The sequence below is a fragment of the Epinephelus fuscoguttatus genome, linkage group LG8 (genome assembly GCF_011397635.1).
Source record: "Epinephelus fuscoguttatus linkage group LG8, E.fuscoguttatus.final_Chr_v1".
NCBI classification, from domain to species: Eukaryota; Metazoa; Chordata; class Actinopteri; order Perciformes; family Serranidae; genus Epinephelus; species Epinephelus fuscoguttatus.
In genome coordinates this window covers 32,069,142-32,357,499 of record NC_064759.1, presented here as the reverse complement: position 1 = coordinate 32,357,499, position 288,358 = coordinate 32,069,142, and the positions used below count along the sequence as shown (strand labels likewise).

At 42.5% G+C, this 288,358-nt stretch overlaps 3 protein-coding genes across 5 annotated transcripts; 1 reads left to right on the top strand and 2 right to left on the bottom strand.

Annotated features, from left to right (window-relative positions):
* Window positions 1-22,990: 22,990 nt before the first annotated feature.
* Window positions 22,991-60,865, bottom strand: LOC125892820 (teashirt homolog 1-like). 2 transcript variants are annotated; one of them, XM_049583080.1, is made up of 3 exons: window positions 60,719-60,865; window positions 58,131-58,688; window positions 22,991-27,808 (listed from the first exon to the last, which is right to left on the bottom strand). In XM_049583080.1, exons 2-3 carry the CDS (start codon window positions 58,168-58,170, stop codon window positions 24,270-24,272), a joined length of 3,579 nt encoding a protein of 1,192 aa, XP_049439037.1. In that variant the 5' UTR covers window positions 58,171-58,688; window positions 60,719-60,865; the 3' UTR covers window positions 22,991-24,269. The 2 variants fall into 2 exon arrangements, with proteins under 2 accessions (XP_049439037.1, XP_049439036.1); XM_049583079.1 differs by lacking the exon at window positions 60,719-60,865 and adding an exon at window positions 58,890-59,535.
* LOC125892821 (prostaglandin reductase 3-like) lies at window positions 59,781-64,183 on the top strand. The gene is made up of 2 exons (XM_049583081.1): window positions 59,781-60,537; window positions 62,924-64,183. The coding sequence occupies exons 1-2, from the start codon at window positions 60,254-60,256 to the stop codon at window positions 63,852-63,854; spliced, it is 1,215 nt and encodes a 404-aa protein (XP_049439038.1). The 5' UTR covers window positions 59,781-60,253; the 3' UTR covers window positions 63,855-64,183.
* Window positions 64,184-112,286: 48,103 nt separating this feature from the next.
* On the bottom strand, window positions 112,287-278,742 carry znf407 (zinc finger protein 407). Of its 2 annotated transcripts, none has more exons than XM_049584226.1 (10): window positions 278,412-278,742; window positions 274,867-275,598; window positions 272,372-274,615; window positions 265,211-265,325; window positions 207,361-207,435; window positions 179,747-179,913; window positions 168,636-168,719; window positions 165,572-165,692; window positions 159,539-159,717; window positions 112,287-113,246 (listed from the first exon to the last, which is right to left on the bottom strand). In XM_049584226.1, the coding sequence occupies exons 2-10, from the start codon at window positions 275,537-275,539 to the stop codon at window positions 112,378-112,380; spliced, it is 4,527 nt and encodes a 1,508-aa protein (XP_049440183.1). In that variant the 5' UTR covers window positions 275,540-275,598; window positions 278,412-278,742; the 3' UTR covers window positions 112,287-112,377. The 2 variants fall into 2 exon arrangements, with proteins under 2 accessions (XP_049440183.1, XP_049440185.1); XM_049584228.1 differs by lacking the exon at window positions 278,412-278,742 and adding an exon at window positions 277,742-278,352.
* Between the last annotated feature and the right edge of the window lie 9,616 nt (window positions 278,743-288,358).

Here is a 288,358-nt window from a genome sequence, read left to right as displayed (position 1 = left end):
AAAACACCCCCACACCATCACACCTCCTCCTCCATGCTTCACAGTGGGAACCAGGCATATGGAATCCATCCGTTCACCTTTTCTGCGTCTCACAAAGACACGGCGGTTGGAACCAAAGATCTCAAATTTGGACTCATCAGAACAAAGCACAGATTTCCACTGGTCTAATGTCCATTCCTTGTGTTTCTTGGCCCAAACAAATCTCTTCTGCTTGTTGCCTCTCCTTAGCAGTGGTTTCCTAGCAGCTATTTGACCATGAAGGCCTGATTCGCAGTCTCCTCTTAACAGTTGTTCTAGAGATGGGTCTGCTGCTAGAACTCTGTGTGGCATTCATCTGGTCTCTGATCTGAGCTGCTGTTAACTTGCGATTTCTGAGGCTGGTGACTCGGATGAACTTATCCTCAGAAGCAGAGGTGACTCTTGGTCTTCCTTTCCTGGGTCGGTCCTCATGTGTGCCAGTTTCGTTGTAGCGCTTGATGGTTTTTGCGACTCCACTTGGGGACACATTTAAAGTTTTTGCAATTTTCCGGACTGACTGACCTTCATTTCTTAAAGTAATGATGGCCACTCGTTTTTCTTTAGTTAGCTGATTGGTTCTTGCCATAATATGAATTTTAACAGTTGTCCAATAGGGCTGTCGGCTGTGTATTAACCTGACTTCTGCACAACACAACTGATGGTCCCAACCCCATTGATAAAGCAAGAAATTCCACTAATTAACCCTGATAAGGCACACCTGTGAAGTGGAAACCATTTCAGGTGACTACCTCTTGAAGCTCATCGAGAGAATGCCAAGAGTGTGCAAAGCAGTAATCAGAGCAAAGGGTGGCTATTTTGAAGAAACTAGAATATAAAACATGTTTTCAGTTATTTCACCTTTTTTTGTTAAGTACATAACTCCACATGTGTTCATTCATAGTTTTGATGCCTTCAGTGAGAATCTAAAATGTAAATAGTCATGGAAATAAAGAAAACGCATTGAATGAGAAGGTGTGTCCAAACTTTTGGCCTGTACTGTATATTGCGGAATGAAAATTAATGGTTGACTCATTTTGACACCACTGCGTTCATATAAAACTCCTATATCAATGCAGGCTAAAGTCCATGATCTAACATGTCATATTAATAATTCATCTTGCTTTGGTTGTTTATCAGACTTGTCTTGTAGATTATCTTTAGTGTTAACATTTCCTTTCTTTTCCTTTGAGATGTCAGGGTAACGTTGCATTAAATAGGTGCATTATTTGTTCTGTGCTGCTAACACAAAACACGGCCCTTTTTACATTCATTAAGCTGAAGTCTGAGCCTATCTAAACACTTCTGACTGACTTGATGAGTACTATAGCTTCAGAAAAGCTCATCGGTCCGATTACGATACTTTTCTACACAAACATGCACGCAGGAGAATAGGCTCATTCGAGAAAAACTGCACCTTGCCTTGAAAGTGGATGAGACCAGGTAGCAGCAAGGGGCGGTGACGAAAAGCTGTGGTTTTCAGATGTTATTCCTGACATTCCACTCACTACAAGTCTTTGTGATGCAAATACATAAATAATTAAACTATATAGATTACATATAGTTTATGATCTGTGATGAATGTATTTTTTCTTTCTGACTATTAAACATCACTGTCAACCACCCAACATGCAGCATATTCTATAAAAAGAATAAACCTTCAAATCAGACAAAGAAAACCAAAAGCTCTCCAACTCAGCAAAAATGAAAAGTATACATAAGACGTCATATTGTTGTTCCTAAACAAATCAGCTGTTAGATCTGGTCAGAGCCAGACATCTTCCATCATGCCCTGGCTCTTGCAGTCAGTGGAGAGCAACTGCAGCGCCTGGTTCTAAAAGCTGCAGCCGCCACGATCTCATGAGAACATCGTTGTCCACTTTTGTATGATGTCAGAGCAAGTTGGGATGAAGCAGGTCCCCAGGAAAGCCACTCAGCCTTGCAGCAAATTTTACCCAGTGGCAACTGGCAGTATTGCAGCGAAAAAATTGCCTGCAGCCCGAAAAGCATTTTCCCCATAGACCACTACGAGGCCCATTACGAATCTTTCTATTCTGAATTTTTGAGCCATGGTTGTTTTATATTTGTAAAAGTTTCCTCAAGACGAGAAAAGCAAATTAAATTAATTTGATGTCATCACAACGTAAAGTCAGTGAGCTGAGTGAAAACTGACAGCTGCTGTGCATATTCAGTAGTCCACATACTGCAGAAGTAAACCTGGAAGCTAGAAAACTTTTTTGGCGTACGTGCCAGGTGACTCCATTGGAATAACCAGGCACTGTCTTGGCATCTGGTATCAAGTTATTATTTTAATTTTGGGGATGAAGTCGGACACAAATCTAACCGGCTTGCATTTTGGACAATTGCCGGTGATCGATTCTGCGCAGGCCTGGCTCATCTCAAACAAGCCTAGTCTCACTTCCTTTAACAAACAGTAGGAGACTATGTTACACACACACAAACCTGTCTTTAAGGGTTTGGCCAGTAACACTGGTCAAATCAGTGCTAAGTGATGCTAACCATTTGATATTCCTCTATTAAAATACAAAGCAAACATCAGTGATCTTATGCTTAATGACTGAATATCTAAGCATGGCCAAGCATATTGTCAAGTCCTATGTTGTCAACAGGGCATTACACTTCCATTGAGGGTAACAGCCAGTGGGATGTGGCCGATCATGTGAGCCTCTATTTGCCCCCATTGTAGACCCCCCCCCCACCCCCCCTGCGGTGCATCGGTGCTGTAATTGGCTGGGGCTCAGACAAATACAGTGTGACAGCTAAAAGCAGCAGACAAGTTGGGACATTATGCTAATTATGAGATGTCATTACATCTTTAAGGGAATGGCTGGTGGGCTCAGAGAGGAAGAAGGATGTCGGTAGAAGCCATATCAACACAAGCTCAATCCATTAGACGCACTGCTCCATACCCCCACAACCCCCCCTTTCCCTCTTTAACATCTCACCCTTGACACCAGCACCCTACAGCCCTGTAATTGTCTAGTCTGACCCAGTTATGCAAACACACCAGTGCGTTGACATATCGTCTCAAGGCCTCACCTCAACAGGTAATGATGACGACTGTTACTAATGAAGGCAAGCATGTCATTGACAGCTTCTTGGTTTGATGCCATTATGTTATTACACAAATCTAGTATCCAAAATTTTGCTCAGTCAAACACACTACATACTACTATATTACCCATGATCCTCCACCACCGCTGCTGAACAAATTTTTGTAAAGGACAGAGGGACTAGGTAAAGCGCCAGACCTAGCACACTCGACGCCCTAGGACACTGTTGCTCCTTCCCACAATATTAAACAACAAGATATAATTATATTAAGAGCAAGAGACAATAAGAAAACAACACAAATAAACAACTAAGCTAACAAAAAATAACAATAAATACCAACCAATGAGAGAATACGGATGTGCGAATTCATGCTCAAAGATCCGCCTCTGACTACACAGAATAAAGAAAATATGTCAGTCTGAAATGTTACGGCCTATTTTGAAGATTAAAAAATATAGCCCAGATATACTGTCTGTACATATATGAAGTAGCAGTGTGTGTTCTCACTGGCCATTTAATGGCTTTGTGAAATGAGGGTTGGTGTTCCTCTGTGAGGTCACTGAAAATGACCTGTCACAGCAGAGTGTCAACTTAACAGAAGGTAGGTCTGGACAAAATTGATGTAGTCATAGTGATGAAATATCTATCAAATACAACTTAGCAATGCAAACTAAAGATGTCATACTGTGAATCTGAGTGTATTTGAATGGCCAAATTAGAGTATAAACTGCCACGGGTGTTGATAGTGTTATTGCTGTGTCGCTGAGGCAAATGAGACAATATCTGATATTTTCTCCCACAGTGACAACAGGTAGAGTGGGTAATCAGAGCAGTCACACACACACACACACACACACACACACACACACACGGACTCACACATTCACACTCAGGCATAGAGCATTCATCTCTCACTAATCTAACCACAGGGATCCCTCACAGTTTTGGCCCCTAATAGCAGGAGCTGTCAATATGGACAAGGTTAGTGAACCCAGGGCCATAACAAGCCAGACCCCCACCACCCGCCACCGTAGCACACATACCCCACATCCACACAATAAATACACTGCCTGGCTTTGATCACATACATGAACATCATGAGTGTAATTTCAGAATATAGCGATAAATGTGTGCACTGCACACGCCTTAATACACCTCAGTCTGGTGCTAATTGAATTTTATCCATTATACTCCAGGCTCCACGGTGGTATAAGGCACAACATGGCATATAATTAACCATTCATATTCAATGGCATAATATTATATGGATGTTATCACCAGGCCTCTATCAGGGGACTTGTATTGATGAGCTCAATACGCTCATCTGGAGTAAAAATCTAAATGTATAGAGGAAGTGCATGTGTTTTTCCTCTGCCCATAACTGAGATTAAATTAGAGTAAAAGAAAAAAAAAGTCAAAAGAAGAAGAATCATCATGCCGATAATAGGATTATTGTTTGTTGTTTGTTTGTTATGGATGGCGGATTAAAAAGAAAACCAGGGTTAAACGCAGGGAAGATTAGCACAGGCTGCGTGGTTATCGCCCTGCCGTTTCATAAAATTAGCAAACGCAACAGACTGAGAGCTCATTTGCATGAGGAGATAACGCTGGCATTGTTGTACGAGTGTTGCCGCTAATTAGAGGTTGTGCGAATACTGTTATGATGAATTAAACCCTTCATCATTAACACTGAGAAAACTCACAAATGATTGGACAGAGGGGGGAATAGCTGAAACAGGAGCTTGAGAGAGTATTTACAGGGTGTCAAGTTGACTGACATCCCCCCCAAAAAAGCGTCTAGGGAGGGGCGGCTTTCCCTTTCGAATATTATCAAAGTCAGTAAAGCCCCAGATTGAAATATTATGGGGTTTAATAAGACTTGGGGGGTGTGACCTGCTTCTGTGTGATGGGTTTGTGTGTGTGTGTGTGTGTGTGTGTGTGTGTGTGTGTGTGTGTGTGTGTGTGTGTGTGCCTTCTGGATGTGTGCACGTGTGCTTGTGAGAGTGTGTGTGTGCGATACGCGTTTCTGTACCATACTGTATGTGTGTTTGCTTTATCTAAAGTGGTTAATTAAATAGGAGAGTGGAATTGTCATTTAGTTTTAATTATGTGCCATAAATGAGGAGAGCAGCCGGCTCGCTCTCCCTCTCTCTATGAACTGGTCCTTCAAAAACATCAGTGAATAAAACCTAATATACGGTTCAGTTCGGAGTTATGCAATATGATGAGGGGAGGGTGGGGGGGTTGTAGAGTGGGGGTGGTGAAAAGAGGGGTGGTGGGGGGGTAAAAAGAGAGACGGTGCTAATTAAAGTCAGCTCTCTGTCAGTTCTGGTGGATAAACACTTCAAGAAGCTTTGCAGATAGACGAGAGATGCCTTTGTGTCAGGGAAATCTCTCTTACGTGGAAACGTACTCCGCAAAGGGTGACAATCCCAAGGGAGAAAGCGTCTGATAAGGACCTTGTCTCAGTTTTTAAAAAGCCAGAACAGGCCTCATTAAGGACCAAAGTCATATAGATATGCCCTTCGTCTAGTTTCTATAGCCAGCTACCAAAAAACAATGGAGACACTTGGAATGCAAATTGTGCTGCCTACAGATGAACGTTAGGTTTTGCCAGGGGAAAATATAAATTAGTGATATTTTGTTGTGACTAACAAATAATGATCACTGACTGATTTGATTAACTGTAACATACAATGTAGACATCTAATGTCTGGCTTCTGTTAATAATAATTAGCATCTACTTAACAGAGAACTGACAAAGTGCTTCCCATTTGCTGGAGATGCCTTCTCTTGTACAATAAATTTGTTTCTAGCAGCATGTTGCAATTGTATAAGATGTACTTTTTGACTAATAACCACATCAAAAAGTTATACGACACCAACAGTATTTAAGCTCTGAGCTCATTTCAAGCTCCGAACTCTCAAGACAAAAACATCTTATTACAAATTTTAGTATTTTGGTTTGCATGTGGGATAATTCTCAGTTTGTTCATGAAGTATCTAATTCAAGCTTTAGTCTTTTGTTTTGCATCGGTTAATCTTTTCTGACTATCACATTCCACTGGTGACAACAGTGCTTCATGTGGTTCACACCTCATTCAGCTATACAATTAAAAAACAAAACTCTAGTCTCATAACAATCATTAGCCCTAAAACCTTTTGCTAATGATGACAGTCACATCTGCTAGAATAGCACATAGTGTAAATCTTAGGCAATGATTAGATGTGCCAGGCTAAGACAAAATGATATAGACGCTTCATCAGAAAGAGGACAAACTTTGGAGCTACTTTGTTGCTTTGAGCTAAATGCTAAATGCTAATGCTAAATGCAAGTACTGAACACTAAGTGGAACAAACACTGATTTTTATGTCATTAGTTTTGCAGGTATTTGGTCATAAACCAAAGTATTGGACAAATTTAAATTCTGACCTGACCTGGGGAAGATTAATATCTGAACCAAATTTTGTCCCAATTCATCTAGATGTTGACATATTTCACAAGATAAGAAATGTGTTTCCCCTAGCTGGAGAAACATTTTACCATTCAGGGCTGTCTATAAAAGATTCATAGTTCAGGTAATCATCTTAGTACGTAGCTAATTAGCTACCAAGCTACCTTAATGAAAGAAAGCACACAATATCTGGCTGAATAAAAGAAGCAAAACAAAATGGTCGTGTTTCTTTCTTTGCGTTTAACTAGAAAATGTTGTTTGTAGAGGGCCACAATGTTACATTAAATTAATTCCAAACTAGTTGTTACTGCAGTTGTGATTTTGTACATGTTTCCAGAAGTGTAACAATGAGAGACACTGGAAGATGTGTTATGCTGTGTTGGGGTCATCGGCAGCAGTGCTCAGTGGTTGGATCGTGCAGTGTTAATTCTCTTTCTAATAATGCTCAAATGAGCACCTCTTCAAGTGTTACCAAATTTTTTTTAAATGTCATAAATGTCTCCTCCACATACCATCGGAGGTTAATGGCAAAGTAACCTCTTTCATGTTGCCAGGCGTTGATCCTGTGCTCATTTGTCTGCTTTGCTTTGCTGATGTTATTGTGTTACTTCCTGGTCAGCAGATACAGCCGGGGCCTCTGTTCTCGTAGATGTTGGTTGAGGGATGAAATGAGCGGCTGCTGCAGCTCCGAGGGGCCCCGTGCCTGCAGGCAAAGCTGACCCCGCCGTCCTCCTCCGACTGTCTGTGATGAGGCGGCGATACTCGCTTCAGGCTACGAACGTACAAGGGGGGGTGGATGGAGGGAGGGGAGTGGGAGGGCAAGCCTGCATGGGGCAAAGGCTTAATTTGCCTGTTTTGTCACTAAATTTAAAAAGGGAGCTGCTCAGAAGTGTAACATTTTACACAGTGTTTAATCCCACTCTGTCATGGCAAACAAGGGGCTAATGGGGAAAAATGGGGTGAGGGAGTCGGGGGTGGGATGGTTGAGAGGTTTTCCCTGAAGTGTGTGGAGCCAGTTGACTGGTGGAGATTTGCATCCTCTGCATAGCCAAATCTGCACCCATTATTGACAGCACCAAATGTATTTAATTTGTAATTTAAACAATGTACTCTGCAGTCAAGATAGTAACCTATCAATTTCATAAAGGATGATTTTCAAAACTGATATTTTAAGCATAATTTTTTTTCAAAAATGGTCCCCACTGAAAAATTACAGCAGTAGTTGTTTGCCTTCAAATGATCTGTGTATTTACATTTTTCTCTTGCAGTAAAGAGAAAAGGGTGAGAGACATATTGACCTTACATTGCCACAAACCTCTTAAGGAGGACGGATGGTTGGCCTTATAAATATTAGTCTAATATACAAACTGATTCAAATCCGAGCACAGAAATCATCTAACAAAAGGGTTCACGTGTGATTCATGGAAATTCTTATCTTGGCAGGAATGATCAGGCATTGATAGGTGTGGAAGCTGAAAACAACTGTCATTTAAATATACCGGCCCAGTATATTCTCGGTTTAGAGGCTTCACTCATTGAGTTTACAGTATGGAAATGCGTAACATGGCCAAGAAGAGAAACTTCTCTGCGCTAGAAATGAAAAAGTTGGCGTCCCAGGTCCAATTGAACTAATTGCTTCTGTTTGGCTGCCTGAAAAGTGGCATCAAAGGAAACTGAACTTGAGGTTGGAATAATTCATGAATACATTATATGTACTAACCTATAGATTACATGTATTAATAACATTAGCCCTTACATCTCATAATATTGATATTGTTATAATATTTCGATACATTCTCACTCCGACCTCGTCAGATGTCATCGCCTGGACTTTCGTGGACTTTCCATGTCGACATTTGACACGCAAGGTAGCGTCTGTTGTTGATGTTCTGGGACGTCGTGTCAACTTCAGCCTGTTACGTGCATTGTCTATTTTCAAAATACACTTCCCTTTTCACAGGAAATGTACACTTTGCATTCAGTTTCTTTCAAGATAAATGTGCTACGTGGGTACGACGCGTATGGTTTTTTCCTTCGACAACAAACATATGTGGTTACCTTTAGCCAACACACATGTGATTGGGTTTATGCAACAAAAGCATGTAGTTAGGTTTAGTAAAATATTAGCAGAATTCAGCTTTACATTCATACAGGAAGTGAACACCAACCTCCCGTGTGAAAGTTGATGAATGTTGGACCCATCCACCACTCCTCAGATGTACTATTTGGCCCTTACTTATGCTGTTGTTTGGCCATGTTTACCCCTGATGACCCTTTAAGGTGCCATTACTTGCAGTGCAAGTCCACACTGACTCAAACTCTCCCTTACGTCCACACTAATAAATGCTCAGCTTTGTGTAGAAATGACCATACCCCCAGTTTTCTGTCATACGGTCATATCGTAAATCAGGGCCAAAGCGTGTAACAACATCAGAAACTGCAGTTTGTTTCCTGTTTCCTTCCTGCAGTCAATACTGGTTTCTTGGGGTCATGACATGCTCATATGAGTTGCTTTAGGAATATTCACATGGATCAATTTGAGAGGCAATGGCAACCAACCCATTTTGTTGTCTAAGTAGTCTGTGACAGCTAGTATTTTCTTGTGTTAAAATGATTCTGTTCAAAGCAGAACAAAAATAATGACCCACATTAACTGTGTTTACCCCCTTTCTAAGTTTACTTGAATTATGTCCAGGTGGTATTGGTGAGCTGTATCCTATGTTAAACAAGGATTCTTCATTAATCATTATCCTTCTGATTATCACCAACAGCTGAGTTTACTCACCTTTTTATTTACTACAGTAACACTGTGCATCGCGTCCTAGTGGCTGCAAAAAGGAGAGATAGCAAACAAAAAGGTATTTGGTGAAGGGGTTTTTTGGAACTACACCACATTTCTCTTTGACTGACAGCCAGCAGTATTTTCAAGGCTTTCCTTCCTAGTGTAGCCCGGGCGACAAACTGCACATCACAAGCCGGCCAAGATGGCATCCATCGCACAGCCCTGCCACTGATCTCACCGCCATCGGCCGCCAATCAGACTCATCACATAGCTGCCTTCTGCTTGCTGACAGCAGCCAGGGCCAAGAAAGTTAACTCTTCCTCCACCAGTCTGGACCAAAAAAATACTAGAATAACTGGCTCTGTCTGTGTCTCGCTTTCTCTTTGTTTCTGGTCAGATTGTACCTGCAGAAAACAGGACTGAACCACAGCAAGCGATCACTCTCTCCAGGATCCACCTCAGCCTTCTCACTGTCACCAGGACAGCAATGCAGCTGTTTTTTTTCCAGTCTTTCTTTTTTTACAGCTAGGCCAGCCTTATCATCTCAGTTTGCATACACAACACTGTGGTGAATTATTGTGTGAATGTGCATAGTGAACATCTCTAACTTAATTGGGAATATTGAATAGCAGATAATTAGATATTTGATGTGACACGTGGCGTCTAATGGGCTTGATGCAGTGGTCTCATGTTGTTCCCATAGCGAGAGGGATTTTTGATGTGTTGTCAGGCCCCAGTGTAAAAATAACTGAAGTGACAGCAGTGACTTGGTTGTCAGTGTTGTCGAGGCTGGTGCGGATTTTCACAGCCGTGGGTCCTGTGTATGTGTGTGTGTGTACGCCTGTGTATATGCGTGTTTGTGTTGTGTGTGTGTGTCTGTGTGCATGCCCACACTTGTATACGTGTGTGTGTTTGTGCACGGCAATGTTGTGGGTGACAGTGCTGATCGCTGTGTGATGACAGCCTATCATTGTCGCTGTGCAAGAGTGAGAGTGGCAGGGGGGCCTTTTTGGCATGTGTTTTCTCCACGCCTTCATCTGTGTCTATGGCACTCCGAGCTTGGCTTAACAAAGGAGAAGCAGGGTGGTGAGGTGAGGGGGTGGGGGGGGTACTGGGTGCCGGATGTCGGAGGCTGGGTGGGGCTAGTCGTGGAGAAAATGTGTTGGTAACGCAGTCACATGGTGTCACTTCCATCCACGGTTCAGGAACAGGAAGCAGAATTCACAAACTCTGGGGGGCAAAAAGTCACCATGGCAACCAGCATCTTTTTTAAACTCTTCTTCTTGTGTGTTTGCATATTGCTGCTGCAAAAAAAACACAGCTTACTGATGTTTAACTATCAGTTACATTTAAGGTGCTCACAGTAGTTGCCTCCATTGCTGCACATTTGTCAGTTTCATGTGGCACATGAGGATCCAGAAACCAGATCAGTTGCATGAATTGGTTCAGCTGTATTTCACATGGCAAAAAATACCAAGCAAACCTGACATTATCAACAAGTGCCATGCGGGAGCAACCATTTCTTTCTCTGGTCCGAAATTTGGTATGGGGAAGGACTTTTGTAAAAACTTGCCTTAAGCCATTATTCACAGTGTGTTTCAAGCAGACGGATTACATGATTCTCTGTCACAACAAAGCTCTGCAGCACTGGCCTGGAAACACTGCGAAAAGCCTCTTTCTTTGTGCTGTTATTACTGTGTTCATATATGGAAACCTAAACAGCATTCATGTTGGAAACGGCTGTTGAAAATACACACACATACACACAACGGGTGAAGTAAAATTATCTTGGTGCAGTGACAAGGAAGTGACAGGCTGTCCATTAAATCAACACCCAGGAACTGCAGCTACCTACCTTCCTACAACTACGGTGATGCATGGCCATTAACTGGACTGTCTGCCCGTCTGTACTCTCCACATTCACCAAAGCTTTCACTCATCCGCAGACTCCTCCATGGGGAAAGCGATATGAAATAGATCATATACAGTAATTGTACTCTTTAATTATCTGACCTGTCAATCCTTTTTTATACTATAATATAAATAATGTATAATAAATGTGAACATCTTTATATTTGTTATTTTCTAACTTCTCAATCCCCCGCTTTAATTTCTCCACAAGTTCAGGTTGAGTTTACATTTTCTCTCTCAGTTATTTATACCAGGCGTACTGTGACAAAACCTGTCACTTACTCTTTTATCAGAGGAGAGGACAAACTTTTCAGATGCCTCAGAGACAATCCGCTGCATGTTGTAAACTCTGAGGATTGTGAGAAACGTACGCTTGGTAAGTGTGGAGGCAGTTAACCTTTGATAAACAGATGGACAACTCCAACTGGTGCTGTGAAATTAACAGGCTCGAAATAACAACGGGACAATTACATGCAAGCTGCCTACAGTGGCAGTCTGCTTCATTTTCCCTTGATTTTACTTTTTGTTTCTTATAACTGATACTGCAGTGGTCAATGTTCGGACTTGGGGACACCTAAGGGTCCTCAGCAAAGTGAGGACAGTGACATTTTGAGAATATAGAAATGCCTAATGCAGTAACAGGTTTCACTTTATTATTCTAAAACCTACAGTAGTAAATTTGAAGAAGAAATCTACTGCCATAGTTGTACTGAGTCATATCCAATTTTGCCCGCAAATAAGAATTAATCTTTAACACATGGAATCAGGAATAAAGACCACAGCATTCATGCCACACAAAGTCCGTGTGTCAGTTATTTATCTCGGCAACAAAAAGGCCTCTCTTGATAGTCTTCTGTCTTCATTGCAGTCCAAGAAACCCCGTCAGCAACCTCTGACTACAAAAACCAATAATGTTAATGGAGGGTCACAAGGGAGCAGTGATTGAGCTGGTTGGGGGTAATGCAGGGATACTGCTTCCAAACAAACACATTGAAGTTCTTTACAGCAAGGGAATGAATGTACACTACATGCCCGTGAGGTCCAAATCCTCTGGGAAATAATCATTTTATATAAGTCTTAGAAAAAGCATTTAGAGCTTTACAGGACACTAAAACTCTCCATAAAAAAAGCTTTCATTGCAGGTTTTCCCAGACTGTTGAAGAAATCCCCCCACACCACACTGGAGGTATTTCTGTGGCCACATGTCTGATTTTAAAGTAATATTAACAAAAGTGATATTGACTAGTTGTGGTCAGGGGGGAACCACCACGGGGCCCATGGAGATTAGAGTGTCTGTATTCTGTCCAGTGTGAGATAGTGTCTTGTCTGTTGTAATCAGGGTCTGACACTAAATTTATATTATGTCACCACATTTTTGTATTTCAGCACAAGCAAACGTTTATTCTGTTGGCACCAGTTTCAAAGACTTAGTGTAGTTCGTAGCTTGAAAAGCCTAAAGCAAATTTTTAAAATTCTGGTTCAGTCTGGTTTCAATTGATGTGAATGTCGCTGCCTTTGAATCACCATTAGCCAGATATTATAGAAGATTTTCTGTAGAATAATAAGATTTTAAAGGAGCTGTATGCAACACTCGGAGCATATCAGTGTCTGAGCCGGGATGGTCTGTAAACAGTTCTCAACATAGAGGTGGCTGAACTGGCTAGCAGCACACAGTGCTAATAGCATGAACAGTGCTGACAGAGCTGACAGTGCTAACCTGGGAGGGAACTGGAGGGTAGTAGTTAAGTTTTCTGGACGTCGCTGTCACCATTACCAGAAGTAACTGCCTGTAACTGCTTCATAAGCACAGTGCAGAGTGGCAGTGATTAGTCAGCCAATGGGATACAGACACAGGGTTTTAAATTCACTAACATGCACACGCAGTTGGACCAGCATTAGACATATAAGCACAGATTACAGCACACAGAGAGGTAGCATGACTTCATTGTCCGCTCAGTAAACCAGTACTTCACAATATCTTTATATAGCAATGTAATTGTTGATACTATTTTAATGTTCTGAGTGTCTTATAAAGAACCTTCAAGAATTTATTCTTGATTAAACTCGTTGGAATTCATGGAACTCTTGATGCATCGTTCTGTCAGATGTTGACTGTGTATTACAGTCTGCGTCACATTTACAACCCCTGTATTTTACTTTGCTTGCCTTTTTTCAAATATGCAAATACAATGTAGATAGAAAATAGGTTTGCTTTTGCATATGATCACTTACATGGTAAAAGGTTGTTGTGATTCTAAGGGTCCACTGCTGGAGCGGGTCCGCAAACATTAACACAGTTCCCCATATTCTCACTTAAATCCATGTACAACCCTATTGCCAGTCAGGATCTTGACTCTGCAAAATCCTGTCCAGTGACAACTTTTGAAATGAGTTTGGTTTTTTTTCTGCAGTATCTGTGCAAGGCCATGGTATGGGTAAGGTATGACAAATAAACTATGATTAAGGGATGGTTAGGATTGGGCATCTAAAACTCTAAAACTTACGTTAGCAAAAAGAAGTGGTAAACATTCACCGTAGAGTTGTGATGGTCTCCCATATGAAAGTTGGATGGGCTACATGCCAACCCACCACCACGACCTCCACACCTTTCATTTCTGCTTCTCTTCATTAAGGGCACACATCTTCCTGCAGTAGCACTCACTGTGCGTTCCAATACCTGTACTACCATGCTATATGGTATACCAGATAAAGATTTAGTATGTTCCAATACATAATATGTCAAATGCAGTATGACAAAAAATACCAGGATGTTTTACTACATCCAGTCTGATTTTGCTGTTTGCAATCTACCATGTTTTTTTGGCTATTCTGACCCACAATCCTCTGTGCAGTGGACAATAAGTCACATCAACTGAGCCGTAAACAGATGACAGCTTGACAGCTCACTGACAGCTGTTTGACAGCTGTCAGATGTTGCAATGGCGGATGACCAGTTGAATAGCAATAATAGGAATATTGATTGTTAAAGTGAACAAAATAATTATAAATATTACAAACAACAACAGGAAATATCTTTAAAAATAATAATGACTCAGACCTGCTGTCGTACTTTCACTGTCGCCAATACAATATGTTAGAATCGACAATCTGTGCAGTTATAACTTTTAAGTTAAACTACATACGTTGTAAAGAAACTACAGCAGAGCTGTCTCCATCTCTGGCAAACTCAGTGAGTGGCATTTGTTTTATCTCCAAGGTTATGGATATACAAGCAAGGGAGTCAAGTTCAGGGCATAATATTATGAGAACATAGTATGTCTCAATTGTGTGCATACTGCATGCAACAGTGCATACTTTCTAAGGGCAGCTGCAGTACCTACTAAAAGTAACAAGAAAAAGTATGTGATTGGAACACACCCTAAATGTCAGTACTGGACTTAAATGGTGTGTTGCAGATATGTAAACACATTTCATGAACAGAATTCCTAGGGTACAAGGTGGTTATGCTTTATAAAGATGTGTCAGGACATATTAATGGCTTTCCATGGAGAACAAGACAAGCAAAACCTTTCTCCACAATCACAGTCCAATCTTACTTCTGAATCCCATGATTGTTACATAAACCTGCACGGCAGAGTGTGGTGAAACACTGAAAATGGCGGTTGGAGATGCTCTACATACTCCATGCTCCTGATTAATGTGAATCAGTTTGGTTGGATCACAGTTATGTGTTTGACACATAAGTGTTGTATAGGTTGAGGGGGCAGAGAGTTGTAGATTGCATCTTTAATGGGGGGTCAAAGAGAAACAGGTCTAACATGGGAATGTGTAAAACATACCTATTAAATCAGGCTTGTTAGTGAACTTTGAAGCCTTGTTTAAACGTTTGATTAATGTGATTATCATATCACAGCAGTCTCAAGAATACAGTTTTAGCAACAACATGTAATGTTGCGCCTTTCTTCCCTCAATGGGGCCCCATAGGTCGTTTGTACAGCAGCTAATTACGACCCATGTTTATGTTTAGTAGCCACAGGCAGCGACCTCGAGGACGTCAGGTGACATAGTATAAGGAGCAACAAAGTCCATGTAGGGACATGGTCAGGGTGGTGGGCGGGTCAAAAAACACAGGACTTTTACCCAGGACACTGCTGTTCTTGTCCCGTGAAACCAAAAGTCAACTATGAGTTATTTTTAAGTCTCTAACTCCATAAACAGCGCTAAACAACAGCAACAGTGCTGATATCCTACAATAAGCAGCCAAAAAAGCACATTACCTTCTTAATGTACAGTTACATAATTGACATAAAGTTACTGAGATTAGGTTTAGGAAAGTTCACTCAAAGTTTACATGGTTCCTAACATGCAACTCCAGTGGAAAGTCCCGGGAAAAGTCTGCATTTTATGTGGGAACACATGACCTCATGGTTGTATGGGTTGGAGGACTTGTTGGTAAAAAACCTACACTTGCTACAGGGTGTAACATATCTTTTTATAGCAGCCATGAGGGAAATTGGATTGTGGAACTACTCAAACTGTAAGACAGCCCACCAATAGTCCTGGTCGTTCAGGTGAGTAATTCGGTGTTGTGAACCCTCTCAAAATGCACGTCAAATACTGACTGATCAGGATGAATCCATACACTGTCTGACCAGCTTTAGGGTTCATGGCAACAGACTGAGCTGAGATTAAATTAATGTTTCCCATCAAGCACCAGCATCAGTACAGTAATATCAGTGGACAGGTGACCAACAGGCCCTCAAGACCTACACATCCTCATCCATGCCTGCCCGGGATGAGGCCTGTCCAGAAAAAGGCCCAGAGGGCCATACTGTACCTCACAGTCATGTCTAATTTTGGTTACTGCGGCAACGGCAGGGATTAGGAGCATGATGAGGGAGGGGCTCCTCTAACAAGACTGGTCATATGCATAATTCATGTAAACGAGCCAGGCAAGAAGGCGGGGGCAGGAGTAGTTGATGCGTGATGAGCACTTCCGAAAGACACACACACATAGCAATTCACAAATAACAGTTAACGCTAACCATAAGTTAACTGATATTACACTGTTAATGTTCATATTAACTAATTTGTAAAACATCAACACACATGCACATCTGCCAAGTTTAGTTAAACATGGCTGTTATCTACCCATATGTGCTGTGGCCTTTATAGCCACACCTACTTACTGATTTACCAAAAAGCACCAGTCAACGCACAGACATGCCAACATATAACATATCTAATTAATGCTTTATTCACTGAAGCAAAAATCATGTGAAGCTGATGAGAAGCGGTGTCAGCGGTGCCTTAACACCACGCTGCAGCTGAAGCTTGGAAAACAATCCCATCTAATGAAATGACAGAGGGTCATGTCAACAATATTAGTCATTTTTACTCATGAACAGATGTCTTAAGGGACAAGATTATGGCTGTGATTTCACTGTGACTCAACACGCATATCACCAAAGCATGAATGTGCGTGTGTGTGTGGGTGCGTGTTAGAGCCTGGGTGTCTGTATTAGTGAATTTGAATGCGCTTGTTTATGTATATGTTGCTTCTCAGTGGACATGACAAATGTGTCGCCCCTTCAGTGTGTGCTACACCAAGATGCCGCCATCCACCGCCCCTCAAACACACACACACACACACACACACACACACACACACACACACTGCCACCTCTGCGCCCTCGCTCTCCTCTTCCCCCCCCCCCCCCCCCACCTGCATAATAACCCCCCCTCTGTCTTCACTGCCAGAGCGCCCATGTCCAAACCAAACACAACAGATCAACAACTCGGCATGCAGATCGTGTCACAGGATAAATTATGCGCAGCGTGTCAGCTTCATACGTGGGCTCTCGGCTGGCTGTCCGTGACATGTGTCAGGGTGCCCCTGCATCTCTGCCGTGCAACGCTAATGACGTGATGCCGGGTTAGCCTCCGCTGCACCCCACCCCACCTCTCCGCCTGCCCTCAACCACCCCAACCCCTCTACCCCTTCACCCACTCCCCTACCACCCCCCACCCATCACGCGACGATGAGACAGTGTGTCACCTCCAGAAGGGCGGAAGGGGAAAAAAAACTCAGGTTTTAAGGGGATAAAGATGGACAGCAGTGTCGGGTCCAGTGTGAGAGTGTGGTGGTTGATGACTGAGGGTCCTTAGATAGAAGAGTGGGACCAATATGATCACTAGTATTACTCGGTATATGTAATACATCAAATATGTTGATTTTTGTGCTTTAAAAAAAATTGAATAATCTTCCCTCCAAATGTTACCTGTTAAAATGGGAAAATTTTCAATTAAACTTTTATGTGAAACCCACATAACATATTTAATTGTCAGTAATAACAATGATAATATTACTTTTGCCAATACAAGTACATTTCTTTTAAGAGGTATACAACACTAAACCAAATGCCAAAGGCCAGTATCAGCTCTCTATATCGGTCTAACTCTTTTACATACACAACATGACATGTAAGACCTTTTTAAAACAATTTACCGGTCTCCCCTTCCTCCCTCCCTCCCCTCAAATCTCTAACTTCTCTTCCCGCTCAAGATGGTGCATTTTTTATTTATGCCCTCCTTTTTTTCCCCCTTTTTTTTTTTTTTTTTTTGTTTTTAGTCTTTGTATGCAAATCCTGTCTGACTTGTCTGAATTATGTGTGTCTGTCCGGGAGCCTCTGTGATTCGGAGTGACTGAGGATTGCACACACGGTGATTGCATCCACTGGGCCTACTCTGAGCCTTGCATAAGTAATTGAGATGTCAGTATGTGTTCTCATATTCCCACAACAAAACTGTAGGAAAACATGCACTGTTGAAGGTCATTTGAATAATTCCTTAATGGAAGGGAGGCCTTGTTTTTCGGGATGCATGAAAAAGCAAATGTCAATGATCAAAATCAAGCAGCATCATATCTCACGGAGGCAGCACTGATTCCTGGAGCACTTCACCCTCTATCTCCCTCTCTTTCTCACTGAAAAGATAGATAAGGGATAAGTGTCTTTGTGCATATCAAACACAACACAAGCCACTATTTCTCAAGGGTCTTTTTGAAACACAAATTGGTTTTGAGACATTTTCTATGTTGACCTCTTTGATTTGAAATAGGAAATGACAGGGACATGGTAGTTCTCATATTCAGAAAACCACTGGGAGGTCAATGACTGAATCATACATATACACACAGGATAATGGGAAATGTGTCATTAATCTTTCATACGTGGATTGTTATTGTAGCTATAGACACGTCCCCAGGTGATCAGGCAAATAGAGATGGATTAGCTGATATGCAGAGAGAGAAATGTGCATAGAAAAATATGTAACAGATATATTTAAAGAGGAATCTCAGAGATATCAACATGCATGGTTTATTATTTGTCTAAATACAAGTCAAAGAAATGGAGAAGCAAAGATACAAAAAAGAGGGGGGGAAAGGATGAAAGAGAAACAAGGAAAAAATTACAGTGCAGGGTAAGAGGAGAATGGATAGGTATCACGTCTTGTTTTATAAAACCACATCCCTCATCCAGCAAGATGGAGGAAACATTTCATCCCCCCTGTATTCTTTGTGTTTTGTCCGGGCTTGTGATGGATGAAGGGCCTGGCGACACACACCTGCAGTTCTCATCCACCACCACATCATAACTAAAGGCTTGGCAGACTCAGATGATCTCCTACATCCGTTAGCCTGCTGCTGTCAAACACCATCATTCTCCAAAGACAACTCTGTCACATCAACCCTCCCACCACAAAATGAACCCACCTTGATGAAAGACTGCCGCGTGTCCATCAAAGAAATACAAATACACCGCTACTGACACCAGCTGGAGTGCTGCACTCTCGGTTACAGAGAGGTGAGTATCACACTGTAGTGCCTGAAATGACGTAGTCTTCTTCAGTGTATCTGAATCAAAAAGAGGCAAATGGATAAATTAATGTAAACAAATCAGACAGCTTTTTGTAAAAACAATGTGTGCTGACTGTAATAGACCCCATCAGGTTACCTGTATAGTTAATGCAATGCCCAACAATAGAGGGCCTGGTTTAAGCTATGTAAAAGTGCTTAAATCTTTGGTGGAAAAAAGAGTTCAATCTTTTATTGTAGATTCAAAATGTCATTATTTCTTAAATACTTTTACTGAGCCATAAGTGCTATGTAAAGAATGTAAAGAAACATGCATCCATCACCCCTTTGGAGACATTTCCTGTGCAGAACCTAAATGCAAAATTATATACACTCTAGGAAAACTTTGACAGAGCAAAGACGCCCCCGCACACTGTCTCTTTATGCTTACAATAATCAGAAATTTATTGGGAACAATGTGTCCGCGCAGAGACCTTTATAATGTAAAAAACTAAAATATTAAAATATTTATTATTCAAAATTACCTGATGAAGGTTTTTCCACCAAAATGTAATGATGTTGAATGTGGACGTTCGCCTAAATTTCTGATCATTGCAAGTGTAAAAGACATTATGCAGGAATTCTTTGCTCTATTATAGTTGGCCCCTCCTATGCACCTGTCATGCTACAGGTGTGCAAAAGTTTTGCTGCAGGGAAATCTTTGATAAAACTACATACTTGGAAATAAGGCTTTAAGGACCCAGGTTTTCCAGTACCCTGACATCTTTAACAGCTAAATTAATAAAAAAGAAATTAATTGTAATATTGTATACATCCCTTTTCAGTGTCTGTGATTACACTGTCTCCAAATCCAAAAGATGGTTGCGACACAAACACAACCTTTATGACACTATGCAGGACATGTTTTGGTTACTGCATATGTAGAGTAGAATTTCGCAGATCCTGTACATCTTACAGTATGAAGCAGAGCAACATAATTGAATCAAGCCTTCAAACTGACTCAAATCAACATAAAAATAGAGGGAGGTATCCTGTGCAAAAACGTGAATCCTGATAACTCCTTCCTGAATGGAATTCCCACAATGAGGAGTTTTATCGGGATCCAAACAGATTTCTCCGACTTTAGTTTCTGATCCAGTGCAAAGGCTCTCAGTCGTCGTGGCTTTGTTTGTTGATTCCCTGTCAGACATTGTTTGTTTGGTTTGAGGTATTTTGGAAGGGTATTAAACCATACGTCACAGTTGTGTGCAAAGTTGGAGGTTTTACAGATGGCAGACGTGCGCGCTGGGATCCTCAGCAGGCGCTTTGTCTTTGTTTCGCGCTTGACAATGATCTTCATGCCGCTATCATAGACGAACCAGGAACAAGGACCATGAACATATGAAGCCTAACAAAAGACTTGTTTGAACCCACAGGTGTGAGTGTGTGTTTGCACTGAGCATACATACATTGGGGGTAATAAAGCACCTTGAAGGTTTAGAGGTGAACATCAAACATCAGAAGCACTGGCATCAATATGCCCTCCCCGTCTGTGACTCCTAACTGCAGAGTGGCACCTCTCTGTTACTGCCTCTAACAGATGACACAAATATACACAGTATGCTTGATGTAATGTACAGAATCAGAGCGTGAAGTAGAGTACACATTCCCATGCAAACGCCAATACACCTCTGTTCTATCTCGGCAGAGGCAGATGCGAGTTATGCAGGTTAATACTCCCTCCCCGTGTTCCCACCAGCCCAGGTAATTTTGTTATTCCGTTTGTGCCCTCTGTCTACACCCACCCCTGTCTGCTGTACATAATGGTCCCAGCCCTGAGAGGAAGCAGGCATTTACTTATACAAAACCTTGAGGAAATCCCTACCAATCCTCAGGGCTCACGTTCAGCAGCGCCCAAAACACAAAGGCTATGCAAATCTGCCCAGCCTGCGTTTATCTACCCTCGGTTTCCGTTTGCACCACGGGAACCAGCATTGTGCCGTGCGTGGCGATTATCGCATGTAATTTACATAGAATACGCACAGGAAACAGTGCACTGATCTCTAACAAAGCAGGAAAGAGTCTCTATCGGCTCAGCAGCTATCTGACGGCACAGCAAAATTACAGGTTTAGCTGTGGGGTATTAAACCTACAAGGTGTTTTTTTATTTCTGGTGTGCAGGGAACACTATCTCCTCCAAATGTTGCTTGTTTATCTGCCTTGTTTGTTTTATAACCCAACTCTAGCAGCCCCTTTTCCGAGGAAGCTGCATCTTCAGCCGGGCTAATCTGCCCTCTGCCTGTGTTTCCTTTGTCACTGAATCCATGTATCAACACAGCGAGGTGCAGCCAGATCGAGGAGGTGTGTAATTGCACAAAGACACTCGCGCTAATATAGCCGGGAGAGCGAGTGTGTGTGACTGACTCAGCCGACACGAGACACGTTGTGAGTGTGAGGAATGGAAGTCATAACACTGCAGCATGGCGTCATCCATACAAAGGCTGGCACTGTAAGTACTCTATCAGAAACTTGAGACATGAGGGCGAGATGAGAGATCAAATTCCTGATGCAGACGCTTCACCTGCAGGGCTGCCTGAGGAAGAAAACCCCACAACTTGCTGGGCGGTCATCCAGAGGTCATTGTACACAACGAATCACTTTCAGCTCTCGCTAAAGCTAAATGTTAAGGCCGTGGTATACACTGAAAGGAGTGAGACCTCAAGCTTAAGAACATAAAACAGCACACAAAGCAGAGAGTGCTTGTAAGAAGTGGTGAGAAAAAGCAGTGGCCACAATGCAACAGAAGAGATTGAAGGACTTGGATGATGTACAGTGGAAGCTGCTTGATTAGCCAAAAAGGTGCAGACATCTTCTGTCATGCTCGGCAAGCAACTATGCAAACAATCATTTAGAGGAGACAGGAACAAAGTAAATGAAGTGAGGAGGAAAACGGTAACGGTTTACTGCACATTTTTTCACTGATCTTAGACAATCACAAGCTGGCTGTGGAAATCAAAAAGGTTCAGCCAATAGACCTGTTTGTGCTAACAATGCTGAAGTTACACTTCATCCTGCGAAGTTGTGTTATCTGAAGAAACCTGCTAAAGTACAGACAGGTGTGTTGAAAATGTGGCATGTACTGCACTCATGTGCATTAGATTCTGGCTCTGACGAATGATGCAAGCAACTTTAAATTTAAGTAATAGCTCTGTTTTGATTACAGTCTCCATCTTGCCAAGATTCACAGTAACACCTCTCCACTGCCCTGTCACGAAAATCAATGTCACTTTTTAAATGCACAGTGTTAAGATACACAGAGTTTTCTTGTTAGCAGCATTGCAGCTTCTTCCTGTATCAAATGAACAGCTGTGTTAATTATTGGTTGGTACAGTGTGGCCAGTCAGGAGGCTGTATCAAGCAGAACAGACACCCATCTGATTTTGTTCCAAGAAGACAGGCAAAAGTACACTGCCGTCATTAATATAACACTGATTCTTTCAGAACGGGCCCTCCGAAGGCCAGTCACAAGCCTAGCATGAGTTCCTTACAGTACAATAGGCACCCTTACAGGCTTATCATCCCCGTCATCTTCATCATTATAATAATCATCAGCAGTATGATGTGGCTCAGTCATCAGTTACAAGTATGACACAAGTGACTTTTCTTCTCCTCTTAAAATTTTCGCAAACATAAAAGCAGGCCTGTTGCAGAGTATGTGCTAACAGTGAGACAGGGGCGTTTTGGATCTCACCTCTGCCATTCTTAAGTGTAACCCAAAAAGTAAATCCTATTACACTGAGTTAGGATTTGACATGGGTATGATTGCTTTAATCTGTCGCCATGCTACAGAGTCAAATTTTATGTTGAGTTGGGTGCACCGCCATGACAAATGAACACACAACCACAGATGTATGACTGTTAACAACTGCTTTGGGGTTTATTTTACAATTGAGAAAGAAATGAAACAAACTAATCGGTGCTAAAAAGTTTTTTTTTCTTTTTTTTTTTACAATATTGTCGATAAAACATTGAAATGTATAGTCATTGTGCATCGCTTATTTATTTTCCACACCATTTCATGCATCAAATTGGATGCAAGTATAATTAAAATCATTTCTGTAAACCAAGCCAAAGAAGCTAAATTTGTATTTTCTTTAAAAAAAGGACATTTTGTAGCTCTACAGCATATATCTATATACACCATCTGTTTTTATTTTTTATCATTTTTGTATATAAAATGACAATATAAAAGTTAGAGAATGCACACACCTTAAGATACAAAGAATGTTGAGCCGTTTCAAATGGTAAGATATGTCTTATGGAGTACTGACATTTTCACTGGTAATCATTTACATGTAACGGACTGTTCTCTTTACAGTTGAATAAAGCGACACAATTTAGAAAGAGAATGTTGTAACAAACCATACAACTGGAAAATTGCTATAAGGTGATACTTCACAACAAGGAAAAGTTTTTTGAGCAAACTTGCATACTGACGGCCATTCATTTTTCACTGATTGACTCGTAACCAGAAGCAGCATTTCAGTTTTTCCAAATGTTCACGTGATCTTTTTTTTCTAATACACTGACAGATTTATGAGCAGGCCATTCATCATCAGAAACATTGCAGTGACAGGAACCCAAAAAGGAGAAGGGGGGAAATGATAATCCTTGATCTTTGAAATCAATCTGATTTTGACAAATGCAAGATATTCAAAACATGGTCTCTTTACAAATTCAAAATTCAACTGTCTAAGGTGCTACTTCAGTCTTTCAGGGTATTCTTTCATTCTTTTGGTGTATACATTTAATTTTTCACCTTCTTCATATCAAGTATTATACAGTTTTCTCTTCCACTAATTCTTTTTCCACTCACCACTCTTACCATTGAAGCAGTAGTTGTATTTTTGCCATGAAAAGATTAAAATCTTGTGTTTAACCTTGATTCACTAAAATACATGCACAGATCAGACAAATAGCATATAAATATATTACAAAATAAGTGTAAAAAAGCTTGGCAGAACAAAAACAAATCAACATGAAAAGACATGGTCCAGTCAGGCAGTTATCACAACAAAAAAATAATAAGACCGATTTTTTTTTCTGGCGGCTCAGTTCGGCCCAGTGCAGTAACTGTGAACAATGTCATTTTAGTGCAATGAAATTCTAGTCAGTTCCACAGCTGTCAGTCTCTACGCTCAGCTCGAGACCCCACTTAAACCTTCTCCATCTTGTCTAGCTTCTCCAGTTTCTCCAAAGCAGTGACAAACACCAGGTGGTCCTCTGGAGACTTGCCATGGGTCTTGCTGAGGTGCAGTTTGACTGCGTGTTTGCTGACGAATGTCCGATTGCAAAGTCTGCACTGGTACACAGAGCCTGTGTCGTCCTCTGCCGTGGTCAAGGCTGACAGGGGGCTGCCGAATGTCATTTTGTCTGTGATCACCTTTGAGGCAGCCTGCTGCTCCCGAAGGTGCTCAGCTGACAGCTTGGACAGGTCCTTCAAGCTGAAGCCCAGGTGAGACTCCAGGTGGCTGATGTAGGAGGAGGGAGTCCTGAACTGGGAGGCACAGTCACCACAGAGGAACACAGGCTGGCACGAGTCCATGTTCTTGAGAAACTTGGTGCCCCCAGTCCGTCTCAGCTGGTACTTGACATTAGCCAGCCAGTGGGATATGGTGGTCATGGAGAGGCCTGTGAACTTACAGATGTGGACCCTTTCCTGGGGGCCCAGGTCAGTCATGGCATAGCGGCCCTCTGAGGTCTCCCTCAGGCTGGAGGCAAACTGTGCCTGGAGGATGAGGAGGTGCTGGGGATTCCAGTTGGACTGCCTCCCTTTCCTCTTCTGCACTGGGGAGAGGTCCTCTAGGGCATCCTCAAACGCACTGCCGTCAGCATCCGACTTCTCTGAGATGGAGGAGGGAGTTGAAGATTTGGGCGTCAGTCTCCCAGTGAGGTTTTTTACCATATCGGAAATGTCCATCAGAGCATTCTCTCTCAGAGGAGAGGACACTGAGTCAGGGAGGGAAATGAGGGGTTTGTTACCATTTACACTATTGTTGGTCAACAGCACATTGCTGCTGCTGTTGTTATTGTTATTGTTGCTGTTAACAGTGGATTTATTTTTACTCAGGTCTATGGGCTGGTCACTGTTTTCATACAACTGATAGTGGTTGACGGGCTCAGCTGGCTTGCCCTGAGGAGTTGGGTTGAAAGCTGGCTTATCCATCATGCTGTTGCTGATTTTGTAAAGCATAGATAGTGGGTCTGCAGCTGGGCTTACTGGTTTGGAGGCCTTACCCAGGTGTGTGTTCATGATTGACTGGAGTGCACTGAGAGGGTTAATGAAGGGACTTTCTGGTGAGTGATCGGTGATGATGCCAAGACTGTTGCCGTTAGTTACTGGGGATTGGCATGCCTCAGAGCCGTTCTTTGAATGGTTGTTGTGGCCATCTACAAGGCTCTCTTTGGGCTCCTTCTTGCAGATGAGCTCTGAATCTACACTGCCTGGGCTGCTACTTCTCATACCGGATGGTTTACCTACAGAAAGGTCATTTGGAGATGCTAATTGTTCTCTCTGCTCTCTCAGTGCAGGAGAGGGGGATTTTACTAACGACGGGGGCCGGCATCGTTCCAGGCTCACCATCTTCTCCTCCTTTTCTTTCTTCACAGTGGCAGCTTTCCCTGTCACTTTCTCTACAAGCTCCTCCATGGCAGTGACGTTGCTCCTGAGGGGGGTAGGGGAGGAAGGGCTCCGAGGCGAGTGGATGACTGAGTTGGGGTCATTTACCAGGCCTCGTAGCCCACTGTTAAACATTGGCTGCATCTGGACACTCTGGACCATTGGGGGTAGAACAGTAGCAGAGCTCTTCATGGCACCTTGCAGCTGGTAGGCTGCATGGATGCTAGAGTAGCCACCCCATGTCGGTGTGCCTGTCTGGGCTTTGCTGATGGCACTGGATACCGTGTTCTCAAGAGATTTAAGAATATCTAACCCTCCTTTTGGTGCCTCCTCTAGATCTTCTTCTCTAAGGTATTTGTATGATGTGGCATCAGACTCAGATTTCTCACCTGAATCATCTCTCTCCTCCTTGATTTTTCTCTCCACTGGCTCACCTGCTTCAACCTTCTCATCCTCACCTCCTTCCCTCTTTTCCTCTGAGCATGAGGAAAGGGCAGGGGACACCGGCTGGGACTTAACACCACTGGGAACAGGGAGTCTGGTGGTGGTCGGTGGCAGTGGGATAGACTGAATCTTCTCTTCTACCACTGGATCAAAAACCAGCTGTTTGCCCTTCTTGGATGCAGAATTTGTAACCTTCAAAAAGTGACCAGTAACCATCATGTGGGCAGTCAGCTGTTGCAGTGTATCATGAGAGCTCCCACACTCCATGCATTTGAGGATCTGAGCTTTACGAGCTTCAAACTGCCATGTGTAGCTGGCACCATTCTGGTAGCCGTAGCGGTTGTTTGGCGTAACATAGGGGTTAGCTGCAGATTTTGCGTCTTTGCCAACATCCCCTAGGGATACACTACCACCACCACTACTAGCGTGGATAGAGTCTGGGGAGCATGGGGAGACTATAGCATCTTGAATCGCTCGTTTTTTAGCTGAAGTGGGCACCAGTTTAGTGGCCAAGGCTGGCACTGGTTCTTTGAGAGGCACTTTCTGGTAATGCTTGGTCTTGATCATATGAACACTGAGATCTTGCAGAGACTCAAATGAGTGGCCACAGTACATGCACTTCAGCACCTTCTGGGCATCCTCTTTCCCCTCCATCTCCATCAGGGAGCGCTTACGTGGTTTGGACCAGCGCTTTCCCTGATCCTCCTCTTTGTCCTTGTTGTCATCTCGATAGTGGCCCGTCTCATTCATGTGGACTGTTAAACCTACCAGTGTGTCATAGGCAGCGCTGCAGTCTTTGCAGCGAAACTTGCTTGCACCAGTGAAAACAGAACCATACAGCTTGTTGTTCTGCCGGTAGAGCTGCACTGTGCTGAAGAGGCTAGGCTCTGGTAAAAGGTGGTAGGGGGTCTGCTGAAGAGTTTTGGCAAGAGCTGCCTGGTGCCAGTCATAGGCTACACCACTACCATTACTAGCCCCACCACTGCTGCTCCCACTGCAGCTGGTTGCACTGTGGCTGCTAACAGAGCTAGCTGCTGTGCCATTAGTGTTGCCACTCGCACTGCTTGTGTGGTTGACAGTGGTGCTGGAGCTCCTGCCGTTATGGTGACTGCTAGCCAAGTTGACCGCACTGCTCTTGTTTGTGGTTGTAGTCGTGGAGACAGAAGCAGTGGGAGCAGGCTCTGGAGTTGTGAGGGCACTGTTGACACTGCCAGCTGCAGCAGGCTTGGATTTCATGATGTCCATTGTGATGCTGGACCAAGAGGCATCTGAGATGAGGTTTGCATAGACGGCTTTCATCTGTGCCAGGCTATCCTGGAAAGAGAGGCCGTTGTTGGGGCGGAAGGGCAAAGCCGTGCCTTCCCTCTCCTGACCATCCCTGGAAGAGGTGCTCTTGAAGTCCGTCAGCCGATCGCTGGTATCACTGAGCGGGGACCCGTATCCAGCATCAGGGTTAGTGCCATTGCTGAGTGGAGAGTCTCTGTAACTAGGCGGCTGGCCTCCATCCACATCTTCCTCTTCCTCATTGCACAGAAACTCAGTGTCCTGGCCATCTAATGAGAGGCCGTCATCCTGCAGGTGCTCTTCCTCATCGTGAACGTCTGCCTTAAGCTCGTCCTCGGGCATGTACGCTGGAGAGAAAGAGAGCAAGAGAGAGAAGACAAAAAGGGGGAGGAAAGAGGAAAATAAAAAGAGGTCAGCTCAGTGAAATTAAAGATTTACAGCACACCAACAGGACCAGTGTCAAAATAACATGGAATGAATACTCAACGATGGGAAACGTAGGCTTTTACTCTCATCCGTTGTTGGTGTGTCCATGTGTCTGTATGCATGCATGCATGAATTTGTGTGTATTTCACACACATGTGGCTCTGAAAGCCAGTGGTGAAAAAAGCCTCCAAGGGAAAAATAAATCACTGAGCTTCTGACAGTTGTCCTTTTCCTTCCCAACTCCCTATTCCTCCGCACATGCCTCATGTTCCCCAGGAAATGACTGGCTGTTTGGCCTTGTTAGCCAGCTGCATGCTTGCATGTTCAACTCCCCCTTTTCTCTTTTCTTTCTTTCCTCCCCAAGCTTTATTGCCTTTCACTCATCAAGTCAGTGAAGTTCAGCTGCTCACATGTTCAGGTTATGCAACTGATCAGGGAGGGAAAGAAACAAAACGCTAATTTGGAGATATTGCAGCTTTTCCTAAACCCACTCTGACGAGCTGAAGGTCATTTTCATTTGTGCTATTAAGCAGGAACTGGCAAAACAATGGCGCTTGGATGGAGAATGTCACAATGATTGTTGAAGGAAGGAGTCTGGAGCATTTAAAAATAAAACAACTGTTCTGTGATCCAAAATGGCATGGACTGTGCTTAACAGAAAGACGGATTAAAAATGGAAAGCAAAAGGGAACTAAAGAAGGCTGAGATGTAACAGGTTTACCAGTAAAATTTATAAAGGCAAATTAGAGAGGAGGCCAGACCATGTGTACGTAATGTATGTGTGTGAGTGTGTTCGCATGCTAGGGAAGACACAGCAAGCATCAGTAAGTAGGAGAGACAGGAGGTGGTTAGGGGAAGATCAAGTGAACGAAAAGATGTGGGGGAGAAAGAAAAAGTGAGCAGGAGGTGGTGGGCTTGGTGGGTGGGGAGACGGGGTGTAAGAGAAAAGGGAGAAAGAAGAGAGAGGGAGAGGGTGAGGGAGGCAGGGAGACAGGAAAGACGGCCCCCTAGCTTCTTCCTTTATCTCCTTCCTGCATGGTGAGATGTGTGTCCTAGATGCCAGTATCAGTCTCTCCTGATGAAACAGATGTGCTGTCAGCTTCAAACGGCACGCTAACCTGTCATATCATAATCTAAGTGGACATAATACCTGATATATATACACTGGCAACATTTACTGCTGCCTGAGAGGAGATGGGTGGAGGAGGTGGGGGAGGTGAGCAGCTGCACCGTCGACTGTGACTGTGCGATGATGTGCATGTGTGTGCGTGTGAGTGCCTCGGTAAGTGCCTGTTTGCCCGCATGCTCACCTCCCCATGCCTACGTGTGTACTTTATGCACTCTGCAGCTCATGCATGTTTGCTCTTACAGTGCAAACCTGAACCCACCGACCATAATATTGCCTATAAGTCTGAGTTCGCTGTGTGCTACTGATACACCCTTCTCCAAATGAGCAACATACTCCCCTAACGCCTGACAGGATTTCAGTGAAATGAGAGCACTACAGGAGAACCTGGCTGCGCTTCAATCCCACTGACAGACTGAGACCGAGACAGTTTCTAAAACTCCTGAAAATCCCTAACACAGCAGATTAGCATTATGTGCTGTACTCTCTACAACACATCTGCAGAGTGTCTTCTGTTACAGTGCCTTCCCCCTCGCTAACCCGCTTCCAGAACAGGAGGCTATCAATACATATCAGCCATTTAATATACAAAGCATCCTGCAGGAACGGCTATTCGTTCCTCACGAGCCCACACGAACAGTGCAAACATACAGTAGGAATTACCTATGTGAGTCACTCATAACGGCTGCAGCCAAAAAATAGCTAAACCCCGATAGCTGGCAGTGCTTAATACATACACTCACACACACACACACACACACACACACACATACACACACATACAGCAGGAATGAGAAGCAGCAGATCAGAAATATCACTGGGTGAGTGACAAAACAGACTGCAGCAGGGAGGGGCTTCGAACAATGAGCAGGTCGCCAGGGAACCCTTTGACGATCCCTGTCAATCAATGCCTGTCCTGCCATGTTGTCATGGAAACAACAAAGAGGGAGATATCAAAAGCACACAGACAAAAGACTGGCAGAGACAGACATCTGTAAAAATCACAGGCGGCAAGTGGACGGTTTCGCAAAGCATAAATGTACAATATTAGTGATTAAACGTGAGTCTGAAATAAATGATCCCCCTCGTCTCTTTTGAGATGCTGCATCTATTCTGACAGGATGCTAAAAATCTGAAGCACGTGGAAGAGCAAAATATTAAGAGCCACACATCAACTCTATCTGTTCAGTCACTGCAACTTGAAGATGTGTGATTCTGACTGGCGACCAGATTAAGCTCCTTCTCTCGTCCTGGACGCACATATGCAGAGCAACACCAGCAGCAAAGGGGCGGGCTCGGGAAGGGGCAGGGCTGGCGTGCCGTCCCTGGCGGTTTGGTTTGCCGAGCGGGTGATGGCTGTGAGCAGGGCCATCTGCACGGGCGCCAAAGCGCCTGTCACTTTTGCTCGGGGACGTGCCGCCATCAAGGAGACAGGCGGCAGCGTGGCCAGGATAGCACTGCAGACTCACTGTCAGAAGCAGCAGCGATCAAGCCCGCCACCAGCCATGCCAGATCACCAACAACACACACCAAGGAAGCCAGAATTAGCATTCAAGTGCACTGATCTCACAATACCTACACATATGGTTAATACACTGTTAGCAAAAAGGGATCTCAAATATGTAAAGTACCAAAAAGGGTTGTAGGAGTCCCTTTGGATGTTATAAAGAGCCTTTTTAAAAATGCATAATGCACAAATGGATTGACACTTTACGGTGCTGTAAAGCAGGTGTTATCAAAGGTTTTCATGTCTCAGGCTACCAAATATACTTTGGGACAGGCCTTTATTTTATTAGAGATAAGAGCTCAAGTGTGTTTTGTTCTCTTCTGCCTCATTTATTATTATTCTTATTTAAATAAGAGAGTTCCCGAAGGACCACCACAATTTAAGTACCCATGAAGCACCCTTGATTCTGTTATGTACCTAATATATGAAGATGGCAGATTTTGCATTTGAATCTGTGATCAGGTTTGTGCATTTAACATTGTTGCAAAGAGACCAGACCAGAGCCTAGTCTGCAGAACAGACGTCAATTTGATATGTTTTTTCTGACGAAAAGTCTGTGGTGAACGCCCTGTATCTTGCCTCGACACAACACTGGGCCTCACAACGGGACAACATGATCAACCTAAGAACAGATCATCTCTAAAACATTCCCCCTCACACACGGCTCAACTTTGTGTATGACTTGATTTTTGTAAACGATACCAAATGAAATACAACCAGCGGACACGTCAGCGTTTTGGCAGCGAGCAAAGCAGAAACATATCACTCCTTTTCAAAACTTTGCTATCTTTCCCCGCCCTACCCATTTTTTGCCTTCTCCCTTTGCTTTGCTGAGAGTCTGCCGGTTGTTAAATCAATAAAACTCTCTGTCAGGCTCGCGGAGCTTCACCATTTGGCCGATGTCAAAGCCAAACAAACCAGATAAGAAAAGGCAGAGAGGCGATGAAACGAGAGAGAGGAAAAAGAAGGGGATGAAACCAGTCAGCCTCCCCTCACCACCACCTCCACCACCAGCCCCATTTCTCCAACACCCCTCCTTCTATTTATTTACACACATTTCTTTATTTATTTGATGTGAGTTTGGGAAGAGGGGGCAATCACGGCAGTCATTTGCGGCACTAATGTCCAATCACGGGCCCCTTCACTCATGTGATTTAGGCAGTGTAGGAGTGGGTTCGCAGCAGAGAATGGTGGGGGGGTTAGATGGTGGGTGTGGGGGGGCCGAGGCCGTTTAGGCCGGCCCCTAATAGGAAACTGGCAGTCTTATTCCTTCCCCAGATTCTGTTTGTCACCCCGCTCTCCATTACGTGCCTCTCAACCCTGATGGCTTTGGACAGGAGCTGATCAAAAAGCCATCGCTTGACCTACACGCTGTGGCAGAACGAGACTCGCGCCCTGCACAGGGAGAGTGGGAGAGAGGGAGATGAGATAGACGAGGCGAGGGGGAGAAGGAGGGGTGTATGTCAGTGTATGTGTGGAGAGGAGAAAGAGTGTGGTGAGGAGGGAGGGGAGGATGGAGGAGGAATGAGGAGGGAGGAGGAGGGGGGGGGTGATAGCTCTCGGACCGGGACAAGAGGGCTGTAAATAAAATGACATTATTATTTCCTCTGTCCCGTCATGTAGAAAAGCCAATTATGGTAATGCTGCTGCCGGCGTGTCAGAGGGAATGCTGGGATGTGCTTCCCGTGAAGCGGCTAACATGAGAGCAATGCCCTGATCAGGAACACAGGCCTCAGTTTGACAAGAGACTGTACAGATAGGGAGAAGAAGAGAGAGAGAGAGGGAGAGAAACAAGAGAGAGAAAGAGGTATGAAGCTAACAACAAAGCTGCATCTGGGCCTTGTTTAAGGTTAATATTAAGCTATCAGCAGAAGAAAAGATTTCTTAAAATATGAAGTTTGAGGATCCAAAGTCTGAGGGGGGCAAAGTTTGTTCTTGCCATTTACTTGGTATTACCCTAATGGTATTTCATTCTCATTGCTACAGTCATATATTTAAAACATTCCAGTTACATGGAGTTGTGGACATCCCTTTTTATTTTTGGAAAAATACAACAAGCAACAAATCAAACACCCATGAGAAGGTGTGCCGTACAGAATCACACTAAGTGCAGTGCCACGATATGAACATGATTGAAAAGGCCTAACCTAAGGAAAAGCTATCAACCTGAAAAGTTCAGGAGTTCATGAATTATACTCTGTCACACCTCAAAATTTGACGAGATGAATTATGCAAAGACGACGGTGAGAGAGCCGGATATTGAGGGTGAAGGCGATCATTTACGTTAGAAGCTAATTCGTTCTCATCTCATCTCAGGCTTCTCCAGGTATCCCGTTCTCAAAAAATTCCTCCTACGCTTGATAGGGGGGCTCTCCTTAAAATAATACCTCAGCTACCTTTTCTCCTTTCACTCCCCTCCATCACCCCCTCTTTCTCTTTTTCCTCCCACCCTCCTCCTCCTCCTCTCTCCAGCCTTGCTCACATGCCCACATGGGCCCCTCCCAAGCGGAATAATGGGAGCATATGGCCTAGGCAGCACCTACAGGGCCTTAAATAACTGCTGCAGCATTCCAGCTCGCTGTACCAATTTATCTCTCAAACCCCCCACCCACCCCCCACCCCCCACCCTCACCCCATTTCAAAACACTTCTAGCCTGAGTTGAGCTCAGCAGACAGCAGGCGGATGGGACATGTTGTTCTTGAGACACACAGCTACATTATGGACTGACGTAGAAAGTGGTGTGAATGTGAATAAGTGCTGTGCCAACAGGATTAGTGGTGGAATTCTGTATTATTGATATTCATTGAGTCAACCAGCAGCCTTTCCGGTGATCGTTTGCACCGGTGGCTCCACGCAAACACTTCAAGTCACGCTGAGTTACAGTTAGCCCGTAGCATTATGTAAAGTCACAGCACTGATGTTTTAGAGAGCAGTTTGTTAGTGTGTTTTGCCTTGCAAGCAGGATGGCAATGTTGGATTGCCTGCCAGTCTGAAGTCCACATCTCGACAACTAGGGCTGCAACTAGGGATTATTTTTGTTGTCGAGCAATCAGTTTATCGATTAATCGATTAGTTGTTTGGTCTATAAAGTGTCCCAAAATCGTGAAAAAATAATAATAACAATGCATTTTATTTAGAGCACTCAAGAACACCTTACAAGACACGGCTGAAAAAAAGCAAGCACTAGACAGAAATTGTAACTATAAAAATTAGGTATAAAATCATCATCATAAAGTCATCATCAGTGCAGTGTGTCTCCATTAAATCAGACCGAGTAAGCCATCTTGAAAGGATGCCTTTTTAGACGGGATTTAAAAGTAGAAAGAGAGTCAATATTGCGAATGTCGTGGGGATGAGAGCTCCAGAGGCGGGAGGAAGAACGGCTGAAGGCTCTGGAACCCATGGTAGTCAAGAGGGCAGATGGTGATGCAAATTGGATTGCAGAAGAGGATCTAAGAGTACGTATGTTTTAAAGTGTTTCCCAAAGCTCAAGATCAGGTCCTCATTTTCTTGTTTCATCCACAAACCAAACATATTCAGTCTACTGTCATAGAGGAGTTAAGAACCAGGAAATATTCACATTTAAGAAGCTGGAATCAGAGAATTTTGAGCCTTTTTTTAACTAAAAGAATCATTAACACCAATTGAATATCAAATGAGTTGGCGATTAAGTTAATAGTTGACAACTAATTGATTAATTGTGCAACCACTGCAGCTCTGTTGACGACTACTGGCCAGGCAGAGATGGGAGAGAATTCTTCCTGAACTCAGAGGGACTGTTCTGTTACTGAACGGGTTCAGGTTCAATGTCTTTATCGGCTAATGCTGTTTTATCACCACTTTGGGGAGAATATTGATCGTCTACTTGCTAATGTTACTTTGAATAAAGTATCAGCTAAATACCAAAACAAGCACACTTTTGTAAAGTAAGGTAAGGTCAGAGGTCAGGCAGGGAGCCAGCGCTAAGCTTGTTCAGGTCATGCTCTCGTGAAAATATGTCAATACGACCCGCAGATATCCTTCTATCTGACCTCCACAGAGTGATGTATGAATTGATGGGAGGTCTAGGTGAGTATTTATGCATACTATGATTGTGTACGGGCAGGTGATACAAGAGGCATGTGGGCAGGTTTGAATGTGTGTGTGTGTGTGTGTGTGTGTGTGTGTGTGTGTGTGTGTGTGTGTGGTAAGTGAGAGAGAGTGAGTGTGAAAGGTGCTGCTGTTTTATTTATAGAGCAAGCGCTATTTATACCCAACTCAAAGATCAGTTCAGAGAAGCAGCTTGTGGGCCACAGCCAAGATCACTCTCCATTACTGTGCATGCACAAAACCAAGTCTCACACACACATACACACTCACGCATACTGGAAGCCGGGGCTGCAAGCTCAATCGTCTCCGCTTTTTACACATGCATGCAGTAACAACACAGGGAGACATTTACAGTATATCCAGCCGTGTGTTAGTTGGTGAAGGGGTGGAGGAGGGTGGGGAGATGGTGGTTGGGGGGGAGGGGGGGGGGGGTTGAGCCCACACTGACTGACTGAGTGTTCTTCATGGAGTACAGCAGGCTTTAACATGCTGGGGGATCAATACAGTGAACCAGCGCCAATCGATTGCAATTCATCTGGCTCTTTTTTTTTAAAAATTTCATTCTCACCCACTCACACTGCGCACTGAGCTGCTGCTGCTGTCCTGCGAGGCAATACATAAATAAACATGCACACACACATATGCATACACATGAACACATAAACACAATAGCACGCGCACACACCTGAGTGGCTGGAACGATTGCACCCTCCGTGCAAACGCGGGTTCAATAAACCCCGTATGGAATTTATTTATTTTTATTGAGCATATCAGCCCATCCTGGTCTTCTCTGCATAACAAGGCCTGTATAATTAAACCATAAATTTCAGTGCGCTCCTTTAATTACCACAGACAATGTCAGGAGGCAGCAGAGTAAACAAATGGCTTTGAAGTGAGCAAGAAAAAAAAATGCTTCGACACAGCAATGGAGAAGCTGTTCATTTTGGTGGGGATGTTGTTGCACTTGAAAAGGATGAAATGTTCAAAAGAGTGTACGTGCATGGGGAGTACAGTATGTATTTTTTTCCCCCTCCTGCCTTTTCTAAGAATGCTTTTGAGGGATGCAGGTTTGCTGTGGAGGGAAGGGAGGAATAATCAGTGCAAGTGTATCGCTGCGAGCATGACGATGTGCAAATATGTATATTTGGATGAGCATGGCACGCTTACGACAACTAATAAAGTATGTCAGGAAGTGTGTGTGTGTGTGTGTGTGTGTGTGTGTGTGTGTGTGTGTGTGTGTGTGTGGATGTGTGTGTGTTTAAGCAATTGTTTTTCCTGAACACACAGAAGGCACCGGTTTGTTTTTGTATGTAATTTATTGGGAGCCACGGGTTCTTGTCCCTCTTGACCACGACTGGAGACATCTGCAGATCGGTGTGTCTTAACAGTATATATATGGCAGTGTGAGTGTGTGCGTGTGTGTGTGTGTGTGTGTGTGTGTGTGTGTGTGTGTGTGTACGCTTTGGGTCAATGTCAACACACAGACCTGCTTCCCAGCAGCTTAGCTAATTACACAAGAGCCCTGAAGGCCACTTAGAACAGGTTAGCTAATTAACAAACAGGCTGATTGCAGATTAATTGAGAGGTGTTCCTAATCTTCACCCCTAAACGCAATGACAAATGCTAACTGGCGCTAATTAGGCCGGTATGGAGAGCCGAGAGTGGAGGTTGTATTTACAGTTACCGTCGCTCATATGGACGTGTGGCTTATATCCAGCTGGCTTTTACAGATCTGCCAAGCAAATAAAACTTCAGTGAAACTAGTCAGATGCTAAAGTGTGTACAAAACAGTCTCAACAGCTCGCAGTCTAAACACTCCAGGTGTAATTTTAAATGATCTTTTTAATGAGTTTGTAAATTAGCTCTTTGATATTATTAAAGTTGTTCTTATTATTTTCAATTTTGGTGATAAAAGTAGCGATTTATTTTAATTATTGCTTGAAATTTTATTTATTCAGGTGGTTTATTTTTACTTAAGTTCACGCTAGTGTTATCAAATATGTCAAATACACATCTAATCTGAATGTTTTATTAGTTTCAACACTAATTTTTCCCAATATCATTACTATCATTATTAATTTCTTGATGAATTAATGATTTATATCTTTTTTTTTTTTTTTTTTTTTTTGTAGGTTGGTGCATATGCAGCCAAATGGAAGTTTCAGGTGTCCTTTCCCAGAAAATTTTGAGCACTGAACACTGAATTTCCTGCATTCTGGTGAATTTGTATGCACCATTTTGTGCATTTTATGCATCGATTTATAGTGCAAGTCTCTTTAATTAAGTCAAAATAAAAGTCCTCTTCTACTTTCATGCTGTTGTTTTTTTTGTTATAAATATTTAGTGGGACATGACTCCTGTGTCCCACCTGGACCGTGCTGCTGGGCACATTATTCACATTATCCCGATAATGGAAATTTGCCAGGATCAACTTATTGTGAGTGATTTTTATTGCAAACCTTAATAAAATAGTGTAGCGTCCCATCCCTACTTCTTATACTGAGATAATGTATTATGATAAGTAGTATACTGTAACTACTTTTATAGTGTTCCATAGCTGTGGATCTTAATTACATCACACATACGTACATATTTCAGCAATCTCTTTGTCTAAGCTCTACATTCCAAGTTACCTGTGATCATAATCTCCTGCACTTCCTTGGAAAACTCCCCCTCATATGTTCACTGAATGCAGTGTTAAGACTATAATGTTTGACCTTTCTGTGTGTGTGTGTGTGTGTGTGTGTGTGTGTGTGTGTGTAGGATCTGGGTGCATTAAAGTCTGCTCCAACATGAATAGCGTGCGTAGATCATGAAACCTGAAACGGCTGCTACATAAAGGGCTGCGGTGGATTACAACGGCAAAATGAAGAGAAATAGGCCCCTCAGCAGGGATCTGAACCAGCACCCATCTGTGTGACGATCACCTGCCAATAGAAAATAGGCTCCCTCACCACCCCCCTCCACACATACACACACTCAATCTTGCAATTTTCACAGCCACTAAAACTACTCCCCAAGGCCCGACTTCTTCCAACTTCCATCTGCCTGGATACATTTATCATACAGTTCCCTTGTCTATCACACACACACACACACACCTGTGCCTTTTAAGCTGCCCACTCCCCCCCCAAACACACACACACTCTCAAATTCCACCTGGCCTTTTTCAACCTCTGACCCCACCCTCACCCAAGTCTCCCTCCCTCCTATAATCCTTCCCTCCATTCGTCGACGCCTTCGCTTCCTTCTGTCTTCTACACCACCTGCGCTTTTTAAATCCCCACATCAGGATGGACCACTTTACCTGCACACACACACACTCATGATTGCCAGTAAATACACACACATAAGCACATGCAAGCACCCTCACCTAAATCCCAGGAAGCACACACCAACATACACAAGTATGTACAAACACACACACACACATGCACTGTCCCTGACAAGACAACAGCCAGCAGCAGCTGCTTCCATCTCCTAGCAACGGCCGGCCTGATAGATGACCCAACGATGGATAATTACCGTAAATCACCACAGCTCACACACGAAAGGAGAGAGAGGGGCAAGAGAGCTCGAGAAAGAAATGGAGAGAGCGAGAGAGTAGGGACTGAAAGGGATCAGAAATAGAGGGCTGGGACTGGTCATGTGTGCACTAATGCACCTTGATGAGCTCAAATTCGTCTGCCTTTTAAAGCACACACACGATGTAGAAATGTAGACTCTTGTGTACCAACACATACGCACAATTCATGCACAGTGGCACACAAAATAAACCTGTATATCTGCACAAATGCTCATAAAAATGCACATATATATATATATATATATATATATATATATATAAGTGCATGTTCACTTTGTTTACAACACACAAACACACATACACGTTGTCAGCATTGTCGCTGTAATCTGAAACCACAGGCCCCACCTCCCTACAGAGGCACATGTCTGTCACAGATTCACCTCTTTTACACAGAGGCGCCAATCACAGGCCAAGCGGTACTGCAGGGTGAGTGTAAGTGCTTCTCCGTAGAGCAGGGAGTGTGATATACTGGACAAAATTAATACAAAACTGACACCTGACAGAATGGATTTTCTTTGTTAGTCTAATATATGATGTTGTTACACGAGCTGCACCTATAAGTCTCCCCTGTATATGACTTTTAGTTAACTTGATTTCTAATAACTTATCTTTTAATCCTCCAATAATGATGATAAGTATTTGCAAGGCATGACAACTGTTTGTATTTCACGTGTTCTAAATTAAGCAACACAATAAACTACCTTCAGAAGTTTTAATAATTGCACTCCGGTAAAAGTTTACTCCAAATTATCAACAGATCTCCGATATGCACACGCAGCTGCTCCATTTACTTCCCTTTCATTTTCTGCTCTCTCAGACATGCAATCTGTCCCTCTCTTTCCCTTCTTTCTTTCCTCGCTCCCCCCTCCCCACCCTCCCTCCCTCCCTCCTACCCTCCCTGTGCGAGTCCTGGCTGCTGCAGACATTTGATCTGGCTGCCTTGTGATAGATTGACAGGTAATGAGGAGGTTGAAGGGGCGTTGGAGACAGGAGCAGGTGTTCAGCACAGTCTTTTTGGCCAGCGCTAAGCTGCCATGTCCTTCACTGCTGCACCGCACCACTCCGCTTCCTCCCTCTCTCACTCATTCTTTCCCTCCTTCTCTCCTTCCTCCTTTCCACCATCCCCCTCTTTCTCTTCCTGAGAGAAGAGGACTATGCAATCCATCACACGGTGACACTGTCGGACATAGACTGTCTTTATATGGGGAAAAACGCATGGGCTGTGGAAATAAATAGAGAAACGAACATCGAGTCCCATGCTGGCAGCAGCAAACTAGGCCTCGGACTGATCAGTCAAACTGTGTCGAGGAGAGGATGAGACTGATTTGGAGCATCCTGCGTAGAGGAGACCGATATGGGTTTTTGAGATGCTGATACTGGTACCGACATGACATCCATCATGCTGAAAAGATTTCATTATCATGCGTAGCCACTCAAAATGCACTCTAGTTAGATTAGAAAAGCATCTGAAATAGCATTTCAACCATGATACCGTTCCAAAAGTCTCGTGAAAGCCAAACTAATGACATTCCTTTAGATTTAGCAGCTCTGCAAAGTGGGGAGCGCAGGTTTCATTGCAGGATTTACACACTTAAGTTGGTGAGTAAATCCTCCCACACCACACTGAGATGCATTTTTCCGGTCAGACACCTGAAATAAAAACATTACTAACACAGTCATCTTCACCTACTGTAGTCAGGCAGAAGGCTTCACTACACCACATCAGAGGTGGGCAGCCATGTCTGGCCGAGCTCCAACAAGAAGCCAATATCAGCAAACATACAGTATACAGTATATCGGTCTGACGCTACACCTATCTGAGTCACTCTACACTTTGACCTGTTTGAATCCTGCTGACATAGCGAAGCACCGCTGTGCATCATACCTCACAAACTAAGGAGGAGGAAAGAGCAGAGAAGAGGAGGAGGATGAGTGGGAAGAAAAAGCAGAAATCTGAGGCTGTGGAGAAGTAGGGACGAGCTGAATCGAAACATGGGCTGCAAGCATTTTTTAAATGTGCAGTTAAGATTATTTGCTTTGTTTCTGAGGGTGAATTGTTGCTTTGCTGCATTAAGGCATTGTTTTGGTTGCATTACACAACTTAAATTGTCAAGCAAAGCTAAATCACAATGATATACATCTCCTTCATTGGTCAGGAATTTAGTGCAGGCAATACATTTGTTCTGGGGTCGAACTTGTCTTTAACTTGTACTTCATGGCAGGTTTGATCCAAAATGACTAGAGCTGCTTGGTAACTATTCCCCAGCAGGGCTGTAATCACCTATTGACATTAGGAGGGACCATTTTCAATCTAAACCTTCTGCAACCCAACCCTTCACAGGGGTCTGGGAGGGAATACACCAGGAGACATTTTTAGAAACTGAAAAGTGACAATTTTAGAGCGTTTAGTAACAAAATTTTTGGATCACGAGTCCTCCAAGTTTTCATGACTCAGTGCCATTTTAGGAGCCAGCATATGACTGAAGGCCACACAGGAAAAGTGCACACACTATGGCTTTTTTATGACCGTTTTATGACATACTAACACTTAACCAAAATTATAACAGTCAACAGTGATATTGCCTACGCAACACAAATATCATATTCTAGTTTTTCACTTAAGATTTGACAGTAATGAAATAGAGAGACAGTGTTTTACACTGATTGTACCTACACACGGCAGTTTAGTGATGGCTTCTGCTGGTGTATGGCAACACCACGTGGACAAACCACATGCAGAGCTGCAGCACGCCGTAATATTAGAACCCATTCATACCGAAATCTGTTGAGTTTATTTAGGATTATGATTACATTTGCTAATGATTATTTAGGACAGCGGTGTGTGGTTGCCTATTGTAGCACGGTAATTTTTTTCTTTGTTGTGTGCCCCAACATGTATTACAATTACTGCTTAGATACCCAGCGTACCGGAAAACTTTCTCTGTCAAATTTCTGCGTGACATATGGCTAACAGCTAAGATGGAAACCAACAGTTCTGCTAAAGCTACTGTAGCTTTGAAAACACCTTAAATGCTTTGAGGGTGGAGCTTGCATTGTCGTCATAGGAGCCAGAGGACAGAGACAGTGGGGGGAAAACAAGGCCTGAGCCTATAAATCCACCCCTCCAGTTTATTACCCAACATTAAAGGACATGTCACCCTCCTAAATCAGCAGGCCGAGAGGAGACAGCAGGGCTAAAACAGGGAGCATTTGCATGTTCCCTCAAACATTCCTGAGAGGTGAACAAACCGCTCGACCACCTACCTCCACTTATATCAACATCACAGTTCAAACAATTTGGGATTACGCACTGCGTGATGGATGCCATTCGGTTGCTGTCATGATGGATCTTTCTGGATACAAGGAGAAACTTATGTGTCCTGTTATCAAGGTTTTTGTTTTTAGCTTTTTCCTGCAAATGGATTTAAACATCCAGCACCTGGTCAGGCGTCTGACCAGCTTTCCTACTTATTCATAGCTCCAAAAACAGCTTCACCTGGACAGTCATACAGACAGTTTAATTATTTCAAATAACGCTAGATAAGAGTGTGTAGAATTAAAGAGGAAGCCACCAAGCTTAAAATTAGCCTTTCCCAATTGTCACCCTACTCAAAGAGAACCTGTTTTCTGGAAAAAAAAAAAAATGTCATTGACGTGCAATCACATTCAAACACACTCGCCTGTCAGTTTATAACTCTCCTACTCACACACACACACACACACACACACACACTGACACACTCGCACCCGCACACACAGACCAAACGTTGTCCAACACACAAATAGACACCCACACATACACACTTTTTAAGCCCTCGCCTGGCATCAGCTGTCACACAACCTGTCTCGGAGAACTAAGCAGAGACAGACGCTGTCAACTTAGAGTGCCTCAAATGCCCACATCCAGCCAGGCAGAGGAGAAATCAAGCCTGTCTCCCAGTATAATTTGCGCTAATCCTTCATGGGAGATAGTAAAGTCTATGGCATATCTGCCTAATAGCATCAGTCACCGGCAGGTTCTAATCTCATATTTAGACCCATTTCCATCACGGACTGACGACAAAAGCACCAGCACAAAGTGTGATTACCTTCTTATTTTTTACATTTCTGCATGACTTGACTCCTGATAATGGCGGGGTGGGGGGGGATTTTAAAAACATGAGAAGCGAAAACTTTGAGGTTCTTTTCTTAGTGGAGGAAGAAGAAAGTCATTTCAGGCAACTACAGACGACAGGTAGACAGAAAAGAAAAGAGGAGTAAAGTAAGTGGCGGACTGTATCGGGAGAGAAAAAGTGGAGGTAAAGAGAGTGAAAACCTTTCAGTCAAGAGCCTGCACACACTCAAACACTCACATTTACACATCCTCGCGCACACACACACACACCCTCACACACTCTCATACACACTCTCCTTTTCAAAGCGTTTACAACCTGTGGTGTTTGTCCTGCTCTGCTGGCTGCTTTACCACGTGCATTTGAATGCCGACTGGAGTGCATCCCTCTCTTTCAGACAGCGCCATAAAAGACGACACACACAATGAGAGCTCTTTTCAGCCGAGTGGGGCTGCCTGGGGGTAGGGAAGCACCTCCAAAAACCGCCACGGCACTTCACAACTCTCAGGGCACAATGAGGTGCCGAGCCTTGATGAATAATAAGAGATTATTCATAAAGATGACAAACAGAACAGAAACAAACTATACAAGGTGCTGGGATGAAAAGTCCTTTAGCTGTAGCTTTTTCTTCTACAGAGTGTGTGTTGTCTGTGAGTGTGTGTCTCCAAGAGTGACCTGGCGAAAGCAGGGAGACAAAAAGAAGGGGAGGTAGCGCAGGGATCCTAATGAAGCCGTAAATCAGAGTCCGATGAGAACGGGCTCTGAAGGAGGATCACATCACTGGAGATCAATGCAGACAGCTCCACACACACACACACACACACACACACACACACACAGACACTGACGAGAATAAAGACAAGAAACAGTCAGACGCAAGCACATGCCAGAATTCCCAAGCGAGGCCGACTTATGAAGGTACAAGCGAGTACATGAACATAAGCACACACATTCTACACACACACACTCTCATCTACAATCTATTAAAGTTCCTCCACGCTGTCCCCCGCAGAACCCACCCATGGGCTCAGGAGTCCCACCTCCTTGTTCAATCCCGCTCGTCTGAATAATATCGGCCGTGATGAATGGCGCCATAACTCTGATATCCACAATCAATCTCTGCTTTAAAGACGCATCCATCTTCTGTAATGCTGAAGGTGGGGGGATGGAGGGTGGTGGGGTGCTCGCCTGACCTCCTAGTGGGCGGGTGGGGTATGGGGAGAAGGGGCTCAAGGGTGCCGACGGGGGGGGGGGGTGGGGGAGGGGGGGGGTGCACTGAGTGATGTCTGTCAGCTCACATCTGGCTGCAAAAATAAATGAGGCTTATGAAGACAAATGAAAAAGGGGCCGTCTTCCCGGTCCCCCACCTCCCTGACACACACTCAAACACACACAGACACACACCATGCACAGAGACGATAGGACAAAGAGAGAGGAAGAAGCTGAATAAGAGCGGAGCCTAGGTTTTTTTCTACGTCTCAAAGCTACTTCTCTCATTCTTGATCTCCTTATAAACACTGAAGTTGTTGAATACACACTTAGCATCAACAAGAGCTGAGTAGCCCGTAGGTGCCAAAATGTGCTTCAGAACTGTAGCAGAACTGTGTGAATAAGACTGTTTTGTCGTGCTTTAGCTAAACTTGGCTGCACGTTACAATCAATGAAAAGCTTTTACTGCTCAAGACGATTTTCTCGATGAGAAAAAAGGAAAACAAAGATATCAAAATGGCCACTGTAACTGAACCCTGAGTTCATACTTATAGCTGTGTGTTCAGAGGAGGGGGGACGGGAGGGTACTTAGTGGGCTGGGGAGGGGTTTAAAGAGTGAACTATCAATGACCTGTTAGAGAGGTCATCCCTCAGTGACACCGCCACTGAATATTCTTCTTAATGATGTACCATGTCTTTTAACCCCCGCAGACAAAGCAAGGAAACATTACACTGTCCAGAGGGCTCCCCCACAACTTTGTCTTTTCTTTCTCTTTTCCCCTCATTCACTCACTCACTCACTCACTCACTCACTCAGTCACTCTCTCTGTCTGTCTGCTCGCCACCTCATACTGCCCTGAGTTGGATTTTTAATTATTAAACAGACCTTCACCCAAAGTTTTTCAGCCGTATTGCCTGCTACAAGTAGAAATACACTCTGTTTAAGCTGGTATTAGAAAGCGAAAGTGAGCAAGTGGGTACAGTTTTCAAAGAAGACGCATGCTTGGAAGACAGATCAAAATTTTATGTATCTGAAATCCCTAGAATGCCTGGAGAAAAAGATGTCCCTCTACATACATTTTTATACGTCCTGACCTGTGGAAAGGTCCTTGCCTGGTTGCGTTGACTTCATTTTAAAAGACATAAAACTTTTATTTATTCACTGTGATATGGTAAGCCGATCTAGCTACTCAATGGTAACACTGGTTGGGAATTATATGATTTAATTCAATATATTTCAAAATAAACTGAAGCTGATTTTACCTCTACTTTGGTCGCACTTGCTCACAAGAAATGTTCAACCAAATAAGATGTCGCTTGGTGGTGGACAAATGCTGCAAGAAGGCATTCTACAACCAAACAGGTCAAGGAGCAGATTACAGTGTTCTTAAAAGTCTAATCTGGCCATGGTGGAGGAAGGCAAGGGCACCCAGGTGAGATAGTTTATTGATTCTGGAAGTGGCTGCGATGGAGTTAACCCCAGCAGGGGCCGACAATGGGGGTGGACGAAGGGTTGGGATGAAAGGTGAGCCGATGATGGATGAGAGGAAGCTGGAAATGGAGTGCGTGCGGTGAGGTAAGACATTAACACAAAAAAAGTTGTAGATAGGCATGCCATGACTGGACTGACACCGCTTGCTATTGTAACTGACACGTTGGTTACAACAGGCGTTCCTGTGTACAAGCTGCTCTGCAACGTAATGTGTTCTTAAACGGGCCCCGAGCGTTCAGTGCCGTGACCCCGCAGACCTCCGACTGGGGCCCGACCAGCCGGGAAAGCTGTAATCTCTCTGTCAAACAACTCTTCAGTAGCAGGTATGAAGAGTGTGTGTGTGCATGTGTGTGCATATAAATGTTTCCAGACCACGAGGAGATAAAATGAATAAAAATAATGGCAAAATAAGAGAGGTACGTGGAGAGAGTTAACAGCTATGTTCTATTACAGCTATAATAATAATCAGACAGATAAAGACTGTCTTTAGCCAGATCAGAAACAGGAAGACAAACAAGTTCCTATCCAGGAGGAGCATGACACACACACACACACACACACACACACACACACACACACTTCATTAATCCAAGTTGCTGCATTAAATACCTCTCTGTACCAAAATGTTAGGACTAAAGTATCATTTATTATATCATATGGTGATAATTTTATGAATGACTTTAACAAATCCGTCCAGGTTGTTGCTTCAACTGTTAGCTTGAAGGGTTTTATGCTTTTTAAATGTGATTTATTATTTCAGATTTTCAGAAGTTGGACTGACACTGGCTTTAAGGTAAAGCAAGTGCCTGTATTCAGTGGAGCAACCCTACGTACACAAACACACACTCACACTTACATACGTACACACTCGGCAGCAGTGTGTGAGTACAGGGAAGACAGAAAACATTACAGAGCCCTTTTTTTGGCACCAGGCAAAGTGAGCAGGGAGGGTGGAGGTGGTCGGAGCGGGTGGGGGCAGAGAGGAGAGAAAACGAGGAGGAGAGTGAACGGCTGGGGCGGGCTGAGGGAGTAGAGATGAGGGAGGGAGGGAGGGAAGGAGGGAGGGTTGAGCGTTGGAATGAACTCTCTCAGGCTTTGTGGTGCACGTTTCCCAAGGCCCCCGCCTGGCCCCTTTGATAAATGACACATGTCATTCTGTCAGCTTGTGACACTGCAGCTGGGAGGCCCTGTGATGTATGGCTCTGCTGAAAAAGGAAATCAACTTTTTTCCCTTCTCTCTCTCTCTCTCCCCCCCGTTTCTGTCTCCCTCACTCTTCCCTTCTTTCTCCCTCCCCTCTTCCCTCGGCCCAGGCTGAGTGCATGGCCTTTTTATATGAGGATTTAGGTTTCCTCTGGTCCAGTAAGCTCCCACCTCCTCCTCCTCCTCGCACCCCCCTACAGCGATAGACAGGCATGCATGCAGCCAGGTTGCGGCTGGTTTGTTCTCCCGTACACACACACTCGCAGTGACGCAGCTATTATGATCGTGTACAAAGCCGTAACCCGAGGAAAAGGGGGCAACGCCACCTTGGAGGTGGATCCAGGATTTATGGCGAAAAGCCGAGGAAGTAAACAAAGTATGCACTCTTTAGTAGGCTGGGGGGGGGGGGGGGGGGGGCGGGGGGGGAGGGGGGGGGGAAAGATTCCGGTTGGGCAGGATGGCTGGTGTCTCCCACTGGGTCATCTGTCATCCATGTGTCTGACTGGAGGACGAGCACACACAGCTCTGGAAACATCGAGCATACACATACACACTCCCACAGGAACTGGGATGAACTAAGAAAAGTATGCCACACACACGCACACACACACACCAACACTTACGCGGGCACATACTGTACAGATGCAGGCAGATAAATATTCACACTCCAAAAGAGATTTCAGAGCAAATACCCGCACTATCAATCTTCAAACAGTGGGAAAAAAAATGAAAACAAAGACGCGATGAGATTTTATTTCACAGGGCAAATGAGTCTAGCCAATGAGCTGCTCCCGTGAGGCCTGCCCTAACCCTCCCTTCCTGGCAGATTAGCCTATCACGGCATCCCATTGACCCCTCCACTCCATGCACCGCCCACGCAATGGGTGAGCCAGCATAAAGAAGACCAATCTCTCTCTTTCCCGTTTTTTTTTTCTCGTCTGCACACACACTTTCTTACTCTCTCTCTAATCATATCCTGGTTCTTTCACTTCCTCACTCGACCCCCCCACCTCCCTCTGTCTCTCCCTACATCCCTCCTCCCTCTAGTTTCTCTCTCAACGGCTGACCTGTTATCAGCGCTCTGGAGATTTAACGGCCAAAAAAAAAAAAAAAAATAACAGCCGAGCGTGAGTCAGGCGTGACGGAGGGACGTTTCCCAGTGTCGCCTCTCAATCTTCATGTGATCTCACACACACACACATTCACTCACCAACAAGACAAACACATTGATTTAGAATCAAGCAAATGTCCAAATATCATCACCGGCGGTTACTCAGTTCCGGTCGGGTTAAATCACGGTGAGGTGATGGATGTGTTGGTATGAAATCACAGGAATGAGGAACAGGATTTCAGGCCATTCAGCGGGGCTGCATACACACTAATGAGTAAGAGTTCACTATGTGTTGCTATGGGGACCAGGGCTACTTTGACTAAAGGAGAGCAAAAGAGCGAGAGACACAGAAAGACACAGGGAGCAGAGAAAAAAGAAAACAGCATGAAAAGGAAGAAGAAGTTGGTGAGGATCCAAAAGACAAAGATGGAAAAAAGGAGTCGGGTCAGAAATATTAATACATTTGTTTATCAATATTTAGCATTTATTAAATATGACCCACAGGTCCATTATGATGGATATATTTCATCACCTTTATTACTAAAAGGTTACACAACTCTGTTGTCTAAGATAAGCTATTTTAACTGTATTTAACAGTGATGCGGTAAACAAATATTTTTAGTGCTATTCTTATTATCATTGCTATTATTATTATTGGCTTATTGGCTTAGAGCATTTTAGCATCATATAATTCTGGTTGAAACAGAAACTATTTGGAATTTTTGGTGGCATGAAAATTGTCAAATTAATACCATGCAGCATTACAAATATCAGCTATCTGCACCTTCCAGCACCGAAACATTGATACTCGCTGTAAAGGGCTTGTGTCTGTTTGAACCTAAAAGGAATATAATGTCAGGCGAGGAGGAGAGAAACTGAGCCAGAGAGAGGGAGAGAGATCAAACCAAACCCGCAAAGAAGTGCAGCAATCGTCCGGACTGCGGCCACCTGGGGGTCACGACCTGCCTTCGACCCCTTCAGATGTGCACTCAGGGTGGTGGGTGTGTGTGCATGGGAGTGGGGGGGTGCACAAGGCATCATTAGGGCTGAGTGATGAGCGGTGGCCATGTCTGACGACTGCAGGGTAGAGCTCCACTGCAGGAGCGACACTGCATTTATAAATGCCAGAAGGCCTTCACAATGCTGTCAACAGCACCAGTGCAACAACTGTGTGTACGTGTGTGTGGTTAGAGGAGGGGGGTGGAGGGTAGGGGGGTGAACCACCACTGGTATGAGCCCCCCCCCCTGTTAACAAGCTGCCTCTGTGACCCACAGGATATTGCTATACACATGTAGACAACAAACACATTGAAGACACACAGCGCTGCCGCCACTGGAAGAGCATTCCTCCCGCTAATGTCCATCTACATGAATAGTGTAGCCACTGTAGCCATTTTGTTTTTGTTTAGTCTCCTTCTTGCCCAAAGTTTGAGCAGTTTGATTTTCTCTTTTAATCACAGCTGGAGGAGAGGAAGAAAGAGACATGAGGAAATGAAGGAAGTGATATGACAAGAAGGGCAGTGTGTGTGTGGAGGCGGGTTCCTGGGAGTGTGTTGTTGTATGTGTGCGCGAGAAGGCAGCAGTGTTGGACTCCAAGGTCAGCCGATAAACACCACATTCACAAGTCAAGAGCGGAGGAAGGTGTGGAAACCCGCAACCTCCCATCTACCCCAACTCCTCCGATCCTAGCCGAGCATTCACCTCAATTAATCACTGGAATTGTTACACCATGGTAATACCAAAAACAATCTCCATGATCACACGCACAAACAAAATTTCAAATTGCTATCATCCATCTCACCTGCCCCCGTTAAAGGCACGGGGAGGGGAGGGGCAGTGGTGGATGGGTGAACCATTCATTGGCCTCCCTCTCGCTCTCCGTTCTAAAGGCCTGGCCAGTGAAATGATGGTGAAAAATTAACGGCAGGCAGCCAAACAAGTAAAGGCGCCAGGGCGAGGGGATCAATGCGCGGCATCCGCGGCGGGAGCAGCTATGTAAAACACTTGCCTTAAGTCAGCCGCATCCGGTTAATATTTAATCCCTCCATCCATCTCCACAAAGAGCGTTTCCCTTTTAGCTTTAGCTGCCGTTTACTTTGATTACACACAACCGTTTGGGGTGGCTGGGGTAGGGTGGGGTGGGGTGGGGGGGGCAAAGCAGGAATGATAAGAGAGCATGGTGGGTGATTTGCATGGGGATGGAAAATATTCTCAGGTTTGATAATCGCTCGGAGCAGTCTAGTGCCAGTGTGAGACAGAAGAGAGGAGCTAGGCCTGAAGAAAGAATTAAATGGAGAAAGAGGGAAAGAGGTTGAGAAGTAAAAAAAGAAAAAAAAAAAAAGGTGATGCAGAATGAAGCTCTGAAAAAACAAACCGAATTTCACTCCGAGGGGGTTGCCTTATTTAAAACAAGAGATATGCAAATAAAGCAGGAGTAGCGAAATAACACTGATATTATCTTCCCCGGTTATTTTCTGTGGCAAATGATTTCTAGGGAGGAAATCCAAAACTGTAACTCCCAAGTGAACATGCAAATCCATCTGTGTATTCCTGGGGAGCCTTCTGCGCTCACTCTCATGTTGCTTTTTCGCGTTGCTGTTTTTGCTTCCTCCTTCCGATTGAAGCTTCTCATGTTTATTCTGCGCCGGCACTGAAAACTGCATTTATTACAGACACCAAGTAATAACTGCACAGTGTCAACAGCGTGGCACACAAGCGGATAATAACTTTAAAATTCATAGAACACATGTGCATGTGAGGGTAAATTATATGGTGTATAATTAGAAATAAAGGTATGTAACACTAAACTTTATGTCTCCCTCTTTATGACTAACACACATACACACTGGCCAATGAAATCGCAGTCTCACACACGATGCTTTCTATTACACTTTAATAATTAAAGGGAAATTAAACTGCATGCCACCGCACTGATTTAAACCCCTCAAAATTGAGAAAATATGGCAAATAGAGAACACACACGCTTGAATTTCCTTTTTTTTTTTTTCGCTGAAAAGCCAGAAGCCTGCCGACCCCAAAATGTGTTTGTCAGCCAGCGGGTTTACTGGAAGGCAGCCTTCGAGATGGGCAATGGCAACTGTTCATTTTCTCACTCATTGACCTCAACTCCCCACTTTACAATGTGGAATAAAAGCCGCCCAGTATTAGCCAACACAGTGAGTAACAAGGGAACCAGAATCTAGGTTACTGTGGTACTGCTGCTGAGCAAAAGGTGAACACACCACACACTGTGTTCAAATGCACCCAGACACAAACACAGAGCAGGGACGTAATGAAGGGGCCATTTAACCTGTAGAATGGAGTTTAACACTGTACTGTGTCCTGATCTAAATCTTTAGAAATGAGCGTTATTAAATGGCACGATGAAATGAAGTTAAATCATCAGTTTTTGGATGCGTGCGTCATCGCATTTTTCTGATCATTTTTAGTTACCTGATAGCAGAGCAAGATCCAAACAGCAGATCGCAGTTAGTACGGCTACAAATGGACAAAACTGGACACTCATCCACCTACAGACACATCACCACAATCGCCCAGCTATTGATCAGTGAGCCTCTGCCGCTGGCCGCCGTTTCAAAAGGGGGAAGAGAACCGGGGCTGCAGGGCCTGTGACAACACTGACAAGGGTAAAGTGTTATTTCGCTCGCACGCCGACAGCTGGACAAGGGGGTGGGAGGGTTGGAGAGGGGGGTGGTGTTGTAGGGAGGCAGGGAGGGAGGGGGGCATTCGGCCGGCCGGGCAGTAATTCTTAATTGACACCTGTCAGGATAATGGCGGCAGTCACAGCTGTTGCAGGAGAATTTGTCCATCGTCCCGTTCATCTGTCAGCTCTAATACCCATCCTAAAAGCTGCCCCCCCTCCCTTCCCTCCCTCCAACAACATCCCACCACCTTGCCATCCATCCACCCACACAGACCCCCACCCAATAACACCATCTTCTTTGATATTGCTGCTGGACTAAACACTGGTGCCCGCTGCCATCATCGAACATCCACTCTTCCCATCTTCCTCAATTGCCAGAGCTGTTTCATTACGTTGCTCTACGCGCTCAAACCATGTTGAGATGATTAAGGATTTGGCGAAAAGCAGCTCCAAAAAATCAAGAATGCACAGTTATAGTCTTTCGCTCCTTCCCCTCATTTGTTAGCCTTCCCTCAGCTTTTCATTTCCCCGACGATCTCCTTTCTAACTTTGTCTGATGAGGTACAACCAGCGGGGGGAAAAAGGAGCACAGTTTAAAAAAGAAAAAAACAAACATTTTTTTCATCCACCGTTTTTCATTCACCCCCACCCCCACCACCACCACCACCACCAGCACTTCTCTCTCTTTTCTCTTTGCTTTTGAGTGGCAAAGAACGAGTATTTATCCAGAAGAGAGGGGGATGTGAGATGAGAAACATGCTGGAGAGGGGAAAAGAGCAAGAAATAAAGGGAGAGGGAGTGCCGAGAAATGAGAGGAGAGATGAGAGGTACGTGAAAGAGACGGAGAGAGAGAAAGAGAGAGAGGTAGAGAGGCATAAAGGAAGAAGAGACGGAGGAGAGGGAGGAGTGCGCAGGGGTTGGGTGTCCCTGGATAGGGCTTTTGCTCTTCTGTAGTGGGCCCATCTCGTTTGTCTTGTTTGTTTGTTGGCATCAAAGAGCTGCCTCTCACTCCCCCTGCTAACTGATGTAATGAGTGGGTAAGCTACATGTTTTTTTTTTTTTCCTGCGCCGAGGAATTCAAATACTTATTAGACAAAATATTCTGTAATTGCTCATCTTTTATTGATAGAAGTAACATGTTAAATTTGGCTCTAGCAGACTTTCCCATAGCCTCTCGAGGAGGCACGGCACTGATCAAGAGAGCAAATTTACCCTCGGCAAATGTAATACTTTACTTAAGAAAATTTGAGATGTCAATTTTTGTGCCTTAAATGTTGCACGACTACTTCTCTTGAACGCTTCCCCTCTTATCTTCCTCATGTCTTAAATTATGTGCCGGAGAAGAAGCAAAAAAAAAATAAAAACACAACATACGAACAAATTTTCATTAATGAGCTCTTAAGCCGTACATCCCCACTGTGGAGCCTTAACAAAATGTAATTACTCAGCACAACACAAATATTACATAGTAATTAAGCACACTTAACAAAGAGCTGGTAACAGCAGCAGCACGCCATTTATCAAAGCTTTGAGTCCAATCTGAATTTCACGAAAGTAACAAAAAAAACGAGTTTGTTATGCTGCTGCAACATTGAAAAATGAGAACAAAAATTCTTTATTTGGGGGAAATTGTTTTTCTATGGCAGTCAGGAGTAAGACTGCTTGTCAGCCCAGTCCCAGAGGGCTGCTTTCTATCTGTTTCAGACTTGATTTTCTCAGACTTGGGATTTTTCTTTTTTTTCTTTTTTGGATCCCATGACTTGCTGCTGTTTTTATGTGCTGCAAGGCAGGCAACAAAGCACATCTGGCTGCTTTAATGATATGATTTCCCATCATACTAAGCCACCTCCATTATGACCTCCCACAGAGACATGCTGGCTGCACTTAAGCATTAGGTGTAGGTGTGTGTGTGTGTATGTATCTGTCTGTCTGTCAGTCTGACTGTCTGTGTTTATGGTTGACGGTGTGTGTATGTGTGTGTGTGTGTGTGTGTGTGTGTGTGTGTGTGTCTAAAGTGCAGCGAGGGCTACACACTGCTAGTGATGGTAGCAGCGTGCCCTGAGGGCAGCTTTTGTTGAGAATGCCCCGGAAAGAATTAGAAAGAAAGAAAGAGAAAGAGACAAGGAGGGGTGTTATTGCTATGGTGTGAAATATATCCTTATCTTTGTGAGCAGAAAAAGCTTAACACATGCTGCTTAAACCTTGCTAATACCTTCCATTTGATTATATTAGAAATTCACTGATAATCAATACTAAGAAAAAACCTTTCATGTTGATCTTAGAGCTGTGATGTAAATGGGAATGTAAGAATTTTCTGTGTGCAAAAGGACTGTGTCTGCAAGGATAATAAACATAGCTAATGCATGTAACTAAGAAACAACTACCACACACACAGACACACACACACAAACACAGGGGCACTTGTGGTGACTCAAGGCATTAGAAGAGCGAGCTGAGCATGTTTGACCTTTGACTGCCTCAAATCCCTGATGTAAATTTAACTAATAGTTTCGGAGGGTGGCGCAGGAGCAAAAGTGGCTATCGACGAGGTCGATCGATGCCACCTGCTAACGACACCACCGCTCCAATTAGCGTAACCTCTAGCCGAGTCCGACCGCCAAACACACACACGCTAAAGGGAATGCCCAGGAAACATACAGCACAACTGAACGGGTGGAGGGAATAAAACTGGCCACTGTGGATCAATACGTGTTCCTGCTCTGTGCGATATCCCTCGTTTTGATTGGGAATAGGGAACAGATATGACAGTCAGAAGTGAGAAATATGTGGAGCTGCTGTTAGAGGTTGTTTTCGTGCTCCGGTGGGGGAACTGAGAGGGGATCTGAAGGCAGGCCCTGCTAAAGAGGATGACTAACACGGCGTGGTTACCGTTACACTCGTTCAAGTTATTCATTCCAGGAAAACTAACACCGGTCAGTGCTAAGCTACAAACACACACGCTCTCTTCGCCTCTGTCTCTCTCCCCCTCTCTAACTCTCAAACACACACAAACACACACGCTTTTTTCATTGAATTCTAACATAAACTCCTCATTTCTCAGAAGCTGTGGAGCCTTTAAGCCATCGGATGTAATAAGCTGCTCCAACTTTCAGGCCAAAGACACTAGTTCCTTTGCTGAAAAGCAACTTTTTTTTTTATCAAAACAGGACTGTTCTAATTCTCAGGAAGGAGGGTGGTTGCAGATCCGGCAACATTAAAAGTAAAAATAAAAAAAAACACACCTAGAGGCTATACACTGCTGCACTCCTCAGGACGTTGGTGTAGACAGAAGGGGTGGGGGGGCCACATAAATCTCAGCATGCTGATTATTTCGAGGGGAGAATATCACATAACAGCATCGTCAAGTAAGAGCACAAAGGTCGCTGTGTAATCTTAGCTACCCCGGGCATGCAAAATCATTAATCCCTGGGCACTGTGATTCTCCAGCTCGGAAATAAACTGGAGGCCTTCAGCAAGGCGGCTCCAGCACCGAGCTGGGAGGACGCTCAGCCAAAGTACGTGGAGACCGTGTTATGATGTGTTGGTGATTTACTAGCAGGGGCTGCAACACATGCAAAAGTGTAAAAACATCAACTGGGTGTCTGCATTTTAAAAAACGGTCCCTGGGATTAGTTTGGAGTGCTGATACATCAAGTGGTTAGAACAGGCCTGAGCTGTGACATTAATATAAAAATAAATAAATCTCTCGCAACAGTTTGAAAAATTTCCAGCCTCACATTCCAGCCGAAAACAAGGGGAAACTTTAAGAAAGCGCGCCGCTACTTCGACACGAAAATTAAGCCCGGTAATTGAAGGGGTTGGAATGAAAACAAAGGAACGAGATAGTCGAAAATAAAAAGAGAGGGAAAGGTTGCGATGTGCTGTAGCTGGTCTGACTTGCTTATTACAAGGTTATAAGAGTGGCGGGGGCGGGGATGGGGTGAGGGCTTACCGAGGTCATTAACTGGCATTGTCTCCTGACGTGATTAGTCAGGTAGCAAAGTCCATTTGTCACCTGCACAGGCAAATTGAGTTGGTGCTGCACTAGGGGCTATGGGGACTGTATAATATCAACTTGATTACATCAAGGCAGCTGCGGACTTGACACCTTACTGAATTTGTCAGCATTAATCGTTAGGGCCTGTCACAAATCCATCAGCTCCACAGATAATTAGGGCTCTCTCTAATGAAGCCAACGGGAAGCAACCTTACCCCCACCACCACCCTCCCATACCCACACACACACACACACACACACACACACACACACAGAGTCTTTCTTATAATTAACCATCGTGGCTCCACAGAAACAAGAGCGACTATCTTATGTGCTCTTCCTCCATGTCTTCCTCCTGTAAGACTATCTAAGCCTGCCTTGGATGAAAGACGGCGTCACTCTTTTTTATTGTTCCAGCCTCCCCTCCTGTCCCCCCCCCACCCTTAAATCCAGTCGTTTAATGACGAGGTGAGGCTACAAGTGTAATAACACACACAGGATTGTGCATCTGTGCACAATAAAATGCATATTGGAAAGAGGAAAATATACATGTACTTTTTTTTACACACTCTGTACTGCAGGTTTTCAGGCTTTCTTTCCATCTCAGCTTTACCACTTGGATTTCTAACTATACATGGATTCTTAAATAAAACTATGAAAAGATAACAAGTGTAATGAAAGCTACATATTGTCTGAAAAAAATCCTTTTGTCCTTGTGGCCATTTTCTGTGAATCTTAACACTACACACACACGTACACACACACGTACACACACACACACACACACACACACACACACAAAAAATGACTCTTTGAAAAACTAAATGTAATTTTGTGTCAGAATCATAATTGTCTTTATGTATATGTAATATCTGTTTTAAAATTAATCAGAATTTTTAAGAAATTTTAAAATTTAAGGAATGCAAAAATTCAGTTGTTGCTACACGACCATGACAGACATTTAATTAGAACCTGCCCTCATTATCTAAAAATAAAATTTGTACAACTGATTGTTCAACTCAAAGACATCCACAATTATGGCTTTCGCCATCTTTGGTGTTGTGGAAAATTTTGTGCCAGATTTGTGGCCTTCAAACACTAAAATAATCATTACATAACAAATAATATTCTCCCAAAAAAAGGGTACAAGGTGAGAAAAAAAAGAAACCTGTCGAGACAAGTCTGCTATTGTTGTTTTAATTGTCTGAGCTCTTATTTCCATGCTCCATGTCCCACCATGAGCAATTTCCTCTCTGAGTAGCAGCACAGAGAGGAAGCCACAGGTCAGTACCAGCTCCCAGTGGAGCATCAGGCTAGCCTAGTGTGTGTGTGTGTGTGTGTGTGTGTGTGTGTGTCTGTGTGTTGGTTATTTGTTGCTACTGGGAGCATGGAGTGGAGGGCGTTATCTCTGACCGACTGTCATGTTCATGGAAGAATGGAAAACATCCCGTCTGCCAAGCTGTGATTGACCATTACAACCCATGATGCGCATGGCACTCAGTGGACAGTGTAATGGATCAATGGTGTGTGTGTGTGTGTGAGAGAGAGAAAGAGTGTGTGAGCGTGGTGGGAGAAGGGGAGGGAAGGGAGGGGTCACAGCGATGTCATGTTTTCATGCCTCCATCTACATGCAGAAACCTAACAGAAGTCACTCTGCTCCCACTATGGCCGACTCTTTCCAGTAGGCTATTTCGCCAAAACATAAACCGAAACACACACACACACACACACACACACACACACTGAGGAAAGTAAAGTGAGGCTCGATATCTAAATCTGAATCCTGTTTTGCAGCGTAGGCCACGTGAAAAGCGCTTTGCTAGAAAAGGCAAGGAAGAAAGAGAGAATTCCACAGCGAGCACCGGTTGAATGTTCTCCATCCTACACTCCTTCTCATCCTCCTCCTCATCCTCATCACCACCACAACCACCACCATCATCACCAACTCCCTGCTTAAAATGATAAAACCTGCTGAGTTCAAAGTCTTCGTCGGCTGGCCCTCCTGTTCGACCCGCTTTGCACCTCATATTTCAAAATCTCTTTAAAATTCTGTAACTGTCTTTTGTTCACTCCAGTTGTTAATGCCTAACTTCAAAGGCTCGGCCTCATTAGCACAGAGGTAGAAACCCCTGTCACTCATTTACATTTGTTTAAAGGCTGCAGGGAGACGAGAGGAAAAAGGGGGGAGTCCAAATCCAAACCACTAGAAGTCAACCTTGTCGGTCCTCTGCCAAGACCTGGTTTTATCAGTTGGTCACATTGCAAACATTATACTCCCCTCCAGCAGTGGATATTGATTTCATTACTGGACTGATTCTTACAGTGAATGTGGGGTGAATTTGGATGGGAACATGTGAAAAAAAACTCAACGTATGTCTCTGAAGAAAAAGCATTCAAACACCTGATTAAAAAAAGGAGTGTTTGGGCTGTGATCTATCCAACATACAGGCCGTGCTTTCATCTGCTTTTAGTACCTTCCCCTGGAAATAAAACGAGTTGAATTTCCACCCTATTTTACAACTTTTTATGCGTTTCAGTTTCTGGTTGAGACAACAGGAGGGTGGTGTGTTCGAGTGGCCAAAGCTACCAGAGGCATGCCTGTCTTCATGGAAGGATTTATTGATGTTTATCAGGGATGAATAGATCAAAGACTGCCACATGACAGGCGATCAATCACGCATCAAATCAAGGATGGCAATCCTCTAATAAAACTGAAAGAAAGGGAAAAACCGGCTCTCACCAGTTTTCTCCCCCTTCTTTCCCAGTCAATTATTCATCATTACTCACTCTTGAACCTCAAAAGCTCCCTTTTATCCCCATAACATGCCATTTAGTTTATCTCACCATTCTTAAGAGAACTTTCCTGGCAAAAGAGGGATAAAAAAAAAATCTCACAGTGGCATTGCGCAGATATGTGCGTCATTTGCGCAATTAGTCACATTTAAAACACAAGTGTGGGTCAAGGGTTGAGCTGCGCGCTGTGTTAATAACACAACAAATTAAATTTAAACAGTTGTAAAATAAATCTCAGCATGCAGCACAGCTAAACAATGTGATGTGAGAGGCGATATTTTCATTTGGCAGTTGTAAATAAAAACTAGTTGGCTACTGGGATGGGAAATGGTCGTTATGGAGGGGCGGGTTATACCTGCTGATCGCCGCGGCTCTTGCTGCTTTCTCCTCGGCATAGTGACCGTCACTTTCCACGGTGCTTCTCATGCAGGAATTACAAACAAATCAAGTCTATCAGTTTTGGAAAATCATCCCGTTTTTCGGGGGAAGGGGGTTTGATCTCGGAGCTGTCTTCTTTTCAAACTGGCTGCTCTTTTTTGGACTTAATAGCTGGGTCGGCTTCGACAATAAGCACGAATATTACGAAGGGATTCGGCCAGCTCCTGACACCTTCATGTCCATCAAAGATCATCTTCCTTCATGTCTCTTATGGCAGGGTAAAAAAAAGAAGCAGCAGCAGCGACAAAGCACCTTGAAACCCAAGTTTTCAGTTCACTCCCCTGGAAAAAAAATCTCCCTAATCTCCAGTGCTGTTTGGAGGGGGACGATACTTTGCTGCGCCTTTTACGCACACCAAAACTAAAAAATAAATAAACTCTGGCGGTAACAAAACAAATAAGTCCCGTGTGAGCGCAGCGCACAGCTCTGATAAGTAATGTATCCTTGTGTTTCCTTCTCTTCTTCTGCCAGAGACCTGAAAGAGAGAAAGGGAAGAGGAGAAAATAGATAGACAGGCATTAGATGGGTTAATGTCAGTCCCGTCACCACCACGCCACCTCAGCCCGGATCCAGCCTCACCAGTCCGGCGGAGACTTTTTCCTCCCTCCCCTCCTTCCCTCTTTCTCTCCCATTGAAAAAAACCCCCACAATAAACGGGGCTTTCTCTCTTACTTACGTTTTTAAGAGTCGTGGAAATAATTTCCACCGCTCATCTCATCGCATCTTGGACATAGTCGGGTTTTTTGGAGGGGTGGCTGATGCGGTGGAGAGGATATCACTTGAGAGAGAGGGGAAACAAACAAGACGCAGGCGCATCCAAGCTTCGCCAACAACAGATCAGATCGACATGGACTAAAATATTTGTCTCTTAGAAAAGCAAAAAAGAGGGGGGAAAAAACTCCAGGGACTGATCCGAGGTCTCCCAGAAAAGAAAAAATGGAAACGCGGTGGATCCAGAAGCTGTTTCAGACAGTCTCAACTGATAGACAGACGCATCGAGTGGCTTTTCCTGCTACATTTTTACTCCTCCCCTCTCCACAAGCGTCACCCCTGACAGAGGAGCCTACCTGTCAATCTTTTTAATTGTCTTGTTTTCCCCCCTCTCTCTCTCCTTCTCCCTTTGCTTTAAAAAATCCCAAACCTCCGACAAAGGAAAGGATCCTTTCGGAACTTACCGGGAGATCAACTGAAAGCAAACTTATAAACATGCATCGCAAACCACAACAAGTCCCACTGTGTTAGTATGAGCCTCTTACAACTTAAATGTCATCTTTAGCGCATAAAAGCGTGGCAACTGACACAGCACGAGTTAGAGGTCTCCCACAGGGGGTGGGACGAGGGTTCAATGGTCCAATATGTTGTGATAATAGTGATACATGATTTTTGAATGGCCAGAAAATGACAGTCAGATGATCACACATAAATGAAACGTGCATGCAGACAGGAATGCAAACAACACACTCCTAAATGTCGCTGATCCACGCTTTGGTTACAGGTGTACATGTGGGTGCAAACATGTTTCGGCAGCAGCCCCCCCTCCGAGTCAAAACGCGAATTAAACTGGATCGCAATGGCACAACACGCGGTGTGATTTATATGTGTACATGTTTGAAAGGATCCGGCGGGGTTGGTGTTGGTTTTCGTGGGAGGAAAACGGGTTGAGGATACGTTAAGAGACGAGGATTGATTTGTTTCACCTTACTAGGAAGTGAGTGTTGTGTCCGGGAAGGGGAGGGACTCCGACAACAAGTCTGGGGCGCTGCTGTGCTACTTACAAGGCTGCACCAGTGCAACGTTTTAAACCTAAATACTCGATTCTAGTGCTTGTTGTTTTTGTGCGTAACAAACAGAGGCGTGCTGCAAAGCATCGCGGCTTTTATTTTTGTTTCAAGGCGCGTTTAGCGCGGCGCTGCCCGGCCCGGCCTGCACGCTTTGCAGAGGGGGGGATAAGCCTATAGCGCAGGCTAATGGCAGCCGGGCTTATTGCTGCCATAAAACGTACGTCAAGTTTGTCCGTGAACTTTGTCACATTTCGGAGCCATGTCCAGCCTGCTGCTGGTGAGACACGGAAGAAGAGCGGTGTCGGTAATCGGCAAGGGGCGCAGAGGCACCGACGCACTTTCAGGAGTTCATCCGGTTGCGCGGCGCTTCATCATAGATATGTCCTACTCAGCGCACTTCATGGATTTTAAAGGATCCTCCATACCGAGCAGTATGAGAAAGCTGGTCGTGAACAAGCTTAGTCCTAATTTCAGAGAGGCCGCTTCTCTGCAAACCGTCGCGGTACCGACACCCGGAGACACGGACTTGCTCGTCAGAAATCGGTAAGTTGTTGTTTTTGAAAGGTGAGGCACAAACAGACACCGGGCTGCTGCTGCTCTCTCCCTGCGCGCTCGGAATAGCAATAGGTGACCCAAAGCGTGTCATGAGTCTATCAGTGGAGCATTATTTGATGCCGATCTATCACAGTAATGTTGAGAAGTTGTATAAAGGGGCTGCGCTTACCTCGATTTACCCATGTCCAGCACCTGCGATCATCATCATCATCATCACAAGATGGCAAAATACGTGAGGAATAAGCGCTGTACTGTAATTCCAAGTTCCGCCCTCTCTGCATTTGTCTATCAATCCATCTCGGCATCTCTCTCTCCCTCTCTCTCCCTCTCTCTCTCTCTCTCTCTCTCTCTGTCCTCCTGTCTCTCTACGTCACCAAACTGCAAACAGAAAGTCATGGGGGGTGGGTGGGGGGGGAATCAGACTGGCATCAGGAGATGGAGATGATGGAGAAGGAGATGCAGTGTTACATGGCGCGGGAATTGCAGCATCATTTCTCTCATTCTCTCTCAGCAGCAGAGAGTGTGTTCACAGTTAGGGGAGAGTAAAGGCACCTGAAGTCAGTTTCCATGCCTCCTGTACCATCACACTCACTACATGATTATTATATAAACTGATAAACTACACGCAAGGTGGAAAAAAGCATAAGTTAATGCTCTTTTGGAACATTTCTGTTTCTATTTCTGATTCCAGCCGGAGGTAATATCTTACCCTAATTTTGATTTACTACTATATAACCAACTGTATGTGTTCCTGATCTGATTTCAAATGTTATATTAGCCTCACACAAATACACCTCAGGGTTTGCTGTGCTATTTACTGCCAATAAAATATATATTTTTCATCAGATTGGGTGCAACACATAGTGCATTAGTGTCTTATTGCCTTGACAGAGATCGGTTGCGTAAGACCTTTGACTGTTAGGTTGCCTGTACTAGTGATGCGTCACAGTCCTGGGATCAGTGAAGATGTTTTAACTTAAAGAAAAATAAATATATTTGTTTGTCGTATTGTCCAAATTGAGAACCACTTATTCCATATTGCACAGCGTCAGTGCTATTCTAATGAAACATTGCGTGAGAAAGTGTGAAGTGATGAATTTAGAGTGAGAAACTGATCATTGCAAAGATCACGACTGCAGTGAAAGAGGTGGACTGCTTTGTATGAAAGAAATAAAACAATTTCATTAGTAGATGTTACTGATGATATCAGTGAGGCTGGTCTTTGCAACATACAGTCCTGTGCGCCCCAGAGTGTTCGGCACCTCCACACCCCCATGTCATTTTGAGTAAGTCTATACAAATACATGACCTACACATGAAAGACAGAGGTGGTATCAAATTGCAGGAAGTGCTTTTTGACCTGGATCATCATGAGTCCAGTATTCCACATTTTCTTTTAATTATTTTTGATCAGAATGCACCTAAAACAAATAATTTGCATACGTTTGATTGTCAGCTATGCTAGAAATAAATAATACAGGCCTTGAAACGGTAAAATTTCATTTAGTATTTCTTCCAAGTGTTGCATATGTGTATCAGTAATACCTATCATGTTTTAATATTTGATGGTAGTGTTGGTTTTTACAGTTTGCTGTGCACTATGTCATTTTATCGTATTGGTGAATGCTGTGTTATTAGATTTAAACAAAGGTGCATATGTGAACAGACTTTACTGCTACAATTATCAGCTCATTTTAATTATTAAACTCACATGGCTCAGTGTTTTTGCAATTGTATCTTTGATGTTCACATATTTCCTGTGAGGACACTGATTCTATAGATGTAAAGTAGTCAAATGAAGGTGTTTTTTTCTATCACTGTGACCCATCTTTAAGCCACAGAAGCATTATCTACAAGCTCAAAGTACATGTGTGACATGCACAGTAATGAGGCACAGCATGCGTGCCGCTCTAAAAGACAGTAAATGATTTATTTATACATTCCCCTCTCACATATTTGTTCCCAACATGTTACCAAAGTAAGATGAAAACGGCCGTCTTCGTGTTGAGGCAAGAAGCAACTATCTAAGATTTTAAAAGTGCAGTTTGTTGTGGGTGTCTCTGAAGACAATGAATCATGACATCATGCAATGTGTTTTGTGATACAAGCCTTTCCCTGTCAACGCAGGACTGTTCTCCTCCAAAGAAAAGGGAATCATTGCCAAAACAAACCAGAGTGTTTGTGCCCCGTGCAGACATGTCTAGAGAAGGAAGTTGAAGTCTTGACCTTCAGAGAGAATTTAGGAAATGTGCGCTCACACTAATGACCGCATAAAAGCTTTTGTACATGATTGTGAATACATGTGCATTTTATTCACAACTAACTGCTTTATTTTCTCACCTTTAATCCACTTTTTTTTCTGTTTGTGTTTCAGTTTTGTGGGAGTCAACGCTTCTGATATTAATTACTCAGCAGGCCGTTACGACCCCTCAGTGAAGCCCCCCTTTGATGTTGGTTTTGAAGGTATTGGTGAGGTTGTCGGCCTCGGCCTTAGTGCCAGCTCCCGTTTCACCGTCGGGGACACCGTGGCCTACTTCAGCAGTGGTGCGTTTGCCGAGTACACAGTGGTGCCAGCCAAGGAAAGCGTGCCTGTGCCTGCAGTGAAGCCAGAGTTCCTCACTCTGCTGGTCAGCGGCTCCACGGCCTACATCGCCTTGAAACGTCTGGGCGACCTGGCCAAAGGTGAGACGGTCCTGGTCACGGCGGCCGCGGGGGGAACAGGACAGTTTGCCGTGCAGTTTGCCAAACAGGCCGGTTGCCATGTGATCGGAACCTGTTCATCCAACGAGAAAGCGGGCTTCCTCAAATCCATCGGCTGCGACCGGCCGATCAACTACACCAAAGAAGACCTGGCTAAGACGCTGAGGAAGGAGTACCCACAAGGCGTAGACGTGGTGTATGAGTCAGTTGGAGGCAGCCTCTTAGAACTGGCAGTGAACTGTTTGGCCAACAAGGGCCGGCTGATAGTGATCGGCTTCATCTCAGGGTACCAGACTGCATCAGGGATCCCACCCTTCAAAGGGGGAACACTTCCGGTCAAGCTGCTCCAGAAGTCGGCCAGCATGCGAGGTTTCTTCCTGCCCCACTTTCTCAGTGACTACAGGGAGGCTCTGGGTAGCATGATGCAGATGTTTGCAAAGGGGAAGCTAGTGTGTGAGGTGGATTTGGGGGATTTGGCACAGGAGGGGAGGTTCATAGGCTTGGAGTCAATCTTCCGGGCTGTGGACTACATGTATGCTGGCAAAAACCTGGGCAAGGTGGTGGTGGAAGTGGCACCACCCCCTGTTAGCAACAGTAAGCTGTGATTTCACTGATTGTTAATGCACTAAAAAAATCATACTTGAACATCTGAGCTTTAATTATTTTTTATAGAGATTATGTTCTTTATTTTTGTCAGATGATCTATACAACACTCTTAAGTCTACACACTGCTTCTACAAATAAAGTGAGCCACTTATTTTCTGTTATGATGATTTTGGAAACGATGCAGTATGAAGGTATTTTTTATTATTTGTGTGAGGCTGTACGTCATTTGTAATTATTGATTTAATATGAATAAATATTAACATTAACTAATAACTACGTACTGATGATCATATTGGAGAAATATTCTGATTAAAACTCAGAAACAGTACACTCTGTTTCCACCCAGAAACTATTTTTTCCTAATCTTGTGTGCCCACCTTCTGGTACAAGTCCACCTCCAAAATTAATTTAGACCAGCTGCCATAATGTGCTTGCTTTTAGCACTCTCGGGCACTTTATCTACCATAAATGTTTTATGATAGACTTCATTGTTTTTCTAATGGGGGCTTACATTGGTATGTGCTTGTCAAAAGTGAGTGCTGCTCCAGGTGTGCTTGGTATTTTACCGCCTGTTTGTGGCTGACAGAAACGGCATTCACACAATCAATCTTTTCATTCACATGCCCCGAAGCTGCACATAATAAAAAAAAATTAGCCCAGCTAACCAGGAGTTGGACTAGAAAATGCCATTACTTTTCCACACTGCGAGTGAAAAAAAAACACTCATAGTGAATGTATTGTGAAATGCCCTTTGACATTTTTTTTTTTCATTTCCATTTTGTTTTGTATTTAATTAAGTTTTGGGAAATAAGAAACGAAACAGCACAGCGTAGGTTGGGAAGTTTACTCACATGGCAGATAATTTCTACATAAAGAAATACAGATTAATATTGTCATATAAAAGACAGGACTTGAAAGATAAGTATTTACCGCGACTTGAAAAGCCTCAATAGGTGAAAAGTTTCCAAGATTTCTTAAAAAGCAAGAAGCAGAAAAGAGCTCCCGTATGTCGAAGCAGTCCATGTTGTATTAATGTACAGTATGTAGTCTAAAACAAACACCTGTTCCTACCTGGCAGGGAGGACTGTAGTGTTCATGCACTGTGAACATGTTATTTCCTCATCCAGGTGGCCACTCAAAATATAACCCAGTGTGAAATACGTTACAGGTGTGACCCCAGCATGCAAAGCTGCTACCTTCACCAGACGGTGCAGGAAATCAGAAACACACCAGGCCAAGGCCATTTTACATCCATAGTGTAGGAAGTGAGAACAGCACTGTTACTCTAAGACATAGACAGTTAACAGTTTCAGGTGTAGTTACAGTGATTACTGATGTTTGATGTCATATAATATCTGTCTTGTACAGATTGTTTTTTTTTTGTTTTTTTTTTTTTTTTGATTGGGGATAGTTATCAAAATAGAACAAATTGTGGTGGGCATTAACTACAAACAATGAAAATATTAAAGTACCATTTTTGAGTTTTGACTTGATCACAAAAACAAGAAAATAGTGTTTTTGTTAAAAAAAAAATATATCATTAGAAAGAAACAACACTGGGTATTGAATTCTCCCAGATGCCACATCTTCTCTTAAGTTCCTTTTCTTGGCTGGCTTTGTCTTTATTAAAAGCTACAACATAAAATTTGGACTCATTCAGGTAGAAGTTTTGCACGTTTTGCACATACCCATGACCTTTAGCTTGACACATGAGATTTAGAATGTATGCCTGCAGAAGGTTTATAGACTTCAAGTGACCTGGTTTGATCTAAATTCATATCACCCTCAAAGAACAAATGAAACTGCTGTGAAGTGCATTGAGTTCATCTCACAAGCAGAACAAACAGTAATCATTTAATAATTGCAATCACCTCTGTAACGCTACTGTTTGGTCAGGCGTTATGATGCAAAAGCAAGCTTGTACATGCCAGCCACATAAGGGGTGAGAGAGGTGATGATGCACATGGATGTCTAGATGAAGTTAGCACGCCCAAGCACTGTGTGCATCCATGCTGCACGGCGAGGAGGAGGCCAGGTTTAGCATCTCTTCAATTAACAGGAGAGGCCTCGTCTCGGCGTCCTCCAGGGCCTACCTGTACCTCCGCTGATTAGTGAGCAGTCACAGCCCCAATTAGAGAACACAGGAACCTGGAGAGACAACACTCTTTATTTAATTGGATTGTGTTGCAGTCGGAGGCTGCTAACTGGCAACGTATTGAAGCAACCTGGAACTGCGGAGCGTAAACAAGACATTAAAGATAGAGAAGGGTCTTTTAGAGAAGAGTTTTGTGTGATGGTGAAAGTTTGGAAACATTTCTCTATTTGAGGCATTATGCTAAGTGTCGCTCTCATTTTAGTCAAGGATTACTGTGGTGCTTCTCTGCAGAAAGGGTCATTAACACACCATTTAAATTGTTATGTACATTGAAGTAATGGAGGGTGATCTATGTAAATTAAGATATGCTTTGTTTTGTGAATGGCTATTTTATGGTTAATGCAACTTTATAATAACCAGTGAATCAGTGTTCTTAAGAAAAGACACTTAACTGATGGATTTCTGAGATTTATTGATGTTGGTGAACTTAAAGTTTCTGTATGTGACATTCAGAGCATTACCGGTGCAGTAAACCATTATTCACTATGTAAAGATATAGTGGAGTAATGGCATTCCGAGCAGAGAGTGAAGTCACTCTCCCTCTGTGTGTGTTTTTATCTGAGCTTCTCTGTCTGCAGTTGTGGTAGACAGTCCGGCCCACTTGTTCCACTGGCTAGCTTGTCCTGCTGCTCTGCACTGTTTTCACAGTGGTTACAGCTGATCACACCTTCTGTCAATACTGTTGCCATTGTTAGGGCTGTGTACTGAGTTAGCACTGTTAACTGCTAGCTGCCAGCTCTGCCATCTCCATGTTTAAAACCATATCCAGGCTAAGGACGCATAAAGAGACCTGGATACAGCATTGGAGGCAGGGCCCCATTCATTCCTATGAAAGTTGCGCAGTGGTGCATGAAGCCAAAATGGTTCAACTGCTGCTGCATATAAAATTATCAGAATGTTCTGCGCTGCTTCCACAATATGCAGTCCAAGAGCAGGTGCACTCGAATCTTCGCCAGCTGAGCTAGCTAGCTTCCAGTTTAGTGCTTCGTTTAACTTGAATGGGGATAAAATAACTCAACTGTACCACTCTTCTAGACTTTCTAAATGTTATTGGACCAAATGGATTAGGTTGTGACACTCAAAAAATATGTTCCCTGATTTACAGATGTCTCTTTCACCATGTTAATAAATAGGAATAAGTCTTTGGGCCCCACATCAATTGATGGACCCAGAAGTTGTAATTCCACCATCTGGCCACTACAAAAATAGGCTTCAAACCCCGGCACACTTCCTGGGGGCCTTATCCCGCCCTACACTCTGAATCTAAAGCCCTTTTTCAACAGAAAATCTGCTATAGGCTGCAACGAAGGCCCTCATAATGTTGGCTTTGCTTTTTTACACAAAACCAAACAGTGGTAGCATAACAGAACCCTAAGGTATGATTTTAGGTAGCATGCTGGTGTCAGGGAAATAAAAGAGGCATGGCGGGCGTGACGTTTAACACAACAGCATTGGCCTTTAGTGTGACATACAACATAGGCATCAGGCAGCGCTTTCTAAACAATTACAATCATTTTTACCATCTCTGTGAGAGGGCAGTTGATGTCATCCTCTGCTTGTAGGTTGGGGAGCTCCCGGATCTCATTGTTTACCCATTTGTGGACATCATGGTCGCTGTTCTTCTTCTCTGAGTTCGCCACTTGCTGTTTTTAAATCTCTGTGCTCATTCCTTCCATGTAGAATGTTGAGGCGGAATATTGACGTAACATTCCCGCCTTGAACAGCCTGTGTAGAAGGGGTTTGGATATACTCTGAATGTTGCATACAGCTACTGCAACTTTTGAAAAAAAGTAATAAAAAATTCCTCCTCATACAAATGGAATTACACCATTGTTAACTCCAGCGCACTCAGGGGTTTTGCTGTTTCAGCTTATACTGGCTGATGTTAGGTAATGTTAGCAAACTAAGCAGGTATTTCCGTATAACTGACATTGCTTAGTCAGTTTGCTGTCCTCTTGTGTATTTGTGCTTCTCTTCCACTATGTTTTAGCATCTACCATTATGCAGTAATTGTCACTTGTGGCCACAGTGGCCGCTGCTCAGCGAAGGTCACATACTCTTGTTTTAAAAGAAGAGGTTTTCATTTTTCACCATTATATTACTGTTTTGTTGAATCACAAAAAATCCCTTCTCTGAAATCAAACTTCTTGACATAACAACTTTTTGTAGCTTTTAATCCATTTAAATTTTCAATCAAAGACCAGAGCACGGAGCTGGTTTTTATTGTTGCACGTTGACATTCAGAGTAGCAAAAATTCTCAAAGGTCTCTCTCTCTTCCTTTTTTCACTAAACCCTCTTTTTCCACAGTTTCCCATCGCTGGAACATGTGGCACGTAACAAAGACATCACCCTCATATTGTAGGATGGTAGTCTACCTCCAGGCGCCTAAGGGACACACTGGCTGGCTGCTTAGTGCTGCCAGGATCCAGACAGTCCAGTTTCTTTCTGTGCAAGTCAGTCAGACCCCCTCAACTCCCCGAGCCCCCGTCACTCCTACCTCCGCCTAATTACCAAACCTAAAACCCCACTCGACTAATTAGCCACAGCAGACCCAGGAACTGTGAGTAAAGGTAAAGAGATGGCTTCATTCAGGAGTGTGTGTGTGTGTGTGTGTGTGTGTGTGTGTGTGTGTGTGTGTGTGTGTGTGTGTGTGTGTGCGTGAGAGGGAGAGTGAAAGAAAGAGACAAGAAGAAAGGGGAATGGAATATTCAAACCTCCTTTAGCGAGCACATCTCTACAGCCAATTAAAGTCATTTATTAAACTCTTTGCGAAACCTGAGTTGTGCATGACAGAATGATAGGGGAATGTGTTTGTTTGTGTCTGTGCATGTGTTTCTGGATATGTCGATGTGCGCGGGGGTTGCACGCAGACACACACACATAAACCACCCTCACACACACGTCCACATGTGTCTCAGTATGGCTGGCAATCTGTCGGCTTTTCTGTCTATCAGCGGCGTGAGAGCTCAGTGGGACATAAATTACAATATGCAGCAGAGCCACTTGTGTAAGTCTCAATGAAGGGGAGGAATAACTTTCTTAATCAAGTTCCCCTGATTAATTGTAATAAAGGTGTCATCCGTAAATGTGTCCTCCTGATTGAGTAATTCGAGGCCGGAGACAGTAAGCACATCCCTGGTGATTGGGGGGTTGGACAGAGTGGGGGGAGGAGGGAGAGGGAGGAAGGTGTGTGGAGGACATACTGAGACACAAATAGCTCCTGGGCACACTGGCAGCCTTCGCACAACTGACAGTTATGAAATACAATTATCAGTGTGATCTGCTTAAGAATTCATCAGCGGCTTCACCGGCCAGTAAAGACGTTCATAGAGAGACGGGGAGGGAGGGAGGGAGGAAGGAAGGAGGGAGGCTGACACAAGAGGAGAGAAGGCCTCACTGATTAAATGAGATTTTTATTTTGTCCAGCAGATTGTTCACATTATGTTACACTATTGTGAGAGGATTATCTTTTCTGCTGTTTTCCTCTGTTAGAATCACCTGCGTTGTTTCATATTTTTCATCAAACTTGAGTCAAAACCAACAGATTTTTTTTTAAAAGGATGACCTTTTTGAAACATTGTAGTGATTCTCAAGGTCATAGGTTCTGTTTAAACATTAGTGGTGGTGGTGGGGTGGGGTGGCACTTATGAAATGGAGGATTTGGGGATCTTCTACCAGAACATTTTCAGCATCAAACACTTGATTTTCTGCATTCTGGTGAACTTTTATACACCAGTCTGTGCATCAATTTGGTGCCAATGTCTTTAACTTTATCAAAGTAAAAGTGCTCTGCTACTTCCATGTTTTTATTGGTGGGGACAAATGCACATGTTCAAAATACGCAGGGGGATGTGTCCCCCGCGTCCGCCGCGTCCCCCCTGAAATCTACACCTATGGTGACTCAGTAGGCATTGATTTGGTGATTTGCAGGTCAATAGATGTTTAGATATGTATGTTAAAAGTTGAAAACTAAAAGGTTTTTAGACGTTTAGGTCAGCGGTTCCTAACCTTTTTTGAGATGTGGCCCTTCAACATGAAGGAATATCTTATTGTGACCCCCTTGTAGAATTTATTGATATAATCTTTGGAGGCCTGAAGATATTAAATTATCCAGTGTTTTATAGTAAAAGGCAAAGATAAGAGTAAAAAAATAAAGAGAAAAAAATAAAAATAATTTGGCTCTAGAATCCAACTATGAACATAGGTACAGGTGTATTCTTGGAATCGTTTTCCATGCCTCAAAATATTACAAAAAATGTTAGATGAAGAGCCCCCTGATGATATAGCATAGTAGGTCCATTTTTCTGTTGTAGAGACTATTATATGTGTTCAAAGGTCAAGAGTACTGGTCCCTAATAGCAGTATACCTGAAAGAGGAATGGGTGAGTAATAAGTGCTGGGGTAACAAATATAACAATAATGATAATAATAATTATACAAACCATATCTGATTGTGGCTACTGCTATTGCTGATCTTTTGTTTGTTTTTTGTTTTGTTTTGTTTTTGGTTCTTATCGTATCATTTTTATTATATCTTGTCTTAACGGTCTTTGTATTGTATAATTTTGTCATTGTTGAAAATAGAAAATATTGAAAGATAAAAAAAACAAAAAACACTTATTTAATGGTTGTACAAGCACTTACCAAGGAAGACTGTGAACTTTTTTTTGGTGTTTCTTTTTTTTTTGTCATGTTTTTCTTTTTTTTTGTTTGTGTTTTTTTTTGTTTTTTGTTTGTTTGTTTGTTTGTTTTTTGCAAATTGCTTTTCTTTTTTTACCTATCTTTTTTTTTTTTTTTTTTTTTTAAATCTCATGACCACTCTGATTTCTCCAGCATACTACAGGTGTTTCACCATCATCTTTTTGAGTCTATTAAAACTAGAAAACATGTTATAAAAGAAACATTAAGTTCGCTTAAAACAATATTTAGATGTAATCTAGACATCATCAGCAAAATTCAGCCTGGTTTTAACAGAAACACTGAGACACCCTTTGACCTGCAGATCACAGAATCAGTGTTGTAGTAGAAAACATCCAGGCATGTAGATCAAACTATTGTAAATAACAATATTTGACAGATCATAATTTGCAGGTAAATGTAGCCAAGTTCAACAGCAACCCAAATAAGCCCATAATTTAGAAATCATGCTTCAGCATTAAGAACAGCTTATACTTGCCACTAACAACACAGTTTAATGTGACTTTATTTTAGCTCGCTGCACTACCTGCAAACCTAGTGAATAAAAGATCAAAACAAGTGCTAACATTTCTATTTGACAGATAAAATCACACTCGGCAACATTCATCATCTCGTTCTACCTACATTAACCCTTTAGGGCACCTTCTGTAGCCTCTGGAGGGGAGCGAGGGTCCCTCACTGTGTCTGTTCAGATGTAGATATATATTCAGGTGAAAGGCAAGGGCGCTATTCACCACCTCAGGATTAATGACAACATCATCGCCATTGCCATGCTGACCAGCCCCATATTTCCATTGGCTGGATAAAGAGGAGAGGGAAGACAGTGGGGGAATATGAGCATCCTGTCGGCAGGATGACGGACAGGTCCTCAGTCCAGCTCCCCCAGGTCCCCCCTGTCCTCATTCTTTACTGGCCCGGGCTGGCTAGTGAGGCAGCGTCTCTGCGGCCAAGGACACAGGGGTGTCAGCAATGCGTCTGGATAACATCGTTCATCAGGCCGCATCGGTAATGGGTAGCTCTCTGTGACAGTGGTCATCAGGACACAAAAGCAAAAGGGCCCATAAACATCACATGACAGATGGCTGGGAGGACAGCTTCGGACAGGGAGGGAGGGATGGAGAGCGAGAGATAAAGTGAGATAGAGAGAGAGAGAGAGAGAGAGAGAGAGAGAAGGACAGAGGTGGAAGAGAGATCTCAGGCTGGATTGTTAAGTCTTATGAAAAGTCTTGAGCACTGGATGGTTTATGAATGCCCATGTTCAATGGCAGCTGTGAAGGGAAAAACTGGAAATCACGGGGGAAACAGTTTGCAACTGATGTCCATTAAGAGACCAAAAGTGAGGGTAGTCAGTGCAAAATAGCTGGAGTAAATCAGCTGGTAAGCTGAAATAAATACAAAACATTTTGTGCAGTAAAAACATACTGACTCTAACCTTTTGGCTGCATAAAATAAATCACTTTCAACCACGCATTTTGTTGAAAACATGACGAGAGATTGTTCAAGATTCTCAATTGACTGATCTTACATTACGTCCTTTTCTACTTCCTCTAGTTCAAGGGTGTGAGTTCCATTTCAACACTGGGGTGGACACATACGAAGTGGGGAGTTTTGGGGTCCTCCCAGGAATTTTTGAGCATCAAACCCTTAATATCCTGCATTTTGGTCATTTTCATGCAGCAATTTATGGTGGAAATGTTTTTGTTTTTGACAAAATAAAGGTCCTCTGTCACCTTAATGTTTTAACTGGGGGGACAAAAGCCCATGTTCTAAATACTAAGGATGATGTGTCCCCTGCGTCCCCCCAAAATCTACACTTACACTCTAGTTGGTTTGCCTCCATGTCACTGATGACTTCAACCAGTTAGTGGGGTGAGACTATTTAATGGACGGACCATTATGAAAGAGGCGTTTGCCTAAGAGCCTAACATAGAGGGAAAGTTCTGCTTGAAAAGAAAGAATAAGAGATTGTTGAGGAGATGTCTTCACAGATTCAAGCCTGCAGCGCCAATATGTCAAAAGATTCCATCAAAAGGATGTTTGGCACAACTCCGGCTTTGAAGAGTTTGACAGATAAGCGCGCCGTGCCGAAAGAGTTGGCCTGAGGAGGAGGAGGAGGAGGATGTTTTTAAATAAATTACGGTCTAAGCAGTCTGAGGTGGGGTGAAAGTTAAGGAATAATTATGGAGGTGATAGCAATGACAGAATGCGAGAAACAGGTTGTGTGAAAATGAGGTGAGGTGAGGGTGTCGAGGGCTGTCAGAGAAGTGACTGCGGAACCTGTTGTAGGTCCCCACAGAGGGAAGACAATTGTTGTGTTAGCAACACCTTTGTCACCTCAGGATGTATACTTTGTTTCCATGTGTTTACAGGGAAATCAGGTCCCAAATGTGAGGTATCATCATCAAAAACACGGGGAAATTGTAGCTCCGTGCCCTCCAAAGTGACGCTGCAGGCTGCGCTGCGTCTTTCTTTGTTTTGTGGAAACAGCCTTGCCCGTCCATTAATCGTCACCCATCCATCCTGTGCACCTGTATATAAAAGGGAAATTAGAATATCCATCACTCGAGCACAACGTCAGCGTGATTGATGGGTTAGTCACAGGATCCCCTTCGTTCCTTACCCCAAGTCTGTGTTTCAGGAGTGAGAAGTGAACATTATCTAGCGCCATGATCAGATTTAGTCCATGCATTTCCATCTAGGAGAGCATTTTGAGTGGATGATACACAATCCCTACGAGGAGGCAGCCAGCAGAAGGTTTATGGAAATCTAATATCATAAGGCCTTTTGGTTTGTTAGACTTGTTATTCATGGAGTGGGCTGGTGACACTTTTGATGTAACAGTATGAGACAATGTAACGAGGCAGAATCTCATTTTGTTGAAGTGTTTCTGTCAAACTATGGTCTGAAGGATGATTGGGAAAATCTGTGCAAACAGGTTTTGAGTGGGGTGTGCTAAGACTAAAATACCAACTGTTCTCAGAGAAAAGCCTTTGGTAAATAACAGGAAACGTCTTCTCAGAAGGCGATATGAATGCCAGCGAGCGCGGGATGCACGTTTGCCTTTTAAGTTGAGCAGGCAGTATTTAAACAAAAGGCATAAATAGACTCAGTGCAAACAGACGATGAGAATTAATTTGATGTTTCACACCAGTGTTGGGCTTTTATTAATAAAACTGCAGGCTTTAGTGTGATGTGATGGTGTAATGCTCTATTGCAAAAATATTCTCAGTCTTTGCATTTATTTTGGACTCAAAATCAGCACTGTCAATCCCAAAATATTGGCGTTTTAAAACCTATATCGGTAAACTTTCTGTCTCTCCTTCTCTGTCTGTCTCTCTCCCTCCATGTGTGTGTGTGTGTGTGTGTGTGTGTGTGTGTGTGTGTGTATGTGTGTGTGCTTTGACGAGGTGAAGACAGGAGCCCTAACGCTGCAGGATGGAGAAAGGTGAACAGGAAACAGAAGGTGCCCATGGAGGAGGTATATGACATCTGTCAGGATCCAGGGTGGGTGGAGGATTCAGCGCCCCCCCTCCGCCGGCCGAGGGTCACCCATCGCACCGCAGTCGCTGAAGTTGTCACGACACCATGACACTTCCTTGGCAATGGTGGCCGGGAGCCGGACAGCCTCGGACGTTCAAGACACACACATATTTTTGAGTAAATTTGTCTGAGGGGGGGGGAGTGGGGTGGGGGCGTTTTGTATGTGCTGTTTGTTCTTTCTCTGTGCAGAAATGTCAGCGTCCTTCTCATTGTTGTGTTTTTTTCCTTCCCCTCTCTTCAGGGTCCTGGATGGAGGAAGGTCAGCTGACATGGCAAGGTCGACAAACAAACAAACAAACAGAAGGAATTAAAATAGAGAAAAACAGAGCAGATGAAACGTGGCGGTGTGTTTTTATCGCTGTGAGGTTGATTGCATGTAGCAGCCATTACTCTTTGTTGTGTCCTCTGCCCCCCATTGGCTGCAACAACACCGCCTGGCAGGGCTGCCAGTGTCACGTCATCTCATACTTCTGCTTAACTACGCGGACGACAAAGGCCACTTCACACCTGCATCGTTTTGCTGTTTCTTACTTCTCAGGTGGTTTTGTTTTTCTCAAAGTGGCAAAGGTCGTTCTTAATTTGATAAAAATCTTTTCTAAGCCAGCGTGAGTTCAAATTATATCTTGTAGTTTTTATCATCTTCACGGAGGGAAAAAGTAAAAGTAAAAGAAAATCCCAACAAATAGTCCTTATAATAGCCTGGTTCCAGACCTCTGACTCATTATCACCTCTCAGATTTTTTTGTTAACGGGAAATTCAGTCTGATTATCCCGCTAATTGGAGCATTCCCAATGTTCTCTCCAAACTAATGATGTCTGCTGACTATTTCCTAATTTATCACATAAACCAAATCATAATTATTGTCAGCAACAGATCATTGCTTCAATTCCGCCGCAGAAGTTTTGGTTTGTAAGTTGTGAAAAGCAAAACTTTAGCACACCTGATGGTCGGCAGGTGTGTAGGAGAAGACCACTGGCTGGCTATCATAGAACAAAGAACTCCCGCACACCGTCTGCTACACCTACAATAACAGGAAATTTATTGGTAACAAGAGCAACATTTTGGTATGGAGACCCTACCATTGTTTTTGGTTTGGTAGTTTTAATTGGGAATAATTTCTGATGAAGGGATACTGAGAAAGAGAATAAGGCTTTGCACACTTAGGAGCAAGCATTTAATGATAAAGTCACTCAGTCACTACACCTTTAGGAAACGTAATCCTTTATCATTTTTCAGTGAATTCATGCACTGGAGCCAAGCCTTATTTTCTCTACATTTAATCTGATTGCAGTCTTGCACCTCAGTATTGTGCTGTGAGTGTGGTGAACTTCTCAAAAAGATCTGAAATGACAGCTTTGTTTAGAATTCTGTTAGATTTCTGTACCATTTTTATTAATATTAAGACACTTATGCTTGTATATCTTGCAAATAATTACTGTGGTCCAGCAGAAACACAACTTCCAGCTGAAAAGTGTTTTGCATCAAGACTCAAAAATGTGAAAACAAATGTGTTATTTTGGGGGCTGACTGAACTGATAACCTCTACGTATAACTGTGCAAGATTAATACAGTTGTTTTATCATTTCGACTTCACCCTAAATAGCCAGCAGAGCCCCGTTTGTCATGACTTTGAATCCGTTTGGCTCAGGCTGCTGCAGGTGAAGCCTGGGCCTCACCCTCACCGATCTGTATGCAGAGTGTGCCTTTAAAAAAAGCATGTTTCTTTTGTTTATTCTTTGCGTTGTCTTTTCCTTTCTGTGTGGAGTTTTGACATTGGAGATGACAGGTGTCTGTGGGGTGGAGGAGAAGGAGGGGGCGGGGGAGGAGGAGATGCTGGTAAGAAAACAATCTTTGACTGCCTGTGGGTGAAGGCAGACTCCTCTAGGCAAGGCGGCCTTCAGCGTTTAGCTGGGGGCGCAGTATCAAAATCACAGCCACTGCTGTACCCCTAAGGCGCTAATCTCAACCAGTTACCGTCAAGTGCTGCTTCTTCTTTATATAATCCTTCATTCCCCCCCTTCCCTCTGCTCTCTCCATCTCCGCCATTCCTCTACTGTTTCAGACCCAATCCACAGAGGTGAGAGGATAAATGACAGTTTGAGAAGGTGCAGTGGAAGCCAGGCATCTTGAATCCAGCATCGTTTCTTTGCTTACCTGGGTTAAGAGAAAAAACAACAAAACAAATCCAAACTGTAGTGCTTTCACAAAACGGTTTACTGGAATTTGTAATATCATAATTAGCAGGGCTTCTGTGCTCATCTGTACCAAACTAGGCATCTCACCAGATGCTGAGGAGACCTCTGCCGTCATTCAGTGGGCTAGATGGAAAAGGGTTGTTGTTTGATCACTGGATGACTGCTAATTTAATAAGTGTTAACTGTGGAGCAGCCGAGCGAGGGAAAGAGGGAAAAATGAGGGAAAATGTAGGAGTAAAAAGCATTAAGATTAACTGATGACATGTTCAACTGTGCGCATAATATGAGGCTTAGTTAAGTACGCACATGCTGTTTGTCAATTATTTAAAACCCCAGGAAATTAAGTCCAGGTAATCTCATAAGGTGTAAATAACATTCTTTTTTGTGGCAGCTTAATTGAATTAATTTGACGCTATTTAGAAATAAGAGAATTAGATTTGCTTTCACATGCAAACCAAAGACCGTCAAGAGGCGTTCTTTGGGAAGGTGAAAAGAAGAGGAATTAAAGTTATAATTCAAACAGATCTGAAGGGATCAGAAATGGGAATAATTGAAAGTACATAGGATTCCTCGCGCCTTCCCACGGAGCTCTTATTCCTGCACTTTGCACAAGAGCTGCACTCAAGTCCATTATTCAGTTGTGACGTAGAACTTAAAGCTGGTGTCACTAAATGAACATGTCAGCTAAATGCTTTAACTACAGGACAGATGGTGACATAAATTGATGATCAACTTATGTGAGTATAAAAGTTGACATCAGGACATTAACATATTTCTGATTTAATTTCAAAGGGGTTTTCAAAGCTGTTGTAATCTCTGAAATAAAGATCTCTTGTCCGTCATTGTATAGGCTAACAAATGCATGCTGGGAATCTTTATGAATACTGGGTGTTCTACTGTTGCATTCATTAAAGGTCCTGTGTGCAGGGTTTAGTGGAATTGTAGTGGTAATAGTGGTTTGGTTTGTCCATTCTGAGCAACTGTAGAAACAACATGGTGGGCTCAACAACTCATTCTGAGGTAAGGCAAACACAACGATTCTTATTTTCAGGTGATTATAAACTAACTAAAACATAGTTATGGATATTATATGCCATTTCTGCCAATAGCTGCCCCTAAATCCTACACACTGGACCCTTAAGCTCCACTGTATTAAAGCAACCTAAGTATCAGTAAATGTGCAGCCACTGTAGACTGCAGCAAAGATGTTTGACAGTGGGTTGTAAAGACCAGGCCAACCATGCAGATACAGAGACAGTGGCCTCAGGCATTTCTGAATTGGCCTTACTAGTGGGATGGCATGGCTTGACGCTATTTACACACACACACACACACACACATACACACACACACACATACAAATAGATAAACACACCCACAAAGAGTCTTGATGTAGACTCTAGGTGAAGGCCGGTATATGTCTGTCTTGTCTTGTGAGTGAGCGGGCTGGAGACGGAGGTGGGGGAGACAGATTGGAGGGACGGAGGGGAAGAGGGGAAATGGAGGGATTAGATGAAACCTTTCAGTGCGTGTCATCATCCCTGACATTCTGTAGGGCTTGACCTTAACAGAGCAGCATTGTGTCAGAGACAGGGTCTCATCACCGCCAGGGAACACACATACACACACACACACACACACACACACACACACACACATATGCACACACAACCCATCAGAGATCCTCACAGCATCACCCAACATACATTCTCACATACAGTGTAAACACACACCTGCAGTCACACACATACACTGGGAAATTGACAGATAAGTGGGCCTGTACTAAAACTCATGTGTCAACCATCATCTGCCTCTGATGTGATGCATGTGATGCAGTTTGAATGATTTCATATTTACTGACTAATAGATGATTAAAAAGCCATTCTAAGGAAGCTGAGAAAAAGTGGTGAGACAATATTGCTGATGTGCCGCTGTGTCAAAGCTTCACACAGTAATAATATTCATTCATGTACTGCAGGGAACGTCATTTGCTTTCACAACTGTTGTTCAATCCATTTGATCCTGACCAAGGGAAAAAATGATACTGTCCTGTGTGTTAGTTCTGGTCAAGTTCTTACTTTTGTTCACGCAAGCTTTTTTTTAATTTTTCATGACTGGAAATCACACAGCACCATAGATTTTATCAAGTGGACAAAGCCACTGTGACGTCACCAATTGGTTTGAAGGCTTGAGTTCAGCATTTTGACTGTCTCCAGAACTGACCATACTTGGATAGAGGGGTGGGTCTGATCCTTTATCCTGATTTACAGGTTGCAGTGGTAGCGACTTGTCAGTCACAAGGTAACCATGCCCTAAAGCATACCTCGCTCTATTTTCCATTTTTACTCTAAATGGGACCATTGTCAACAAAATGAACATCATGTTGTGTTGACTCCCTGCTCATCATTAAAAAGAATGCAAGTTTAAAGCATTCACTCATTGGCTGCACTTTCAGACCCAAAGGCTACATCCACTTTTTTCATAGACCGTTTCAGTCTTAACAACATTTTAAATTGGTCCCTCTGTATTTTCTGTTGGAATATTTTACAGTGTATGTGAATGACATCAGCTGACAGGAAGTAAATGGACCCAAGCTGTTGCCTCGCAATGCAATTCTAGTGAAACTATGTATAGAACGAATAGCAATGTTTATTTCAAATAACTTCTGGTTGGAAAATCCTCGCATTACATTTATAAAATCAAACAGCACTGAGTAAGCGTTGTCTCATTCATTAGTTTTTGGCCACTTGAAAAAGACTCACCAAAAAAAAAAATCAATATCAGTTTAAGTGTACGCTATATTAAAAATATTTTCACTGCTTTACCTTACCGTCAGACAGCCCTTTCTGACCAGGAATTGAAGTCATTATCTCAAAGCCACCAAACTCTGCAAACAAAAACTGTCATTTTACCTAGCAGAACACTGAGTTGCTGGTCCGCTGTTGCCTTGATTGGTTAGTGTGTAAGTAGTGTAGCAAATATTAAAATACAGGGTACACTTACACTGTTACTGATCTGCTGTGGCCCCATCCACAGCACAAATGTGCAAATCCTAGGATAGCAAAGGAAAGACCTGCCCTCCTTGCCCTATGATTGGCCAGTACTCGTTGCCGTCATTGGTTGGATTGGTTAGGTGTAGGCAATAGGCGTGGGATTGGTAAGGGTTAGGTTAAGAATGTCAGGGTAAGCCAGTCAGAGGAAGAGTAAGGCGGGCCCTTCCTTCAATATCCTAGGAAACACAAATTTGCGTCCATAGGCTACATAGGCTAGCTTCCATGCCGGTAGATCTGGTTTATCAAAGATGATAGCAAAGCATAAAGTAAATAAAATAAGCACAACAGAAATGTCAGAAAGGTCGGACCACAGTGTTTAACTATATACCTGTAAAATATTACAGTCACGGCTAAAAATGACAACAGATATAAACAAGTTCGGCGATTTTATGCAGTTCATAACAGTTGCCAGTTGTCTACCCGGGAGTGATTGTGTTTGTGCAATATCATGGTGATTCAGTCTGTACAGTGTATGCACGGCACTTGACTGCTTCATGTGTGCATATTTTTGTTCTCTTGTGTCACAAAGAGTTAGGAAACATTTGAAAACAGCTAATTATGAAATCTCTGCTGTAGTAACAGTGAGTCGTAAGTGTGGCAGCTGCTGCTCAGCAAAAGTTCTGTAGTCTCGTTTTAATGCATCATATCTACATTGGCTACTAAAAATATGCATCTGTCAAGTCCTTACATACATATATCTATATTTATATGTACCATGACTGAGGCTATCGAATACTGCTGCCGCCGCATGTCATAACTTGACAGAAATGTACCTATAGCCAGCCTATAAAACACAATGCATATCACAAGTTCCATCTTCCTATCCATCTCACCTATAAAGACGCAGGTACTAGACTTTTATCTCTCACACCTCATCGGTCATGCTCCATATTCAGAGGACAGATTTAGATTTGGCCATAGGGCTGCTATTATAAAAATATGGTTGACCTTTGAGGACCAGGGATGGTTTAGAGCAGGATTGTTCCTCCCCAGCGCTGTTTGGACAGCCCGCTCCTCTCAGTCTTATTAACATATGCCAGTCTCCCTAAATGTTCGCAGTCACTTTATTAAAAAATTTAAGTATAACAGTATAATTTTTATTATGCCCATAAAGGAAGAGCTAGCTCGCATTAATTTTTTCATGAACAGTGAACTTTCGGAGCGAACCGCAATGGATTACATAATTAATTTCTGCTTTCTCTTAATCCGTCGCCATATATTCCAAAGTCCTGCTCTTTTGGTTTCTTTTGGCTTTGTTTTAACCTTGTCATCTATCTATCTATCTATCTATCTATCTATCTATCTATCTATCTATCTATCTATCTATCTATCTTAAGTGCAGTGAAACTCAACCTTTGCTGTCAGTGTGTTTGAAGGCCCACAGCTGCACATATTTTCTTCATTTCTGCCTTAAGCGAGTTCGAAAAATATTTTTGTGATATTTTTCCTATTTCAATACATCATAAGTCACAAATATAGCTGGATGGAAACACATTTTGGTGTCTGTGTTTGTCAGTGAAAGTGCTGCTAGGAGTTTGCAGAAGCAGTGCAGTGGTAGCAGTGTGTTTCTGACCCCATCATGCTATCTGTTCTAATGATGCTCAGGCCTCCATCAAAGTAGGGACCCCCCGTGGCTCCTGGGGGCCCCTGGGCTCAGGCGCAGTTGCTCTGGTTCGGTTTTTTTCCCCTCACTGCTTGAGGCTCGGCACAGTAATGAGAAACAGAATTTAAAGAAAAGCAAAACAAAACAACAAAAACCCCTCCATCTTAGACTGACATCCAGTCTGTGTTCAGTCAGCTTGCTCTTTTTCTCCTTCTCTGTATCAAAAACAAAGATTGTTTTAATGGAGCAGTTCAAACACACTGGGCAGCTTTTGTTCAATGCAACATTTTTCTCTTCCCTCGCGCGTACACACACACACACACACACATACTCACACGCTCACACACACAGGGAGGATTAGTGTAGACTGTGCGCACATATGGATTGATATGTTACAGCTTACTGGACCGATGCAAGACAGAGGGAAAAAGTATTGATTTTTTGCCAATATGGCTGCGTGTTGATCCCGGGGCCACATTCATTTTCATCACTCAGATACAGGGGGGAAAAAAGCAGAGAAGTGTCACACTTGTTTTGCCAGTCTCCATGACAACAATGATCATCCAAGTCGGAGGAGGTCAGGCCACTGGTGAGAGGCGAATGTGGGTTCACTGAAATCATTCATGAAATGTCCTCCATCCTTCACTCTGCGTGTCTCTGTCTGTCTCTCCTTGTGTCTGTCCATCACCTCTGCTCACGTTGCTCTTTCTCCTCTTCCACAGGCATCAGAGCTTCTTTTAGCTTTACAACGATTTTCTGTTGCGGTCCGCTTCAAATTCCCACATCAGCTAGGTAAACCTTTGATGGTACTTTTGAATAAGGCATTGAACCCCCAGCTGCTCCCATGGAGCCACCCAGCAGCCACCGCTACAACACTGTTGACTTTCCCCGGATGAATGAAGTTTAAACACATCACTCAGTGCTCTCATGTCCCTCCACTCTCTTCTCTGTGCTGCAGCTCTCCGACCAGGCTGCATCCTTCACCCCTCATTCTTCCTGATAGATTAGAGTTTATTACCGCCATCCCAGATTTGTTGTCACTGTGTATTTGGGTGGTAATATGTTTCCTGGCTCCTCATCCAATTTGCTGGTGGTTGATGGGCAGCTGATTTCGAGGGAGGCGTGAGAAGGGAGAAGGGTGGCTGCGAACCGACTGAGGCCAAGCGACTCTACTCAGGTGATAATTGGCTGCTGATGCAACATCCAACCCCTCGTAATTAATCTCTGCGGTTTTGTGTGTGTGTGCATCACAAACAACATGTGTTCACCTCTTTATGTAATCTGAAATTTTAATAGCACAAAATAAAGAAAAATTGTGTTGGTATCCAATGGGGTGCGACTTTAAATATATATACGAGTTTACTAGCAAAATCTGACCTTAACACCCAATATTTTCCATCTTTATTTGATTATATTTGCTCTCTGACAGTGCCAATACTGCTCTTTCATTACTGTAAAAGTTTAAGGTCATAAGTCAAAAAAGTTTGAAAAGATTTCACCTAGTTGCCACAGTGCAGGATAGTGTGATAATGCACACAATATGAAGTGACATCTGCCTCATTATCAGAGACTGTCCTCCCCTAAAAACAACACCATAGGTTGTTGTTACATCAGCATTACAACCCATAAGAAGTCAGGTGATGTAGTATATAGAGTAACGAAATCGATATAGGGAGGAGGTTGGATTCCATGGAAACAAACACAGGACTTTCACACAGGAGACTGCTGTTCATGTCTATCAACTGTATAAAATAATGGACGTAGCTACCGTGACATCACCCATTGGTTTGTGGACTCCTGTTTTGAAGCCTTCAGTTCGAGATTTCAGCTAATGCTAACAAAAGTGAGCATATTTGGACAAGGATCTGGCTCACAAACTGTAGTGACGCCTCGTTGTATATAAATTTACCCACCATACTGTTGTCTTGAAGGTTGAGATTGGTTATAGAAATCAAAACTGGGTTTTTTGTACCAGGCTGTTAACATGTTTATTTCTGCTGGAAAGTATTTTCATATAGCAGTTTATGGAAATCTGGAGCCAGCCTGAAGTGGCCATTTGAAGAACTGCAGTTTTTGGCACCTCCACGTTGGCTTCATTTTTCAACCTGTTGCCACTTGTTAATGTCCCGTGTGAAACAAAAGCAGTATTGAGTAATGTCAAGTTAAATTAACTGATGTAATGTAAACATTTGCATGTGATGTCAGTTAGGTAACGTTACATATGTGACATTAGGGATATAACAAACATGCCTATGATAACCTGATCCATGACCTTTTCCTAAACTTAACCAAGTAGTTTTATTGCCTAAACCTAACCAAACTGCCAACATCTCACAACATAAACTATGTGTTTAAAACTGTGTCCATTAACAGTAGCTATATGTCTTGTTGTTGTTGTTGTTGTTGTTGTTGTTGTTAATCTCCTGCCACTGGTAGGGCAGACACCCCTGTGGGTCTATAAGAGGGTAGGAACAAATGATCTATGTGGTTGCATGGGTTGTAGGACATGTTGCATTATCCGCCTATACTGGCACACCTTAAAGTATGCTTGAATATCATTAAATTGATGTTGTCCACTCCTGATATGATGGAGATGTAGCTTGTTTGATTGATTACTTAGAGTAAAATGTGTTAGCATTTTTACTTTATCATTGTTATTCAATGCTTCTAATACTAGAATCATTACACTAACACAGCCTTTTCCTCACAAATTATGTCCATAGTCGAAATTTCCACACCTCAGCAAAGACTTTTCTAAACGTAATCTGGGGTTTAAATGGACAGTTACACATAGCAACTCATGATTTTCTGACCAACCAACCAATTTTTTAGAGAACACTATTTTGCAAATAGTTTCTTAATCATATAACAAAGTCCACCTGCCAAGTACCTCCATGTGTTGATGTTGATATTTGGATAATACAGTATATTGTTAATTCTTTCGTGTCTGGCAGTCATTGGGACATCAGTGTATGGGATCCTCCTGAATAACTAAAAATAACAAATAATTAGTTTCTGTAAATAACAGCAAAGAAAAGCCTACAAACTTAATTAGAATCCATTTTTGGAAAACAATATTACATTATAACGTTTCACACAATACACACCAGGTAGTCCATGTTATTGCAATGCAGCTGGTGATAAGCCGTGAAAATAACCTGACAGAGTACAAGGCAGAGATAAGAGGCAGATAGAATGAGCATCTATCTCACTGTGTTAATTAAAGATAATCAGTCCTTAAAGACATCCAACCCTTTAAATTAACACGAGATGGTGAGTCCTGCACCTCAAAGAGAAAGGCAGAGAACAGAGCGATATAAACAGTGATAGAGACAGAGACTGTATCATCCAACTGTCAAACAAATTTTATACCAACTTTTGAAAAGTCGCCAAAAATAAAATCTTAATTATGTGTGTTTCCATTGTGTTGAAGTAGCCATATATACTTTTTGAATATAGAACATAGCAAGATGCCAGAGAGAGGCATATTTCATGTTGTCTGTCGAAGATCTACAAAAAAATTTGCATGACAATCCACTAATTAGGTTTTCACTTATTTCAGGTTTTCAGATATTTTTGGACTGAAGTCAGGGATAGCTGATGTCTCTGGATTTTGATGCCACATAGATAGTAACCATCCCCAAATGTTTTACTTGTCAAGAGAAAACTTCTGAAAGTGAAGTCAAGATTGTTAAGGTGAGGTGACCTTTTGACCTTTTCAGTGGAGGCTATAGGAGACATTCCTTCTTTTAAGGCAGGTGTTAGTTTATAGGAAACATTATTAAAATTGTCAAATAGATATTTAAAATGTCGTTACAAGTTTCCCAGACCACTGCTTATGGTATCTTATGTGAACACAGTCCATTCAATACTATGTATGTGCAAGCTAGCGTATTTTCCAAAAGTTAATGACCTAAACAGTTAGTAAAGACACTCTGGTTACATATTTTGTAATGTTGGCAAATATAAATTCCACTGGTATCAACAAAACCAATAATCAGATTTAATCTTTTTTCTATTACAATATATAATTTGTAGAAGAAACGGTTGAATGACAAACCAACAAGAACGGCTTATTTTTAAGAGAACGGTGTCAGTTCATCATCTATGTCTTTAGATAAACCACATCAGTTAACCAAATGCCCGTCCGGGTGTCTTTGCTTTTTTTCCCCCCAGTGATTCTGGTGGCGAGCAACAGTAGGAAGCTAAGCTTCCTCGCCAGGCTTTGTTCTCTGTGACTCCCCTACGGTAGCTTTCATTTGACTCCCAGTGTGAGTTCCGTGTTAATTAGGTAAATGAATACGTGTGTACAGACGGGGCCGCCCCGCACTAATAGCGACACCAGCACAATCGCAACAAAAGGGCCCCACCAGCTAAGGCTAAGTTTGTGATTAAAGGAAAGGCCTCTATGGCGAGGTGTAACAAAACGGCATACAGCGGGCTTTGAAGCTTATTTATGGCGCTTTATCTAATCCCTACCACCCGTGGCTATGGAGGAGATATGGATGTATTATTCATGATAATGTATGGTGGTGACTCTTATGCAGATTCACAACAAAGGCAAACTTTCTTTTTGTGCCTCTAAACGGCCAATTATTTTTTTTTCTTTTAGACTGATGCGGAACAGATCAAATGATGAAGGGAAAAAAATGGTGTTTCTGACGTTCGGTGGACCAGTTTACTGTATGTTCTTGTCTGTCTTGTGAGTCTCTGAGCCCTCGAGCTATGGGCTTCCTTGGCAGAACTTCTGACTGCAAATCACAGTTTTATTCTTCTCACCTAGGGGATGCCAGAGATCCTCCATAGTCCTAGTAGTAAAATTTGAACTCAGTCCAAATCCACATCATGAACACACAGGTCACAAAATGAAGAGGGATCCTTAAAGAAACAAATCTAGCTGAAAACATCTGAAAATAATTGGCAGTGTACCTTGCACTTCTGGGTGCTTTGTATTGTTTGGTGGTGTTTTTCTTTCTTTCCCTTTGGCCTGTTCTCCTCTTGATTTACAATGTGACATTGAAAATATGATTTGGATGGTTGAATATTTGGTTAACACATGCAGCCTTTACCAGGAATTTCTACTGGGTCACATGTCAGGGGGAGCAGGGGTCAATATTCGGTTGTTACCAACAGTTGACCCCATTTGACCCAATAAAAGTTTTTTACAATGTTTCTTTGTTATGATGAAAACTGTTGGGTCAAATATTTGCATGCTGTGGGCCTATTGAACAACCATTCAACCAGTGTTTGACCCCTCCATATGAGACTGCTTTCACGTGTTAATCTGTAGTCATTTACCTTGCAGTATCACAAGATCACATGAAAATCCATCTTGTCAGACTTCAAGTATTGTGTTGGGTCAAAATCTCAGTGGTTCAGACAAATCAGTATCCTGTGAGGAGCTACTGGCAGCTACAAGCGTGTTGGTATGCTGACATGGCGAGGTGATTGTTCAAAACATCTGTGGAGGCTCCTATAGAGGTTAGCATAGATGCTGCAATAGCATCAGAACTGAAGAGTATTGCTTCATTAAAAAGCAAAGAACTGAAGGCATTTCTCGATGGAAAAGATGTTCTTGCTCTTCTCCCGACTGGCTTCGGTTTTCATGATAGACAGTGATAGGTTGGCTGGTATATCCGATTACCTGCCAAGAATTTTTTGAAAGTGCCTACCCTTTTCCAAATAGTTTGCAATGATGGCTTCTTAGATGGTACTGTGCAACAAACCATCTATACCTTCTTATCATCCTCTCCAGTCTGCAGCTGTGGGTCCATATACATAACTGCTAAACCAGAGAATAACACAAAAACATTAGCCCACATTAGTACCAAATTATCACAACATCGTTAGAAGAACGTTTAATTCCAAACACAGACACCTGTTCACCAAAACAAAGTAGCGTCCAATCTGCATCCAATCCAGTTCAGGACAAGGGTTAATGACCAAAATCACCTCATGATTGGCCCATTAAGATGTACCGACAGCCAGCAAGGGTTACAGCTAAATATCTTGCCATCAAAAAAAGGTTTTCCGGTCAGCATAAAAGTGTAAAGTCAAAATGTTTTGGCTTCAACCAAGAGCACGTTCAATCCATTTACTCATTAAATAAGTAATTCTTGCCAAGCAGCTCCCTGGCCTTCTTAATAGCCGATACATCAACCAATAACTGTTGTTTGTGTTTTCAAAGAGCTCTGTTTTCTCACTGCCATGCTGATGCAGCATTTGTACAATACAGGTTGAGCAAACCTGGGTTGAATTAGTGATGAATAGTTACAGCTCAGACATGAGAGAATTTTAGTGGGATCGGCTATCCCCCATAACGTGACAATATGCGGTGCCCTGTATCTCCATGTTACTGTCCAACCATCATGTTGATGTCCAAACCTTCGGAGGCCAATAATAACTGTCGCCCAGTTGTTTTTACATCGCCAGTGATGAAGTGCTTGGAGACCACTATTGTTGGTCCCCTGGGTTTTGCTTATCAGCCTATAAACAGGTAGACAATGCTATTCTGGCCACGTTACATCTGGTCCACACTCAACTTCAGGGCCTTGGAATTTTTATATTTTTTTATGATCCAGCTCAACATTTTGACTTATCAGCACACACCTGAGGTCTTCCCAGTCTAATCATTTGCAGGAGTTTTGAGAGGTACAGCAGGTCAAAGTGAGTTCTTTTTAGTTGAATGGAACACCAATATGCTTGTCCATCAGGGTTGTGTTTAGCCCAAACTGTTCTTTAAACTGGTTAGTTAATGAACCGATGAAATGCACGTAGGTTTCCCAAACAGGCACTTGATCAAGTATTGCCAATGACACAGCTCTAGTCATCCACCTCCTGGGTGACGAGCAAGAACATGGTCTCATTTCAGAGGGCTTTATTACATGTTGTAAGGTAAATCAAGTTATGTACTTCGTAACGTGATGGCGTAACTTAAGATAAGTCAGTGCTGACTTAGTTTCACAAACCCTGGTCTCCTGTTTGACGCATCCACCACCAACTACCTCCCTATACAGACTTTGTTGCTCTTTATACTGCAAAACCTGACTTTCTCCTATGCTCTTATCATATGATGGAAGACAGTCTGCAGCACATAGGTCACGTAATCACAGCCACAGTTACATGGGTATACAGCTTAGTAGGTGTAAGTATGAACAGTAAAATGAGAACAGCCTGGGTAAAGGGAAGTAAATATCTAGTTGTGTTTCTGGACCATAAAATAGAGTTAAATTGTGGCAAACACATCTGAGGAAGACATTTTTCTAGTTCATGTTCGGCATCTCCAAGTTTAAACGAGATATTTTCCCAAGTGTGCTTTATTTGGCATGGCATCAATAGGATGTAACAAGTTTTCACCTTTTCTCTGGGCCCTTATGAAAGGGTTTCAGATAAAGTAGGAGCAAGCCAGGTGGGAGTTAGAAGGATTAGGTTCCCAACAATTTGGAGTGTTCTTGTATGAGAAAATCCTTAAATTGTTTCCTTAAACATTAATTTTCAAATCATCCTTATCAGTGGATAGTGTAAGATTGGCACTGGATGGGTAAGTCAACTCCAAACAACCACACCAGAGTTACATGTGCCAAATGAAAGACTGTCATTAATTCAAAAGCAGTTAATAATGGATGAGGGAAGACATCACTGAAAGCTATTTACGGTTTGAGGAGGCAGACATATGAATAGATGACCCTTCCCTCTCTCGCAGTGACAGTCGAGGGTTACTTTACAAAACTGTTGGCAGCAGAAGATCTTCCTGTAGCAGACAGACAGAGCTGCTGTCACTCAACACTGAGCTGTCACCCTCTGCTGAGACACTACGAGCGTGTGCGTGTACCTGTGTGTGCGTGTGTGTGTGTGTGTGTGTGTGTGTGTGTGTGTGTGAATGTGACAGGTCTGAATTAATGAGAGGTATGTGTCAAGGGGAGAGAGAGACGTTGAGGAGTAAGGAGGGCAAAGATGGCGGCTGAGCAGTGGCGATTACAGCTCGTGTGTGTAGGATCGACTCGGGAAAGCATCATTTCATTGTTTCCTGCCTGGTTATTTCAGGTGAAGCCAGAATCAGATAAATATTTTAAAGTTACAATATTTGACAGTTTCATGTTAAAACACCTCCGGTTACTCCATGTTCCTGGTGTGAAGTTTCCAGTAACTCCAGTACATAAAGGTTTTTATATTTGCTCTCAGAAAAACTCCAATGGTGTACAGGAAGTGATGTCATTTATATTTTAGGTCAGCTTGGAATAAGAAGAGCACCAAAGAGAGAGACAAGAAAACCAAAAAAAATAGGAGAGAGAATCCTTTCCCATTGCCAATAGACAAGTATGCCTCTGTGTTTGGTAAAACAGAGTTAGTAAATAGAAGAAAGCAGCATGGAGGGGGCGTCAGTGAAGATGTTACGGTGGTTAATTGTTTTTTATATCTGTTACGTATTCATTTTCTCTTTCAAGCTCGGTGTCAATCAATTTGTAACAATGTTTAGGAGCTGCCTGGACAGAGAAGGTCGGACTTTATGGCTGAGATGACAAAGACTTGCAGCAGTTAATGGCTCTTGGAGTGTTTATTGGAGTAATTTGCAACCAGCAAATTTTCTCTGCTAACCAACGGAGGAAGGCAGCTAATGGCTAACTTGGTTTGCAGTAAACTATGACTAACAGCTGAAGTGATGTTAACAGGGTAAACATGGAGGCTCCATGCAAAGTGTGAACCAATACGACAATACTCTTTATTATTTTTCATTCTGTCACAGCAGTACATTACTGCTTCACTCCTTCTGTTTACTTTCCACAATAAAAGACCACCGTCAATTACTCTAGCATTAAATTACTTTACTTAAATTACTAGCATTTTGCAAAGCAACTCAACAAAACAGCATACACAAGTCGCCAAAACTCAGTCTCTGTCTTTATCTTCAGAACTTACCAGGTAGTCTAATGGCTTTGCGTATTAATCTCCAAGCCCTCTTCTTTCTGGATCTGTCTCTATGCAGTACTGACATTGAGTGGTAGAGCTCCGGCCCACAACTAGATCTCAAAGCTGATAGGCTTTAACGACAAGGCGTCACATGAATTTCAACTCGCACGTAGATGCGATAACGTGATTATCGTGCATTTGCATCACGTAATTCTTGCATTCACATCACCTGGCACAAATTCATTTCTACTCACATCTTTGCATGAACTTTATATGTAATCTCACCATACAAAAATGCTTGCATCACATTTGGTGTGAACACACCATTAGGGTTAGGGTTAGGGTTAGCTAGAGCTAAGGGCTAATTTACACATGCCAAAATGCTCAAAAGGGCTACGTTAACTATGCTAATATTTAGCAATAATATAGGATGCGTAAAGTTTAATAAAATTACAGAAGCCCAGCTAGCCTTAGTTTTAGTCCCTAGAGGTCAAATTTAAAAAATGCTGGAGTGTACGATTCACATAATGCAGCTGGATAGCATCTTTAATCAGGTGAAATCATCAGGGTTTAGCTTCATCCAGAGCCACTGTTTCCTCAGTCTGTGAAGTTCTCCTTGTGATGAGTAAACATGTGTAAAATCTGTGGTGTGCTGCTTAAAACTTGCATCTAATCCAACAGTAATGTTTGTTTCCAGAGACTAAATCCCAGTACATACCATAATTGGAACTAATTCCTACCAAGGAAAGGGTCCTACAAAACAGTTGGTTGAATTTACTCTTGAAGAATTTGTCCACCAGCAAAATCTTTATGTCCAGACTAACCCGTCTTTATTGTAGTGAGCGCAAAAGACTAACTAAAACACATACTGGGTGTTTTAAAATTATTATAAAGTAATAAAACATTGAATAATCATAAACAAATGAAAACATTTTTAATAAATTCTTAACTTTAAGTTCTTTAATGTATAACAGACAGTAATGCTTTATGAACTGCACTGCTTTCTTTCCTAAATAGCATGTTTGGTCAAATATGGCGCCTTAGCATTTGAAAGGAAGTTTTGCTCCACATAAAGAGAAGATGCACACGGGTGACTCAGATGGGTAAACCTCAGTTTGTGTGTGTACATTACTCTGTGTGTGTGTGTGTGTGTGTGTGTGTGTGTGTGTGCCAGTTTCCCCTCCTGACTGAAGGAGAAAAACAGCCAGGGAGAGTCTATCAGCGTGGCACCCTGCTCCAGAACATTCTTGATGAAGCAAAGGTTGTCTTCATTAGGTGCATTAATATTCATGACGAATGGTAATTTTGACACAGAAAAGGTCTCAGTAACCTTTTCTCGTGCATTTTTTCACTTCTCAAGGAAATTACAGTCCGGCAATGACTTAATTAATGCTTGGTTTCCTCGCCAAGTCGTTTGAGGGCCTGTCACTTTGAGGTTGGGGTATCTGTCTCACACCGACAGCGATTGAGAGAGAGAGATAGAAATAGAGGGGGAGAGAGAGGAAAGTAGGATTTCAGAGAGATAGGGAGGGACAGGATGAGTTGCTTCTACACAGGCTTATTTACCATTAAATCCTCCACTCTGTTTTTTCTCCGTACGCTCCACCCCTCTCCCCTCTCTGTCTCCCTTTCTCTCTTTCTCTCTCCCCTCTGTACAAACCACCCCCTCCGTTTCTCCACCTCCTTCATTCACTGCGTCGTGGTGTGTTGGTATATGGAGGATGTCACCCTCAAGGCCCTGCAGGCCTCACATTTCAGCCGGGAGATCATGAGATGTGACAGGATGTGACTTTTCACTTTCCTCTCTTTATCATCTCAGGGATCGTTCTGCAACATGGCTTCAATGCCGCCGAACAGCGAGACACTGCAGTCCTCGATGCATTTACAGTCCAGGGGCTACTGCAGAAACAAAAACAATCGCTGTCACATACTGCTGTCTATAAAGAGTGCATACAAATATGAGCTTTGAGTGTCTTTATTCAGAATAAGCATATAATATTTAACACAGCTTTTCAGCTCCCATAAAACACAATTGATCTAGATTCACCACATATATACTGATAGTTTCTTTATCTGATAATATGTAATTACAAGGAGGCCAGAGAGCAAAAATAAAGTGTCCAAATATATTAAGGGGTCCTCTAAATTTGTAAAATTAATAATAAAATAGATTTATTTAAAAAAAAAAAAAAAAAGAAAAGAAAAATTAAAAAAAATAAAAATTATTTTCTTTTTTTTTAAGTGGTTATTTTTCAGTTATTATCATATCAGTATGGTAGAGTTATGACACGATTTGGCAGTGTATTACATTTAAAACTTTATTGCATTTTAACCCTTTAGAGTCACATTTTTATGAGACCGTAACCAACTGATGCATTATCCATCAGTACTGTCTGCCACATACACACTCAAACACAAAGATCAAAACACACACACGCACACAGCAATCTAAAACACTCAATCCTTCCCATTTCCTCTAAGACAATAAAATATTTGAACATAAGGCAGCATTTCCTTTATCATGTCCCATAAAAATAGTAATTTGCCGGAGCCCCTTGTAGCACAATATGGTAGGCAATGTGTTTTCCTGATAATGTAGCGATGACAGATAGGTCCATACTGGGAGGTTTCACTTCACTCTGGATACCAGTGTAATAAATTGCACAGGGGAGGAAGGAGGAGAGGGAAAGATAGAGCAGGAAGAGAGGAAGATAGGGCAACAGATAGAGACTCCTCCGACATCTCTCTTCTCTGGCCAGTAGAAGGCTGCACTGTGGGCAGTGATTATACGCTATGAAAATGTAAGATTAATTAGGCCGGCAAGGGAAGGCAACCCTGTCTCATTACTGGCACACTATTCCCCCTCAAAGATATCACCGCTAACACGGCCATCGCACTAATGCCAGCAGACAAAGTCCTCTCTTTTCTGCCCATCGCCCTTATTATCTTATTTAAGGCCACTTAAGGAGGGCCTCAAAGGTGGGCGACACCGTAGATTCTCTTCACCATACGTCGCCTTAATCAGAGCCTCGCTTTTGCTTTCACCTAAAGTTATATAGAGAAAAAAAACGTATGCGTTTCAGAGGAGAGTTTCCTTTTCAGTTTAGCGCTAACATGTGTGATTGGGTGGAGCGGGGACAATGGTGGCACAGTTTCCACTTTGTCACAGGAATAATTAGTCTATGGAGACTCTGCCCTCACTGTGTTGATCCTCTGTTCTTCTCGCTTTATCCATTTTCATAGATAACGTGTCACACGGCCGGAGCCTTCCCCCTCCCCATAACATCTGTGATTCTCCATCATACACTGTTCATCTTCCAGGTCTTTATCTTTCCTATTCGTCAAATGTTTCACATCACGGAGGGATAATTTCCAACACAGCCGTGCAGATGATCTGAAACTTTTCTGTATCTTTTTTTGTAGTGATTTGAAATGATCATTTAGGTGATAATCTGTAATACTTTTTCCTTCAGTGGTGGCAAGTGAACACAGCTGTGGTATTTTGTGAGGATTTTTTTATTATCATTATTATTATTATTATTATTATTATTTCCCTTCTTCAGTGTATTGGTCAACAGATGACATGCAATTATGTTGATACCTTTTAAATATTTTCAAGCAAGACTGACAAAAGTTTGTTGGTTTCATCTTCTCAGATGTGGTGATTTGATGTCCTTTTTTTGCCATATATAATGATAAATAAAATATATTTGGGTTTCAGACTGTTGTCTCTGTGAAAAAAGTCATCTGAATTTGTCACCTTGGCCTCTGGGGAATTATAGCAATTTGTAATATTTTCAAACAATTTTATGTATCAAAAAATCCGTATTATTATTATTATTATTATTATATATTTTTTCTTTGTGAATGCTATCAGACAGCAAATGTAATGGCAGAGTAGTCTACATGACTTTCAGTAGACAATATATATAAGCTGGGAAATTAAAAAAAATGAAAATGTATTACTATTAATAACAAAGGTATTGTTCTTTTAATCATATTGTATGTAGATGTAATTTACTTAAACAGTGATGTGCACCCTCATAATCCAAATGTGAGCCAAACTAAAGACAACATTTCCTTCACTGTTTTCTCTCATAAGGTTACTGAAAGGTCTCAGGTTACAAAACAAGACACATAATGTCGGGGCGGTGGCCACTTTGTGCTCAGCGCTTAAAGAATACGACCTCTTTGCCCTGTGTACCATCGGCCTCACTGCCAATTGTTACAGGTTGTGGAGCCTACATAACGAAACCTAATTAGATTGTTGAGTCAATCAGCATCCCACAGGTACATAACATGGCTGTAGAGAACAACAAGCCTGTGTAATTGCCCTGAACATGATTACACCTCTCACCAGGGCCGAGTGCTTCAAACACGCTTGTTTTTGTTTTTGATTGCAAAGTCGTAACATGTGCTAATTGTGGCGTGCAAACCTGTTTGAGAAGAGTGTCAGCCCTGAGATGGAAGTCTAAATTGATAAACATTCAGCACAATAAATGACATTCTTCCTACTGCACGCGCTCCGAGCTCGTTGCCTTGGAAATAAAAACAGCTTCTGTGCGTGTGTGTTCGCCTAACTCTGCTGTTTATAACCACTGCGAGAGTCTCACCTCCTCCGAGCCAGACTTAGCCGAAACATAATTACCCAGGGCGCTCTGCGATAACGCCTACTGTCACTCCTCATTTACAAGGCCTGCTGGAACTCCACTCAATTAAGTAATAAAACATGTTCTCTACTATTACCCTCTATCACATGAACATTTCAATAGTGCACATCCATAATTGACGCGAGCTGCTCTCCCTTTAAATTGGCAGGAGAGTTGTGTGAAGAGGAGAGGAACATCATTTAGTCAAAAATGTTGCAATTGGTTCAGGATTATTCGGCTGCAGAGGGTGACATCTTTGCCGCGGCTCGTCCTAACTTCTTAATCATTCTGCTGCAGGATCACCTGTTAGTGATAAGCTGCAACATTTATATGTAAATACATGTCCATTTTGCTCCTTAATTATAACAGATTGATACATGAAAGCGTATTTGTTATTCTAAACACCTGGCATGCAGGATTTTTTTTCCCGTTGAATAAAGATAAAAGCATTACCTACAAAATAAAAGGCTTCATCAACAGACAATTCTGAGGATTGATTTGAAATTGACTTACTGATTAGAATATCCATAACAAATGCAACAGAGATCCCAAAACAATCAAGTCCTGTATTAAAGAGTCTTCTTTGTATGATACTGTGTGTTTAATGAACTCAGGCTTCAAAAATGCATCCTGAGTGATAGCAGAGATTTAAAAAATAAAAACCATGGGATCTGAAAAAGGAGTAATGAAAGTGTCCTCCTAGTATTTATATTCCCACCAACTTGTTGTTGTAATGTGCCTCCTCTGGAGAGTCAGAAAACTATGATGTCTGTTGTTAGTGCAGCAGAGAATGGAGAAAGTGTGTTGGAACCTGGGATTTGTGGTCTGATGCAAATATTGCTGGGTCCCCAAATGCCGACCGGTACTCCTGGCCAGTTGTGACCTGACTACGAGAGGAGAAATGTAGTGTGATGCAAACGATGAGCTGGCCCGCAGTCAGAGCCCTTAAGTCGACCCTGAGGCAGTTAGCTAACTCCCAGACTGCCACGTACAGTACTGTGGAGGTACTGTAGTTGCACTCGAGCTGTACTGTAGCTGCTGTGCTCAATGTTTTTCCACTAGGTACTCTCTGGGGCCACCCCCTCCTCCCCACTCGCCTGCAGTGATGTCTGAGGCCACCACTACAGGCAGCTGCCACACCTCTGCTGAGGCAAGAGGCTCCTCTATGAAGTGGGGTAACATTTCAGATGTGTTGCCATTGAACACCCAAGGGACCCGCTGTATCCACTGTTTGGAGGAGGGAAGTCAGCATGGGTCTCATGAAGAACCACATAATACAATTTACTGCTAATCATGTGGGGCAAATATATTTGGCTGCTTATCAGTACATGTTAAAGTTTTTCATCCCCATGTACATCAGTATGTACATAATGTCGCTATCCTAGTTTCATGTGTCTTAACACTGCAGCCTGGAATACAGTCGCTACAGTACATTAGGTGTTGTGTCGTTGCTCTTTTGTCCACTTGCTTTAATGGGACAAACTCCTTTGATCATTCCATGCAAGATGGTATTAAGTGTCAGAGATGAGCCATAGCTTCTTGTTTTCTATTCTAACTTGGGGCACAGAATCCTCAGAAAACAATGACTGTTTTTGTGCAGTCTGAGTAGATGTTCTTGTTTTATTCATTCTTCTGAGATGAATGCGGTACAGGTTAAGTGGGGTTACGATGATATCAGCTGTTTATCAACTGTAGATCAACTCTACACTTGTCTGCATACAAGTGATGCCTATAAAAAGATCAATTTTCCTGCTTTCATTTGTAGTGTTGAGCATGAATGTGCTAAAAGAGCGTGTTCACTGAACGTGCTTGTGTTTTTAGTCAGCTGTGAACTGAATGTATCCATTTAAAACCATTGAACAAGAACGTAAGCGTTGTTCACTCTTGTGACAGTTAACAACACTCGCACACTCTGTTTTACGGCAACCAAGGGTCTATGGCATATTTATGGCACGTAGAATGCCACTGTTTTCCAGTCTACATGTGTTTCCTCTCACCTAAATCTGAACCAAACTTTTTTTTTTTGTTTTTGTTTTTTCATTTTACATAATCATGCACGGGGCGCTATACATTTTAACAGGAGGGAAATGCTATTTGACGAGGGATCAGACTTCACCACAACACCTGCGTGGCTAGTGCAGCTATTGGCACTGGTTAAGCACGTTTATATCAATGTTTTAATTATTTGAGTATTATGAACAAATAAGTACAAATTCCAGCAGAAAAATCTGTCTGAAAAAACAGCTGTAAATGTCGGCCATACTGGCAATGAATCTGAAATGCCACATCAAGTTGAATCATTTGACCAGTCTTAGGAAAAATCTGCGAGTGAATAATGATCACCAGATTTTACTTTGTTTATCGGAACAAAAAAAGTCAACTACTTAATTTTTTGGGACTGTGAACAAATTGTGAACAATGACAACCCGTTCTCTGAAGTCGTTGAAATCCGGCGCTTGGGCAATGACGAAAAAGCCGTTCTTTAATGTCAGCATGATACGCCAATACGCTGATAACAGCGCTCTGTGGCATCAGGGGGAAAAGCGGCGGGACAAAAGTGAAAGTTAAGGCGGCAAAAGTCATAACTTGTCACAGGTCCCAGACGTCACCAACCAAGGCACCCAGGGTACCTTTCACATCGTATCTGGACTTGGGAGGTTCACAAGCAAACGTCAATATGTGAGGAGGTCAGAGTGAGAAACTGTGAAGTGAACAAGTTCATTTTAGTCTGTGTGAACTGAACTTTCACCTTGCTCTTGTGAAGTGTGAATGTGCACAACACTATTCATTTGGATTGTCTTCTAATGTTTTCCATTAATGGTTTTTCAGACAGCAGGTGAGTGTGTGGCACAGTCAAAGTGATTCACATGTCCTCACAAAAACAGATGGATGTTTGGTGAAGAGTGACTTGTGCAACTAATATAATAGCTTTCTCCGTTCTGAACTTTCTGCTTCTCTCCGTTCCGTCAAAGGTCAGAATTGTTCAGTTTTCATTTGTCAGCTTTGCAAATTTGCAAGTCAAAGTTCACAAAACTTCTTCGTCATCCACTGATTACAGCAATTCCATTGAAAGGAACTGATTTCAACCTGAAATTGTGTTGTCATAAATGCCAGTGTGACTAAACCCACACATGTCTCCTGTCACTGAGTGTCTGTGTTGTCCTCTCTCAAGCAAATGAATGAGTGCCAGTACATTTTTCTGTGTATGTGCATTTGTGCGTGTGTGTGTGCATGTCTGTGTTGTGGGATCAACCCGCTGATTACTGGGGGCGAGTCTCAGCCTTTGGGAGCGTGGTGCAGGACTGGCTAAGCTCTCAGTGATGTCAGTGGCGTTTAACACAGAGGGAAAAACCTCTGCAGTGTCGCCCACTGAACCGGACCCTGACTGCTGCGTGTTTGTGTTGGACGTCAGCACGGCGGCACTTGACGCTGAGCAGACCCCAGACCTCGGCCAACACAGTGCAAGGGGAAGGGGAGGAAGAACCTGGGGCATGCTGGGTAACGAGATCTGGTGAGACCAGGGGCTGGATTATGGCAACCTGCCACGCTTTATGGATGTCAAAGTTCGGGGTTAAGATTCCACTTTCTGTACCCTAAATCATTTCTTACTTTGATGTCACTGTTTTGTCCAGAATTAGTCTGTAATAAATCTAGATTTATGTACGTTTCCATCGTACAGTAACAACATATCCATGTCATATTCACCACTCTGCACCTCAAGTATTTCTTTTTAATACAAATACAGCTCTCATTCACCAACATACTGCACTTTCTTTTTTCGTTCCTGCTAATCTTCTGTCAGTGAAGCCAATCACTTCCTCCACAAATGTTTCACATTAAAAGCCCTCTAGCAGCTCCAGAGGCATAATCATATCATTTCCTGGTCGGCTTTTAATGTCAAACCTCTGCAGGAAATTATGAGCTTAATTTACAGGAGTTAAAAGAAGTGTAAAGTGAAGTTGGGGAGATTGGATTTAATAAGAGTGAAAAAAACAAATGTAAAGATCAGCCTGCAGGGATTGGCCTTTATCTGTTTATGATATCTACAGTAATTCTAAACGTGTATAGTCAGAGACTTTAATTGAAATCTTCTATGACTGAGATTGTGCTTTAAATACCAAACAAGTACAAAACATACCATTAGTATAAGCAGTATGTTCTGCGAATACTAACATGCTTTATTCAAAACAAAATAAAGTTTTTACACGGAATAGAAATGAGTACACTGTTATTAGCCACTAAAGAATGTAAAGACAGTGAAATTGCTTGTGACTCCCGTGATAACAAGCCACTAATGACAGTAAGTATTAACAAAACCCCACAGCTTCTTGACATGTTAAAGCCGGGTTAAAGAATGACACACACACACACACACACACACACACACACACACACACACACACACACACACACATCAGCTCAGGAGAGGCGAGAGGAAACACTAAGGTGGTGGCACAGGGGAACAAGGCGGGAGAGAAAGTGAAGATCTGGGGCCTTGGCAGGAATCAGCACGGCATGACAAGGCTCCCATTACATCTCATGTCAGCTCATAAACTAATGGAGGCATTAGCATAGCTTATACTATGACTATGAGTCATTGGAGATGATATATAATTTAGAGAATCTACGAATCGGTCCTAAAAACAGCGATTCCAGTTTACAAAGCTCTTGTTGATGAGAGCCCTCAGCGGATGTGGGAATATACTGGTATTCATTTGTGTGCTGTGCATTAACACAGAGCTCTGTCACACACACACACACACACACACACACACACACACACACACGCAAACACGTACACATACTTGCATCAGGAGGCTAATTACTGTAGCTCATGCGTTACTGATACCATCTCTTATTTTTCTCCCCTTCCATGTCTAATAGTTGTGACAGTAAATGAAGAATGCCTGGGGGGGCATTTTCATTGTGACACATTTAAGAACGCCAGAAGAACACGTGACTTGAGTGTGTGCATGTGTGCGTGTGCAGCTTCTGCATGCCTCTTTACAATCCTTCAAAGTGCTGTCACGAAACACAAACACACACGCTCAAGCTTGATAAGATCTGTTCAAAAATCTCCATCAAAGAATCACCATTAATTGTCATCTGTCACAGCTGAAGCAGTGCGAGGGCATGGCGGTTGCATTTCGATCAAGACGAGTGTAGAAAAGCGACTGATAGGCTGTGACGGCTCCAGGGTGCGCCTGGCGCCTCGGGGGCATCTCTCTGCCCAGAATCAAGCCTTCATTGTGGGGGAAGGAGCTCTCAGGGCCCCCTTCTAATCTGACGCCCATTCTCCTCTCTGTCTCACCTGCAGGTGGGAGCTCACACAGCTAAAGGCCTGCTCACAATCAGTTCCCTCTTTCTTCCCCCTCCTTCCCCTCCCCGGCTCCTTCTCCCTCCTGCCTCCTCGTTTTAATCCCCCATCCATCCATCTATCGCTCTCTCCTCACAGGTGCTTTCCCATTTCCTCCACACTTGTTCACAATTAGCAGCTTTCGCTTTCGGGGGAAATTTTGCTCCATCTTTCTTTCAGCGAATTCCCTTTCATGCCTTTTATTTTGTCCTCTCCGGATTTGTCTCACCCTCCTTCTCTATCCTTTCTTTTTTCCTCGTCCTCCTTCCGTTCCCTCTCCTCCCTCCTCCTTCTGCTATACCTATCTATCTATAGTCCGGCAGATGCTGTCCCATTTGTACTCTCCCCCATGACATTCCCACGGGGGATTGCTTAAGGATTCAAGAGCCTCGGTGCTCATGGATCACACTGACACTTGGTCAGCATCAGCAGATTATGAACTATAGGCGCCTGACACCCCGCCATTGTTCCTCCATCTAAATATGAACAATAAGGCCCATCCGACGCCCACGCTGACAGCTTATTCGCTCTTATCACTCCTGTGGAGTCGCCCGGCATGATCTGGGCGCCTCCCCCTTTCTCCTCCCTCCATGTACACGCCTCCCCCCCGCTTCCCCTCAATCCTCCACCTCCCTAGCCCCCCATGCTCCAGCCTCTTCTTAGACCAGCCATAGGGCAGGGGTGGAGGGACTGGAGGGAGAAAGGGAGGGGAAGAGGGCAGAAAAGCTTGCAGAAAGATACAAGTGATGGTTAGAAGATCATGAGGGCCTTATTTGGAGCATGACCTCATCTAGAAAAACTAGGATACCTGGATTTTGTTTACGGACACTTTTGCAAGGAGAGGGATCCAAACTTCAAATCTCACAGCCCAAAACTTTTACACTATGCTGCTATGGAACATTCATATTAAAGCAGCACGGCAAAGCTGGTGGGGCAACCTGGCGGCTCACTTGACTAATGTACTTATAATTGCAACGCCTTGGGTTTGATTCCAGCTAAAAACCTTTGTCACATGTCATTACTCTAACTGCTTGTCACTGCCAACTGTCAGTTAAAGCCAAAAGTCAAACACTGGTTGAACTGATAGAGAAAGATTTTGATACAGATTAAAGAAAATGATGCAGGCAGCTGCTGTGGACAGCTACGAACATTTCAGCTTTCATTTGAAACTACAACACAACTGTAACCCTGACGTAGAAGACAAAATCCCAGATAATGCTCCACTGCAAAATTTGGGGGACTTACTACATCCATTAGAAACATTTTTAAAATTCTACTATACAATTTGCGATTGTGGCAACTACAGTATCGTTGAATACGTTGTATGAGAGACAAAAGACAAATCTTCTTTATGAATTCAAAATAAGGGGGCTGCGTTTAACAACAGCAAAACTAAACATCCATGTATAAACTCACACAGTTTGTGCAGTATAATCCAAGTCTCATTTATCCATTTGGGCAGCATGGTGATGCAGTGGTTAGCATTGTCGCCTCACAGCAAGAGGGTTCCTGGTACCAACCCCCAGGGTGGGGGAGCCCCTATTGCGTATTCTCCCCATGTCAGTGTGGGTTTTGTTCAGGTACCCTGGGTACTCCGGCTTCCTCGCACAATCCAAAGACTCGCAGGCTCTGTTAATTGGTGGCTCTAAATTGGCCGAAGGTGTGAATCTGAGCATGAATGGTTGTCTGTTTCTATGTGTTAGTCCTGTGATAGTCTGGCGACCTGTCCAGGGTGTACTCAGTCTCTCGCCCAGTGTCAGCAACAAAGTTTTCTTCACAAATTCAAGGTAACATGGGGTGAGTAACTGATATGCAAATCATTATTTTGTGGGTAAAGTAGTCCTTTAAGGTCAGGGAAAGATTGAGGTTATGGCAAATGAAATATGGTTTGGGTATCTTTAGAAGCAGGCGACTAAAACACTTGGTTAAGGTAAGGGAAAGACTGTGGTTACGGATAATAAAAATGTGAACATCTGTTTAGAAGTAAACTGTGCTACAAGTCCATCCAACAAATAGACCTTCACAACTTAACTTCCCTCCTTGCTACAGGTAAGACACACTACTTGTGTTGGCACTGAATGTTGGCATTCAATGTAAATCACAAGGTGCAGAATAATCCACATGAATTCCTCTGGATACTGTTTCCACATCATATGTTAACCGAATATCAGCAGGGTCTGGCTAATGGACTGTTTCTCCAACCACGATACTAACTCTGCCACTGATCTGCACATCTCTCACCGTCACAACTTCACAACCTCCACCAGCTTTTTAATGAGACTGGCCGAGTTCCCTGTTGACAGCACACCTTCTACATAAAGAACAGAAAGAGAGAGAGCCAGGGAGCACGATGGGTGGATGAAGAAGAGGAGGAGAGCAGTACGAAGAGAAGGAGGAGGAGAGCAGTGGAGAGTGGCGAGGCTTTCTGAGCAGAGCAGGAATTAACAGGGCCCCAGGGAGGGCCAGATCAGAGCTGGGGTCTCCAGAGAGCACTTACCATAGGGGCCCCCCACGCTTGTTACAGCAAGGCAGGGGCCACTAGGGGACTCCCAGGGCTACACTTCACAAATGCGGGGCTCAATTCACCATGCAAGATGGTTAAAAGGCAGACGGTCAGGGTGGCTGCGAAGGAAGCACACCGCAATTATGTCCTGCTTTGAAATACCCTGCTATGAGAAAGCCAGTGAAATTATAACAAGCTCAGATATGTTTAAGATCAATTTGGGAATAAATCCTCTCAAATGACGTATTCCTCTTCTCCGAGGACATTATACTCAAAGGCTAACTCCCATGTAGGGTTTTTTAGAGGACTGAAATGCCAACCAGATCACCAGGGATGAGGGAATTAGCCAATAATATGAGTCCTGTTGAATGACACAGACACCACCCATTGGCAGCACCATAAATTCATGACTGCACTACTCTAGTGGCACCGTCATGAGTACTATCACATCTAATCCACTATCAGTGACACTAAAACTCAATCCAGCAAATGAGATCACCCCACAAGTTGAGGCCCGACTTCTTCGTTGCACATCAGGACAAAAAAGCAGGAGACAGTAAAGGGAAAGTAATAGACATGAGGGGGTGACTAAGAGGAAAGGCTGCTGCAAAATAAAACTTTGCTCATGCACAGAGATATTTGACATTCTCATTTTAGTCACATCATTTTAATAGTAAAGATGCAAACACACATGGGCCCATTTATAAACATTTCACGCACTGACGATAGTCCAACTGGACTGGAATGTAAGTGTAATAAATGAAAACAGAGTTGTGTTGCAAGAGACTGTGGGATCTTTTCTTCATCTGAGATCTGTCACATCTGCCCTAAGAAAAGTATTTTTCCTGTTTTCTCTGTAGCTCAAAGTTTTCGGCAGTGTCAATACGTAGGTAGTTGAAACCACAGGATGGGGCCTCACTGTGTTAAATTAGTCAAGAATACCAACAGCTTTGTTTCCATCCAACTGACAAACACATTTTCAACAACCTTTTGAAATGGTGCAATATTAATAACATTTCAATTGGGTTCCCAGCAGCTGAGTTGTGGTCAATCAATCAGCTTTGTGAATGTCAAAAAAGGCGCATCCGCAAGAATAATGGAACAAGCCTTTCAGGATTGGATTAATATCGGTCAGGTTGTTGTTGTTCTTTCATGTCAGAAAGTGTTAGCCATAATTTTAGGTATCAAAATACGAAATGTCGGAGGCTACTTGGAAATTGTCAGTGCGAGTAATTTTCACAAATGATATTTGTTGAGGTAGTGTATAAACTGCTAATGTTTTCATCTCAGGTAAGTTATAGAAAACAATACATTTTCCTCTCTGGTTACCTCCACCAAGAAAGAGCAAGATTACTGAAAATCTACAGGCTGGACTTTCAAAAAACTTGGTGGAAGAGTGTAACATGGGCCGAGGAAGAACCCATTCAATTTTGGAGCAAATTTTGGGGCGGAAACACAAATTAGCTCGTCTTTCATTTTTGTTAACATTGTGAGTTTGGGCATTTGGCTTTGAGTGGCCTACTGTGCTCTCTGAGTGCTCTTTCTGTAGACCCTTTTACTGTTAGTAAACAGTATGATTTTTTTTTTTTTTTGGTGGGCGGGGCTTAGCTGGACACAAAACAATTCTCCCCAGACATTAGCTAGGGCTAGCTAACATGTTTTGTTTGCTTGTTTTAGACATTGGAGGAAGATGATGCAAGCGGTGTTTTCAGAAATATTCATTCCAAAAGTTGGAGAGCACTCTGGCACAAACTGGGCCATTCGTAAATTCGGTGCAATGTCTTAATGTACCATTTGGTGATCCACAGCACGTACTCTCGGAGTGTCAGAGTGCACTCTGGGCACCCGTTTGTTAATTCATATAGAAATATAACCCTCTGTTTCTTCTACCAACAGGGCTCTGATTTTAGTGTAGAGCGTCAGACTGAATTTACGAGTGCACCATGTCAAGTCACTCACTCTGCAGGACACTTACTTGAATAAATAAACACTGACCAACAGGACCAGACTGGCTGACCCGTATGCTCTCACTCAGAGGATGGATGATTTGACAGGATGGCCAGTTTTGTGGGTGATTACTATGCCAATCTTACAAAGGAGGACGCCACTCTAACAGTTTCCTCTGGTTTGTTTTGCTATCAAAGCTAATGTTAGCTAAGGTGCTAAAAAGTTAGCGTTACAGAGATATCCAATATTCCTTTTCATATCTCCCCCATTTCTGATGAGGTGGACATGATAACCTTTAATACACATAACATTATCCATCCTTTCAACAGATAATACTTTTTCCCTAACCTCATATGAAGTGTGTGCTGCACATGTGAGCATTTTTGATCATTGCCTTCGTCCAGTCCCTTTGTCTTATTGCATTTAACTATAGCTGTCATTGTTTTTGCTGATAGGCAGTGGCGGCTGATATGCAATAAAATTTAAGTTTTAGGCTTTATGTCCTGGCACCTAATAACACAACGAGACAACATTTTAAAACTCCTACGTAGCCCACAGCCCTGTGGTGGCGAGTCGTGTTTTGCTTCTAGCTAACAAACTGACGTCATTGTGACGTAGGCTCTAAAAGAGTCTTTTGTTTTTAATGTTGCTAGCAGAGTGGCTCCAGGATCCACTGCCCCACAGTGTTGGTTCAGGCTGAAATATCACAACAACTTTTGGACGGATTGCTATGAAATTTAATACAGGCAGTCAAGTTTCCAAAAGGATCAAACCTAAAAACTCTGGTTTCAGTTTTCCTCTATCGCCACACTGACATTTGTGGTTTTGAGTGAAATGCCTCAACAAATATTTCATGGATTGCCATAAAAATGGGGGGCAGTGATATCCACCTCAGGATCATCATAACTTTAGTGATCTCTAAATTTTGACCTAACGCCATCGGCTGTTCAAAATTTAAATTTGCACAATACCGTAAAACTTTTTGCTTAAATCACTGAATACAACAGGCTTACATTTGGGACATAATTCCTTTTTCACACAACTGTTACTAAGCAAAAATGAGAAGTATGATCAAAATATTTATTTGAATCAGCATAAATATTACTATTTCTATTGCTACTAATGTTAGCTGAAGTGGGTAGCCAACAACCTGGTTTTATACAGCAAAACAACCTCTATAAAATGAACAGCTTGGCAACCAGACCTAGCCTCTATTTGTCAAAATGTGTAGCCACACTGGGCTATGCCTACTACAGTATAGCTGTTGTTCTCATGTTAACACGCTGAACTAAGATGGTGAGCAAGGTGATCATTACACCTGCTAAACATGAACATGTTAGCATTGTCATTGCGAGCATGTTAGCATGCTGATTTTAGCATTTAGCTCAAAAACACGTGCTTTAGCATCTCGTCTCGCCTCTCGTGTAGAGCGTCAGACTGACGTTGTACTCAGTCTTGTTCTTGTATTTGTTTTGACAGAACCCAGGAAATATATTCTTGCACTAGTCTATATTGATGTTCAGGCATTAGTACTAGGCCTACATGATTTGTTTTTGTTAGCTTGCACTTATGTAGCCTAGTGATGACTATAGTTTGACCTAACATTTAACTGGAGGTGAAAAACTCTGAACAATTATGTCACAGTAAATATTCATGCTAACTGATTTAACTGGATATGAGACTTAACAACTGATCACTTTGCTTCACTCTGGTGCATTAGCAGCCTATTTTAAGTGTTGGCACGGGTTATTTTTCCTTTGCTGTAAATATTTACTGTTTGAGTGACCCAACTTTATGTCAAGTAAAACATTAAAGTTTCACCTTATCAGGAAATAATTTCTGACTCAAGAAATACCATCATACCATCTTTTTTTTGTCTCTTCATCTGTCACGCTGTTTGTTTTGATAAAATGAATATATCAACAGAATTAACCCTTATACGGCACGACTGACATGAAGCAGATGGCTGCAGCAGCTATGTAGAAAGGTGTTATCGCTGGCTGACAGTGAAGATCTGCTATTTAAACAGAGTAGCATGTTGGCGCGGGGTAGCATGCCGACTTCCCTGAGTCTACACACGTGAATCAGGCTGTGTGAGGGCCACTGATATAAAATTGAGGATGTCAAATTGTTTAATTCAAGAGGGTAGATTTAAGGCATAACATTTTCTCACCCTCCAGAGCTCTATATAATTTTAAATATTGTAAATCTAAATGGAGAAGAAACTAAACTGGAGCAGTTTCGAGGGCATTTCAGCTCAATTCAATTTCGAGTTTCTCTTCTACGATGTGCATGGTGTTGAAAAAGTAATGCTCTTGTAAGGGCAGAGGGAATAGGCCTCCCACTGATACACTCTTTGCCTCATCATTTACTTTCCCTTCTGCCAGAGATACTCTGTCTTTCACTCCCTCTTTTTTATGTTTTGAAGTGCTATTCCTCAGTGTTGTGTGCCTAATTAAAAAGCACTTACAGTTGTTTCTGGTTCAAGGTTGAAACGTTGCTATCTCATCATAGAGAGCTAATCAGATCCCTTTTCAATCACTGCTTCTCCTTAATGAAGTGCTACAGACGGTCAATGGGACTGCCTGCCTGTCTGCCTGGTGTTTTATTTTGTTCTTTTTTGGGGTGGGGGTAAGCTGCTAGGAATGGAGAATGCTTGCCATTTGGGGGGGGGGGGGGGGGGGGGGGGGTGTGTTTGGGATAGAGTGGGCTGTCAATTTCTGTCAGGCGCTGAGGTGTGTGTGGCAGTGAGTCTATGGCAGGGAGAGCGAGGGCGGGGGGGTGGGCGCTAGGCAGGGATTAACATGATCAAAGACACAAATGCAGAGCCACATAGGAAAAGTAAGAGAAAGGGAGAAGAGCCATGCAGGGCTCCCCACACACCCCTCCTTCCCTTCCCCCTTTCCCATAATAACTCCCATGGAAGAGATGAACCGTAACTGAACCGTGGCTTCCCCTGCAACTCCACCTCTGCCTCAAACAACTATCGATTCAGAGCAACAAAAATGACAAAAACAAACATGGGATTCTGACTGTACATGCAACTATACGTGGCCTATCGATGTTAGCATGGATGTATGTACACACTAAGATCTGGGGTTCCAGCAAGCAGGGCACATGTAGAGGGAGACAGACAGGAAATAAACAAACAAGTCGGCTTTAATAGAATTGTACCTGGAGCCCCGAGGACACACACACACACACACACACACACACACACAAGCAGAGCATATCAGCCGGCATGTTAATACTGCCAAAGGGAAGCCAAAACTAATAGCGGAGACATTAAGGAAATGATCCCCAGGCTGATATGTTTTCTATAGATGGCGACTAAACAGAATTGCTATATTTATCATACTCAGGGAAACAGAGGGAGAGAGAGAGAGACCCCCATGCACACTCCTGTCCCTCTCAGTTGTCCCCAGGAGAGTGATGAGAGTTGCCCCCGGGAGAGGGTGCAAGTTACTGTTTCTATGTATGAGAGAGTGCCTCTTTGTGTGTGCGGGTGTGTGCCACCAAACATACTGAGTCCTCTGCACTCCACTCCCACCCAGCCTGTCTTTGAAGTAGCAACGCCACAATTTAAAAACATTACAACTATGTTCTGCCTTCAAAGTACAAGTGCAGAGGTATTAACCTTTTAGCACCAGTTGATGCTCCTGTGACACGCTAGCACTACGTGGAACTTACACAGACTTACGTGGAAGTGAATACGAACATACTGATAGATTATATTCTTGTCACTAAAAATAAACCTGGTACAATTTATGGCGGAGTATACAGCTTACACTGTGGGTGTGGAAAACACATTTAAACCTACAGTAACTGACTTTTTGGCTATTTGGGGCCAGCGAAAACAAGCTGTAAACACAATGCTGACGTTATCATGTTTTACACAGATATAGCAATCAGTTGCCCACTTACACATCCTGCTGATAGAGCAAGACTATCATTCATTTGGAGTCATGTTTTTAGCCATAGGATGAATATGGGTCCAAATATTCACTCTTGTTTTATCCTTTTTTAGAATGCAAAATCTTAATCTGCAAGGTAACTAGTATCTACAGCAGTACGTACTGGAAAAGGCATAATAATATCATTAAAGTAGCGTACTGGTGGTAAAGAAGTCAAATTTCCGCTGTAAATTCAAGAGTTACATTTCAACTGTTACTTAATGCCTTAATGTGTAACTTCCACCCTTGCTCCTACTTCTTTACCCTCATCTCTCCACCCACTCCTCCACCCCCCCTGCCCTTTTCCGGCTCTCCAATTAAGCATCAGCAGCAGGTTTCCATCAGCCGTCTGGCCGTCTGCAGCAGGACTCTTCGGAGCAGAGGCCTGTCAGGAAATGAACTCATCACTGGGTGACAGCTGCTAATTTCTCTCTCTTCCATGTCACACGAGTGGCCTGCTGCAGTTAATAATGAGCCATCCAGCCCTGATTAGGGACATAACACGAGGAGGGTGGAGATGCACACAATACTGTACACAATCACTCAGCCAGACATGTAGAATAATGTGCGAGTACAGGCGCAGACGGACATTCCTATTGAGGACAAAAACACCAGCACACACAGCGAACTGGGGATGTTGGTGGAGGGCATGAACCAAGCTCAGCTCAGGTTCTTCACTTAGTGTACAATAGCAATACAGTAAAATGTGAACCTGGAGACTGGAGTCTACACAAAAAGAGCATGTTAGCTTAACACTTACAAAACACTTATATGTGATGCAGCACGATTGCATGAAGATTTAAGTGTGTTTAAAGGGGAACTGTACTCATTTTCAAAATTCATACATGCTATTCATATGGTCTAGGACAGTCCAAAAATATTAGAAAACATGAACAACTCTCTCCCAAATCCCAAAACTAGAGTGGTAAAACTCACTAAAACTCAAACTTGTGATGTCATCAGGTACAAAGTCCAGAGCTGCTCTATAGACAATGAATTGGGTTCTAGATCAGTGGTTCCCAACTGGTGGGTTGTGGTTGAAAAGTTCCATTGTGACAGGACCGCAAGTGTGTCAAGTTTGTAAAAAAAAAAAACCACTTTATTTTATACAGTGAATTTCCAGCATAGAGCTTTAATTTGAAGTGCTGTTTCCTGCTGTAGAATGAGTGACTAACAGACAGCTACTTGACAGAGACAGCAACCTAGCTCAGTAACACATGGCCAAAAACAAGTAGGATGCTGAATTTATTAAAATGTTTGGACCTTTTTATACACCATTTGTGTATAAAAAAGAAAACAGCATTTTGCAGGTCCACAGTTCTGCCTCCCATTCATTGTCCATTATCCTGGGTCCTTTGTTGTTTATCATATATATAAACAACTTTGGAAAAAATACTTTTCATTTCTATGCTGATGACACTGTCATCTACTGCTCTGCTCCCACCCCAACAAAGGCCTTAACTGACTAATTGATTAATGGAGATACTTTGTATGAATGCACCTGGTCATTCTCTTCACTTGTTGGACATCGTGTATCACGGGGCTCTGAGATTCATTACGAACTGTGCTTCTCTCACTCATCACTGTGTTCTCTACAGTAAATGAAAATGTTCATCGTTGTCTGCATCATCGCCTCAGTCACTGGTATATCTTCATTTACAAAGCAATTTTTGGGCAGACTTCCTTCTTATTTAAGTTCACTATTAACCTGGAAACAAGGACGTCAGAGGAACAAAAGTCAGAACAAGTTTCAGTCTGAACTACATTTACACACTGATTCCTTTGACTGATTTTAAAGAGAGAGTGAAATCCTTGGAATCTAGGATTTCAGTCTGTAAATATTTTATCTGATTGTATGAGTGTTTGTTCTGTGTTTGTTAATGTTTTTCTAATTATTGTCAACTGTAAATATGTGACTGTATCACTGCTTTCTTGGCCAGGTCTCCCTTGAAAAAGAGATCCCCCATCTCAATGGGACTAACCTGGTTAAATAAAGGTTAAATGAAATTAAAATTGTCTATGGAGCAGCTTAAGACATTGTACTTGATGACATCACAAGTTTGAGACATACTTCTCTGGTTTCTGGCTTTGGGAGAGTGTAGCACATGTTCACAAATACTGACTTACCTTTCCAAGGCTATGGAAATAACATATTTGAATTCTTGATTTAGGTGGTGTTCCCTTTAAGGGAGTCAAAAGCCAAAAAAGGCTGAAAAGCACTAATTTAAAGAATGCATCCATTTTGCAGGTTAAATGGACTATTTTAAATATTAAACCCCCTCCAACCACAACACACACACTCACTGCTGTTGATATTAATGCTCAATAACATACAGCAATTTCAAAACAGACTATGGTGATACATTCTATAAATACAAGGCATTCAAATGTTATTGCATCTTTTATGTCTCACTTGGTGTTAAACTTGGGTTGGCGCTCTCAGGCACGTATCGATGCTCAAACAGAAAGCGCGACCTCTGTTAAATGTTCCTATCATTGCTGAATGGAGGAAAAAAGAAGCATGAAAAGACTGTGTGAGTCTCTAAATGCAACATGGGGCTGAGAGCAGGAGACAAAGACAGGCTGAAATGCAGACAGGTGTTATGTGAAATTACAGGCTCCCTTCTCTCTGTGTGGTTGTGGATTTCACTGCTCTTTCACTTCTCTCTGGCCTCACCTCTCTCAACATCCATCTGTAATCCTCTCATTTTTCCTGCCCACTCCTCCACCGCTTTCACTCTCAGCCCACCTTCGCGCTCTGCGTGCACGGCGCATGTGTGTGTGTGTGTGTTAAAAGGGATGATCTTTTGATGCCCTCTGTGTGTATGAGTGCTTTGTCTCTCTACTTTCAGCGGTCGGCCATTGTGTTTGCAGCCGTCATACTGCTCTCCCACTCACTCCATCAGAAACCAGGCCTGTGTAGGGGCCTAAATGAATATTGATTCTCCCTCCAGTGCTGAATACTGCTGGGGGGAAAAAGGATGAGTGTTGTATGCAATGAACAGAATGGGCCTGATGGGGTTGAGAGAAGAGAGGATGACGATTAGGATGATGGTGATCATGATGACGATAATGATAATGGTGATGATAATGACTGTGTTAGTGATCAGCAAGCATGATGGGAGCCATCAGCTGATGCATGTATGTGCATGTTGCTTGTATGATGGCGCTGTGCGGCACATGTAATTGCAGTATTGTTGCTGAAACGTGTGCTTGACATGACAGTTAACCGCAAATACCACTAAGGAAAAAGTCCAGACACTGTTGTTAAAAATTAGACTCAATCTTTATTGTCAGAAATGAAACTGCAGTGACGGTTTTTAGAGCTGAACTTACAAACAGCTGAGGGGTTGATGAGAACCTGAAATGTATAATGATCAACTCAACTTTATTACATATATATCATATGTAAGATCTGTTTCGGAGATATTCAAAATCCGTCAAATTATTATTTTCATAACTAATAACACACTAATCCCTATAAAAGGATGGAAAGACAAAACTTAAGGAAGCAGACAAGAATTAACAAATCATCATGTCATTGTCAAAATTCTAACATTACAAACAAAACTTGTGGTAAACAAAGGTATCATAAAGAAAACAGAAAGCAGATTTTCCTTTGTGATGAGCCATTTGACCTTCAGAATATTAGATGCATTTTCAAAAACAAAAATATATCAGGTGGAAATATATTTAGTTTCTTAGGTTGCATGGCATTAATCATGTGGTTATTATAGTCTTGGTGGTTGTGAGGATTGATCACTTAGCACCAAAATCCTTTTCTTTCAATGTCCCTCTGAATAGATGATGTTTAACCTGAGTTTGTGTTGCCCAAGAGAATATAGTAAAAAACCAAAAACAGATGTGAGATAAAAAAAAAAACAAAAAAAAAAAAACGGAATTAAACAAGGAAAACTGAGATGAAATGATGAAATGTACCTTATTTCATTATTCTCTCTCCTTTACTCCTCCAGAACTATATTATGAGGAGCGCCATCCAGATAGACCACCATCTCTTCTCCAGCCTGCTGCTCTGCCTGCTGCACCTCCCCGTCACCTGCCCCGGCCTCTCCATACATGCCTTCCTCCACCTGTAAGGTGCAGTTGTCCAGCTCTGTCACGATGTAATGCGTTCCTTCATCGTTGACAATAACCTGCGTTAGACCTTCCTTCATCATCTGGGATGCGGCAAGCTGCAGCACCTCCTGCATCTCCTCCTGTCCAGCCTCCTGGATGACCTGCACCTCCTCCTGTTCCTGTTTCACGACCGGTTGCGCTTCGCTCTGCACAGCCTCGGCTATCTCAGGGGTCAGGACCTCGTGAACGATGGCTGCCTCCCCTTGCATTTCCTCCTGATGGCCCATTTCGCTGACGGCGCTGAGGAGAGCATCCAGAGCTGTGGATGACTCGGGAACTATGTGACCTTGTCCTGCGACTGCTACCCCTCCTCTAGCCACAGCCCGCAGCTCTTTCTTAGCCTCCCCAGACTCCAACACCACGTACTGGGTGCTGCCTCCGGCCAGGTGGGCCCCTGCGGACGCCACTTCCCTGCCTGAGGCTATTACTTGCCCGTCTTCTGTGATGTGGAGCACCTCCGCCACCTGGCCGGCCATGGCCAGTGTCTGCAAGGTGGCAGCGGCTGACTCTTCCAGAGCCTGGTCGATGGCCACGTCACCGTCACCATAGCCCTGGATAATGATGACCTGCTGGATTGAGTCATCGTGACCTGATGCCTCAGATGAGCCCTTATGGTGCACAGGTTCTGGTTCTGCTTCCACAAACGTAGCCCCCTGACCCTTGAGACGACACTCGAAAGACTTGGACACGATACCTAGGGAACAGAGAGACACAGTCGATATTACATTTCACAGTCTGGGTATTTTACTGATACTTTTATTCAAATCATGGACTGCTAAAACGAAAAGAAAAAAAAATGAGTAGAAAGGTGAGGGATTAAAGCCCTTGACATCTACCTTCAGTAATGGCATGTGTTATAACAATTAAGAATAGAGAGAAAAGACAACAGGAGCCATAATGAGAGATAGAAGGGATTATTTTTGTCCAAACAGAATATGAAAGGAAAATAATTTAGTGGCAAGATGGTCGGGATCATATCCAAGAGACCAAAAATAGGCACGACAATTACTGCACATACAGTACCACACTTGCCTGTTTATATTCATCCTCTCTCTTAATGTTCTCGGTAACCACAACTGTTGAACTTACTGAGTTTATGCATCCATCACTGTGAGAAAAAGCTATAAGGAAGTTGATATAAAAGGTGATGTAACACTTCACATATTTGTGTCACTTAATGCACAAAAGGAGACAGAATATGGAGATATTAGGCTGGCGGAAGAGTGTGGTGAGATACGGCTGGTGCTAATTGAGCCACACTGTGCCCTCTCAGATCACAGGTTGCCATGGCGTTTCCAAGGTGATAGGAACAGTGTTAGAAATGCCATTGTTTAAACAGCGCCTGGCTCAGACACTTGTAGGCTAATCTATGCAGAAAAATGGGAATTTGAGACAGTGAAGAGGGGACTCTGTTCACGCCTTGGCTTCTAAGCACAAATGAACTTACTGCACAAATACTGGAAAGCACACACATATTATTGTGGCGGGAAGACTACATTGACCCTCATTTGCAATGTTTTAGTTTCACTTAAAGGTTTGCTCTTGGAAGCCTGCAGATTCTGCGACCCTTTGGGCTCATGTTACCCTTAAAAATATCAAAATCTTGCTTCAAAACATCAACTTTTTTGGGAAGTAACAAAAGAACTTTTGTTGCTTTTAGCTCATTTCCTGAAAAGTTGAAGCTTTGGAGGTTTACCCCCTAGGGTAGCGACAAGATCACACAGATCTCACAGTACATACAGGAACAAACTCATCAATCATTGATATTCCTATCTCCCCCTGACATTTAATGTCCTGAACTCACAAGGTTGACAATGTGATCAGAAAGTCAGAGTTGTGCTGCAAACAGTCTCTGACCCAACTGTGCCCTGTCCTCCTCCAGTGTAAACAGACACCGATATGTGCTAGCTTTAACTCCTGCTCTGATTGGACAAGTAGGCAGTGACCACAAGTCCTTTGGTGACAGCAAGCCTGTTAGTCCTGCACAGATAAGCTATCAAAATGGACTACCTGCACAAGCTTGTACATAAAGCGCTGGAGGAAACAGTGAACACTTTATGTGTTCAGTGAGGCCAACATCAAAGTGAGCTGTAAAGACCTGAACTGACAGAAAGTGCAAATGCTGTTGTCAAGAAACACACCTATTGTTCTTTATGACTGTAAGCAAAGTTAAGCCTGATTTATGGAAGGGTGCCTGACACTTTTGATGGGTGTCACTCAAAAGGAATATTGTATTTTAGACAGAGAAAAGGTGTCACTCGACACTTTCTTTTCATGTCAGGCATCTGAAGAGTTTTGTTATGTCATAGAAACCATTATATTTTGTCACGCAATGGGATTAGGTAGTCACGAGTGCCTCTCTGACACATCTACTGTGTCAGAGAGGAGTGTTTTGTGTGTCCTACCATGGGCAACACTGGGCCGGATCCAGGTGACCAGATCATTAAAATTGGCAGATATTCCGAAAATAATGACCTTCATATCCTCATCCATACCCCTGATTTGTTGGTTGATTGGACTAGGGGCAGGGGGAAAAAAATAATTCAGAATACTACTGCGATATTTTTGTGTAGTAGTATCGTTACACAGTGCCAAGTATTGATTTTTTTCATTATGTAAATTTTTACTACTACAAATACAAATCAGCTTTTGGCAGTCTACTAGAATAATATGATCATGATCAGTCCACTAGACACATTTCGCTGCAATAAAAATGACTGAAGTGAGATGAACAGACTGAAAACTTTATATTATTACACAAAACATGTTGACAAGGTTTTCCTTTGGGGGCATAATTTATAGTTGAAATAAAATGTAATAAAGTGCAATATATCACAATATATTTTATCGCAATACTCAGCATACCACAATATATTTAAAATGGCAATAATATCATCTTGTGACTTAAGTATCGTAATAATATCGGATTGCAGATGTTCTAGTGATTCCCACCCCTACAATGGAAGCACTAACAACCTCCTTTTCTTGCGCTCCCAGTATCTTTTCAGTTAAGTTAAGTTCAAAGTCTCTTCCTCTTCAGTTTCCACTGTTATTATCAAAATGCTAAAGAAACATATACCCTGATAGGGACAATACAATGCAACTAAACAAACCAGCTAGAGGATAGTGTTTGGTTACCATGGAGACGACTGAAACATTTCGCTGAAGCATGAATTCAAAATGTTGCACGGCTCTTTAATTTCTGTCAAGCCACACTCACCAAAAGTGTCGAGCGTCCTACCATAATTCAGGCTTCAAAGGTGTCAAGTTGTGTGTCAAAGAGTTAAACGCAGCTCCCAGGTTCAGCTGAGGACTCACACATTTCCTGTCTGATGAAGGCTTTGAAGAGATACTCTGATTGTTGTTTTATTGCTCAATTTGGCCAGTATCTGATGGGAGGAGTGACAAAAGATTGCTTATCTCTGTATATAAATGTCCTGTGCTAATGTTCGCACTTTATTACTTTATTATAATATTATCCTAAAAAATGAGAAGATGATAACTTTGGGTGATTATAATGAAATCTGCACAGATACACACCCACACCTGTCTGTAACTGCCAGGTTTATTTTAGGGAGTAGCTAAAAAAGACAGAAGACTGAACAAAAGACAGACATTTTAAGATCTCTTTTCACAGAGACTTATTTTGATTTGTGCAAAAAAGTGGAAGAGTTAGCCAGTGTTTTCTGCTGTTGAATCATAATGGGCTTAACAAATGGTAAGAGAATTTACAAACCAAGATGTCACGGAACAAAAACTGATATTCTGAGAGCAGAGAGAGAGTGTGGTCTTTTAAGTGTAGATGGACAGGGGTGATTTTCTGAGGACGAAGCTGTTTTCACTCACTCATGTCCATTCAGAGGAATTCTCTCTTTGTGTGTTTTTATACCTGGTAAGAGTCATTACTACAGACTCTGGGACAGTCTACTTTTAGTATAAAGCGCAATCGGAACAGGACCTTGTTCGGAGGGAGGTTTCTTGGTATTCTGGAGCATCTGTGACCTACTGCTATGCAATTTTTCACATCTCCCTGATTCTGATCAGAAGTCAAAGACTTTAGATCGGTCTGCTGCATTTGTCTTTCTGCCTGTCTTAAACTCTTCTAGCCTGTCTCCTCTCTCGTGTTATGAGTCTCTGTTTATCTCTTTTTATCTACTGCATATCTCTCCATCCTTATTTATGTAGTTTAAGATAACAGTATACGATTGTTTAAAGGCAAGCAAACAAAAAAAAACATCCACTGTGACGCTGCAGTACACAGGCAACAAGTCTGTGTAGTAAATATCAATTCGGACTCTGCTATTTGTATCTCAAGTGACAAGCACAGTAGTTAGTGTGTGGAGGGAGTCAGCACTGTCGAATACAGCCAGAGGAAGTTGGCATTTTGAGCAGCAGAGGTTACCTATTTACACAGAGCTACAGGGCCGATGCTAACTGCCTACGCCAAAGCGCTGCGAGCTGAGAGGTCGGCTGGAGAGGACAATAACTCAATGGTTGTGCAGTTTCTGCTGCATTATCATAAAACCTGTTTATATATGAGTGTGTGTGTGTGTGTGTTTTAAGAGAGAGGGGGCATATTAGTGTGTGAACTCCTGACTGCATGTGTATGTTCAGCTTGGTAAAGCTCTGTTTTGCCAGTTAGTGCCGAATGTGTGTTAATGCATTTATGCGAGTCTCTGAATTCACATGTTGTATGCATGTGTCAATATGTGGGTGGAATGTTAAGGGCAGGCTCTACTGGTGTGCGTCTGTACAATATGTGCTACTATACGTATTTGTATGTATATGCCAAACCCTGCGTGTGCTTGCTTATATGTGTGTGTGTGTGTGTGTGTGTGTGTGTGTGTGTGTGTGTAGTGCTGTGGGGGTGGTAAGGCTATGCGTTGCTAGTGTGTGTCACATTAGCCATGGGGTGCTGTCGGCGGGACCCAGCGGCGGCCCGCTGAGGTTTATGGAGTGTCACTCAGTCGCCGCAGCCGTGAATCAAGTTAATGTTGCAGATCCCATCTCTTCAGTTGTCCTGCGCTCCCGGTGGAAGAACAACATTTGAACAGCGTGATTTGGCCCCGGCGAGAGGCTGATGCCTGTTTAATATGTGTTTTGAGTGTTCTGACTGACTGATTCCTTTAACAGGAAGTAGGAGAGAGGATGAGAGAGAGGGAGAGACAGGCTGCTTTATTGGCTGTGATCTGAAACAAGATGGAGGCTCCCTGAGAGGAATAAAACAACAGGAGGAAGAAAAGGATGCAGAGACAGGCGGTGATGTCATTTTGATTTCCAGATGACAGGAGAGTCTTACATTAAAACTGAGTCACTGACTAATGATAAACTTGTACAAAGCTCAGAGTATATGTGGGGGGAATTTTACTTATGATATGCACTTAATGAATGCTAATTCTCTGCACAGCAGATTTAAACATCCTGCAGAGGTATGTGAATGCCATTTTATTTCTCTATTCAAATGACTGGTTCAAGTGAGAATAGGGCTGGCACAAAATCAAGTTTCACAACTTGATTATCGTGGCAAAGTGTGTTCATGATAAGGCTATTGTTGCGATATTTATAGAACATTAGCAATCAGTCAAAATAATCTTTGACTTGTTCATTGTGTGTTTTGTGTCTTTTTTTGGGGGGCAAATGAATTACATTCAAAATACAAATGTAGGGAGGTCGAAGGAGTTTGTAACTAACTGTACAAAAGTGTACAAAAAGAGCAATAACATTTAATGGATAATGAAAAGGCAACTAGTTGGCGCTTTGGGAGGGAAACAAAGCAAGAATGTAAATAAACAGAAATTATTTGATCAGCACTGGATTATTCGCACAATATTATCATATGTGGCTTATTAACATAATATCAATATTTCCCTTTTAAATATCACAGTGGTTGTCTATACCGGTATACTGCAATGTGAGAATTTACCGCTAAATAAACAATATAGAAGACATCAGAGACAAAGAGTCAGAGAGAAAACAGTAAGGAGAATAGGATGAGTGGAAAAGACTGAGAGATGTGTGTCTGTAAAAAGGACTACAAATGCACAATATCTTGTGGTTGCAGTCTATATTTCGCAATCAATCAAATGTCAAATGCAAAGTGCAGATTTTCTTTGCCACTACCATTGGCAAGGGCGGTAATATGCTGTAAAAGTGATCTTTAATATCAGATCTAGTTGCTAAGAATTACGGTCATATATACAGGCCAACAGATCCACAAGTGTGTCCCAGAAATCAACCTTATTATTACTGTTAAAAAGCAGTTGTAGAGTTGAAATGTTGTATTCACTGTGCACTTATTCTTTTGTTCTGCTTTGCTCCCACAGTCTTAAAGTATTGCACTGTGTGGGGATATGATGGTGATGAAAGTGAATCTGTTCTCCTAATGAATGAGATGATACCGAAATTAAACTAAACCTGATTTTGGAGACTCCTCTGGACCCTCTTAGGTGTTCCCTGGGCTGCAGTTTGCTAACCATTTGTGTGGCGACACTGCCTTGCCTTACACCAGCCGGTGTGTTAGCGTCAGGTCAGTGCGGGGAGCCTCCCTGCTCAGTGTACGGTACAGATGCAATTATTGATCAGTGGATCAATGGGCTGGCCAGCGGCGGGGGCCCCGGGGCCTCTAAGTGGCATTACTTCAGCTCGGAGAGGCCGCCACGGGAGCGGTCAGACAGCACTTACCAGCAGTTAGAGAAATTAACCTTAACACCGAGACACCAACACACACACAATCAATTACACTCGCTGTAACACAGGTCAGCTCATGGCAAATGTAAGCTCACATGCACATACACATGTAATCAGGCAAGCACACATGACACCTGCACCTTAGTTTTGTTACACTTGTGGGAACACTGGTTGTAAAGCTACATTTATTCCTCACCTAAATCTTTATGTACCACACACTAATCCTAATTGGTCCTCACAAAGATAGAAGTGCAAAAAAACACACATTAAAGACAAAAACTCAACCACAATAGACACTACAGCAAGCAAAGTCAAATACAGTATATCAACCATAACATGAGAGGAGAAAAAACACACTCACCAAATCAATTACAAGGTCAATGGCAGGACCGTGAAAAAGCCAGAGCTTATGATCAATTCTTAACTACAGCACAAAACCCTTTACAATCCTTTTACCAGCCGATTACCTTCAATTATAGATATGAAGCCGCTGCCTTAAAAAGAGCATGATGGAGACCCCTAAACCTGACACACATATAGCTGTTATTTGTGGGGGGATTTTTACAGACGAGGCAGTGTAAGTGTGTGTGGCTTCTGAAGGTGACACTGCTAAGTAGATAAAGTGTCAGTTCTGGGTGTATCCAGGTCACCAGGGAAGGTCTGGATATGACAGTGTGTGTGTATGTGGGTGTTTCTCGGTGTTTAAGACATTCAAGTGTGTATGTATTTCATTATTATCTTCTGTGTTTCTATTGATTCCCTTAATTTTTCTACTTGTATTTCAATGATTTCAGGCATTGTTTACTTATAAAGTAATTTTTAATTGGTTAAGCAAAGGTGCTATATAAACAAACCCTTATTGTTATTTTATATCTATTATATTTTGATGTGATTTTTATCAGGAATTTAAAAGCAAAGCAACTCAGAGGGGTATCATGACACAAAAATCCCAGAGGACAGCACTTAAAAGCACTATTAAAAACACTTATTTCCAAAGAGGTCCTCAATGGAAACAACAAACACAATACATAGTACCATACAAATCAATGCAAACTAACAAATTACAATATAAACCTGCTGGTTCCTGTTGCAACTCTGCAGCCAGCGCTCAAATTTCCTCCCTCAAAGGTGAACGAGCAACAATCCCCACAAATCCACCTTCACTTTTGCTTTACAAATTGCTTTTGTTTGGCTTTGCTATATATGCAGGGGCAGGTTGTTCCATACAGTGATAGAAAAATGAGTGCAGTTTCTGTCATTGTGTTTAATTATTCATAATGTATGTGTATGAATTTCTTTACATATTACTGCAGGATATGTATAGTAATATACAGTATGGCTAAGTATTCAGCTTTTATGTGCATATGTCTTTAAATATTTCATACAGACAGTGTATGTTAAGTGTTTATGAGTGTAAACAGCATTGAGATTTATACATTTACATGAATTTCTTTGCATACCACAAAAAGAATATCACCCATATGTGTATGTGTTTATTCACTGTAATGTGTGTGTGTATTTTAGGATCTTACTTTGGTCGAGTTGTGTACATGATGACCTTACCTGCCGCTCCTCCCCTGTGAGGCCTCAGGCGAAGCTGCATGTGTTTCCTATGAGTGTATGTGTGTGTCTGCCTCTGTGCAAGTGTGTGCGTACGCACAAACTAGCAGGTCAGCTGAGGTCTGGCTAGTGATGGCTCTACTTTGTCTGGTAGGGACAGCCGCTACTGTCACCTTTACAAACGCCATGAATCAACGCCAGGGAGGACAGGCCGGCCGACCAAAAAACAACCAATTATACAGCAGCCAGATTGACACCGGGTGGACTGGGCAGAGAGAGAGAGATGGAGACGCACTGAACACACCCCAAGGACGAATAAACAGAAGAGAATGAGGGCACAGACTGACAGAAGGGCCTTCTGGGCTGTAACACCGATACGGTGGCTCTGAAGGCCAATATTAATCCGTCAGTGACTTCAGTTGGACGTTAAAGAAAGAGTGAACATCTTTTACATGATCTGCTGACGTTAATGAATGTGTTGTTATTGTCTGTCGTGAGCTGACATAACACAATGTTTAGTCTGTAACAGTTTCATGACGACTTAAAAGGAAGCATAAATCCTCTGACACACACAGGAAGTTATGCATTTTGTTTTTTCTATAGTGTTTCCTGATTTCAAAAAAAGGTTTTCTATAATGTATAGAAATTGTTTATCTTTCTTTTACAATAAAGAGAAAAGTCTGGGTCTGGCCAGGAAACTGTAACTCCCAGCAACATGTTCTCTTACATGTTTTCTTCTGTGTCTCTTCAGCGTGTATGGTGAGTAGTAAAAGCTAAGAGAATAAATGATGTTGTTTGAAATATCCAGACTGACTCATCATCTCTGAGCACAAATGTGAGCGTGCTGTGAATGCAAGTCAGAATCTGCAAATGTGGATTTTAAGGCATTCCTGCTGCACCAGTTTGCAAAAAAAAAAAACACAAGTTCAACTAGGGTTTAAAGGAAAACAAATAACTGACTAAACAGTTACTTTAGTCACGTTTTCAGAATAAATAACGTCAGGTCAGCCTCACATGAGCTGTTTCACCTGCATGCAACAATCACACAAGGTGAAAAATTATAGCAGAGCTTAACTAAAGCATGTTTTAACTGGCAGCTAAAAAGCAAGTTATGTAACTAAAACACTGAGCGTAACTCCTTCCCGAAAACAGGAAATTGCTACCTGACATAAGTAAACAAAACTGATCGTGGAACATGGATGCCCTGATAAAGTAAAGTACTTCATTCATGAGTAAATAATTCTTGCATGGAACAGATACACAGGCATCAGGGGAAACAGATTTTAAATATTATAAAAACATATCTGAAATACTGGCATATAAACATGTAAACACAAAAAAAACAAGAATTGCCATAAGCAAGTATGGCATCACACCCCAAACTCTGAACAATGATATATATGGTAGTGCTCCATAGATTGAGCTGGGAAGGGCTCAAAAGGTGAGATGTGTACACACACACACACACACACACACTGGTCAGAGGGAATACAGGTCAGTGTCCTGCTCTCAGCTCTTTTTTCTGCTGACAGAGGATGACCCAGTGCAAGTATAATCTGGTCCACACTAACTCTATCTACCTCATGTCCCCCAGGTCTGTGCCCCCAGAGACAGAAAGACAGAGAGAGAAAGACAGGGAGAGAGGTGAAAGGTGAAGAGAATAAAAAAAAAACCCCTATCATCAGGGAAACCATCCCCTCTACACCTTCACTTTTCATCTTTCCATCCTTTGAATACCTTCTAGTCTCTTATGGCCATTAGCTAATATACAATATGATAAGTACTATTGCAGTTTCAGCTGTGAAATTAGCATCAATAAATAAAAAATTATAGATGTATTCATCTAATCAACGACATGCTACTATATTTCATAACACAAAGAACTGATTATAAGAAAACTGCAGCAAGAAAAGATTCACTTCAAGATTTGGAGATGTAATGGAATTCACAGGTGTAAGAAATCCCAGTGTAACAATTGTTCTCAAGAAGTAATAAATAGGCCAACAGTGCTAACCACTTCCTGGAGGGGATTTTTAAATTCACACGGTTTGGTCAGCCAGTACAGTTAGTACAGGATGCAGTGCTTCGGCAGGAAAGTGCATCACAGAGGAGACAAGCGTCATCTACCGCGACGCAGAGGCTGCTAGGACGTCATTCGGTTGGCTATGGATAAAAAGAGTGAGTGTGTGGGAGGTTGCTACAGTTGCACAAAGTGAGGCCTGATCAACCTCAGCAGGGCTGCCAGCGAGAGGGCGTCTGATGCTGAAAGGCCTGAAACACCTGATGACTACAGGTTACATCACTGATTATGTGCCCCAGAAAAGCATCAGAAGATGCATCATTTCAACTTTTAAAAAAAATGACTAACCAGATATGACTAATGTACAACTTTTTGTTGGAGTGTGCCGGCTGTTTTTCCCCGATGCTGCAAATTGCAGCTATTTGCACTCTGCAGATGAAGGTCAGAAATGATCACAGTGTGATGGCCTGATGCAAGCAGAAAAAAGGAAAGACAGAAAAGAGAGAGAAGGCGTGTAAGAGCCTCATCCAAGAATCCAAGAGGGACGGTTGACATATGAAACAATAACAAAGATCACAACACTCTTCTTTCCCATATTCCCCCTCCTTCCTTCCCCTTCTCCCCATTAGGCCCTCTTTCTCTCTCTCTAGCCTGTTTCCTTCTTTCTCTTCTCTTTCTCTCAGAATCTCTGGAGGTGGACCTTTGATTGCTTCTTTAATTAGCCATGTCAGACGGCTCCGTGGATTTACTGGGGATGTCGAACTTCTGCAGATAATTACATGCCTTTTCCCTTTCTCTCCATTGCTACATCCCTCCATCCATCCCTCCATCCTCCTTTCACTGTGTCCCCCTATCTATCCCTCTCACTCACTCTCCCATGATTTAATGATTAATTATGGATGTGAGTTTGAGAATAAAAGCTTTTTTGCTAATCAAAATGAAATCCCCCCCACACCCCCCAACCCCCATTCTCGTAATTACAGTGTGAAGATGATGTTGCTGATGTCTTTTTGTTTCCAAGGCCTGGCCCGCGCACTGATCTGAGGTCCGTCAAGGCGGATGGGATGAATAATCACAACATAATGGCTCGCTTCAGAATTTCAAAAAAACTGGGTGGAGAAATGAAGTAGGCCGGATTGGTTTGGGGAGAATAAAAGAAGAATATAGACGAAAAGACAGAAGCAGATTGTTGTGGAAGATGTCAGTGCAGAGGCCAAGACCGGGGATCAAAGAGGCCTAAATCCTAAAGCCTGACCACAGCCATCAGTTGTGGAGAGGATGGTTTCTTTATCCAAAGCTTGTGTTTAAGTTCAAATATCATTTTGATTGTCAACTGACGAGTACTTTATTGATTGACTGATCAATTGTTTCGTCTACAAGATCTCAGACAATAGTCAAATCTGCCCATGTGGCATCATCAATTTTGTTTGTTTGTCTGATAAACAATCCAAAACCAACATTCTTTAGTTCTGGCCAATAAATTGTGAGGATTTGCTGCTTTTCTACAAGTGATCTGAGGACATTAAGACATCAGTATGCTCCGCACGAAGTGCCTGTCGGACGGTCAAATAGCTTTGGAAACCCCATCTCCCTTCACCTTCCTCATGTCAAAATTGGGGGCGGCTGCGTCCCACAATTTCTCAAACTTTTTGAAACCGACAAACCGACAGCACAGATTGGCAGAGTTTGGCCCAGTGTGATGAGGCACTTTTCTATCAAGCTCTCTTTTTTCATTCTTTACAAACTATCTCAGACTGTTTGTGACTTTTGAGTGTGTGAGCAAGTGCAACACTATGAGTGATAAAGAAAGTAACTGTTAGTTGTAGCCTTAATTTATGTACATAGAGGACAAAGAGCAAAGGTATTCTTCTGCATATCAGTAAATATAGTTCAGATTTCTTTCTCCTTTGCTTCTCTATTTAAAAAAAAGGTGCTCTGTGGTGCAACTACAGATTGATGGCAGTGAGACATTGATAGCAATACAACACAATAAAAGTCTAGTGTGTAGGATTTAGTGGCATTTAGCTGTGAGGTTGCAGATTGAAACTTATCCCGTGTGCCAAGAGTGTAGGAGAACAATGGTGGCTGATGCAAAAAAGCAGAAATATGAATGGCCCAATCCAGAGCCAGTGCTTGATATGTCTGTTCTGGCAAACTGTAGAAACAACATGGTGGACTCTGTCACTGTCCCTATGTAGATAGAAATGGCTCATTCTAAGGTAACGAATACACAGTGAGTCTTATTTTTGGGTGAATATACACTAATGAAAACAAAGTTATCAAAGTTATATTCCATTTCTGTCAGTATATTCCTTTAAAAGGCTATTCCAGCACTTTATTTTTGTACTGAAGGGGAAAGGTCAAGCTGTAGGGATCAAGCTGGGTCAAAATCCCCAAACACTGGGTGGTATATTATGGGCAAAACAGCCCTATGACATAGACCTCACAGTATGTAGTCCTAAACCAAGGTGAGTTATGAGGACAGATTTATATGAAGAGCAAGTTCTTCCAGCACAGTAATGCCTCTCTGAAAATAATCTGATTTCAATATTGTTTTAATGGTCGTTTTGCTTGTGATCATCAGCTAAAATAACAGTTTACCCACCTTTTTATTCACCAAAACATCACTAAGGCAAACTAAATCACAGTCTGGCCATCTACAGCATATCCATACAGAATGTTGTATGACAAGTCCCTATTGTTCCCTGTTGAGTCACTCACACTCATATACAACACACAGACACACAGGTCTGTTTGGCTTAGTCTTCTATCCTTCCTGCCATATTTACTGGGTATTTACCTAACAGAGGCATGCTGGAGATATTTATCGTCCTGATGGCTCTATATATAGGGCTGAGGAGCTCGGTGAGAGGAGAGGCAGGCGCGGTGGGAGGTTGCTTCTCTAATCTCCATCTCCAGGCTGACAGGCCTGAGAAGGCCCTAATGAATGACTCTTTTCATCTGCACGCCTGTGTGTATGTGACAGTATAAATATTTAGCAATATTGGAGTCAGCTCGTGATTTTACACAGATGGAGTGATTGATGGCTCAGCCCCCTGATGCATGCCAAAGACCATCCTGGAGATGTTATATAAACCACCACAGCCTCTCTCTCCCTCCATCATCATCTCCATCTCACTCGCGCTCTATCTTTCACACTGCCTCCTCTGCACTCCGCCTCCTTCCCAGCTTGTCTTCTCGCTGTCGATCCGCCCTCTGTGGCTCTGCCAATTTGCTTCACTGTTGAATTTCTATCATACAGTGTGGTGTCCCTACGGCTGTAAGACAGGCTAAATCAGAGGAAAACAACCTGACAGAGAGGAAACTCTGAGGAGATTGGCATCGACACGTTACAGCGCAGACCCCTTTGGTATTTTAAACTTCTTATTTAAAACCCATTTTCCCTACAAATTCATTCTAAAGCAACTATTAAATTCTATTCTATTTGATTTTATTATTTTTTCTTAGTTTTAACACATTTTTTAAAGTGCCTCGTAAAGTTTTAAAAAGTTTGTCATCGATTGATGATGAGTTTTACTCTCCATACACAAAAGGTGTGAGCACTGTTTCCATGCTGTTGCTTTCTATGTTCAGAAAATCAAATGTCAACATGTGAGTGAGAGCTGCTCTTGAAGTCTGCAGCCTCACACATAAACGCGCACACGCACACACGCACACACACAGAGTACATAGGCAAACACTCACACACACATGCATACAATGCTGTCATCTGTATCAGGCAGAAACCAGACCAGAGCCACTATCTGTTTGTGCAACACGCACACACACACACACACACACACACACACACACACACACACACACTGGTGCCAATATGCTGCCAGGGCGCTCTATGAAAAAATAGTGTGTGTGTGTGTGTGTGTGTGTGTGTGTGTGAGGGGACGCATATGCAGTTTGGTTTAGCTTTATTTGTGAGGACTGACTTGTGACAGCTCTTGACTACTTTTGTGAGGACATTTTGAGTTTTGGGGACACTCGTCATAGTGAGCAGATTATATCAGGGCTTGTAGCTGAATTAGGTTAAAGTTACAGTGGTCTTGTTTAAGACTAAACCTCAAGGGAATTAATGTATAAGAATCTATTGCATTTGAGTACGTGTGTGTGTGTGTGTGTGTGTGTGTGTGTGTGTGTGTGTGAGTACTACACAGACCTTCTGCATAGCCTCTGCATAGCCAATTAAACTAAAATACAAGAACAAAATCCCTGAACAAATATATGAGGACTTTAAGGGGGGATGTTGAAGATGTATTAACCTTGTAATTGCCTGTGTAAAATATGCTCCCCTGGTAATGAAATTTCCTGCTTTAATTTGAAAAAATTGGGGAAATATCTCCCCCTTTTTGCCTTGTGTTTTCTCATTTAATTGCATTTAAAACTTCAATCTCAAACACCCCCACCGCTTTATGGGGGGAAGGACCAGCGCTGGACCACCACATCTATTAATCTAACTGTCCTTTATCGGAATTAGCATTCAAATGTGATCGGTTCCACTGCGCCTTCGCCACCACTTGTAATTCCAACAAAATCCACTCCTATGCAATAACTACAGTGCCCTTCAAGACCACTACCACCTCCCCCTCGCTTTGAGAGGTATTGATTTTTATTTGTTCTGTAATGAGAACAATTAGTCTTTTTCCTGCCCTCCTTCATCTATCACCTCCACGTTCCTGTGGCTCTGCCATCCAGCCGGCCTCTGTCTTTAAACCCAGCTGGAGGTCCATCCTCTGGGCAGAGGACACCACTGTGCCCCTCTGCATAAGAAATACAGCAGGCTCAAAGAGATAACAGAGGACATTTCTGTTTTTCTACCTGACTATTTCCTAAAAGTAAGCATGAAGTCTGCACAGCTAGTTTGATCTCACTGAAAAGCAATGTGTTCATGGGGTTCGACTCACACAGGCTTTTGGAGCACGACGCTGACACTCATATTTTATGATGGACATGCCGACAGCCAACGTCAAAGCCAATTTTCATGGCAAAATAATTCTCAAAATAATTTAGAATTGATGTTAACCCTACATTCTCTTTTCTTAGCATTACGTTAGAATTAAACTATTTTTTAAAGTTCAATTTATTATTAATCAATGCAACATTAATTACAGAAATAAATTGCATGCTATCTATCTATACTGGATAGTTAATCTCTAATGTTAATGAAAGGCCTATATCTAACCCATGTTCCTGCCTGACTCTAATTGACATGGTTAGAGGAAATTACCACACTCTAAATCCAGTGTGGCTGGTGTTAACATGTATCATAAAACATGAAAACACAATAAAACACTCACACACATCCATTAAGAATGCTTCAATTTCCGCTGTGGAAGTAGAGTGGCATGCTGGACTGACTGACTAGCGGCGATCAGGAGACTTTAGCCTCTATAAACCACCTGATTGACAGGGTGATTTGTGACTGACTGACTGGATAAGTGGCTAGCTGCTTGCTCCGTGCAGCTGTTTGTGCCTGCATACGAGCATGTGTGTGTATGTGGGTGTGTGTGTGTGTGTGTGTGTGTACGTGTGTGACGTCAGGTCCTATTTCAGCCATGGCCGGTGAGGAATGAAGCATCTGAAAGAGTCCATTTCTCTTGCCGCGCAGCCTGAGCCTTACTTACCCTAATGATGTATAATAGCCTGCAACTACACTTAACCTGAGCATTACTGTGGCAAAGACTGAGTGGAAGAGGCACACACACACACACACACACACACATACATAAAGGTCTAGTTTTTTCTGAGGACACTGTTTACCAAAGGCTGTGAGGGCAGGAAACGACCTGGCATGTTAAAAAAATGAAAGACTCGCAGATTGCACTCCATCAAATCAAATCAAACCCTAAGATGTATATTAACATTGACAGCTGTATCCTCGCTTTCTCTCTGATCCTTCACTCGCACTTCACTCTGCTGCTGACTCATTCCGTAGCTATAAGCTAAATGATACAAGCAGTTAGCATGCTGCATCTGTTGTCTTTTAATTAAACTCATTTTCCTGGATGCCTGAGTATGTTCATACATGCAATATGGATCCTGGTCCTTTAACCTCTTTCGCATTCATTAGTGCAGACGAGAACGAGCTCATCACTTACACACGTGCTTCATAAGTGACTGAATGAATGTATGCGCACGTGTGTGTGTGTCTGTGTGTGTGTCTGTGTGTGCAAGACAGGTCGTAGACAGAGGAGAGACAGTAAATGACAGAGTCACGTGAGGCGGCTACTGTATGAAACCTCAGATCTAATCAATAGGAGTGAGGAGGACGCCAGGCGCCAGCCAGAGGGTCACCACTCATCACTCAGGTCAGCGGCGAACACACACATGCGTGCACACACACACATAAGAGCATGCACGGTGAGGGCATTGCACAGGGCACATTACTAGACAGGACTATGAGGCAGTAGAGAATGGGTCAGAGAGGGGTTGAAGCACATAGCAACAGAGGGGGGGAACTGGATCGATGGGAGAGATTGAAGGAGCTCCGTAATACCGGAGGAGTCACGGATGTCCAGGATTCAGCTAAGCAGGGCTAGGAGACAGGTCAGGAGGGTTAAAACAGCCTCGCACCACAGGGAGGAGCCATCGACAGGCCATAAAAGAGGTGAAGGAACAGCGGAACTGACTGATTTTGATGCTCATCATGGCTGAATGCAATGGTGGTCACCAAGGAGTATCGGCTGTGTAGAAGAGGAGATGACAGTAACCAGGTTGTAGCTGGAAATTAACTTATATGACAAATATAGCAGGCTTTTAGCAACATTTGCAACAGGAGACAGCCTGCTAAGCTGTGGGAGCTCGGCGGAAAGTGGGGCAGCAGAGGAGCACACCAGAGTGTGTGTTTATGTGTGCGTGTGTGGGCACATTGTGTGTGTGCCGCTGCTCTGCAGCAGAGAGACACCGACAGAGAGAAGGACTAGGCCTGGTGGCATTTAGCCCTGTTCTATAATGACACTGAGAGCTGGGGAGGAGACACAGGCACTGTTATTGAATTATTGAAGGTGCACGGTGAGGTATAAATCTGCCATGGAGATGCCATACTGTTGTAACACACACATGCACCCGCGCACAGTCGCACACACACACACGCAGAGGCCACCGACACACAGCGAGGCTGGCGTGACGACTGCAGGCTTTGACTTGCTGACCTTGAGGTTGTTAAAACAAGCTCTCCGTCAGCTTTTCTGCAAAATATGTTTACCTCGTGAGAGAGAAGGGGAGAGAGACAGAGGAAGAGGAAGAGAGAGAGTGGAAGTGTGCGCGCGCTGTGCTGACATTGCCGGAATAAACACAGCGACTCCATCAATTCTTCCGGATTGTGAGGCAAAATAAAAGAGAAGACACTGCGGAGGGAGACATAAAGTAACTAGCAACCTGTACTAGCCAGGCTCCAGCCAGGTTTTACTACACAGCAACATCATGACTGAAAGAAGAGATTAAGCTCTCGAGAACAAACATTTGAATCCTGTGAAACCGCCGTGCACACACAGATTAAAAGAGAACGGTTGTATATATCTACCTGTAGCGAATGCAGCCTAGAAACCGTACATCAGCCACCAATTACTGATGTTTATCTCTTAAATAAAAAGAGACAGAGTATTGCTACATGCATGAAGACATCACTATATGTGATAATTCCCTTTTCTTCCTTCCAGCGGAAAGACTTTCACCGCACGCACCAACACATTTTTATTTCCATTATTATTTCTGTATCTCTGTACAGATAGGGAGGTAGTGTTTCTCAGCTCAGCCACCTCCCACCTTGAACAAACCAAACAGAGGCTTTCTGAGGAATTGTGGATACTGTATGTGTGTGCGAATGAACCATGTGATTATAGAATGGTGCAAAAAGCTTAAATGTACATTTATTTGTTTTTGTGAGTGCGCGTGTATGTATATTTTCGCATGTATGTCTGTGTGTGTGTATAAGTGGGCACGTGTGTCCTGCCTGAGCTCTGTAGCCGAGGGGGGCACCTCTTCTTATTAACATCATCAGTCTGCATCATTACTAGGCTGCCTGGGTTGGGCAGCAGGTGCTATGAGAGTGCCAGGGTTACAAACGACCACGGGATCGCTCTCGGAACACACACACTCACACGTACACACAGACACAACACACACAGACAGACTCCGAACCCCCCTTTCAAATCCCCAAAAGGGATGTGGGGTGTCTGTGTCTATCTGTTATCCAGTGGGTTAGCGCTCGGTGTCTGGCCAGGTTTTCACTGGGGGGGACGGACTCCATCCATTCTGCTGACAACAGGCCGGCGATACACAGCAGAGGCTGAGAGAAACTCAGCTCAGAGCAGGGGAGGGTCCGCAAGTCAACAACAAAAAAAAAAACATCATACAGGCTGTGTGCAAGACAGTGTGCAACTAACTGGAACATGCACACAACACAGTACAAAGAAACATGTAATGCTCAGGTGCAGATGAAAATAAACACAAGGTTTCGACTGATATTTGGGGTAACATACTGGCCTTTTTAGAGAAAGGGGACATTTTTATGCAGCATATGTTAACCAACAGGAGTTAAATAGAGGAAACATTGAAAGGGTCTGTTCACCAAAATTACTAAAGTACATACATCCTTGCTTACCTTTAATAGTTTTCATATACTTTCACCAGGTTCTGAGATCTCTATCTCTGCCTCCAGGTAAACAGTGTGTGTGGAGAGCAAAAGAGACAGAATGCATTGGCCAAAATCCAATCGTGGAACCAATCGGCTATCGCCAGATGATTATTTAGCTTTTAATATGCTTTTTTCTAATTTATCTGGATTCATGTGGAGATCTAGAGATTAGTCAAAATATTGTCTGGAACTGTGGTGCATGGAGGAGGCCTGAATGTCGGGCTATTGTCATCACACTGAAGGCCGATAGGTTCAGAAATTGCCACGCTAGGAAATGAATACATTTTTGTTTGTGTTGCTCTCTACATTAATAGTTGGTGAACTGTAGCTGACAAAGTAATCACTAACACCCTGGTTTTAGCAATTAAAGAAGGCAAAAAAGCGCACCACACTAACAAGCTTGCTAACTCTCTGTTAGCAAGATAATTAGGCTGGTTTGCTAACGGGACAATGAGTTGCCATGGTTTATTTAAAAGACATATTTGTACCATCAGCTTCTATCTCATAATTTTTAGAAGGCACTCTTGTTAACTGAGCTGTAACACACCAGACAGAGAAGTTGGAATAAAAGTAGATGGTGTACTTATACTGTTTGTGAGAAGACATATTCGATCTTGTTAAATTATATGTTCAGAGAGGACAAATTAAAATCTATTCAACAGATACTTCAAAACCAGGACAAATAAACCAAAATGATCTGTGCAGCTTGATCCCATTAATTTCAAGGAAAAATATATGATGTTTTTCAGATTTGGGTACCTGACCCTTTAACTGACTGTAATGACTCATTTTAATCAGTAACACACCAGTAAGACTCTCCAGAGTTTCAATCCATTTCAACAGATATAAATTCATGTATCTATTGACAACATCAATCCTCTTGAAGTCTTAATAGAAAAACATGTATGCACACACACAGCCACGTGCGCACAAATGGTATGTTGGTACAAACACACACAATGCAACAACACGAACACATGTACATCCCATAAATATGGTCATATTGACAGATGGATATCTACACCAGTGAAGTTAATGCTGACAAAATGTCCTGCGTTATTATTGCACGTAACCAGAGAATGGTAATAAAAGCTATATGAACAGGGACTGGCCTGTTTCTCAGGCGCCTCTATGGCACCACCCATGACACCAAAGATGTGTCAAAGACAACAGACACTCAATACAGTGCTGTGCTGCTCTACCCTACCCACCGTTATGGATTATGTAGCCAGCATGCGTTCATTTAAGATGTACACATTGATCTGGCATTGACGAACCATTTCATATTAGCCAGGGTTTGCTCCTGTACGGCATCAAGGGCAATCAGATGCACTGTACTGCATCGGGCTAAATTTAACCTCCTATCAATCCAAATGTGATACACTCAAAGTCATCCTGCTTCAATCACTCACTAGTGGGTCACTTTCAAATAAACCTGAACATCAGGATTAATGCAAAAAGGAAAAGAATAGAAATTCTGTGGTAATTAATAACAGGATTAATGTCAAGTTCAGTAAGATTGATCCACTCAAGTGGCAAAAAATTGTTGATTGCACAATATTCTGATAAATCCCTCAACCAACCACTTAAAACTGAGTGAGAGAAGAGATAGGTATGCCACAGAATAAATCAGAATTAGAGCGATATTGATTTGACTGCAATTGGATAAAAAAATTGAGCAGGGTGGGGGTGCAAAACAAAATGATAAATAAATAAGAGATTCACAACAGGGGAAAAAATTGTATTTGCTTCTCTAATATTGAAGCTGCAGCAGAAATTAATGTCCCTGGTTAGTTAGTGCTGTTAATTGGGCGTGCAAAATTAAAATGTTAACGTCACTGCTAGCTGGGAACGCAGAGAAGGCCCCTCCAGCTGCATTTGACCTAACAGAGCGTGTTTCTTCCCCCTTCCTTCTCTCTCTGCTTCAAGTGTCTCCAAAACTAATAAAAAACCCCCTCACAAATCCCCCCATGAAGCCCTCCATATGAACTGTCACATTAATAACACTGCACTTGTATTCAAATTTTCTGTCGAAAAGCTAAAGAAAGATTGAATGCCCCGCCGTCGCGCGGCCAAAGATTGAAGACGTGTCTCATTGACATTGTTAAAAGTTTATGAAAATATATGAATTCTCAAACGTGGCGGGCCGCCGTGCAGCTCCACTCCCAACACTTCTGTTAGAGACTGCGGCTTTTAATCAAAATGATTGAATACCACAAGTTTGGATTCAGGGATTCTAATAGAGGACGGATAAAGTGTCACGGTCCAGAACTAGAAAAACCACACGGGATCACACATGCATGCATAAAAACCTTTCTATATTTTTTTCTTTTCTTACTTTTTTTTTTTTTTTAACCATATTCCTCATTGGTAGGTATCTTGTTTTCCTCTGTTACTGAGTGCTTGTGTAAATGGCATGTGTGCTGACTGCAGTGTACAGCGGGTGACTGTTAGTCTTTTGGCTCTTTTCCTTTGCTTTCTGGAGCTGATATGAAGCTGTATCTGGGGAAAGAGACATATGGCACCAACACACACACACACACAAACACACACACACACACACACATATACTCACACCCTCATATGCACAACACTTATAAAGTGTACTGAACATACAGTAACAGCTGCTGGCAACGTCACATGCAAAGACTAACAGAGTGACAGGCCGCCATGTCTCTATGTGTGTGTGTGTGTGTGTGTGTGTGTGTGTGTGTCTGTGTGTGTGTGTGTGTGTGTGTGTCTGTGTGTGTGAGAGAGTATTGGGGCATTGGCAGCAGAGGGCTGAGGTAGAAATGCTCTCCAAAGACCAGGAGCACTGGAGAAAAAAGACCACTCCACTGGGGATAACACATGTCATCTCATAGGACCACACACTGCATATCAATGCAGGAGCTACAGCAAAAAGACCCTTGTTTGATCTTAACAACTATACTTTTCTGAATTTATATATAAACTGACCTCAGTCCCAAAGTGATAATCTGAATTTCCCCCCGGGAATAAAAATACAATACTCTTTGACAAAAGTCAGGGCGTAAGCATACTTAAGATGATTTATGCTTTATTGACAGGTGAGCCAAAGTCTTACAACAAAATGCAGTGTTTCCTTGGCAGATAATGGATGACTTTTTAAGACTTTACCCTAAGAAATCCATTTGTATTATATGAAGTTTTGCTCGGGACACACTGTTAAAAATACCCTGCTTGATCTACTAAAAAAAGTCAAGGCAACTTTTTGTATCAGATTATTATGTAGATCTTAAAAGACCAGTCTTTGTATAAATTATTTATTTTGTTTGTAAATAAAAAATAAATTTGCAAGTCACCTTAATCTTATTATGTTAATCAAGCAAGACTATAATTCAGCAATTATTTACTTGAGAAGATAAATGTTTCAAACCACACATGGCTGATTGGGTAATTAATTACACCCCCAGTTCCTTGAAGATCTTGTTATATTTAGGACTGTTACTACTACTACGGGTTCATGTTAGCCTGGGGCTGAGGAAACCTCATCCAGAGACCCTGGGCTTTCGCAGGCTAATAAAGGGCAAAAGCTGATGTGGTCCAGCATGACCCATGTTTCTCAAAGCTCCCTATCACAGTATTTGGAGGGTAGAAATTTGGTGATTTTGGAACATTTAGAAGCAACAGCCATAAAATAACCTAGTAGTGCTGTGTGTTTATCTAGAAGACTTCCATGATTCTGTGTTAATTTACATTGTGGTTGTCATTAAGTGGGGTAAAACAAAGGGGAAAATATTGCGACACCTGCGGCTCCTCCCTCTTCATAATTATACTGGAACAGAGTAAACTAGAATTAAAGCCAAACAGTTTTATGCCTCCGCGCACCAGTCATGTTTCTCTTACAGTTTACATCCATGTCTGTGAAAACATGGATGCTTCACACACATCTTCCCCCTGGCAACACAAAAGATCAAGATTAGTGTCACCAAGTCAGTATCTGACCAAATGTTTCCCCTTCTGTTCCTGAGATATGTCGCTGAGTAATGGCCAGAAAAGTGTTTTATGCAGAACATTATGATGTCACAGCGAAGTTAACCTTTGACCTTTTGGATATAAAATGTCATCCCTCTATCGTTTTATCCTTTTAGACATTTGTGTAAAGCTTTGTCTTAACTAGCGCAGGAGTTCAAGTTATACTCAAAAAGGTGTTTTGTAAGGTCACACTGACCTTGACTTTGACCTTCGACTTCCAAATTCTAATCAGATTATTCTTCAGTCCAAGTAGATGCCTGTGTCAAATTTGAGGAAATCTCTTTGAGGTCTTCTTTAAATACTGCATTCACAAGAATGGGACGGACGAACAATCCAAAAACATAAAGCCTACCCTGATGATGTTATGCCTCCGGTGCCTAGGCATAATAAAATGTTGTGTGGGGCCACCTTTGGAAGATTGGCTGGGATTACATAAAAACACCTTTTTAAGATACTATGTTGATCAAAATACAATGTCTTGTGTTTTGAACAAATGCAGATTTATTTCAAAAGTAGACATTTTCATGTAAAGACAAACTTAATTTTTGTATTGTAAATATTGCAGATTTAACTATGCTACAGTTAGATCTGTTTAGATTTATTTTATTTTTTATTTTTTTTTAAGTGCAGTTCCAAATACCAGCATGGCTAATGATCATAAACATGACCACAGCCAGCAGGCTTATAGACACATGGCCAATATGGCGACATTATCGTTGGCATGCTAAGTATTATCAGTTATTGGCTTTGCTTCCTTTTACATCTTTACTGTTGTCAAGCGTGTGCTTATTTACGTGACGCCGTCATAGCAAAGTTAGGCAGAGACAGGCGGATGTATCTTTGCTCAGCAGGTGGTGGCTAAGTGCCAGTTGTTAGTGCTCCTCAACAACCAGCAAAACAGTCTCTGATAGGGTAAGTATGTCTTTTTTCATCCAAAGTCAACAATATACAAAACATCAGCTCAAATCAATAGTTAAAGTTGTTTTAATATAATGTATAGTTGGACATAATATCATATTGTGAAAATTATGGGCTGCTGTTAAGATTGACTCAACTCCTCCTGCTCTGTCAAATGTTGGCTGAGCTTCTGCGCTGAGTGACGTGTGTATACAGTATCCGTGTGTGTGTGTACTCTCATATGGCTGTGGCAGGCAGGTGGTGTTTTTCTCTCACTCCAGGAGGCTCCTCAAACAAAGAGCTTTTAGCATCAACTTATCAATCTCCGCTGCGACACCACTAACAGCTGGATGGATGGAGGGCAGGTTGGGAGGCGGGGAAAGTACAGTTTAAACACACACACGTATACACGTACGTATGCACACGATGCAAGTGTTGCCTGGAGAGCGCCGTAGGAGGTGACTCATGTACCTGTTTATGTGAATGAGTTCAGCATAAGGGGACGCAGGTGAGAGCAGAGGCAGAGCAGTTCTGCTGGGAAAGAAACAACACAACACAACCTGCTTTATTTGCTAAAGGTGACTGAGAAATGTGGGTCACGACCACAACATGTACACAGATTCTCCACCTACTTGCCTTTAAAAGAAGCTCGGGGAGAGGAGCATATAAGTTAAGGGGAGTTTGAAAAACAAGAAGCCTCAGTGACAAAGAATAAGGACAGTTTTCTTAAGAGGGGAGAGTAATTCAATATGAGTGAAAGAAGGAGGCCCATCAACACTGTTAAAACCTGGGTCAGATGGCCAGGAGAAAAGCTTTTATCATTTGTTTTAATGCACTTTGGTGACAGAGCAGCAAGGTTTGTGACATAACAAATCCCCTACATCTTAGACAATGGATTTGAGAGTAAAGTCACCATACATTCCAATATCTGACAGTTGTGCTGACACAATTATCTCTAGGCAATTATATGTAACTAAATAGTACAACATTCAAAGATACCAACTCAGGTCCATTATCAATATAATTCAGTCCACTTTTCTTGGATACAACAATCCATAGCTGAAAACCACTGCTGATACAATTAAATCCCTTCAGAGGAACATGAAATTGTAGACCTGAGCATCTGAATACAAAACATCAGTTTCCAGGTTTTCTGAGATTTTAAATTGTCAAAATGAGTCCTTAAATTCATGTTTGTTGAGTATTTGCTTTGGTGTTCCGTTGGCTTTAAACACATTAGAAAGAATTAAACTTCAGCAAGTGCTTTTATCTATCATGTTCAATAAAGATGCTTATTTCCATGCACAGTGCACTTGACTTCATGTTGCAGCTAACTGTGCCATGTGAAGCTGGAGTACGTGAACAATGTCTTTATCTTGGTTAAAAAAAAAAAAAAAAAAAAAATCAAGGTCAACCACATCAGCTCCCTTTAAAAATCACAGCTCTCTCACTTTAACATGCTCACAGCTTGGTAATGAAGCGGAGGAACAAGTCTGGAGGAACAACTACTGAGATGGAACTCATCTTGGACTTGCAAAGTTGAACATCCCAAAAGAGACCCCAAATGCCTGAATATGCTGCCAAGGACGGATTATGCTACTTTTCACTGTATTTTCTGTGCATGTGGACAAGCTATTTTATTTCAAACCACAATGATTCAAATCATAATTTAAACCATTACGGGTTACATTGAGATAGATTTGGCTGTGCTAACATAGAACAATAATGTCAATACCGCCTAATGGAGAATAGACCACAAGTCTCTTTAAGCCTTAGCAGGACATGGCTGCATAAAGAGAAATCCCCGTCGGGATCCTGTTTACAATCTACATCTAAAGTTAAAAACTGTCCTGGTCCCACCATGAAATGCAACCAACACATTCTACAGATATTCAGGATGCTGTTCTACGACATTTGTTTACAGCAACCACACATCTACCTCTAGTGCCATTAAAAAAGTGACGCTTCAAGGGATACTTTTGAGACACTTGTTAAAATAACACAGGCACACGCAGCTAGTGCCCTGGTAACCCGCTATCTTTGTACAAGGATGTATATAGACCCAATTACTGTTGATAAACAGTATGACGTTTCTTGGTGAGCGGGTTTAGCTGGAGGCAAAACAATTCTCCACAGACATTAGCTAGTGCTAGCTAGCAAGTTCTGTTGGCTTCTTTTAGACCATGGAGGAAGGTGATACGAGTCTCTCTGAATAGGGTGCATTTGGAAATACTTCCTCTGAGTGCCTGAACACACTCTGGCATGAACTGGACCATTCGTAAATTCAGAGCGCTGTCGGAATATACCGTGTGATTATCCAGAGCACTGCAGCTTACTCTGGGCACTCTGTCTGGGGAGACAGAGCAGCAGAGCACCAAGCGGAGTGAATGTGTGATTAACATAACTTTTCATTAATTTATATAGAAATATAACGCTCCATTTCTTTGACCAACAGGGCTCTGATTTTAGTGTAGAGCGTCAGACTGAATTTATGAGCACACCATGTCAGGTCACTCACTCTCTAGGGCCGTGAGTGTTACTTGAAAAAGTAAACACTGACCAATGGGACCAGACTGGCTGACCTGTATGCTCTCACTCAGTGGGTGGAAGATTTTACAGGATTGCTGAAGGTGGGATGGCCAGCTTTGTGGTTGATTACTATGCCTACCAAAAAGTTGATTTAAAAAAAGTTAGTGTTACAAAGAAATCCAATATTCCTCTTTATACCTCCCATATTTCTGATTAGGTAGACATAACCCTTAATACACATAACTTCATTCATCCCTACAACAGTAAATACTTTTTCCCTAACCTGATATGAAGTGTGTGCTGCACATGTGAGCACTTTTGATGATCAACTCGGTCCTTTCATCACATCACATTTAACCATAGCTGTCTTTGTTTTCGCTGACGGGCAGTGGCGGCTGGTATACAGTGAAATTTAAGTTTTGAGCCATGACTCCTATTCTGGCTGCCAAAAAGAGCCTATGTAGCCTACAGCCCTGTAAGGGTGAGTCCTGTTTAACCTCCAGCTAACAAATTGACATCATTATGAAGTCGACCCTAAAAGGGTCTATAGAGTTGGTGGAATGGACAGTCTTGAGGAGTTTTAAAGATATGAAGAAGAGAGAGAAGTTTATGAGGTTTGTCTTCTGATTTCTCATGGAACTAAATAAAGTGGGTGTGTCTTATGTTTCCTGAGGATGTCACCAAGATTGTGAAGTTATTTTGCCAGCCAGACTGATGCTAATGTAACCACTGGCTCTGGTATGTGCAATTCCACTTTGACAACGCACTTCGTATATACCTGCTGCCTTCAGAAGGCATTGTGAAAAAAAAGGCTGGCAAAATTTTCAAAATGTAACTTTATTTTGTCTTCCTAGCATCATTGCTATAATTGCATTCCATGCATTCCATTTTTTTTGGCATTCAAATGTGTCTGGTTGAAGAAATAATAATCAAAGTGAAACAGACAGAAAGAAAACATTAATTAAAATGGGCTATTGAGATTCTGGGGAGGTTTATGTAAGATGGCTCCACCAATTTTAGTGAAAAAATAGCAGAGACCACGGTTGCCTCAGACCAGGTCAACAGTTCTCTGAGCAAAACACAGTCAATCTTGATACCAAAATTGCTGTTTGCTGCTAGATTTGCCAAGGACACTCCCTTACTGAACTCCAAATGTGGTGCATGGCAAGTCACCAACATGCAGAAAAGATCCAAGAAAAGGAAGTAGGAAAAAAACATAGAGGCCTTATTCGTGAAAGACACAAATACTGTGCCAACCCATCAGCAGCAGGGAGAAAAAAAAAACAATTGAAACCCACCAATGACCATCATGGGGTAGTTTAAGTCCATCAATGATGAGTGAGGTACAGTTGTAAATCCTGCCAGTGACAGGTGGGGTAGAGATTGAGGCCCACCCAGTGAATGATGGGCTGAGTTGCAGTCAAATCCATCTACATCAAAGCTCCAGGCCTCGTCTTCCTTCCTCTTCGACTCTCTAAAGAGGCTCAGGAGCCACAGCTATCACTCTCTTCCTCAACCTATCCCTCCAACCCCCCCCCCCATTCGCCCTTTCATTATCTCCACCGCAAGAAGGGAGAGAAATGGGTGGGGGAGAAGAAAAAAAAACAGAAGAAGAGGAGAGTGGAGAGGTCTGAAGAGGTTTTCAAATCCAGTGAAGCCTGTCATATTACAAAAACATGTCGCTTTAAACTAAATGTGAAATATCAGTAATTGAAGCCATAAATCCACTGTTGTGTTTCCCCTCACCTCCTCCCCCTCCTCCCTTTCTCTCACTCTCTCTCTACCCATCCCTCCCTTGCTCTCCTTATTTTTTGTAAGGGTGCTTTTGATGAGCGGTAAATTGGAAATTATTTTGTGTTGTAATGCCGCTCTGAAACGTCTTCCCATTACCATGCGTCAGTCAGCGCTGACAGTGAAATTACTCAACTGTCAATCTGGCTATCAAAGGAGGTGGGTGGGGGTTGTTGGTAGAGGTGGGTGGTGGAGAAGGAGGAGGGGGGGGTTATACTAGGAGTTAGAGATTGATCAATAAAAGGAGGATGATAGCAGAGGAGAGGGGGGCAGAGAGAAGAAGAAGGCAGGGTGGGCAGGATGTTTGGTCCGTCATAATACTTCTGTTGTGATTGAATAAATCAAAGCTGTTGCGGAATTTAGCTGTCACTATTACCCTCCTCCTGAGTGTTCTTATTACTGTGTGTGTGTGTGTGTGTGTGTGTGTGTGTGTGTGTGTGTGTGTGTGTGTGTGTGTTTGGCGTGGGTGCCATTACTGGTACAGGCACCATCTTGTGAGGGCAGCAGCAAATTAACCATAATTGCAGATAAGGCACAATAAGAGGGAGAAATGTATAGAATCAAGTAAATGGAATAATTCCTTTGTATGGCAATAATTTACGGTCTGACCAAGGCTCCTGAAACCTAGCTCAGATTCTCTCCCACTGTGACCCGAGAATGTGTGCGCAAGTGTGTGTCCCAGAGGGCACAGCTGTGTTTTTGTTAGAGTGTGTGACTACATTTCTAGTTATATAGCTGGGGAATAACAAACTAGACAAAGCATGACCTCCAGATGATGATCGCTGTAAAGAAAATATCCACCAATATAACCAAAATTGTTATTTTATGCCTTTTGATTCTTAGTAAAACACTCTTAATTAAATCTTGTTAAGCTCTATAACATTATAACCATAGCTTTCATTTAAAAGGAGGGCAAATTGCAGTTGGAGGCGATGGCCTCACCTCCATCTCTGCATGTTGTACAATAGTTCACGATTGTTCCACTATTATTACTGCTGCAGTGTGTGCGTTGTTGTGATGTGTGTCTGTAATGACTGGTGTGTTGAGAGCTTCTGCAGCATATAGGGAGAGAGAGACAGAGCGAGTGGGGAGAGTGAGAACTCCTTTATTGCTCAATGCTAAATTAATTGCACCAATTATTCACGGAGAGAGTTGTCTAGTGGCGGCCTTCGGGGGGCGAGGCCCTGACCGCTCTCCCTCATTTTTAATTGGCTGTCCTGTTGAATAATTGATTGGAGCAAATGTGAAATGGATGGGAAGGTCCAAGTGTCTTTCATCACAACGGGCTGGCCGCTCTGACAGCCGGCCACAAACAAACTCTGCTGCTGTACGCAATAAACAAAACCGCACGCAGTTGAATTCAGCCCGGCCACCGCGGCAGGGTTAGAATAGCAGATGTGACTCCTGTGCAGGACACTGCCCTCTGAAAACACAACAAGATGCACAACCAGTAAATCCCATGCTGGTGGAGCAGGAATAAAGGAGGAAGGGTGCGCAGGTGAGCCGAAAAACAATTAGTATCATTGTGTAAATGGTGAGCGAAGGTAAAGGGCAATGATTAGTGAACTATGTTTAATGTTAGTGACAGAGACTAGAGTGTGGAGTGGGGGTTGATGTAGAGCACTTACTCAGAATCATCAGAGCATTTTAACATAAAACCTAAACAGTAGCATCTTAACTTTGAGTTCCAAGAAGCTAAGAAACCGCAGGGTTTATGGGACATGTAGTACGACAACCAGACTAACAAGACATGACATTTACAGTGCTGTTTTTTTTTTTTCTTGGTTTGTTTTTTTTAATCAAAATGCTACAAGTGCCATCGTAAATACACAATAATGCTGTCATTCCTTTCCTTTAACTGATGCTCACATTGCCCAGTTGAGAGGTAAAATCCCTCCTGCGATTGTATTTTGGAAAAAATATGTATGGTTTGACTCGTGCCATGAATCACACGTATGATGCTTGTCAATTTAAAAAAATAATTTATCTAGTAAAGAAAGTTGCAGTTTGTTGTTGGTTTGTTGTAGTACTGTTTAGTTTTGTGTAAAACTGCTCTTATCCCTTTTTCACCAGATAAGCTCTGGTTCTTGAACCAGTTCTGTTCAGGTTTCTTTGAACGTTGATGCTATCCAGTGAACCACCCCCCATTTCCATCAGCTTTGAGTGGAACATTTGTAATCCAGGATGTATCATCAACGGAGGCCATTGTACGACATGCAACGGATGTTATCAGTAGTAGCAACAGGGTGGATCAATTTGATTACCTGTGAGCTTTTGTTCTGCAATATCAGGTAATTGTTTTTTTTTTTTTTTAATTATTATTCAAAAACCAAGCGTGGACCGACTACTAATGATAACAAGACGAAGAAGACTCCATCCCCTCTTTCTAGCATGTGGGATATGACATGCCCACTGATGTCATCAGGGGGCTGCACTTCTGGTCAAGGAAAACCTGCTATTTTTTGGTTCCAGATAGGAACCAACTTTTCAGGTTCTGTAATAACTTACTTTTAGTTGGAATGCTTCCAGTAGTTCAAAATTAAATGCAGGAAGTGAAACGGAACCCATTCTGTGCTGGTAGAAAAGGGGCATCAGTGAACTACATCTCTTGTTTTGCACAATATTGCTCACCAACACCAGCTAGCTAGGTAACTTAGCTATGTTCCACGCACAAAAGTAGCATTATCTTACCTGATGTGTTTTGTCCAGTGACTTCCGGTCTTTTAATGAGCCAATAAACAAAAGAATGAGCAAGACCCACTGCTCATGTGACCATATCACCGTACAAAACACACATGCGTCGAAGCTTCAGCAAGAGAAAAGGTCATGATGTCATTTATGCAACTTCTGGAGTCATTCCAATTATGTATTTTCAGTCTTCTGTCTCAACAGCTCTACAACAAATTACTTATTTAACTTGCAAAACCATCCTTTAAATTGACAAACATTAAAAGTGTAATTCATGGCACAATTCAAATGGAATCAAAACATTATTTCTCTCTCGCCATTACCTACCATACGTATTTTTTCTGAAATAAGTTCCCATGATGATCCACCAGAATGGGAGGGACTTTGCCTCTCTATGATGATATAATTAGAATACCATAACTGATTACTCTAATAATTCATGCCGTAAACAACAACAATTTATTGTTCTTCTGCAAAAAACATCTGTTGTTATTGGCTGTTCTAGAGTGCTTCCCATAAAAAAGTGATCAAAATTGTATTTACCAAATTGTCATAATAAAAAGTGATTCTTTAGCAGAGGTAAAATCAAACACTTACAATTCCATGAATGTTTAATATATAAATCTGTCCATCATTTTATACACCCCTATTTCTGTCTTATGTAAACACATTGTACACACACATTCTTACATGTGCGTCATCCACGGACACACACACATCTCACAAACATGCACACACAAACCCCTCGGTAATCAAAGGCTATTAACTCCCGGTGCTTTCGCAACAAAACAGATGTAAGATTCATGAGTCCCTGCCCGTGACTGTTGTCTTTGCCACAGGCTAGTAAAGAAACAATTAGTGCAGAGCTGGCCTCACTGTCCGCCACAATCAATAGTCCCTGATGGTCTTCTAAGCCTATTGACCGAGGCCCGTTCCTCTCCCTGACCCCTCATCTGTAGCGGCCGACAGCAGCTCCAGTCCACCTATGTGGACCTTGGGAGGGGGTTACCAGGTTAAACAAGGCCGATCCATGCAAACAGACATTTCTTAATATGGTCTGCCTCCGTCTGCATTTGTATGCAAGGTGTGTAGTGGACATTTATAACAGGTTACCAGCTATTTAGCTTGATAAAAAAAAAACAACATCAAACTTAAGGATGCACATCATAAAAAAGGCAAAAAAATTACAACAATACATGGAAGGAAGGAAGAGGAAAGAAGTCTTGAAAACTTGCCTACTTTTTGTAAATGCTTGCATTGCAATTATCACCAAACTGAGTTATAAAGCAGTTTTCCCTCCTGTTAAGGGTTGCAGAGGTCTAGAGGTGTTTGACAGTCTGAATCCCTGGACTGGTTTGGTAAATGACTAAGAAGCTGTGTGATTCTCAGCAGGTGTATAATTTCAGACAATAACAAAACTTAAACTGTAACTAAATCTGTTCTTCAAAATAAAAACTTAATGTTGAACTTCAGAATAATTACTGTATAAAATTAAGCATACTCAAAACAACAGGATACGATTACTATGCATTGTTATTTCTCAAACTAGGCAAACTGTAGGGTTGTACAGACAAAACAGTCTAGGGTCTATGTAAACCTGTGTTTTTGAAGACGGTGTCTGTGTGTGTGGCTGATGCTGGTCGACTTACACACACCATCTTGTACCAATCATCTCACTTAACAGCAGCCTTGGTGGCACTGAGGCAATCTGCTGATGTTACAGTAATTGTCTGAGTTTGTGTTTGTGTCCTGACAAAACCCTCCTCCTTCCTCGCATGTAAGAACATCTGGACCGGTCCAACTCACTGCTCCCCGGCCTTCTGTGACGAGCTTCTTGTCCATGCTGCCTGCTAAGGAGGAGGAGGTGGAGGAGGAGGAGCGTAAGGGCAACAGAGATGGAAGGCAGGGAAAAGGTTGAGACAGAGGAAGCGGAGCAGCTGTAAGGATGAAGGGGCGGGCAGTGGTGAACAGGTGTCACTCCCACTGACGGGCTGCCACCGTGGCCCCCACCCTGACCCTCCCGCCCCACCTACACACCCACACAAGGTTAGTGGGGATAGTGATGGTTAGGAGAGCACCCATCCCTCACCCATTCCTAGCCCCACGCCTACCTTCCTCCTCTTCCTCAGATGGCACCTAAGCCTCAAATCTGTCTGCTGGGCCCACAGACTGACATACAAACGCGCACACATGTGCTCATTAGCACACACAAATGTGCCTGTACATATTCATAAGTGTGCAAACATGTGAATGCATGGGCATAAGCTGGTAAATGGATGCAAACTGACACACATAAACACCTTTGCTCCCTTAAGGCACTCATTTTCTTTGTACTGTGCTCTTATCAGATCAAGCTACGCAACCTTTGTCTGCAAAACCAATAACTGAATATTTTTTTTAATTCTTTTTGGTACATTTATCATTTTCGTGTCACTAAATCATTGTAACATACATTTTGAGCATAGTTCCCTCGCTCTGATCGAAGTGGATATCAATCTGTCTAATTATTCAGTCTATTAATGTTAGAGTCTAAAAATGCTTGTTTTGTCCAATTAACTATTCAAAAGTAAATAGGTATTCATTTACAATAATATCAAACAGAGGAAAGCAGTAAATCTTAACTTTGTCTGTGAATATTTTTGTCTCCATTTCTTCGTAGTTACTATTTATGCCAGTTGTATATAGTATTTTTTTTTAAATGCTTCATTTCTTATAAAGCAGACATTCATAATGTATAAATGACTATTTCCTCTAAGGTTGCTTATTTACACTGTATATAAGTCCTTGTAGTTTGTTTTGCTGCTGCTTCTCTTCTATTTCCCGGTGTGGGATCAATAAAGTTTATCTTATCATGTCAAAACTGTTGTCAATTAATTTTCTGACAATGGATAAATCGTTTAATTGACTCCATTGTTTAATTGTGTTAGCTCTAAGAAAAAGAGATGAGTAATCATGACCATGCCACCGGCTCATTTGTTTACAGGAGTCAAGCAAAAACATCAGAAATAATTAAGCAGTAATGTACTGATGTTTAAAAATATGACATGTAACATCCTCATGAGGAATGAAAACAGCTGTCTCCCCAGTGAGTCAATCAATTATCAATCAATCAATCAATATACAAATCTATTGATCCGTGTCCTGTATCCATCCCTCCTTATCTGTCCATCCATCCATCTGTGTCCAATCATCAGTGCCCTTACAGCCTTCATCAGCCTCTTCACTGCACGCCAGTGGCGTTACAGGACAGGGTGGAGGGAGGGACAGAGGGAGGTGCAGGTGTGTGTATAAAGCACCCCCCCCCCACACCCCTCTGCCCTCATCCCTCCTCCACTTCCCTCTCTCCGTTGCCGTGGTGAGGAGGGCAGTAATTACTCTGGTGTCAGCGTTGCTGGGTGCGACTCCTCCCCCGGCAAGGGGCGGCGGGCATCCATAACCCATCGTCCTGCCACGGGGTAAACGCCGGGCCATCCATCACGCACCCACTTGACAAATACCTTCCATAATAGAAGTTTATTTTTATGGGAGGCTGAATCAAGGACTTTCCCATGCATACAAAAACGTGTCAGAATTATTTATGGCTTGTGCTGAGACGCACAATATGTCATATCAAAGTCCCATCCCGCTTGCCGGCACCGCTGCAAGCTGCCGGCGCTTGGCCTGTCGATATCTCCGCTCGCTATCAATAATGTGGAACACCGCCACGATAAGCCTCAGGATTCGGAGGTCATACTCGACACACACAAACACACACACATGGGAGCTAACACACACACACAAGCAGGCATCACATGCATACACAGACAGGAACATGCAAAAAACTCACACATGATGACATACATCGATGTGTTTTCAAATGCATATCAAACGAAGGCAAACATTTTCATGTGCTCACACACATACAGGAGTCTCGTTCTCACACACACACACACACACACACACACACACACACACACACACACAGGGAGGGGAATGTAAAAACACACAGTTGAAATGAGAACATAAATTCATACATGAGCCCACATTCCCACATGTAATGTTCCTAGCAATGAAAACAAACATGCTTTTGCACTCGCACATAAAAACACAAAACAGGAGAAATACCAATCTCGGCATGAAAGTGAGTTTTCCGTTTAACAGTTTATTTTCTTTACCCTCAGTTCCTTCCCCTAAGAGTAAAACAATTACCCAAACAAAGATGTTCACAAGGCTGAACTTGACCCGCGGTGTGGCGAGCGGGACCGCGGATTGCCATCAGTCAGTCAAAATCCCCGCCAAGGTCAGACGGAAACAAAATGGTTTGCAGACGAGGGAACGAGCCTGATCTAGCTGCTATGTCTTTGTGTTTGTGTGTAAAGTGTGAATGTATGTCCACACGCGGTAGAATAATCTCCGACAGTACGGGCAAAAAAAAAAAAAAACATAACAACTTAAAGGAAATCCCTACACTGCAGCCTGCAAATCTGAGAGCTGTCAGTCAGCGTGAGTGGCAACCCCTTTCGCCCAGAGAAACGGCAATAAATTGGGTTTCCTGATAAGGCCCCAGCATCACCAGCACAACGCCTGACCAAAAAGGGAAAAAAAAAAGAAAGAAAAATGAGCTGCTTTTCCGTAGGCCACTTGAGTGCTGTCAATCAACATGACTGACAGGCTCACATGTCGCCAGTGGAGAGAGCAATGGAGGGAAAAAAATAGATTAATGTACAGAAGAAAGAGTGGTGAGAGGGAGGAGAGAGAGACAGCATTAAGCCTGGCTGGGAGAAAATGAATAAATATGATAAATATGATAATTGAAATGATGAGATTTTGGTACTTGGTATTGGATTCCGCTATGTGCCCAAAGGGATTAGTCCTCCATTCACTGTCATTTGCAGCCTTTCTCTCCCCTCCACACACACACACACACACACACACACACACACACACACACACACACAGAGTGCCCATGCATGCTTACAAACACAAAATACATACATTTAACAAATAGATATAATTCTACCAGGTGGGTTGCTGTATGTGTAAAACTCTGAGGCAGCAAGAGGTGATAAACCTAAAAGTAGCCATCTGAGAACCCACCGACAAAGTAAAAAAATAAAATAGGGAAAAACAGCGTCGGCAGCAGCGGAAGAACTTTGTCCTGTGAAGACAGAAGATGTATGGCTCAGGGGAGATAGTAGCAACAGTAAATGATTACCTTTTTACAAACTGGGCCTTTGTAATAAAATGCGTAGGGGGGAGTATTATCAATTCAGCCGCCCGGTGAAGATAGCATTTCTGAAGCCACGGCAAGGCTGATCACTATCTAGAGAGGAGCCTGAATCTGTATTCCTCACGACGAGTCCAGGAGGGAGAGGGGTCTGGGACCTGTATCTTGTGTGTGCATGTGAGAGAAAGTGTGTGTGTGTGTGTGTGTGTGTGTGTGTGTGTGTGTGTGTTTCACTGAGAAAGACATCCGTTAAGGCCTCTTATGCCTGCAGGCCCAGCCGTGACAGAACCGAGATCTATTTTCTTACACCCACAAACAGAAAGACATGCAAGAGTGTGTGTGTGTGTGTGTGTGTGTGTGTGTGTGTGTGTATGTGTGTGTGTGTTTGTGTGTATTTGCAGAAACACACACATGAAATCTTTTATACGTGCAAACATACACACTTAGTCCTTGGGGCAAAGAACTATAAGATTGGAGATGTAGTCCTGTGTGAAACTGCGTGTGTGTGCGCTTCTTTTTACAGTCCGTGTGTATGTGTGTGTGTGCCAAGCTGAGATTCTCCGTTAGATGTCTGATTCTGGAGAAAGACACTGACAGATGACATGTACACACACACTCTCTCTCTCAAACAACACACTTGTCTGATAGCAGTCAAACAGGAGTAGAAGACAACGCAGAAGAGACAACAGACAGACCGGCAAACAGATAGAGAGACAGATAGCATGGCAGAGCTCAGCTGCTGGCCCAGAGTCACATCACTCACTCTCAACACACACAACTAGTAAGACATCATAACGCACACAAACACACAGCACGAGAAGAAAGAGGCAGAAAGCGAGCTGATGCACCGAGAGTAGAACAGGGTTAAAAAACATGGGCAGACAGTTATAAAAGAGATATCAGTGCAGCCCGGGGTGTTAATGCACGCTGCTGAATTGTGGGATATTTATATGAAGCGGTGACCAATGATGTGACACCCATCTGTCCCTCACACATGTGTGCACACATGCCTATTTAACATCAGAATACACTACTGCACCCCTCACTCTTTGCCAACAGGTATCAGAGATCACAAAATTTTAAAGTGTAAATCAGTCCCCACCATATTTAATGAATTCAATCACTCATAAAAGTACATAATATTCAATGTTTTTAATATCTGGCAGAATTTGGATTCTGGTTTTAGGATTATGGCTCAGGTTATATCTGTCTGGTGACACCTGGGAGCTGCATGACATCCTCCTGGATCCATTTTCTTCATGTTTATATACTTTTTATCATTTGGATTGTCTATAATGTGATTTTATGTTTTATGTTGATCTCTTCTGTACACAAGGCATCTGTTGCATGTCTGTCCATCCAGGGAGAGGGATCCCTCCTCTGTTTCCCCGTTAACAGAATTTTCTTATCTGAATCAAGGGTCAGAGGACAATGGGTGTTGCATGCTGTACGGATTGTAAAGCCCCTTGAGGCAAATTTGTGATTCATGATACTGGACTCTCTAAATAAAATGACATGACATATAAATAACATGACTAAAAAATAATTATTAGCATAAATTTTAAAGCGAAATATTGAAACGCTAGGAAACTACTGTAGAAATGCAGCAAATAAAGTCAAAACTAACTGCATGTTAAAATATTAAAAGGGGTAAACTGGACTATAGTGACTCTTAAAATGACCCTTAAAACGTGAACAGTTTAAATTTAATGTTTTATAAATTGTTTGACACAAGTTAGTATGAAATAAAAGACATATTCACACCTGACATGATATTAAGTTAAGGTCTTATGGCTCAATGGCAAAGTCATGAAGCCAGAATATTTTTGTCACTGAAATTTCAAATTAAAAGCTCTTCTGATATTTTCAGGTTTCATATTTAGATTATCACATTCAGTCTGATATTTAAAGACATTTGTGGCCCTGCCCTCCTGAAATGATATTACATTACATCATTTAGCAGGCACTTTTATCTAAAGCAGCTTACAACAAGTAACTAAATTAATTAAGTAAAACAGACAGTTTCACCATGCACATGTTGAGCACCCTTCCCAAATTCTGATCTTTTATTTGAAATGATGTTCCCCGTTCAGATCTTCATCTCCAACAAACGCACAGCAAAGAGCTCTGCTACAGAAACACAAAAGTTTTTCCCCTCTCTCCATCCTCCTTATTCTCTTTTTTTCCCCTTTTTTCACAGGTGTCAGAAGAGATTTCATGGCCTGTGCGTATGTGTGAATTTGCCACACCCCTTTTGAGTGCTAATTTACCCTTTTAGGTTTAATCTCCCAGTGAGTGGCTTTCCTCACCCTTTAATTAGGCTATGGGGAGTCGACACCAACACTAAACACACACACACTTAGACTTCGAGACACGCACGCAGACTATTTCTCGCTACCCCACACACACACACACACACACACACACACATACATGTACACATATCCACTCAAATGCTGCAGTCCCAGACTTGAGACACGCTTTGCTAAGACAGTCCTCATCAGCCCTCTGTGGGCCTCTTTCACACTCTGGCTCCCCTCAGCTGCACCAGTCACCAAGACAGGACAGAGAAAACGGGAGGGAGAATAAGAAAAGAGGGGGGATAAAAAAGTGAGATATTCTGCACTTGTAAGAGGACAGAGAGAGGTGCTGGTGGTGAAGGCATTCATCTCTGAACCTTTTCCATTTCAAATCTATTTGTCAAGTTAAAGCTGCATTAAGCCACATCAGATTTTGGCAGACCCAAGTGGCAGCGGGAGATAGATGTTTGAATTTTTTAAAGTTTAAAGACTTCTCTCCTCATAAATTTTCTAACAAGATTTTAGTGATATGTGCACTCATTGAACCCAAATCATGTGTTGAAAACATCTCTGCAACAGATCAGGCCAGGCATTCTCTCATGTTAATGAGATGCTCGAATTTCACTCATTAGTTTGTGATTTAGGTGGAAAGCAGGAGTTTTTTTTAACATAAAACTCTTGCTCTACGGCCTCAAGGTGCTACACAAAATCCTTCTTTCTAATTGTGCATCTTTGATGAATTCTGCTGTAGTACTACCAAGTACGCCAAAAGAGCTTTCACAGTAACGCCCGAAATACATGGGGCAAGGACGTAGGCGAGGCGGAGCAGGGATTTTTACCTGCTGAACAGACTCCGTCTTTGTAGCATGTGGTTGCGTGCCAGCTTCACTGTATCCTGTGCATATGCAGTTTTGGCAAGTGATAATGCAGTGGGTTATGCAGGGTTCGGAAGCGTCGGCTTTATTTCGACTTTATTGTTTTCGTTTTTCACAAAGTTTTGTGTAGTTCTTACATAGAGAGAAAAAAAAAGGCCAGTTGCAGCACGACACCTGACCAGGTGCTCATGGCTTCTGTGGTCTATGTAGCAGCTTTTGTTTGTTACGACAGACGAGCTCTGCTGCGAGCATGCTGTTGATGATGTGTCACATTGCAACTGTACTCCATGTTTCTTCCGTAAAGGGTGTTTTGGACAGAAACATCCTACTGAGCTATATCAATCAGATAGTAGAAAAAGGCAGATCTTTGCTCTCTGGATTACCACCCTAGATAGTGTCCTTCTTCTGCATCTACAAGTGTATTTCTTAGAACACAGCCTGTACCAGTGCGCAACACTGAAAGTCCTCTCTTCCACTTTTTCCATGTTTTTCTTCTCCAAACAGACCGCAGATTTACCCAAACAAAACTGGGCACTAAAGAGGGAAATACAATAACAGCAGTAGTGATAGCGGCTTGTTATGTTGGAAATAAGAGGGCACTTAATTGGGGTCTGATAGTCTAATAGGCAGCCCCTCTGATTACCAACTCTGCACATTGGCTTAAATTAGCCCACTGATGAGCAGCCAGGGGATTCAATTATGCTGGGGGAGAAATAAGGGGCCCTAATAGGCCACTGTATCAGGAAACATGGGGCTGGGCTGGGCTAAAGCATTGGTAATTGGTTGTTTAGTTGGGGAAAGTTGAGCCTGTTGGTTAATTAGAGATGCCGAGACGTTTGGAGAGCCACCAAACAGACGACACGTGGAAGCTCGAGAGGCGAAGGAGGAAGACAAGGGTCCTTGGCACAGCAAAAGGGGCAAAGGTCATGGTGGAGATCTCAGAAGTGCACTTCAGCCAATGAGGGTGTAGATCAGGGAAAACATGTTGGTACTAGGGGCTGTGTTGACTCAGTAAAGGTCAAGATGGGGCAAGCAGGGCTGAAAGTGAAAATCAGCAGTCTGGCCTCGTCTTACAACCTCCTCTCCTGAATAGTTTCTGCCTCTCTTTCTTATCTTTTCACTTTTCTTTTTAACTCAACTTCTTTCTTCCTTTCTTTCTGTCGCTCTGTCTTTGTTTCTTGTCTTGGACAGGTTAGCTGTTAGCTGTAGCTGGATATGTACAGTGTCTGAATTGAAGGAGAAGGAGGATTGAATTATGGATGAGGCTTTATAGGAGCCGGCGGCCTGTCTGGTCCCATATTCACTGTCCCATACAGGAGGAGCAGCCCTGCCTGCAAGCATCCCCACCACACGTCACTCACGGGAGGTGTTTGTGTGTATCTATGTGTGTGCTTCTGTCTAAGTACTGTATGTTCACATGAAAGCAGACTCCAGTGTTCCGACAAACATTCTCGAAAACATACACCAAATATTTTTCCTTTTATGTTTTGATTATAAGAAAGAAGTTAAGCATTTGATGTGCTCTGACACATTATAAACAGTCCTGTTAGACTGTCTGAAGAGTAATAGTTCATATGAATGATTCACACTAGGGAAACAAAAACCGGTGCCATAGATATCCAGGAAAAGTTGTTTCAATGTTTGAGCTGAAGTCTAAGAAGAAATATGCTTATTAACTTCTTAAACTGCCTCAAAAAATTAAGATTTTGTAGATAAATTCAATCTATATGTGTGGATACAAAACTCTTTCCTGCTGTTCTCCTTCTTATTTGACTAAAAACCTATGCAGACTGAATTTTATCCTTTTGTCCTGCTATCACACTGCAACTGTTTGGCTGTGCCCTACATAAGCCATCTGCAACTTTTTAGAATATTGCAACATAAGCAAGCACCTAACATAACTGTGCCACTGCAACACCAGGGAGCATACATCAAGTGTCATCAATCTGCCTCAAATTTTCTGACAGTGACAGAACTTGTCCAGAGGCTCAGACGGAGGTTGACCCAGTCTGTCAATGACACTACACTTCCACTCATCATTTACCGTGTGGAAAAAAAATCTGTCTGTGATGGCCTAAAGGTGGCAAAGACACAATGTAGACATCACTTCATATTCGGGGCAGCTGGAAACCGACTGCCTCTACGTCTCCACACTGATTGGATGGGACTTGTCAGTCAAGGATCTGAATGGCCACTAAACAGCTGAGCTGAGGCCCTCAGATTGGCGCCAGGAGGAAGGAAAGGGAATAGAAGATGAGGATGAAACAAAAGACCGTTTGTTGTGGCTGATGAGTGATAAATGCAGCCGGTTGGGGGAGTTTTCACGCTCATTGGAGCAGGTCATTATGCAGGAATTGCTGCTCGCTCGGCCCAGATCGGCCCTGTATTGGTTTACCAAGACGCACGCAACCTAGGGTGTGCATTTTCCCCTAAACCTCTTCGCTAACCCCCCAGATACACTCACACACACACACACACTCCTTGTTGCATGTCTCCTGGGACACATACATTGAGCAGCTGCTTCTAAACTGTAACATCTCAACCAAGACTACATGTGGAGTGTGTGGATAGAAAGAGGTTAGTAAGAGGGACGTTTGAGGGAAGGATGAAGGGGCAGAAGAGGGTTACACAATTAGAAGCTAAAAAAAAAATTCAATTCAGTCCTTAAACAATTCTTTTCCACCAACAAGGCATGGGTGGTGCTCAGGTTTGTGTACTTATTTTTGAAGAATTCAGAGCATTTTCAACCCCCAAAAAAAGTTGGTTCCCAGCTGAAACCAAAAAATTGCAGGTTTTCCTCAACCTGAAGTGCGAACCATGACAACATCGGTTGACGTGTCATATTTTACAGGTTAGAAAAAGAGGGTGAAGAAGGCAACGATGGAGAAATCAAGTGAGAAATTGTTGGAAAAAGGAGCGTGCAGTTGTCTTATTAATAGTTGGTCCATGTTCATTTTTTGGTTAAAAACAAATATATGTAATAACAGAAGAAAAGCACGCGTGGGCTGGTTGCTAGATAGCACCAGAGTTCCAAGAATCCTGAATGGAACCAGTTCAAGAACCAGAGCTAATTTGGTAAAAAGGGGTGACAATGAGCCATTCAGGACCAGATGAAGCTGAAAGGTGTTCCTCCTTGAGGGAATCCTCCAATTAACACCCCAACACTGGCTTGAGCTAATCTTCAAGTTTAAACATGCAGGCGTGTTGAGGTTGCTTTGTGTGGTTGGGGAAATTAGATATGATGGAAGAAGAATAACAAACACAGGCACAAAATAGTGAGTGTTGTATAAACCGAAATGAAGACATACTGTGACTACAAAAGACCACATTTATTATGTTAAAGGCCATATTCACTGGGACTTGAGAAACATTTAGAAAACTGCATATGATGTGTTTTCTTTGTGGGATTGCTTTGATCATTTTAACCTAAACTAAAACAGCTGAGCTCAATTCCGTCAAAGTTTGCTCTTCGCTGGTAAAAATATCATACATTTTTTGGCTTCCCCTCAAGCCAATAAATGCTTCATTGTTGATTTTGTAAGATACAACTCAAAATAACTAAATCTACGGCGTGACAGCATCAGCACAATGAGCCACCCTGTTAATCTGACTTTACATCGCACTGAACAGAATGACTTTTTTCATTAATGCCCGTCATGTGAACGCAACAGAAGGACGGTGACACAAAGACGCAGGTTCATCACTAACGCTGACGACTTGATGTCCTATAGGTGTTTTTTCAAAGATCTGTGATGCATTGTTTTTTTTTACACATATTTTCCAACACAGAAACGTGTCACATATAACACATTGTTATTAGAAACAGATGTTGATTTTATCGTCGGTGTCTGAGGCTTCTCTCACAACGTCGACACAGTGTCATATGCGCTGGGATACCAGGACACATTTGCATGACATACACACCTGTCCTCCACAATCCAACACGCCGCTGTAACACAATACGCAAGTAAAACTCAGGAGAGTAATGTTTCATTACATGACGAACAGAAGGTGAAAGCGAGGGAGGGGAGCCAGCGAGGCACACAGATGCATAACTTAAGTAAAAGCCATCCAAACCCATATTTGTTTACAGATTTGTTTAATAAGGAAAAAATATATGCAAACAAATGAATTTGCCTGTGGTTGTAACTGTGTATTAAGATCATCACTTACAAGGCCAGGTCTCCTCTAGCCCTCTACAGTAGCCATCCATCATGCATTATTAAGGAAAATAGAATCTGCATAAAGCAGCAACAATGCCTTGAAGAAGTTTATTTATTTATTTGTTTTATCTGCTTAGGCACTAAGCAGCAGATCCAAGTACTCAGTCGCTGTTAGCTAATTACAAAGCATTTGATCGCTATGCCCCCAAGACGTGCAATTATAACCTTGGTTGGAAATTAGGGAAATATTTCACAATTTAAAATAGTGGGATGAAGATGCTCTGACAAAGCTAATGGCGACATCTCACCTGTGTGTGTGTGTGTGTGGTGTCTGAGTGTGTGTGTGTGTGTGTGTGTAATATATTTTTTGGTACTGAACAGGACAGGAGGCTGATTTAACAAAGCCATTGCCCTGCAACCACAGCTGACCTCGCTGGAGGGAGATAGCAAAGAAAGAAGGAAATATACCATTTCCCAAAGCTGCTCCAGTCACAGTGTACTTGCAGCATTTTAACTAGAAAGAAAGTTCTAGCAGAGGGGTAATTTAGCAAAGTCGCGGCACTCTGAGGTACCTGTAGCTCGAGTTCTGCTGCAGTGCTATCTATCCCGAGATCACACAGGCGCCGCCACTTCTTTCTGGCATATCTCTCTGCAGATCGCACAAGGAAGACAATTGTCATTACCATTTTATTAAAATGTGTCCTATCAGCAACATTTTCCCCTCACATATCTAACCTCTTTTTTCATTCTTTTTTTCCCCCCTCTAATTCTAATCATCATTCCCCTCCATCACTTGCTGGGTCTAATTCCCTCTCTTCCTTCGTTTGCAAAGGACCTCTGCTTTCATCCTTGAGAAGGGCTTTAATTCGAAGTGCGACGCTGAATAAAGAAGGGAAGACGGAGAGCGAGAGGGAGTGATATGGAAAGACAGAGCAGCAGTGGAGACGTTCGGGTGTCAATCAATCTGGCGCGAGGGGCTGCAAGGGCCCGTGACTAGGGTGCGTTTGATCTGTGTCTTTCAAAGGGGGAACAGCGGGAAGGGCCATCACAGATGATTTGCCTCTCGCTGCTGGCCCTGGTGCCACTCTGACAGAGAGCAATCACAAGCAGGTTAATTCAACATCTACCTTCTTAATCTTTTTTTCCCCTGTCTCTTTCTTTTGGTCTCGTTCTGTCTACTTAGATGAAACACTGCTCTTTCCGCTACCACCCCCACCTCTCTTTTCTCTCTTATGAAAGAGGGAGAGATCACAAGTGTACTTCCAATGCCTTTTCAAACCACCTATAGTTTGATTGCTTGGGTCTTAATCAGGTAAAGAGTTGTTGATTTTCTTCAGTCCTGCAAAATAATTTATTTACGTGTTGCTACAAGTAAAATTTGGAGCAAACTGTAATGCATCAACGAAAGCGAAGTGGGAGCAGTAATTGTGGAGTAAGAAACACCGTCAGCTGCATTTTTGGATGATTTCTTTTGCTGTCATTCTTTGGGTTCATATCTGTGGTGTGGTGTGACCAGAATATGAATTAGGACGTCATGATGACATCTTGAAAACATGCTGCTTAACTCGACTGAAAGAGGAGGATATGTTTCCTCCAGATGACTGAAAGACTACGCGTGTTCCAGACAAGATCTGACCTTCGTTCAAAACACTGAAAACTGAAACCCATGATGTGCACTGCTTGCTATAGCTGGTGGAATCACAGTAAGATCATAGACACCTTTAAGATGAAGCCACAAGACTGGCCTGGACACATACAGAGATTTGCTCTAACTGTTGTGTTCTTATATGGCTTAACAGGTCACGCTAAGGGGGACGCAAAGAAACAAAACCAAAGGTTCACCAAAGGTCAGGCCATGCATAAGGACAAACAGAGGTGAGGGAAATTCTGGGGTAAAAGGGTAAAAGACGCATAAAAGGTGTGCTTTGGTTAAAGGTCAAAAGGTATGGAGAACATGAAGAAGGGAGGTGTTTTTAAGAGTACTTGAAGGTAAAAAGGTTGTGCAGAGAGGTTAGGACATGGAAGTAAAGGAGTTCAAAGATATACGTTGGTCATTGAATTTGAAGAACAGAAATTATACCACCAATAGGCCTTAAAATAAACTTTTAAGGGTCAGCAAGAAGATAAAACTCCAGATCCATTCGGTTTCAACAGGAAATAAACAACAGTACCACCAGATTGCAGCCATCGTCGAGTAATGTCCCTGCCTGGCCTCTTTCCCATGGTGCTCCCCTCCAACTCTACCACTTTTATGTAAGGTCAAAGGGATAACAGGATAAAGGCTGTCCTCTCTGCTCCTCTGAAGGACAAGCACTCTGTCGATTGGATTTGGTGGCCTTCAAGGACAAAGGAAGAACACTGGGATACAAAGGATCCAATAGCAGAGGAACAAGATTTCATCTGTCTCTATGGCCTGAGTGATTGGCAGGGATGGCTAGACCAGCAGTCTTTGAGTGCTGCCTCTTTGTGGCTGGGTGCCCTCCATCAGCACTGAATAGCAAGACTCGATCCATTGACAAAAACACACTCAATGATTCGAGAAGATCTGACCTCTGCTGAATGATAGAGCCTGGGCAGAGTTGTAGGGGCAGCCAGGTGGTTTAATTCAGTGGAATGAATTCAATTGTTTATTTGTTTGTGGGTATACACTGTATGTGTATAAATGTTTGTGTGCATGTTACACATTGGAACGCAGATTAGAGAGAAAGATTAAAGGGGAGACTTGAGAAAACTTTAGAGAGGAAAATGGAAAGTGGTGTGGTTCAAATGCTGGAAATAGCGGAGCAATTGTCGATGAAGAACATAATGTGTTGGTTAGGTTCCCTCGACAAGGCAGTTAAAAGGGAAGTCCAGAGATTTACTATGGCATTTTCATACAGTTGGGTGGATGCAAAGAGAGAGATTTAAAAATAATGAGTCAATAATCAAAAGCAGCAACGGCAAGAGATACAGAAACAGATCTACTGACTCTTAGTCCATAGCTTGAGTAAAGCTCCAGAAACAGTTAATCCTGCACTTCCCATGATACAACTCAGTTGCAGCCTTTGTTAGACTTTCTCCAACTGTTCTTTGAAACTCCACACCTCCAGGTAGTGATACAGGTTCTGTAGAAAAAGCTGACCCGAATTGAGATAACCCAGATGACATCAATATGACATCACCTGGATTATTTTCTCAAACTAGAATTTTTCACTCCACTGTTATTTTTTACACAGACACACAGGCCTTGTTCAAGGGCACTTCAACAATACCCTGGAGGTGAACTGGCACCTCCCCAGCTACTAGTCCAACTCTATTACTGATTGGTCCATGCTGGACATGAACTGGCCACCAACGGGTCCCAAGCCAAGTCCCCACAGACTGAGCCACTGCCTTCCATTTTACAACTGTTTCTATAAGCAGAATCTTTTATGACTAGTAAACTGATCTCCATGTGAAAAGTTGGTGGTGTCCCTTTAACTTTCAGCTAATTCAGGAGCTACTCAGCAGTCAATAGGACAAAAAAGGTGGTAGTGGGCAGATGTGGAACTGTGACACTGAACATGAATCGTATGGAATGTTGTGGATGTTGAAAATAGGCATAGACGTAGAGTAGCCCCCTAAAGTACAATTTGAACAGTTAGTTACCTGCATGTAGGTAGGCAAGGTCTGGATTCTCAATATCAGGGTGATTTTCCTTCAGGTGGTTACGGAACTCCATGGGAGAGTTGGTGGCAGAGTTGCATTTGGGACAGTTGTACATCTTCACGCCCTCATGTTTGCCCGTATGGAGAATGTGCTTCCGGATGTTCTCAGCACAGTTGGATCTAAGGGAGACAAACGAAGATAAAAGGCCTCATTCCTTTTTTTTTTGGAATAGATGAAAAAAAAAAAAAAAAGATTAAAAGATGAGAGTCATGAGGGAGAAAACACAAGATAAATGCTTGGCAACTTTCCCGAAAAAGGTTTGCTGTACTAACATTTTATTTTGTTGCAATGATGACACACACACGCACATGCGCACGCACGCACGCACACACACACACACACTAGAAAAAACTCAAACTGGGCTTTGGAGCTGAGGGAGCAGCCGTGTTTGGACAGACTCTCAAAGCATTCATTGCCTAAACACGCCTCTGTGAAACAAGCCCACAACCAGCAAATGACTAAAGATCGCTTTCACAAACAACCAAACCCAAGTTGTTACACAAACAATATTTACATCCTGCAATTTCTTTGATATTCCGTCACGCTCTTTCATATCTCTTATTTTCTTGCCTTGCAGTTGCTCAGGTTTAGTGTGTAATGGTGGTGGTGGGAGAAGTGGGTGATGCATCCTGTGAGACAGCACATGGATCTGGAGGCCCACTGAGTGCGTTAGAGATATGTCTGAAGACATCTGTTATGCATTATGTATCTTTTGCAATTCTATGAAAGGTAAAGAAGTGGTGGTGTATGTTGTGTGCGCGCGGCGTGCGAGAATTTGCGGGTCTTCGGACTGGTCAGATAGGGCAGGCCAAGCAGTGAGCTACTGCAGGGTGTAGGATGTAATGATGTCAGCTCAGAGAGTCACACACAACCCTCCGCTGATTAATGATGCTGCCTGACCTGCTCCCAGGCTCTATCTAAACCTGCCCATGGACACACAAACACACATACACACATGTGTTACTGAAACCCTGAATGGACAAAACAAACATGCACATACATATATACTTACACAGACATGAACAGACCTTAGTTTGCACCAAAATAAAAATTCTTAATATCTAATATGACTACACAGGTGCAAATATTAAGACATGAATCCATAAACACCGTACCCCCCCCCCACCTGAACACACACACACACACACACACACACACACATAATGCATCATGCAAGCAAGCATGTGCAGTGTAGAACACAGTTTCATACACACACATAAACACACACCATCATGTGTTGATGGATGGGGCACTCGTGCTCAGTTTGGACCTGACATTCTCGGACAGTATAATACGCAATTACTCTCCCTTATCACCTTGGCCGGGACAATAAAGCCTCACAGTGCCATAGCTCACGCCAGCCAAGGAGAGAATTTGTTTTCACTTTTGCAGAGACACCTCTCTCCATCATGGGGCCACAGTCCAGCCCAGCTCCACTGGGGCCTTAAAAAAAAAAAAAAACAGAGCGGGCCCTCACTGGGTTCTGTTCATGCTGTATGAAACACATGAGCTGTAGCCACTGGTGAACAATGATGGCTCCTCACAAAACTGAACGCTATAGTCAGTTGGGGTGCCACGCTCTCAACAACAACAAAAAGTGTTTTAAACCACATCAACATGGCTGTCTTACCAGATCACTGATGACTGATTCAAAAATATATCCACTTCATGAACACCTTTCCATTTTCTTTGTGTCACAGAAGTCATTCCTTGCTCCCACAAGTGTTGGATTTGGCTTTCTGGTTTGTTCAAAGCTAAGCAAAATTAGTAGTTAGCATGAGCGCTGACTGACACAGGGAACAAACAGACAAATAAAAGGGGTCCAGCTTTGATCCTCCTAAAAGACCCACAGTGAAAGAGACTGGCAATACTGGCCACACCTGATTCACAGGTGACATGTAGCACAATCAAACAAGGCTCAGAGTCCAGAATTTTTTTTTTATTTATTTATTTTTTTTTTAAAAAGGAGCTGCAGATGATGAACCGACCTGATATGAAAACAATACATTTATGGCCTTGTAGGTTTATGTCATGTGTAACGAATGTGAAGAGCTTTAAGAATTTAAGTATCCATCATTTATCCAGTAGATTGGCACCCACTGCTGTCGTGACTTCATCAGCCTTCACTAGCAAGTTCACACACAAATCATGGCCACATCTGTTGACTGTTCTTCTGCTTAATGAAAAAAAGACAGACGCAAAAACTTAAAACTGTCACATGCTCACGAATTACCACAAATCATGCTGCTAAAAAATGCATTTTTTACTAAAAGTGAACTGATTTCTTATTCGAAAAGTGGGAGCATAAATAGATAAAATTTGAAGCGGAGCTAAAAGGTTCTAAAGAGAGCGCGGGTGGATTCCTAGGGGGGCCATGCTATCTCTCAGATATGGTAATGGTGTAATTGTCATATTAAAACAACACAACGTGCATTTAGGAGTCAGCAGGTGTCACAGTTAGTGAAAGCCCACACCAGCCCTCCTACTATACACTGTATTAATTAGTCCCAACACTGTTTCAACTTCCTCCCCCATCCATGCACTCACCATGGGACTCAGCCATAGTGATGCTCAACGGATACATCACCCCTTCTCTGCCTCTTTCTGTCTCTCCCTCACTCGCCCCTTTATTTTAGCCATTTCCATATTCCTCCTCCCAACGAGTGTATGGTAATGGGAGAGGTGTAATTGAGAGGCGCTTCGTTAGAGGAGATTTAAATGTGTTTCTTTGTGTGTGTTAAGAGTTGGGAGGGGAGGGGGTGTATTTGGATCATTGGGGCTATTTGGATCTTATTCTGCCAAGGAGGCTCAGTTATCATCATTAATGTCTCCCCCCCTCCTCCCTCATCTCTCCCTTCACTTTACAAGGTCGCAAACCTTCCTGGCACTGACAGTAAGCGTGTCATCCTCAAAGCCGCCATCGCCTCAAATTGAAAGACTATTTTAACAGGTAGATTGAAACATGAATGCCGCAGCATTCAATAAACAATAATAGCCCCAGAAGGATGGTAACATGGCAGGAGTCAGAGGCTACATATCAATTAGACCGCTTAAGATGCCACTGTGACTTTAATGAGAAAAAAAAACTCCTCATTGGGAACAATAGAAATGATTCCTTAAACACTGAAGTAAAGAAGTTTTGCGGCTTGCATAAATAGCTGGAGAATAGTCAAATAGACATCATTAATTGACAGCCAAGGACTCCCAGTGCAATATCATTAGAATATTTTTACCACTATTCTCCTACTATAATTATCTCCCTCTATTATCTATCTCTGTCTGAATAGGAGATGAGTGGCATTTGATAGATCATTCACTCCCTGCTCATTTACATGCATTTGAGGAGCAGCCTTGATGGAGATCACATTGTATCAAGTGGGAACCATGGATGTCATCCATAACATTTAATATGGATATTTTAAAAGTGGAAATCAGATGTATACCTGTACAACAGATATAAATATTTTCTATGAGCAAGACCTGTCAATCACACAACTGCTTTGCCTCAGACCTTGATATGTCTGTACAACTGTGCCATATCTATTTCATAAGCTTACATCGAAAGGTCAAGCGTGCTAACTCATCTAGTAGCTCCTTATCGTGGTCAGGCCACCAGAGATGTCAGGGTTTAAACATGTATTCAGTGTGTAAAAGCAGGGCGGAGGCGAGGGCCCTCGCGGCTGTCTGAGGCCCCCGCATTCAATTCCTCATCCTCACATTAGTAAGCCAGCGGGGCGTTTCCCCAACCCCCTCCTCCTTCCACCTTGCCCCCCCTTCACTGCCCTCTGGACCTCTCAGAACCCCTGGGGCCACCAAAATGTTAATTGGGCTTCTAATTTACTGTTTCATTTGCCACTATCTGTAATGATCATTAAGTATCAGTGCAGGAACAATGAGGCCAGGAACATTTGGCACGTTCTATGTACAGTATCTCTCTGATATTGGGGTTAGGCTACAGCAGTGGTTTCATATAGGACCAAAATTTGCCCTCAAGGAAAAAAAAATCAGCCAATTTATATAATATAATTTTTTTTTTTTTCTTACTTTACTTTGAGCCTTTGACCTGCTGTAATATGTTTAATGAGACATTTGGATAGATGGTGTGTTTTCATCATACAGTCTTGCTTTGTTTTTCCCTGATGTTCTGAGGTTTAGTGTCCCATGAGGTACAAAATTTCTGGCATAGCACGAATGAAATTCAGGCAAAACAACAAATTCTTGCAGTATGCAAATTTAATACAGACTATTGGCAGGTCTAGTCTAACAAGACTGAGAGCCTAGAGCCATGCTAGTGGCTCTGTGAGAATGTTGTTGGGCACGATGGTGCTTTTAATGTCAGCATGTTAACATGCTTACAATGATGAAGCCACCATCCTGATGTTTAGCAGGTAAAAAACTCAACGTGCTCACCATCTTAGTTTAGCATGTTCTAATAAGCACTAAACACAAAGTACAGCTGAGGCTAATGGGAATGACACTTTTCCAAGTATTTGGTCATAAACTGAGGTTATTGACGTGATGGTGGCGCTAGATGAAAAGTCAGGGGATAACTGAAGTCAGCTGGAAAACACAAATATCTGTACAACATTTTGTGCCCATTCAAGTGGTCAAGCAGTGAAAACTTGACTTTGCTGGTGGTGCTATGAAAAGTCAGTAGAATTCATCCTCTGGGCACCTTAAATGCCTGTACACAATTTCATGGCAAGCCACCCAAAAAATTCCGCTTAAACACACAAAACTGTCAACCTCATGGTGACACAAGGGTAAGTTCACGGATCACCAGCATCAGCGGGATTCCTCCAATAGTTGTAAAGATATTTGAGTCTGAACCAAAGTGGTAGACCGTGCATCATCATCACCCCTTGAGGCATGCCGCAAACGTGGCTAATAAAAATACCAACCATACACTGGCCTAAAAACCTTGCAGTTCAACTCAAAACGGCACATATCTTCCTATGCGATTAAATGACAATAACACTTGTAATCATTTCAGCACAGTAATCTTCAAAGCATCTTACATGTGTCTGAAATCAAACATCAGCTAAAATCCCCCACACTGGTTGATTCCTAATTGATACATTCAAGACATACTTCATCATAACTTTAGGTACAAGGTGAGATAAACCTGTGATAATTGCAAAATAATAGCCTGACTGCAATTATTACACCTCAGCATTCCATTTTTTCTAAGTTGGACTGCATACAAAAGACTTATGAAATGAGCGGAGCGCTTCACTGCAGCGGAGCAGGTGTAGCAAGCTGCCGAAATGACTTTGTCACAGAGGGGAAAAAACGAATGAAGAGTACATCTAAAACCAATGATGGGTTTGAGATCATTCCCTTTCACACTCTTCTGCCACAACCTGACGAGGAAGCACAGGATGAGAGAAAGAGAGAGAGAGGGAGAGACAGAGTCAAGAGGAGACGCAGGGAGAGAGAGAGAGGGAGAGAGAGAGAGAGAGATAGAGAGAGAGAGATGGAGATGTGCAACGCCAGCCAAAACTTTTTCAATTTCACCGACAATTTCCTGTGTAATTACTGATGTGGTATGATGGTGTTTTAATGACAGGGACCTGCCAGTGACAGTGACATTGTGTGTGTGTGAGAGCGAGAGTGTGCGCGGGTGTATGTGTGTTGAGGGAGATCTGGCTGGGCCTGTTGATGATGGCAGAGTGATGAGATGGAGCCGTGCTGTGGAGATTAGACCTGTCTGCCCTCCACCTCTCCCACCCACACTGCACACACACACGTGTGCACACACACGCACACACACACACACAAAGCCTCGAGCATTTACGCCACCCTCCACCTCTCCAAACTACCCTACAATGCCACCTGCTATCTCACCATCACACTCACTCACTTATATACCCGGTGCAGACCCTCCAACCTCCCACCTATCAACCCTGATCATCAGTGCCATGGTGGCGGCCATCAGCGCCACCAACCATGGGCGGGTCAATGAGCCGGTACCTGTAGTCGCACCAGGGGCAGCGGTACGGTTTCTCCCCAGTGTGGACCCGTTTGTGCCGCGATAGGTGGGACTGCGTGGTGGAAGCGAAGTTGCAGAGCTTACATTTGAAGGGTCTCTCTCCTGTGGGGTGGGGGAGGTTTAAAAGAGAAGACACAGAAAATGGTGATGAGACCAAGATGATATAAATGTCACGCACAGACAATCACACATAGACACATAAATATACACACCCAGGTAGAAGGACTGCACTGGAATGGTTCAGCTGATATGTGACACCATTTTGCTGGATTCAATAGTCCAAATTTAGAATTTGAAGTTGTTAATAATGCTATGTGGGATTATTTGGAGACCAATCAATGACAAAAACAAAGTTAGTAAAAGTATATTTTGCTGACAGTAGTGTTAATTTAATCATTGAAAACTGTGACTAAATATGTTCACTGACAACCTTTTTTTTTTCATGACTAAGACAAGATGATGACGAGATGGCACTGACATCATTAAACACCAACTGGGACTATATCAACATGCAGTATTGGTGACAAGTTAAAAAGTGTTGAGAAGGGCTGCCCACTTCCTTTCGGTGTCCATGTTAACAATTGGGCTGTTCAGACAACAACAGTTTGTGCGTCTGGTCTTATTTCTCCAGCAGGACTACAGCAGCAGCACACAGTGATCACAGAAAGGACTTACTTACTTACTTAAGTTAAAGTTAACAATGAAAACAACAGGATTTGGGTCTGTACAGCTCTCATTGTTTCATAATAGTTTTAAAGAGTATGTGGCCTCAGGCCAGGTGTTCAATCCTGTTGGTTCAAAATAAAAAGGCAAATCAGATCATGTTCCATGTCTGGATGTATTCCTTAAATGGATACTATCAGACCACTAGAAGAGACACTTACTTCAAAACTGCATTCTTAATCATTTAACTTGTGTTCTTCATCAAATAATGAGATGAAAAAGTGCGTGAAATAAATTTGACTAAAATGACAATAATACTGGTTTGGCTTAACTGAAATGTAAATATGATCTGATAACTGAAAAAGACTGAAGTGTCAACACATTTCATTGACTAAAACTGACAATAATTATTATTTGACTATAATAAGACTAAAATGCCCAGACTTTAGGCAAGTAAAACATTGTCCTTAACAAGGACATTTGACACAGGACTTAAACTATTTAAAAAAGCTGACAAAATTAACACTACTCAACAGAACCATGAACAGTTCTCAAGCTACTGAATAACAACATTTTCTGAAGTGCATTTATGTGTTCTTGCTTACTCTGAGCACTGCAGGTGCAAAAAAATGTTAAAATGTACTAAAATAAAGTACTAAATACTCTGTATGTGAAATGTTGTATGGGACTTGTCTTTTAAGTGTCAGTTAATGCTGAAGCACTGAAAGGGTTTGTGCCCACTGAAGAATTGAAATCAACTGAAGTGCAATTGACGTTATTTGTCCGTTTGCACATAGTTTAACAGCTGAAGAGTTGAAAGCAGTTGGACTGCAATTTACGGAGTAAGATATGAAGGCAGTTGAACTGTAAGCAGAAATAAGAAGAAATTTAAAGTGAGGTTGAAGCACCAGATGCAGTATGGTTGAAGTATCAGTTGTCATGTAAGAAGTGACAGCAGTCTAAGTGTCAGCCAAAGTTTTTAAACCGTTAGTTAAAGTCAGTAAAGATTCGTTGAAGTGTCAAAGTGTTGTTAAATGTTGTGCTTTCACCTCAGACAGTTTATCGGTCTGTCAGCAGGATGTTTAAAACTTGTGAATGCATCTCCATGAAATATCATGAGTAAGATTTTGATTGAAATCCAGATGGGAGACTTATACTGTATCATTAGATGACTGATGATTACCAATTTCGACACATGAACATTGATCTTACAGAGAGAGAATTGATTCTAAATTGTAGAGGTATGCTCACAGGGTTAAGGTATCAATTTAACTTAAAATCATAGTAGTAGGACTGATTTCAGTGGGTGTAACAGCAGGTTGGGACATTGTCCATAACTGGCAGAGTTTTGTGCTCTCTGGGAGCGATGTATTTTTAGTTATTTCTTAGTCCAAATGGCAGACAAGAGTAGTGAGGAAGTGTTTGACTCAACACCTTCGAGGGTGTCAGTGATTAAAACCTGCAATAAAACCTCACCCTGCTTTAAGAAGCTGCTAACCTACAGAACACTTACCAAGTTTAATAACATGGCATTCAAGTGACTCTTGTAGTGACATTTCAGTGCTGATAAGAATAACATTAGCCACCAACTCCTTGTAAATTTTGGGCATGAAAGTGGAAATATTTGAAGAAACCAAATTATGACACAATGTTGTATTAAGAAAACTTGAACCACAGAAATACTGACATCAACAGTGGCCTTTAAAAATCTGTATCTGTCAAACTCTGACAAGAAAACACTGTCAGACAGGGCAGTCCCTTCATGTGCAGCTGCATGACAACAGATTTGAATATGCAGCTAAATCAGTGGAATTGACACATGTCAACACAGGAGAGGAGGACAGAAATTGGAGGTTTCGGGGGGAAATGGCAGAGAAAGTGAGGAGCAAACAAGATGAATTATGAAAACCTAAATGAATATTTATAACAGGATTCTTGATCCTTGGGCGCCTGCCAGACAACGGTTAAGAACAGTATTTGTTTCACTATCCCAATTTCCAAAAAAGCACTCGTTATTGACAGCCTATCTGAAAAATGCAATTTCCCTAAGCGACAGAATGACATGGTGAAATGATAACTGAAATTAAAAATCTCAGATTCAGTCAGCCATACTGGTACACATGCCTATCACTGACAGCAGCATGTCACACTGATGTGCCTCTGTGTGTGTGTGTGTGTGTGTGTGTGTGTGTGTGTGTGTGTGTGTGTGTGTGTGTGTGTGTGTGTGTGACAGAGAGAGCAAACAGTTGCTAAAACTATGTGAAAAAAATATTGAGGCTGTTTGGATCTTGAAGTGTCAATCACTGTCCTAGATTATGAAGGTCTGCACATACAACAGTTACTGTTTGGACATGAGTTCGGGGTGTGTGTGTTGTCGCTTACCTGTGTGTTGGCGTCTATGTTTGGTGAGGGCGTGTCTTGTGCCTCCAGCAAAACCACACAGGTCACACAGATAAGACTTCTCTCCTATAAAGACACAATGACAGAGGAAGAAAAGGAAGGTTAAATCATTACAGTCGTCTAAGGATGGAGAAAAAAATCATAGGAGAAAAAAAATGCCGAAAAATTACATTAAAAATAACAGAATAAAGGGAGATGTAGCAAGACCCTGGGAGGGAAAGATTTTGTTTTGTCTCATTTATATTATGTTATTAAATATTTATTTATGCACTCATTCAATTCCAAATCTCCTTCAAGAGATCAAGACATAATTCTTTAAAGTATAATTCCAGGTTACTAGAACTCTAATCTTCTTTTAAGAAAGAAAATCATCAAAGAATCATATAGTTTTTGAAAGAACCCCAAGGTAAACCACATTTACTTGCAAGAGACAAGTGGAAACTGTAAAATTATCCAAAATGTCCATTGTAAACACATCCATCACAGTTTGACCATGGATTATATAAAAACAATGGCTGTAGCCAACATGACGACCCCCATTGGTTTGTACACTCCAAATCTGAAGCCTCTATAGTTTGCCATTTTGGCCGTCATCATCTTGGAATTTTGGAACCAGAAGTGATTTGACTGAGAGCCTGAGGACACTAGTCGCAGACACCCTGTCACTCAAAGTGGCCCTGCCCATAATTATGTGCAACTTTGAGCTTTAATAAAATGTAAATGGGTGAATTATATAAAAATTCACCCTCACGCACTTGTCCTGGGGAACTGCCCATTGGTCCGACAGCCCATTGTTCTGACCATATTAAACCCATTGTTCCGAAGTCCGTTCCGAAATCATCATGATGCCCTGTGGTTAAGGTCTGGTTAGGTTTAGGCACAAAAAACACTTAGTTAGGGTCAGGAAAAGATCATGGTGTGGGTTAAAATGAAAAAGAAAGTGGCAAACACATAAGCCATGAGCCTGCTTCGCCTCTAGCCTTTCCCAGCTGACCGAGAGCCAGTCGTGGCGCACCATCAAGGCACAAATACGCCCGCCGGGAGCCGTTCAGCACCGTGGACTGTCGGACTAATGGGATGTCGGACCAATGGGCTGTCGGACCAATGACATGGACCCCTTGTCCTGAAAGAAGAAATTATCTATAGAGACCAAAACCATTTCTCGTACCAGTCTGTAAACATGCCTCTTCCTGCTGTTAAGTTGGGAATTTTAACATGAGGATCAATAGGGATTGACTGGCTTTTGGAGCCAGCCTCAAGTGGCCATTTGAGGAACTGCGCTTTTTGGCACTTTCGCGTTGACTTCATTTTTCAGACCCGGAGGTCTTCCACTTGACCAGGATCACTGTTTGCCTTACATAAGTGACATAGTTGTGTGCACATAAAATAAATAGATAAATAAATAGATACATTTTTAAAAAATTGGTTGCACTCTTGATTTTTTTTTAATCTTTTATTATTTCAAGTTTTCTCCACATAATCTTTTTGAACTGTTGTCTTATTTACAACCTGTCTGGTCATCTGATCACTTGTGTAACTTGCCCCATGGGACTCTGCTTAAGTGATAGTGCCCAAAAACTGCCCCGCCCCCAGATCTCAAAACTTACTTTGGTGAGTACAATGTTTTGAAAACTGATAGAAATGACTGACACATGTATAAAATAAGACCCATGTTGCAATAAACTAAACTAATCCCACCTTTCTGCCACATACAGGAGGATAATGACAGGAAACATAAACAGGATATTTCCAGATGCTGAAACTATAAAAGGACACCAACCCTTTAATATTTAGGGACATTGATTCTGATTGAGCTTAACAAACTAAATTAAATTAAAAGACAAAATGTTTATGTTTTTTAATGTGCATGGAGTCTGTTACATGTGGGTACGTGTTGGTGTGCATTTGGATCAAGCTTATTATGACACTGAAATACAAGTAATGTCATCAACAATAAAATAAACTGCTACTACTGCTGGTTTCATTTCACATGCAAAGCTCCCCGATTCATGACATTTGTCTTATTTCAGTTGTTTGTCCTCTGTCTGCCTCAAATAAATATGGCTCAGTATAATTAATCTGTCACCAATAGTTTTTAATTTCAAAGTTGCGTCGACATTAAACAAAAACAAATACAATTAAACAGCAAAATTACAAGCTCAAATATCGACGGGTGGTAACAAGTGAAGGTTATTGGAGTGGATTTATGAAATCCTTGAATCCTTTGAGTGGGAAAGTCTGGTTGGAGGAGGGAATGAGCGCCTTCACTCAGAACTGCTGCTGAGGTGCCACTGAGCAAGGAAGTGAGAGCTCTCACAAAGACAAAGAAGAGGAAAATATTGTATTAATGGATTGGGAGAAATGTGTGAAGGAGGAGAGAGGCAGAAAGCGAGAAAAGAAAAGACAGACTGAACAGATGAGCAGCGGGTCTAGTTGGCTAACAGATGAGCCGAGCAGAAGTCACAGATCACTAGTGTATATCCATCAGAGCTCTCACAGCTAACTAATTCCTCCAATCAGATGGATCCGTGTAAATATGTCAAATGGGGGACGGGAAATTGCCAGTGTGGTTTATTGACTGTGATAAAATCTGAAAAGCACCGCTGAACATAATTACATACTTGTCAGAGCCATAAAAATTAGCTTTATTATCAATGGGATGGTTTTGTACAACTTCATTTGGGGGCGATGCCTTCCAGATGGGGAGCGTGGAGAGCTTTTTTACACTCCTCCTCTCTTCCCTGCATCTGGCTCTGTCATTAACAGCATGATGGTCTCTCTCTCTCTCCATCTCTCTCTACCTCTCTCATTCTCTCTGCGGTTGCATGCAGGCAGTCACACACTCCTGCACACACACAGCAACGTTTGTGATAAGACTCAGTCAGGGAAACACATGCACGTGCGCATATAAACACATTTATAGAACGGACACAGATGTGCATGCAAATGCGTGCACACACATACCGAGATGCAGTTATTCCCACGTACAGACACACATCAAACTGCATGTGGTGTGCTTGTTACACATTTCCACACGCCAGCACATACATGGAAACACTGTAGGTAGCACACATTCAAACATACAGACACACATGTACATTTATGTGCTGCAGAGATCCCCATCACTTAAATATTCATCTAAATGCTGATGTTGAACTCCAGCTCTCGCCACACACTGGTAACACATTTGGGTGACTCTTCCAGCTGGGCCTCAGCGGTGCTCTGCTCCTCTTCTGCACAGATAGCAGCTTTCACCGGGTCCGCAGAGACAAAGCAGCCTCAAGTTTCCTCTATTACACCCATTTAAAGCCACTCGACTGTGAGAAGAGTTTTAATGCAGTGCCACTTAGAGGGGAGAAAAACAGCCTTAAAAAGGTGCATTCGTTAGCCAATTCATACAGGTTCACTTTTCAATCCCGGTGTGAATGGCCATTAAAGGAACAATGTTTTCATATAAATAAATGTCAATTCTGCTAATTTCCATGGTCGCATGAAATCACCCTTGACATTTGCGGTTCTGAAAACCTGACGTGTGATGTTCCTGGAGTAAAATATTCCTGAATGTCGAAATCATCTACAGAGAGTATTTTGTGTTTATTGAATAGAAAAAAAAACTTGGTTGAATAAACTTAATCAGCAGAAAAGGAAGGACAAAGACACACCAGTGACTGACGAGTGATCCTGAAAAGCAGCACTGCAGCAGTGAGCACTAAGCACAGACAATGAGGACAAAATAGAAGAAAATCATTGATCTCTCAAACACCCCCAAAACTTGGTTTAAAATCTTAAAGGGACAGTTCACAACAAAAGTCATATTTTTTTTCCTCTTACCTGTGGTATTTTATCAATCTAGACTGTTTTAGTGTGAGTTCCCCAGTGCTTGGTCACCTGAACTAGCTAAAGTTACAGCGCTGCCAAGGAGGATGCCATTATTTTTACATCTCACGCTGTAACGAGAACAAGCTTCTCGTCCATGAGTAGGTGCACACTTCCTTTTGTGCAGTGATACTGTTGATGGGTGTAGCTCAGCAGAAAGAAAATGGTTCCTACGTAAAACTGCTCACAACAAGGTCTGTGGATTATCTTGAGTATCCAGGTAATGATTTCTGTTTTTCAATAGAGTTTTTCAAATGTATTTTTGTTTCGCCGCCTTGAGCACCACAAACAAGTGCCATCTAGTTCCATCAGTGGCCTAGTGGTAGAGTGTCCGCCCTGAGACTGGGAGGTCGTGGGTTCGATCCCCGGCTGGGTCATACCAAAGACTATAAAAATGGGACCCATTGCCTCCCTGCTTGGCACTCAGCATCAGGGGTTGGAATTGGGGGGTTAGATCACCACATGATTCCCGAGCGCGGCACTGCTGCTGCTCACCGCTCCCTCAGGGGATGGGTCAAATGCGGAGAACAAATTTCACAGACTCAGGTGTGTGACAATCAGTGGAACTTTAACTTTAACTTTAACTTTTAATTTTATATTCAAGAGAGGCCGGACATCTCCATAACCGATATCTTCAACACTCTGCAACTCACACCTAAACAATCAAGATTGTGAAAAAGCACAACAGGTGAGGGAACAAATATGTATTTTTGATTTTGGGAAGGACTGTCCCCTTTAAGTATTTCATTTAATATTCATGACTAAAACTAGCAAGAATCAAAGTTAAAGTTAGAAAAAACACCCTCATGTATTATTTATTTAGTTTAATAGTAAAAAAACCTGACAATTGTCATTAATTTTAATCTAAATACCACCAAATCCTGATTGGTGCACATCAGCTTTTCATGGCTGAGCCCTGCCCACTACGAACCAGAGAAAAGAGCACAGACAAAAACATAAATACCAGATAATGTCAGGTGCCAAGAGTCCAAAACTGTTTGCCCAAACTTTGGGAGATAATTTTGCGCTCATGCAGGACCATTGCTCAAGTAGAGAAAAGGTTTCAGGACCTTTTCATGCACAAACAAACAAAAAGTTTTCTTTATTCCTGTGTCTCTAAACTCTAGAATAGTTACTAAGGATCTGGTCGGACCTTTTCTCCCTATCAGAAAAACAGCACCAGCCCCTCCTCCTCTCCTCCCCTCCTCTCCTCTCCTCCCTCCCTTCCATCTCTCATTACGCCCAACGCTACAAGACCCCACCACAGAAAAATCCATAGCCATCGATCCCTGCTACCAGCCGCGGTCGCCACAATTATTCTTGAGGAGGAAACGTTGGCGATAAATTACATGTGTGCTTTTCATCTGCTGCTCTGTGGCGGTGAGCCCTCTGAGGACCTGGGTGGGGACAGCGAGGTGGGGTAGTAGAAGAGTGACGCGCTGCTGTCAACACTGGAGGACGTGGCCGGCCAAAGCAGCATGGAATCCCCCCACCCAGCCACAACACAACCTTGCCTTGACTTCATTCATTCCCGATTCAACTTAACCCCTACCTTTTATCAGTACACGCACGACACGTTAAACTTTAGCCTTGTCCGACATTGACTCTAAAACCAAACTCATGAGTCTCTGAAATTAAACAACAGCCGTGCAAACAAACACAAATCAAGCTATAAAGCATATACGACCCAGTGTACCCAGTCAAGTCTAGTGCCAGGCACAAAAATGCCCTAAAAACTACATTTCCTGCTAATGTGTCTGCACTGAGGGCCCTTAAACTTTTTGGCTTTTTGAATATTGGCTCATTGCTTCTTCTCTTTTGTTCCCGTGATACACCTCAACCCCCCGAACCCTTGCTGGAATTAAATATGCCTTATTGCGAGACAATAAAAGAACTTTGAAGTCAAAATATACAACCTCTCTTTGCATGTGTGTGTGAATATATATATATATATATATACGTATGTGTGAGTGTGTGTGCGTGTGTGTGTGTTTTAAATAACCCCAGAGGCGTCTGCATGCAGCTATAATTGCCTCCCTCATTAGTTATGTTTTAGCAGGAGCGGATGGGAGGGCAATTAATTTTACCGCTTAATTTTTGACACGGAATCCGCTGCTGTATTGATGTGCTCGCCATTTTGGGTCTCATTTTTCAGGGAAATTAATTGACAAAGTGCGAAGATTTATCAGCATATCGCCAGATTAAGCGACAAACTGAAGCAATGAGGAAATCAATTGTGGCCCTGTCGCTGTGTTCAACCCTCCTCTACCCCCCGCCCGCCAGCCCCCCCCCCTCCCTCCCTCCACACTCCCCACAACGCCCAAGAGCCTGGGAAAAGCTGGGTGGGTCAGATGCAGTGCACTTATTTATTTATTTGAGTCGCTCATTCATCAGCCGTTACAAATGACCCTGGCGGCTGACGACCACTGAATCCCCCCCACCACCACCACCCACCCCCGCCCTCTTCCCCCTCCCTCAGACACGACTGGTGTGTGAGGAGGGAGTGATTAACATAAAAAACACACAAATCAGAGAGGAACAATGAATCCAGTTAGAGGCAGGAGAGGGAGAGCGGAGGTGTTAACTTTTTTTTCTGTTTTTGGGAAGGGGGGCTCTGCATGTCACAAGCAGCAACTCTATCCACCAATGATTCGTTAGGGACTCTTCAATCTTGTTTGTTTGTTGGGTTACAGTCTAGTTATGGGTGCAAATGCTAAATATGTCTTGTTGAGTTTGCCTTAATCAAGTGTTTATTGCTGAACCAACCATTTCCTAAGTCCTGCCTCTCTTAGTTACTGTTGCTTTCCCATTCTCACATGGCACATGCCCACTTTACAAAGATAATGGTGGCAGATTTACCACATACATTTTTTGGTCATTTTAAAACAATGGGTTTCAAAAGTCACTTGAAAACAATACGTTGACCTCAGAGAGAGAGAGAGAGAGAAAAAAAAGAGCTTCTCATTTCTAGCCTGTGGCCATCAAATGGTCGGCTTAAATGACAACTTTCGCTGGCACATTTCAACAGCTCAGTGAAAATGCCTTATCCAGCTGACTTTAATGTTTCAAGCAGACTTGTTTCAAAGTTTAACGTGTGATATTTCCACATTAAAATGTCTGTACATGACTGGACCTATGTTATAAATTTTGTGGCATTGTGTAATTGCATTATCCCCAGTGTTTTCAACAATGTTCAAATCCAGACTAATCTGTAATTTTATCCAAGGTAACTGTGCATTTCATTCAGTTGCCTATCAGTGGCACCATATTGCTTTTACTTCCTCCAGTTGCTCTAACTTCCAGGGAAACAAAGGAAACACAAGATGATCCGTCAGAGCGTGAGGAGGGAAATCGGGCAGCTATTGTTCTGCTAGCTAACTTTACCTGCGGCTATTTCATTAGAATGAAATGACATAACGTAAATAAACCTGACTCAGCATATCACAAATAAAACTTAAAATACATTTCCTCATCCGTGAACAACTTCTGGCTGAGTCATGTCAGACAGATTTTCATCTGCAATGGTGGTTGTTGAACAATCAAAACAACAACTCCCAAGATCCCACGCAACTTACTGACATCTGCAAAGTAAATCATTTGTCAATGTTTTGATTGAGAAACCCGTAACGGTAAAAATTACACACTGTGCATATAAAACAGGAACCCTTTAAAAGCAAAAAAAAAAAAAAAAAAAAAAAAAAAAGACTACAAGACTAAAACTAAACCTGCACGTCCCTGGCAAAAAAAAGTTCTCATCATCATCAGCTGACAATCCATGTAGTGGAGTAATGAAGAAGCAGCATTGTTCTTGTCATCAGTATTACTAGTTAGTCCTAGTGTTAGAAGAAATGCATGGTCATACCTTTACATTAGGGCTACCTACAATAGCTTACATATTCGAACAAGCAAGACATGTTTGATTTATGCTGTATTGTTTTCATTTTTAAGTCGTTCTTTTAATATTATTTCCGGCACGTCCCACTGGAAGGAGGCCCCGGGGCAGACCCAGAACGTGCTGGAAGGATTATATATCTCGTCTGTCCTGGAAACGCCTTGGGGTCCCCCAGGAGGAGCTGGAAAGCATTGCTGGGGAGAGGGACGTCTGGGGTGCTTTGCTTGGCCTGCTGCCCCCTACAACCTGGCCCGGATAAGCGGATGAAAATGAATGGATGGATGGATAGACATCTTACTTTTAACACAACAAGAGAAAAGGCTTTTGGGATGAAGACTAACCAGTGTGTTTTGTGAACGTAAGTTAACCTGCTTGACCCGGGTTGCTGGAGTGTAAGCTTTCCCCAAATCTTACAAAGAACAGGTCAGAGCTGCTAACAATAGCCTTAACATTGATACAGTCACATCCAGGACCAGCTTCCAGACAGTGGGGAAATAAAACACAGAGGATATTGTCAAGGCTTTATTTAACTACACAAAACAATTTGGTATTAAATGCTCCAGGCCGTGGAGTCAAGCTAGTTTGGGTTAGTGCTGCAAATAGTATGCTACTTGGCCGAACATGCTAACGTTTGCAGACTATGACATTGTTGTGTTTTTGGTGTGGAAAATCCCTTCACACTTTTTATATACGGTGTATCACTACAGTCCCATTCACAGCGCCTCAACATGTGACGAATTCCTAAGCTTGACAGACGCCGTGCGTACTTAGGGTTGACATTAGCCTTTTGTGGGTGACAATTAACTTGCACTTATGTCTTTTGCATTGTTCATGATGTGTATCTTGTATCTACATCATTTTTTAACGTGTTAACATATTTCTACGTTGTCTCAGTGCTCAACTTCCGCTCAATCTGTCTCAAGTTTCTTTGTTAATCGTAACAGTTACATAGAAGCAGTCATTGGCAATAAGATCTTGGATCTCAGGGTACCTCCAACATGGTATTTCAGCATGAGATCACAACACTGACTGCTGTTCCACAGGATTAGAAATGTTGTTTTAAGGGATTATAAGGCAATTATACCCACTTGACAAATACCAACTCCTTCAAAACTTGCCAGTATGAAGTTCTTGGTAGAGGGATACTTCTTTGAGTTTTTCTTCACCAAGTGACTTTGAATTTTACAGTTCCGAAATAATGAGCTAGATGTGTGTATCATTACACTCAGCTCCAGTACAAACTCCCCAGTTAGTCATCATCCTGTGAGCGTCTGTATAACCCACACACACTCACACACACATACTGTAACTCACATCCCCTCCATTACCGACTGCTCTGTTCCCAGGAAAGATTAGCTCAACTTTAAAATCTCCTACTTATTTTATTAGTATTGCATCTTAGTGTCGTGAAGGAGCCGATTTATAACCTTTAAACAGATCACACACATGCAGATAATTTTTCAGTGTGTCAGGTTGGCTGCTGGAATGTGATTGCAATGATTGTATAGCTGTAGCTAACCGTCCGACCCAGCAGCAATTATAACTGGCAAAGGAGTGTCGGGGGTCACAGCAGAGCAAATTGTGTTAGCTTTTTTTGGGTGTTGCTAATCAAGTCAGGTCCTGTCGCCCACTAAAATGAGGTTGTTTCAGGTTCAATCTCAATTCTCCTATTTTCATATGTTCATACTCGCTCACCCTTGATCCTCCGAGCTCTCTTATTTCATCACTTTCCTGTTTCCATCTCAATCACTTCACTCACTCTCTTCAAGTCTGTGTTTCTTCCTGCTAAATTCACACAAAGACACACACACACACACACACCAACGCACACCACCCTACGCCTCTCCAGGTGACAGCTAGGTGACAGTATGACGCCAGCCGCCTGATGGGGAATGATGAGGGCTGGAAACAAATGAAAATAAAACGTCTAATTATGTCAGAGGCGCCTTGACGTTACATCACTGTTAAAACACATTTAAAATAACATCCAGCAAGTCTTACACTCACACACACACACACACACACACACACACACACACACATACACACATACACACATACACACACACACAGCAGGCACCCGTGACGGATGGAGGGCTCTCCTGCAAGCGCTCAGTCAGGCTGTCAGACCACTGGCTGCTGCTGCTTCTGTCATTGACTTAAAAGGGCATCAAGGAGCCGTGTGTGGGACATTACTGAGGCCGAGGGGAAACTGCTGGGCTGCAGCATAAAGACACTTTCAGAGAGGCTGACTTGGGCTCCTATCGAGGGGCTATTATTCAAGACAGTATCCTCCCACCGCCCACCGCACCATCTGTCTATCCAAAGCTTTTAGTAAGTAAAAAAGCACGACTCAGTACAGTCCCACAGTGTACTGTACTGTATGTACGGAAATGAAAGGGAAGGATGGAATCTAAAAGAAAAGGCACTGCATGCATAAAAAATAAAGTATCCACTTTTCTAATACTAAATGTCGTATTTTTTGTCATCACATTACCCTCAAATCAGTTTTTTGTATTGTATTTTGCATCACAGAGGAACAGACACTGGACCACTTCAATGTGGGAAAACACACTCTTGAGGATCAGATGGATTTGATGAACACACACTTGCTGACCAGCTGGGTTTTGGGAAAGACACACTTAGTGACCAGATGGATTTTGGGGAAATACACATGACAACCAGTTGGATTTGGGGGAACACACACTACCTTAATTCCCTCATCTAGCAACCCTCCAAGTCTGGAGGATGGCAGAAAACAAAAACAAACATGAAATCCAAACATCTTTTTCCTTTGTCTCTTTGGCTATCAATTGCGTCTATTCAGATAGAATTGGCTGATATAACATCGTATAATTGTGGCGGTCCTGCCGGGATCAGGAGGTAAGGGTTTAACCATCCGACAAGAGTGTCTGCGAGACCGCCAAGAACTAGTTCTCGACTTTCTCTGGATGTTGAAAATCAGTACAGATGGACAAGTCATGGCTATTATCAGCCAAAAACGTGTGTATGTTTTTTTTCCCCAAACAAAGCTGTGAAGATTCATAATTAATGTGAGATTTTCACAGTTAACACATAAACTTCATTTTGTTAGATCGTCTACAGCTATAGAAGAGTAAAAAAAAAGTACATTCTGTCTGATCCAATTATGTTTCCTGATTAAAAAAAAAAAAAAAAACCTTTTGTCTCAAACTCATAAAAACACAATTTGCCTGTAAAAAGCCAATCTCATGAATTTTGCAGTTTAGAGTGCCAGTCAACGAGTTTAGGGAGGCATAATGCAGTGATGCTTCATGGTGGAGGTTACCAGCTCTCATTGTCTCACCTGTGTGTGTCCTGTAGTGGTCCTTCATGGCTGACAGGTTAAGGAAGGCATAGTGACAGGACGGCCAGGCACACTTATATGGTTTCTCCCCACTGTGCAGTTTCATGTGGTTGTTCAGGGCCCATTTTTCACTGAAGGAGCGGTCGCACAAGTCGCATTCAAACTTCCTGTAGAAGAGAAGAGGCAGAGGGGAACGAGAAGGAGGTGGAGGAGGAGGGGGAAAAAACGAAGAGTTATTTACTGATCCCGAAGCTGACGTAAAATGCTAGACAATCTACCCTGTGAGAGAGGAAATGGGGGCTGCTGGGTACTCGCGCTCACACCCACAGAGTACAGGGCCGTATGACTGCGTGCTGTACATCTACGCCCACACTCACACACTCACACATACACACAACACACACAAAATGCAGTTTGCTGCTGGTGTGTCATGTCTGTATAAGCAGGCATTGATTTTTCTGTCTTGGCCTGCCACCTCCACCATTTATTCTCTGCTTTGCACCAGGGCCCAGAGGACTAGAGAAATTCTGTTACAGTCTACACACACACTCATACACACCCCGCAGGGCCAGTGGGGAGAATAGAGTTCACCTGTCCAGCGTCCCTGACCACTTAGCCAGGGCTAAATGAACAGTTAGCAACATTTTACCTCCTGCTTCTCTCTTAAGGCTCCTGTATCAGAGCCTCCCTCCATCTTAACCTTTCTACAAACATGTCCAACCGATCTCTGCTCCTGAAATCAAAATCTGCTCTGCTTTGGATAGTTAGTATCAATCCAACAAATGCAAAAGCCTGATTTATCTTGTGTGGTGTGTCATTTTCATATATGCTGCCAAAAGCCCTGATTAGTAGCATTAAAGATATACATTATAAAGCTTAGAATGCTGTAATCACCAATTAAACCGGTGCGTTTCATGTTATGCTGGGACATGTATATTAGTTGACTTTGTCATTGGAGGTGGAGGGTTTGACATATAGGTGAGGTGGCTACTAAGCTGCAGACCACTTCAGACCACTGTCTGAGACCAACAAACAACATTAGTTGCTCATAAATGAGACATTTCCAACAGCATTTGTGCCCCTAATTGTGGCCACTTTTTGGCAGCACACCAAGTTGTCTTCAGCTGTGTTTGTGCCCCTAAACTTATGTGTTTTTTAGCTGTGTTGTTGGCCCCAAACGTGGGTGCTTTTTAGTGATGCACCAAGGTGTTTCCGGCAGCATTTGTGCCCCCAGACGTGGGTGCTTTTTAGTGACACACCAAGGCCTTTCCAGCAGCATTTGTAGCTCCAAATGTGGGTGTTCTTAGCGACTCACCGAGGCATCAAAGTGTTTCCAGTGGCCTTTGTTCCCCAAAACGGGTGTTTTTTAGCAGTACACCGAGGTGTTTCCATCATTGTTTGTGCTCCCAAAAGTGAGGGTTTTTTTTAGCGACACATCAAGGCCTTTCCAGCGGTGTTTGGGCCCCCAGACGCGGGTGTTTTGTCAGCAACACATAGAGGTGTTTTCAGCCAAGTTTGTGCCCCTAAATGTTGGCGTTATTTTGTGACACATTGAAGCATTTCCAGCAGTGTTTGTGCCCCGAAACTGGTGTTTTTTCGTGACACACTGCACCATTACAGTGCTGTTTGCGTCCCCAAAATGGATGAACATGATCTTTCCCTAACCACAACCAAGTGTTTTTTTGTACCTAGACATAACCAAACATTAACTGCAGGATTGTTGAAACTTTTGAAAGTTTTGCCAACAGCCGTTTGCGAGGGTGATAACAGTATCCTGAACAGAGTGATAACATTCGAAATAGGTGCTTCTGAGATCACAAATGTGACTATTCTATATGTATAGTGTTCTTTCTTTACTCTGAACATCCTTCTGCTCTTCATACAGACACCTACCACCCAACAAAAGCTGTGTATTTTAGGGGGGGGGGGGGTTTCACATTGTGTAGGATGTTTGCACCTATATTCATCTGCTGTGTTATTAGGCTTCAAGAAACACAGAGAAGTAAAAACAATAGAAAAAGCCTGTGCTTGAATTAATCTTTTACCCCTGCGCTATAATTTAGGCACAGGATGACTAATGTGCGAGTCATAAACAAATGAAGTCGGGTTTTGGGGAGCATTCGTCTTGCAGCGAGGGCCATGTTATTTTAGGGAGGGCGGCTGTCTTTAAGTCCTGATTGTGTCGCTTAATCCCCGTGGTATCTGTTTCATAGCGAGCAGCATGACACTCACCTGAACAAATAATGACTCCAAGCAGCATGTAGCATGTGTCTGAATCAATAATTCAAACTCATACATCTTCCTTACTGGAAGAAGGGAGGGGGGGGGCAAAGGAGTATGAGAGGGAGGGAGGGAAAAGAGAGAAAGGAGGGAATTAAAGATGGGAAGCTGGGGAGAGGAAGAGATAGAAAGGAAAATGAGTCCTGGCTTCCATATCAATCTATATGTTCCGTAAAGATGAATCTAAATGTGATATGGATGTCATCCGACGCTAGTTGAGGGGACATTTTAAGCTCACTTACCAGGAAGGATGGAGCGGCTTTAAAATGGCGCCTTTATCACCTGGCTCTAAGCTCAAATGCATATTTAAACAGTCCTGTTTTCCTCTCTGTTTAATCAACTGACTTGGCAGAGACTTTATTTGACCAACAGATGTATGTCTGCATCTGCATTTCCTTCCCGTTTCCTTCCTCCCTGCGGTATTTATAGAACAGCCCCGTCGCCTGTGCCACCGTGGGAGAGGTAAATAAGATGAGTGAAGAGATGCTATCTTTTATTGTAAGCATTATGCACAACACTCCTGCTTTATGAGCTAAACGGGCCATTGTTTATCACGGGGCGTAATCGCAAAGTCGGGCAGGCAGGCAGGCAAGCAGGCCTTGACGTGGGCACGCGGCTTGCTGGGATGGAGGGAAGAACGAGAGAGAAAAATAAGGCAGGAGGAGAGGAGAGAAGATGGAGGAGTCAGGGCTGGCAGAGTTGACTATCAGTGGGGGTTTTGTAAGGATGAGAGGAGGGTTTGCGTCTGTTTTTATGGGATCAGATGGAGCGCTTTGATCTTGTCCCCGCATGTCAGATCCCGTCACGATCCACCGTCTCGCCCATACATATGCATACTGCCTCTAAACAGCCAGGCACCATGCAAAACACACCAAAGGTAGGAGGCAGAGGGAAGACAGATAGAGAGGAAGAGAGAGAGAGAGAGAGGGTGAGTGAATTTGTGTATGCATGTGTATAATAGAGTGAGAAAGGGAAAGAGAGACAGAAGTAAGAGAGAAAGAGAGGTCTGCCAATTTAAAATATCTGTAGACGTTTTGTAATGCTTCCGAGAACTGAATTTAAAACCAACAAAACAACCACAATTAATGCAGAAATGCTGCCAAAGCAACCTGTTTCAGATTCAACACAGCCTGAGAAAGTTCTGAAACTCTTATTTGTTAGGATTTTTGGGATGGAAAGTGTATGCCTATGGCCTCTAATTGTACACAGTAAAGTAAATGATATAAGAAATTGCCCGTTTTGCTTTCAAACCTACATATCGTTGCTGTCTGATGAAAAACACATATCCAATGCCAATTTTGACTTTCTGCAGTGCATGGAGTGTCCATAATATTCCCTAGCAACTGTTGGCGTTGAGTATCCAAATGACCAATGGAAAACGTTTTATTACATCATCTATTCAACACGTATCTCCACTGGCTGTCAGAAGTGTCCATCAAAGCGCATAGAAAGTCAAAATCGGCATAAGTGGAGATACGTGTTCTTCATCGGACAGCGACGATATGTGAGAATGTGTGCCACACTCCGAAAAGAACATACACATAAATCTATTAACATGATGATGACGATAAAATAACGATGATGATATCATGACAACTGCAGAATCTCTATTTTTAGGGCCTTTAAATTATGATACTCTATATTGTTGCACTTTGTTTCAAGAACCAGTCGTCACCCAGGTGTAAGAGAATAATAAAACCACACATCATGACAATTTTAGAAAGAGATGATGGGCTATTAATGACTGTCAGGCAACTGAGCTGAGGATCTAAAGTACATTTACATCACATACAACTACTGCTAATGACAACTGATGCACCGGCAGTGGCGGAATGTACCAAGGACATTCACTCAAGTACTGCACTTAAGTACAGCTTTGAGGTACTTTTACCTTACTTGAGTATTACATTTTTTTTTTTTTACTACTTCATACTCCCACCCCTCCACTACATTTATTTTAAAAGAGTAGCTGCAAGTTACTTTGCAGACTCATACTACTAATAGAAATATAATCAACAAATCAACTGATGACATACTGATAAAGATAAAACTTCATTATTCCCTTGGTGAAATTCACAAGCTGTAGTGTGTATATAGTGAAAAGTCAGCCCCACCTTTACCAGCTGTAAAGTTAGAGTGATGTTCACATTATTCCATCAATTGTTATAATTCAATAATACCAGAGCGTATAAAATATCCTGCACAATAAGTACTTACTTTTTGTTTTCAAGTATACACTGATGCTAATATTTTTGTACTTTTACTTAAGTAAGATTCTGACTGCACGACTTTTACCTGTAACAGCTCTACACTGTTGTATTGCTACTTTTACTTCAGTAAAAAGACCTGAATACTTCTCCCACCACTGTGTATTGGCATGTAAGTATTATGCAGCAATTTGCTAGAAAAGTTGTGTGCACATTCATAAAACTTCACTGGAAGAGGTGCTGGAGACAAAACTACAATAGAAAGGTTTGTTTTAACTCGACACAGGTCTGAAGGCAAAAACCCATGTGAAGGAAAATTAGATGTAAAAAAATGATTAAATGGCCGCTGATGTCACAATGACTTAATCACATTCATATGTGCCTAATCACAAGATAAATAAAATATGTTAACATGAAGGATGTATCACACAGAGCTGTAATTTCTGTCACATGGGTATATTTCCTGAGGAGGAAGTTTTGTTGAGTTGAAACACAAATAAAAAAGGAGCTCTGATATGAATGTGTCGTTATCTTTCTGTTCATGTATGGATTATAAGCTTTTTTGATAGTTTTTCAGGTCTGAAATTCAAATCATCACTTTTTAGTGTTAAAATACGACACACAAGAAAAGACCGACACGCAGTCAAAAGATATCTGTTATCTTAAAGCAAGAATATACATCAAAATAAATAAAAGACAAGAGAACAAAAAAGGAGGAACCGTTAGTTTAAATTATGCCGATTATTTCTGCATTGACTGCTCCTTGGCTTTTACACACAACTGTCAAGCTCTGATCAGCAGAGGCCACAGAGGGAATAAACTGTAATCGTGAGCAAGTTCTACTTCCAGTCATTATATCTCTGCTTTTCTTTCTCCTGCATCTCTCCATCTCTTCTTCTTTTCCCCACTGATCACAAAGCAAGGCGACATGATTGACGCCCCGTGCAGATTTATTCAAAGACCCAGGTGGGCCTCTTGCCTGTACGTTCAGAGAGCTGCATGCTGCTGTGTCTATACTGTCACTTATTACCATATCTATACAGTGGTGTGATCCTGTCATCAGTTCAGGCATATAGGGCTACTGTCAGAACATCACAGGCCACACTGACCTTAATTGTGATAAAAATCCCTCAGGAGCAGTTACTGTACCTCTAACAGGGTTTGGAAAAAAAAAAAAAAAAAAAAAAAAAAAGACTGACTCCTTACCACACACTCGCCATCGCCCCCAAGTGGTGAGGTGGTGCTTATTGAGGGGAATCTTGCAGAGTGTGTGTTAAGTGGAAACTGTAAGTGTGTGTTCTGGATAAAAACTATACAACAGTGTGTTAAAAGGGGGCCAGGTTTGTGTGGTGGAGAGCAAAAATAGATGACAGAGAGATTCAAATGTTTCCTCTAACCCCTCAATTCACTGCAACAGACATAAAAATATGACTTTCACTGACATTGTCATAGCTTAGGGCTGAAGTGACACCCCGTCCTCCTCAGTTTGGCTTTATGCTGCGGAGCATCACACTAATCAATTAGCGTGTAAACTTATGGCCTTTTTTTTTTAATTGACTGGATTAATTATGTTGGCCTTTTTGGACTAACTAAGGATTCCATCCCTGGTTTGTTCGTGTTGCTTTGGCCAGTCGGTGAGAGGAAATAATCCACCGATGCTCTCGCACTGCAACACAAAGACAGAAAGAGAGAGAGAGGCCGACTCTCGCCTCAAGCCAAACTGACACAAACAGACAACTTCAAAGTGAAGACTGTTGTTTATTTGGTGAAGGGAGAGGGGGGGAGAGAGGGGGAAAAAAGGGAGAAAATTTATCTGATATGCAACTGTCAGGAGAGCATTTTCACATGCAAAATAGCGAGTGAGTGAGAGAGATTACCTAGAGGGAGGAACATGACAGCATTCACTAGGGTCAGGATGGATCATCATCTTCAGCCCCCTCTCCTCCCTCCCTCATCTCTCTCTTTCTCCCTCCATTGCTCTATCTTTATCTCTCTCGCTCTCTGTTTCCCTCCCTCCTTCCTTCCGTTTTCCCCTCCTCTCCCTTTCCCCTCTCATCCTGTTTTCAGACTCCATCACTCTGCACTTCGACAACCCGGCAGCTTAAATCCAGACTAAATTAGCTGAATGAAGATTAAATCATTTGGCCCTGAGCTCTCCAAGATATTGGGAGGAAGACTGAGTAAGCCTTAAATGGTGTCTGACTGGGTTCGGACCTATACATGTGTCTGAGGAGAAACTCTTCCTTCAATGGCAGTCAATTGAAACCTGATTACGGGGGGGTGTTGGGTAAAAAATGGGGAAAAGATTAAATTTCTGGGACAAGTGTTTCCTAAGTAAGGACACTGGCTTCGTTATTTTTCGTTTGCCTGCACAATGTCGACTGACGACAGGGTTGTTCCCGGGCTAAGATATCGAACCGGGCAACATCATCGCTCATGGTGCTTAGGAGAAATGCTTTAGAAAAAACTGTAGTCAATGTGGTCTGCGGGTACACAAATCAGATTCCTGGATGGTGCTAGTTTAACATTCAGAGTGAACACAGACAACCATCTCCGGCCTGCTGCAGTAGATACAATGTTGGTACAAACTCTGCTGTAGAAAGAAGAGCAGAATCTCTTAGGAACAAGTCAGAGAATTATCCCAACAGCAGGGCATTTAAAGTGAAATATCTACGGAGTTCTATCATACCGAGACCTGCAGGAGTGTACAGCCAGCATGTCACACAAAACAACAACTAAAACCTCCATGAAGAGGCCACATGTGTCTGCAGAGTGTTGTAGATGAACCTCCTCGGAGAGGACTGCTGCTGCATATGACTGCAATATAAACAACAGCACACAACAGAGATGCTGCTGCTGATTTATGTTTACCTTCAATCCCAGGAGAAAGAGGGGGAGGAGAGAGGAGAAAAAAAAAAGATAATGAAATAAATAATAAAAGACCAGGCCCATCAGATAAGCTCCTGTTTATCCCGCTGTAGGGCAAATACAAATTGTCAATTTAATGAACACGGTGGACGTGATGAAAGCGGGGTGAAGGAGCCTCCTGCCTGACAAACAATCAGGAAATGTTATCTTAATATTGTTGCGCTGTTATTCAGCCCATAACTTAGGGGGTGGGGAGAGGCCATGAGGAGGAGGTGGCATGGAGGGGAGAGGGGAGTGAGGGGGGAGCAGGGAGGCACAAAGGCCAGGTCCCTCTGTGGTGGCCCTGTTATTGCCTGTTTTTATTATGAGCCATAGCTCAATAGTGCCAAACACACTTTGAAGCACACAGACCTAAATTTGAGCCTGGGAAGTGTGCACACACACACACATAGAGACACAAGCGTGTGCACACTCTGGCACAAACCCACACACACACACTTGCGACGTTAAATTATAAGAAGTCTTTTTTTGCAAGAGAATGAAACAACATGATTCTGAACAAAACACCCCGAAATGATCTCTTTCTCTGAGTGTATGCGCATACTGGTGTGATGTCTTGTTTCCAGACTCAGTTAATTTAAAGGCTTAATAGGTTTTTACGGATATCAGACTATTAATCAAAATGTTTCAACCAAAAAGCTGCAAATCAAGCGCTCCAAAAAGCTTTGCGCTGAAATTAGCAGCCACTGAAAAGTACTGGAAATCTGATTTGTGTGACATGGTTCGGTCAATGGCCCCCCAACCATCCTTTAAACGGCACTTTAAAAAGTGTCCAGATGCTTCACAGCTCAAAGGGGTTTTTTTGTAAGTCTTGAATTTAAAGCGTCGCAATCTGAGCAGCCACCAAAATTAACTATTATCTCCATATTTATATATTGCCGGCACTAAATTGCGTCGGGAAGAATTACTATCAATATGAATATCTGCAACAATAACTCAGCCGCAGTGCTGAGGACAGGATGCTCTTTATCAGGCTTCTGATAGGCCTTAAATACAGCACAAGGCAGCCATATCAGAGCTTTTTCTCTCTAATATCAGGCCGCATTAGCACCTCGTAAATCAAATTACACTCCTAGAATTTCATTAGGCTCACCTGCCAGCGCTGCTGTGCTGCAGAAATATTTATGTTTTTATGCTGCGATTGTGTGCTCACAGGTACACAAAAGGAAAGGAAGGGGGGCTGAGAGGGAAAAAATGGGTGATAAACCTAATTATCTTTTAAGAATACAGAGAAAATGTGTCATAAATTGTGGCAATCCTGAGGAGAGCTGGCGTTTTCGAAGCCTGTGGGGCTGAGAGTTGGGGGACAAGTCTGCTCCGCTGTTTACCATCTTTAACCGGGGCTAGACTCCCGCAATCCAATTAGCAGCTTCCCCAAATTCGCTCTAAACAGAAATCAAACAGGATGATGTATGACGCCGATCACCGGGCCCTCAACAGCAAGCTAATCTGATAAAGCGGAAAGCAAGACTGCTAATAGTGCAAATACTTGTTCAAACTGGATCCAAATGTTATGATAGGAGTCTGTCTTTGTTATCTAATTACCTCAAAAAGAATTTTCCATTTGTTCATTTGTTGTTGCTGTTTGTTAGATTATATTATCTGCATCATAAGCATCTCTGGTAGCTTGTGCTGAATGTGAGCCGAGGCTGTGGAGGAGAGGGGGTTGAGAGACGGTGAGCCGTGAGAAGGGGAACGCCGACATTCCCGTAATTTCTTCCCCATCTGGAAGTGGCTGGGTCTGGATGGTGGGGTGTCTGGATATGGATTTTGATTAGACACAAAGGGAAATGACTGAGCCAGTGACCGTAACGACAGCCACTTAATAAAAAGGTACAGTCTATACATCAGAGAGCATCTAGCTGTAAATCATTCGGCCCTGTAACGACGTGCATTCCCGTCCCATTACCGAGCCCCTAACAGGCCACTCATATTTACTCTCTGGGCCCCAATATCATTTTAAAATAATGAGCTTTGTCCCTTATCTAATTAACAGGGGCCTTGGTTCATTTGTTTTTTTCCCTCTTCTCTTTCTCCGACTAAATTTAGGAAGCTGGCATATTGTTTTAACATACAAATATTTAGCAAATTTGCTCCGTTGTATAACCAGTAAAAGTTATAAGGCGGTTGTGACTATTGTTGTATGTTGTGTGTAATTGCTGCATGTTGCAACTGGAGGCTGTTTATCCACGATTGTGCATGTTTGCGTGTGTGTGTGTGTGTGTGTGTGTGTGTGTGTGTGTGTGTGTATGCGTATGTGCTCCAGTGGGCAGAAGTAAAAGACCAGGTCCATTCTCTCTCTTATTACTGGAATTGTAATTCAATGATCACCTTAGATCACACGCGTGCCATAAATCAGATAGGCTTGACAGAGGATGAAAAATTGTATTAATAATGTGAAACTTATTATACAGTCCCAAATGCTCCCTTGATAAATGACATTGTTTGGGCCTGACAATGATTGCATTTAAAACATTATTTCTGTTTTCTGCTGGTGTGTATGTGTATGTGTGTGTGTGTGTGTGTGTGTGTGTGTGTGTGTGTGCGCGCGTGCGTGTGTGCGCTGCTGGACACAGCGGTGGATGGTTTGCTGGGTGGGGAAGACAGAGGTGGGGTTCCCGAGCTTCATAAAATATTCAAGATGTTTCCCACCCTTCTCTCTGGAGTCAGTGGGCAGGCGATGGTCGTGGCAGTAAGGGTATAAAATCTGTGTGTATGTGTGTGTGTTTATACTTGTGTGTGTGGCTAGCACAAGTGAAATGGCCGGTGGCTCACCGCAGCGCAAACACCCAAACTCCCAAACCACAGAAATGAGCTGTGCACATCTTCAAGTCATAAAGCAGCGCACTTGCATTATTATTACGACACGTCCTAGTCAGATATTAGCAAATGTGAAGAACTGCAGAAAGCGGCTGCATAAGGCTAATCATTTATGAACGAGTCCACTATGGGGTTTTTTTCTTTTTTGAATAACTGATTTAGAGAGGAGTTTATTTTTCTTCATAACTCAATTTATATAAGAATGCTAATATAAGAAAAGTGAGTCTGGACTTGGCTTGAGCAAGAGCCAGCAGAGACATGAAACCCTTAAAGAAAAAACTGTGGAGAAAAAAAAGCATGAGATTCAATACGCTGTGTCTGCACTCTCTTTCTTTCTTTCTTTCTTTCTTTCTATGCTGCGTCGTATCAGAACGAGCTGGACGGCAGGATTTAACTACACGAGTCCAGTCTGCTTTTACTAACAACAGACGAACCTCTGAATCTGAGGGTTGTGGAGTTAGAAGCAGCAGAGAGAAAAGCGTCTGGCACGGGTCCTATTTCTTTTCACAAGGACGAACACATTAAGTTGTAGCTTTTGCTAATGCTGTCTTATTTTCAACACCCATCTATACAGATTAGGTGCCCTTGCTTAGTGCATAAGCCGTCACGAGGGGTGTAATGTCCGTGGCAAAGACTGAGCCGGCAACTGCAACGTGCCTGCCAATGCTGTTGTAAACAGCACATCAAAACTGACAAGAGTAAAATGTTAGCCTTATGTTCTGACTCACTCATTCTCTGTGTTCAAGTAACAGTAACAATAACACCAACAAGAGATGCCCCTTTGGAAACTGTAATGATCCAGCAAACAAATACTCACATCCAGTACTTGGTATGATACAAGCCAAAATCCCTGGATCAGACATCAGAAAAAGAAAATAGAAGTTACAATCTGAGATTTAAAAAAAAAAAAAAAAAAAAAAAAGCTATTGACAAATATAGTAGTGAAGCCAGTATACTGTAGGGCACATGCCTCCTGGAAAAAAAAAGCAATTGGCAAAATGTTAAGAGAGCAATATGAGTGTTTCAAGGGGCAGAATCAGTGTTGGAACGTAATGAAACACTTGTAGAGGCATCATGCAAATTTGTACAAGCAACAAGCAAAAATAAGACAGAGAGTGCTGGAGCAATAAAAATTGTTGGAAGCGATGAGGATGTGTGGAAAGGGCCTCAAGGCAGCAGCACAATAAAGTCAGCAACAGACCAAATTGTGAGAAACTTTTATGTGCTGGATGACCAACCATCGCAGCTGTCACAGGGGCCTTAAATGGGACATCCTGTGTCATTTTTAAGACTGACAACAGACTGGATAGACTCTTCCTCACTGTAAAAAAAAGAAGTGGAGCTCCAGCTGCAAGGAGTTGCATATCCACCGTGACAGCAATTGAGATGAAAAAAATGACAAATTCTGTGAATTGTTCTTCGTAGCTTTCTACAGAAAAGAGCATCTGAATGGTTTATTAATGATTTCTCCTGGCTTAGTAGCCTGACATCGCTAGACAAAATCACAAATGCGAATTTGTCTAGAACCTCAGTTTCAAACTCCAAGAGGTTTTGAAAATGTAGACCAAAATGCCTCTGAGCGCAACTCATTAGACCTACAGTGCAATGAAAAATGTGACAGTGCAGAGTGACAGACAAATGTAAACAGACCACAGCCTGCAGAGATGAGCTGTGATAGTGTAGCATCAATATGTCTGTGAAAGAGTATTGCAATTTTTGCCATCACAATTTTAAAAAAGTGCTTCAACATAAAGATCCACATCAGCTGCAGCCATCCTGGTTGTTTCCAAAACATGCTTCAGCTTCTTTTTAGTTAGGTTTATGCTCGCTATAGTGTCCCTGGCATGAGGAGTGTGAGCCAAAAATGACCTCATCACATTTTTTGCACTAAGCGCAAAGGCTCCACAACTTGTTAGTCCCAGGCCCCCAAGAAGTGAGCTGAACTCTGAAGTCAAGTTGACATACTGGCCAAACCGTGTAACTACAACTTCTGGGTCCATCACATGATGCCATTGGGCCCAAAAAATACTTTTTCCAATAGACTTATATTGGGAAAGAGACAGCTGTAAATCAGTGGATACATTTTCTTTGAGCATCACAACATCCCGTTAATTTCACTATCAGGATTTAATCCATTCAGTTTGGAAACATTTGGAAGGTTTAGAAGTGCTGCATGATGATGTCATTTTATCCCCATTGAAGTTAATAGAGGGCTAAACCAAAAGTTAGCCGCTAGGCCAGGGTTGTCTCTTGTGTGCCTGCTCTATGAGCCCAACAATGCAGAAGATCCAGGTAATTTTATACCCGTGATGTCAAATGTATTTGGCTTCATGTGCCACTAAGCAACTTACATAGGAATGAATGGGGTCCAGTTTTCAACACTGTATCCAGTTTTCTTAATACATCCATGGTCAGTCACTGTCTAAACATGCCCAATACTAGACAAATGGTTGCGATTGTCTTGACCCAAGCCAGGCCAGCTGAAAATCTGTCTGAACAGGAGGGGGACCAGACATATCTGACAAATCAAATAAACATGAACTTGTAAATTCATTTGGTTCCCAGGCTGGTGGCTGATGGTAGATTTTGAAAAGAGAAAAATCAAATAAATAAAGGCGATGCATTTGTTCTTGCATGTTTGTAACAGGCCATGGCATGAAAAATGGTAATTTGGTACTGGTACATGAACAATACAATAATATCGGCTTAAGAAAACTGGTATCAGTGCAGCTGTGGGTTCAAGGAAAGTCTAATTAAGTTCCTGGACAGTTGGAGTCAGATCTCTGCACAGGGACACTGAGAACCAGACTGGTCTCTCCCTGTAGACTTGGCTTTCCCTGGCTGGCCCTGTCCATGTCCTCTACTGTACTGTATGTGTGACCCCCCCTCCCCGCCTCCCACCCACTGATCTTATTACCCAACCCACCCCACTCTCCTTTCTCTTCTCCTCCTCCTCATCCCTGCAAATGACCATGATGGGAGGCCATTCATCTCACTCCTTCGGCCACCACAATGAAATAAATCAAGAATTTTTCCCCCAAATATAACAATATTTGTATTTGGGGTGGGGCAGACGTAATTGATGACTGCGGCCGTGCTAATTAAAAACGGCGGAGGTTTCATTAATCTTGGTCATTGGGTGGGGGGATACTAGGGTAGCTACTACCCTAGTTGGTGTGATGGGGGGGGGGCCTCCATCGTCCTCATCGCTCAGGTGATTTGGGCCATTGTCGAGCGTATTAGCACGACGAGGTTAAAGTGAAATGGCCATTAATAATCACAACAAAAGTCTATAGTATACAAAGTCAGTCTCTCTGTCTCCAGCCGTCTACCATGATGTAACTCCAAACAAGACAATATAGTGAACAATCACACGTGTTTACTGCCATGTCCTGGCTGGAGAAGTTAATTGCTTTTCTGACTTTGCTTTGTAGCAACTGCTGTTTTTTTCCACCCCTCCCCTGACACACACACACACACGCACATGCACACACAATCATACACTGCTTTCGAGAATTAATTACCAGTGCCAACTTTTGCTGCTTTGCCTGTGTTTGCATAGTCAAAACTATCCAGCCACAGAGAACCTGAGTGTCACGGGCTCTTCAGAGGAAGACAGATATTAACATCAGGGTTTATGTGTATTGCACCTATGCAAGATTCTACACTACTGACATGCTAAATTCATAATCCTCACACTCAGTATATGAACATTTCAATGAATGATCTGCTACATTTTACATACTAACATGCCTTAAAGAAGTATATCACTGGTGGAAAGATGTGTTTTCATAATCTGGTCTGTCTGTGCAGTAGAAAGATGCAAACACTTAAAATTGGTGCTACATGGCCAGATAAAACAGAGAAAAATGGCTGTGACATTTGCTTTTGCTCAATAGGTAGAAAACCTGCAACTACCTGAATGCACTGTGCTGCAACGGACCAATAAACATGCCCACTGGTGGGTGACGTAGTGTGACTTCCCTGTGGCATCCAGCTGGTAACAAACAATCTTGTATAACAATTTAACAGAAAGCTAAAATATGTTTCTTAAAACATTTGAGGCCAGATAAAAGCAACCCAGTGACAGAATCTCGGTTTACATTTGATTACACTTTTATTATTTTTAGATACTTTATTAATCCCCCTAAAGGGAAATTCAATTTTTTCACTCTTGTTGTCATTAACACACAGGTCCGACAGACACACACACATGCACAAACAGGACCTATACATGCACAAAGTGGAGAGATGTCAGAGTGAGGGGGCTGCCTTGGTCCCAGAGCGGTTGGGGGTTTGGTGCCTTGCTCAAGGGCACCTCGGCAGTGCCCAGGAGGTGAACTGGAACCTCTCCAGCCACCAGTGCGCGCTCCATATTTGGTCCGGACGGGGACTTGAACAGGCGACCCTCCGGTTCCCAACCCAAATGACTGAGCTACTGCCGCCCCAGTTTGATCTGAGATTTTTTCAGCCTCTGTTGTTACAATACAGGAAACAATAGGGTGCCCACTTCCTGTTAACAAATTCTCACTATTACAGCTAAACAGTGCACTAAAATGTGTTTCTCAATACATTTAAGGAAAGAAAAAGGCAATAGTGAAAGAATCTTGGTTTGTATTTGATCAATTTGTATTTGTTTACTTGAAAGTTCATGTGTTATTTTGGGGTGAGGACATGAGACATGGCAGAGTTCATCTCTCAAGAAACTAAAACTTCTCTAATATGACATTTTGGTTCTGAAGCAGACGAAATGTGTTACCTCTCCAGCTGCAGGTGCCATTTTGAACAGGACTTTCAACGGACACCCTGTTATTATTTACATGTCACTCACCTTAAAAACGCTGATTCATGAAGTTGGTCTGATCTGGAGTGCAAAGCTGATATTTACATGGTTTGTTCACATGACTTGACAGAGGTGCATATTTAATGTCGTCACTGTGGACAGAGAACTCAGAACACTGTTACGCAGTGCTACATGATAGTCAGACACAAGTTTTCTGTTGGGGCGTGGTGTCATCATGTTCCACTCAGGACCAGCTGCTGAGTCAAGTGGGACACCTGGTAAAATTAGGTATCCCGATCCGGTCCGGTGTTTGGCATAATGTCAAACTGGTTTTAAAATGTTCACACCGGCCCAAACCTCCGTTGAAGCCTAGGTGTTTAAAATACATCTCCATGACTCTGCTCTGACCAACAGAGTAGAACCACACAGAGCTGTGATGAACCAAATGGCATCTAGCAAATAAGTCACACCTGAGCATGTACTTAACAGAAAAGACGGGAACAGACCATAGAGTTGATAAAACAGAATCATATTGTTACTGTTGTGCCATTACAGCGCAGACAATTTACTAAGTAGCACCTATGAACGGCGCAGATGGATATCATCATCACGCCGTAATGGCTTCTACATGTTAATTCACAACTTTAGCTTCTCCACCACGACTCTGCCACAGAATAATGGCTAGCCTGCATCTGGTACAGGCAGTGTAGGGCAGTGTATGAAGCATAGAGAGAAACAGAGAGAGAGAGACAAAGATAAGGAGAGAATTAAACAGAGAGAGAGAGAGAGAGAGAGAGAGAGAGAGAGAGAGGAAGAGATGGGTGGGTGGGGTGGAAGCAGTAGCATATGGTGCCACGCTGCCATAAACAAGCTTTATGAAAAGACCGGGGACGTTTATTTAATCATGGAATACCTGAGGAATCGCAATGAGACACACACTTTGTCCCATTATTGTTAGCCCATAAATTTAACTGCTTTACCAGAACGACGAGGAACCTGATACAGCCACCGAAGACAACGCGGGGAAGCAGGTGAATTTATGTATGTGTGTGTTTGTGAAGTGCACTGTTTCGTGGCTACGGTAAAGAGTGTATGCGTGTATGGTGTTACAGATGAACAGCCATAACTGCTACACACTGATATCTGTGTATCTGCAAACACAGAGCAGTACACTCTGGAAAGTATAAGGTAGAGAATGCACAGATACAGATGTGTCCTCTGTATCCATTGTATTACTCAGTTCCTCTAATTTTATTCTTCTAGCTGTTTGCTTGCATAAACATGCATGATTCCACCTGTTGTCACACTCATTTTGTAAAAAGTCATCTCCCACAACCTATGTAAAGAATTCAAACATTCATTAGTGTTTCGACCTCCTAGGTCAGACAAAAAAACACCAGAAGGTAACAAGATTGGTCTAAAGGCCCCCTGAGGAAATGTATTTCTCATTTGTATTGAACTGAAACAGCAGTGGACATCCAAATAAAGCTCGGCACTGCAGTCAGGTCATTTCAACATCATGTGCACGGTTTCAAATGCACAAACACAACTGTGCACAAATATCAGTATGTTTGCCAGACACAGGAGTATGCAACGCACAAATACACACACTTGAAAGTTCACAATTTCAGTCCAAAGAGCTGTTCTTGCAAACACAAAAACAATTGGACTGCACATGCAATTGTGTGTCTGTGAGCATACACACACACACACACACACACATACGCACACACGCGCACACACTCACAGCTCTGGGTCAGGGGGACAGCGGTAGCTCAGAGCCAGCTGTGACCTGCCGGTCCAGGTGCTCAGGAAAACCGCTGTTAACGGCCACGATTGATGATCTAATCAAACTGTCACCACGGCGATCCGCTGCGGGGGGAGGGGAGGTTGGGATGGCGTGGGTGTGTGGGGTGGGTGGGGGGTTGAGTGGGAGTTGGGTAAGAGCAGGTGGGGGGGAATATCCAGGAGGCCTTGTGCATGCTTACCGTTAGCTCAAATTGAGAGTGACAGTCTCAATAGTGAAAAGGCCCCTTTTTTCCCCTTCTAAGTAATGGAGGAAACAACTCCAGCGGTCTTCCGGAGGATGTCACATAATCAAGGGAGCCCCCCCGCCCAACACCGCCAGCCGCCCATCCTTTCTGTAACGTCTGAGCTCAAGCAGAATATGTGTGTGTGTGTATGGGGTAGGGGGGACGTCGGACAAAGGGAGATGATGTGGTACAGTGCGGGACCTGTGGCCCAGACAGGATGAGCTCTGCATTGTTGGCACTAAACACACACATCCACACAAAGTGCTCCAGAAATTAGGTAGATGACAGGCCTCATGGTCCCCCAGTGTACTGCATAAGTTCTACACCTACTGCTCTGTAAGGAGCTGTTCTTACTATTGATTTAGCAGTGAGTTATAGAACTATCTCCACTGAGGAGAATATGGTGAAAGAAGTGACACCTACAATTCCAATGGTCATTATTTTTTTACATTCTCTAAATGGAGTAATTTTCAGTGAATTATACTGCAGTGAAGCAAGACTGTTCCTCACTTAGCTGGAGACTCCATGGAGGCCCCTAAAGGACCCCTACAGCCTGCTCAGGACTGTCTGCTGTGAGGGCCCTAGACCCCACTTTAGGAACCACTGTCCTTAACTACAATAGATAAGCCTTATATGCTGTCCAACATATGAAATCATACAATCACAGCCCACACAAGCACATCAGATACAAGAGGATAAATAAATGCTTGTTGTTCACATGTTTAGCTGTTACGTTTTGCATTAAGCATCAAAGGAAGTGGTTTACAGTAGTGAGTTTGGAGAATGAGCAGGTTTCCTTGAGGGGGCACTAGGAGGACCCCAGGAAAATGAGGAATAGTTTAATTTCACAACCATTTATTTTACCAAAAACTACCCAAATTACAGAACAGAGTTAGGAGTGACAGTGCAAAAGTTTCACTCAAACCTTCTCACATACAGCAAACTTTCTTTGGTCTATGTAAGGAGATGAGATTTATAAGATTTAACAGATTTATTTATTATGAATCTTATCTGTGGCTTAGAGAGCAAGTGTCCCTTAGACTTGCATTTTATAATATTAGATTTTTTTGTCTAATGATAATTTGTCTCATGTCTGATCCCTCTAACGTTAACTCTCTTTTATTTGTTTCATTAACTATTTATTTTAAAAGGTAATCTAAAAAATAGGAATGTTCAGTGGAGATTTTCTGGGATGAGTGAGTATTATGTTACAATGTTTATCTATGAGAAAAAACATATATGGTGTGAAAGTGTATACTTATTGGTTATATGTGCTATTTGTTTCAGAATATGGCCCTTAAAGACTGGCAGAAATAATTGGAGAAAAAAAGAGATAACAACATCTCAATCTTTCTTTCAACCACATATTAGCAATACAGCATAGCCACATGGGAAAATATGATAATATTTCTCCAGTCCAAACAACATAAAACAAATGAAGCTGTTCTATATTTAGCTGAAAAGAGAAAAGTTCAGGAAGTTGTCCAACTTAATAGTGGCCTTGTTGATCGCTGCCTGTTCTGCGTTTGTGTTAATCACCTTCCCCAGGATATATCCACGACTGCCGCTTGCCCGTCCAGCTCGCATTAATTTAATCGCTGCTCAGCTAATTCATTGATTAATTGCCTCATTAGTGATGCCTGGCAACATCCATTTCTGCCATGACAGTCTGATGTTTCAATAGAAAAGAAAAACAGGCTGGCAACAGCCCAGTTTTTCCACAGTCCCACTGTGCATAATGTCCAACCACTGTCAACAGTTAGCCGCACAATTGTGTCGCTGTATAACCGCCTGGTTTTGTGCCACGGGATGTGGAATGAATATGAAGGTGAACTGTGCACATTCTCCGTTCTTGTCTGGTTGAGTAATGTCACTTGGGTTTCAGCGCTGGGTGACATCATTCTACAGGAAAGAAAAACTTCAAAAGCTGGAGGGACCGTTGGAGCTGCACTACCGAGATGAGGTAGATGCTGTTATGAAAAGACAAACTACGGCTGCGGATTTATTCCACAAGTCAAGGTCACGTTGCTCTGACATGACGAGTGGCTTCCAACTCTGGGACGGGCTGTCGACTGCTAACTAACATTATTATTAGTAATAGGAGCTGATAGGACCCTGTTGCACCCTGCAACAAGGAGCTGGATGTTAGAGCGAGCAACAACAATACATCGACAGGAGTGCTGATGTGACATCACTGGCCAAACGACATGACCTCTGACCTGTCGCCTCCGAGACACAGGCCCAGATTTATAATTGGCATTTTGTCACAGTTGCTGCTCCCAGGCTGTGGTACTACTGTGCTTTAACTAATGATGAGTTTGACCACAGAGGTAGAGATTTTAGCATTAAAGTGTGTCAGCTTTTCAGAGAACCAACATGCTTCCCTCACACCCCCCACTCACCCACAAACACACACTCCCACAATTCTGCACCATATGCCCATGACAAGTGCATAAAAATCGCTCCCAAGCGATAGCACAGGCCAACCCATAAAAACTTAATGCACCTAATTTTCCAGTAATCAAACTTTTATAGACTGCAATGGCTTTTAAACTAACAAATTTTAATTATCGCTTAATTTTAACAGCAATATTAACGCGATCCCTCATTCTGCGAGTGTTCATTCTCCATGAAATATTGAGTAGGGTAAACAGCGAGGCGCTGTCCGCTGGCTCCTGTTCAAACAAGGAGCCAGCAAACACAAAGGTGAGCTAGGGGTCGCTGAGGCCTTGCCAGTACCACGCCGGGACTACGTGAGCTGCACAGACCTCTGGGAAACGGGGCTTCATGAGTGCAAGCACACAGAATGAGTCCGCTGATGTTGCACTAAGATTACTGCACTAAGAAATGGCATTGATTACTGGTGTATGTTGGTCAGTGTTGTAGTGGTCCTACTTTAGTGCCAGGCATTAGTTTATTTCATGTTGCTACAGTAAGTTTGATTTGACATTAATTTGAGCTTTTTTTGTGGATAAAAACAAGAACAACTGATTTCCTTTCATTTTCCTCCAGAATTTATGGATATTTCAGTATCCCACAGTGAATCCAAATATCCTCAGCTACTTTCAAGTTAATATTTTCCTGCTGCCTTTTCTGTGCTGCTAATCACATCCCTGCTTACACTACCAGAAGAACGGGATGTTATTGACTGCTGCCCTTGGGTGGCTAAAAACTAGGCCTTACCACCCAACACCAAGCCAGAGAGACAAAGTGCTGACACAGGCAGATAAGGGAAGGAAGAAAGAGAAAGATTAAAGAGCAGATTCATTATCAATAATTAAGGGAAAGGATTTATTCTAATGAATTAGGGGTTGTCTTTATCTACTCTTTATCTCCCTATCACACTGCTAACTCTCTCTCTTTTCCTCCCTCACACATACACACGCCTGCCCTGCACACACACTGGCTCGTGGTTTTGTGTGACTTGACCCCTGCCTGCTCCGTGTGGTCCATATTGCCACCATGCTGGCTCCAGGCAGGGCTCTTCCGCCCCTGCTCCACCCGTCAAGCCCGGATGGTCCCAGCCCTCGGTGCCGGGGCAATATGGCCGCGCTGCACGGCATGCTGGGACGCGGCTGCGAGCCCAGAGCCCGGCGCTGCAAAGCCAGATGCCCACTCAGCCGAGCTCGGCCCCTGGCACAGCGATGTAACCCACCGCAGCAATGTATATATCAATTCTGCCATGTGAACATACAGAAATAAAGGTGATACATTATGTAAACCTGTGTTTGACTAGAATATGGGTTTACTGATGTGTCACGTCCATTTTTTAAAATCAAAATATCATATCATTGTTGTCTATGTATATTAACTGCAGAATGTCTCTAACCTGAGAAAAAGGAATTCAAGAAACACTGGTTACAAATAAGAAAATTGACAATTTTAAAATCACAAATAAAGATGCAAAACATTTACATAAAGCACATATGGCAGTTTCCATCCAAAATCCCTATCTCCTTCAAAAACTGGTCATTTTCTACAATCTTCTCACTGCAGTCACGTAATAACGGATGCTCTGAATATCCCTGTCTTCATTTTGTGAGTCATCACACCTGCGCTGCATGCATCATGCTAGCTATTTCTGGATCTGAATTCATGCCTTTTCACCTGGTTTTCTGTTTTCTTCCGAGGGATTTTAGCGCCCGCTTACTTGGCTCAGACATACAGTAATACTGTAGAGAGAGAGAAAAAAAAGGCAACTGCACTAGAGCAAAACTGTGAGCAGATTTTAGCAATTAGACATCTCCAAAACACTGAAAACATTCTCTCCAGCTGCTTGTATCATGCCTTTTCTCCCGCCCCCCCTACTTAAACAAATATATCTTTCTTCTGAGTTGTCAGCACTCCTGTTTCGAGAGTGATGAGTGTATTAGTTCAAGGAGTTTATTATTACAAGCGTGAAAATGGCAGGCGTTTTAACAATTACCTATGAAAACAGGTATGTGAGACAGGTCAGTTGTCTTTTGGCACCCTGTTTTTTAAAGAACTAATTACAAGCAATTGAGGCAAGGTCGCTGCTGTCACTCATGCTCTCAGGCCACTCCCTTGTTATTGAAGTGTTGGTTTAGGTGCCGGCAGACCCGCTGTAACATCAGGGAACACACACACACACACACACACACACACACACACACTGAGAGGCACACCAAGGTTAAAATGATAAACTAAAAGAAAACTGAAGATTAAAGTAGTGAAGTAAAAATCGAAATATGTGGTGAAATATGATTTTTTTTGGATGATCATGAAGGCAGAGAATTAATTTTACAATACACACATGCTGGCATACATTCATGTATACACAATTTTATAGAAGTTAGTTTTAGTCACATGAAAAAGTGTTACTCAAAAGAAGTGATACACTATTTATTTCATGTCCCTCCTTAGGGACAGCTATTCTTTGCTGTAATTAACAGCACGCATTCAAACTGATGGTTGTATCCTCTTTTTGTTTTACAGTCAAGATAACTCTATTGTTCTCCTGTGAATGAGCAGGAAAAAGCATTCTTGATGTTCAACGCTCAATCAAAATCAATAAAATCAAACTAGTGGGAGTACTTTTACACGTTCTGGAGGACTATACAACTATTTTCCCACAAGGCTCACACCGCACATCTATTAACTAAACAAGGGAGATTATATATTCAGATGAAAATGCACCGAGGAACAGGGATAATTCAGCTCAGTGTGACGATACAAGTGGGTGATAACAAAAGTGACAACTTCTTATTATAATTCTGAGCTGTAATGCAAAAATGTTACAGTAAAAATCTTTTGAGATCACCGTGAGCTGTTACAATCAGACACCACGGAGCTAGGTTTGTGTAAACTTATGAGGACATGTGAGTACACAGCTTTGAGAGAGCGCACACATGCAGGCAGACAAAAGGACAAAAAGCCCTCGTCTCCGCTCACTGCCTGCAGTGAGGAGTGGTGGTGTGACTGAGACGAAGACCCAGTTGTGTCACTTTATAACAGTTCAGCTCTCTCCCTCTCTCTCTCTCACCCTGAACCTGTCAGATAGTTGGAGTCTGTCATCTCACCCATCCTCCCCTCCGATTCCTCTTCCTCCTCTTCCCCACTGGGGTTAGAACGATATGTGGGGCTAATATTAGCCTTGTTGACCACCACTGCCTACAACACTCATTAGTGGGGACTGATTGTAATGTGACACTGTGACTGGGTGACATAAAAGGTACGTACAAAACAGATTTTTCACATATGAACAAAATCCGGTTTAAAGAAATTGTGTGTTTTTACCACGGCCTTGCCATGCTTGTATGGCTCACTAAAAACATGCATGGTGAGCTGAAAGTAGGCTCTGTGTGACAAGAAAATTTGCAGGTTTGAAACCAAAAGGAAGTGTTTTCTTTGGCTTTGATCGCTGCAGAGTGTATAGGCCAGCCAGCTGATGTCTTTGTACAGCCATGTTTTCAGCTAACCCAGCATACCAGTGTCTTTGGCGTTACTTTAAAGTACATTGTGCGTTATCCTTTTAGGAATAACCTGCTGGGTGTTGGGCAAAGGCTTCTCACTGCCCCTTACTTAGGGAAGGTCAAATGGGGACAAAGTCCCCCATGTGGATCAATAAAGTTTAGGCGGATCAACCAAAACAGGATACTGACACTAAAAATCATCAGCACTGTCAGCTTTTTAAAATCAGTGGGACTCTATCCTCTTCACAGATACCCACCCAAAATATCCTGGCGTTTAAGGCCCCAGACGGATTTGGCTAAGTGGAGCCTGGCGTCACCTACGGCTAGTCAGGTCTCTTCCTCCTCCCGCTCCTCCTCCTCTCTTCCTTTGACTAACAGATCTCCCCAGTGTTCTAAAAATACCAGGTGAACAGGGCCGTAGCGATGGTGATGAAACTGCCTCTCTGACACTGTCCCACTGCAATCCATCTCTCCACCGCCTGCCAGCCAGCATATGTTTGCAATTGGCTCCCCCCAGCAACCCCCATTGCCTCTCAACCCACCAACCCCCCCCTCACTGGTCCCCAGTTGCCGGTTCAAATACTCCCCTACACACACACACACACACACACACACACACACACACACACACACACATTTCCCCATCCTTTCCCTCTCCCTGTCTCTCCTTCTCCCTCAGCTACCGTCCTAGTCTCCAGGTCTGGGCTTTCAAAGCCGGTGCAGTTATCAATCATTGAGCCAGCACTGTCATGTCGAACCAAACCACTTATACGCACACAGGCACGTACTTCCTCTCTTTCTCCATTTCTTTCCTTCCTTCTTTCTTTCATCTCCCCTCTCTGCCTGCCTGTCTCTTTGTCATCCCACCTCACTTTCTCTCTTTCTACCTTCTCTTTCTTTTTCCCCTCCTCCGTCCTCTGCCTCCTCTCATACACTTGCCCAAATTTGTTCCACTTAATAAGCCCTCCCCAATGACCTTGTGCTAATTAAGCTGCACTGTGTTGGAAATATGATGGTTAATTAATGATGAGATAAATTCTGTCTGCAGGACTGTCAGAAAAATGATGACACCGTGTTTTACAGGTTTAAATAGAACAAACCTTGTGGCTGTCCTCCCTCTAAGTGCGTATGCAATGGAGTGTGTGTGTGTGTGTGTGTGTGTGTGTGTGTGTGTGTGTGTGTGTGTGTGTGTGTGTGTGTGTGTGTGCGTGCGTGCGCACAGTAGGCATGTGTTTAAGTGTGCATGAATGAGCGCAATAAAAAGAATGAGAGAAAACAAGAGATGGAAGAATGATCTTTTGATGACGAGTGAGAGCTTACAGTTTGTGTGTTTATGCGTAACTGTATGCAAGTTTACATGGGTGTGTGTTAACACAGTACTTCTGTGTGTTTGTTTCTGTGTGTGTGTGTGTGTGTGTGTGTGTGTGTGTGTGTGTGTGTGTGTGTGTTTGATGTAATGATGCTGTGTGGCATAATACTTAATGGCTGAGCAAAGTGTTTGAGACGTTTTATGGCATAAACACACACCAGGTTAACGCAACACACAAAGACAGTGCAACTTAATTCATGCCCAGTATCCTTGTGTGTGAAAGTGTGTGTGTGTGTGTCCTCAATGACCTTGGCAGTGTTGCCACCTTCTATCACAAAAGCAGTGAGCACAAAAGGTCTTTGTGAACAAAAGTGTGATACACATGTGGGGTTTTTTTTTTACGTCTTTTTACCAGCTAGACAATTAAAGCCAAACGGCATCCTAGTTATTTTCAAAACTATAGGTTGTTTCAACTAAAATCGGTGCTTTCACTAGCTTTGGCTAAAATGTCACATCTCAGATGTGCTGCATTTCCAAATTAGCAAAGATTAACCTGTGTGGGGATTGGAAATAGAGACTAACTCTTCTATTTGGGCACTGTGCTTTCTAGCATTGCCCCAATTACTACAGTGGGAGAATCAAACTGTGTTCAATTTATCTGACAATGAAAGTGCAAATGTTTGGGGTTGATTGTGGTCAGCGATTGCCTCCTCTGACAGACTGGTAGCTTGTGTTAATGTGGAGGTTTTTCTCAAAACACTAGTGTGAAATGTATCTGGCTGTGTAACCTTCACTGGCCTTCCTCTCTAGAATTCTAATCAGATCATACACATCAAATCTGAAAGATGTGCCAAAGTTAAATTGGAATTAGGGCCACAAAGCCTTTGCAGAGTAGCCCAGCTAGCAAGGAATCGGCAGCACACTGCAGGCAGACACTGGCATTTAGCATATTGTTGACTGGACCGCAGAATATAAGGCCAGCCTTACAAACATAAAAGGCTGTCCGTGAGTGAGTGATAAAGTTACACCATTGGTCAGAATGACTAATGTTGTGAGATCTGGAGTTTCCGCATTGGCTGTTGCTCTTTCATCAAACATTTCCCTCAGTTGAAACCCAACGGCAACCCCTAGGGCTGAAAAATACAACTGCAGTTCCTGAAACGTCCACTTGAGGCTGGCTCCAGAAGCCATTCAATCCCCACAGACACCCATGTTAAAATGCTCAACTTTCATTAGCAATAAACATATTTACAGCCTGACAACTGTACAGGGGGTGAATTTTTATATTGTTCACCAGTTTATATTTCATTAATGCTTAAAGTTACATATAATTGAGGGCGGGCTGCACTGAGTGCCGGCTGTCTACCAATAGTGTCCTCGACTGTTCAGTCAGATCCACCCCTCGCTCCTCCACAGAGCCAGCTTCTTGCCAAGATGGCGACGGCTGAAATGCTAACCTCAAGTCCACAAATTAATGGTTAACTTCACAGTAACTATTATCTTCAAAGGCTATGTTGGAAAGCTTTACTTTACTTTTATTTCACAGATAAAAAGCAATAACTAATAATAAAGCCCCCACAAAAAAGCATTTGAAGTCTTGTGTGTGATTTCCTCGAGCTCCATATGAGTAGAAGCAAACTCCACTAGCCACTAGGCTAATTTATGCAGTGGGAAATGTCAGAGGTCTATGCTAATAATGTTAGCATGTTGTATATGTAGGGAAAATGCGTCTTGTATAAGACACCTGGTATGTTGGTGAACCTTGTGCAATGTATAATGTCATGGGTCACTCAGCTCCAAAAACCAGAACCTTTCTGCTATGTGAGCCTGTCCAGGGGTATTGTTCTTCATTTTAACATGTATTTACATACATTTTTGTGTGGACCACACCATCCAGGCCAGCACTGTAATTAAAAGTCTGTGACTGAGCGAGTGCCTCCACTTCCTGTTTCAAATTAAAAGCCAAAGTTTAATGACCGGCCATATACTAGGTTTTGACCTAATCCTGTGTGAGCACAGCCCAGTAAGTGTAGTCTGGGGGATTTGCAGGTGAAACACAACTATTTAAATGGCATTCATTGACCACTCTTTTAACACGAAAGTTGACAGAAGTAATTACAATGTTACAACTGTGCGAGTTTACAAATGAGATGCTACTGCAGTCATGGCAGCTTGTACACTTACACCTTCAACCTTCATCTGTCAATGGAAACCACCAATACCTGAGGTAATGGCAGTTGGCCTGACATTATCTGTTGTGTTCAAACAGTAAGTTACATAAATGTTGTTAACCAATGGCAAAAAAAAATGTGGTTGCACTGGGTTGGTTGAACATATGTAACTGTGAGTATGGAGTATCAGCTATACTTGGACAAATAAAGGTTTCAATAACAAAAAAAATATGTGGATCAAACGGATACTTGAAGCAGTTGAGGATATGAGGATTTGTTTCCATCTAATCCAGATGAACAGCTGACAGTAGGAATTTAGTTGATAATGTCAGAGAGATGGAGAGGCATCTGGTCGGGTTGCTTACTTCCATATCTGAAGCCACTTGTCATATCTAATACCACACGTTGTCAAAAGTATCAATTTGGTTGCGGAGTAATGAAAAAGCGGGTCTGTTTCTATTTTAGCAGCTCGCTTGACAGATTGAGAGGTGTTTAACGTCTCGTTTTGGCTTGTCAGAGTAGGGGGGCGGGGGGGCTTCACAACTTCATCTCCTCATCTTTCTTTTTCACACACATACACAACGCACATACACTGACAGCAGGGCTCTGCTTCTGATAGACAGGGCCAAGCGGGAGACATTGCACATACACAGAAACACACACTCGCATACGCAGACAAAAATGGTAAAAGAAACATCATTCATCCTTAATTCAAGAGGGAGAGCTGAAAGTAAGATGAGGAAGGGAGCCAGATAAAGTTTGACAGAAAAAAGGGATGTAAGCAAGAGACCGAGACAGACAAGATGAGTGAAAGCCATTTAACTCATTAGGGAAAGGAGGATCTCAAGTTATATTTAACTTGAAATTTACTCTAACTAGTGGGGACTTTTTGCTTAAAAGCTTGCAGACCTCCATAGGGGCTGAAGGAGTCATCCACCAAAATCTAGAATTAATTGCCAGCAGTATCTCTCATGTTAAGACTCCTGAAAACAAGCTAAAATACCTGACAGTCAGGATCTAGGATAGGGAATCATATCTGAATCAAATTCTGTCTGTCATGAATGTAAATGTGCTAGAACTGATTTTGACTTTGACTGAAAAGGAGATGATGATGTGCAGTGCTGGATGTAGTTGCAAGTGTTTAATGTACCTCTCTTTGCGTTGTCCGACTCCATGTTTTCCCAGCAGGTGGGTGCTGAGGTGTTTCTTCATCACAAAAGCCCATCTACAAAACACACACACAGAACATGGGTTAATGTACATAGCAGTATACACAAGGGAGTTTGTCCAGTATGGGTTCATTTCAACTGCTGTTTATTTCAAGCAGTCATTACAGTACATATGTAGGGTTGGGAATTGGTATTCTATATATTTAAGGTATCCACTCAAACAAGCTCAAACAAAACTTACATTTGATTGCCTTTATATCAAGATCTAAATTTAAAATAAAAAGTCTTCATAAGGTTTTGCTTGCCCCCAATCTTGCAAAGTGTTCTTCGATATGATGCGATGTGTGATTGGCCCACCATGGCAGCAGCTACAACCCATACAGTTTGCAATGTGGTGAAATAGAGCAGCGTATTTGACAGAGTTGGCAGTTTACTGTGTCAAGACACCACCAAAACGTTCCAAAGTATGGTACATTTCCAAAGTGGACACCCAAGATTTATATCACCAATTCAGTATCTTACCAAATTTCTGCCCTTTCTCCCCTGAGTTACAGCGTTGAATAATGTCCAGAAAAGTGCTTTTGCAAAAAAAAAATTGATGTCATGGCAAAGTTGACCTTTGATTTTTTGGATATAAAAATCACTTCATCATTTTATTCTGTTAGACACGTCAAGACGCTGCCACAATGTTCCAAAGTATGGCACAGCTCCAAAGCGGACACCCGAGATTAGTGTCACCAATCACTATCTAACGATGTCACAGTGAAGTTGACCTTTGACTTTTTGGATGTAAAATGTCATCACTTCATCTTTTTATTCTGTCAGACACTTGTGAAATTTTGTCATGACTAACATATGAATTCTTGAGTAATGCCAAAAAGGTGTTCTGTGAAGTCAAAGTGACCTGAAGTTTGTGTCAAATTTTTAAGAAATCACCTCATGGCGTTCTTGACACACAGGCTGGATGGACTCATGGACAACACGTAAACATTATGCCTCTGGCCCATACTGTCCCCATGAGGAGGCATAAAATAGTATCAAAAGAAGTACTCTATTGGTATTGATAGCCTCTTTTTCAGGGAACTGGTACTGTAATTCTTTGAACTATACCCAGCCTTATACATGCCTGACAAATACTTCCTAGGATTTTAAGATAGCTTCTGCAATCATGTATTCTCAAATGAATGAACTACCGTTCCTAAAGTAAGACTCAAGCTGCACCTTCTCCATTTGTCACTGTTTCCAACAAGAAGCTATAAAGCAGAGAAGATGTTGTGTCTTCGTTTTGGTTGTCCCTTTATTTCTATGCTGCTCGTCCTTCTTTTTCTCCCCGATAGACACTCTCACAATTGCATGAGAAAACAAACCCATCCTTCTCCAACATTCCAAGATTTTTCCCAGGAACAGACCCCATCTGACATTTAGTTTTAAATATAATCTGTCATAAACAGTTGCTTTTGGGTGGAGAGACTATTGTTCTGTTAATAGACGACAGACCAGCAAAGCGGACAAAAAATGTAAAGGAAAACTTTGCACCACAAGAGGAGTATAGGTTTGAGAATGTTTGTTTTAACAGCACCTTTTCAGTCAGACAGTAGAGTGAGAATCTAGGCAAAGAGCTCCACATGTTGTACATCAATGTGTCAAACAAATATGTGCACACGTGCAAGGATTCAAATGCACATGTATCTACAGTAAATACAGTTGCACGCACGCACAGTCAAAAATACCAGGGTACCAAAGCTTGACAGTGACCGCAATGTCCTGACTTTGTCGAGGGCCCTGAGTTTACCGTGTCTCCTAAACAGCATATGAAAACATAATGAACGGATGACAGGACTAACTACTCTGACATCCAAGCTGCTTCACCAGAGTTTTCATCCCCTGGCCTTTTCATTTAGCACCCATCACTTCCCATTATTGTGCAACTGAGAGACAATGACCACATCTGAGAGCTGAGGATGGAGCTACATGAAAGGGGCCGAGGGAGTTGAACCGACAGTCATGTGGTTGGCACTGTCACTGCACACACTCAGGTCCTCCCCCTTGTCACTCCTCCCATTTCTGGAGGTTTTCACTTTTGTTTCATCCAAGTAGATCATTATTCTATTTTCTCCTCGGCAAGCCCCGTCTGCGCCTTTCTGAAGCTTTCCTTCTAACTTTACGAGTCAGTCTTTCATAAAGCGAAAGCATAATTACTTCGCTATTTATGTCGCTATGTTAGCTATTGCCCCGCTCTACCCCAAACCCCCCCCCCCAAAATGTCTGGACGCACACACACACAAGGCTGTGTCCTCCATCCCATCATGGCCCCAGAGTCCCGTCCGTCATCAAGGCCCCTGAGGCCGACGCTAACTAACACCACCATATAAATATTCAAACATGTTCCCCTGTTTTGCCTCGCTATCATCACTCCACATTTTCTCAATCCTCTCTAACTCAATCCATCCACCCGTCCAGAATGCTGCCTTGGAGTTAAACTGGGAGCGAGCGTATGACTAAATCTTGTATACTCCAATCAGGGAGACTGGCAAGATCAAAATGCTGAGCTTCTCTGGCCCACTGGAAGCGCCTCTGACTGACGGCATCATCTATAAATAAACAAACAGCATAATTAAGATATTTCTGAGGGGGTGGGGGGGTAAACGAATTAATCAATATATTTGAGAGAAAAGCACGGCCTTGGAACACTTCACGCGTGCTTGTTTAAGTCGTCGTGTTTAGACGCAGAGAAAAAAAGAGCTTGCAAACATTTCTGTTAATTATGTATTACAGCTGTCCTTCATAAACCTAATTACAGAGTGCTGAAAGGCAACAGGGGCAATTTGCATATGCGCATGAAAGACAAGACATATGCAAAATATGATTTTAATTAGCATTCTTTGATAGCAAGGGGTACAAATCAAACTGGCATGTTGTGAGATTCTCATCTCGCCCATTTTTTTACTGGATTATTCTCAGAGTGGCATGAGTGCAAGATGGGTAATGCCCTGTGGAGGCACCTGGCACAGGCTGCGCGCGCACACACACACGCACACACACACACACACACACACACACACACACACACACACAGAAATGGGTGTTAATATTCACTGAGATGCACAATAACAACATGCACAGCCGCAGATATAAATACACAAATGGGAAATGCGCACAAATGGTGATGATAACACATTTATAATTAGCTATTCACCATATGATTATCTAATACACCCAAACTACTATTCCTGATAATGTTGAGATAAAAAACAGGCAGCACACACACACACACACACACACACACACACACACACACAAACACACAATGATACAAATTCAGACAAATGACAGTCCTTACTCACAAAAAAGGACATCCACAAGTACCCTATCTCTCATGCATATACAGACACCAACACACACAAAGATCCCATATCTAAATGTTAAAGGGGCAAATCCATTTGTTTAAGGCAGTGTGTAATCAGCCCCCTGCCCTTGGTGTGTGTGGATCCTCTGCCATCCAGGTCAAGGCCTCAGCTTGTCGTCCTGCTGCCTTGGGCTGCATCATCAGCCCGAACCATCAGCCTTGATGGTTATTGTAACAAAGGGATACTTTAACATGCCATTCATCCATATCAATTCTCTTCCCCCCCATGAATTGAACTAATAAGGCTGTGCCTCTGCCCTCCAGGGAGGCTCATAATATCCATTGCAGATATGAAAAAAAAGAGAAAAAGAAAAAGAAAGACAGAGACTCTGGTGTTTCACGTTCGACTTTCCCTTCAGACTAATCGGCGCGCCACAGCTCGTTAGGTCCGTGACGTGCCGGAGCTTTACCGATAAGCAGGGGAGACACGGCTCAATTACCCACAGTTACAATCCTTCTCTCTCTCCTCCCTCCCGCTGCCTGATGATGAAGAGATAATATGTCAATATTTGATACAAACAACTTCATTTGCCTAATGGTGTTCCTGGATAGGCCCATCTACAGGTCCGGAAGGGATGGGAGATCTAAGAAAAGGCCTGGAGCAACGCTCGGCTTAGACGTACCGTAGCCCACCACCCATCAAATTACGCACACACCCATTCCCGAGAGCTGTGTACAAGGCATGCTGGGAAAGCGCCAGGTCAGACATGACATACTTTGCCAACTTTTGCTTGAGTTACTTTGAACTTGTTTCTTCGGGTTTTGACAGTTAACCTTGAAAGGTATAAGAGGACAAACATGCTGTCGTCTTTCACTTAATCTGACATTTCTGTACTTATATTGTTGCTTTAAAAAAGTGATACCAAATGGGTTTACACTGACACAGCATGGCTAAATATTGCATGGATGCATTAATGGGTTAGTTTTACCCAGAAGCCATGGGTAGAAAACCACCAACACAAGGGCTGATTTGATCCAATAACCGAACAGTATTATAACAATAACACTAACGAAGCATCAGAACAGCCCACTGATACTGGGTTTTTGAGCCCTCAAAATACATATCTAAGATCCTTGTGATGGTACATCAACTCACAGTAGGTTGGATGACACCTCCGTCATTGCTTGAGAGCGTCTGTTTCACTTGCACTGGCACTATGCAGTTTCGGGGTTCGGGTAGGAACCCGGACACAGAATAGCATACGTCATATCCCCCTCCTCTCTTTAGAGTAGCGTAGCCAAACCGAGGTGAACGAAGTTAGACGTGGTTGTCATGGCTGAAGTGACAAAGAAAAGGAAGAAGGTGAAGGTGTTGTCCAAGGAGACAAAGAAAAGAAAACGGGAGAGCGATAAAACAAGAACTCAAACAAGAATTAATATTGGTCTGGCTTTCACACGCTGGTGAGAGCTGAAAGAGGAGGAGGGATGCCCCACCGATGGTGACCTGGCGCTGTTACTGCTGTTACCCTCTACTTAGGAGACTCACTGTCTGCAGGTCGGCTGCCTCAGGTACATTTTAAGATAAAGTGTTAGCCTACATACAGACAGCTTTCATTTTAGTTTGTCTTTAACAGTTTGCTGTTAGCACCGCGAGCGCGATGTGCTTGTGTCAACTGTGATCATAAATCATAATAGTGGTGAATGAGAGACTGCGGACAGAGCAGACTGAAATATGGCTTTCTACATGCTGATCACATGTATTGATAAAGTATTGGCTTGGCTGGCAGAGGTTTTATCGCACATACGTACAGTAACAAGCGTAGTTGTCGTCAACTAGAGTAATCTTGAAGTTATATTCTCTTCATCTGCACTGCGGCCTCTCTGCTGTTGTCTGACTTCACTCTGTTGAGTTTGTGTGTGTGTGTGTGTGTGTGTGTGTGTGTGTGTGCGTGCGTGTGTGTGTGTGCATGCATGCACGCGCTGTGAGGAGGAGGCCAGCCCTGACATGCAGAGAGCAACTCATTTCTGAGTTTTGAAAATGAATAAATAAATAAAGCAATCGGCCTAATCATGCATGTACAAAATGCTATAAGGCTACTTTACCTGTTCTGAAGACATGATGATCACGCACTACATGGCCAGCTTCAGGAAGTTCACCGATATCGGAGGCTTGTCAACAAATGCACGCGCAGAAAGAGTTGTAACAGACAATACCGTTTTTCGTCTGTAGGGGGACCCCATGAGGTAAAAAGCACAATGCTCCATTGTGTTGCTTTAACCCAGTGGTTTCTAGCCTGTGAACAAAAATGGTGTGGCTGGGAAATTTAAGTTTTTGTAACCAAACAATGTGAACCTGTTTGGTAGAAAACACTTTACCCTGGCAGAGATATCCAGTCATCAGTCGACAACTTCTGGTTCAACATAAAATGGGCACTACTGTCAATGTATCTTATTACAGGTCCAGTGTGTAAGATTTAGAGGGATTTGGTGGCATCCAGCAGTGAGGATTGCAGATTGCAACAAGCTGAAACTTCTCCTGTCTTCTCCCTCGGTGTTCATTGTTTTGGTTATCGGGAGTTAAATTATCTGCAGAGGTCTCCTCTCTAAAACAAATGGATTTGGTTATCATAACTGGTAAAAACACTGAACAAAGCAGTTTTACGTTACAAATCAGTATTTCTCTGACGCTGCTCAGCCTGTCTGCGACAATCACCTGCTAATGTATCCTCACGTTTTTGTCTCTGAAAACTTATTATGTGCTCACCTTTTTTTTCTAATCCTGACATTCAGGAGATTTTTACCAGGGGCCGACACAGCCCATCATCAAACTACAGTGGCCAACAAAAAAAAAGCAAAAACACAAATTGCCCTGTCTGGAGCCAGTGCTTGGTTTGTCCATTCTGGGCTACTGTAGAAACATGGGGGTGCAACATAGCAGACTTCATGGATGAGGAACCACTTCCTATGTAGTAAAATACAGCTCAATCTACAGTGACTAAAACACAACAATGCTCATTGTCAAGTGATTATACACTAAAGAAATCATACTTATTATATTATATTCCATTTCTGCCAATAATCCCTTTAAATCCTACACAATGGACTGTTAACAAAAGATTAGATAAGTCCATGGACACAATTACTCATCTGTATGTATGTGCCACTTCACCTCTAAGTGTTTAATGGATTGTTACACATTGTATTCTACATCTCAGTAGAGAAATTGAGAGCTTTACCAAAACCAACATTATTTTCTCCTAGACACTAATATGAAGAACCAGAAGACTAAATCAAGAGAGAAGCAGGTAGGCAAAGGTAGAGCACATATTTCAGATTTTAAAACAACTCTGTTGTCCTAACTATGGCTGTAGAGGACAAAACTTAGGGAACAGTTGGCACAATTTCTTATCGCTTGTCCTTTGGAAACGACTGAACATCCAGTTTTCCGCCTGCTGTGCTCTGCCACAATGTGAACGCAACATCGGAAAAGCTATGAGCTGAAAAATTAAGCTGAAATCGAACAAACTGCTGTATTGTAATTGGTTAAAAGGTAACTGAAAAACCATTACGAGAAAGCTACCAGATGTAGGAACCGCTCAACCCTCGCCAGGCGAAGCCGCTGAAACCTGCAGAGGAGAGGGATTCCATGTGGGAAAGATGAAAGGGGGAGGTGGGGATGAGCTCTGAAGTTATGGGACTATGCTTCAGCTCTTTTTGAGGAGAAACGCACACATACACACACGCTCTTCAGTGGTCCGCTGGGCCCCAAAGAAATGAGTGTGTGTGGGCTCATCCTGCCTCCTGTGCCAGTCCTAATGATGGCCTCCACCTGCTGCTTTAATGTCACAGCTGGATCGCCCTCCATCCCTCACTGACTCTGACTGCCATCAGCAGCAGGTAGCTCCCCTCTGCACACTCCTCCCTCCATCTCCTCTGCCATCTCGGCTTCCTTCATCTCCCTGCACTTCCATCTTCTGTTTCTCCTACCACTCATCTCAATATTACCTCCTCCCATCCATCTCTCTGCTACAATTCTTTTTTCTTCTCCCCTCCTGTAGCACTGACTCTTGCAGCACCCACATTGCTTCACCTCCTCTCCCAAACTTCTGTTTTCCCCACTTTTTCCCTTTCTGACTCTTCATCATCTTTGCCATCTTTAACTGAACCAAATTCTCATACAGGGTAAGTGAAGAAGCTCTAGGATGTATGGGAAATGTGGTCTTAATTTAGAAACACTTGCAAGAACAGTGCCACTGGTGTGTCAGTCAAACATTCTCATTTATTTTTTGTAAAAGGCCTCACAACTAATTTGACAATGATCTACTGACAGAGGAAATGCTATAAAACATTAGCTCATAAATGTAAAAGGATAAAGTGCCTGCAAACTATATTTATCATTGAAGAGGGAGACCCATAGCATAAAAAAAGAACTTTTCTCAATGCCAAAACTAATTTAGTCTTCTGAGTAAACATAATGTGTTTCTTCCTTGTTTATTTATTTTTTTATAAACCCATCCCAGAGAACCGGAAAACCTGGAGGTAAGTTGACAAGTCTAATCTGAGAAGCTTTGACAGGCAGGTGAACTGACAGAAGAACAGAAACCAACACTTGGCTGACAGCAACCCCGGAGCGCTGAGACAGCTGCCGACATGTCAGACAGACAGATAAACAGACAGGAGCAAGAAGTCGAAAAGATAAGACATTTATTGACAGACGGAGCGACTGCTTTCCTGACAGACAGACAGACAGACAGACAGACATGAAGAAATCAAGAATAAGGACTGAGGAAGGAGGGATTCTGCTGAGTTTACAGGCTGAGTTTAATGGATGTTCTACAAGCGGGCCTTATAGCAGTAGATGGGGCGAACTAAATGTGGTGTCAAATTTGCAGATGTGGAGATAGATGGTGATGGAAGGATGGAGAAAGAAAAGCCACAGGAGAGAAAGAAGGGAAAATGAAGGAATATGAAAAATCATGATGGAGTATCCAGATAAGCTGGAGTGAATGTGAACTAGGGAGAGAAGCTGAGGCAAATGCAGTTTGCAGCGATGCCGCTTTGTTTGACGGAAGCAAGAGGCGACTTCGCATCAATATTGCTTGGGCTTCTAAGAGATCCGCTTATGGAAACATCCCATAATGTAACAGATATTGGGGAGGGAAATAAATAAATAAAACATCTGAATTGATTTTGTTTTTCATGCCCGTGCCAGAGCAAAGCAAGCACTTGATCTATTCTAAGATGATCTTGATAAAAAATAAAAGAGAGGCAAAGTGTTTCTCTGACGACTGATCAACGTCAAGCCTCTCAATGAAACAGACACCTCTCACTTATGATGCCGCCGCTTTGTGCGTGCGTGCCTGTGTGTGCGCGTGTGTGTCCTCTAGTCTTAGAGGAGGTACATAAAAAGCTCACTTTGCCTCTCCAAAGGGGTTTTTGGATCATCTGCTGAGGCAGGTGATGGGGCTTGACGGATTGATTGAGGCGAAGTTCTCATCGACAGTGGCAGCGCCCCATAGAGTTCCCAGCTCCAGTGCACACTGTTCCATTAAAGGATCATTTAGAGGGAGAGCAAGTTCCACCTGCACTTATGCAGAGCACACCCTAATGTGAGATGAAACAGACATTTTCAAGCTACGGGAAGGGAGGGAGGAAGGGAAGAAAAAAAAAATTATAATAATGAAAAATAAAAATTCAGTCCCTTCCCAACAGCGCATTTCCATCTTCGAGAGAACGGCGATTGATGAAGTAATCTATTATTGATATCATCATCGTTATGCGCCGATGGCAGTTTCAGTGTTACGGAGCCCCCAGCTCTGAGCGTCATAGCACTGTTTGCATATTATGCTACTCAGCATCATTATATTTTCTAATTAACTGCTTTAATTTGGGGATTTAAATCCTAAGTGAGGGGAGAAACTTGAAAACGCTGAACAAGAGAGAATAATACTGTATTCGGTGTCAAGATGAAAGGAGAGGTGTATAAAGAACAAGGTACAGACAGCTACACAAGTGGCTATAGCACTTTTCACAACAGACTTGTATGAGCTGCCATTTTGTGTGGAATCAGCACAAATACGATTCACCTTTATGTATTAAAGGAAAAGGAGAGAGAAAACACTATCCGGTATGAAGACTGAACATGTCCTGAGAAACATTTTAAATGAAATACATATAACATTATAAAATACTGCTGTGTTATGTGGAGGTGAAACAGTCTCATTTTACACAACAAAACAAAATGAATCAAAAATGCTCGTTGTTAAAGGCCGTTAGCTTCTCTTGCTAATGCATCTCTCTCCTTCCTCTCTGCAGTGCAGTTAAAGATATGAAAAATATATGTGCTTTTTTTCCTCCTTCCCCCTCTCCTTTCCACCGCGCCGTGTTAAATCATTAAAGAGAAGTCCTGCTCATTATCTCTCTAAACAAAACTTCTCTTAAACCAAATAAATCACCGTTGCGCGGCGCAGCTAACAGCCGTGAAGGGATAAATTACAAAGCGCCTCACTGGCAGCGCTGGTATTTTAAAAAGCTTGCTGCACAATTTCTATGATGTGCAGTAATTTGTAATGCAGGTTTCCTTATGTTTATAAGGTCTCCTCAGGTGTGTGTGTGTGTGTGTGTGTGTGTGTGTGTGTGTGTGTGTGTGTATGTGTGTGTGGTGTTTGCTGGGAGGAGAGGTGAAGGGTGGGGAGTGAAGAATAAAAAAAAAAAGCCTATTTGTGTTCTTTGTACTTTCAATATTATTAAGCTTGTTTTGGCAGTAAATCTAGCACTAAGCAAAATTATTTTATGTCCCGTAAAATATATTTTTATAAAGTTAATAATATTACTAACACAGCAAAACATGACCACTGACAGTAGGGTTTAACAGATGACATTCAAAAGCATGTACTGAAACTGTATGTGTGGACTGACGGTCAGAACTTCAGCTCACATGCTGCATAAAAACACCAACAGCATTTTGTTTTGATATTAAATAGCATTAAATTTAATCATTTATGGTTTAAAAAATCCACCTCTTCCAGCAGAGTATTGTTGGAAGGTTAGAGCACTTTTGAAACAGCTCTTAGGCCATCACAGGATGCAGCTAAAGGACATACTGATATCATTCATTTAGAAGGCTCCTTAAGGCGAGAGGTGTTTGCTTTCATTTCAAGATTTGCGCACTGATACTACTGAAGCTGTTACATTGAATCCTTCCCCGCTGCCCTGAAATGACTTCTTTGAAGGAGCAGCAAGCATAAAAACTGACTGTCTGTGGTCAGAGAGGTTGCTACGCTGTACCATAGGTGGACAACACTGCTGATGTTAGCATTATATTTTTAATCAGCCAGTCAAACTGATATATTGGTAGAACTGTAACCACTTTTTCCAGCTGAGCACGGCGTCATTATAACAGGAAAACACACCAGCAGGGCCTCATCTCCTGTTAAAGAGTCTAATTGAGGGGAAAGACACCAGCCAGCACTCTCACCTCTGTCCCCACCTCTGCGCTCCTGCGGGGACCGGGAGCTGTGATGAGCCCCCCCGACCTCTCTCTGGCCCCCAGTGGGCAGATTAAACTGCGGATAACAGGGCTGCACTTGGGTCCGTTTACAGCAGCAAGCCTCTCCTGTGCCTCCTGGGGATAAAAACCAACAGTATCCCTGAGACGCCCCCCCCACAAAAAAAAAAAAAAAACCCAAACATGATTTATTCAGTCTGTTTACTGTACACTGTATCTGCCCGTCCTCTGAGAACAAATTAAATGTATGAAAAAGAGGGTGAGGAAAGAGAGGGAGAAAGAATGAGTGAAGAAAAGGAAAGGAGAGAGCTGGTAAAATAAATAATTAAATTCCGGAAATAAAAATAAAATACACAAAAGTCTAGCGCCGTGAAGTGTGTTTAAATTGCACAAGACACACACTACACTGTGTTAACAGGTGCATGACAAAGATCTATTCAAAATGATCACCTAAAAACAAACATATGTTGGGAACCAAAAACTATGGCTTTTCAAAATAAGGTCAGAAAACTAGGTTTCGTTGAATCAAAGAACACCAGGTCACCGTGTTCCAACCTGAGCGATCGGGAGATGCTAAGAATGAGCAGGGAGAGGTGAGGAGAGTGAAAATTGAAAAGAAACAAACAAAGAAGACAGCCTCTAATTTCGACCGCTGTTGTTTTGGTGAGTGGTCTCGCACATTAAAAAAGAACTGAAGCAACATGACAAGCGAGAGTTGTATTTCTCTCGCTATAGTTTTGCTAAAGCAGATAATCCATAAAACATAAGGCCTCCGTATTGACGTTTTTCCTCAGCCGGCTGAGTGAAGGGCGTAGCTGGGATGTCAGGCCTGTCTGTGGGCCAGCTACCACTCTCATTATCCTCGCGCCTCTGTGAAGGGCAGCTAAGGTCACACTCCAGAGGAGCAAAATAAACCGCGATGGTACTAATCTAATATTCAGTGATCCTATCAAAGAATGACTTATTAAGCTCAAAGAACCAAAATTGTTGATGGAAAGAAAAGACTGTGCCAGGTGGAAGTTCACACTCTCTGGGTTTGGAAAGTTTAACTGCAAATGTGACATCCGACGTCCGCTCTGGTGGAGGATACTGAAGGGTACTTTCTTTCACCCGGGAGTAAATTTGAGAGTATTTTCTCAGAGGTTCAGTGAGGTGTCAGCTGTCTCAAGTCAAATAAAACAACAGACTTTCTGGAGATTGAGTGAGAATACAGCTTAGGAATTTATACAATTCACCATTCAAGTGTTATTATAGATGCTGTTGCCTCCTACTCAAAGCAAGCACACTTCTACACCTCTCAAAAAGTATGCATACACACACACACGCATACACGCACGCGTGCGCGCGCGCACACACACACACACACACACACACACACAAAGGATGTCTTTGTTTGGCTATTGCTGCCGTTGTCTTGACACCCACCATCTGCCGCCCCGGCAACAGAGAAGAGTGAAGAGAAGACTTTCTCTCTGGAAACTCGCCCTCCACCCTGCAAACCCCACCCCATCCACACACCCCCCTCGACAAAAACACCCTGCAAGGTTTCACTCAAACGAGCGCTGGCCTCCCTCCCACCGCTGACACTCTCTGATGCTCCACAGGTTGAATCATCGCTCAAAAAGCAGACAATGTCTACCTTTTCTAATGCCTTGTTTAAGTCCTTGCTAAAATGTATTAAGTGGTAAACAAACACAAACGATTTACATCTCGAGCCATCCAAACATTCCCTTATTTATTTCCAAGAGCAAAGAAAGCCTTGTGAAAACTCCAAGATCTCATTCAGCCATTTAATAGAGCCTCGTCTTATTGAAGTGTGTGTGTGTGTGTGTGTGTGTGAGAATGTGAAGAGGGAGGGGGTGTAAACTGCAAAGGTCCTCCTCAGTCACACTACAGACGAGAGATGCATCACGGAGAGCAAGCACTCAAAAGTAAATGAATAAATAAATAAATAAGTAAATAAAGTATGCTATGCAGATGAGGGTGACGAAGCCTCCATCTCGTCCTATTCTGCGATGCACTGGCCATTCATCACCTGCACATGCAAAGCGCCAGCTCTGGTCCTTAGCATATTCGCATATTCTAATGAAGGCTTGCATGCAAATGAGGACGACCTTTTCCTTTTGGCTTTTCCTTTTTTTTTCTCCTCTTTTTTCTTTACAACTTTACATTAACAGGAGGGGAGTGGAGAGTGGTGGCTGTAATGGCTATTAGAGCGACAGGCTGAGTACGTGACGTTGTGATCTAAACTCAGGGACGCTGTAATTAGGCTAATCTATTACCAGACGGCGGCTGTCAAAGATCTTTATGGCAAAGGACGGACTTGTCAGACACTTTATTTATTAAAACTGGCTGGGGATTTTTGTAAAGGCATGGTTAGCTAGACCCACAGAAAAATGTACCTGCACAGTGACATGGATAACAGATCCAACACAGGCTCCCATGGGACCTTTGCGCTGCCCCTGGACCTTTGAGGTGCTACATGTTGTGCAACCTAATATCAGCCGAGGGTGTCCAGCCATGTGTCACACCGATGGACTGATATCGGCTTCACCTGAGTATTAAATTTTGTCCAGTTAAGCAAGATGTAATGCAGCTTTATTTACAAAATTGAAAAACTGCTTGTCTTTGAAGAACTCCTAACCTGAGTAGTTGCAGTTATTGTTATAAAAGGCAAACTCATTTCCCTTTTACATATATCTTCAAAATAATATCAGCAAAAAACACTGTAAATAGTGTCAATCAGTGTCACCATAAACTTCAAAATCCCATATCTGTTACACTTAAGTTCCAGCTGTCTGTCTCTGCATCTGACTCAGCTAGCCTGGCCTCTCCCTTTCTGCCACCGGTGACCAGCGGAGGGGAGGGGAGACCAGCCGTCACCGGCCTCTCCTCTCCTGTCCACCAGGCAGGGTCCTGCGCTGTCGGCGGGGAGGCGGGGGAAAGTTATGCCTCCTTACTGTGACTTTGAACTTTCTCAGATGAGGCATAAATATTGAAATATTGAAATGAAAGATGCGGCAGGCGCAGAGGGGATGGGAGGGGGGAGGGAGGAGGAGGTGGGAGGGAGGAAGGGAGAGGAGGATAGACGGATTGGGGGGGTAGAAGAGACAGGAGGCCCACTGAGAGAAGAGACAAGGCCCTCACCCCTCTGCCAGGCTGCATTCTAGCAGGCCGACAGTTATGGATAGGAAACATTACTGCTGCTGGTAATTAAAGCAAAAACTAATACTGTCTCTTGGATGAGGGGGTTTCATAGTGAGCATCCATTTGTCACTGCTGCACACTCGCCAAGGCCAGATTAAATCACACACATATTTAGTCCTGCTGTGCACAGAGGCTCTCTATCTATCCATCTATCCATCCATCTGTCTATCTAGCTGTCATTCTAACTATATTTTAACAATAATTTCTTCCTGAAAATGGTAAAAGATAAAGATAGAGAGTATCAGCTGCAAACACTATTGCCAGCTTCAATCCAAAACACGGGTATCAGCTTTCAAACACACATGTAGGTCAGCTCCTACTAAAGACTCCTCAGTGAAGCAGTAAGTGACTGACTGAGTGACTGACTGTGGAGTGGCAGTGAAAAGGCCACTGGCTAGGGGGGTGGGGAGTTGTAGTGGAGTGGTGGGCAAAGACGAGGACGGGGGAGAAGAGGAGGAGGGGATGCCATGTCACCAGACGGAGGGGATCGGTGACACTGAGCGTGTCACAGGGTGACGGCTGCACTCTGCTAGGACCAGCGGCCCCTCCAGCGCTGTCAGAGGAACCAGCAGCTCCAGATACTGACACTAGCAGCCACACTGACAGGCCAAACATGACTCGTCTCCGCTCTCGCCACAGACGAGGCCTGACGGCACACGGAGACACCAAGAGAAGAAGGGATGGAGGGATTAGCATGAGGGGGGGCAAATACATACAAACGGAATCTGTGTCCGCTGAACTGGACGAACACAGCTCTGCGCGGGCCAAAAGAACATCCAGTCGATCACAAAGGCCGGACACACTCATAGGTAAAAAGATTGTAGTTGCCCTCTGAGCTGGTTGGTTGAAATGATGTCAGCCTGTTTTGACTGGATACAGACCAATCAATAGTCTCCTCCCTATTTTATGAGTGGAAAAAGTAAGCACCAGTGACATGTCTTAAAAGTCTCTTTTCACTTGTTCTTTGAATAAAAAGTCACTTTTGCCAACTTGAAAAAGTGCTCACTCACTTTTCTTTGACTTACAAAACCACTTTGTTGTTCAAATATGAAATAAGAGATAAACTTTTTGTTTTTTCTGAGACACAAGAAGTCTTCTTTGAGCAAAAAAGGAGCAAAAAAAAGCAGAGGAAGATAACTACATGTGGAAATGCAGAAACATGTAAGGTGTGGTCAGAAAGTATTTGAATTATGTAGAATTCAGACCAAGTTACTATGGAAACGCCTAAATAGCAGCCATGAATTACCAGACAATTAAATGTTAAGAAAATCTGTTCGTGATTCTTTTTCCAGTAACCTCCTCAATATGCTTTACTAAAGACAGAATTATACTGCCCTATTTTAAGCACACTACACTAAAGACCATGTAAGTTACACCTGACGTTACACGAGCAGCTAAGTTAGGTTCAGTCTAATCCTCCTAGCACAATGTCATCCTACCCTTTCTTCTTGTGATTTCACATCTATGTTGACCTCATAAGGTTTTTTTCAATAAGGGAGGAGTTGTTAAGAAGGAAAAACATTTTGAGATTGTTTGGATACGGCAAGAGACACAGCATGGGGGGAAGGTGGGAGAAAGGAAGGATGACAATGATAAGATATAGATGGAAATATGGTGATTTGAGGGGAAAAAACATGAAGGGGGGAGGGTGGTAATGCCAAAAGGGGAGAGGGCAGAAAACAGAAAGGAGAGAGAAAGAGGGAGGAGATGTAGAGGACTCAGAGAGAGAGGGAGCACAGCGGCGAGACTGATCGCTGTTGATCTTCACGATAAGCGCTCCCGACAACTTGTGACCAAAGTGGCGCTTCGACACTAATCGGCCGTGAAGGCTGACCTGCAGCGAGGCAGCGAAGTTCAGATCGCATAGGGCCGGCGCTGCAGCTCAGACGAGATGGACCCGGACAGGAGACATCCAGGCATCAAAACTCCCTGAGAAATTGCGACATGGCTTCAGTGCACTGTGAGAAGAACATAAGAGGAGGGGGAAAAAAAAGCAAGCAGTGATACTCGGTGCTCTTGGCAGTCGAGGCGGACTTATCTGGCTTAAGATGAAAAGAGAAGGACAGAGGCAAAGGAGAGTGGAGTGAGGGAGTCAAGGGAAGTGTGCAGGGGAGGGGAGGAGAGTGGAAAAATATGAGCAGAGTAAAAAAAAAAACAGAAAGATCAATTTTATTGACAATTATCTGTGAGCTGGACTGAGCTGAATTGGAGACTAACCTTGAACTGTGTGTGTTCAACCTCTGCAAGACATAAAGGTTGTGTGTGCAAACTATACCAACAGGTCTGAATACCCTCATGAGCAAAAAGTAAACAGGTCAAAGGTATAAAAAATAAGTAAAGTTGCTATATGTACATGCCTTGTGCTGTGCACACTTTTCTGTATTCAGCTGGGCCTTTCTTTTCAAAACAGCCCCACCTTCTTAACCGTGAAAGAAATTATTTTATTTTGCCTAAAAAAAGTAAGACTATTTTATTTACATTTTTTCCACTTGTTGTTATAACGATCATTTTTCTAAATGTCAGAAAAATTTCATCTGTTGGCAAACTGTTCTGACAGCCATATAAGGGCACTTCGTGCCGGCCATTAACCCTTCACAGGAACAAGTTGTTCAAAAAATCTGCATTGTCAAAAACCGAACATTCGTGTATTGAACATTAAAAAAAAAAAAAAAAACGTGTTGAACGCAAACCTTTGATAATCTGTTAAACAGGAAAATATTAGCATCTGAAAACTATATAAACGCCCTATAGGACTGTTTGCGTCTGGTTGGAAAAAATCTATTCTTTTTGCATATGTTTGTTCTACGTGGTGGTAACATTAGGTGACGTAGTACACCACACACAACGTGCTGCAACAGCTGTTTCTACGCACTTCCCACTGCTTATATTAGCAGAGAATCCTTCATCCTTCATAAATTCAAAACGTATTCAGCGCTCTGTTAGAGCTATGTTCTGTTGTGAGTGTTCTGACTAATGAATGGATTCTTTGGTTTTTAAACAGTAGCCTTGCATAACGCTGTTGCTACAGGCTGAATTGTGGGGTTGCCGGCCATAACAATGTCCGATTGCTAACACAAATAGTAGCCTCCATATGAGACGTTTAGGGAACATCAGCAAACTGTAACGTCTACCGACAGGCTGCATGTGAGGTGTTTAAGAGACATTTATATTTGTAGCTACAGTAAAAAACCTGGGTTACACTTACTTTACTTACTCGCTAATTATAATCACAGGTGAAACCACTTTTTCTCCTTCATGTATTGAACAAATTAAATCATCAGTAAGTTGAAAAAAAAAAAGTTATATTTCCAGTAGATTAGATGTTTTACAGCAGGTGAAACCTCTGTGCGCAAGACACCTATATTCCAATTTAATGCTTTTGGCATCTTATTGGATCACTTTATTTAGTGTCCACATAACCAGTTAAGTTAGAATTTGTAATCAAAATTATTTGAATCGGACTGAAGAAATATTGTCCATGTAACCACAGCTAGTGAGTTAAGTCAATCACCACACCGATAAGGACTTACAGTCGAGTCAAAATGAAAAACATAAGAACTATTTCAACTATTTCTAGGAATTTTTAACTGCTTTGTCCAAGTAGCTAAGGACAGACTCATCTCCCACTAAAACACTGTCTGTCAATAATCTGTGAATAATTCGGGTCAATTAAAGTCAGGGCTTTCATTTTCCAGAAAATGTCATTCTGACTCCTTTCCATACTTCTGTCACTTGCCAGCCTTTAAATGAAACAGATCCTCAGTCATATTACACATATTTCTTAAATAAATATTTTCACTTTCACTCAGAGCGGGTTATCCTCTGTTGCCAAGGCACTGCCGCCACGGCTGTAATGGGGAGGAAACATGAAGCTATATTTTAATAAGTAGGGAACATGCTGTTTATTCAGTCGTTAATGACTACTGTCTCCCACTTAAGGCGCCACATGCAAAAATGTGTCCGTTGTGTAAAAATACATGGGATCTAATCATATCTGGCATCATAAATCATCTGTGGCTGCGTCCCTTTAGGACAATTTACAGCAAGTAAACATGAGCTAGGTGAAGAGTGGCGCTGGTGGAGATTGTATGTGCAAGACGGAATGTATCCACATGCGTGTGTCAATATTTCATACCAGCAGTAGAAGCATGTATCCAGAGAGGACAGAGTAGTTCTGCCTATCAAATGCTCCAAACAACTGATGAGGCAATAGTGAGAGTGTTTTTGGATTGAGTGATGAACAGATCGCAAACAGAACAGGAAGCACGAATCTAAACGGAGTTGCCCTTGAGTGAAGAGCAGAGACAAACCCAAATATGGCTCTGCTGCTCTTCTCAGTCTGATAATATGCCAATAGGTTCAATAATGGCAGCTAAGTTCAACCTATCCACCAGCACACAAGTGAGGTTGTCAGTCTGAGTATCCGTCACACAAAAACACACACACACACACACACACACACACACACACACACACACACACAGGGTTGCTTAAATCGGAGACAGAAACAGGGATTCTAGAAATATTCCCTTATTGATCTGTTGTGGGAAGATGCTATCTCTTTACATGAGGAGCAGACCACTGGAGCCAGCACACACACACACACACACATATACCAAACACAAGCACACACACATACACACATGCACAAAAACACAAACACACACAGCACAACACACACACACACACACAGAATCATGTACAGACACACCTAAATAGTATTACTACAAACATATGACACGATGAGTGTGTGCTATCATCTGCAAAAACACAAACGAGCACGATACACTCGTACACTCACAAACCCAACCCACCCGCAAACCACACACGCAAATTCAACACACACACACACACACACACGAGCATGCAAACTCACACACACTTAACACACATGGCGTAAATGTCCCAGGAAATAAAGCTTACAAAGTACAAATACAGCAGTCTCAAGACACAAATACCATTCAGCGCAATTACAAACCGGCCAAAACACTGTTTACTTATTTATTGATGAAGTTAATTGCTCGTTAAAATTGCACATGAATTCTTTTGCACAAACTGCATAAACATTTCATGTTCTGTCTAAAGGAGGAAAGTTTGGAGGAAATGGAAAGAAAAAAAATATCACACTCCTCTCTTCACTTAACACATGTACACATCTTGAATTCTTCACCACAACAAATTGCTTATATTTATTCTGCATTGCTGGAAAATTAGTTATTTCAGAAAGGACTGGGAGAGTAGTTTTTTTTTTCCTTTTTTTTTTTTTAAACCAACACACCAAAAGGACTGTCTGGGAGACATGCAGCACAGTGCACGCTATTAGTTCTGACTGCTCGAGCTTCCCATTCCTGTACTTACAGTATACCGCAAATAGGACCATCACTTTTCATTACCTGCTGTTTCCAGCAGAGCTTCACTCTATCATTGCCGCGGCATGCTAATGTAAAGCAGGCTACTGTCATGTAAATTAAACTGTTTGTTTTGTTTGCCTTCCCTCCTTCGGCTGATTGTCAGAGCGACTTGCCAGGAGCAGCAGGTGTGTTTGTTTGTTTGTGTAGGAGTGCACCGGTGTGCCGGGTTTGCTGTTTGTGTGCCGTGGCTGCTGCTTTATGCGCGCGGGCTCTGGCTGCACAGCAACAAGTGAGCTCGCGAATGTGTGTGTGTGTGTGTGTGTGTGTGTGTGTGTGTGTGTGTGTTACAGAATCTGAAACGCAAAAATGACACACCGCACACACAAACCTCCCAGTCAACCAGATGTGCTCCTGACCCTGAGCTCAGCCACTGAAATGCAAAGTCGGATGCCTACTTGGCGCTCTTCCCCCCCGGCGCAGGTACAACCAACTGTCACAAACAATGGGGGAATATGCATACCGTGGGCTAGGGTTTGCTACAACATGCTCTCAATGTAAATCATATTTCACAGGTTTCCAAGAGACAAGCCAGTCAGCCACCAAGTCAGCCACCCAGCCAGTCACCCAGTCAGCCAGCCAGCACAGCACTCTGCTGTATCTGCAAGGCTACTGCCACTGGGTAATTGACAGTGCATGTTTAAAAAAAAAAAAAAAAAAAAAAAAACCCAAGCGACCCTGTTTACAGCGCTGCCTTAAAATATGGAAACTTGTCCCCTGTTCATTTGTAGACACAGGGAAATATCAGAGAGAAATGAGAAGCCTTCATGATTCCTCATTATGAGACAGATGACAATGACTCCCGTCTCTAATTAGACAGAAGGGTTTTTTGAGCGTCGACTGACGTGTGTTAACTAGATAAACAATTCTTCAACATCTGCAAGGAGTGTCGTAGGAAGCTACTGTTTCCCTTGCAAAACAGAGCAGGCCGACAGCTTTGAAACTTTTTCTGCTTTGCTGCAAGAGCTGTATTTTAACTAGAGAGATTTTTGCATCTAGTTGGTTCACAGGAGTTACTTTGAAGTATGGAAGGAGTTCTTATTTTGTTTGGTCAAACCAGGCAACAGAGGACCAAGACCTTGGTGAGAGAAAGGTTTCACACTACTTTTTGAGTCAACTCTTCACTTGGACTAAAACTTTGGTTCAACCAGAGCAAGCACTGAGTGGTGAAACCTACCATTAACAACCAGTAAATGGGTAAACTGTGAGTTCTGTTCCCAGTAAAAGAAATCAATCTACATATTATATATTCATTGATTTCTGTTGCCAAAGGCATATAGCATTACTATGAACTTTGAGCAAAATGTCACTGAATATCAAATCATTTCCTACATTACTGTTTGTTTGCAGGATTAACAACAAGTATTATCAACTGTCTTTGACAGTTATTCATCAGCATGGCTTCATGTCATGTCCCATTGTTCCACCTGGCAAGTGCAAGAGTTGAAACTAGCCAATTGAGCCCTACAGCTTCAGTATTAAATAATTAAATAAGTCATAAAAAAATTAACTATCATATGAATAAATTAAGTCAAATATGTAAATAAACCAACAAATTGTGAAACAATTGGGGCGATACACAAGCTACATATATAAATATATACATAAAGAAGTTAAAATTAGGTCCGCCTTTACCAGCTGCAATATTAGTGATGATCACATTAATGCATCGGTAATTAGAAGCCAATATTATAATGTGCATCATTCTGAAATGGGGTATTTTACATAGTGAGTACTTTTACTGTTGGAACTTTATTATTATCATTATTATTATTATTATTATTATCTTTTTTTTTTCTTCTCATATTTACTGAAACTGTCACTGTATTGACAGATAGTCCGAAATCATATCCCTCCTTCCCTCTTACGGTCTCTAATGGCACTGGCTAGAATCAGATGGCAGCGCACCAAGGACAACCAGTCAGAGCTGAGGAGTCTCTAAAGCACCGATCACACAGAAAGCATTTTAGTAGCTGGAGGTGCCTTTTTGTAATTGTTTTTAATGAGAATGGAGCTTTTTGCTCACAATTTTTGCATTGCGCTATTGTGCTCTAGGCGCCTGGCGATTTCGACAAAGTGCTCTGAACTCCTCGAGTTGAAAACACTTAAACTCAGAGCGGAAAAACACTCCACGCCATTTCTTTTTGCAGCATCTTTTTCCCCTTTGTCCTATCGGATGATATGAGAGGCAGACCTTCTGTGATGGTCACGACAACAATGGAGCAGAAACTGGTGGTAGCGGTTGCTAGATACCCAGAGCTATACAGCCTGAAAATAGACAGCAGGTTGTTAAACTGCCCCCGAGTCATCCTAAAATATGCTTGGAAACGGTCATCATCCAGGTAAAGCTCCTGGACCAACTGGTGGTACTCCCGTGATCCACCCTCTTTTTTCGGGTCTCCTGTACCCACACAGATCTCCGTTTCACTGTGCCCAACAAACTATTTCCTGACAGCCTCTCACCCTCAGCCAGAGCTACAGCAAGTACCTGCTGCCTGTCCATTTTAGTAACCAGCTACTATGTACTGTGAAAAAACAACAACAACAAAATGGTAGATTGATTATATGGGAATATTAGTGAAAGAACGTGATGGGCTGGTTACCTGGGCAACAATAAAAAGGTGCAGCAGGCAAAGCGCTTTCTGTGTGATCAGGGCCTACGTCTCTAACTTTGTGACCTGGCTGCCATATTGGATACATTCAAATGAAGTACCAAGCACCGCCCACCAGCTCGACCAACTGTCTCATATTACAGCTAAACAGTACACTAAAATATGTTTCTGAAAACATCTGAGGAAAGAAATAGGCAATGCAGTAACATCTTGATCTTGATTTATATTTGATCGGCACCGCCTAGTTTGACAGTGTTACCACAATTCACAAGCAATGATTGACATGTTTGACAGCTGCTTAAGAGACTCCTCGGCTCTGATTGGTTGTTTTTGCTATTTTTTCTTATTAAAAGTTACCATGTAAAACTTTAAGTAGGTTTTGATGCGAATACCTTTGTACTTTTACTTAACATTTCCTGACAAAAGATGTGATCTGTGTCTTTTGACCACACACATTCAGTCAGGCACATCAACCTAGTTGCTAGAAACGTGAATGCAAGGTAAGAGTATTCTCATTTACACAAAGCTGTTTAATCCATGTAAATCCAAATAGCCGCTGAAGAGCACAGGCAGGTTTTAAGCACATTCAACAGTTCTGAACAGCTTTATGAGAGCGACTGAAAACAATCAAAAGACAGAAGTGTTTAGAGACAATCCATGGAAAAACTGTCTTTCATTGCTGCTTCAAGTAATGGTAACTCATGATCACACACACACACACACACACACACACAGGCTCTGCCAGCTATGTCCACCAACAACAGGCCCTGTCTGTCAGAGAGCATTATTCATCATACCTTATCCCAGTGTTTGCCTTTCTTAGTCCCCAAAACAAAACAACAGCATGCTATAGCAACGTCAACATGATCCCGTGACAGATCTGAAGCAACACAAACGCGGCAGAACTTAAAGTAAATTAGCCCTGCGTGATGAGTCGACCACGTCCGTCACTGTGAATCGCTCAGCTACTCCTCTAAAGCAAAGCAGATGCCATCAGAGCAGGCACAGTGAAAGGGACACTTCATACCACGATGATAAAAACAACACAGAGCTTTTTATATGAACAGAAAAGTATGTGTTTCAGCTTATTTTTTTTTAAGATGAGCGATCCAAATTGTTGTCTCGTGCATTACATACTGACAGCAGCTGTGGGACTGAAATGACCTTTCCACATGTAATGCTATGTAATGTAACCAGAACTCTGAACCCTGATGACCCGCCCTTTGATTTTGTTTAGAAAGAGTGTGTGCTCCAAACTTGAGGACACAAATACATTGTATACATTAAAGTAAAGATGCATCACCCTGATGGTGCTTTCAGCCCTGATCTGAAAAACGTGGAAAAGCTCAATTCTGAATGTATAATACAATTTTTATTGATGCTGGAGAATGTTTGACTTATGATGACAACTGACTAAGGTCATAGCTTACCCACCCTTCTCTGTGTTTATTGAATGTAACTCACAGTGATGTGCATTCACTGTGTGTTTGTGCAGGTCATGTTTCAATATTGCATGGAAGCCCTCCGCTCCAAAAAACATGGTGAAAAACACTTTGTAAATTCTTGAGAAAATGCTGTAACAAAAACCCACATGTATGTGTCAGTGAAGATAAAAATGTCACTGATAGTCATGTCTACAGGAAGAAACTTGTGCTCAAATTCAAGATGCAAAACAGAGAATTGATTTCTCCATGAGAAAAGGGGAAAAATAAGAGGCTCAGTTCGAAAAGGAAAAAGAAGAATATACGTGATAAGAAATGTGTCATGACGATGATGTTAGCGGGAATTCGTTTCAAAATAAAATTCCTTGAAAAGAGAGTCTGGGCTCTCACAGCACCTTAAAATTTTCTTCAGGGGGACATTCGTTAGTGTTGCACTGCACATCTCTGCCCAGTCAGGGAAAGAAATAGAAAATTAATAAATAAATAAAATGTCTTGTCAAGACGGCTGCTACTAATAACGGTTTCACTTCTGCAGCAGGGCTAATGGTGAAATAACAAAAAGAGGGGGATTCAAGTTGCTAACAAAATAGGAGACGGCGTAGAAAAGGTGAAGAAAAAAAATGTAACAGAGACAAAGAAAGATTTCCAAACCTGTGTTCGTGTGTGTCTGTGTGTGTCTGTGTGTGCATGTGTGGGCATGCTGGTAGTGTTGGTTTAAGCCTGGTAACACATTCCCAGGGCTACTGGTTCCTGCTGGTGTAAACCAGAGCCCAGGTCTGGGGGGGTAACTTGGAGTGTTTGATCTGGATGTTTCCACTGACCTAGGGCTCCTTCTGTCACTCTGCCCAGTTATGCTAATGCCTCGCTGGGTCTCCCTCACCATGGGCTGGCCTTAATGACTCTCAGGATGGAGGGGAGCAGCCAAAACAACAATCCTTGGTGGGTATCTTGTTAAATTAAAGACTCCGGGGCCACTAAGGGAACAGTCTGTGAACTACTGAAGGACTGCAGCAAGAAAAGTCAAGAAAAACAACTTCACTGAATAAACAACAGCGGGAACTCAACTGGAGGTGGGTCATCTGATACAAACAGGCAAATGAATATGCAAAAACAATGGCGTCAATAGCACAAAACAAAACATATGTTTATCAGTTTGCAAAGCATGGAAGGTAGCAGACTGTACCAGCTGAATATTTTGATAAAACAGGAAGCATGTATGTGAGTTTAAGGTATATGTGGGGTTTGATAGGTCAGTAACAATAAAAGCTATGCGTGGGCAGGTGTGCGTGTAGCCGAGTCGGTCGGTCAAGGATGTCCAATCTCTGCTGCCGTGGAGGTAGGTGGAAAACAAAGTAGGGTGGGAGTGTGTACGATCATCCTTCTTCTCTCACGCACACACGCTGACAGACACACCAACCTGCACTTTGAAAACTACTCACACACACTGTGAGACTCTTTGCCCTCCTCTTCCTCCCTCCTCCATCTCTCTTATTCTAATCTCAAGCTAATCTTTTCTCATTCTTACCTCCCCAAACTGACTCATATTTCACCGCCCGTATCTTTACATTTTCTATTATCCACTACTGAAAAATGTGACCAATGGAGGCACTGTTTTGAAATAAAATATGAATCATCTTAGATAAAGATATGGTGTTGTTATTATTTATTTATCTTGTGTGGATATTTTTTTTAATTCCCAGTTAGCCATCGCTGGCCTGTGTTTGCTGTGTTTACCCTCCTCTTCCTTCTCTGTGTGAAATAAGTTATTCTTTCCCCAACTCACTGACATTTCTGTCAGCAGAGCAACTAATTTTTCTACATTTCTCCTGCAAAAACAAGGTTTCTTATATAAAGAAAAAAAAAAAAAAACGAAGCAAGGTCTGCTGACCAGCTAGCGGTGTCTGATCAGATTGGGACACCCAGAATGTAATACAGTACTCACATGCGCACACACACACACAGACACACACGCACAGTTCTTGTATCTACAACACTGCCAGATATATATAATAGAGAGAGAAATAGGAAATATGAAGCCTTCAGCCATGGCGCAGCAGCGTTACATATGAGGGGAGATCCCATCGGTCCGGCTCTGTATTTAGTATTTCTCGTGAGTAATCTCTTGTCATTTTATCACAAGAAATGAAATAATGGGGCAATCCTCTAATGAAAAATGAGGCCGTTGCTGCGGCACAGGAGAGACCGAGAGACAAAGAGGAGAGAAAAGGGTTCTGAATTTAAGGCTTTCAAGGATAACAAACGCCTCATTCCTGTGCAGAAAAAAAAAAACGCTAGGTGAACATCCTTAATTAGGCTAAATTAAATATGAAACTGGCATAAGTGCTGAAAGCAGAAACAAGCTGTTTTAGGATAAGGAATAGACAGAAAGAAAGAAAGAAAGAAAGAAAGAAAGAAAGAAAGAAAGAGTAAAATAATATTAGGAAGTCTTGACTGAACTTAGAAACGTTTTAAAAATCTACATTCATAAGATTTAAAAGTTTGATTTAGACACTTGAAGGGTTTTTTTGCCAACTTCATGAAATATTAAAAACAGATTAAAGATGGTTTCTTTTGTTTTTGTTTTTCCAAAAATTACTAATAATGTATAAAAATACACTGTAAATTCTAAGTAGTGGAAAAAGTATTCAGATCTTTTACTTAAGTAAATGAATGCTGTGAATACTACTGTAGTCATGCTGTTACAAGTAAATGTCCTTTGTTCAATGTTTTACTTAAGTAATGAAGTATCAGCAGGTATTTAAAGTATCAAAAGTTCCCATTAGGCAGCAGAGTGGTTTTCATGATAATACCACCTAATCATATATTAGATAATCACATTATTCTTACTGAAACATTAGTATGTAAGCAGCATTTGCATGTTGTAGCTGGTCAGAGTGAACTGAGACTTAATTTTTTATGAAATTATCTACAATCACAAGACTAAATGTTAGTACAGATGTGTGGTTCTCTTGCTTCTGTCAAAAAGCAGAACACGTTTTCTCAAAAGCCGTCAGAGGTTTGGAGCAACTGGACTCTGTTAGTTCTAGATGTTTGATTATTTTTGGTCTTGAAGTGGTGTTTTTTATATCAAAGTCATGTCATTGATTAACATTGGCTTCCTCTGCTTCTTGCAAATGGATTTCATCAATCAGCTGCCATGTCAGGGCAGATCATATACTGTCATAACAATAAGACATATAACCATATCCAGCCTGATGGAGAAAAAAAAAAAAAGCTGAAGGTTGCATGAAACATACGGGAAACCAAACAAGTGGGCAGATAAACAATATGAAAATGAGAAAAACGTATATTGAAAGGCCGACACATGAATAAATAAAATGATAAATAAATCAGAAACCCACACCGACTTTTAAACTCCTCTGCAAACATGCACAAACATTTAAATACCCAACATATCTGCACCTTTTAAAGCCAGTCATTTTCAGTCTTAATTTAGATTAAGTTATTTATCTGTTTGCAGAGCGGAGATAGAAAGAGGTCATTTCCTCTCATACAGACACACACACATACCGAGTCTGTTACACTCTTTCATCTTCTTCAATTGTGTGTGTGTGCGTATGTATCTGTGTATGTGCCCACGCGTGTCTGCATGCGTGCAGCTGCTGTTAAAAGTGTGTGTGACAGACAGTCTCTCCTTCCATGCATCTGTGTTTAATTAAAGGCAGAGTTTCGGCATCCCAAGCCACCGCCGCAGCCCGCGCACACACACAGACACACACATATACACAGCGACTGAGTGAGCAAGGGAGGGAGGCTGGCCCTAATGTGCATAATTAACTTAACCCCCATCACTTGACTTTAAAAGGGCTGTTTGGAGGACTGAGCCAGGCAAATGGAGGCTGGGAGAGTGGTCCTTTATGTCTAAAATATTCATTACTGCATTTCAGAGCATTTTCGAGCATCCTCTGATTTTTGTTTTCTCGTTCGGGAGGACAGATTGTTGCTAAGCACCTCTGAGACGACAGGAGAGGCTAGTGGGAAATGGGACGAGTCACCATTTCAAATAACACACAAAAAGTCACAAAAACACACACGACAACGGACGAGCCTGGAAGTATCTCATGTGGTTACACTCTTCTACTTCTGACTTTTGTAACAAGAGACGAGAGAGTCCTTGCATGTGAAACACGGTGTAAACCAGCCAAGGGAGGCTGTCATGACTCCAGTTGAAGAAGAGTTGAGAGGAGAAAGGAGGACGGGAACAGGAGTGACTGGCCAAGAAAATCTCTCGCCCTCCGGCCTGGTCCTTTTTCCTCCTCCTCCTCATCCTGCTGTGCCAGTACTGACTGCTACCAGCCACACACTTCACCTCCCATCAGGGTCAGGGCGCCAGCGAAAAGGTCAGCTCGCCGACAGCTGATTGGCCGGGATGGCTCCGGTCGGCGGCCGGTAGCCAATGGGCATCCTGACGCACCTGATGTGACACACACCGCTCCGAGCATCCTCTCTGCACAACAGGCTAGAGAGGATGGGCAGAGTGAAAACAACAAAACATGCAGAGAGGTTAACAAAGAGAAACAAGAACAGACTGTCCAGTCCTGCAGCAGTGTGCAAACCAAAAAGTTTATTATTTGGCTTTTTAATATTCTAAGCTTGAATTAAAAATACAGACACTTATGCAAAAAGAAAATATTGGAAATCAGCGTCAATAAAAAGGTACAGCCCCAGTGAGGACTGAATTAGACCTCCCAGCTGCAGCTGCTGGACCAACTCCTGAGGTCGCCTGCAGGCCACCAGCATCAATTGCTGCTAATGAAGTATCAAACTGACTACACATGGAATACAGCACTGCAGATATAAGTACTGAACAGACTGAAACTGTCCACAAATCACACTATGAAGAAAACAGACCCATCCCACAACAAGCAGTCTGGTTAGCTGACTCTGATCCCTTGATTCTGGTGAAGTAACCCAAGACAGCCTTTAACTCAGAATCATGAAAAGCATGACAAGTCAATTGAGAAAATTAGAATGGATATATTCATATTTCTGTGTATTAAGTAGTGGGAAATGCATATTCATGATGGGCCGGTTGCTAATTATCCAGTAATAGGAGTGCGTCAGGGTGTGTATGTGTATGTGCATGTGGTTATTTAATGGGTAATTAGCTGAGATAAGAAACTAATAAGCACTGTACCTCAAACACTGGCTCCTATTACAGTGAGTCTACAAATGTATCTGGGAAAAAAAAAATCATGTGGATGGAAAAAACAAGATGCCGGAGTAAGTCAAAACCACACACACACACACACACACACACACACACACACAGACTGAACAGGGCTATAAAAAGTGCAAAGGGCCAAACTGCAGGGCTGTCTGTGTGTGTGCGTGAGTATTAGTGTGTGTGTGTGTGTGTGTGTGTGTGTGTGTGTGTGCCTGCCTGGCGGCGGAGCTGTTCATGTGGCTCACACTGGAACAGATCAAAGGAGACGCATCATTTTTGGGCATGTGTGCACCAGCTACCCCCCCCCCCCCCCCCCCCCCACCCCACCCTTCCTCCCCATCCACATCCACCGCCCCTCCATAATAGAACACAATAAGAACCAGCAGATCCATCGTCAGCGGCTGATGTGGACGGACAAGAGCAGGAAATGGATTTGGAAACCTCCTCCAGCGCTCTGTCACATTTCCTTGCACTCTGTTGCTGACAAACAAGACGCATCACCGTTCTGTTTGACCGCCCCCTTCGCAGTCTTTTTCCTTTCTCTCTCTCTCGCAAGTATTTGACTTATGCAGGAAATGTGGGTGGAGTTAGCCGCTGCTGCTGCTGCTGTTGTTGTTGTTGTTGTGCCCTTGAGCACACATGCCAACCTGAACAAGTTAATGTCCGGCTGAGTAAATGCTATGATTTGTTTGGGAGAACTGGGTGGGCTGGTGGGAAGGTCTGTGTGTGTACAGTGTATGTGTGAGTGTGTGAGCTGGGCATGGACTGTGGAGTGTCATACAGTGAATGTTGGGCTTTATTTTCCACAGTTCAATCCTGAGCCAAATTCCTGTTAATGGTTGAACCAACATTTTAGTCATGACAGTGAGTAGAGTACAGTAGGCAACTTTTATGATAACAAATTGACTGTTCAAATCCATTTTCATGCAAAAAAAAGCCACACAATTAATGGTTTCAGCTTGTCAAATGTGAGATATATTCATATATTTTGTATCACTGCAAATCAAATATCATGGGCTTTTGGATTGAGAGATTAATTGAGAAATGAGTTGATCGATTTATTGATGATGGAAATATTGTTAGGTGCAGCTCCAGACTACAAATTCAAATATGGTAGTTTACCAAAAATACTATTTGACTCAAGCCCTACTTATTCTAGTGCTGCTTTAAACTTCTTCTTATGGCTACATACAAACAAAAAATTTAAGGCATTACATTAAGAATACATAATTTTTTGAAATCCACCAGTGCTACATAGCACAGCAGCCTCCCATCACATACACACACACAGCAACATCCCCACACCACCACTCTGCCACTGTAAGGCAGTGCTAATATTTGCCCGGCTCACTTCTAATACACATCAGCATCAGGAGTGTGTTTTCACTGTGCTGTCGCAAGCCAGAGAAAATATTTGCTTCCCTCAATGCTCCCCCACCTCCACTAAAAAGCCCTCCTCCTCCTCCTCCTCCTCCTCCTCCACCAGCCGCCACCCCCCAACTTTCTCCAGACACACACACCAACAGCCTCCCCCCTGATGGATAAATGGCGAGTGGATTTGCTTAGCAAATTGTTGTGCCGCCTAAAACGACAAGACTTGTGTGGTAAAGATACATGTAAATAGTTGACGGGCAGAAAATGATTTTCCGTGATAGCTGGCCATTAGGCTAGTGCTCTCCAGCGTTGAGCAATGTTATTGGAAGGGAAACCCTACACGGCTGCAAAGACACATGATGAGGTAGATGGTCCACCAAGGCTTCCCACATGTAGACGCTCAAACACACATGAGCGGACATGTGCTTTAACACTCCACAAATGGTGTGTTTTGCTTCTCATTTTTCCTCTGGGTTGTGAAACATCATGACATTGCGGAGCCGGCCCCATTAAGGTAGGCCTTTAAAGCAAACATTACAGTGTCATCACACCACTTCAGACCTCCCCTCTCACTGAATATCAAAGCCAGAAGAGCTGTCAAAAGCCTATATTAATCAATTTCAAACTGAACAGAAAATTGTTTCCTACTCTCCACTCCAATGGCTCTGATTTAGAGCAATCTCGAACCCTCTGGAAAAAGAATTCACCTCCGAAACTCCAGAGTGAGAAAAGAGAGGAGGCGAGGGGAGGAGAAGAAGGGAAAGAAAGAAGTAAAGAAAAAAAGTCAGGGTCTAATTAGGAGTAATTACAGCCTTTTCATTTCCAACATGATGAAATAATTTGATTCTTTTTAAAGACGGGGGTCTGGTTTGCCTCAGCGCAGACAAAGCGCCCCTACGTCGAGAGTTGAGAGCTGAAGCAGGACAATGGCGGTCCTTCTGAGAGCTGAGCGCCACACCGGCCCATAAATCATGCCAAAGGTAGGCTTCAGACACAGCTATTTGACTGTGCCTCGCTGATGGCCGCCATACAGGGGTGACCCACATTAGCGAGATAAAATAAATATGGGCAATGGCAGCCTTGAGATGGAGGGGAAGTGACATGTTAGAAGGAGAAAGGGGACATACGTCACCACAAAACACTTTGGCTTAAACAGACATCCGTAGCGCATCGATAAAGGGCCATGTTGTTCCAATTCACTGTGTAGCGATGAAGTAAGAAACGAAAATGTATTTTGTTTCATCTAGGAGGAACTACTCCTATAAGGATGGAAATAATCAAATACTTCTTTGGTGAACAGAGGAGTAAGGTCTAAAAGATGTGGCTGGTGTTTGAAAATGAAGAAGATGGAGCAAGCAGGAAAATGTTTCATCAGCAATAAGAGACAAGGAGGGAGGGTGCAGTTAGAGAAGAAAAGAGAGGAAAGAGAAAGAAAGGAGGATGCTGGGGCATAATTACAAGTAAAATGCGGAGAAATTAGCATATAGAATAAGGGCTTCTAGTTTGTCTCTCTCTCAGGCATCCTCCCAAAGGTTCTCCCATTGGAAGAGCTAAGGTAAGAAACAACTCCGGCTAACTTCGACTCCTTTTCATCTTACTAAGGACACAGCACATTTAGGGCTTTCACAGCTTAAAAGGCCTCCTTAATCAACACCAACTCTTTCATGTGTTCAGCAATAAAGAGAAGAAATTCCTGTTTCCAAAGGCTAACAAGAAGTGTATTGAGTGTGTCTTGACTCAAGTTCTAAACTGAAGATTGGTAGAAGGAAGAAATACCCACTTCAAAACAACTCAGTCGAATATGTTTAGAAAAACATATCAATCTAGTCTTGTATACAAGACCTAAAAAATATATTGCTGTGAATTGTGCAGGATTTTAATCAACAGCTTCAAATGTGTTAGTCTGTGCAATCAGCAAGACTTTCTTAAGTACTACCTGATATAAACACCAATTACAAAACTTTATTATAAAAGCTGTTGAATGCCCAGTATTGCCCACCATAGCACAGGAAATAATGAGGCTGGCGATACTCGATATTGTTCTTATGCCCCTTTCACCGGACAAAAAAATCCTTTTGTATTTAATGGGAAAGGTTACAATCAACATTTACAGGACAAATGACTCTGCAGTAGTCACAGGTATTTATCAACTCCAACTCCAATCAGCTCCAATCAGCAGCGACGGTAATATCACACCTGATCGGAGATGCACTAATTTTTGCCCCTTTGCTGGCAGGATGCAATCAGGGGCCGCCATAAAATACAGTCCGTGTCTCTCAAAGCAGCACTCAAACGTCATTCCAAATTTAGTCCCCACTGAGTTTGAGAGAGAGGCTGAATACGTAGGAAATATAAAAAAGAAGTAGCCACCATAACATTTTCACTGACCTCCATGCTACTTTCTACTGTTTACTAACCTATTTTAGGTAAGGTTAGCTCTGCACCTGCATACACTTTTTTTTGGTGGGAAAAGGATGTTATTATGAAAAAATTCTCTGAAATGAAACTTTTGGATGTCCCCGACTTGCCCAGTCCATTGCTTCCTACTGGCACTAAATCAGGAATATTAATAAAAGGCTAATTCATTTCCTAAACAGTTGGGTACTGTAACAAAATGTTTCTCAAACAGGAATAAATAGTTCATTTGTTAAGAATCATTTTAGTCATGGATTTGATGAGTACTTACAGGACAGTGGGATCTTCTCACAAGAAGTCATATTGCCCATGTTTACAGTAATGAAGGAGCATGTGACCCAAACTAACAGTGTGGCCCACTGATGTGTTTTTAATCATTTTGTGGACACCCATGGAGCTCTGCGATGCAAAGGAATGAGTTGCATCTAAGTTTGGCTACACAGGCAATCCTCGTTAGTAGGATCAAATCATGGTTTGTTTTGGTCTTTTCATGGAATTTGGTAACAGTACAAAAACACTGAATATCACCAGACTTATCCTTTAAACGTTAACTCAAAGACAAAGAGGCAGGCAGGCTGACAGGAGCTGGCGAAGGCTGACTGAGCCCAGACAGAGAGGCCAAGTGAGGAAGTTGAACACCAGCATCCCTGCTCAGCATCAGCAGCCTGCCTGCAGCCAGCTTGGAGCAATCTCCTCCAACTCTACCTGCCAATCAATGGACCTGGACCTCTCCCCCAGGCCCAGTCGGGGGCCAGAGGGGTGGCCGTGCTGTGTCCCCGGAGGCCCGTCACCAACAGAGTAAATGGTGAGGAGAGGTAAAATAAGCTGAAACAGTTGTTTGTCTATCTGTTTGTGTTTAAAATAAAGTTAGAGGGCACTGTCTCTCTCAACAATACAATGAAAACCCCAGGAATTACACAATATTGTGTAAAAGAAGAGGAGTAGTCAAGTATTTAATGAACAGTTAAGGTATCTTTGAGCTTCAAGCCTGATTCAAAGTTATACCTTTCAAATAACCTTTCTGGGGCTTCACTACAATACATAAAATGTATTTTCTACACTTTCTAGTCATGTCACAATACCAGTTAAATTCCACGATTCCCAATACCCAATTCGTTACCACAATGAAAAACAAAACAATAAAGCCTGTGTACTTCAAGATACCTTTCTTTTTAAAAGGAATTAAAAGGAATAATTTCCATTAATAATCCCTGATGATCTGCCTCAAATGCAAACTACTAGTCTACGTGGGTTCATGATTTTTAAAAAATACTATTAATTAACTTTCTTCATTAGATTAAAATATTTCTCCTCCATTGTTGTTGTTGTTCAGCACTTGTACGTGTAAGATGTAACGGTTGGTCTTTGTGAAAAGCTATTTGTTCCAGCACCTCCTCCACTGTGATTGAACAACTGCATGAAAAGTGATGAAGACAGCAATTCAAAATGACGATTGGGACATTTGAAATAACGGCAAAAAGCTAAACTTGCAGCGCTCACTGCAAAATGGATGCTCATAGCCTCATCATGCTTCTTGTAGCATATTGTAATCCACATAAATGGTGGATAGACCTGCACTTGTATAATGCCTTTCAACTTTTTTGGACCACTCAAAGCATTTTAACACTACATGTCACATTCATGCACAAATCCACACACTGGTGACCGAGGCTCCCATACAAGGTGCCACCTGCTACTCAGCTTAAACGCACCCACACTTGCACAATTTGGGTTTCAATAACTTGCCCAAGAATACTTCGAGATGCAGACTGGAGGAGCCGGGGATCGAACCACCAATCTTCCAATTAGTGGACGACCTCTACCTCCTGAGCCATAGCTCCCCATGTGTTGTGTTTCTTCTGAGGTAGGTGTTCTTCGTCTTCTTCCTTTGACACTGAATGGCAGACTAGAATACTTGTAGGCATATATGCTGCCCCATCAGGTCAGAAAGGATTGCATCCTAAGTATCTACAGCACTGGAGAAAAATGAGTATTGTCACATTTTCAGAATTTTGGAATTGATATGGTGCCAAAGTATCAGTTCTCGTAACATTCATAGTCCCTATCCCTTTTTGGTTTAATGACTCTGATGGTTCACTTTAGTTATTTTGGGTTTCTTCACAGTCTTGTTAGAAGTCTTCTGTCACCACTGGTAAATTTCAAATTGCGGTTTCCTCTTTCCTCCTGCAGGTTGCTCATGTTCATCTTATGCTGTCAGGATTTTCCAGACTGTTCCTCTTGTCACATTAAATATTTTCGGAAAGATGCGCTTGAAATTCTGTCACCTACTGTTAAACCGTTTGGCCTCTTTTGAAATCCAGTTGCCTCATTCTCTGCAGGTTCTAGTCAAAACCTGGAATCACTGAACAGAAGTCTGTACGATGAAAAGTGATTTTGCCTACAAGATAATGTTTGACTTTTGTCAGGGCGATATACCCCTGTCTGCACAGCTTCACATTTATCTATGTGTGTGTGTGGGTATGTCTGTGTGTATCTGTGTCCGATTCCAAGAGAACCGGAAAATAAAAGCAACAGAGATGATGGAGGTCAGAGCCCCCTTTCATGCTTACAATCATAGCAGAGGCCCCATTGGGCGTGTAAAGCTGAGCCGAGCATCTGTCTGTCTCTTCTCCGCTTTCCAAACCACACACACACACACACACACACAAGCTGAGATATAGACGTAACTACCCGGGCAGGCCTCCCCTTCCTTGCCTCCCCGTCCACCTGGCCGTTTGATGATGCCTCACTCGCTCATGACAACGCATCGATTTTACTTCTAGCCGCCGTGTAAGCCGTCCGCCTGGAGGAATCCATTAGGGCCAAACAGTTCTCATCCTCCCATTGAGTGACAGCCATGACAGCCCCCCACCCCCAATTGCCTCATTGCAGACTGACAGCTCTGCACTCAAACGGGCCTTTTTCACAGCAGCTCTAATAGTTTAAAACGCTTACCATTACCAGGCACAGACACATGGGGCCGGATAGTGGCCAGGCAGGGTGGATGAGTGTTTGGGGTAAGGTGTTTTGGCAGGCCAGCCTCTACTTGCAGCCACACCTCCTCCTCTTTCTTACATGCTTGCATCCAATGTGTCCATTCCCTATCATTTCCTAACAGCAGCTATCTGGAGAAGCTCTCATGAGGGGGAAATCCTTGATCTTCCGATCAGCCTGCCCTGCATTTTCAGTAGAAAACCAACTGACATAAATACTACTATTTAGACCCTCCACCAGTGAGAGGTAAACCACTGACAGCTGTAACAGTGAGACGTTTATTCACCGTTTTTGACCATGACCCCAAGGATCAGCTTACGCCTTTGGCAAATTGTGCTTCCCAAGGCTACTACAGAAGATATGAATACGTTCTATGTGTGCAACAAGCCGGCAGTTGTCCTTCTCATAGAGTTTGAAGTGTAGACTATAATTTGCGAATGCATGTGTGATTGGTGGAGTGCGTATTAATGCGTGTACACCTTTATATCTGTGAGTGTGTTTATGAGTGGGGCGGAGGTGACCATTTTGCCACATTTAGAAGCCACAGCCAGGTCTCCAGGGTTAAGGCTGCGTCATTCGGCTGATTGGGTTCAGAGCTGGAGGAGGTATTGGTTACATGCTTGTTTTCTCACTCTTGTGCAAAAATGCTTGACATTTCAGCATCGGGGTAGTCCAGTGGATGTGTGTAAACTGTGTTGGTGGTTTTCCTATTTCTACATTTAGTAGTAATACCGCACAGATGGGAAACCCAGAGTAATGCTGCGTTCACATGGAATCAGGCAGACAGTAGACCACAGACAGAAAAACCATCTGAACAGCACAGGAAAAACAAATAGTCAGTCCGACGGAATGATGGGACGGTAAACCGGAACGTGCATGATGCTCTGTTGAGATGGCGATGCTGTATTGCTTATTTATTGTTTGTTGAAATAACATTATGCTGTGTTTATCATTTCATGTAATTTTTCTGATAATGCCCATATTGCCCATTATTTCTCCTTGTGAGGGTGCTAAGTAACATCTGGGTGTAAAAAGTTAAAATATTTGAACTTCGAATGACAATGCTGTCTACCATTACCACTGCCAGCATTCTCTGCTGGCCTCACATCATCTTATCGTCCTGCTCTCGTCCACTAAAATGACATCTGGTTTGCAGTCTACCATCTCCCTGATACCATGTGAACACAGCATAAGGTTGCTACTCTCCAGCCTCAAACATACAAGTGCCTGAATTCTCCTTTGTAAACACACGTGCATAAACACATAAGGCCCGTTAAGAAGCTAACAAGCTGATTCGTTAGAAGGTTTTATGTGACCTGAGTTGCTCTAATATTCTCTGCGTCAAATACTTCAAAACACACTGTTTATCCTGTCCTGTATGTGTATTGACGCACCCGATATATAACGTCAAGCCTTTGAAACTCTCACTGACTTCAGTTTCACCTGAGCTGTGTGCCGTCCGGCTCTACCTAAGGCTCTCTACAGCGACTGTTCTCCATCTCAACAGCCACTCAGGAAGAAAAAGCATGACCTCACATAAAAATGACCCCGGGAGGAAATTCAAGTGTCAGACACACACAGAAATATGCCTGAAAAGAGGGGAAAAAGGAGGGGGACGACTGAACAAGTACCCGGTGATTAATTAGCTAATAATTAAGTCACGGGGTAATATGCATTTTTCAATTAATTAAACCTTGCCTTGCGCCATAAATCAAGCGAAACTGTCATTGTTTCACAAATTAAATATATACATTTCCGAGCAATAATACTGTTGATTGCGTAACTGCAGGGCTCATCAGGGAGGGAAGGCATGACATGTGTGTGGCAGGCATCGACTCAGTCCAGTGCCCCAAAACCTTTGACAGGCCCACAAGTCAAAGGCAGCCAACACGCCCGAGGCCTGCACCAGTCAGACTCCACATCACACACCTCCCACTTTCTGCATGGGACAGCGCCAGTGTGTCTGAACAGCATAAGAATCTATAGGAATATTTATGTGTTACACACAGAGCGGTTACTTAGCATGTTCTTACTATAAAAGAAATTTGCTTTTTTCTTACAGATACAGTTTATCATAGAATGACAGTCCATCGTGCATCCAGTAGTCCTATTCAAGCAAACTGACATAATATCTCTGTTTGCTTTCATTGCTCACAAAGGAAATTCATTACCTCACATTTACAAATGCAGAAGCCAATAGATGCAATCATTATCCAAAATATATTGTTTGTCACCGATGGCAAATGATGGTATATTTTTCTTCCCAATGGTTCAGACGTTAATTTGCTGAAACATGATGTTGTAAAATGACAAAAACAAAGACACATGCACACACGCGCGCACACACACATAAATTCAGAGTGTCGTGTGACACCCAGACGTATAATGAACAATATGAACCACTGCCATCATTATCCTACACAATGTATTTGTTATCACTGCTCCCATAATGAAGTGTCTGTTTGATGGTTGGTACAAAGTCCCATTGCTCAATTGCTTTTCATAAAATGGCATCAATATATCCATGTGGACACACACACACACAAACACACACACACACAGACATAGAAACGCACGGTTCAGATGCAATTAATCAGAAATAAAAAATGCTTGCGTGCGCAGAGCCAAGCACTGTCTTATGCTACATTTGTTTTAGCTCTAAAAATATGTTACCTTGCCCTTTTTCCTTTAATTCAATATGAAAAAATGTGCGTCCATTAATTATTACGACCTGTGCAAAGGCAAAAATGTGTTGCTAAGAATTATTTCACAATTAAAAATTAGGCTTAAATTTTATATTTTCTCTTCTACAGTAATTACAATCCCCTGTAGTAGTAATTTGCTGGGACCCAATCCTAAATTCAGGAGGTGTCTACAAGTTGCAGCCTGATCTTTTCATTCTCTTTTTATACGTGTCTAAGTTTTTTGAGGGAACTTGGTCTTGTCGTAACCATTTTGCCCTTGGCTAGCATACTAATATGGCCTTGGGTTGGAATAAATTACTGCTCAGATTAGCAGGAAGGATGAAGAGGAGGTTTTATTTTTAGAAATTAGAATATTTGTTACATTATTAAAAGGGGGAACATCCTTTGATTCCTCTCATGTCTTCTTTTTCTTTTCTTTTCTTTTTTTTACCCCCTCCTTCTTCCTCACTGAGATAGTCCCCAAACTGCCTACCTGTGTAAAAACAGAAGTCTTCAGTGGACGTGAACATGGCTTAGGGACATGAAAGCAGCATGTCTCTCCCTCCTGTAGCCCCGGCGTTATGCTCGGCACGCCACACAAACTCGGAATTTACTGCCACAGCAGATTTCTCCCAACCCTGCAACACCCCCCCCCCCCACCTCCACCCCCACCCACCCCCCATCCTGCCTTCTTCATTATTCAATCAAATCTTTTGTTGTTAACGTGTGTGTTATTAATAGAGGATCGACAACTACGTGCAAATACAAAGCAGATAAGCAAAGAAACATTAACACCGCCAGTGATTAAAATCCTTTGGAAATCCACGTTTTTAAAAGTTACTGTAAGTACCAGTGAGTTCTGTATTTTTTTTATTATTGAAGTAACCAAATCCGATCAGATTCAGGTGTGTTTCCACTGACTAACACTGTCAGCTGTGGCAATAACAATAAACTGAGAAAGTTATTCCCTCATCTTGTCCCAAGGGTTTGTGTGGTTGACCTATTAAGAGAGCGGGGGGGGGGGGGAATACACGTCGCTAATGTTCTTTTCTCAAATGATTTTATGACAAGGGAGCAACAAGGCTGAAACAGGATTAGTCCACTGTGTCTGAATCCATTTAGCTAAAAATTGACCACTTACTGATTTTATTTTAATCACAACAGACCCTTTTAATTATTGCAGTAATTAGTAAAATATATGTGCCTTCACCTCATATTGATCTATATTGTCTGTACAGTTAGTGATGCAGAGGTCTGAGTATTGACTAAGACCCCCCCCCATACACACACACACACACTCAACCTCCATCAACACACACACACACACACACCATCCCTTTAACCACCCCCCCCACAACCCTCTCCTAACCCCTCAAGGGCTTTGATATCTCTCTCTCTCTAACACACTGCCTCTCTCTTCTGCCTCCGGGTGCTTGGAAGGGTTGGTGGTGGGGGTCAGGGAGTGTGTGTGCTTGTGCATGTGTGTGTATGTGTGTGTTGGGTGGGCTGTTTAGGCTGATGGGCCCTGAAAAGGACAGATGACCAGCAGAGCAGAAGAAACTGCAGAGCTGAATAACTCTTCCATCCCTCCGTCACGTCAGGAGGAATTCAGTGCCGCGCGAGACACCCGGCCTAAGTGTTGTGACGCCTAATTACCACCAGCATCAGCACCCAGCGGCACCCACAGCAGAGCGGCTCCCTCGGACGGACGGCCCTTTGTAGTTTCACACGCAGGAGGAAAGCAGGGAAGGAGAGAAAGAGACGCCCATGTGACGCCAGCGGGGTGAATGTGTGTATGTGCGCGTGTTGGAGGTGGGCTAAAAAGAATGTGAGGTCTGTTTGAAGTTTGGAAGTTTTGGTTGTTGTTTTTTTCCTTACAGGAGTCACTTTTCTGACTCATCAAAATGCCTCTTCCTTTCCTTCCTTTGTTTTTAACAATATTTTTTTTTCTCTTCCCCCACTGAGCATGACACTTTGTCCTACTTTCCCCAGACAAGGCACCTTTAACAGCACCTCTGAAGACTCAGATGGGCTCTCTTCTCTGTGTGCTAAACACACAGTATGTGCTGCTGCTGTGTGGGTGCTGTACAGTGTGTGTATCCCTTGATTTTCTGATTTTTTACTTGAATTGCAAGTTTGACATTGCAGTCCAAGGGCTGGTGGAAAATTCCTAAAAAAAAAACAAAAACACCTTAAAAATGTAGTTTAATTTCAGAATTATTTTGTGTAAATTCCTGAAAACATGTCTGCTTTTATTAAGTGCACATGTGTGGCAATACAACATCCATACAGTGTGTGGTCTGTGCGTGGTAAAGCACAAATGGTCAGTGTGCATCATGGCCAAATGACGTGTTTTCTTGCTCTGAGGAACATTCTAGTAGAACCAGTCCTATGCCATTAGCTGTACAGCAAATATGATTTCACGGCATCCATTGAGTCCTTCACGAAGAATTTGTGTTGAGGCGTTCATGTAAGCTTGAATACATGGAGCAGCAGGGCCATCACACTTTGGTCCATCTCATTTAGAGCTGGCATGCTTAACACAGCCTCTCTCTCTCACACACACATACACATACACACACACACACACACACACACTCGTCCAGTGGGGAGGGGATGTGGGGGCAAAGCGGGTGTTCCCTGGCACACTAATCGGCATGACAGAAATAAAATAAAGAGAGTCGGACTCCGTCAAAACATGTATGGCCCCTTAAACAGAGAGCTAATAAAAGAGCTAAAGCTGCTTGTCCTTTCAGCTGAGCCTGCCTGATCACACACCAACAGTCACATTATCTTAATTCAGGGGATTCTTTTAAGTGTCTCCTTAAACAACAGAAAGAACGTTGCTCGGGAAAAGACAAATGAGTTTACCAGTTTTAGCAGGGGTAAGTGCCTAAATCCAGTGCCATCGATCCCTATCTGGGTTATTACGAGGCTGTGAGCTGCCACTGGAGCTCCGCTGGTCGAAAAAAGGCTTAAAATATTACGGGCTAAAGAGGGAGGAGAGATGTGTTTGAAGCAAACCACCTCGTCCTCTGTGCTGGTCAATACCTGCAGGCGCCACAGGAAGGGCATTCACACATGCAAACACTCACGAGTGACAGTCACGGCCACCCCCACACTACTCACACACACACCCACACACACACCCACACACACACACACACACATATTGGTAAAGGGATGCCTTCAGAACCAACAGATCGCCCCTCTGACTCCACAGGGAAAATTGATTTTTCTCTCTCTTGTCGTTTTTTTTTTTTTTTTTTTTTTTTCCCGGGGAGGTGCTGGGCAGGTTTTTAACCTAACACTCTAACCTGAGTGTTAATGCACAAAGAGACATCATGTCCATTGATCCATTGGTGCCGCCAGAGCGTCTTTAAATGTCTGAGGGGGGAAAACAACACGGGGGGTTTTATGCTAAACTAGTGGGATCAGAGCCTTCATGTGGGAGCCTTGCAGAGAATTATTTTCAATTTACAGCACACTTATCACTGTTTGCTGCTGCAGCCATCATTGCCATTTGATGAGGAGGAAAAATAGTCAGTGTAATGTAGTAGTTTTACTTATACTACTTTTAGTTTGGGCAATAAACTTTACATAAACAGCTGCTGTTAGATGTGGAGCTTTATACAACACGAAAACTAATTTAGATTCAGCAGAAAGTTTGGCAAAATATACAGCACCTGCAACAGTGGGTAGGAGTAGGACAAAGAAAGTACTCCAACCCTGCGGTGTAGCACATCCTGTCTGCTAATTATTGTTAAAAAAATAATAAAAAATAAAAAAGGATTAATAATACATTAAAGACAAGCAGAAGAGAAAAAAATCCCAGCCATAAAACATATGTATTTTTAATATGAATCTCACTGAATCAATACCCTCAATTAGCAACAGCAAGCAAATTGCCAGGCGAGGCGTAATTACTCGAAGGTCAGTAGGTATTATTCACAGTCACTTTAGTTTACCACATTAGAACAAGACAGGACGTCGGGCTAAAATTATAAATTCCATTCCCATATCTGTCCTTTTCTGATTTAGATGGATGAAGAATAATTAACTCCTAATTATTCAGATCACTTAAGGCACTTTCTGGATCCACAAAAGAGATGCAGTCGTGTCTGTCAGCCCACTTCAGCTGCTATCATTTAGAACGATCCAACAACTTGACCAATGACGATGTGAAAGAAAAAAAAAAAACACTCCGGCTGCCTGTCTGTGTCCCCCCCGAACCCCCTCCAGCTCCACCCGTTTCTACCTCAGAGGGTCTTAAGGAGGCACACTTCCTTTAAATTCATCCATATGCAAATTTTAAGATGTGATTTGCATTTTAAAGTATTTAACTCCCCATATTTATTGGGCTCTGAGGCCTTGCTGATCATTGATTTATGTGCTTCCGGCAATCATATTTCCATATTTTGTGTGGTTTTTAACGACAGTAATAATTCAAATATGCAAAAAGTTGTTCTTTGAACGATATCTTTAATTATATCCTCAAAGCATCATTCCTTTTTCGTTTCTTTTTTTTTTCCAGAGTTGAGATTGTCTTTGAATAAAAAAGGCTGAAGAATCATAAATTAGACTGTGCGATGAGACATTGACGGGCAAAACTCCAGTCGGTTACCTTATGCACAGGAAGACGTCTTAGCATGTTTTGCCTATCTCAAAAGCCACAAACAGACTCGGGGTGCTCTGCTGTACAGGGACCCGTGTGACCTTGTCCCCAAAGCCCTTTATTAATGCTGACATTCTTTCACCACAAATCCGGTCTCAGATTGTGAAATTCATCTCTTATACTCAACCAAAAACAAAAAAATAAAAAACACACACATAAAAAAAAAAAAAAACAAGGAGACCTTCCCCCTCTGTTTTGCCGCTAACACAGAAAGTTTCTCTGTCACCTCTCCTTATTAGAGTTGTCAGAGTCGCCGCGTGCTCTTATGAAAGCCGTCACCCTCCACATGATTAAAAGTGGCGGGTTCCCACCACCGTTTGGCCTATCAGCATCACAGAGCAGCCGTCAAATGTGTCTGCAGTGCTCCTTGCCCATATTCCCTTTGTCACCTCGGCACGGCGTGGAAACTTTTTAGAATAATTGCTCACCCATACACAAGCGTGGGTGACTAATATATTAGATTAGTAGTGTTTGGTTGCAAAGGGGGGAAAGGGGGTGTTTCATTATCTTGTTCACTTGGTAGGCTGCATACTGTGAGTGTCAATATAAAAGGAGAGAAGAGATTAATTTAGCAAGGGAGCCTGCACATTAGACCCCTGACCGTAATGAGCAGCACAACAGCCTACCACACTGGGAGTTACAGTATCTTCCTACTGTGTGCTAGAATTCTGCAATATCAATATTTACAACATTTTAAAAAGCATTTAAATTCATGTTATACTGATAAGAAGCTCCACAGATATTAAAACGTATATGTTAAATACATGAAAATATAATTCTATATTCTTTTTTTGCGTATTTTTTTGTGTAACTACACATCATCTCGTCATCTCTGACCAAAAGACCTGCATCACAAACTGTTCACAAGCACAAGTCTGCACAGTCTCTTTCTTTCTCTCTCTCTCTCTCTCTCTCTCTCACTCTCCCTCTCACACACACACACACACACACACACACACACACACACACACACACACACACACACACACACACACACATTTTCCAGACAAGAACATGAAAATCCAACAGACTTTTTCAAACAGTAAAAATTTAGTGGTAAACTTAAATAATAATTTCATAAATTGTACTTCAAAAATAAAGTGCTAGACACATCAAAACATATTATTTGTATATTAGACCAGCATCATAATTATGAGCCAGAGTAATTATTGTCATTACTATAATAATATTAAAATTTTCTTGATAATTTGTATCATCAAAATACACTCAGTGTGGGCGACTGTTCCACAGCATCGTACTTTTAAATGCAGGGATGTTGAGTTCGGTACAAGCCAAACACATTAACACGGAGGCCCTTGGAGGATGCATTTCACCCCAATGTTTAACTATCACTGCTGAGTCTTGCACTGAGTGCACGTAACATATGTTACAACCCCCCCACCCCACCCCCTGAGACTCCTGGAACACCAAACTCCACTCCGCAATTAAGCTTTAAGCCTCACTTCAGATTTCTGCACAGTGCCTCTAAAACTGATCACTGCAGATCAGTGTTATTAAATTAAATTGATTTAATATGATGTTTATGTTTGTGACATGTACACAGACATACACACGCACAGACTAAACACACTCACAAGCAGCACCCACACTCCGGAGCACATTTCTGCTTTTATCTTAGAGTCGGTCTAAAAGAGATTACGGTGGGCGAATGTTAAAAACTAAACTGATTACATGAAATTTGAATATGTATTTAATATAAACAAGTAACTGCACATTCACATTTACACACACACACATACACACACACACACAGAGTCCAGTCCCAAACACACACTTACGAGTAGCGCCAAAACAGCAGTCAAACGCAGTCAATGAGGAGGTTGAGAGCTGATCAGTTTACAAATCAAATTTTAAAAAAAATCCTAATGATAAAATCGCTGTAATGCATCGCAAATCCGTATAAACTCCTCAAACATCCGTTCTAAGTTGCACTAGTGAGAGAAAGGTTTTTGTTTTTTGGTTAAATCGGGATAAAGCAAATCAATTAGGCTCTGTTGAAAATCCCTCATCTAGTGTAGCAGAGCTGTGAAACAGAGTGTAAAACTATTCTCTCTCCCTCTCCAGAAAGGTTATCGCATTGTATCTTATTGCCTTTACCTGCTCCTATTCACTGTGAACATGCACTGATTTGAATAAGCACCGCTCCAGAGGCTCTCTTATCAGATCCCAGACGGGTGTGCCAACACAGCAGTATCAGGTACACACCATCTCTCTCTGCCGCCCCAAAAAAAAAAAAAGAAAAGAAAAGAAAACAGAAAAAGGTTAGAAGAGAAAGAAAGAAGAAGAAGAGAAAAGAGTGTGGGTGCATGTGGGATCTGTTGCCTGATAACATGAGCTAACTGTAATCAAATCCAGGATGGATATGCAAAAGTGACCAAAAGAGGAAAGCAGTTAATCCTTCTCTGGAAATGATTCCTTTTCCCGTTTTCATTTACTGTTTTACGCTACCTTTTTTTTTAAGCTTCTTCTCTCATCCAAAATGTATTTTCCACAACTGCTGACCTACAGACTCATCAATTTAATTCACGTATAAAATGCAGGATATAATGTACTGAATTTTTAAGTGGGATATTATTAAAAAAAAATCATTAAGTGGTGTGATAAAAACAAATTGTGGATCCGCTAATGTGCAACAATTACCCACCGAAGGCATGATATTTTAAAGATTTCATTTTATTAATAGCTTGCATCGGGACTTTCTTTCTTACTATACACAGCCACAGGAATACAATTCCCTAAAGATGCAATGGTTTCCAGTTTCATGTCGTTGTTTGCTTTTGCTCTATGAGGGGAAAACACCAGCTCGGGAAGGCATCAGTCAGTGAGGTTAGCGAGCATGGTAGCAACATGACCTCAGAAAACGTATCCTCCTCGGGTAGGTTAAACACACACAAACACACTCATGCGCAAACAAACACGCACTGAGACCACGCTCATTTCCCCAGTCCTCTTAACAGGCTAACCTGCTCTCTTCATTAGGGTGCTGTGGGGACTTATCACTGTGTAGTCTTTGTCCTTGCTGTAATTGCCCTCTCGGCATGTCAGCCCCCACCCGCTCGCCACCCACCACCGTCACATCAGCCCCACACCCAGCCAGCCAGCCAGCCCAGCATCAGCCCCCTCGTGACAGGCCTGGTTAGACGGCGGTGCGGGGAGCCTCTCCTGAGACCTGCTGATCAGCCCCTGAGGTCCACCGGTATAGAGAGGCTTGTCCTAGTTAAAGCAGCACCGGCAGGGACACCCCTCTGAACGCTACGCCTGCCCTGCCACAAGCCCAGCCTCCAACTCCGCTCATTTACAACTGCACTAACACCCACTGTGGTTGTCTACCTACTCACCAAAAGATACGGGGGAAACATTCTGTTAACAAATTTCCTACTTTTGAAAGTAGAACTTAGGCAAGCGTTGGACACTAAAGTACATTTAAATGAGCCATCTCCCTTTGTGGGCATCTACACATTTAATTAACTGTACAATTTGCTGAAATCTGAAATAAACCAGCGAGAAGTTTCCCTTCATTATCTGTCTTCCCCCAGTTCTGACATCGCCACTAACCTATACAATTATAGCCATGCATGTTCTAGTTGTATTTTATTTTAAAATGACAAAATCAATTGAGATAAATGTTAAAAGAGTCGCAGATTTGAACAAACCTTTAAACAGAACGAATAGAATCTTAATTGCATTTCATTCATGCAAGAGATCCACATGTACCACACACCAGGAAGCCAAATATTGCAAATGAAGCCGGGGACTGTGGGTTTCTAGCAAGTTGAATGGCGCCATCTAATGTCCGATATTAAGACCACAAGTGAAGAACACCAGCGTGTGTTTCTTTGAGCTCCAAACTGGAGTCAAAGAAACAAATTAGTTTTTTTGGCTCTTCTTGAAGCTTATGTGGACTGTAAAAGTCCAAGTAATCAGATTTTGCTGGGGGGCTTGGAAGGCAGCAGGCAGGCTTTGAAGTGACCATAAAAGTGGGCAGAGTGAACCCCCTAATTTGAAATTTAACTGTAATAGACACAGAGCTATCAGTGTTGCAGCATAATCCTGACCTCTGTTTGTTTTGCTGAATAAACAGAATAAATGAATAAATGCTTCCTCTTCACACAGCACGCTCCTCCTCATCACACTCAGTGTTTTTTTCCTGTGGGGTAATCGATGTGTCAGCGTTTTCACGGCTGGCTGCAGGGGTGCAGACCCATGCCGTGGTTTGGAGGGGCTCAGTGGCGCGGGGGTTAACATGGCGCAGTGTTGGGGAGAGCAAAGACAGTGTAACTGACGATAGGGTCTTCTACTTTTCTGGCCACATGTCTGCTCCTCTTTCCTGCAGGGCCTGACACTTGTGGATGCCACACTGAAAGGCAAGCAACTTTCCCCACCCATTCGCCCTCCTCCTTACACTTTATCCTCCTCAAGAATTACCCCAAACTGCCCGTGTCAGGAGCTTCGGCACAATTTGGTGACAACTGCACTGATGAGGAGATTTTAGTGACAGCCACAAAGCATGATCCTAACCTCTTCCACAACTAAACCCAACATCGGCTACCAAGGCCACAGAGGATGCAGGCAAACAAACAGTAATACATAAAGGAGATGTGATGTGCCGTATAACGTTTTAATAACTTTTGTTGCACCACATCGGAAATGCAAACACATTAAAGTGGACACAGTGCCCCTCTCATTAAACACACAGCAGTGTAAACATTATCTACACCGCCCCCCCCCAACACTTGCATAAACATACACAAAGACCTCATTGCCTTTCTGCATCCCTGCATCCATCCAACGGATGCCACCAACAAGCCTCGGGAGTTTTTCTACGAGGGTGTTTTATGCGTCCCATGGGGCTCGGAGACAGTGAGATGTGGCTATAGCACACAGAGGATCCCAGTCAAGGACACAGGCAGTATCACTCACTCCGCCATTATTTGCTCATATTTAAAGCTGGGGCTACCTGAGGGACTGTAGCTACACATGCAGAGGAGGATGGGTGATTTCAGAGTCCGACGGGTGTGCTGAGCGACTGAGAGCTAAAGGAGACACAGCGCTGGAAAGGAGAGAGAGAGAGAGAGGGAGGGAGTGACGGAGGGCTTTATATGTCAGCCCGGTGATACCAGCGATTTTATGGCCGAATATTTTTCCTCTTGTCAGGGCTGGATAAGGAATCACCATAAGGTTGGGGAGCATGAATATTGCCCTTGAGGGCCCACTGTGGCTGCTCCTGTTTATGGTTGACTAGCAATCAGCCACCGATTCAGGACCCGCAACCCCTCATCCATCCACGTCAGCAATTAATCAATTAAACGGGCAGTGGGGAGGAGTGGGATCGGCTAGGTGTGTTAATACAATAGCCTGTTAAGGTTGATGTAATTTCATCACTAATGTCAGCCATTCATCACGGCTTATTATCTGTTTCGCATAGACAATGGTCAATATCACTTCATAAATCTGAGAATCATGTGAATCTTGTGATATTAAGCCTGAAGGATGCTACGAAATGATCGACTGCAGAGAATGAGCTCCAAACTTAACAAGCCCACTGAAACAAGTGGCAAACACAGTGAGGCATATTGTAAAACAGAAGCACAGATATTTTATGTAAGCCCTCAACAGATCCGCGATGGAAAACAGAACCCTATTCATAAAGTTTACAGCTAACAAACAGCATCTGAGAACAGTTTCGTTCTTAGATATTGTTTGTGCGATAATATACAAATCACATAACTGTCCCTATACTGTAAAACCGCTGAGAAGTGCCAAAGCAGCTTCACATTATACAGTCCGTCTCTGATTAATCCTCATGGGCTGAAAATAACAATAACATTAGCCCCCACTGTGGATCATTGCAAGCCCCCAGTTCCCACTTTGGGAACCGACGCATGATGTTAGATATATCCCGCCTGCTTAAATCACTATGTCGGATGTCCAGACTTTCATCGTAATAGAAAAGGCAAGTTTGGATGTGTGTTTAAGTGTGTAAATAGCTAGTAGTGTGTAGGAGGAGGCCCTGTCCGCTTGTGCCTGCCTGGTATGAGCATGTGTGGGCCAGACCACATGTGATACACAAAGTGAGAGTGGTATTTGGCGTACCGATGGATATGAAGGCTTGTATCACTAACAATGTTTTTTTTGGACTCAAGCCACTGACAGCAGACAGTTTGTGCCAGTATTTCATAACTTGAAATGTCACCATTTTCAAGGCCAAAATATCCAAAAACGTACAAAGACTCTGTGTTCTCTGAGATTCTTATCCAGGTTATGGAGGAAAAAAATCTTTGGGCATAACACGGAGACTATGGGTACTGGTATGGAACATATTATAATCTCACTGTTGGATTACAAACTGTTTGATTTTCTATCTCTTACATCTATGGCTACGACCTGCAGCTCCTCCACCTTCAGCTGTTTTCCTTTAAGCTGGGTTGCTGATGTTGCTGGCTTGTAAAGCTCATTGAGGCACCATAAGTAATACTGGGCTATACAAATGAACTTGACCTAACTACTCATCATAACCATAATCCATACATAATTGTTTGGAATCTGATCAAACTGTTTCATTAGACTTAAGAGCTTACCTCAGACAAGCAGCCTAGTGTTGATTAATTTAACAATAAATACAGCATGTAATCAAACAAACAACATCATATCCATCACATCAATTGGACAGCACAGACTGGCTGACATCCAATTTCGAACAGAGGGCCAATACCTGCCCTGTATATCGGTCTAATGCTACTAACAGTTTGAGTCAGACACAAAGAGCCTCCCTTCCACGCAAGCCAACATTTCCCCAGCACTCCCAGCAGGTACATCAGCTCAATTATGATGATGGCAATGACTGATTGCATTTTACCTCTCCCCCGTTCCCCCAATAAGTCTGGCCATCACACAGAGAGAGAGGGAAGAGGAGAGGGAGAAAGGGAGAGAGACAGAGACCAAGATAACGGCGTCATCTCCGGTGAGCTACAAGCATCCCAGATGCCAGTCTCCGGGACGGTATCAAACATCTCGGTGGCAGACTCGCCGTGAAAATAATCTATACCTACAGGAAGTCAATTAAAAAGTGCCAGGGGAGATTAAGAGCAGCGTGACAGCTTTTCGTCAGGCCACGGGTTTGTCTGGGAGAACCAGCGTGTTGCGTGTCTGCTGTGAGCGTGCGGAAGGTAAAGTGTGTGTATTGGTAGTAGAGACATGTTGGAAAGCGGGTGGCGGCGGCAGTGTTGGTGGTGGAGGGAGAAGACCGTTGCCGAACACCCTTAAAAGCCCCCTCATGAATATTAAAAAGGCCCTTGGCAGCCGGCAGCTCTGCCACAAGTTTGCAAACCAGCGTAATGTGTCTGTTTGCGGCGAGGAAGGGCTCAGTCCGGATATCAATTAAATCAAGCGTTGTCAGTCTGATGGCCCTCTCAATGGAGGGACAGCCCATTCCCCTCTACACATCAGCTCAGCTTTGTGTCAACCATCCATCTCTCATCCTCCCTTTCCCTTCCTCCTCTCTCCCGGTTGCCATCTTTATCAGCCCCGACCCACTCTTCCTCTCTCTCTCTGTCTCTCAAGCAGCCGGTAACTGAATGCACAAATTACTCTCCCCTCCACCTTTAACTCCCACTAAATCTTTCCCCTTTTCCACTTTGCTGAGCCGGGATATTTTATTCCTCCATCAAATATGCATCCCATTAATTAAGTTAAATTACTCCTGACTGCCAAATATCCCCTGCCCCGATGGGTGTCAACACAGAAATGCATGACTGTGAACCTGCAATGACACGGCCCCAACACTTAAACATGAGTTACAGCCTTTTCCAGCTCCATCCATGGGCAGATTACCAGACACTTTGGGCTGCTGGAATTAAGCGCCGTTTGCTCCTTCCCCTCCACCCAGCTTTTTAATAAGTGCACAATGGATGACACTCGCACTTCTGACAATGAGAGGACTGATATTTTAATTACACCCCTTTTTTCATCTGCCTTCCTCTTCATCTTTTAATTGCTGTTGTTAATCACTCATTAACTTTCCCCCCTTTATGTTTTTTTCTCCTACAATATACCTATGACATGATTAACTCTATAGAATGGATTGTTCAGCAACATTTTTTAAAATAATTCGACTACTTTAAGTGATAAAGTTTCTACTTCTTTCGTGTGGTTTTGGAGGGGGAGGGTGCAAACTTTACTCGTGTTTCTCTACCAATTGGAGGTAATTCTCCTTTGTTAGCTGATGTTAATCTTTAGAGGGTAAATTCAAAGTCTATAAATGCTATAAAGATAGGAGTCTTATAGACAAAAAATGACTAGTTCTTTATTCCACTTAATACTACATCATTTTTTCCCTGCAAGTTGAGATTGAAAAAAAAAGTGATAAAAGGCTGAGAAAGGCTGAGGCCACAAGAAGTTTAATGTTTTAGAAAAAAAACAATTGAGATCATACATAGTGCAGACAATAGCCTCTTAAGTTAGACCGTCCTCAAGAGTAGTATAACTTACTATCATAAGCCTATGTGCTGCGTTGGCTCCCTAGCTTAACTACTGATCTTGCCGTTTAGTGTCTGGACCCAATGTTTGTTTTTGTTTGTCTTTGATTAAAGTGAAATGCTCTGATTATGAAGCCCCCAGGCCCCAGTTCTGGGCCCACTAAAGAATATGAGATGGTTATTAAAACCTAATAGGACTGATCTGCTGACAGAGATTTCTCTTTTTGTCTCTGGCGCTCGGTGATGCTGTGTGGGGTCCCATTCGAACTCTTCAAAAGCATCCTTTCACCAACATGAGACTGACTGAGCAAACAGACTGTATCTCCCTCAAGTACTTGTGCTGTGTAATTTGAAACACAAATCTAATAGCATTCATCGCCTTTCTGCTGAGTATCGGGCCTGTAATCCAAACCCAACTAATGAAGCCATATGTTTGTTGTCATCTCTTCAGCTGAGAGATATCTGCGAGGACACGACACTTGTGAGGAAATAAAGTTTGACAACCCAGCTCCAAAACAAGTATAAAAAGTGTAAAACCGTACACTGGTGGATTTATATTGATACATCGATGCTGTCCGGAGTTGATTTCTCTCCCTCCTCTCTTTTTCCTCTCTTGCCTTTTTCTGTGTGTGCATGTGTGCCCGTGCACGAGTGTGTTTCTATTGCAAAAAACATTAATTTTACAAACATCAGCCCAAGGCTACTAAACACATCCAATCCATTATGCTGCGCTTTATCGTGTTATGGGGGGTAACGGGCTGTAAAGCTGTCTCGGTCATAAAGAGCGATCGCAGAGTGCCGAGTCAAACCAGAATGCCGAGCTCTCCAAGCCATACGCAGCCCTCGTTATCGTCAGAACAGCTCCGTCACATACTTAACCTTTCCAGACCAGCCTTTCTGCATTATTTTCCAAATGACCTTTAGCGTTACTTATTTCATTTCCGATAATGGCACACTAAATTTAGTTAAATGCATCAGAGCAAAATGTGTTTATTTTGGTGAAGGGGACTACACTGACTGACAAGGACCATGTTCCCAGACACAAACTCTTAAAGTGTCCACAGCAGTAAACATTCATACATCTTCCTGATGGGACTAAAGACCAGGCCCTGAGTCTGATCAGCACAAATAAATTAAATGGATCAAAACAAGTGAAAAAAGGGCCATACTCATTTAGATAAGGAGCACATACACAACTTAAATAAATATGTGGTTGTCATTTTATCTTTACAGAAGTTCAGGAATTCACTGGAGGGCACAACATCTGCGTCAAGGTTGGTTCAACAACTTCTAGGCCAGAAAAAATGTAGTTGGTTAAAAAAGATTATAGTTTGCCTTAAGCTGCTTATACTTATAGCCTTAGATTTCCTCACTTAACATGTCTTAAACTACATATTTACAGGCATCTGAAGGTTGACAAAAGTACTAATGAAATATGCAAACACAAAAGACTTATTGGATCTGAATTATCTGAGGAAAATATCCAGTGTTTACATCTGTTGTGCATTAATGAATTCAAAATCCCTGCTTCCAGTTCCTGCCAACACATGGTGCACGCTCTTGGTCACACACAGCTAAATCATTTAGGACACTACGAGCTTTCAAAAAGGTCCAACTCTAACATAAATGCGTAGCTACCCTAGAGCTGTTGTATCAGACACAATCCCTCAGCCTGTAAGGAGCAGTGTGTTTCACGCCCTTGCTGTACGAGCAGAGGGGGTGGGGTGGAGGGATCTTAGCGAAATCGCTAATGTACGTGATGATTAAGTGTAACTCAAATACCGAGTGTGTTGTTCATAGGCCTGACAGGCAGTAATTTGGTGTATTATATTCTGCGGTTTTAATTGCACGCCACCAACGTGTCCCTCTGACACGTTATGAAGCGATGATGTACAATTATTTCGGGGCGGCGGGAGATCAGTGGAGTGACATTATAATCATCCTCATAGGGATCCCTCTCTTCATCTGCAACAACCATTAATGTTTAAATGGGAGGAAGGGTAGAAAAAAAACATAAAAATAGTTCTCAGGGAGTTCTAACCAGAATCTGTTTGAGGATTATAGAGAATCACGTCAGGGGAGAAGGAGAGGGGTGTGGATAGACAATAGAGGGGCTGAGTTAAGTGACGGCTTTCTCTGGATAAGCAGCAAGCTAAGATGCTCCTCCACTGTCACTGCCAGGCCTCACACTACTCATACAGGCCCGGGCATTAAGGCACATTACAGCGGATGAGCCACGCAGGGCGGAACTGATGGGCTATTCTGGGAACAGACCAGACAATCTCACAAGACAGGGGGGACATAAAAACCCTGACATGAGCCAGCCCCATCCTGTTAACAGTCAAATCACACACACAACACCCAACATGAAATCATGACTATATATACTCCCTCCAACACTAAGTCAAGAAAACTGAGACAAGGAAGGGAGGGAGGGAAAAACACAATGCATCCTCCTCCACAGAGGAGACAAACTTTAGCACGTTGCAAACTTTTGTGTTGCGAGAAAGCAAAGGTTTTTAAGTTTTGTTCAAATTCCTGAAGTGACACTAGGACACGGGCAGCTTATGACCCATAATCATAAAACGGCAGTCCACAAGAGGACAATCCATGTCCATGATAGTGTTAATACTTCTAAGGCCCGGGCTGAGATATTAAACCAATGCCTCAAAGCATTTAGACTGTTTATGCATAATTTAACACCTACAACAGCACTGGATGTCCATTGCATCTTTGGGGAGGACGAGAGAGCGGGAGGGTGGAAATGCTGAATCCAGGGCCTTTCTGTTAGATGATGGAGGAGAGGAGGAGGAGGCTCATTAAGTGGCCGAGCCCCACTGTGGACAAAACGCGCCGTGAGGAAATGCAAGAATCCACCGTCTCACATGCTGGAGAATTTTTTTAACCAATTAAATATGAGAAATCTTATCTTGTATGCCAACAGCCAATTTGTGTTTTTCTGCTGTTTTTGCACCTTAAGAGTTCTTTATAAGCAAATTAAGACAGATCAGGCTGTTTTCAAATGAAGACACATACAGGCAAACAGATAGGTAGAAACGTGGACACAGATGTGCGGAGGAAGTGAAAGAAAATGGCGAGGCAGAGACAGAAAGCCTATAAAGTGTTAGCAATGATGAGCGAGGCACTGACCAGCCCACTCAGGTTTGATTGGCAGCATGGTCAAGGGTTCCAATCTGTCCTGGCCCTGCATTTGCATTTGTTAATTAAATGCCACAACAATATGATCTTTAACTATCAACAAGTCCCCCCCCCCCTCCCCCGCTCCTGAAAGGGGAGACCAGCAGCAGCGAGCCGAAGCTAAAGTGAGGTGGACAGCCGAGGTGCAGCACATCCGTTCGATCACGGTGTCAGAGCCGAGATAATCTTCTACTCTGAAACTTTAACAAGGAAAACACGGCAATCGATGGCATTCAAGGGGGGTGGGATTTTGAAGGAAAAGAAAAAACATTCAAACAATATGCTGAGCCGATGCATTGAACAAAATGGCAATAAACTAAACCAGCAAAACTCCACGCCCCATGGAGGCCCAAGAGTCATGAAAAAAATTAATGAAACCTAAATCTTATATTGTAGAAAAGGCAGTCTAAACATAGTCCTGTTTTAATTGAAATGATTAATGGTGATTATAAACAAAATCCAGAAAAAGTTTTTTTTGTTACGAAATGTTGCCATCATTAGTATCCGCCGGAGAACGCAGAACTTAATCGCGCTATAATCTCACTTTAAATATTGTACCCGAAACATGGCCATCCATTAGTAAGGTGCTTTAGATTCAGGTTAAGGACATATCATCAGACGGGAGAAGTTTGGGAAGGGGAGCGGGCTCTGTGTATGTATGGCTCTGGCCTTAATGAGGGTGTTTCTGGGGGTTTCTTTGTGTTTGCTGCTCTTTAGTCAAGAGGAGGGATGGCCTGGTGATCAGTCAGTACTGAAAGCACACACAGGGCCGATTTGTCACCAGTGGCTGGCACTGGCAGCACACGGCTCCTCCATCCACATGATTTGTGAAACCGGGGGCTGTATTTAGTAGTCCCATTTAAAGGCATATCGGGGAAGTGTTCTGTATGTATGTGCGTGTATGTGCGTGTGTGTGTGTGTGTGTGTGTGTGTGTGTGTGTGTGTGTGTGTGTATGTAAAGCTCAACGCTTGGTCAAAGCCCGACACATCTGCAGCACTTGGGAGAAGAGGGGTTTTCAGCTGGAGGGCTTGTGAAACATGAGCCTTTCCTCTCATTAAAGGAGAAGCTGTGTTTAAACCAAAGCTTGTTTGCTCCTGCTGTAATATGTTTGCGAACATCAGCGGGAGCAAATAAACACGTTTGCTCTGCTTGGCTTTAGAAGAACAAAATCGGCCCGCGACTGAACTAAATGGAACGGTTTACACAGAATTACACAGAGGGAGAAACTAATAACTCTACATATGTCTTCATCTTAGCGAGAGTGTAGCCGCAGAAGCTCGATGGCACAAAGCTGGAAATCCCACAATTTACTCTATTCCCCGACTGCATGTTAAACAGCTTAACACGTCCATTTGAACATGGCAAGGCAGTGAGGAGGTCTACCACGGGAATGAAACGAGCAGAACACAACATATGGTCTACATGTAGGGGGTACAAGGTAGTGGGATAATAACTGTACTCTTGCACTACTGGGTATTTATAGGCTCGCGGTTACCTACATAAACTTCCAATTAGGATTATTTGTACAGCTGAAACGATAAGGAAGGTAAAATAAACTCCATTTCTTTTACCTTTAATTCATGGGGAAAGTTGACTGGGAGCAATAAATTCGTCTTTTTAAGAAAGGCCTGGGAGCACTTAAAGGTTAAAGAAAGTCTTTTCACACATTAAGGTGATACTATAATGAAATTCTTTGGATAGTTTTTGGACTGCAGCCAGTTTTTATCAATGTTAAATGTCTTTAAATTGATTGCTTTATGTCCTAAATAAATAATAGCCTTAAACCAGAATATTAAATGTGCCAAAACCTTACAAGTTTGACTTTATTCCATGTGGTGTACAATTATCACATTAACAGATGTATTCTTACCCTTTTTAAATACAATTTAAACTTATGAAACCAAGATTCTCTAAAGACACACAAATAAAATTAGCAGCTCATTTGTGCGTACTTTGTAATGTTTTTGTTTAGAGATTGAAATCTCACAGTTTTGACAAGGAATCTAAATCAAATTAGAACCACTTGTGGATAGGCGGGGTTAAATTGGATTGCATTATGAATTGGCTTGAGACAAATGCAATTTAAGGTGGTCCATACAATAGATAATTAGCAGCTCATTCCTTAGACACCAATATGAAAGGGGAGGAATGTAACCTTTCACTGGATGTGTCTGGTGTTTGTTTCTATGTTTCAACTCTCAATTCAGAAGATATGGCAGCTGTCCTTGAAACTCCACCAAATTCCTCCTAAACAGAGCATTATAAAATGGCGCACAGCAGTCCAGACCTGGACAAGGTGGCGGTTCTATCCGGAACCATGACCAGTTAATGATAATAAATAGTCTTTATGGAGCATTGTTTTCGTCAGATGGTCGTGACTATAGACCGCAGACACGGCTAACTACAGTAATATGGCAATAGCTTCACTCAGCTGAGCCAATCAAATCAGTTGTTTACCACAGAAAACATAAGAGAGATGTGAGAGTGATGACAGCATGGAGAGCAACTGACTCTGTTACCATCTTCTTTTTCTTTTCACAAGATTCTGTCATGTAAATGTAGGCCTTAAATTTAATGTGCTAGGACTAATTTTATCTCTGGTAACAATAGTTATTTTTTAAGTGTTGCACAATGTTCAGTGTGTCTGTATGTTAAAAGTATCCTACTTTGAAAACTGACAATACTGTTGAAATGACATGGAAATGTGCATGGTGGCTCCCTCCCAGTCGATTCACAGTCCGCCAATATCTCATAGTATATGTGTTGTACCTCATTCCTCACCTTCAGGAAAAAAATGTTGATGTCATAACATCCAATTGTATTTGACAGTCGTAGGGATAAGCTACAGGACACATTTTAGATACTTTGAGGTTGTTTTCAAATGAATATGAGACACTTCCATAGACAGCAGGACAGTTCATGTCATCATCTAAATAAATGTTCACCCTGACTTACCTGATCAGGCTGATTCTCACAAGGTTGTTTCTGGCCCTATAACTTCAAACATCATCAGTTTAATGCTAACCTACACACATTTAAATACTTGACTTGGGGTACACTCTTTTTTAAAGGGTGAGAAAGTACCAGACTCTCAGGTTGAATGTTCAGGTCTCTAATGATTTGACAGTGTCTCCAAACTTGCTAAAGTTGTTCCATAGCAAAGACTTTGTTACACACTTTGCCAATGTCAGGTTCACTCCTTCCCAGTTTAGAATACCATCCTTACTTTATATAAAAAAAAGTGTTTTCAATCCTTTTAAAAAGATGTTAGTCTTTGTAACTCACCCACAGATGTCGCATTTGTACTCTCTCATGCCAAGGTGTCTCTTGACGTGGTTCCTAGCGTCTCCTAGCTGAGCAGTTGCAAAGTCACAGATTTTACACCTGAAAGGCTTGGATCCTGCAAAACAAAGTATAGAGAGAGTTCATATCAAACAATAATGTTATGTTTGAAAGAAAGAGGTGGCGATTTTAATAAAACATGACTATATACCCGCTGGGCAGAAATCTGATTTTACATTACAGATCATTTTTCAATGCCAGGCATGTAAGACTGTTATTAGTCGTGTGCTAGGACTTCAACCTACTTTACAGCCACAAAATGACTTCAGAATTATAAAAACAGATGCCCTTACTACAGTCCCCATAAAAACTACAGTCACACTCCGAGTGCCAGGCGTCCTCTTCTTTCACTCTCTATCTATCCTTGTCACTCTCCTTCATCTCTTACCTACTCTTGCTTTGCCTGTGGATGCGTAAATTGGATTCCAAAGGTCAGGGCGAATACGTAAATCAATTCCGTGTGCGCTCACTACCTCCCATTCCATCATTAAAGCACTAATCACTCTGGCGGGCTTCTCAGGGAGGTTTCTCCCTAATTATTGTCATTAATAAGTCCAGGGGGCGGGGTAGCGTTTGAGAGAGTGGCAGAGCCTCTGCCTGCCATCCGTCATTTAAGGGCAGAGCTGCGCGGGCTGATGCGTGCGCTATCTGTGTGACGCATAAACATCCACTGAGTTAAAAGAGGAAACTGGGTCCTTCAGCACTGAGCAGTAAAACGGATATCTTGGTCAAAATCACTTATTTATATGGTTTCAAAAATAATACCAAACTCTAAATTGAGCAAAATAATTTGCTGCAGCCGACACTTTAGCTCCAAAATTTAATATATGAATTTGGCAAAATGAAAGGGGTATTTTGTTTGTCAGGCTGGGCCAGATTTGGGCCAGCATCACACAGTGCGACACTCAAATCTAAGTGGCAGCCTGGTATATCCATGTACGCATCTCTGAGCAAACCCTCACCCTCTCGCAGTGAATATCCCAAGACGTTCTACAATATTTATTCCAGGGGCAGCCGCTGATTTGATTAAGCACTTTGTGTAGATTACTAATTCGTTCATACACGGTTCACTTGCTGTGAGCTGGAAGTACGACACATCGAATTTTAAGCCGGTAACGAAGATTGAAAGGCAACCCCGTGCTAACAAGGCCCATAAACACAGGAGGCGGGGGGGAGGAGGGGGTCCACACATGGTCAAAAGCAAAGCCAGCCTCTTCATTTCACATGTCCCTACAGTATACTACACACATACACACAAATCACCACACACAGTCACAGGGGCGCACACACACACACACACACACACACACACACACAAGAACAAATACAGGCAGATAAACACATACAATCCCTATACATAACTACACACTTCACACCTAAATGTGCAGACACTTTCACACACACTTAAAAAATAAATCACACAATCATCAACACCCATAAAAAAACAAAAAAGACAGACATGCACACTCACACCGCACCCACCATCACACCTACACATACCTAGATCTAGATTCAAAGCCCCACCTCACACCTATGCATGTGCATACAGACACACGCATTAAATTCACAAGACATAACCACCCATGGACAAACAGAAGGAGAGACAATCATTCTCACACTCAAACACACACACACACACACACACAACCTAAAGTTGAGGTGAGAGAGAGGCGTGTGGGGAGCTGATTTGTCCAGATGGCTGGCTGAGTATGAGACATGGCAGAAAGGAGAGAGATGTAACGTCCCTCAGTTCCCACATCTTATCACATTAATACTCCACCACTCCACTTAAACAGCCTCCGTGAAACTGAAATTGACCATCAATGCAGTGTCATGTTAAATTAATATTGCCATCCACATAGGGGCGATGTGGCTCCCGCACATCCCAGATGAGACAGGGAATGACTAATTCATTTCCTGAGAGGAGAAAAGAACCTCATGTAATGTTTCACTCCACGCGCGCACACACACACACACACACACACACACACACACACACACACACACACACACACACACACACCACACACACACACACACACACACACGGTGATATCTTAAGCCTTGCACATGCCACACACTCCTGTCATGACCTTGGCTTTAATCTTCAGGTTTGGATGAAGACAATCATACATGATAATTTCATATCAGTAAATGTCTGCTTTGTTTCTTTCTACGACCAGCAGATATACAACATTAGCACTTGAGAGTGTCCTACTTCCTCTGCTGCGGGTCGGCCACACAGTGTACACAGCTCACACTGTATATCATAATCTGTCAAACACAGGGTTACAGATATCCAGTCAAAATTTATTTTTGTCTGTCACATTGTTTTCAGTTACTGTAACCAACCAACAGATGTATTAAACAGTGAGTGGATTAGAACACAGCTAATGCAGTGCCATATGATCCTATATGGGGAGACTTCACCTGTGAACATCAGCACAAACATATCAGAAATATACTGAAACTGTGAGCTACAGTTGAGGGGAGGGAGAGACAAGCATTTCTCCTGCCTCGCAAACAAAAAAGTTTCATGGTGTCTGGAAACTGTCTCAAGTAAATAAAAGCAGCAAACTTTTAAAATATGCGGTTTTATTAAAGTGGCCCCCTAATATGGGTATAACTGCAAAAACACTGGATCCTTCATTTCCCATAACATAACTTATCAGTGTCTTTCATTTGACACCCTGCTGCTTAAATGCTTGCTTTTCCAAACCTCACTTACGTATATCTTGTATATACTATCAGAGATTCAAGCCAAAGTCAAGATAATCTTGACACTGACAGGGTTTTTTTTTTAACTTTAGAAAGTTTCCACCAAAGCCAAAGTATACATTACACAACTGTTTTCCCAAGCTCATTGGTCGTCCTCATGATCAACAAACTGAACTTCATGTGTGAAATTGGAAGAGAAAGGCTGCAGATGAGTTTTCATTCTGTCAGTGACATTGGCGCACACGCCTGTTCATATACTGCACAGTTGGGGAATTATATATGGCTGAGGAATGTCGTACTGATGGCCCATTAGTAGCACAAAGGAATATATTTTTGTACTTAACTGTGGTATGGCAGTGTCATGGAAAAGGCCTAGAAACTGAAGTATCTCAAATAGCTGAAGACAAGTTGAACCACGCTCCCTTCCAAAGAAACCCCAAACAGCTGCTAGATATGCCATTTCACAACATAAGCAGTACAAATCAAAATGAATGTATGTTGTTTATATAGGCTTACAGGCGTAGTCCCATAAATATGCATATAATTACAATAACACAAAGAAAACCGGAATTTTCTAGTAAGGAAGTTATTTAAAAATGAGCAAGCACCATCAAAATGTCATCATCATTATCCTGAAGTCAAAGTGGCATGTACAGTAGGCCTCAGTCTTTTACAACAGCTTAAAACTTTTTTACCCTTGCTGGGGTTTCTCAGTCTTTCATTACCACAGTCTCTAATGTCTTTCCATTCGTTGACTGAAAAGTTCTTGTAACAGTGCTGAAGAAGCTCCTTGAACTTAAAAATAATGTTTCTGGGACGGCCATGCAACCCATTCCAATTCCCTTTCTGTGCCCATGACAGGTATATGGAAAAGGCCACAATCATCATAAACATTTTGAGGGCATAATGATCTGGGCGCCGGCAGCCATCTTTGTGTTTTGTAACTCGAAAACTGTTGTCTTCTACCTCTGGATCCATGTCTGGTCCATTTTGTTTTGCTCTCAATTTGCTTTTGATATCTGTCTGCATGTCTGGTAGGGCATTAGGGGTCGATGATATTCGTACAGCCAGTGTAGAGGTACAAGAAGATTCCCCATTTGGTGACAATGGTAAGTGAGGTGAATATTATGGCTCCACACACACATTGAGGATGAGCTGCAGGCCATTGTCCGTGGGGGGCTAGGGAGAGGGTGAAAGGCGCAGCAGGGACAACTGCTCTTGTGATGGAGTAAAAAGCTGTTGCTCACAGTCATGGTCGCCACTGTTGTCACTGGGGTTTCACTCTCCCCCATCCTCTTGAGAGCCTGTCTGAAAGACTTGTTGTCCTCACGAAGTTTGGCCAGCTCCCACTCCAGCTCCCCAACTGTTCTCCTGAGAGATGAGTTGTCCTTCAGTGCTTTCCTGTGGTCCTGTGCCAGCTCATCCACTTGTGAAGCCTAGGGACCTCCCTCTGTAAAGACTATTTAACCAGTCCCTCCACTGCCTGCATGGTGAGTGCTGCAGCAGGAGGAACTGGCAAAGAAAAACAGCTATTACATCTAGAGCTGTAAATACTTCAGGCTTGTCCCGGTCTTTATATTTTCACTTTGGTTCATCCTTCAACTTTTCTCTTGTCTTTCTCAATCTGGTCCATTTGTTTTAGTCCTTGCAACCCCATGCATTGATAAGCTGGATGGTGAGCGATGGTGGTGGTTGATGTAGAACTCATGCAGACAAATCATTCTTGAAACCTCATTTGGCATTGTATTTACAATTTGTCCCACGATGTTCTTAACTTGCTTTGAAATACTTTTATACTTGATAAAGTATCAAATCCTGAGGGAAAACACTAAATAACTTTAAGGATTTCAGGAGCTGAGGAACTTCTGTGTCAAAAGCCCATATACCTCTAAGTTTTACGTGTTCTACAGTTTTACTTTAAAGTTATTTCTGCAAACACACATCACATCCTGTGTGGGAACGTGCATTCATGGCATGTGTGTCCATTACTTTAAGGCTCAGTCTGAGGTCAGACAGCTCACTCCAGTGAAAAAGTGACCAATTTACCTCAAAATGCAAATTCCAGCTGTACCCTCATTGGCAAAATGCAAGCATGTGTACGCGTTTCCTTTAAGGGACAAATTGACAAATCTGTGTGCAGCCTCCCACTACCGTCTCCTGATTTCACTGATTAATCAAGTGAATAAAAACTAGGTCTTAATTAAAAGGATCTGGACGTGCTCCCAGCCCAGAAACTGGCAGACCCCCACCGTGCAGCTCCACAGCCCCACAAACAAACTCCCAGAATAAATGACCACCACATAAAAGGTGAATAATTCACTGTAATGAGAGAACTTAGCAATAATAACAACTGGCATATGTTGTCAAAAAATGAAGAGAAATAGGTGCTTCCCACAAATAAGAACAGCATAAAGGAAAGTAATCTCATAAACAAGACCATAACTCAATTGAATAAAAAGAGGTAAACCTTAAAAAAACAAAGCATTCATCATTTGAAACGTCAGAATGTGCCCTTGACTTGAAGCCATCTGTTGAGACCTCAGTGTCACAGCTTTCATTTTCTTAAGTAACACTAAGTAAGTGACCTCAAAACTCAAGAATTATGACACAGGGTAAAATTATGAATACATATAGACTATTCGTTAATAAGAAGAAAGTGGTGGCTCAACATTAATCATCAGGAGTTTAACCTCCAATCCTTACAGCTTTAAGCAATCTGATTTTAGCAGTAAGCAATCTGACTTTGGGCAGACAAGGTGACTGGCATACACACTGCATAAAAAGGACAAAAAATGTTCAAGTTTCCTTAAAGTGAAATTATTACTCTGCCCCAGCAAATACATTGTTTATCCCTCAAAGTATATTTTACTGCAGCACATTTTTAGCCCATTGCATTTATGATGACATAATAGAGTGAAATCAGCACACTGTTTTAAGAACTACAGCAGTATTCAGTGGGGACACTGAGGGAATATTATCTCCAGGTTTGCAAACAGAAAGCTACAATGCCTACACAAACATCCCCTGTCACTGAGTCTCAAAGTGGATACATCCTGTTTTATCTCTGACTCAACAGACACTTCACACACACACAAAGACACATACAATCATGTACACACACGGTAAGCACAGAGCAAAGACTTCAATTAAAGTCCCATTAAAGTTTGGGCTGAAAGGGGGATGAACCAAAGGAGGCAGAGAAGGGCATTTATTGATGGCGCCCTCACATCTCGTTCCTGCATTAAGTTGATTTTAAAAGCAATTAATACACATGGTCAGGGAAAAGTAATGGAGCGCCCTATGTTCTTAACCTGCCGGACATTTCCCTGCCGAAGGCCTGACCGACGCAGCCCTGCTTTGCATTATAAATGACAAGATAAATCTTAATGGATTGAGGATAATCAGCTTGCCATGAAGGCTGACATATACACACGTTAGCTGGGTATACGAGCGCTCACACACTTATACACAAACATGGACGTACAGACACTGGGGAAATTAAAGGCTTTGAATACGTCTGCATTGATTATTTTAAATTATTAGCCCACCTCTCTTTGGACCTCCAATGCTTTTAGCCTAAGCTTTAACACATTTACAGAGACTTATTGACTATAATTACAACTGAGTCTTGGTAATGGACACATCAATTATGAGTCGCACATGTCTCTGACCAAGCGTTGCTCAGGGAATCCCAATCTGGGGTCCATTAGCGTCTCTCCTGCTGGTCTGAAGCTCAATCAGTCTTTACCTTCACCTCTACTGAAACAGCTATTACCTGGCTGCAGTAGATAGTAGCCTTAACATTAGCTTGAGCTGCCAAAGAAGAGGCTGTGTTGTACCTAAAAACAAAGGCCTAATAGCTGAGCAGCTACACAAAGAGATTATTGTTTTTGGTAAAAGCTGATGCGTTTAGGTCCCCATAAGGCATTAACAGGCCTCATATCAGTCACCAGAGGTGAGGTGATTTATGCAGCTGCTGTTAAGTTGTAAGATTGCATTTAAGTGCAGGTATTTTTACATTTTGCAGATCAAAATCTTATTTATGGTCCAAATGAGTTTATAAATTGTGGCACAATGCATTAAAGTATGTGTTATCAAGATACCCAATTCAAATATTTGCAGAGAGATGAAATAAAAAGCAAAGCATTATAAACACCTTCCCAATGCTATGTTGTCATGTGGTGCTTAACAAACTTGTAGTGGAGCTGTAAGGGTTCGGGCGCTCCTTTACATCTTCAAACTGTACATTAAATGAGGGATAATAGCTTTGACCTGCTTTTACACAGCATACATACTGAACTGGTGTGTGCATACTGAGTGTATGTGTGTGTGAAAGATACACAGAGTAAGAGGAAGAGTGTGAGTAAAGAAAAGCAGGATGCTTACCAGTGTGTGTGCGAATGTGTGCCAGGAAGGCCATAGAGTTGCTGCTCTTGCACACCTTGCCACAGTATTTACACACGCTGCCCTGGTTCTCTTCGCGCTCGCGGTTGATCTGCTCTGTGTCCTCCAACACGTACTTGTTGACCTCCCTCAGAAGCTCCTCATGTTTCTCCTTGATGTGAACAAACAGTTCCTGCTCTGACTCAAAGCGGTCAGTGCATTTCACACACTTGAAGCTCGCGCCTCCTTCGGGCAGTTCCTCCACGCTGTTCTGCTCGTTGCGGAGGTGGGCAGCGCTGGTCAAGTGCTGGTGCAGGTTGCTCTCGGTGTAGAAGGACTTGCCGCACACTAAGCAGTGGAAATGCTTCTCCTTGGATGGGTGCTTCATTGAGATGTGGACGTTGAGGCCGCTGATGCCGTCGGCCATAAAGCCACAGTCCTCGCAGCGTATACGAGAGTTTACTTTGACTTCCTCTCTAATTTTCATTTCCTTTTGTTTGAGCTTCTTGATATACGTGGAATTGGGGGGCTGGAAGCCAGAGGGCACAGGCGATCCTCCAGTCAGACATATCACAGCAGCTTCGCCTTCTAGAGCCAGACCTTCCTGCAGCTCCTGCTCCTGCTCAGCAAGGGCCTTCATGGAAACAATGCAGGCATCAAAGGGAATGGCTTTGGACATCTGTGTATCTGAATGAGAGCTGTCATTTTTTACATCTAAAATCGTCTCATCTGCATTCAAGTGCTCGTCATCCACTTTTTTGCCCGCTGCCTCCTGGCACTCTTGCTGTGTGGACTGATCCGCTGCAGGCTGAAGTTCTGCTGGAGCCTGCTGGGGTTCACAAACTGCTGCAGGTCTAATTGACTCATTGGTTGGATCTGGTTCACTAATACTGGAAGATGTATTACTCTCTGTTTGCTTCTCATCTGCACTACCAGCCACGCTTGCTACAGCATCGACAGGCTCTGTGGTGACAGAGGGTGCAGCTGTACTCTGAATTACCACAGCTTGGATGTCATCAGAACAAGAGTCAGACTCTTCTGTGGGGCTAAGAGCTTCACATTCAGGGTTAGAGTGTTCCCCCACAAGCTCAATGACCTCTTTCAGCTTCAATGGATCTGCCAAAGCTCTCTGTCCCTCACTCCCTAGCGGTTCCAGGTATTTCTGGCTTTTCTGTTTGTGCTTTTCTGTGTTGGCATGGCGAGACATTTCCCGGCTCGTTACGGCGTAGTAGCTACAGGCTAGACAGACATACTCGAAATCTTTGGTGTGCTTTCTCTTGACGTGAAGATGGAGCGAAGGGACTGACTGAGCTACAAAATCGCAATGGCTGCAAGCATTAACAGAGTCGTATTTGCTTTTTTTCTGGCTGTCTGACTGAGTTTGCTCTTCTCCACTGTTTTCTTTGGAGGCTGTGTTGTCAGATTCTGGCTCTTTGTCTGTGGTGTGCGAGGCTATGTTTGGTTCCTGGGCTTGTGGAGTTGTGGGTTCCTGCGGTGATGCACTCGTGTGATTGTTGGTTACGTTCTTATTTGCACACTCTTGTGCCCGTTTGACATGTTTCTTTGTGAAACAGTGACGATCCATGTCTCCTTTGGTCACGCAGCTGTAGTTGCACAGAGTGCAGCTGTAGCCATACTCCTTGCTGTGTTTACGGCGGACATGGACACTGAGGTTAGTAGCGTTGGACACTACCAGGCCACAGTATCCACAAGTGGTTGTGGACCCTAGCTTTGGTCTTCCTCTTTTCCTTCTGGGAGATTCAAGCTCTGAATCTTCCTCCTCAACCGACACAGCTTTGGCAGCCTCCTCAGTCTCCTGATCACCTCCTGTCAAAGTAGCTGCCCCTTCTCCGCCAGCCACCTGAGCCATATCATCCACATTAGCACCATCTCCAGCACAGTCCCTGCTTACACTTTCAACGTGGACATCATATGAGAACGATTCTGGGTTTTTCTCCCCTTTCTGCTGCTGCATGTGGCTTTCTGAGGACAGATGAACGTCCATCCACGCAGATGTGGCCGAAAAGAAATTACACAATTTGCAACGGTACCACTCCTGGTTCAGGTGTTTGACACGAACATGGCTCTCCAGCAATGCAGGGGTGCTAACCCTAAAATCACAGTTGGTACACTTGAGCTGGAACCTGCTGTGTGCGCGCTTAACCGCCACTCGAGTTGGAGTAGCCTTCAGAGCGCTGCCAGGATCCTCAGCGGCCTTTTCTTGATCCATGTTCTCGTCTGTCTCAACTGAAAGACATTTCAAATACATTTTTCAAGTCTCTTTTTAACCATACATTTAAACAACTCAGTTAAAAAAAGTGCACAAATTGAACAATACATGCTATGATGTTGGGAAAAAAACTATATATTTTTTTTAATTATACACCTAATACCAATATTATGTATTATGTGACCTTTCTCCCAAAAAGAGCATTTAGATGTAATGAACAAGTTATTACTGCCAACTTTCACTGAACTAGAGAATAGCATATACTCACATGTGTAAGGGGTGTCTTTGGTGTGGTATCTCTGGACATGCACATCTAGAGGGGACTTGTCCCTAAATTCTTGTCCGCAGAAGTTGCAGGAATATATCATCTTAGGTTTTGGGGTTCGCTTGCTTACTCTTCTCTCTTGAGCAGGGATCGCCTCCTCTTGATCTGCCTGCTGTTTGTCTAGTACAGTTTCCTTTTTAGTTAAACTGTTTGTGTTCACGTCATTGTCACTGGCTGCTGATTTCTGCTCATCAACATCAGACTCCTGGTTTTGTTTAACTTCAGTAGAACTATCTGTGTCCATGTCGACTTCCTGCTGGATTTCAGCTGGATTCACAACAGAGATATTCTCACTTTCTTCAGCTGGCTTTGAGGTTTTGTTGGTATTCTTTGAGCTCTTCCCGTGCTTTCTTGCACAGTGAATCTTCAGTGATTTTGGACCTTTGGCTGAGAAGCCACAAATTGTGCAGAGGATATTCCCATCTTCAGGTACGGAGTCTGGCTGCAGGCTCTCAGCGAGTTCCTCATCTGCTTCATCAGGCTTCGCAGTCCTACTGGGGGAGTCTCCTTTAGTTTCCTCCATTTCCACATCATCTGGCTGCACCTTCCCACTGGGGTCATCGTCAGGCACTTTGTCCTCAACAGCCTCCTTTTCTGATGTCAATGTTTTATCCATATCATATCCTGCTATAATTATATAACAGGGAAGCTGATCATCAAAGCTGGATCAAACTCCTGGAAAGAAAAGACAAAATCTATGCTTGGCATCTTCAATTGTACAATTTGACAATACAATTTTAGTGATTGAAAAATTCTATAAACACGTCAAGTGCATTTGCCACAAATTGTACAATTAACCACAAGCTTATGAAAAGTGATCAATAGTTCAACAGCATAATCTGCTGTAACACATGGAAATGTCGCCATCTAGTGCTTCAAGGCACAAACTGCTTGTTGAGCTGACTTGCTGCTTATTTAATGGAAAAACAAGTTCATCTGGGTCAGTCATTTGATAAAGCATAAAGGCATTGCTGGTTTAAAAATCATAACTATATTCCTAATGCTTTGCACAGTTGCAATACTAGCAGATTTTTTTTTTGTACGGCAAAGATGCAAGGTAATTTTACAGTGGCAGAGACAGCTCGGTGCACTCCATTTTAAAGGTGAACAACACCTAAATTAAGAATTCCAATATATTATTTTCAGGGCCTAGAAACATTCAATCAGTATTTGTTAACATGAGTTACTCTCTCTCAAAGCCAGAAACCAGAGAAATCTAAATCTTGTGGTGTCATCAAATGTAAACTCTGGAGCTGCTCCATAGAAACTGAAACTGATCTTGTGGAACCACAGAACGTTTGTTTTTTTTTATATACCAAAAGGAGCTTTATTCTAGTGTGGTGTTCTCAGTTCTGAGACAGAAAATGTACTCATACACCACAGGTCGACAACCTTTACTATCAAAAGAACCATTATTTATATCAAAATAGTTTTTAAAAATCTGTCTGGAGCCACAAAACATATTTGAGTTTTATAAAAGGGTAACACAGCCAATTAAGTCTAAATTAGCCTATCAACATTATTGATAGGTCTAAATGAGCATTCTTTAATATGTTTTACCCCAAGGCAGCTACTCTGCAGTGGGCTCATTATGGTTTGTCCAGACTTTAACTTTGCTGCGTTAGCAGTAAAAGCAAACAAACCTGTCCACACCCTAGCTAGGAACGCTCAAGACTAGCTACTGCTGTTGAGGTCGGGCAAAAATTTCAAGGAACAGGGGCAAGGCCATAGATGTATGATGCATATTTTAGTTGATGAAATGTTAAAACATTTTTCTTATTTGGTGTATAGGCTTCACATTTCTACAGTTGGAGAATGTAAGAGCTTCTTAAGGTTTACAATGGTGATAAATGAAAATTAAAATGTTAATAAATAACCATTATTCCTTTGCATATTTTTTGTCAAAGCCACAGGGAGCCACTGAACAGAACAGAACATTCCCCTGGGTGCTCTCTGTGTCATATATGACATATTTCCCAAGTCATTGTCTGTGGAGCAGCCCCAGACTTTATACCCTGTGACATCAACAATTTGAGTTTTAGCACTCTAGCTTTTGGATTTGGGAGAGGGCTGTTCATGTATACTAACATATTTTGGACTGTCTTAGACCACAGGAATAACATGTATTAATTTTGAAAATGGGTGTAGTTCCCTTGCAATAAGTGTCACTCTATTTGCTTGTATTTTCTGTATTTGCAGCATGATTGTTTGTGTCACATGCACATACTCAGACCAAATGATTCTTAATTTGCTTGTGTTTATTTGCAGCTTTCTCAAACACTATAATAGTTTGTCTAAAATATAGGGATCATCTTGACCAATTAAGTTTCAACCCATTTTTATTTTTTGAACATTTTACCTACATTTCATCTTTTGATATTGGTAAGGGCTTAAGTGAACTCCATAGGCCTATTAGATGCTGTCCATCACCTAGACTTACGTGTAGTGTCACATGTCTTGTTTTACTGACAAGCCTCAGTCTATTTATATCTGCAAATGTAAATGCAGGAGCATGCAGGGTAATAGGGGTTCAGAGAGGTTATAATAAGGTCAAACCAATGAGTATTTTGTTTCAATGAAGTCCAATAAAACATACTCAGTGAGCTCACTACCGCCATCCACTGGGTATTTTGGTACAATATGACAACAGGATTAACAGGAGGAACACCACATCGAGTTGGATTGTGATCATTTGGTCGATCAGGTTAAGTAGATTGAACGCCGAAATGAAGAGTGACATAGAGGTGAATTACTAAGGGTCTTCATTTATCTCGAGCTCATGTGTAAAGGCTTTCATTGAGGATTTGCCACCACGTACCCTCGGACAGCATCTGGGCAGGAGCTGATATCTGTAAACACCACATTCACTGAGGGACAAAGGAAACAGCTGAGTCTAACTGAGGTGCAACTCCGTCGTCGTTGAACAAGACTTGAAACACAGCACAGCCACACTGTGAACTTGCTATCTTATGTTAGATGAATTAACAGTGGTTTTTAATGAGCATCCGATACTAGCTTAAAATTAAGAGTAGTAGCCGAACATGTTTCAGACTGCGCCGACAATGCACACCGTCCAGCGTTACAGTGTAAAATACTGGCTGACAACTCTTCTTAGCTCGTAACTGGCTCCTTCACCGTAACCTGCAAATATCGGGTGAAGTTGTTATGGATACTGCTGCTGGCTATCGCGGCTAACTTGCTAAGTGTCGACATGTTTCTCAAGTGGATACGCACAGCACGTCCAATTAAATTGCTACATCAGCCGTGTCGTCCAATCACAGCGGGACAGAGGCGGGTCTATGTCGGTCCATGGTTTGGAAAACGACGGCAGCACAGAGGCCCAAAAAGGAGGCTAACATCGACCTCTGAAACACTGCTCTATATTGCAGAAACAGCGCTTGAAAACACCCCAGAGAGTCATCTGTCGTTTTAGCAAAAGCAACTTAAGCAGTTAATAGGTAATAAAGTCAAATCTCAACTGGACTTACCTCTTGTTATACGACTATTCCTACTGTCCGCGCTTTTTGCTGCTAGACACAAATGGCGTACCGTAGCGTGAGCCATGCGTCACATGAGAAGGCGGCCTGTGCGCGCGACTCTTTTTTTCTTCTTCAGCTGGTTTGGTCACATGATGCATTCCAGTTCTGTGGGAAAACGGCCCGCAACACATTAAGTGAAGACAACACACTTAAAGTTGTGATACTTTAACACTCTGAAGAGACTGCCCAGGACGCCGAGGGTGGAAATGTGAAAGCTTTCAGTGCTGCTGCCCAGAATTGTAACTGTGGCAACACACCCAGTCAGGAAGTGATGCGTTTAAGGTCGTGTATCGCAGCAAAGTACACGGTTAGCCAGGCGGAGCATCATGCATAGATATGGAAATAATCTGTAGCCTACGTTTAAGTTTAAATAAATACATAACTTACTGCTCTTGAATTTGGGTATTTCTATTTCATTATGATATAGTATTACGTTTGTTACTTGATGAAGACCATTGTATGACGAAGGACTGACATCATTAATGTGAATGCAGCACATTTTGTCACTGTTCTGCAGTAGTGTTGATAGAGTTGTGCTTTCCTTTGAAGTTTAAAAATGTCTATACAAATATGTAACACAAAATACCAACTGTCTTTACCATGTTGCTATACTGTGAAGAAAATATTTCTTTTAGTCTGTTTTTGGAAAGTAAAAGAAAATTCAAACCACAAAATACAGTGCAATAGTCTTTAATAGTGTGAATGTATGTGTTCAGGTTTCCTTCATATACATTTTTTCTCTTCTTTAGGCTAAGGCTTTTCCTTCGGCCTGGGGAGGATCTTGAAGATAAAAACGTTGCTTTATAAATTAGAAAATGCCTTAAAGGTCCAGTGAGTAGGATTTAGGCAAATCTAGAAATGGTATATAATATTCATAATTATGTTAGTCATGTTAGTTTGTTGTCACATGAAATTGAGAGTCATTGTGTTTTTGTTATCTTAGAATGAGCAGTTCATATCTATGTACAGACCAAGGAGGTCAAAAAGAATAATATTGCATCACATCATTGGGGTAAAACACATGCACAGTGGAATATGGTCTGCACCTGCCAAAAGGCTCAATAGCTGGCACACTGTCATAGATCACAGGGATGACTGATGGTTCGCTGAGGTGTCCACAGGCAGCCTTGAGTGGGAATATATTTTGTACAAAAAATGAAAATATGGGTGAGAAATACAATCCTGGAATCACTGAAAAGTTCCTTAATGAAAGACCATAAAAGTTCTTTCTATATGAAAACATATATTGTGTATCGTTCACCATCCATTCAAGTGTACCAGAAAAGTTCTGTCAGGCCGAGTGCACCCAAGTATTTCCTAAAGGATCGCAGCTTCAGCTATATTGCACGTGTGTCATACCCCATAGCTTTCATGAAGCAAAGACTGTGTCAGAGCCTTCATTGAATAGCCTTGTACACAGAGTCTGTCCTCTCCGCAGAGTCCTTTATGTTGTTCTACAGTTGCCCAGAATGGACTGCTTACACAGTTCACTGGTACTAGACAGGGCCATTCATATTTTTGCATCAGCCACTGTAGTTCTCCTACACATTTGGCACATTTTTTGAAGACTTATCAGTGTGCAGGCCTCCTTTGTGCCCTACAATAATATATTTTTTGTCTTGCACCTGAGTATGCCTGCCTGGATATGTGCACACTTCTGTCCCTTTTAGTCATTAAAATGTCATGGTAAGATAATATATTTTTAAATTATTGTATTTATTCAAAGTAGGCTCAGCATGTGGCCCATGCAGACACAGTGTATGTATTTTTCTTCTCAAATGGTCAGCCTGTGATGAATCACCACTTCCATTTGACATCCAGTGTTAGCTTCATGGAAAGACTGAAGATGGATTAATGCATGGGCATTAATTGATTAAGTAGTCTGACAGGTCAGGAGGTGATAAATGATACCTCCTGCAATGAATACACAGTTTACTTTGCAATAATTTTCTTTAATTCATCACAGTCAAAATTATATGACATGGATGGTTGGAAACACATACCCCTCCTCCCCCACTCCCCATTTTTCATTAGGATTCATCATTCATTTTTCTCCATTAGTTGTCTGTTTAAAAGAGACGAGGCTGGCTTTTGGTGGACACTGCCTCCGTCTCCTTTTTATAGCCGTTCTGCTTCTTGTAAAGTTTTGCCGTGAAATCGGCGGACTGTCCCCCTTTAAATTTTAGATTCTTGTTGTATTTTATCTTCAATCAATCAAACAGTCAGTCAGCCAGTTAACTACATTTCCAGATTCATGGAGGAAAAAAAGGATATAGAAAGAATATTAAGAGACATTGCTGGTTCTAAAATATTCCTGTCATTCATATCTTCCTTCCAACCTTCATAGTAGTCTCGTTTTTTATTCAGACGCAGAGCGCCTGTAAGTTGAATGTTTTTATAAACTCAAAAATGACTCTACCTGAGTACTTCCATCAGTCTACAGTTAAGAGGCCTGTGTTGCCGCTAAGCCACATCTTCATTATAGCCAGCTGTCACTTTGTCCCTACATTTATAAAAGGGCTCACTCTCTGCAATAAAATCACCTTTAGAGTGTTACAAGTTTTTTACAATGTTACATTTTCACATTTAACATACACACAGCACCTGTCAGTCTATATAAAGGAACTTATATGCTTTTCAAAAGTTGCTGCTAAAGCTAGGTGAGTTAAGCCGACCAGTTTTTATTTTGTTGGTACCTTTAGTTATTTATGACAGTGGTCTTACTATCCACAGTGATAATAGCAGTTGTATGATATATATTGACCAATGCCATCCTGTAATAGATGTCTATATTAACTCGGGCATGTGCAGACACAGGGGATCAAGCCATGATGCTGTCTCCCAGTAATATGTGAAACAACATTTTACTGAATAGGTTAAAGTCATTATCTCTACTATATTAGATTTAAATGTCAAAGAATGTTGATATCGGCGTCTTGTCCAAAAGATAATGTAGATACCAAGGTACAGTTACAAAACACTCATTATCTCACTACATACACATCATGTGCATGCACATTTCAATATATTACTGTACCAGTAAACACAAGCACATATCCTTTTGACCTTTTGACTATTGTCAAGTGATGCTCTATAAAAAATAAAAAAACACAACTCAAATCAATAAATCCCTAAATATTTGAACTATTTTTTAAAGAATCTGTATGGTCCACCCACACAGGTGTAGTCAGTTTATTACCTAATTAGATAGCTAGTTCTAATCAAGTGTAAGCCATGACAGTGAGCTAGCATGCACAATACCAGAACCCAGAAACAGACGCAGCTATGTGAAATTCAGCCATCATTAATTTCATAACACTTGCATTTCTCCTTCTGTGACCATATGACATGTTTTCTCAGAAAAAGGCCTATTGACATTTTCCTGAATTTAGTTTTACTGTGTATCTTAGGCTGGGATAAAATGACACCATAATCATCCAATCAGGCAGAATATTTTAAAACACCAAATTGTCCACCAGGATGTGTACCCCTGAGCTATGACCGACATCAAACTTTGAAACAAGCATATATGCAGTGTACAGTAGAACATGGTCACCAAGAGTGTGAAAGAGCATTACGTTGTTAGGACACACGAGCAACCGGCAGCAGTGCATAATTGCCCTTGTTTTCTCTCTCAACAGGAATGGTGTTCTAGCTTCAGATGTACCCCATATTCCCCACTCTTCTTTAGACAATTATATGTGTGTACTTTAGTCTGCTGAGCCACAGCCAACGTCAGTGTGTTCATGCTGCCTGAGGGTGCCTACTGAAGATGGATAGGATGGAATATTATGTAACACTACGGGCCAGATTTACATAGCAAATGGTTGTACAAATGTGCTCTGCGGTTTTCATTGAGTTTGCGGCCCCAGTCTGTGTCTATTCAGCATCTGATTTACTAAGGCAGCAGCTCGTTACACAGTCAGCTCCTGGACTGATCCTGGTACTGCCCTCCAGGCTCACTCTCAAGTGAGGCAGAGCTCCAAAGCACTGGTCAGAGTGAAAGAAATAAAGAAATGATGATTACTTTGGCCAACTCAACCTGAGAAAATCGTACTATTACTCAAAATATTGCTTATTATCCTTCGCATTTATATGATAAACACAGCACATGTGTAAATCCTAGTATATCTGGTTCTGAGTTCTCCAGCTGCACAAGTTCCACTGTAACAGAGACTAACTTGAACCCACCAGAGGGAGCAATCAGCACATTTATCACACTTCGGCACTCTTCAGCCACAGCTGCACAGTGTGTGTGTGTGTATGCGATGCCATGGCAACCGTCCGAGACACATTTAACAAAAAAACTGTTTGCTGAAAGACAAGACTCTTGCCAGAAAGTGATAATGCTGTAATAGTATTTCAGGGAATTGAAGTAAAGGAAGAAAGAGAAAGCTCATGCAAACACAATTACAGCTCAGTGATACCAAGTAAGGACCTTTCTTGTCTGAATTTACAGAAGCAGCCAAAATTAGCCTTTAAATAGACTTCTTTTTACAGAAAGGTTTACAGGAACTGCCCTCGTATAGTTTTCTTATCACATAAATACCTTTGTCATGCACGGCTAAAAATATTACTTTCTGTTGTTTTGTGAACAGATATTGTGTGGGAACATACAGAGCAGGCTGTGTCAGTGCAACCTGCTAACTGCTGCTTTATCCATTAATAAAACACAAACTGCTCTACACATTAGTTATTGCTGAAAGTTGTGATTTATGCCGTTCTAAAGGGTACATTAAATCGTTGCACCTGCTAACACCAAATGTACTTTTCCCCTTATAGCAGGCACAGTTGTAACCATAGCCCTTTTTACACAGAGATGGTGCTATAGGTCTGCTATGAAGTCCCTTCTTTATGTTGCCTTTGCATTTTTACACAGAACCAAACAACAGTGCATCATGCCCCTCCCGTGTGTGATTACGGATTACAGCATGCTGGCAAGGAGCTCCTGGATCTCATTGTTTTCCCAATATGCAGGCATTGTCGGCTGCTGTTGTTCTTCTTTAAGTTGGCTACTAACTTTAAATTTCCCGCAGTGGGTCGCATGCATAACACATCGTCAAAACGCTGACTGCCCTGTCAATACAGACATTGGTTTGGTGTTGTTGCTACCTCCGTTCACAGCTCAGAAGTCCGACACCGTTCCCCAATTCCGTGATTGTACCATTTATACAGAAGTGCAAGGTGGAATAACAGCACAATATTCCCGCCTTGAAGAGGCAGTATAAAAGGGACTCATGCAGTAGCCAGTAGTGTTGAACTCTAAACTAATCAGCCAGAAATGGCTCCGAAACAGATTTCACACAACCCAATCAACATCTGCAGCATGTTAGTGTTGGTGTTAACAACACATGGAGTTCATGTGAATCTACACTCAATCACAATATGCAGTGATGTGACATAGATCGGCAGTTTGATATTCTTGAAAACAAGCAGGACCCTTGGAAAACCTCAGTTTCCCGGCTGACCTGTCTGTGACTCTTATCCACCAAACCTGATGTCACACAATACCCCTCTGTCAAGTTGTTTACATGCAGGCATTCAGTGTGGGTCAAATGGGTTAGGATAGGAGTCAATTTAGTGTTTATCATCAACCTTTTTCACTGAGTAAGGCACATTATATCCATAGGTTTGATCCTGATCTCAAGGCAGATTGTTCTCATGGATGACTGCATATGCAACAGAGTTCAAGCTTTGCTCTTAAAGGGATCTTTGGGTATGACGTGGCTTAGAATTCAGTGTGTCCAAGTACATCTATACTAATCAAATAATTAACTGTAATAAATGCTGGGATTTGCATGTGACTTTAGCCATTCTCCTGCTTCTTCTTTGTTTCCAATGTATATGTTGCCCAGTGTATAACAAGGTCTCATGTCCACCTGTTGGCCAGGGTGGGGTGTAGACTCCAGTGTGACCCATCCATAGTTGTCAGCTATTTCTCTTCACCTTACAGCTGACAGTTTCAGTGTGTACTTTTACTTCAGCCCAGTCACCAGAAGAAAATGCTGGCTTTGCATGTTTCTGTAAACCATGAATGTTAAATTTGTACATTTCATATGTATCATATCAATGTTTCTAAAGTGACATAGTTCTGATAACATGTATATGAGCTGACTTTGTTATCAGGAGGTGTAGGGGATGGTGGATGGTGAAACACCTACACAAGGCTACCAAGCTGCAGACCACTACAGACCATTGCTCAAGACCAACAAGCAATAAAACTAGTAGTTTTTGTAGCAAGACATCTGTGGCATTTCCAGTCGTGATTATCACCCAAAGACAGGTCTTTTAAGCCAAAACATGATCCCTTTCTAACTGTATTCAGGTGTTTTTTGTGCCTAAATATAACCACTTGTTCACTACAGTGCTAAAAAGTAACGTGAGTTTCAATATATCTATAATTTGCAGAAACGTACAATGCCAATATTTATGCTGGCGACTGGGTTGTTTACTCTGCATTGGTGGTCAAGTGTGTTATCAGTACCCTGAAGATTTAAAAATGGAGGTTTACAAGCAGGACTTGGTGGCAGGGGAAATCCAACCACTTAACTCTGCACATGCTTTTTTCCACCCTCCATATACACTGTTATGCAGTATGAGGATACCCCCTATTTTCTGTGTGTGTGTGTGTGTGTGTGTGTGTGTGTGTGTGTGTGTGTGTGTGTGTGTGCGCGCGCGCAAGAGTTTTCATTCATTATTGTACCAGCAGCTGTTTAAGACCATGAGGTCACTGCAGCCCCAAAAAGCATCACCTCACTGTGTAAACACACAGCCATGTTTAAAAGGTGAGTCTCAGAATGGGGTGCAGTGATGTTTGGGTTTGAGGGTTTGAAGGATACACAGTGTGGAACATTTTGGCTTTGATTTAGTCTAAAAGAGAATGTTTAAAAAAAACTGTAGTGGATTTCAGTGACCCACAACCCTGTTGTCCCACAACATGTCGGTATTCCAAAGACTCTCAGGGGAACACAGCTGATGGTTTCCCCAGTGGTGAACTGATTTACATGTACTATGAGCTTTTGTTTCTTGCTTGTGTTCTCTTTTAATCTAATTTACTGTACTGTTCTGTCCTCAGTTATGACCTGCTCCTGTCCACCCTGTACCTTTATCCCATCTGTTGTAAATCTGCATCCCAAGTGGATGGCATGCGCAGTAGCATTCCTTTAGACTAGCTTCACTAATCCCTGTCACTCAAGTTCTGACATTTCCCTCACAGATCTGGGCCAGGCCAGGGCTGATACACAGATCAGGTTTCTGCTGGATCTAAACGAAGCTACTTCTCTATCTCAAGATCCTGAGGCTCAAAAAGTGTGTGGATTTAGAGTAAAATTGGACAGAAGGAATGGGCGGATATGTTATTCAGACGACTATGACGACTAACCCTGCCACTACAATGGCCAATTTCTGCTACAGCATTTGTCACAGCATAAACATGGAAAAAATTGCATGTAAGCCGTCGGAACGGTGACCAAATATCAAGGTCTTGCTTCATATTCTGTGTTCACTGGGTGCGCCTGAGTTGAAACAGACTGATGATGAATTCAAGGGGGGAGCTCCTTGGTTTTCTGGCATCAAACACAACAACACATGTAAGCCACACAGCTGCGGGACACTTTTTCTCCAGGGTCTCTCTCTCTCACTCTCATACACCCCTAGACACCCCCTATCCCTCCCTTTCCAGCCTCCCCATCCTTTCCTAGAAGCATTACCTCACACCACATTAGGCAGAGTCGGAGGTATCACCTGGGGAGTGCATTTGTGTATGTGTGTTTGAACTCTGTATCTATGTGTCTGCATGTGAGCGAAAGGGAAAGCAAGAGAAAGAAGCTGTTGGTCTGAGACGTCTCTGTTTAAATGTGCCATTTAAACAGCTTTGGGTGGAGCACTTAGACTTAATCCCTCTTTCTCTCTAAATTCAGCTCCCTTCTCCAGCTACTTTTTTTGTATTTGGTATGCTTGTATCCTGCAAAGGTTTTACCCTTTTTCTTATATGAAACATCCATGGTTTAAGATGTTCATTGCAAAGTGGACAGGTAGCTTTGCAACAAGACTACAGCAAAAGACACAGGACAAGAGTAAAAGAAAGACTGTGATAAGACATGCTTTTAACATTACCTAACAATACATTTTCACTGGATCATCTCAGCTCAAGGACCCAACAGTTCTCTCAAGACAGCCAGTCACCATCTATTTAATTATTACTGTTGGCTGCAACAAGGCTGGAGACAAGGCAACCTGGTCTCACTCCGAAGTCGTCGAAGTCTGGCACTTGGGCAGTAACTTGTGGCATCAGACACTGACCAAAAAAGCCATCATTTAACGTCGGCATGATACACAGCTGGTTGCAAGTACTCGGCTGCATCAGTGGGAGACGCTGACAGACAAGAACGAAAGTAGTGAAAGTCCTAGTAGGGTGGGTGGAAGGGGTGGTGGATGGGTCCAACAAACACTGACATTCACCCGGGAGAGCGGTGTTCGTGTTCGGTAAGATTATAAAGCCAAACCCTGTTCTTTTTTTTAAAACGTAACCATGTGTTTTTGTTGCCTAAACCCAACCACATGCATAAGTTGTTGGAGGAAAAGAAACGTCAATTCGTGTTGTACTGATATAGTGCGTTTATTTTGAAAGAGACTGTATGTAAACAGTGTATTTGAAAGAAGACAATGCATGTAACTGGCAGAATTTGACACAGTGTCCCAGAACGTCAACAACCAATGCACCCATGGTACCTTTCACGTCGCATCTGGACATGGAAGGTCCATGACCAAACGGTCGGAGTGAGAATGTGTTGGACAAGACGGCTATCCACAAGGGTCATAGCATATTTATTTACAAAATAACAGTACATAACAAAATAAATAAAAAGTCAGTAATCAGTCGTGTGGGTGTGTGGAAATGTCGGTAGTCACCCAATCAAAAACACAGATGTGCCTGCAAGGGAAGAGAGAGGTATTTTGGGGCAGAGCACACCAGGCCCAGATGTAGCTCATCCTGCAGACGACCCTCCATTCACCACCTGCAACACCAATCAGTAACAGCAGTACCAGGATGCAGGGACCCCTAGTGGAATGGAGGGGCTGTCACATTACCATGACCTACAACCAAGAGGTGTTTCATTTCACTCCTACCTTCATATAATATGGTAAAATTTACTGCAAACTCTGTAGTGTGTGAATCCCATTACAGCAAAGGTAAAAGTGGAGGGTGTATCCTTGTATACGCTGAAATTATTGTGATTTTGCTGATAGTAACCACAATGAAGGGTATGAGAAAATGGGAGTGAATTGTTCTGAGAGGAGAGGGTGCTGTTAAGAAAACCATAAAATACAGAGAGCATAACTCAGCACATTTTGACTGCTGCTGGTCATCTAAACATCCTCGAGGCTGAGGCTTATGAGAGTGGCTGTGTATAACATCAGTCAAACAGCCGTGATTTAAATCTCAGCACCGCCCCAGGCCCACCCAACGAGACAGGAGAAATTAGACTGAGAGTGGTTTCTCTTAAAATCTCTCCTTATGTGCTTATTACAGTATAATCTCCTCCTCGCAGCTCTCACCTACCTCTTATTGTCTCTATCTCAGTCTCTGTTTTTGCTTTGTTTTGCCGTGTAACCCTGCTTATTTCAGTGGGTGCCTTTTGCGTCAGCGACCCCACTGTGCCAACGCAGTGGTCTCATTGAAGTGAATGAGGGGGCTGTGTTTTTTCACAAATCGCTATGTCAGTCTGAACACTGCCTCATTAATGTGTAACTACAGCTGAGGCAGACATGAGTTTGGTCAATAGTTTTAATGGTGTCCTGCAGTGGCAGTCCTGGATGTGTTGCTGCCCCAAGGCAAACTCTAATTAGGACCCCCGACAAGGGCTCCTATCATGTTTTGAGTATAAAAAGTTGCC

Excerpts from the sequence above, each read along its gene's own strand:
- LOC125892821 (XM_049583081.1), top strand. The coding sequence starts at position 60,254 with ATGTCCAGCCTGCTGCTGGTGAGACACGGAAGAAGAGCGGTGTCGGTA. Across the intron at positions 60,538-62,923 it reads GACTTGCTCGTCAGAAATCG|TTTTGTGGGAGTCAACGCTT; the intron begins GTAAGTTGTTGT and ends TTTGTGTTTCAG.
- LOC125892820 (XM_049583080.1), bottom strand. The coding sequence starts at position 58,170 with ATGCCGAGGAGAAAGCAGCAAGAGCCGCGGCGATCAGCAG. Across the intron at positions 27,809-58,130 it reads AGAGCCGCGGCGATCAGCAG|CGTACATGCCCGAGGACGAG; the intron begins GTATAACCCGCC and ends CTTTCTCTCCAG.
- znf407 (XM_049584226.1), bottom strand. The coding sequence starts at position 275,539 with ATGGATAAAACATTGACATCAGAAAAGGAGGCTGTTGAGGACAAAGTG. Across the intron at positions 165,693-168,635 it reads ACATAGACGCCAACACACAG|GAGAGAGACCCTTCAAATGT; the intron begins GTAAGCGACAAC and ends CCCACCCCACAG. Across the intron at positions 159,718-165,571 it reads TGCCCCTGGTGCGACTACAG|ATCCAACTGTGCTGAGAACA; the intron begins GTACCGGCTCAT and ends TGTCTCCCTTAG.